Raw genomic sequence first — 288,358 nt, forward strand, 5'->3', positions numbered from 1 at the left:
AGACTTCAGACAATACTACAAAGCTACAGTAATCAAAACAGTGTGATACTGGTACAAAAACAGGCATATGGATCAATGGAACAGAAGAGAGAACCCAGAAGTAAACGCACACACCAATTAATCTTCGACAAAGGAGGCAAGAATATAAAATGCGAAAAAGACGGTCTCTTCAGCAAGTGGTGCTAGGAAAGTTGGACAGCTGCATGTAAATCAATGAAGTTAGAACACACCCTCACACCATGTACAAATATAAACTCAAAATGGCTTAAAGACTTAAACATAAGACACCATAAAACTCCTAGAAGAGAGCATAGGCAAAACATTCTCTGACATAAATCATGTTTTCTTAGGTCAGTCTCCCAAGGCAATGGAAATAAAAACAAAAATAAACAAACGGGACCTAATCAAGCTTACAAGTTTTTGCACAGCAAAGGAAACCATGAAAAAATGAAAGGCAACCCAAGGAATGGGAGAAAATATTTGCAAATGACGAGATAGACAAGGGCTTAATCTCCAAAATATACAAACAGCTCATGCAACTCAGCAACAAAAAAAACCCAAACAACCCAATCGAAAAATGGGCAGAAGACCTTGATAGACATTTCTCCAAAGAAGCCCCAGTAGGCACATGAAAAGATGCTCAACATCACTAATTATTAGAGAAATGCAAATCAAAACTACAATGAGGTATCACCTCAGACTGGTCATTAAAAAGTCTACAAATAACAAATGCTGGAAAGGGTGTGGAGAAAAGGGAACCCTCCTACACTGTTGGTGGGAATGTAAATTGATGCAGCCACTATGGAAAACAGTATGGAGGTTCCTCAGAAAACTAAAAATAGAATTACCATATGATCCAGCAATCCCACTCCTGGGAATATACCCAGACAAACCTACAATTCAAGAAGATACAGGCACCCCTATATTCATAGCAGCACTGTTCACATAACCAAAACATGGAAACAACTTAAATGTCCATCAATAGATGAATGGATAAAGAAGATGTGGTATATAATATATAATGGAGTACTACTCAGCCGTAAAAAAGAACGAAATAATGCCATTTGCAGCAATGTGGATGCAACTACAGATTATCATACTAAGTGAAGTAAGTCAGAAAGAGAAAGACAAATACCATATGATACCACTTATATGTTGAATCTAAGATGTGGCACAAATGAACCTATCTACAAAACACAGACTCATATACTTAGAGAACAGACTTGTGGTTGCCAAGGGCGAGAGGGGGAGGGAGAGGGTTGGACTGGGAACTTGTGGTTGGTAGGTGCAAACTATTACATTTAGAATGGATAAACAACAAGGTCCTAATGTATAGCACAGGGAACTATATTCAATATCCTGTGATAAACGATAATGGAAAAGACTACTAAAAAAAGAATGTATAGATGTGTATAACTGAGTCACTTTGCTGCACAGCGGAGATTGGCACAGCATTGTAAATCAACTATACTTCGATAAAAAAAATAAAATAGATAACTAAGGAGGACCTACTGTATAGTACAGAGAACTCTACACAAAATACTCTGTAATAGCCTATATGGGAAAAGAATCTAAGAAAGAGTGGCTATAGGTATATGTATAACTCATTCACTGTGCTGTACACCTGAAACTAACACAACATTGTAAATCAATTATACTCCAATAAAAATTAAAAAAAATAAAAATCACTTAAAATTATATATATATGAGACATAGAATGTCATTATATAAAGGTAAAAGGGTCAATCCAACAAGAGTAATTTCAAATATTTAAAAATATTTTTGCACCTGCCATAGGGGCCCCTAAATATATAAAGCAAACATTAACAGACATAAAGGGAAAAGTAGACAGAAATACAGTAATAGTAGGGGACTTTAATATCCCACTTTCAACAATGGATAGATCATACAGACAGAAAATAAGGAAACAGTGGACTTAAAACTACACATTACATCAGACTGACTTAACAGACATATACAAAACATTTTATCCATCAACAGAATACACATTCTTCTCAGGCACACATGGAATGTTCTACAGGATAGATAATATCAACAAAGCAAGTCTTAATAAATTTAAGAAGACAAATTATATCAAGCATCTTTTCTGACACAGTGGTATAAAACTAGAAATCAATTACAAGAAGAAACCTGGAAAATTCACAAACCTGTGGAGATTAAACAACATACTCCTGAACAATCAATGAGACAAAAAAGAAGTCAAAAGAGAAACCCAAATACATCTTAAGACAAATGAAAATGGAAATACAGCATACCAAAACATATGGGATGCAGCAAAAGCAGTTCTAAGAAGGAAGCTCATAGCAATATACGCCTACATTAAGAAAAAGAAAGAGCTCAAATAAACAATCTAACCTTACACCTCAAGGAACTAGAAAAGCCCAAAGTTAGTAGAAGGACAGAAGTAACAAAGATCACAGCAGAAATAAATGAAACAGAGACTAAAAAGACAACAGAAAATATCAATGAAACTAAGAGCTGGTTCTTTGAAAAAAGAAACAAAATAGACAAACCTTTAGCTACTCTTATCAATTAAAGAGAGAGGACTCAAACAAAATTATAAATGAAAGAGGATACATTACAACTGATAACACACAAAGGATCATAAGAAACTACTATGCCAACAAATTCAACAATCTAGAAAAAGCCTAGAACTGTCAGAACTAGTAAACAAATTCAATGAAGTTTCGGAATACAAAATTAATACACAAGTATCAGTCTCTTTCTATACACTAACAACTAGAAGAAAGAGAAATTAAAAAAACAATCCTATTTACAATTGCATCAAAAGAATAAAACAACTAGAAATAAATTTAACTAAGGTGGTGAAAGATCTGTACGCTGAAAACTAAGACATTGATGAAAAATTTGAAGATGACACCAATAAATGTAAAAATATTCCATCCACATGCATTGGAAGAATTGACATGGTTAAAATGTCCACACTACCAAAAGCAATATATAGATTCAATGTAGTCCCTATCAAAATTCCAATGGCATTTTTCTCAAAAAAGAAAAAAAAAACCAAAACACTAAAATTTGTGTGGAACCACAGAAGACCATGAATAGCTAAAGCAATTTTGAAAAAGAGGAACAAAGCTGGAGACATCACGGTTCTTTGTAACTATATTACAAAGCTATAGTGATCTAACAGTATGATAGTGGCATAAAACCCACACATAGACCAAAGGACGGAATAGAGAACCCAGAAATAAGCCCACCCACATGTGGTCAATTAATTTACAACAAAAGAGCCAAGAATATACAATAGGGAAAGGACATTCGATAAATGGTTTTGGGAAAACTGGACAGCCACATGCAAAATTGTCCTAGGTATTTTGAATATTATTTTGAGAGTCTGTTTAAATTCTAAGGAGAATGTTGATCGTATTGTTTTGGCAGGTAATCCGGTCACCGGTGGGTCAGCCTGGGTCAGAGCCCACAAGTACAGGGAGCCCAGGAATTCACCTGTACCTGTACTGAATCACTCCCCTAATCTCCCTCCTCTTCCTGCCTGACCTGATCCTTGACAGCTCTCTGGGGCCTGCTTTCCAGGACTTCGAGCCGGAAGTCTGGGGCCTTAGTTTCCCCCCTTGCTGCACAGCTCCTGCAGCTGCATCCACTCCTCAGCTGCAGGAGGGCGGAGAGACAAAGCAGCGGGCGGTCGCCGTACACTCTCGTGGCCTCACCTCCTCTGCTTAGAGGGTAGCTCTTCTCTCAGGCTTTCAGGTGCCTGCCTGGCTGACACTGCCACCTCCACATCACTGCCCAGGAGCTGTGGTGGGTTAAGAAGGCAAAAAAGGGAAGGGGCCTGTAGGAACTTTGTTTCTGTTCCTTGGACCAGAGGGATTCTCTGGAGCCCTTTCTGTCCACATTGGGGGCACTTCTAGGTTTCAAGCTGGGCAACCCTGGGAGAAAAAAATGGAAAACTCACCATGGAACTCTGAATCTGATCCGCTTCATCTGCCTGCTACTTACTTTCCAGTTCTCTGAGATCTGCTTTCTGCCTTTGTCCAGGATTTATAGCTGTGGTCACGGGGAGGGACCAGTGGAGGGGGCTCACTCCTCCCTCCCAGGACAGTCCTGTTGAAACAGCAGCCCTCCTGCCCCCTTGCTTGCTTCTCCATGGACCTCACCACTGCCTACCATGCCACACATCACATGATGTCCATCTCCCATCACTGGGATGGAGACCCCCATGAGCAGGGCCTCGCTTGCCCAGTGCTTGAACAGCGCTGGCACACCAGACATGCCCAGCAAATACTTTTTGAATGAGTAAGAGTCAGGCTGGAGCGAGCCAAGGCTTAGAAGCTGTGTCTGGTCTTCTCAGGCTTCAACTCTCCTCTGAGGTCCCCGGCTTTCTCAACATCCATCAGGCAGGCAGGAAGGCATGTCCCGTCCCGCCCCTTGGCTGGCAGTAAGGCCCCAGTGGCCCCCCAGTCTAGCAGCTCCTCACCACGCCACCTGCACCCAGGCCAAGCAGCCTTATTCTCACCTAACCCAAAGCCACCACCTCTACCAGGGCCTTTGGCCTCCAATCCTGCCTCCACAGCGGCAAGTGACTTTCCAATATAACCATGCTTCAGACTCTCCAGTGATTCCCATTCGTCAGGACACAAGGCCCGGCCCCTCTATGCCTCTCTACCACACACTTGTTTGCTGTTCCATGAGGATTGGTTCTTTGCTGGTGCAGCTGCAACTTGGCATCTTGACCCCGCCGCTCTGCTTCGTTTCTTCACAGCCCAGATCGCAGTAGCCCTTGTCCCCCAAAACCTGAATGCAGAAGTCCCGGACCTGCACCCAACTCTACACTGCCCCCTAGTCCCAACCTCGGCCTACCTCTGGGCGCTCCTGATAAGCTGGGCACAGACCTAATAACCAGTACCTCTGATTCTGAGGCTCCTTGGGGACATGAATCCTGGATTTTTCTTTTTCTTTTCAAAGGTGGTTTCAGCTGGGAGGAATGAGCCTGGCTTGGGTGAAGGTAACTAGGGTGGGAGAGTGTGGCACATGTGGATAAGAACTTGACAAAGGGATGCGAAAGCGGAAAACCTTCTGTTCCTCTCTGGCCCAAGCAGCCAGGCCCCCAGCTACCCCCCCCCTGGCTGTCCTGGAAACCCAGCCCTGCCCAGCTCAGCCCTTGCTCTACACTGCTGCCACCTCCCACAAGGCCAGACCTCTCCCCAGGGCTACGGTCCTCACCAGCTCCCCCGCTCTGCCCACAGCAACCTTTCCTCCTCCCCTGTGTGGAGATGACGGCACAGCACCCACCCCCCCCCCCCCGCCCCCAGCCTGGCTGTCAGCCAGAGGCCTCCACAGGGCTCATCCTGTGGGCAAGGCTGGGGCGCAGAGCCTGCCAGGGCAGAGGGACCTGCGGAGGGGGGTCAGGAGTCCCGGGGAAGGTCCCCTGCCAATATACAGACCCCATTCATGGGGGAGCAGAACAGCGCCCCAGGGGGAACCTGCTGGCAGCTCACACGTATGCACGGTGTGCACACATGCAACACAGACGTGCGCGCAAGGCACACGGACGCGTACGTGCAGTAGGACGTGAGCAGCACATGCACGTGCACCTAGGCACGCACATGTGGGTGGGTGGACACACGTGCATACTCATGACCCTTGGCTCCCTTTGACACCAGGCTAGCGTACTTCCCGAGACGCAGGCTTGTCCCCGGTTGCGCTGAGTGACTCGCAGAAAGCACTCAGGACTTTCCCGTGCCCCTGCCTGACAGCGGCAGCCCCCGAGAGCTGGCAGCAGGCTGACGGGGCGGCGGGCGCCCAACCTCAGGGGGAGTCTTTCCCCGGCCGGCTCTTCTGTTCCCGCTAACCCCCTTCTCAGGCTTGCTGGAGGCCCGGACTTCTGCCCTTCTGCCCGGCCCTGCTTGGCAGCCCCGCCCAGCCCGGGCTCTGGGCACGTGGGGACTGGTGGCTGACGGGGCCATTTCTCCAGTGCGGCTCTCGGCCTGCCTTCCACCCGGCTCTGCTGCCGGCCACCTGCTGCTGCCCGTCAGCCCTGGAACGCTGACTGGCAGTTGGCTGGGGCGGGGGCTGGGGCCAGACCGTTATAAAGCTGGGGGCGCCCGGGGGTCACCTGTCCCTGCCTGGAGCCCACGAGTGCCCTCCGCCGCCACCATGCCCACCCACCCCCTCGTGATGGTTCGGCACGGCGAGAGCACCTGGAACCAGGAGAACCGCTTCTGCGGCTGGTTCGACGCGGAGCTGAGCGAGAAGGGGGCTGAGGAGGCCAAGAGGGGGGCCCACGCCATCAAGGACGCGAAGATGGAATTTGACATCTGCTACACGTCGGTGCTGAAGAGGGCCATCCACACCCTCTGGACCATCCTGGACACGACGGACCAGATGTGGCTGCCCGTGGTGCGCACCTGGCGCCTCAACGAGCGGCACTACGGGGGTCTCACTGGCCTCAACAAGGCGGAGACGGCCGCCAAGCATGGGGAGGAGCAGGTGAAGATCTGGAGGCGCTCCTTTGACATCCCTCCGCCCCCCATGGATGAGAAGCACCCCTACTACAACTGCATCAGCAAGGTGAGCGGCTGGGGGTCAGGGGGGTCGGGGGGGGGTCTGGGGACGGGGGCCCAGGCTGGGGAGTGAACAGCAGCATGGACGCCCCCAGGAGCGTCGCTACGCAGGCCTGAAGCCGGGGGAGCTGCCCACGCGAGAGAGCCTCAAGGACACCATCGCCCGGGCCCTGCCCTTCTGGAATGATGAGATCGCCCCCCAGATCAAGGCCGGCAAGAGGGTGCTCATCGCAGCCCACGGGAACAGCCTGCGGGGCATCGTGAAGCACCTGGAAGGTGAGGCCCGTCCCGTCCTCACACAGGGTATGGGCAGAGGTGGGGGGGGGGGTGACACGTTCCCCTGAGCCAGCGAGCCCCCAGCTGCTCGTTTCGTAAAAGTGCCGGCTGCCTCGCTGAGGCACCCAGGCAGGGCAGGGCTTCCACACTGTGAACTGGACTGGGAGGCGTGAGAAACCACTTAAAAAACCAGCTCTGTAAAAAAGAAATCTCCATTGCCGTGTGTCCTGGGACACTGTGTAACGTGACTCTCCTTCTGAAGATTCTGGGTGAAAATGTGTGCAGCCACTGACCCAGGGCCCAGGTCCTGCACAGGGGTCCACAGCTGGCCTGGCTTCCCAAACACAAGCCTCGGGTGGGAGGAGGGAAGGCCCGGGGGTGGCCTCTTGCCTAAGGACACCCACCCCTGAAGAGGTAGGGCCATCTGGCTCTAAATCCCAGCTTGCTGAGTGACCCTGGTCAAGTCACTTCACTGGCAGCTGCTGGATAAGGGACTGAGGGTGGCGCCCTGCCCGCACCCCAGCTCACACCCACTCGGGGCAAAGACTAGTCAAAAGAAGGGTGCAGGGTGCGGAGAACGCCAGAGACCTTAGATTGCTAGCTCGGCTTCCACTAAAAGGGGAGCAACCCCTCCCAGCATGACAGGCTTCCTCCATGGAAGCCCCCGTCCGCCATTCTGAGGCTGAGTCCACACAGATGCCTCACGGCTAGCGCTGAGCCTAGCAGATGGAAAGAGCACCTGCCCTCCCTTCTGGGGGCTCCCTGCAGCCTGGCCTAGGAGAAACGAAGGCACCGAGGCAAACGTGAGTGGGGTCTGCCACTGCCCAGACCATGTTCCCTTAAGGCCTCCCTGCACCAGCGGGGTGGGCGGGGTGACAGGAATACCAAAGGTCGAGCTGCTATTCCAGGCCAGGTCTGTGGGAGGCCAGCAGGGCTGGGTCAGGTTTCCACAGAGATCTCTTCTCACCTGGCAGGGCCCCCCGTCCACCCCGGCCACGGGCAACGCTTCTCGCTGTCCCTATCCCACCCCCTTTCTCAGGGGCACCGCTGCTCCTCTGCTTAGGATGTCCAGAAACTAGAACTCCCTAGAAGCCAAGTGGTTAAGGTCTTTCCTGACCCCAAACACCCACCAGTCTGAGCAGAGTTCACGCTGGGCCAGGGGCGCCGATGGCGTCACCCCAGATGAGGACAGCTCGGGCCGGAGCGAGGTCCTCGGCTCACCACAGCTATTTCTGTCGGCTGCTGTCTTGGTGCTGCCTTGACCTTCTCGAGGCACACTTCTGCGGCCGTGCTGTCGGGTGGGAGGGCGGCCTCCTGGCAGACAGCTCTGTGGCCCGTAAAGGTCACGCAGCCTGCTAGACGCGAGCAAGCAGGTGGCTGGCTGGCAGGCAGGCTGGGAGGGCTGAGGACCCTGTTCCTCCGGCCCAGGGATGTCGGACCAGGCCATCATGGAGCTGAACCTGCCCACGGGGATCCCCATCGTGTACGAGCTGGACCAGGCGCTGAAGCCCACCAAGCCCATGCGCTTCCTGGGTGACGAGGAGACCGTGCGCAAGGCCATGGAAGCTGTGGCTGCCCAGGGCAAGGCCAAGTGAAGGGTGGGCTCTGGCAATAAAGGCACGTCCTCTCACTGCCTCAGGCCAGTGTGGCCCCAGGCCGCCGCCCCCGCAGCGCTCACTCAGGGCTGGTTCCGCCGCGGGCCTGGAGCCCGGGATTCCACACACACCGCCCCGGGCCCCCGCTGCCTGCCCAAGCCTCCCCCGCTGGGTGCGGGGACCCCGGGAACACGGAGGCCAAGAGCCTCCCTATCCCCGGCTATCGGGTGGCTCCTGGCAAGCCCCTACGATGACCCGCGGAGCGGAAGAGCCACTTGGTAACCCTGCTCTAAATCCGAGTGCCCAGGGTCACTTAGGGAGAGTCCAAGTGACCCAGCCCTCCCCATGGCGAGCGAGGACTGTGGCCAACACACCACTTCCTTCACACTAGTTGTCCTCTACTGTCCTGGCAGCCCCAGGGTGGGAAGGGCAAGGTGGTACCCTGAGCCCTGCCCCACGGGTGTCCCCTTGTCCAGGGGCAGACAAGCCCACAGGTGGCAATGCCTGATTCATGGGGCTTTGACAGCTGGGGTGGGCCCTGGAGGCTGTCCTCAGAAATCAGGACATGGTGAGGCCCGCCTGCAGCTCAGCCTGAGAAGGCAGGAAACGCCATCTGCAGCCAGGTGGGGAGAGGGCGCCGGGGCTGGCCACCACCTGGGCCGACGGCCTCCGCAGCGCATCCTTTGCCCCCAGCTGCTTCCACCTGGCGCCTCCCAAAGCACGAGAGCTTAACTCCCCGCACGCTCAGCGGGTGCAGGTGCCTCACTCCAGCCGCGTGTGCACGCTGGCTGTCCTGCGTGGGCGGAGGCTCCCCATGGCAGGGATCAGCGTGGCCCTCGGCCCCTCCCACGGAACTGAAACGCAGGCGGCTGACTTGCAGTCACACGTTGACCTTTATGCCTCTTCCAGATGGCTAAGGGTTGGTCAGGGGTCTGAGGGTGCACACGTGAGGGCTACAACAGGAGGGCTCGGAGCTAGGGCCGGCGTGGGGCAATTCTTACTCCAGAAGCAGACACGGGTGGGCTGGGGCAGAAAGAAGGAAAGACAGTAGGAACAGGCCACCATGGTTACTTTCTCTAAACCGTTATCAACTGAGGTGCACACCGGGGCCAGCAGACAAGAGTGAGCCACGTGGAAGGACACGCAGTGTCTGTTGATGTTTTCACCTCTTCCTTCACATACTTAGATGGGGGCTTGGTTGTCCCTATCTCCACTGCCCAGAGCCCAGGAAGAGGGACAGAGAAATGGGGAGCACAGAGCAGGTTCCAGAAAGACTGCTACCAAAACTGTGATGACCCACTCTGACTTTGGTCATAAACTCTAAGTTCACCGTTCCCAAGGGTCACTGATAGCTATAGACGCCATCCCTTAAAGCCAAGAGGAAAAGGAAAAAAAGGCAAGTGCAGAAGGAGACCTCTAGATGCCCCTGCTCAGACCCACCCCCGCAGACTGGCAGTGCCATACTCCTTGGGAAGAGGTCACTGAGAGGCTGGCCCTGGGCAGGGCTTGGCTCAATGTCTTCTGTTGGGGGTCAAGGACCAGGCTGGTTGGGAGGACTTGGGAAGCTGTTGGAAGCGCGTTTGGAGATCACCAGGTTATTGCTGCATTTGGGGCAACAGAGGCCGAGCCACCCAAGCCAGAGGGAGCCCGAGGGCCTGCCCTCATCAGGGGATCCCATTCCTAGAAAGGTGCCGTACACAACCCTCACGCCACCTCTTCCAGCAACAAGGAAATCACGTCTGGGTGGGGAAGGGAAGGACAGCCCTCGGCTTCGGCCAGCAGTCAGGGGTCCTTACTCAATGAGCTCCACGTAGTTGGCGGGAAACATGCCAAAGTGGCCGTCTGGCCCATAGCCACGCCACCAGCCTTCGTCAATCACCTCAATGCCCGTGATGAGGTTCTCGGGGTCAAAGGAGATCTCGGTCTCGTCGGCTGCAAAGAAGGGGAGCCCAGATGCGGCGCTGAGGGCTCTGGGACAGCCAGCCCTCAGCCTGTCCTGATGCCACTCCTGTGGCCATTCCCCCAGTACACACCTTCCTACAGGGTCTGGCCCTGCGCTCAGTGTCCCAGCGAAAGGCTGGAGTACAGCACTTCCACACATCAGCCTGCTCCCCGAGGCCTCTACCCAGGGTCAGCACGGGCACCGGCATCCAGGCCTGGCCCCTCTTCTCTGGTCACACTTGGTGGCACTAGAACAAGGCGGGCAACTGGGATTCACACCAGTGGACAGCAAGTAGCTGCCCGGAGCACGTGGGGAGGCCTGAGCTGTGCAGGGCACCCACCCCCTCTCCCTCCTCACCCTCCTGTCTTCACTTCCGACACGCCCCGGGGCTATCCCCTTGAGGGAGTCCGCAAATCCTGCCTCCTGATCTTGGGCCCCGTGGTTTGAGGTGGCAGAGCTGCAGCACGTTACCTGCCTGGTAGTCATACAGGGCCCGGGCACAGAGCCCTTTCCCACTCAGCCCCGGGTAGTGGTCAATGCGCTCAGGGCTGGTGTCTTGCTGCTGCACCTGCCCACGGATGGGAAAGAAGAAGAGAAGTCTGGGATCGTGGTTACCCAGATTCAACCCTGCCCGTGACCAGGGCTCACGGCAGACTTGGGGGGAGGGCACACGGGGCACGGGATGCTCCAAAATTAAACAAGGTAATTCACAGGTAGTGCGCCACGGAAAAGTCAGGCATCCCGTGATGGGCACGGCCAAGGAGCGCGTTTCTGGGCACGCGGGCCCTTCACACATCTGCCCTGCTGCAGAGAACCCACCACTGGCGGCTCCTCGTAGAGGGTCTCCTGCTCTGGGGGCTCCTCGTACACGGCCTCCTCTTCCACCGGCACCGAGCACGCAGGGGCGCTGGGCGCCGGCTCCTCGCGGAGATCTGCACGGGAGGACACGGCCCACTCTGAGCCAGGGGAGGGGAGAGGACATGCCATGTCTCCCTCCCACCCCCAACCCCCCACAGGGCAGCCGAGAGCCTTGCCTGCCCCGGGCCTTGAGGTGGCGTGAGCTGACTCTCTGCTGAGGGGGGTCTCCGGCTGGGTGAGCTGCTTCTGCAGGAAGGGGCTCCTCAGCTTGCCTGCAAACCAACGGTAAACACTGAAGACATCACACTGCTGGAAAGGGGGAAGAACCAAGCCCTCTCTGCCCCTTCCGTGCCTTGCACTGCCCGGAGGGTGGACCTGTTCTGGGACGGCGGCTTTCACACAGGGAGCGAACGGAGACATGCAGCAGCTGCAGGAACACCACCCGCTGTACACACGTCACACACACACATCGTACACTCCAAGCAGCCCCTTGGGGGCCGTGTGCAGTGCTGGGGAGCGGACCAGCAGTGCAGTCCGATATAGCCTTTGGGGGCCAGAGAGGTGACTGATGCAGGTCCCTGAGACCCAGCCAACAGCCCAACGTCGGGGGGCTTACAGGGCCGGGGCTGGAGGGTGTCCACTCTAGAGCCACACACGGCCGGCCCCTCCTGTCCCACCAGGTCAAGAGCAGGAAGGGGACACCTGGGTCCCCGGCTCCCGTGCCAGAAGCGACCCTCATGAGCACGGGCTCTCCTTACTCATCCCTTTCACCTTCTGATACGTCTGTCTCTAAGTCAGGGGGCCCTGCCCTGGGACCCCAGGCTCCCCTTCAGCCTTCCCCTGCCTCACAGCTGGGCGCAGAGGGAAGTCTCACCTGGCTGGGGGCTGGAGATGGATGTGGTGGACACGGCCCTCTCCTTCTGCTTGAAAATCTCCCGTGGGTGTGCTGGCTGTGGACAGACAGGCTCCTGAAGGAGCGCGCACGGAGCCGGCAGTGAATGAGGATCCGGGAGCCATCGGCCTGCCCGGCTCCCTGCAGCTGTGCAGGGGGTCAGGAAGCAAAACACCAAAGCTGAGGGGCTCACAGGCCTCTGCCAGGACCAGGCGGAGGTCCGTGCCGGGCTGAGCTTCTGCCCGTGGCTCTCCTCTCCACTGACGGCCCTGACACACCACGTGTCCCACGTTCTAATCTGCCCCAGCAGGCTGCAGGCCCCTCCCAGTAAGCCCCTCCCCCAGGTCTGCTGGGCGGGGTGTGCGCATCTGGAGGGACCCACACGCCCCGCCCCGGGGACCCGCGTGCGTCCCCTTGGCCCCTCAAGGTGGGGGCGTCCAAGGCTCACCTGCTCCTCTCTGTTCCTTGAAAGCGCTTCACGCGGCTCCCACTTCCTGCTGGGAGGGGCAGAGGGAAGAGCTACGGCCCGGCCTCGGCCCCCCCTTCACCGGCCCCTGGGGGACGCTCCTAGGGAGGAGGAAAGAAGGTCCCAGGGCAGCCCCGCCTCACCTCTGGGGCCCGGCCTCGCCGCCCTGCCCCTGATAGCGCTGCTCCCGGAGCGCGGCCTCGCGCAGCTCCCGCTCTCGGCGCTCCCGCTCCAGCCGCTGGCGCTCCTCCTCCGCCCGCCGCTTCTCCTCCAGCCTGCGGTTCTCCTCCTCCTTCTGCAGGGAGAGCCGCGGGCGAGCGTCTGCGCTGCCGGCCGCGTGGACCCGCCCTCTCACCCCCCCCCCCCCCGCCTACGCAGGCAGCCTGCAGGGGCCGTGGTCAAGCGTGGGCTCTACAGCAGCACTCACTGGCCTTGTTCCCTAACGCCTCTAACCCTCAGTTCAACCATCTGCACGTGGGTGCTACCAGGGACATCTGTTCTATGAGCTTATTGTAAGAAAAACTGAGACACAGCAAGTAAACCATTTCCTGGCTGGTGCACACAGGACCAGACCAAATGCCAGCTCTCATCCTCATGCCCTGGGCGACACTTACCTCTGCTTTGGCCCAGAAGCTGTCTTTGCCAACTCTTTTGATCTCAGACACAGCGTTGGTCTTCTGGTACACAGAGCCCTGAGGGGGACGGAGAAGTCACTACAGGGTCATTGACAGGCGCACAGAACGCAGGTAAGAACTGTTAGGACGGCACCTGGCAGAGGGAGTGGTGCCTGGCCCAGTGACCCTTGAGGAGACTGATACCTAGAGGGCGTGAAAGGCCCTGGAAACTGCAAGTGGGGAAGCTCAGCCCCGGACAACACTGCACCAGGCCCCTGCAGATGGAAGCCAAGGCAGGAAAGGCCCCTTGGCCTGCCTGAGAGTCCTGGAGGCGGGGCAGTTCTGAGGCAGGCCTCTGGACAGGGGCCCCTCAGACAGCTGACTGCCATGGCAGCACCCCCAGGGTCTCCAAGAACCCCAGCTCCCATCCCGCACCAGACCACAGGCCCACAGGCGTCCGTGTGCCCACAACTCAGAGGGGCCTGCCCTGTCCACCACCAGAAGTTTCTCCAAAGCAACCACCGTCCAGGGCGGCACAGGACACTCTGGGGCCATGGCCTGGAGGGTGGACGGAATTCCCCTGCAGAGAACCTCTGACCACACATAAGAGGCTCTGGAACTACCAGGCAGGGTCAAAGGCCATGCCTCATGCCCACCAGCACCCGCCTCACCAGGAGGCAGCCCTTGCTCCTGTCAGGCTCGGGGTCACCGTCTGCACCTCAGTCCGGCTCCAGGACCGGAAGCCAGGCAGGGGGAGCCCAGCCCCCGAGGGAGAAAGCGCTGAGGGCGGGTCTGATCGGTCCGGCAGCTAGAACTGCACGCTCCTGCCCGGCCACCTCAGGCCCACAGAGCACTCACCACTGGGGCCTGGGGGCCCGTGTCCTGGAAGCGGCTGCCCTCTCTGTGGAAGGTGTAGTTGGCCCCTGAGGCCCTGGCCACCTTCTGCATGATGCACTCGGGCTCCACGTCCTCCTCGGCCCTGGCGTTGATGGTCACGTGGGCCCCCTGCAGCAGGAGCGGCACTTCATGAACAAAAAGCACCGCAACCCCAGGAGAGGACAGGCCGCACACCTCGGTCCGCACGGCACAGCGGCTGCACCGCGCTCAGGGTCAGGAGACCCTGCCAGGAACCAAGGCACGCTCTCCCCAAGGCCTCTGGAAAGCCAGCTGAGGGAAAGCCATCGTTCTTGTCCCAGCCTGCGTGCGAGGCCCCTGCCCTCCACGGTGTGGCCTGTTCTGTGGTGCTACAAGACAGCCCAGGCATTAAAGGGCTTCTTTCTACTGAATGAAATCCAACCTTAAAAGTCACCTGGAAACAAGCACATTTTCTACAGAAAGCAAGTTACTGATTTCTTCTTGAGAAGTGAGAACTATGACCTTGCTGTTACTAAATACCAATAAGCTCGGGACCTTCTCTTTCGGCTCCTAGATGGAGAAACTGAGGTGCATCTGAAGAAGTGTGGGCAGAACCAGAAATCAAAGTCCTGAGCCTCCTTGCCAGTAACCAAAGAAATGCAAAGAGTTAGCTGACAAGTGAACAACAAATGCTTTTTGATACAAATGCTTTTGAAATTAAACAAGGTTCCATTACATGATGACTGAAATAAACACGTGCACAAATGGACTAGAAAAGAATGCCTTAAAGGGAACGTGCACGCTGAGGCTGTGAGCAGAAGCAACCCGCCTTCTCCTCCAAGTCCTGCCAGTACTGCTAGAAGTCTGTGCTCATAAAACAAATGCAACCCAAGGCCTAGCCCCACCCCAAGACCAGCTCCAGCAGGGCCTCCTCAAGGTCCTTCGCCCTTCCTTCCCGCTGAAGCCAGCTTGCAGGTGGCCCTGGCTACCTCCTGGGCAAGAGGAGAGCAGCCTCTGGCTACGCCCTGAAGTCCAGACACAGCATCGGGACGTGAGGCACACTTCCACCTCTGGCTGTGATGCCCGCTCACTCACACCCTGGAACCTCGGGACCTGGTGAACTCTGCGAGGCCCTGCACGGAGCAGCCCTCACCTTCAGGAAGCTGGCCATGGTGCTGACGTGGTTGGCGCACGCTCCCTTCCGCACGTCATTCACGCCCTCGCCGGTCTGCAACACAACACGCAGCATGACCCGCCAATTCCTCGGTGTGACCCAGGACTCCCCGCAAAGCCACTGCCCACTCCAGGGACTCGGCAGTTTCCCTGTGTCCCGGGAAGGAGCAAACCACAACCCCAAAGCAGAGGACACGGTGAGCCCCCACACCCCCGAGTCGGGGAGGCTCTTGGAGCAGGACGGTCGCCAGCGTCCACTGTGGGGCGCTGCCTTAGAACTCCCTAGTCCCCACCCGGGGGCTCCACTTCATGAGAGCCCCCGTCCTACACTCCCAGCGCCCTCCCAGCCCTTATCCAGGCACTCTGCTCCCTCAGGGTGACTACCTGAAGGGGACAAGAACGTGAGTGTCCTGTGGCTGTATGTACTCCATTGCACAGGAGCAGTTCTGGGGTGGAACAGTGAATTCTGCACTAGCAAGGCCCCAGGTATTCTTTGGGCCACACTGAACTAATCCACTATTCTGTTCATTCACCAGATTCAAGCTGTTCTAAAGTCAAGTCCTCTTCTGTTCCAGGCACAAAAGGCAAAGCACGAAAGAAGAAAAGGGAGTTTTTCCGGGTCACACCTAGATGAGAACTCGGAAGCCCTCAAGTTCCACATACCCAGTTGATGAGGACAAACTTGGGCAGGCCGGAGTTGGGGTCCTTCACTCTGCAGAAGGCGTACATCACCTTCCCACTGTTGAGCTCCTCCACCATTTCCTCCAGGCCCCCCTCTGCAGCAGTCACAAGGAGAGTCAGGGGCAGGCCAGGCACCCCACGCCCACCCTGGCACCTAGTCCATCAGGAAAGGAAACCCCAGCTGCCACTAAACCAGGGTTCTCAGCCCCATCTGCATCGGAATCAGATTCCTAGGCCTACCCGCACTAAGCTGACTTATGAGAACTGGATGGAACCCAGGATCTGCATTTGTGAAAAGCACCTCAGCCCCGCTCACCACAACGAGAGAAAGCCCCTAAGAAGCAATGAAGACGAAGGAAGAGAGGGAGGGAGGGAGGGAGGGAGGAAGGAAGGAAGGAAAGGCACCTCAGGTGATTTTTTAAGCCACACTAGTCTAAAAACCACTCCTGTAAACCCACAGGTAATTCTGGAAGTAAAAATGTCATTTATGCTACAAACCAGGCAGGCACCAGACCTCCAAATGGAGGGGCTCTGCAACAATTTTACCATTGCCTGGACTCCACAAACCGCCCTGGAAAAACGGCCTGACGTGAGTCACCCTGCCCTTACCCACGTCTGCTCAGACTCCAGGGCCACCCAGAGGGTCCCAAGCAGAAGTTAACTTCCCGCCATATAGGGCCTCAGCTCTGAGACTCTCTGAGTAGGGATAAGGGAGTGATGGGGCCCAGGAATGCCGTTCTCCCCTGACACTCAGGCTGTGAGCCCCAGCATGTACTAGAGTTTTGGGTTCTCATCAGGTATCCCAAACCCCCTCAGACTGTGAGAAGGACCTGGATCAGGTATTTTAGCTACAGGGCTCCACGGAACCTGGGGCAGTCCTGAGGCCCTGCTCTGGGCTCTTACAGCAGAGCCTGTGAATATCACTGAGGATGGTGGTATGAAACTCAGCTGAACTCTGCAATTCTCAGTCCCCTACGGCATCACACTGCACCTGAGACCACCGTCAGTGGCAGTCCTTCTAGAAAGAGGACCACCAAGGAGAGGCACTCCAAAGAGGGAGACGTTTTCTACCAACAAGTCACCAGAACCATTCATGGGGCAAGCAGAGAACACGCTAGTGAACATGCACTGAACAGTGAAGCCGTGTCGCTCAGGTCAGGTGAGCTGGCCTTGAGAACGAGGAGTCAGGGGTATCAGGTGGGGGGCCTGCAGTTTCACCCCGTATTTGAGGAGCACTTTTCCAGGTCACCCTGTCCCAGCGGACCATGTGCACTGATGTGACCTCTCCTGGGGGAGGGTGTGCCCTGCAGAGACTCAGCCCACCAGGAAGAGGACAGAGGGAAGGATGTGTCTGCACCTCCTCCTCCACCACCAGCACCCAGCTCTGTGGGACTGTCACCCTCCCAGCTGCAGCCCAGGCCAGGCCTTGGGCTGCCTGCAAGCTGGAGAGGGCAGGTCTTCCCAACTACAACACAGACAGAGAGCAGTGCTGCCTTGCACCACCAGGCAGAGAAAGCCAAGGAGAAGGTATTTTCACTTAGAAACGTCTGAAACTCAAAGCTGGCCAGGAGGAGCTGTGAATGCTGGGGGCCCACACTGCTCAGCGGAAGCCTCTGTCCTGCCTAGCTGGCTGCAGTCAGCCCGATCAGGGGACCGGGGAATTCCTCAACATTGAAACTGATGTGGGGTAGGCCCACCCTTAGCCAGGGGAGGTGTCACTGCAGTCACGCCACATGCAGGGGACACCGATGCACCCTGAGTGCCCTGCCTCCCGCTGTGACGGCCGAAACGCCAGCAGAGACGGAGCACGGATGTCACGACTCTCTCCCCTCCACGCACCTCACCCTCCCTCCCGGGCTTCTGCCTCCTGACGGTCCATAAGAGCCCATCTGCTTCCTCGCTTGATCATACTCACCCCCCGTGCCAGCCACACGGATGTCATTGCTGTTGCCTTCATAGGTAAAGAGGGCCCTGAAACAAAACACAAACAGGCGCTACAGCCAGTGCCCTGGTCACCATCTGCCCTCACTGTGCCCACCAAGGCTTCACGCTGCACCCCAAAGAGCTCAGCCTGACGGTAACCCTGTAGGCTGACACAGACCCCACTCTGAACTACAAGGCAGGATCTCAGTAGGCCGCTGGGCCGCCCAGAGCTGAGCCTTCTCGGCTGCAGCTGGCCCGACTTACCAGAGCGGCCTGTCGTGAGCACAAGCCTATGGAGACGGGGCGCATACATCTACTCGGAAGGAAACTGAGCTGTGAAGTTTTACGGCAACCTTCTACACATTTATGTGTGAAATACTCACCTAGTTACCATGTATGTGAATTTGAACAAACAAAAGCTACCTGCATATTCCTGAAACCAAAGCACCCCGAGGAGAAGCAGGAAGGAGAAATACGTGCATTTTCAATGAGCCTGTGTCTATCTGTGGTCTTCCGGGAAGGCTGAAAGGTTGGTGGAGCAGGTCTGCCTGGCCTGAGGCTCTTCCAGCAAACACAGGCTTTTATCGGTTGCGTAGGGCCTTGGAAACCACAGGGGCCATGACTCAACATGAAGTCAGGCCCCTCACAAGACAGGCTCCCTGTCTGGGCAAGTGCTATATCTAGCAGAGCCTTAGGTCTCCACAGGTGACCCTAGGTCACACCGCCCTTCTCCTATAAGCCTAATTATTCATAACAACTCTGGTAAAGATTTGGGCTTATAAATTATGGGAAATTGTATTAAATCTGGGCCACGGAAGGTCCCTTGACCAGAACAAAGGTCACTCAAAGAGAACATTCTAGAATAGGTGGCTTCTGAGCAGTCCACATGAAGCCCAGACATCGGCATGAACCCTGCAGCGGCTGAGCTCCAGGGAGTGCCGGCAGACCACCAGGTAAGGGTGCTAATCCATTGGACAGCAAGTCAAAGGCAAAACCCGGTCTGGGGTATCATCTCCCCACGCTCCACGGCACAGGCCTGCTGAGGCGCGCCGGACAGAAGCTCCAGGGTCAACAGTCTGACAGGAACCATGTCAACTTCCACTCAGCTTCCCCAGGGCCTCGCTAATGCCACTGGGCAGAGCTGCCTAAGCCTGAGAAAGTCAGAAGAAATTAGACCCAGGTCCAGAGATCTGGCTGGGAGGGAGCACAGACTGCCAGGAAAGAACCACTGCTTCCCAGCAGAGGGGAGAGAGTGCAGAAGGAGAGAAACACTCAGAAAAACAGGGAAAAAGAAGACTTGGGTGGTGGCAGACATCCAGACTCTGGTGGCCAGAGTCCTGACCAGCCTTCCTCCTGGAGGCAAGAAGCCCCTGGCTGCAGAAGACAGGGGCACCGGACCAGCAGCAAGAAACAGAGACGGCTGCTCAGCTTAGCTCTTCCAAGAAGGGATCCAGCGGCTAGCAAAGGCCACGCTCCGTGCCTGCCACCTACCCCTCTGACTTCATTCCCCTCCACCCTGGGCTCCAGCCTGAGCCACCTTCCTGAATGTTCCCGGTTCAGAGGCTCACCCCACATTCAATCTAACAACCCTTCTTTCAAACCGACATGAAAAAAAAAATGGTGCGTTGGCTTGTGCAGGCATATAGCACAAGGAGTATGGGGCACTGGGCATCTTATAATTCAGTCACTTGCCAAAAACCTAATCTGAGAACCTGCGGCTTGCTAGCGATGGGAATGCAGCCATAAATAATCCCTAAGAGGCCCTGCCCGTGGAACTTACTTTCTAATGGGAGACAAACAAAACACACACACACGCGCACCAACACTAACGTACTGTCAGATAGTGCAGTGGGTGCAGGAAGTGAGCAAACACGCCACGACCTAGGGGAAGAACAACCTGGGGGAACCAGGAGAAAGGGCCGGTACGGAGAGTTGATGCTGTGGCTGCTGTCCATCCCACCTGGCTCCAGGGCCTGGCCCAATGCACCCACTCTGCACGAGGAACTTTTTATGACCCGCCAAACCGGAGAGCACCTCTTCTTGCTCTGATATCCTCTGCCACTTTTTCCGCACCGCTCTCAGTACCCCTACATCAGGGACAGAGATGGGGACCACCCCACCCTTTCTGGTGAAGAGCAAAGGTGACAAGAAAATCAGTGAGGGTGTCTGGTGCATGCCTGAAGGCAGTCAGCCAGGGAGATGGGAAAATGTGACTACAGCCACAGAGACAGGAGTCCAGAAAGGCCTCTCCAAAACGGCAACATCAGAGCTGAGAAATGAAGTTTGGGGAGCCCCCTAGGATGATGTGGAAAGGCGCTCCAGGCAGAGGAAGCAGAAAGAACAAGGCCTGTGAGGAGAAAACAGCTTTGCAAGTTTAAGGAAAAGAAAGCAAGCTAGAGTGGTGGTAAACAGGTGTGACCACGGCACGGTAAACAGGAGGGGCGGTCAGGAGCCTGTTGGCCATGGCAAAGAGTCCCGGCTGTGTTTATGATGCAACAGGAAGCCACTGCAGAGCTTAAGCAGGGAAGTGACATGGGTCTAGATATTTTTTTCAGCTAGTGAATGGGGACCTGCCCACATCGACGTGGCCCCAGAGATTCTGCAGACCCAGGCAGCTGGTGTCCTGAAGCTCTTCCCTAAAAGGCCTGGGGGTGAAGGCAAGGCAAGGCAACAATGTCCTCAGTGTCACAACAGTACACTGTACAAAAGCCGCTCTGTGCTGGGCACCAGGGAAAGCAGACACGCGAAAGCAGTAGCACCTGACAAGTGGAGAGAGCCACAGTAGCTCAGCCGCGCCCAGCGGGCCCCTCCCTAGGCAATGGGAAAAGGCTCCCGCCCCAAAGCTGGTCACCTTACTCCATCGTACTCAGCATACTTCTTGGAAGTACAAGTTCTCAAAACTGGTCAGTGAACACAATTTAAGCAAAAAGTAAGGTAACAGAGAATTACCATGCAAAAAACAACCCTAGTTGCAGGACAGACAGCTGACCCTATGTGTGGGCTGCCCAGGGCTCTCCCAGAGACTTCAGATCCAGGCTTCCAGTACTATAAAGCCCCTAACACCGACAGCCTAGGAAAGGATGTCACTGGGAGGTGGAGGGAAGATGGGACCTTTTTCCAAACACATAACCAGCATCGTCCTTTCCTTCATCTCCCCATGGCTCAGGAATATGAAGTATATTCTTCTTGGAGAAACGGAGGTTCTCAAATACATATTCACAGGGAACCAGGGCCTTAAACCCCTCCACCTTCCTGCTTGACATCTCCAAAGCAAGGCTGCCAGACCACCCTCAGAGTCCCATCCCTGAGCACAGCGTTTGGAAGAAGCCGGGCGCAGCTTCCGCTTTCTCAAGGAGGGCTGTGGAGGGCCCCCTTGTCCAGGGAAGTCCCCGGGCAAGAAAGGAGAACCTGGCGAAGCACTCAAGCACAGCCAGGAACACGATGCATCAACGAGGCCCGCAGGGCCGAGACCGGTGGCCAGCGGAGCGGAAGGGCTGGGGACTCACCGGACCCCCACGCCGGGTTTAACCTGCCCACGCACGGTGGGGCAAGGGGAGACAGGGTGGGGACCGCTCCCCCCGGGGTGTGGCGCAGGTGCGGGGCAGACACGGCTCCGCGCCCCCTGGCTCCCCTGGCCCCAGCCCGCTCCCGGCCCGCCCCAGGCCGCCTCGGCGCCCACCAGTCGGTCGGGGACTTCTCGTTGACCACTTGCTCGTAGGCCTCCTTCAGCGCCGGCCCGTTCCGGCTCAAGTTCACAGCCATGGCCAACCCCGCGGTGTCCGCGCCACAGCCGCCACCGCCGCCGCTTCCGGGCCCGGGCCGCCCAAGGCGGCCCCACGCCCCGCCCCGCCCGTCGGCCGGAAGCCCCGCCCCTACGGTCGGAAGCGGAAGCCGTGCAGGCGGGGCCAGGGTGAGCGGGCCGAGTGCTGGCTAGGCGTGTAGAGGGCTGCTGGGGAGTTGGGCCCCGCGTGTGGGTTGCAGCCTGCATACAGCTGGACGAGGGGGTGGAGGGAGGGCGCGGCCTTCTGCGCGTCCCCGTGCTCTGTCCCGCCGAGCCCGGGGGCGCCTTGTGGGTCCGGCGGAGGGACCCCACCCAGCCCCCTGTTCGCTATACTCACGGAGCCCTGTGCATTTTATTCTTCAACTCTTGTTGCAGTTAAAGCACTTGCTTGAGAATCCTGGATTCATGACAGGCACGGGATCCCCCGATCCTTTTTGTGGACCCTCAAAAGAAATTTTATGTATGAATGAAGCAGGCATGAATTAATGAGAAGAATAAAAATGAACACTAAGTGATGGTCACACTGCCACAAACCTAACTCAAAGTGCTGTCGTGTTTCTTTGACCTCACCTGCATTTTCTAGTGAGGTAGAGGATGCGGTGACGGAGGAGAGATGAGAACCTGCCTCGCGCTGGTCCTGTTACCCAACCAAACTTGGGTCCACTGGCCCCAGTGCAGTAAAGCCAATCTACTGACATGAAGTTGTGAAGGAAAAGTGCAGCATTTATTGCAGGGCGCCAAAGCAAGGAGTCCAGGCAGCTAACGCTCAAAAGATCTGAGCTCCCCCCCACCCCCCACCCCCCACCCCCCCCCCCCGCCCCACTGGCTTTCAGGGAAAGGTTTTAAGATAGGGTGAGGCAAGGGGGCTGAGGGGTGTGTGGTCAGCTCGTGGACATTCTTCTGATTGGTTGGTGGTGAGGTAACCGGTAATCAACATCGTCAACCTTCTGGTTCCAACCAGTCTGGGTTGTGGGCAGCACGCGGTCAACTTCTTCCACCTAGTGGGGGCTTCAGTATCTGCAAAAAATAGCTCAAGGATATGGCTCCAAATAATATCTGTAGCCCTTGAGGAGGCAGTAAAGGGCCTTGACTTTGCTTAGTGGCTAAACTATTATTATTTTGTCTTGCTTGACTATTTTCCTTTGTTTCTGCATTTTCTCACTTCTCTGATTAAATTTATTCTTTGGAACTCAGGAAAGGCCTAGGAGGCTAAAGTTTTTCTAAAGACAAGAGGCAGGCAGAGGACATGGTGGCAGGGGTGGGGTGTCTGCCCCGGGAGGGCCCCATAGGGTCCTGCTCCGTCATGGTCCTAGTTCTTTCCAGGCCCTGGCTGCCTGATGGAAGGGCCCCACCATGCCTCAACCTGCACCTGACTATGACTGACCTACCTGGAGGGAAACAGAGACACATGCCCGGCCCACAGCAGCTCAAAGCTTCCTTCTCTGCCCTAGAGAACTCCCCCACTTTCCTAAAATTCAGATCCACAGTCTCATAGCCCCTTAGAATTCCATGCTTTGGAATTGAGTCGTTCAGCTTTCAGAAAATATCGCATATACCCTTTATACTCTATAAACTCTACCACAGGATCCCGAGCAGAGTCTGGTAATCAAACGTGTTCATTTTTCTGCAGTGACGTCTGAAAAATCAGTTAAGTGGGTTATAGAAAGACTCTAAATAGCCTCATGGCAATTCAGGTCAGATTTTGCTGCCAAATCAGTTACCAAAATCTTAAGGTGTTGGGGTCTGGACTGTGCACCTAAGGGCTTGTACACCTTATTTGGACACAAATACTTTTCATTTGTTATGTCCATTTTCATTTCTGTTCACATCACTGTTGCTTGTCTTACAGGCAGAAACTCTGACATCTCTCTGATGGGCAGAGCAGTTACCTGGTCCCACCCTGGGGAAACCTTCGGTCCTGGCCAAATACTCCTTGCCTTCAGCAGCTCTGTCTGCAGCCCTCCTCACTCCCCAACCACCCTGGATCTTCTGCAGTGTACAGGTCTCCTCGTTTCTCCACTTTGACTTCGCTAATGTGTTTACATCAGAAAAATGAACTCTAGTAAATGGAGGCCTCCCAGCTCTCCCGACTTCTAGTCTTTTTTTTTTTTTTTGTCTTCAGTAACATCTCTGCTGTCATTTTTTTCCTCAGACTTGACCTTCAGGTGACTTTCTGATCCACCCCAGTCCCTTTAGCCTCCGTATTCCAGGGGAGTTCAACCCACAGACAGTCGTGTTGTTCTTGTTCCTTATTTTCTTTGGCTCCACGTGTCTTTGTTTTCTCTTCTCTCTCTGGGAATGTTCCTATTTAAACACGTCCTAGTTCCCAGTTTCCTTCATCCACTTGGTTGCCAGCCCCGAGCCTGGGGGCCCTGGATCCCGAAGGCCTACTAGGGAGCACTCTTCAACACTTTAGTCAACTGGGGGAGGCCCTACCTTGCCTGAATCAGGCTGTGCAGACCAAAGAGGCAGGTCCCTTTGTTCTGGCGCTAGATCAGCTCAGTGTGGTGACCAGGTCCATCCACACTGATGAGGGAAGAGCAGGGAGACCCGGGCTCCACTGAAAGAAGGCTGAGGGGTCCCTGGTGTGGGAAGGTGGGGACATTAGGATTCCACTTCCTGCTCTAGTGTGTGGTAGCCTATTTCAGCTTGACAGATCAGGGAAGGCCTCCCAGAGGTAACACAGGAGCAGAGACTGGATATGGGGGTGGGAGGGTGGGGGATGCAGCTGTGGAAGATCTGGAGAGAAGTGTTCCAGGCAGAGGGAACAAGAGGTGCTGGAGCTCTGAGGTGGGAGCCCAGAGAAAAAGAGAGGGAAGGAGGCATGGGTGAGGGTTGGATCCTGTAGGACCCTGTGGGTCAGGGGGAGGACTTTATTCTTCGGTGTGATGGAATCCCTGGAGGGCTTTAAACAGAGAGGATGTAACCTAGGGATGTTTTTATGTTTATTTATTTATTTATTGGCTGCGCCGGGTCTTAGTTGTGGCACGCAGGATCTTTCTTAGTTGTGGCATGCAGGATCTAGTTCCCTGACAAGAGATCGAACCCGGGCCCCCCCTGCATTGGGAGCACGGAGTCTTAACCACTGGACCACAAGGGAAGTCCCTGAACCAGGGATGTTTTAAAAATGTCCCTCTGCGGACTTCCCTGGTGGCGCAGTGGTTAAGAATCCGCCTGCCAATGCAGGGGACACGGGTTCGAGCCCTGGTCCGGGAAGATCCCACATGCTGCAGAGCAACTAAGCCCATGCGCCACAACTACTGAGCCTGCGCTCAGACCGAGAAATGCGCTCTAGAGCCCGTGTGCCACAACTGCTGAGTCCACATGCCACAACTACTGAAGCCTGTGCGCCTAGAGCCTGTGTTCTGCAACAAGAGAAGCCACTGCAATGAGAAGCCCGCGCACCACAACGAAGAGCAGCCCCCGCTCACTGCAACTAGAGAAAGCCCGCGCGCAGCAACGAAGACCCAACGCAGCCAAAAATAAATAAATAAATAAATTTATTTATTTAAAAATAAAAATGTCCCTCTGGCTGCTGTGTGTAGATCCTGTCCACGTCCCTCTCCCTCCCACTCCTGCTTTTCCTGAGTTCCTATTTCCTTTTGGCCATCTCCCTCTTGTTGGTTGTTCCTTGATTTGAGAATGTGAGATGTCTCCACAGGTCATTCCTAGGACTCTTCTCTCTTCTCCTTAGCAAATTGCTCTGTCATTCACACAAGGCTGTATACTGTTCTTGCACGTGGATAGACTCAGATCTTCTTTACTTCTTGATGCTCTCCTGGTGCGCTTGGATAGCAGATCCAGGGCATGAAAGCAGGGCTCCAAATGGTCAGTGTCCTTCACACTCTGAGGGCAGCTGTGTCTTGAAGGCATCTGGGCCCAAGTGTGGAGGGACCATGCTGGTAAACATCTACCGGAGCCCACTGCCTAGAAGAATCAACAACGTTAAGAAAAAGAATTGCCACAGCAGTGTCCCCCAGGGTTTCCACCCATTCGAGCTGCTGTAACAAAACACCACAGCCTGGGCGGCTTACAAACAACTGAAATTCATTTCTCACAGTTGTAGAGGCTGGAAGTCCAAGACCAGGGCACTGGTAGATCTGGGACCTGGTGAGAGCCCACTTCCTGGTTCATAGATGGCCGTCACGTGTCCTCACATGGTGGAAGGGGCAAAGGAGCTCTCTGGGGGCCTCCTGTATAAGCACTGATGCCATTCACGAGGGCTCCACCGTTATGACCTAATCGCCTCCCAAAGGCCCCACCTCCTAATGTCATTACCTTGGGGGTTAAGATTTCAACATAGGAGTTTTGAGGGGACACGATCATTCAGACCACAGCCATCAGTAGGAAACAAGAGGTGTTTATTCAAAGTCTTCCTCCACAGAAGTGTCAATTAGCAAGAAAAGCATTTTCCTAAAAACCACCAGGATTACATCTCTCTGCTCCAGCCACACGCGGCCACATTACTACGGAGCTCGAGAAATGAAATCGTTGCTTTTCCTGCCCTAAAAAGAAAACTTACTTATGCTGCATGGTAAGTGGAATCCAGTAAACAAATCCTTCACATCTTGAGAGATTAAAAACCAACCAACCAACCAACCCAAACGTTCCTAGCTGAGTGCCTGTTATGATTTACACAGGGAGGAAGCGGTCAGTGGCAGGAAGGGGGGAGGGCTGCAGTCCTGGCCTCGGTCTGGGACGCAGGCCCTCAGGGAGGGAGTGGCCAGTGCGGCCTGCTTGTCACGTGAGGCTTGGCCACCAGGGGCAGCCACAAGTCGGTATGAGGTGGCTCACAGGAGGGGCAAAACCTCCTCCCTCAGGAGGAGCAGTGCTCTTCCCTGCCACCCCAACCACTTACAAAGGCCACAGGGGAGGCATGCGTGCTGCTCTGCTAGCTCTTGCTGTGAGGGACTCCAGCTTCTCAAGTCTCGCCTGAGGCCTCAGCCTCAAAGACCCGGAGACGTGCGCGCATCAGCCAAGCTCCCTGCTGTAGACGGGCGGGCCTGCAGCAAGGAGTCGGCAGGAATTCCATGAGGCTCAAAGGGAACAGAAGACACAGGTGATGGGCATTTTGTGGTTTAACTACAACTTTGCTGACATTTTTTTTTTAATTAATTAATTAATTTATTTATTTTTGGCTGTGTTGGGTCTCCGTTTCTGTGCAAGGGCTTTCTCCAGTTGTGGCAAGCGGGGGCCACTCTTCATCGCGGTGCGCGGACCTCTCACTGTCGCGGCCTCTCTTGTTGCGGAGCACGGGCTCCAGACACGCAGGCTCAGTAATTGCGGCTCACGGGCCTAGTTGCTCCGCGGCATGTGAGATCTTCCCAGACCAGGGCTTGAACCCGTGTTCCCTGCATTGGCAGGCAGATTCTCAACCACTGCGCCACCAGGGGAGCCCTGCCGACATTTTAAACCCAAAGATGTCGACAGGTTCTGTTAGTCCCTCCTGTTGCAGGATGAAGGCGTCCTGAGCCTGCACTGCTGGACACACACACACACACACACACACGTGTGTGTGTGTATGTATTTGGCTACACCACGCGGCACACGGGATCTTAGTTCCCACACCGGGGACTGAACCCGTGCCCCCTGCAGTGGAAGTGCGGAGTCCTAACCCCTGGACCGCCAGGGAACTCCCACTGCTGGACATCTGACACGGAACTTGCAACTTTCCTCAGAAGGGTAGCCAGCCTTAAATCCCTTGCTTCTTCTGCCACCCTCAACTTTATGGCCCACGCCTCCATCTGCATCCTTGTCTCTGGAGCTGGTGGATCATTCTGCCCATTGAGCGCTGCTGGCCTTCTTGTGCCCTAGCCAGGCCGTTATTGCTCCCGAGAACAAACTCTGAGGCCAGGCTGGGTCCAGGCCTAATGGCACTTCTTTCCTTTCTTCACGTGGATAGAGGGCTAGATGCAGCTTTGTGCCTGTGTCCTTGCCCCTAAAAGGTCCCTGGTCCAGTGACGGTGCTTGTTTCCCTGGGGGCCTAGGGTGTGAAATGGTCTTACACACCAGCTTATATGAAATGTGCCATCCACTTAGTATGAACATTTGTATTCATCCTGCCCCTCCTCTGCCTTCAATGATTCTCTAGAAAGGTCAGCCCTGTGATTCCATTTACCCTAGTGTCCTGGTGACCCCTGTGGCTCCCAGAAGGTAACAGGGCCCCAGTTTGGGAAGGGCCATGTGCGGGAGTATCCCCAGGTGCTGAGTCAGCTCCCAGAATATGCTGGAACCCAGCCTCTGTTGAAGGGCTCCCTTTGCCTGCAGGACCCTCTCCCCCGTCCATCCATCAGACCCTACCCTAGTCCCACCTCCTTCCTGAGGCCTGGGGTGTCCCAGTGAGTTCCCAGAAGGCAGCCGCATCATGTTTTCTTTTTATAATTCTCCTCCTCTCCCCTCCCCTTCACACCTTGCCCTTGGCAAGTGCGCAATCGATGCTTGCATAGAGCCACCTAAAGTAATTACAGTGACCAGCCAGCAGTGATGGCCTTCCCCCTCCCCCACCCGTGACTAGGCCCTTGAGCTGTTGCGGTGATGGAGGTGGGCAGCAGGGGTGAGAGGCCAGCTCCAACGGGGCAGTTCTGTCATCACCTCCCAAAGGGGAGCCCAGCCAAGCCCCTGCATCCCGAGGGAAGCTCTGTGGCGGGGAGCTGGAGAGATCAAGTGGGCCTCTCTGAAGGGTGAGGATTGGGAGTCTGGGAGAAGTGGAGTGGAGATGGGATAAGAAGGAGACTTTTTTTTTAAGGAAAATCAAGAAGCCACTATTTGGTCTGATAGGGGGTTTGCAGATTATCTACAGCTTTTTGGTTTTGTTTTTAATAAAATCTCTCTGGCAACAGAAGAGAAACCCCGGTGGTGGTCATGATGAGGCCAGCAGACGGGCCAGGGGAGAACACCAGACCTGAGGGGGCAAGCGTTGCCTGCCTGCATGGCACCAGGCTGCTGTCTTGGGGGTGCTGGCGAGATAGGCTGGGACCTGGGACTCGGGACCCTTTCCTGGAGTGCTTGCACCTGGACAAACGTCTCCTCTCCTCAAGCAACAGAATACAAAGAAACTGTAAGGGACTGAAAAGTAACTGCACGCATGCGCAGGTGGGGTCAGTTATGAACAGTAAGATACAAAAAGGCCAAAACCTAACTGCCATTTCTGAGGTGCGTGGAGCAAAGGCGGGGTCCTGCACCTGATCCCTGCACACAGCACCGGCCAGGGGGTGGGCAGACCACCGAAGCCTCCTCTCCAGCCCGACCCAGCCGTCGGCTCCCACCCTCACCCCACTGAAGGGACCGGCTCGCTCGCCACCCCTCCAGGCCCACTCGGCTCAGGGAGCGAGCGAGGGCACCTGTTACTTGTTCTCACTCCCCCTGCTGCCGCTCAAGTCCCACTAAAGCCTTGCCGGAATTTCTCGTCTGGTCCCTTACCAATTTCTATTGATTACATAGTCCAAGGACCCAGGTTGGTAACACTGGTAAGCCATCCTCCATTTCCCAGAGGACCAGCTTTCACGGCTAGATCTAATCCTCATCCAGCCCTCAGCCGGTGCGGCCAGGGAGAAGCACGTGTCGCAGCGAGAAGAGCTGGAGGAAGAGAGGCACGGGAGGGGCGGGCAGGTGAGGGCGGGAGGGACGGGTGGCCTATGCCGCTCTCAAGGCTTTCTCTGCCTCTGCCAGGACAGGCCTCGGGCCAGGAGTTCTGCAGACCAGTCCCATAAGCACCTCTCTGGAACTTCAGGAGACTCTCTCCTGAATTTCAGAGACAGAAACCTGCCCGCCCTTGAGCATCTGCCGTCGGGTGGTGTGGGACCCCACGGTGCTGACACATAGCTCAGCTGTGGGCTGCCGGGCCGTTGGACATTGGTGTTCTGGTGTTTTCATCCCTTGTCGGGAGATTTTGACCCTTTGCCGTGTTCTTGGAACTCTTGGGTCTTCCCGTAGCCTGACAAAGGATCAAGATCTCGGCACCGTCCTGCAAGCTGAGACACTTTTGGCCAGGGCTAAGTCATTTGTTCATGTTGGATCAATGGCTTCAGATCATGCATCTCCATGGTATCTCTGGTCCACAGAGAAGAAAATGTATCACTCCCGCCGTTAGCTTTTCAGATCTGCTGGCCAGTTGCTGACCTGGGACTCGCCTTGGAAACGTGGTATCTGTGCCTGGGGCTTACGCGGGAGCTGCCTGCACCACAGTGCATTTTAAAATAAGGTTTTCAGCCTAAGATGCCTGTCCTTCAGGCTGACCTGAGCCCTGGAAGGCATGAAAAGCAAGCTTCCCATGGGGACAGAGTCCAGGGAACTTGCCAGGGACGGGCCTGCGGAGCAGCACAGCGGTGGCCTGTCCAAGGGCTCTGGCAGGCACAGAGCGCCACTCCAGTTAGCGAAGAGTGAACAGTGATTTATACTGGGGATCCCAAAGGGATAATTTTACTTTTTCTACTGCGTACCTCCAACAGGGCGAGCAGGCCTGGGGAAATGTCGACGGGACTGAGAAAATCCATCAGCTTGCTGGGAGTCGTAAGCCATTACCCCGGAAAGGCTGAAATACGGCACCCAGTGTCTCAACACCAACCTGGGCCTGGAGGTTTCTTCTCTGAGCCTCTGACTCGTCTCTGAAACGTGAATCTGCCTTCCCGTGCTTTGTTACGTGTGGTTCAAGGAGCACTGTGACCCCTATCTGAAGTGGCAGAGCCGTGTGACGACAGTGTTCCCAGGGGACACCTGACGTTTATCATTTTGTTTAGGTAAAGACCGAAGGGGTAGCAAAGAGACAAAAATCAAAAGGGCAACCGTCACCATGGTAACAGGCAGGGAACGGGGCCCATGGAACAGAGAAAGCAGCCTTGCTGTGGTAACAGAGGATCCTAAATGGGGAGCCCCATAAAGGAAATGCAGGCCAGGCTCAGACTGCTGCTTGCTCTGCCGAGGAAGTGGAGGTAACTAATCTCAGCACTCTCACTGGAAAGCAAGAGCAATGAAGCTGTGCTACAGCTCGGCAGTTTCTGGAGCAGAGGAGCCTCCCGTGGTCACCTATGGCTGACGCCCAGCTGCAAGGTCTGTAGGCTTCCTTCCAAACTCCACAGCAGATCTGAAAAGCTAACGGCAGGAGTGATACATTTTCTTCTCTGTGGACCAGAGATATCATGGAGATGCATGATCTTAAGCAATTGATCCTGGACATTTGGTTGCAGCATTTTAGTGTTTCTCCACGCCCTGGTCCTACTCACCCAGACATTATTTTCATATGGCTGTTCTGGGAGTGGACCAGCTTTGAAACCCCCTTAGGAAAGACCGGGCCAAATTTGACATTAGAGGTTTGAAGTCCCTCAGTTTTCCTCCCTCTCTTTGGAGGTTTAATTAGACGAACCCCTTTCCTACCCTTCTCCTCACTCACCTAATCTCAAACCTTTGAACTCTGAAGGCAAGTCTTAAAATGTGTTGCGGGCTTCCCTGGTGGCGCAGTGGTTGAGAATCTGCCTGCCAATGCAGGGGTCATGGGTTCGAGCCCTGGTCTGGGAAGATCCCACATGCCGCGAAGCAACTGGGCCCATGAGCCACAACTACTGAGCCTGCGCGTCTGGAGCCTGTGCTCTGCAACAAGAGAGGCCGCCACAGTGAGAAGCCCGCGCACCGCGATGAAGAGTGGCCCCCGCTCGCCGCAACTAGAGAAAGCCCTCGCGCAGAAACGAAGACCCGACACAGCCATAAATAAAATAAATAAATAAAAATAAAAAAATAAACAGGAGCTGTTGTTTAAAAACAAAAAACAAAAAACAACTTACTTCACACAATGAGGAGAGGAAGCTGTGTGTATGGGAGGCTTATCATCTATTACCAAATGATTTCTTCCAGGATGGGTCAAACTTCCAAAGCGTCTCAGGCACTAAGTATCTGCCTTATCCCCCAAGATCGCCTATAAAGAAGATCACACAGTCTTGCCAGATCCCCCTCAGAGTCAGAAAATTCTTGCCAAAACCTCAGTCTACTTTATCTTGTTCTCCTGTGGAAAGGAGATTTTAAAAAGACAGAAACACTCTTTTCTCTTGTAGAAGATAGGACTTTTTAGCACACACCTCTCCAACTCACAGGGCTTACTTCAGTCTTTTAATAAGAGGCGCTGTTTTCTCTTCGTCCTTGGGCAGTCAGGAATCCTGAAAATGCCCAAGAGACATACAGGACTACATCCCGTTTATTTTAAGAAAGATCAGCAACAGCTTATACTCTAATGAAGGAGGTAAGATGGAAGATTACTACTTTACAAGACACTGCAGCATCTCTCAACAGGGAAAGGGGCGGGGGGGTGGTGGTAGATTCAAGACCATGAAACACGCTTTTGCAACTAAACCCCTTGGAATGACAGTCATACTCAAGAGAGTTATTTTAGCATCTGCCCGCCTCTGCCCAGCACACCCCAGTCTCCCCTGCTAAAAGCTGGCAAGGTCTCCGGGATCCTAACCACGTTTAATCATGATTTAAAATACGGAGGCACCAGATGGCCTCTGGTGGCAATGCCCAGGAAGAGCTGTGGCTGAGAAGCCCAAAGGGGCCTCTTCCCACGGCTTCGATACAACGTGCACACACGGGGTAAGGGGCTGATTCGAACTGAGCCATCAAGATCAACCTCAGGGCAGTAAGACGTATCACAAGCCCTGGGATCGGGGGCCCTGAGACAGACTCAAGACTTTTGCCCAAGTCTTGCTAAAACGCAAAGCCTTAGTTCACCCTGAGAAAACATCTCACAAACCCCAAATGAGGGACTTCTGACAATATAACTGATCAATGCCTCACAAGAGCATCAAGGTCATGAAAGACCAGGGGAAACGGGGGCCCTGCTACAGGCTGCGGAGATGCAGGAGACAAGACAATAAATGCAGTGCGGGGTCCTAGAACACAAGGGTGACAGCAGTGAAAACTGGTAAAAAAGGAAGGCCGTCAGTTTAGTTCAGAGTATCGTGGCCAACACTGATTTCCTGGATTTGATACTTGTACTACAGTAACGTAAGATGTTGACTTCAGGGAAAGCTGGACAGGGATATATGGAAACTCTGTACTATGTTTGCAACTTTTCTCTAAGTCTAAAATTAATTCAAAATAAAAAGTTAAAAAAAAATAGGCTGACACATCTGGGTTCAAGTCCCACCCTCCACTATGAGCCACGCCATTTTCAGGAAATGAGGTGCCCATTCAAAGCCTCAGTTTTCTCATTCACAACCAGAATTGACAATTTTATTTTAAAAATAAGAATAAAAATATATATTGGTGTATGAAGAAAAATCCTGGAGGAGTGTATACAGGGCTGTCAGCTGCGATCTTCTCTGGGGATAGGTTTATAAGGAGACTGATTTCCATCTGTATGTTAGTTAGTTCTCCAAATGTTCTAATTTTAAAATAACCAATTTTTATCGATTTTCCAATCAGAAAAATAAAAATACGTTAAAAGTGATGTGAATCACATACACACCACTGCTGTGTGACCACATCTGGCCTGCCACCTCTCCTGTTGGCTCCGTCTTGGAATCCTCCAGAATCTGTCTCTTGTCCCTGCCCTTGTGCCACCTGCCCTGGCTTCACAACCAGCCCGGCCCCCGCTCAGCCTCTCCGCACCACAGCAAGCCACAGACCCCATGCCATGGGCCACCCCTCTGGCATCTCCTCGCCCCCAAACACAGGCTTGTCCCCCAGTTCCCTGTGGGCCCTCCCATGCTCAGGGCGATCCCCCTGCCATCCGCCCTCACTGTCCTGCCCCACTTTCCTGCTCTGTGCTTCTCCCCTGCGTGGCCCAGCTCTCATACTGAATGTCTCCCACACAGGACTGAGAGTCTCATGAGGGCAGGACTCCTCTGGGTGTGGGAAGGAGGTGACTTGCCAGGGTCCCAGACCGGGGTCTCTCCACCTGCGGACATCCAGGGCCGTCCTACGCAATGCAGGGTACTGAGCAGCATTCCTGGCCTCCACCCACTAGATACTAGAAGCCATCCTCTCCCCACCTCCCACCTCAGGTTTTAACTGCCACAAATATCCCAGGACATTGCCCAGTGTCCCTGGGACAGGGGCTGAGAAGCCCTGTCCTAGAGGGAAAGGGACTGCAGAGAAGGGAACTGGAGCCTGAGACACGCCCCAACTCAGCCACCCTACAAGGAGCACCCCTGAAACCACGGCTTCAGGAGGAAGCCCTCACCACACCGGCCCTTGCTCACAGGAGGAACGGATTCTGAAAGTCCAGAGTTTAATTCCTGGGAGGCCGGACCCATGGTGGTGGAGGAGTCCCAGGTGCAGCTTTCTGTACCAGTGACTTCATCACACGCTGTCCCTGTCCCGTCCTTACCTTTGGGGGCTTGAAAGGATAATCGGTAGGAAAGTGGATGGTCAGGAAGAAAACTCCTCCTTGGTAAGGACTGTCATTCTGGAGGATGAGACACCGAAAGCGGATTAGTGCATTCGTGAGAGCGTACTGCGCAACAAGCAAAGCGAGGGCTGCCCTCAGCATCTGCTATCTACCGGGCCCATGATGGTGGCCTGCCAGTGGAACACTGCAAGACAAAAGAGAGACGGGAAAGTGAGACTCCCTGACAAACACGTCTCTCCACCGAAAAGGAGCTGCTCTGCTCAGAGGGTGCCGTTCACGCAAGCCTGCCCTCACTTCTGACACCAAATGCCCCTGCAGGGGGTTCTGTAACTTGCCTAGACTCCAGACTTGTGAAAGGCTGTTGTACTCACAGCTCCAGTGTATCACAGGGAAAGGCTACCGATCAACATCGGCTGAGGGAAGAGCTCACGGGGACAGTCCAGGAGGGGTCCACGTGCAGAGCTTCCGCTGTCCTCCTCCTTGGCGTCCCGGCACTGATGTGTGACAGCACACAGAACACTGCCTGCAGGGTGCTCACCCCTGGCTCAGCGTGCAGAGCTTTTACGAGGGCTCCATCACGGAAGCGGGATGGATTAACGGACTACCCACGTGGCTGATCTAAGTCTCCAGCTCCTCCGGCACTGACCGAAAGCCTCCACCTTAAACCACGTAGCTGGTCTAGCTAGTGTGGCCAGCCCTCACCCTCACTCACATTGTTGGTGTGGGTCAAAGCCTTTGGGTAAACAGACAGTCCTATCAGGCAGGACGTTTTAGAGATCGCCTCCCAGAGGCTAGGGACAGAGGCCAGCTCTTCTAAGGACAGAATTAAATTCCTCACTACCCAGCTGCCAGTAAACTGCAATTCAGTCTTCTCTTTGCATAGAATTAAGCCTTAGGTAGGCTTTAGCCACTTTCCACATTACTTTTATAAATCTTTCTCCTTAGTTCTTCACAGTTCACTCTGAAGTCCTCTCCAAAGGGTCTCTTTCAGGAGCCAATCAATGCCCGTGGCCCTGGGGCTTCAATGCGGCCACCCTCCATCTGTGTCCTCTCACATATCCCCCAAGCGGTGCCCTGTGCTCCACGGACTAGGTGACAGAGCCGAGAGCAAGAACAAGGGGGGCTTCCCCTGTGCTCCCCTCCTGGGTCCCCACCTTAGGTGGTCAGGCCAGGCTCCCTCCTTAGTGGGTTAGAGCCTCCTCTTGCTACACATCATGCCTGCTGCCCTCTCTGGAGTCTCAGGCTACTTTCATTGCTGTACCCACTCCTAGGAAGGCTCCTGTGCACTCAGCAAGGCTGGGCTAAGAGTGGGCCAGTGACTCATTTCCAAAGCTCCCAGGACAGTTTACTCCAGTCTTTGTGGAAAGCGCCTATCTGCCCCCCCCCGCCGCCGAGTGGGCTGCTGAGAGCATCTGAGGGGGCTGTTATTCTCCAGGGAATTCTGTCTTCCGGCTCCATGATGAGTGTGGAATTATTAGCCCAAGGTTTCAGACCTGGTCCTGTACCGGGTTTCCTGCCGCCTGTTCAAATGTCTCAGAGATTCTACCCTTGACAGCAGGATAGGAAACTGCCAAGGCATGAGGAGGGGGGGGCAAGTGAAGGGACCAAAGGAGAGGTTTCCCAAACCCCTAGAGGTATCCAAAGACAGAGTAGCCCGTGACCTTTTTTAAACGTTTCAAGAAATGCTACTGAAGAGAACACCTTTACCTACAATAAGGCTGCCTGAGCGAATGGATTTTTCTTTTGACTGCCTTTATTCCAACTCATGCTAATCATTAGCTGGTAGGTACACCTTTGCCTAATCATAATATAGAATAGAATTCCTTATTAAATAAGTGGTTTTGATAATTAACATATTAGAGAATAGGAGCCCATGGGGAGGAGTAGCTAATATGAGTGGCTCCTTCTGGCAAACAGGTTGGGACCCTTTGGTCCCATTCACTTTAACCCCTGAGGTCTGCTGAGGGGCTGAGCAGGGCTTGGGGGCACAGTCAGAAGAGAAGGCCCCAAAAGAGAGAGGAAGAGAAAGGAACTTGCAGAGCGTTGCTGGCAAGGGGTTACTTGCCCACAGGGCAGGCATGAAATGGCCCCCAAAGGTTAGCTAGTTTCCAAGGCTTTACAAACCTCATCAAAACTCAGGTACTGGGGCTTCCCTGGTGGCGCAGTGGTTAAGAATCCGCCTGCCAATGCAGGGGACATGGGTTCGAGCCCTGGTCTGGGAAGATCCCACATGCCGCGGAGCAACTAGGCCCGTGAGCCACAACTACTGAGCCTGCGCGTCTGGAGCCTGTGCTCCGCAACAAGAGAGGCCGTGACAGTGAGAGGCCCGCGCACCGCGATGAAGAGTGGCCCCTGCTTGCCGCGGCTAGAGAAAGCCCTCGCACAGAAACGAAGACCCAACACAGCCACAGATAAATAAATAAATAATTTTTTAAAAAAACCAAAAAAACCCTCAGGTACTGAGTACGGAGGGCAGCTAGCCTCTCGGATGAGGATAGCCACCTTCCAGCACAGGGCGGCAGGGAAGGGTGAGAGTGCGTGTGGTGCAGGGAAGCAACGAGGGGCACCTTTAGAAAGCTGTGCCTGCGTCAGTACCAGTCCAAGCTTACCAGTGACCCTAGCTTACATTATCTTAAGCAACAGGTAAGAGGGGAAAATACGTTAGCAAGATGTGGGACGCTTGGAAGGACAACACAGATCGGGTAACAATCACGTGAAGCCACCCTTGTTCATTAACTCTGCATATACAATGGGAATCATTTCTGTTTTGCTCTAAAAAAAAATTATTTAAACTCTCGCATAAAGCTTTCGGAATCTGCCATTTTCAGTGGCTCTGTCTGCCCACCTTCAGCTCCTCTAAGCCTTAGCCCACAGGACATGCAGGAACACACACACATGACACCACTTCCTCTTTTATTCCAGCTCTGTGAAAGTCTTCTTTCTTGTATTTTAACATAATAAAAAAAGTTTTAAAACATGCAGCATAAAATGTCATTTTAGCCATTTTTTAAAAATTAATTAATTTATTTATTTATTTATTTTTGGCTGTGTTGGGTCTTCATTTCCGTGCAAGGGCTTTCTCTAGTTGTGGCAAGTGGGGGCCACTCTTCATCGCGATGCGCGGGCCTCTCACTGTCACGGCCTCTCTTGTTGCGGAGCACGGGCTCCAGACGCGCAGGCTCAGTAGTTGTGGCTCACGGGCCTACTTGCTCTGCGGCACGTGGGATCTTCCCCGACCAGGGCTCGAACCCGTGTCCTCTGCATTAGCAGGCAGATTCTCAACCACTGCACCACCAGGGAAGCCCCATTTTAGCATTTTTAAGTGTACAAGTCAGTGGCATTAAGTGCATTCACAATGTTGTGCAACCACCATTATCCATTTCTAAAACTTTTTCATCACTCCAAACAGAATTTCTGTACCACGAAATAATTCCCCATTTCTACCTCCCCTCGGCTTCTAGGAACCTCTACTCTACTTTCTGTCTCTATGAATTTGCCTTGTCTAGTTAGTTCATGTAAATGGAATAATCCAATATCTGCCCTTTTCTTTCTGGCTTATTTCACATGGCATGTTTTCAGGTGTACCCACATCGTAGCATGCGTCAGAACTTCACCCCTTTTTACGGCTAAATAATATGCTGTTGTATATATATACCACACTGTGCTTATTCATTTATCTGTTGATGGGCACTTGGGCACCTCTGGGGGATTGTAAACAATGGTGCAATGAACATTGGTGTACAAGTTCTGCTTGAGTCCGTGTTTTTAATTCTTCAGTGTCCTTGAAGGGCACATCACCCTTCTTTTATGCAGTCTCTCCCTTCCCGGCCTACTTTTCCTTCAGCTGCAGCTACTGCAGCCTCACAGTAAAGGATGAGTGTGCCCCAGAGCCTAAGACGCTCAGAAAGTGGAGGTGAAGTGGGAGCGCAGAGTACAGATTCGGGACACCCAGGTGTTGGGCAGCTTGGCCTATGGCCAGTTGGCTATAGAGGGTGGCAGAGGGCTGGCTAGCGCTGCTCCTTCCGTCTCCCCTGGGGAAGAGCAGAAGTGGGAGAAAAGAACTGCCCCTCCCCTTCGCAGAGGCCAGGAGCCACCCCCCCCCCCCCGCCCCTCACCAACCCCCAGAGCTCTGCCCCCTCGTGCAGCAGCAGCAGGCCCTCCATGATTAGCTTCATGACCATTTTTATACCAACACCCCAAGTTGTAGTCGGTCAGAGGCACTTTCCAGAAGCCAATGTGCCTCAGGACAGGATGGCTTTCTTGTGCCCCAGTGGAGGGAGATGGTGATTTCTGGCAGCATCTTGACCAGGCGGGCTATGAACTCAAGGCGTCTGATGAAAAAGCAATTCACAACCAAATGAAGGGAAAACGACGATAAGTTTTCTTAAAAAAACAAACAAACAAACAAACCAACCCGAGGGGCTGATAAATTTGGGGGTCTTGACTGCAAGGCTCCTGGGGTCTGGAGCCCTGAAAGGTACTTACGATCATCTCCCACCGGTCCTGCGGAGCACGGGGCAGGAGGGTCCCTCTGCAGGTCGGTTAACTCCTGAAACACAAGACAGTGAGCTCAGAGCTGGTGTGTGAACTGGGGATGCTGCTCTAACCCCACACCTCTTGGCCAGAAGTGCGTTCTCCTGGTGGGAGGGGCTCCCGGACCTCAGGAGTGGGCTGGCCCGGCTAAGGAAAACAAGTGATCTGCAATACCCTTGAAAACAAGGGTCTACTCGTGGCTGTGAAGATACGTGGGCAGAAGGTATTATCATTTCCATTGAATAAGTTAGAAAATCGAGATGTAAAGAGGTTAAATTACTTACCCAAGGTCATAGAGCTGGAAGAGGGCAGGGCCCCATCACCCACTCAGGTGGAGAAGGGCAGGGGCTGGGTTTTAGCTCTGGGCTCCTGAATGGAAGCACTTAGCCCAGCGGAGGTGCCCAGTTAAGGACAGGGCTCCTCTATTTCAATCTCTGTACCTCCCCTACTGCCCTACACATCTCTGGTTGTATGGGAGTCCTAAGGCTCCAAGTGGGAGATGAAGCACATGCGAATCAGTCTAGCCCAGCTATCCCATGTACCAACGGGGGAGACAGGAATTACATCATAACTAGATTCCCTTAATGGGATACCAACTTGTAGACACAATCCCCAAAAGTTATCCTAGCCCAGCATGAGCCTCAAGGCCTCAGAGTCTGGGCAGTGACTCAAACTCTAGCTTGCATGTACTAGGATGTTTCCTAATACTCCGCACTCTCCCCAGATTCCAGATCTGGGTAAACTTCTTGGGGTTTCCAGAGAGGTTCTGAAGAGAAGGAAGGAGGCACAAGTAATGGTCCATCAGGTGGCAGGGAAACTCTTCAGGGGATGGCAAACCCCAGGGTCTGGGGCACGCACATGGAGTTTAAACCTGGACGATCACATTCTTCCTTACCTGAACTATGCCTGAAACTGAGCTCATCCACAAAGGCCCTCCTGATCCCACCGTATCATCTCCGGGCATGCTAATCATTCTAGTAACCCCCACCTCTCTGGCCATCCGGTACTTACCCCACATACGCACAAATATAATTGGCCACGGTGGGAATAATTATATCACAGAAGCCAGCAAGTGTTACAAATCAGGGCCATGTTTCATCCCAGAGGGTTGGTTTTTAAACACCTACCAGTATACCACCGGTCAGTTCTTAGCTAGTATCTGATGTATCTAAATAGGTTGCACTTGGTGAGCACTCAGTACTCAGCATTACTAGTTGTCGCAACAGAAATGAGCTTGGGGAACAACTAAGGTCATGTGAGGGGACCAGAGGACATGCTCAAAAATGCAGTATGGCTCCAGGAACCTCCTCAGAACAGTTCCTTTCCTGCTTCCCTCTGCTTTGTGTCCTGCACACCTCCACTACCACTCTGTAGGGGATTGTTTATACCCTCTGCACTAAGGCAAATCCCAGACAGACCAGATGAGCAGTCAGGGGCAGGAATTCAACTAGCACCAAGGAGTTTCAAATGCTAACTGGCATTTCAAGGAAGAACAGTGTGATGGGAAAGAAATTAGTTCACTAATATATATATCGCATTCCTGTGTTTTCCCAATAGCGGCTAGAAGACCCAGGTCTGAGTCCCAGCTCTGTCACTGGGAAAATAACTTTGACCTCTTTGGGCCTCAGTATAATTAACTGTTCAGTTGTAATTATAACACGTGCCTGCCAACCGGCCAGCACTAATGTTTGGCTATAATTTTGTAATGTGTGTAACGTATACAAGTATACCCAGTAAAGAGTCAAGGATAACAGTGCATAGAGGATGCAGTCATTAGTATTACAAAAAGAATGAGGAATGGATAGAGATATCTAGTACTGGAAGAATACAGAAGAAACTAATAACACTGATGACACCCTGGGAGAAAAACTGGATGGCTGGGGACAGGAGTGGATGGGAGACTTTCCCCTGTAGACCCTTTTGTATTTTTTGAATTTTGAATCATGGGAATTTATTACCTATTCAATAAACACATAAATAATATATTTTATAAATTGTAAAGGACTAGGCAGGTTAAAATTGTGTAATAATTATTGTTATGAATAACATTGATGATAAAAGTGAGTCCTGAAAAGGGAAAAGAAGGTTAAAGCATAGCAGATTACCAGAGGAAAATAGTTAAGCAAACCATTACACTTTAAATGGTTACACACTCAATTCTGTTACTGTGTTTCACTGAATCCAAGATCTCATTCAAGGTACCACCATCTTATATACAACTAAGAAAGAAATCACACTGGCAATTAAACTAAGACCAAATGCATTCTTTTTTTTTTTCTATTCTTAATTGGATAGTCTTTTATTGTTGAGTTGTAAGAATTTTTACATATTCTGGATATATGTCCCTTTTCAGATATTTGACAAACAAATATTTTCCTTCATTCTGTGGGTTGTGTTCTTCTATCTTTTTTTTTAAACATTTAATATCTTTTTTAAATTTTATTTTATTTATTTATGGCTGTGTTGGGTCTTCGTTTCTGTGCGAGGGCTTTCTCTAGTTGCGGGGAGCGGGGGCCACTCCTCATCGCGGTGCGCGGGCCTCTCACTATCGCGGCCTCTCTTGCTTGCGGAGCACAGGCTCCAGACGCGCAAGCTCAGTAGTTGTGGCTCACGGGCCCAGTTGCTCCGCGGCATGTGGGATCTTCCCAGACCAGGGCTCGACCCGTGTCCCCTGCATTGGCAGGCAGATTCTCAACCACTGCACCACCAGGGAAGCCCCTCTTGCTATCTTTAAAAAAAATCTTTTTTAATTGAAGTATAGTTGATTTACAATGTTGTGTTAGTTTTGGGTTACACCAAAGTGATTCACTTATACATATATATATTTTTTCTTTTTCAGATTCTTTTCCATTATATGTTATTACAAGATATTGAATATAGTTCTCTGTGCTACACAGTAGGTCCTTGTTTATTGTATAGTATGTATCTGTTAAACCCAAACTCCTAATTTACCGCCCCCCAACCCTTTCCCCTTTGGTTACCGTAAGTTTGTTTTCTATGTCTATGAATCTATTTCTGTTTGGTAAATAAGTTCATTTGTCTCATTTTTTAAAAATTCCACACACAAGTGATATCATATGATATTCTTTACACTTAAAACTTTTAATTTAAAACTCAGCTTTAAGCTCACTTGGGCACATGCTTTTGTTTTTCAATCACTCATGCATACCACACACACACACACAAAAGGAAAAACAAGTGAAATAAATAAATTGGTTCTCCCCGTTTAGAGTCCAATACTAACCCTGGGTCACGGATGTCCTCACGATCATCCTCTGTGCCTTCCAGGCAATGATGATGTGGCAATTCTTAAACAGTCCTCCACTATACTGTTTCTGGAGTTTTCTTCCAAGCCACTGATACCCATTCCGCAAAGGCCCACAATACACAATCTCTTTGCACAAACCTCGGTGAATAAAGGTGACCCAGCCTCACCGACCTGAGGGTAGGTGGAACCTTCCTTTCTGTGGTCTATGAAGCATCTGGCTAGCTTGGCGTGGAAACAAAGAACTGCAGTCCTTTCTCCAGCAACATTTATTCCATTGATATGAAGCTTAATTCCCACTGTTCTGCTTCTGTGCCTGTGTCCACAAACGCTTTTATTTTCAGCATTAAGTCACAGTATCTTTTTTTTTTTTTTAACGTCTTTATTGGAGTATAATTGCTTTACAATGGTGTGTTAGTTTGTGCTTTATAACAAAGTGAATCAGCTATACATATACATATATCCCCGTATCTCCTCCCTCCTGTGTCTCCCCCCCACAGTATCTTCTTGAAGACATTTTTAATGCAATTACTCAACACACCAACAATGCACTTAACCTCAATATACACTGCTGGGACATGGCTTTCACATACAGATGGTGACAACCAAGTTACAACTGCTGCCGGGCTGACAGCGATTTCAAGCAGCATCCCAATTTCAGAGATGTGAAAATGTAAAAAAAAAGTTCATCTTAAGAGTAGATGAAATATGGTACTATCTATACTTTCCTGATTTTCCAAGTTTCTCTCTGAAGAACAACTAACATTCATAGTCAGAAAAAGAGGTAACTTTTTTTGAAAAGCTTAATCAAGTATTATGCAATCGTTAAAAATTATAGGCTCTAAAGACTACAGGAGTAAAAGTCATGAAACAACATTAGGGTAAAAAGAGGGGGAAAAGGCAGAATATAAAACTTGATGTACCACGTGACTATGATAATCAGAAGCATATACGTTCACAGTGAAGAGACTGGAATGAAATCTTAACAAAATGCTAACTGTAACTATCTCATGGGGCTACAGATGACTTTTTAAAAGATTGCATTTTGGGGTATTTTCCAAATTTTCTCTAAAGGATACATATTGCTTTAAAAAGCAAAAAATAATCACTAATGTAAACACAAATGTTATGCTGCCACATAAATCCCTGTCCCTGTTGAAGACACTTAGAAACGTTACACTGACACATATTCAGATTTGTAAATGTGAATTCTTGTTTAACTGAAGGAAATACTCTATCGATAAACTGAAAGTTCATGTACAAATACTCAACTCTTTGGAAAAAAACTTTTTAAAAAGGTATGAAGTTGGTTGGCACGGGCTGTGGGTTGGGAGCTAAGGGGACAGCTAGTGCAAGGCCGTCTCCTGAGCAGGGCTCATACTGCTGGCACCCACTCCTCTTCCTCTGTCCTGAAGAGCTCCTGTTCAGCTCCAGTCCCTCAGGAGAGGCACACTCACCTTCAGCTCCAGGTCTGAGAGTAGCTGCACCCCTTACCATCCACCGGTTCAAGAATGAGCATGTGAAATGATTCATAACAAGGGGTAAAGGAAAAAAAAAAAAATGATTTGCTGGGCTTTCTGAGAACTTCTGGAAGCCAACGCCTCCTTGTCTCCCAGGGTATGTCCAGTGGGCTCTGGGGCCCAGAGTTACTCAGTCCAGAGAATTTCACAAAAATAGAGCAGGAGCTCCAAAATCACTTCCAAAGCTCTATGGACCTCCAATTCTGTGAGCAAGGGTGGCTGGGTCTCTTGTTACTTGCAGCCAGGGCTTCCTAACTCATCCCAGTGATGTCTTCTGACCACTGTGGGCTGTTTCTTCCAGGTCTTGATACAGAATTTGCAGGGTCCTCGTGCAAAATGAAAATGCGGGGTTTCTTGGTCAAAACTATTAAGAATTTCAAGACGGTGACTGCACAGCATTAAACCAAGGGCAGGGCCCTTCATAGCAAGGGGCCCTGTGAGACCTTATGAGTCACATACTGGTGAAGCCAGCTCTGGTTACTTCCTTTATTGGTTCCTACTGAGGAAAGTTCTCCCTGGCTTTGTGACCTCAATTACCTTACATCTACGGTTCCCATGTCATCCTCAAGGTCCAAACTTGTTACTCCTAGCTCTCCTTTTCGTAAATCTTACCAGCCTACATGTTCACACATGTAAGTTCAAACCTACCCTCCTTATCTCCCACACCCTGGCTCCCTGCCCTCAAAATGTCTGATTCCCCAACATAGGCAATAATACTACCATCCACCCAGCTACCCATCTTGTGCACCTCCCTCTCTCACTTTCACCACATACTCTTTTTCAAGTCCTGTGAATTCTACCTTTCCACATCATCCAAGTACAGTTCTTGCCTCGGTATCCATTCCATGGTCATTCACTTGGATGAAGCCTTTGCTGGACTTTCACAATACCCTCCACTCTCCCTTTGTTCCAGTGTCTGGCCCACTCCAGGCCACATCAGAGCCAGAAGGCTCTTTTTACAACACAGATCGGAGCATGTCATTCACCTGTCTCAAAGCCCTAGGATGACAGATGACCTCTTTCAGAGAATAATTTGCCGAAAACATTCCTTTTTGGAGAGCTGTTTATTAAAAAGGAGCCATACCCTTAGAGGTCCTGCAATCTCACCTCTGGCAATCAAGCCTAAGCTCACCACACAATGATGCTTATTACAGCATTATTTACTTTATATAAAATTTAGAATATCAGGGGCAGTTAACTCATACTGAGCACTTGATATACGCCAAGCATGTACTAAACATGTATCATCTAAGTCTCAAAAGAACACCTGTAAAAACATGTGGACACGGAGGCTGGGAATGATTAAGTGCCTTGCCCTCTGACATCCACGTCCAGTGTTTATTCACTACAGGTAGTGATTAAATAAGTTACTGGTAATGTACTTACGGAATGCTAATGTTAAAAATTACAGTTATGAATACTATTTCACAACATGACAAATGCCCACGTTTAATGCTATATGAAAAAGCGGGATACAAAATATAGCATAATTTATTTTAAGTGTAGGTAAAAGATTGGTAGTAGATATGCTAGAATGTCAACAAACAGAACTGAAATATGGCAGAACTGAAAATACCTTTTCTTTCTTCTACTGTTGGGCATTTTCCAAATTCTAGTTAATATAGTAAACGCCTGCAAGGACTCCCAATTACTTACAGGATAAAAAAGTTATCCCAGCACTGCCCCTAAGGCCCACCCCAGTCCTGCCCACGCACTCCCATCCCCTGCTCCAGCAGCGCTTAAACCCCAGTCATCCCGTCCCCGCCCCAAGCCCAACCACGTCGTCTCCCCCCGGCCACGAATGCCCTTGTTCCTTTTCTGCACCTGCAGAGATCCTACTCATCCCTTAGGGCCCAGCTCCAACCTCGACTCCTCTGCTCAGCCCTCCGGACCCCCCCACAAGGGCATGCCGTCCTTCCTCTGGGGCCCGCCGCCGTCACTCTGCCCAGACGGCCCACGCGCATGGGCCAAAGCGTAGGGAGTCCGCAGCCAGTTCCAAGTGCCGGGGCAAGACGCTCTGTTCGCCCCGCCCCGCCCCGCCCCGCGCCGCGCTGCGCTAGCCCCACGTGACCTCTCCCCGCCCCGCGTGTAGCGCGGGGCCCTTTTAAGGCCGCGCGGGGGTTGGTTCTGCTTCTTTTACTGGCAGGTGTGACCGTGCTCTGTCCATTCTCAGCCGCCGTTCACTTGGCGGCCGCGCCACCCCCGCTCGCGAATTCACTTTTGGGACTAGCAAGGAGCCCGAGGGCGGGAGGACTTCTTACCTTCTGGATCCGCTTCAGCGCCATCCTGCCCCGGCTGCTGGGGACAGGGGCGTCCGGCCCGGGGCTGCCAGAGGCGGCCCCCGGCCGGCTCGGCCGCCGCGCTGGGCTTCAAGCTGGGAACGGTTGCTTGCGCGTGCGCGCCGCGGGGCACTATGGGGCGGCGTTCAGCTTGTGGCGCGTCTCGGCGCGTCCCGGCGCCGGCGAGCGGAGCCGGCCCTGGCGACCCGGAGCGGCCGCGCCGCCGGTTGCCTCTCCCCTGGTCTCTGCCGACCCGCGACCCAACCTCCCGGGTCAGTGAGGGTCTAGGGAGGCTGGCGGAGAGAGGGGCGCTCGTTGGTTTAACAGGGACCCGCCGAGCACCCAGGAGGTACCGCGGCCATGCCCTCTGACCCACCCCCCCGCCGTGTTCCATCCCAGGCTGTCACATACTCCTGACAGTAGTGGTTCTGCTTTGAACTTAATTCTGTAAGTATTCATCCCCTTTCGTGTGTTATGTGTCAAATATGTTACAGCTCTTTCCATAGAAATACACGTAGTAGAGCTTTATATGCAGTGGACCTGGAGACGTGCATTTTCAGTAATGCTTTAGTTGATTTTGATGCACTGCCAAGGGTGAGAACCACGGCCTTAAACTGTACATATCCAAACTTAACTGTCTTCTTCCCCCTTTTCCCAAGACCTGACAGGCATCTAGGTCAGAGTTTTTGGGCTGGGAGCTATTAGTGTGTCAAAGTCAGTTTAATGGGTTGCAACCAATATATACATTTTTTAATGGAATAAAATAGAATGCAAAATCTCAGTGCATTTCGCATAATAAAGGTGAGAATTGTGAAAGTTCTGTTGTGTGTGTTTGTGTGTGTGTGTGTGTGTAGATGATAATATTTATCCTCCAAATTTGGGCGCTTTTGAGACTGAAAGGGGTTGCAACTCTAGGACCGAAGGTGTAATCTGCGGCTGTCTCTGACCAACCAAGACGTATGGTCATCTGCATGTGAGTACACAGAATATAAAATGTATCTCAGACATTTCCATGGTCCCCGGCCATGTCTTTGTCCAGAAGTCTTCAAGGATGCCCCGTGGCCTGCATGGATTGCATCCCATGCCATGGAAGGCCCCTCAAAATCCAGTGTCATCCAGTCTGGCTTACTATCGGTGGTTTACATCACTGCTGCCTTGACATTCCTTTACTCCTGGTGTCCCTCTAGAAAACGTCCTCTCTCTTTTTCCCCTGAAGCACAGCCATCACTCACCTTGTAAAGCCAGTTCAAGCCATCGCCCGCTGAATGGCCCTGGTTGGGCACCACCTCCCCTTGGTGTAGCATGGCAACACAAATTCCTGTTAGTCCATCAGTCATCCATCCCCACATTGTTTACATGGCTCTCCCCTCATAGAACAAATGATCCTCAGTTTTTATGAATGTTTATAAGTTTGTGTGAGACTGTATACTTCAGTGACAGTGATGGTTATCCCTGGATGGTGAGTTTACTAATAATGTTAATTTCTAAAATTTCCAGAGAATTTGCATCCCTTGGATAATCTAGAAAAAAGAAACAGAATTGTGTTGAATAGCAAATGAAAAATTCCATTTCTACTTCCTTTTGGTAGTCTAGAACGTAGTCTTCTAAACTTTTTACATAGATTTTTATAGTTTTTTTTTTAAAGATGAGTGTGACCTTTTTTAAAAAAATTTATTTATTTATATTTATTTTTGGCTGTGTTGGGTCTTCGTTTCTGTGCGAGGGCTTTCCCTAGTTGTGGCAAGCGGGGGCCACTCTTCATCGCGGTGCGTGGGCCTCTCACTATCGCGGCCTCTCTTGTTGTGGAGCACAGGCTCCAGACGCGCAGGCTCAGTAATTGTGGCTCACGGGCCTAGTTGCTCCGCGGCATGTGGGATCTTCCCAGACCAGGGCTCGAACCCGTGTCCCCTGCGTTGGCAGGCAGATTCTCAACCAGTGCACCACCAGGGAAGCCCTATAGTTTTTTATGTTGAAGTAATTTTAGATGTACTGAAGTCTTGCAAATAAGAGATACGAAAGTTGACGAATTGGACTTCATAAAAATGTAAAACTTTTGTGCTTCAAACAGCACCATCAAGAAAGCAAAAAGAATGAAAGAAAATACTTGCAAATCATATATTTGATAAGGATTCAGTATCCAGAATATATAAACTCTTACAAGTCAATAAAAAAGATAAACTCATTAAAAACTAGGCAAAGGATTTGAGTAGAAATTTCTTCAAAGAAGATATAGAAATGGCCAATAAGCACATAAAACAAAAAAAGCTCAACATCCTTAGTCATTACAAAAATGCAAATCAAGGCCACAATTAGATACTACTTCATACTCTCTTGCCTGTGATCAAAAGGACAGATAGTAACAAGTGTTGGTGAAGATGTGGGGAAGTTGTAACCCTCACACTTCACTGGTGGGAATATAAAATGGTGCAGCTACTTTGGAAAATAGTTTGGCAGTTCCTTAAAAAGGTAAACAGAATTATATGGCCTGGCCATTCCATTCTTGGGTATATACCCAAGAAAAATTAAAACATGTCCACATAGAAACTTGTACGCAAATATTTATAGCAGCATTTTTTATACTAGCCAAAAGGTCAAAATAACCCAAATGTTGAATGGATAAGCCAGATGTCATACAGCCACACAGTGGAATAATTTTGGCAATAAAAAGGAATGAAGTACTGATAATATGCTGTATCATGAATATATTCGATTTCTGGGGTTGCCATATCAAAGTACCAGAAACTGGGAGGCTTAACAGAAATTTAGTGTCTCATAGTTTTGGAGGCTGGAAGTCTGAAATCAGGGTATTGGCAGGGTTGGCTGCTTCTGAGGGGTGTGAAGGAAAATCTTTTCCATGCCTGTCCTCTAGCTTCTGGTAGCCTCAGGCATTCTGTGGCTTGCAGATGGTGTTCTTCCTGTGTCTTGACCTCATCTTCCCTCTAAGTGTGTCTATCTCTGTGTCCAAATTTCCCCTCTTTATGAGGACTCAGTCATTGGATTAGGGCCCACCACAGCTAATGACCTCATCTTTACTTGACATCTGCAGAGATCCAAATTTCAAATAAAGGCACATTCACAGGTACTGGGATTAGAACTTCAGCATCTTTTGGGGGTACACAATTCAACACATAACAGTGGATGAACCTCGAAAAGATTATGCTGAAAGAAAGAAGCCGGTTACAAAAAGCTTGCATTTCCATAGGATTCCATTTATATGAAAGGTCCAGAATAGGCAACTCTAGAGACAAAGTGTATTAGTAGTTGCCTAGGGCTGAGGGAGGGCAGGATTACTAGTGGGTAAATTATACGTCTGTAAAGTTGTTTGGAATATCATCCAGCTTTTAATGTTAGTATATTATATAACTGTAATATAATTATTTAATCGAGAAAATTAACATCTATACAATACTCTTTACTAATTTACAGACTCCATTTAAATTTCATTAGTTATCCAAACATGGATACCAAGGGGGAAGGGGGATGGGATGAATTGGGAGATTGGGGTCAATATACACTATTGATACTATGTATAAAATAGGTAAATAATGAGAACCTACTGTATAGCACAGGGAACTCTACTCAGTGCTCTGTGGTGACCTAAATGGGAAGGAAATCCAAAAAAGAGGGGATACATGTATACATATAGCTGATTCACTTTGCTATACAGTAGAAACTAACAACGTTGTAAAGCAGCTATACTCCAATAAAAATTTTTAAAAATAAACAAAATAGTTCAATAAAAGATGGTTCTTAAAAAAAAATTATCCAAGCAATGTCTTTTTTTCTGGTTCAGGATCTGATTTAGTATCCCATGTTGCGTTGGTTTATCCTGTCGCCTTAGCCTCCTGGAATCTTAGACAATTTTTAGTTTTTCTTTGTCTTTGATAATCTTGACACTTGAAGAGTATGGGGAAATTATTTTGTAAGATGTCCCTCAGTTTGGGTTTTCTGATTGATGAGGTTAAGTTTATGCATTTTTGGCAAGATGATTACAGAAGTGATGTTGTGCCCTTCTTGGTGCATCATATTAGAGGTATGTGAAATTGGTAAGTCATTACTGGTTCAGTCTGATCATTCTGTTAAGTTGTTATTTATCAGATTTCTCCACTGTAAAGTTAAAATTTTTTCTTTTTAAATTAATAAGTAGCTTGTGGGGAGAAACTTTAAGACTTTGCATTTACCTTATTTTTTAAATCAGAGTTTCATCCAGTAATTTTAGATTTCATTCTTGCTCACAGCAATTATTACTGTGGTATTTACCAAATGGTAATTTTCTATTTCCTGTTTTCTTTCTACCTTTGTTAAATGGAATTCTACTCTAAGGAAGAGCTGTCCTTTCCCCTCCATTTATTTACGGACAGTCCCTGACTTACAGTGGTTCGACTTATAATTTTTTTATTTTACGACAGTGTGAAAGCAATAGAAGTTGAGTAGAAACTGTACATCGAATTTTGAATTTTGATCTTTTCCTGAGCTAGTGATATGTAGTATGATACTGTCTTGTGATGCTGGGCAGTGGCAGTGAACCAGTCAGTCACACAATCAGGGAGGTAAACAACCAATACACTTAGAACCATTCCGTACCCTTACAACCATTCTAGATTTTTACTTTCAGCATAATATTCAATAAAATACATGAGATATTCGGTAGTTTATTATAATATAGGTTTTGTGTTAGATGACTTTGTCCAACTTTAGGCTAACGTAAGTGTTCTGAGCACATTTAAGATAGGCTGGGCCAAGCTATGATGTTCCGTAAGTTAGGTGTATTAAATGCATTTTCAACTTATGATGGGTTTATCAGGACATAACCCCATCATATTTTGAAGATCTGTATTTATTTATTCAATTATTTTGTTTATAACAGTATGGACTCATGGATGTTTATTCTATCAGTTTTAATCCATTAGTATCATTCATTATGCTGCTCAAATTGTCCCAAATTTGGCCATTGAGAGCTTGTAGGGAGCCTCTAAGATGGCCTCCAACAATACCTACCTCCTAGTATTCAGGCCCTTTTTTAATCTTCTCTCCTTGAGTGTGGGCTGGATATAGTGACATTTCTAATGAATCGAAAAGGTGATGGGATGTCACTGCTGAGATTAGGGTTAAGTAAAAGACTGGCTTCTCTCTTGAGCAGACACTCTTGCTTTCTCATTCTCTTGTTCCCTTGCTCCTTCACTTCCTCACTGTGATGGAAACCAGCTGCCGTATTGTGAGCTGCCCTGTGGAGAGGCCCCTGTGCCAAGGAACTGAGAGAGGCCTCCTAGCAATAGCTAGTGAAAAACAGGCCCTCAGCCCAACACCCCACAAGAAACTGAATCCTGCCAACACCATAGGAATGAGCTTGGAAATTCATCCTTCCCTATTTAAGCCTTGGGATGATCCTGGCTGACAGCTTGACTGCAACCCCATGAAAAACCTTGAGCCAAGGGAATCTCTATTAGTTTGCTAGGACTGCCGTATATACCACAGGCTGGGTGCCTTAAACAGCAGAAATATCTTTTCTCACAGATCTGGAGGTCAGAAGTCCAAGGTCAAGGTTCTGGCTGACTTGGTTTCCAGTGAGGGCTCTCTTCCTGGTGTGTAGATTGCCTCCTCTCACTATATATTTACATGGTCTTTCCTTGGCGCATGTACGTAGGGAGTGGGGCTGCGTGAGGAGAACACTAGTTCTCTGGTGTGCCTTATAAGGACACTAGCCCTATTGGATCAAAGCCCAACATTATGACCTCATTTAACCTTAATTAGTTCCTTAGAGGCCCCATCTCCAAATACAGCCACACTTGGGGGTAGGGCTTCAAAATATGAATTTGGGGGAGAAATAAACAAGGACCAGGAGAGAGGCAACTTAGCAAGACAGAAAACTTACAGACAATAACTGCTTTACTGCAGCCAAACACCATGGAACAAAATGAGCCCTCATCCCCCTCAGCAAAGGTTAAGTGGGGAACCTAGACTTCCAGGATTGTCTTGCTGGGATGATTTCAGAAAAGACCAAGAGAAGCTGGGATTGTCATGGCCACCCAATGATAATGAGACCTTTCCTCCTTCATAGTGTTCATGAAAGTCATGTAGGGAGCAGTTACAAGGCATTCTCCCCTCTTCCCCCCACCCCCCATGCCTCGTATTAGGGTTCTCCTGAGAAACTAGAGGGAGGTGGGAAGAGGAGATGAACCAGGAACACTAAGGGCAAGAGAAGATTGATATCAGCTCAAGCATTTGGGCTTGAGCTTTTGGTCTGTTCAGGCTCTCAATAGATTGGATGATACCCACCCACTTTGGGGAGGACCATCAGCTTTACTCAGTCCACCAATTCAAATGCTAACCTCTTCTGGAAACACTCTCACAGCACATCCAGAAATAATCTTTAGCTATCAAGGCATTCTATAGCCCAATCAAATTGACATATAAAATTAATCATCATACCCTCCCAGCCAGGGTGATGGAATTTCACCCCCACTTGGCAGAATTGAGGTGGGGTCTTCCTTTCTGTGCTGATGTGATGTCAGAGGAGCCTGTAAAACAAGATTTAAATAGGATCTGAGTCTCAAAATATCCAGGGTACAACTGAAAATCACTCATTATACCAAGAACCAAGACTATCTTAACTTGAGAAAGACAAGATAATCATCAGACACCAAAGCAGAAATGACACAGAGATGGGAATTTTCTGACAAAGGTTTTAAAGCAGGCATGATAAAAATACTTTAATTAAAAATTCTGAAAATGCTTGAAACAAAAAACTAGAAAGTCTCAGCAAAGAAATACAAAATATAAAGAGGAACCAAATGGATATTTTAAAAGTGAATAATCAATAAAGGAAATAGTAAACTCACTAGATGGACTCAACAGCAGAGTGGAAATGATAGGGAAAGGATTGGTGAAAATAAAGATAAAACAATAGAAATTAACCAACAGAGAAAAATAGATTGGGAAAAAAAAAGTGAATAGAGCCTCAGGGACCTGTGGCAGTATAACAAATGATCTAATATTTATCTCATCTGCATCCCAGAGGGAGAGGAGAAAGAGGGTGGGGTTGAAAACATATTTAAATAAATAATGACTGAAAAAAAATTTGGCAAAAGACATAAAGCTACAGATTCAAGAAGCTGAGCTAACCCAAAATAGGGTGCACCCCCAAAAATATCATGCCAAGATACATCATAGTCAAAATTCTGAAAACTAAAGATGAAAAATCTTGAAAGCAGAAAGAAAAAAATAATACTTTACCTATAAGTAAAAAACAATTTGAATTACAGCAAGTTTCTTATCAGAAACCAAAGAGGCCAGAAAGAAGGGGCATGACATTTTCAAGTGCTGTAAACAACTATAACTAAGAATTCTATATGCAGTGAAAATATTCTTCAGCAATAAAGTGGATAGATATCAAGACATTCTCAGATGAAGGAAAACGAGAAGGGTTTGTCACCAGTAGATCCACCCTATTTTTTTTTAAAAAGGGCTGAAGGAGGGCTTCCCTGGTGGCGCAGTGGTTGAGAATCTGCCTGCCGATGCAGGGGACACGGGTTCGAGCCCTGGTCTGGGAAGGTCCCACATGCCGCGGAGCAACTGGGCCCGTGAGCTGCGATTGCTGAGCCTGTGCGTCTGGAGCCTGTGCTCGGCAACAAGAGAGGCCGCGATAGTGAGAGGCCCACGCACCGTGATGAAGAGTGGCCCCCGCTCTCAGCAACTGGAGAAAGCCCTCGCACAGAAACGAAGACCCAATGCAGCCATAAATAAATAAATAAATAAAATTAAAAAAAAAAAAAAGGGCTGAAGGAGGTTCTTGAACTGGAAACGAAATGATAAAAGAAGAATTCTTGAAACATCAGGAAAGGAGATAGAACAATAGAAAGTAAAAATGTTTGTTAATACAATGGAATTTTTTCTCTTCTTAAGTTTTCTAAATTATATTTGGTGATTGAAGCAAAAATTGTAACATTGTCTATGGATCTCAAAGCATGTAGGGGAAATATTTAGGACAATTGTATTATAAATGACAGAGGGTAAAGGAACTGAAAGGATTGAAAGGTTTTTACACTTCACTCAAACTGGTGAAATCTTGACACCAGAGGACTGTGAAAAGTTATGTGTGCATAATATAATACAACAACTAAATGTCTATACAAAGAGATACATTCAAAAGCACTATTGATAAAACAAAATGGAATTCTAAAAGAAAAAAAAAGGTACAAGTAACCCAAAGGAAGGCAGAAGAAGAAAACAGAGGAAAGAAACAAAACAAAATGAAACAAAAAACCCCACTGAAGTCCTAGCATATCAATAATTACATTACATGTAAATGTCTGAATATACCAACTAAAAGAGAAGGACAGAGTAGATAAAAAACAAGGACCTACTATATGCTCCCCACAAGAAACTCAGTTCAAAATTAATGGTATAGGTAGGTTGAAAGTAAAAAGATGGCAAAAGGTATGCAATGCAAACATTAATCAGAAAAAAGCTGTAGTGGCTACATTAATGTCAGATAAAGTAGACTCTAGAGCAAAGAAAATTACTAGGGTCAGAGAGGGGCAATTCATAACACTAAAAGGGTCAGGCTATCAAGAAGACATGGCAATCCTAAATTTGTGTGTACCAAACAACACAGCTGCAAAATATTTAAAGCAAAAATGGACAGAACTGAGAGGAGAAATTGACAAACCCATGATTATAGTTGGAGACTTCAATGCCCCTCTTTCAATAATTGACTGAACTACATGGAAAATCAGCAAGGTTGTGTAATAACTCAACAGTACCATAAATTAACAGGATGCAGCACGCACACACACACACCACTTCACCCAACAACAGCAGAATACACATTCTTTTCAAGTTCCGTGGATAGTTTACTAAGATAGACCACTTACCATGATAGGGACATAAAACAAACTTCAACATATTTAAAGTAATTGAAAGCATACTGTGTGTGTTCTCACCACAAATGAACCAAGCTAAAAATCAGTAACAGAACGATAACAGGAAAATTTCCAAACTGTTGGAAACAAGTTGCTAAATAATCTTTGAGTCAAAGAGGAAGTCTCAAGGGAAATAAAAACAACACATTGAACTAAATGAAATTAAAACATACCAAGATGAGTGGGCTATAACTAGCGCTAGAGAAAAATTTATAGCACCAAATTCTTACATTAGAAAAAAGGGAAAGTCTCAAGAAAATCATGTAAGCTCTCACTTTAGGATCCTATAAAAAGAAGAGCAGGGTAAACCCAGAGGTGCAGAAGTAGGGAAATAATGAAATTGAAAATAGAAAAACAATAGAGTAAACAAAAGACGGTTCTTTGAAAGGATCAATAATATTGCCAAATGACGCAAATTAGCAATATCAGAAATGAAGTGGGATACCACTACAAATCTTGTAGATCTCAAAGGAGTAATAAGGAAATATAAATAATTTTACATACATAAATTCGACAACTAAAGTGAAATGGACTAATTCCTCAAAAATCATCCAATATGGAATACAAATTTTTTATAGGTCTATAAATATTAAAGAAATTGAGTTTTTAATTTAAAACCTCCCAAGAAGGGACTTCCCTGGCGGTCCAGTGGTTAAGACTCCATGCTTCCAATGCAAGGGGCGTGTATTCAATCCCTGGTCAGGGAACTAAGACCCCACATGCCATGCAGTGTGGCCAAATAAATAAATAAATAAATTAGAAATAAAACATAAAAACTCCAAAGAAAGAATCAGATGTTTTCAGCAGAGAATTCTACCAAACATTAAAAGAAGAAGCAATTCTACACATTATCTACCAGAAAGCAAAAAAGGAGAAATTCCTCAACTCATTTTGTGAGGCCAATATTATCCTGATACCAAAACCATACAAAGACCATTCAAGAATGGAAAACTGCAGATTACTATCTATCTCTCATGAATACAGATGCAAGAATCCTCAATGAAACATTAATAAGTGGAATTCAGCAATACATAAAAAGAGCTTTGGGATTCTGGGAAGATAGAGTAGGAAGTGCCAGGAACCTTGTCTTCTTTCCTGGACAATTATACTGGCAGAATTTGCTTGATATAGCTATGTTGGAACTCTGGAGTCTATTCAGACTTGCAACTTCAAGGAGAAGGCTTGAACGGGAAATTGCAGTTAATTTTGGTCAATTTCAGCAATTGCTACCCATCCCCCACCCTCAGCTCTGAGACAGTCAGTTGTGCATTTGTACCAGGAGCAGCTTACTTGCAGCTTGCTGACCCAAGGTGGGCAATAAGGACCCTTTCTTCCAAATATCAAGGACCTGTTTTCTGATTGTTGATTGCTGCTTCTGATAATGGAAGTACAGACATAGAAGTGGGCAGTCATTGCTCCACCACCCCTCCCATTGTTGCAAGCCCCAAGCCCTACAGCTGAAACAACTTCTAGGAGATTTAAAGAGCTGGCACTTTTCTCTCCATCTTTATTTATCTTTTTTCCTCATTTTGGGAGCCAGACATTTAAGGACTAGGACATTCAAAAGCAACCACATGTACAGATCACCATACATGTCTAAGGAAAAACACAGACTCAGACCTGATAAGACCTTAAGTTTATACCTCAGGCTGATCCCTGGGAAAGAGAGCATAAAACAATAAAAATACCAATAAAGTAAACAAAAATGAAAGGAAACCCTTGAGAAATGGAACAATCTGATTTCCAGGCTTACTACATTGTTAGATTCAAATATTAAATTTTCTGGGGAAAAAAAATTATAAGATGTGCAAAGATACAGGAAAAAATTTTTTTCCATGCAAAGAAAAAAAAAATCAACAGAAACTGGTGAGAAAGGCCATATGGCAGACCGAATAGACAAAGAATTAAAAAAAACCTGTCTTAAAGATGCTCAGAAAACTAAAGACACGGAGAAAGTCAAGATCATGATGTATGAACAAAATGGAACTATGAATAAAGAGAAGATATAAGAACACACCAAAAAGAGATTCTGGAGCTGAAAAGTACAATAACTTGAATGAAAAACTCACTAGATCCCAGTCAAAGGCAGATTTGAGTAGGAGAAGAAAGAATCAGTGAACAAGAAGATAAAACAATTGAAATTGTCAGGTCTGCAGAACAGAAAGAATAAAGATTGAAGGAAAGTGAACAAAGCCCAAGGAACCTGTGGAACATCTTCAAGAGTATCAACATGCATTGTGGGAGTCCCAGGAGAAGAGAGAGACAGACAGGAGCAAAGGGATTATTTGAGGAAATAATGCCTAAAAACTTCCCAAATTTGAAGAAAGACATGAACATAAACACTCAAGAACCTTAATGAACTCCTAATAAGATGAATTCAAAGAAGGTCACACTGAGACACAGAAACTGTTGAAAGCAAAAGAAAATCTTGAAAGCAGCAAAAGAAAAGTGATTCATCACGTAAAGTGATCTTCAGTAAGATTATCAGCAGATTTCTCACTTGAAACTTTTGAGGCCAGAGGTCAGTGGGCTGGTATATTCAAAGTGCCAAAAGAAAAACACCGAAAAGTGTCAATCAAGAATCCTAAATCTGCCCCAAACTGTCCTTAGAAGGGAGGGAGAAATTAAACCAAAAGCTGGCACAAGGAATAAATAATAAAGATTAGAACAGAGATGATGAATGAAATATAAATTAGAAAAATGATAGAGAAAATGAATGAAAACAAAACTTTTTTTTTTTTTTTAAAAAGGAGGCTTCTGGGAAGATGGTGGAGCCAGAAACACCAGGAATCTGTCTACCCAACTAGGCAAAAATTGCACCAGCAGAATCATCTGATGTAACTGTTTTGGAGCTCTGGAGTCTGTTGAACACAGGTAACTTTTAGGGGAACCCTTGGATGGTAAATTTCTGTCCATAATCAGCACTTGACACAGTAGCAGCTACCAATTCCCAACACACAATCACACGGAAGGCAGTTGTGACTGTGTTCCTGGAGCAACTTGCACCCAGCTTGTGAGAGTCAGGGTGGGCAACAAGTACCCTTTCTTTCAAATATCAGGGATCTGTTATATGATTGTTGATTGCTGCTTCTGATCACAGAGGTGCAGACAAATAGAGCTAGAGGGGAGCCATTGTTGTTGCACCTCCTCCCATTATTGCAAGCCCCTACCCCATCTGGCTCAAGTGTCTTTCAGGATATTTAAAGGGCCAGCACTCTTCACCCCCCTTCATTTTTTGCTTTTCCTGTTTTGGGAGACAGACATTAAAGACTAGACTATTAAAAAACAACTGCATATATGGGTAAAATTAGAAAGTGATTATGCATGCCTAAGAAGAGTCTCAGAAAAGACATAAGCCCTTAACTTTACACCTTAGGCTGATTCTCAGGACAGAGACAGCCTATGGCAATCAAAAACAAAAACAACAGCAAACCCTGGAGAAGGGGGAAAGAATCTGATTTCCAGAGCTACCACATTATTAGATTCAAATGTCCAGTATTCAACAAAAACATTACAAGGCATACAAAAAAAACAGGAAAGTGTGGCCCATTCAAACGAAAAAATATATCAACAAAATCTGTCCCTGAAAAGAGTTTACGGAAGGAGAGGAGGCAAGATGGCAGAGTAGAAGGATGTGAGCTCACCCCTTCTTATGGAAACACCAGAATCACAACTAACTGCTGAAAAACCACTGACCAAAAAAAAAAAAAAAAAAAAAAAATTGCTGGAACCTACCAAAACAGATACCCTAAATCCAAAGGCAAAGAAGAAGCTACCAAGAGATGGTAAGACAGGTGCAATCACCATAAAATCAAATCCCATACACACTGGGTGGGAAACCCACAAAATGGAAAATAATTATACCACAGCAGTTCTCCTACAGGAGTGAAAGTTCGGAGTGTCTTGTCGGGCTCCTCAGCTTGGGGGCCTGGGAACGGGAGGAAGAGCCCCCTGAGAGTCTGCCATTGAAAGCCACTGGGGTTTGACCACAGGACTCTCACAGGACTGAGGGAAAGAGAAACTCCACTCTTGGAGGGTGCACACAGGGTTTCATGTGCACCAGGACCCAGGGAAAAAAGCAGTGACCTCATAAGAGACTGGGCCAGACTTAGCTGCTATTGTTGGAGGGTACCCTGCAGAGGTAGGAGGCAACTGTGACTCACTGTGGGGAAAGGGACACTGGTGGCGGTGGCTCTGGCGAGTGCTCATTGGTGTGGGCCCTCTAGGAGGGTGCCATTTTCTCACCAAGACCTGGCCCCACCCAACAACCTGAAGGCTCCAGTGCTGCGACACCTCAGGCCAAACAACCAACAGGGCTGAAACATAGCCCCATGCATCAGCAGACAGGCTGCTTAAAGTCTTCCTTAATAAACAGCCACCCGATAATGCACACACACTCAGACACGACCCTGCCCACCAGAGGGACCAGACCCAGCTCCACCCACCAGTGGGCAGGTACTAGTCCCTCCCACCAGACAGCCTCAGGTGGCAGACAGCAGAGGCAAGAGAACTACAACCCTACAGCCTGTGGAATGGAAACTGCAATCAGAGATAGTTAGAAAAAATGAGATGGCAGAGGAATATATCCCAGATAAAGGAACAAGATAAAAACCCAGAAGAACAACTAAGCAAAGTGGAGATAGGCAACTTACCTGAAAAAGAATTCAGAGTAATGGTAGTAAATATGATCCAAGATCTCAGAAAAAGAATGAAGGCACAGATCGAGAAGACACAAGAAATGTTTAATAAAGACCTAGAAGAACTAAAGAACACACAAACAGAGATGAATGATACAATAACTGAAATGAAAAATACACTAGAGGGAATCAGTAGCAGAATAACTGAGGCAGAAGAATGGATAAGTGACCTGGAAGGCAGCATGGTGGAAATCACTGCCGCAGAACAGAATAAAGAGAAGAGAATGAAAAGAAATGAGAACAGTCTAAGAGACCTCTGGGAAAACATGAAATGCACCAACATTTGCATTATAGGGGTCCCAGAAGGAGAAGAGAGAGAGAAAGGGCCTGAGAAAATATTTGAACAGATAATAGCTGAAAACTTCCCTAACATGGGAAAGGAAACAGTCACCCAAGTCCAGGAAGTGCAGAGAGTCCCAGCCAGGATAAACCCAAGGAGGAACACACTGAGACAGATAGTAATCAAACTGACAAAAATTAAAGACAAAGAAAAAATATTAAAAGTAACAAGAGAAAATCAACAAACAATATACAAGGGTTATATATAAACCATAAGGTTATCAGGTGATTTCTCAGCAGAAACTCTGCAGGCCGGAAGGGAGTGGCACAATATACTTAAAGTGATGAAAGGGAAGAACCTACAACCAAGAATACTCTACCCAGCAGGGCTGTCATTCAGATTCAACATAGAAATCAAAAGCTTTACAGACAAGCAAAAGCTAAGAGAATTCAGCACCACCATCCAGCTTTGCAACAAGTGCTAAAGGAACTTCTCTAGGTGGAAAAGAAAAGGCCACAACTAGAAACAAGAAAATTATGAAGTGAAAAGCTCACTGGTAAAGGCAAACGTACAGTAAAGGTAGGAAATCATCTGCACACAAATATGATATCAAAATCAGCAATCGTGAGAAGAGGAGAGCACAAATGCAGGATATCGGAAATGTATTTGAAATGAAAAGACTAGCAACTTAAAACAATCTATATTGTTGTTTATATACAGACGTCTATATCAAAACCTCATGGGAACAGCAAACTGAAAATCTACAATAGATACGCACACAAAAAAGAAAAAGCAATCCAAACACAACACTAAAGTTAGTCATCAAATCACAAGAGAAGAGAATGAAAGAGGAAGGGAAGAAAAAACACAAAAACAAATCCAAAACAATTAACAAAATGGCAATAAGAACATACATATCGATGATTACCTTAAATGTAAATGGATTAAATGCTCCAACCAAAAGACACAGACTGGCTGAATGGATACAAAACAAGACCCGTATATATGCTGTTTACAAGAGACCCACTTTATATCAAGGAACACATACAGACTGAAAGTAAGGGGATGGAAAAATGTATTCCATGCCAATGGAAATCTAAAGAAAGCTGGAGTAGCAATACTCATATTAGACAAAATAGACTTTAAAATAATGACTGTTACAAGAGACAAAAAGGACACTACATAATGATCAAGAGATTAATCCAAGAAGAAGATATAACAATTGTAGATATATATGCATCCAACATAGGAGCACCTCAATTTATAAGGCAAATACTAACAACCATAAAAGGAGAAGTCAGCAGTAACACAAAAACAGTGGAGGACTCTAACACCCTATTTTCATCAATGGACTGATGATCCAGACAGAAAATCAATAAGGAAACACAGGCCTTAAATGACACATTACACCAGATGGACTAAATTGATATTTATAGCGCATTCCATCCAAAAGCAGCAGAATACACATTCTTCTCAAGTGCACATGGAATATTCTCCAGGATTGATCACATGCTGGGCCACAAAGCGAGCCTCGGTAAATTTTACTGATTAATCACCCAGGGATTTTTGCAGAAAGTAATGCCTGTAGCTGGTGATTTTTATTTTGGCTGGCCAAAAGTTAATTCTGTTATTTCACTAACACTTTGTGGGTTTTTACCTTCAATAGAGACACTTGACATACCTGTAAAATCTTCTAATTTTCATGAAATGTTGTTTTCAGTTCACTCTTCTGTAGAAGCAAAGGCGCATTCTCCAGCACCCTGAGTTTCATTTTCACTTTTTGTATCAGAATCAGTCACTAATTTTTAAAATCTTTTTATCGGTCTAATATTCACATCATCTGAATCGGAACTGTATTCTGAAAAACTATCATCTTCTGAGACACTAGTACATATGTCACTCAGAAATCAGAGAAAGTATCTGCATAAAATTGACTGAAAAATTCTTCTTCACTCAAAATTTTGTGATGCATCTTTTTGGAAGATTTTACGTATATAATATATACAAGGTTGGAACAAAAACCTAATGGAGCAAAATGTGAATGATAACGACAATCGTAAGTTGTATAAAGCACCCTTGATCAATTTATGCTCTAACAAATTGCACAGTGATGTTAATGGTAGCACTCTTGAAGAACGTATTGATACGTCTCTGGTCAATAACGTTCGGGTTACAAAAGATGTATTAATACGTCTCCGGTCAATAATGTGTTAATAAAATTGAAATCATAACAATCATCTTTTCTGACCACAGTTCTGTGAGATTAGAAATCAACTACAAGAAAGAAAAAAACTGTACAAAACACAAACGTGGACGTTTAACAATAAGCTTCTAAGCAACCAATGGATCACTGAAGAAATCAAAGAGGAAATCATAAAACACCTAGAGACAAATGAAAATGAAATCACGACAATCCAAAACCTATGGGACACAGCAAAAGCAGTTCTAAGAGGGAAGTTTATAGCAATACAGACTTACCTCAGGAAACAAGGAAAATCTCAAATAAACAACCTAACCTTACACCTATAGCAACTAGAGAAAGAAGAACAAAACCCAAAGTTAGTAGAAAGAAACAAATCATGAAGATCAAAGCAGAAATAGATGAAATAGAGATGAAGAAAATAATAAAAAGATGAATGAAACTAAAAACTGGTTCTTTGAAAAGGTAAATAAAATTGATAAACCTTTAGCCAGACTCATCAAGAAGAAGAGGGAGAGGGCTCAAATCAATAAAATTAGAAATGAAAAAGGGGACGTTACAATGGACACCACAGAAATACAAAGGATCATAAGAGACTAGTACAAGCAACTATATGCCGATAAAATGGACAACCTAGAAGAAATGGACAGATTCTTAGAAAGGTTGAACCTCCCCAAAATGAACCAGGAAGAAACAAAATATGAACAGACCAATCACAAGTATTGTAATTGAAACTGTGATTAAAAAACTCCCAAAAAACAAAAGTCCAGGACCAGATGGCTTCACAGGCAAATTCTATCAAACATTTAGAGAAGAGCTAACACCTATCCTTCTCAGACTCTTCGTAAAAATTGCAGAGGGAGAAACACTCCCCAACTCATTCCACGAGGCCACCATCACCCTGATACCAAAACCAGTAAAAGATATCACACAAAAAAATTACAGGCCAGTATCACTGATGAACATAGACACAGAAAGCCTCAACAAAATACTAGCAAACCGAATCCAACAACACATTAAAAGGATCATACACCATGATCAAGTGGGATGTATCCCAGGGATGCAAGGATTCTTCAATATATGCAAATCAATCAATGTGATACACCATCTTAATAAACTGAAGAATAAAAACCATATAATCATCTCAATAGATGCAGAAAAAGCTTTTGAGAAAATTAAACATCAATTTATGATAAAAACTCTCCAGAAAGTGGGCATAGAGGGAACCTCCCTCAACATAATGAAGGCAATATATGACAAACCCACAGCAAACATTATTCTTAATGGTGAAAACCTGAAAGCATTTCCTCTAATACCAGGAACAAGACAAGGGTACCCACTCTCACCACTGTTATTCAACATAGTTTTGGAAGTCCTAGCCATGGCAATCAGAGAAGAAAAAGAAATAAAAGGAATCCAATTGGGGAAAGAAGAAGGAAAACTCACAGTTTGCAGATGACATGATACTATACATAGAAAATCCTAAAGATGCCACTAGAAAACTACTAGAGCTAATCAATGAATTTAGTTAAGTTGCAGGATACAAAATTAATACACAGATATCTCTTGCATTCCTGTACAATAACAGTGGAAGATTAGAAAGAGAAATTAAGGAAACAATCCCATTTACCATTGCTACAAAAAGAATAAAATACCTAGGAATAAACCTACCTAAGGAGGCAAAAGACCTGTATGCAGAAAACTGTAAATACTGGTGAAAGAAATCAAAGTCAACACAAAGAGATGGAGAGATATACCATGTTCTGGGAAGAATCAATATTGTCAAAATGACTGTAGGACTCAAAGCAATCTACAGAGACAATGCAATTCCTATCAAATAACCAATGGCATTTTTTACAGAACTAGAACAAAAAATTTTACAATTTGTGTGGAAACACAAAAGACCTTGAACAGCAAAAGCAATCTTGAGAAAACAGAAAACAAAAAACAGCTGGAGGAATCAGGCTCCCTGACTTCAGACTATACTGCAGGGCTACAGTAATCAAGACAGTATGGTACTGGCACAAAAACAGAAATATAGATCAATGGAACAGGATAGAAAACCCAGAGATAAACCCACACACCTATGGTCACGTAATCTATGACAAAGGATGCCAGAATATAAAATGGAGCAAAGACAGCCTCTTCAATAAGTGGTGTTGGGAAAACTGGACAGCTACATAGCCAAAGCAATCTTGAGAAAAAAACGGAGCTGGAGGAATCAGGCTCCTTGACTTCAGACCATACTACAAAGCTATTGTAATCAAGCCAGTACGGCACTGGCACAAAAACAGAAACATAGATCGGTGGAACAGGATAGAAAGCCCAGAGATAAACCCACACACATACGGTCACCTTATCTTTGATAAAGGAGGCAAGAATATACAATGGAAAAAAGACAGCCTCTTCAATAAGTGGTGCTGGGAAATCTGGACAGCTATATATAAAAGAATGACATTAGAACACTTCCTAACACCATACACAAAAATAAACTCAAAATGGATTGAAGACCTAAATGTAAGGCCAGACACTATAAAACTCTTAGAGGAAAACATAGGCAGAACACTCCATGACATAAATCACAGCAAGATCGTTTTTGGCCCACCTCCTACAGAAATGGAAATAAAAACAAAAATAAACAAATGGGACCAAACCAAACTTGAAAGCTTTTGCACAGCAAAGGACACCATAAAACAAAAAGAGAACTCACAGAATGGGAGAAAATATTTGCAAATGATGTGACCAACAATGGATTAATCTCCAGTATATACAAACAGTTCATGTGGCTCAATATCAAAAACACAAACAACCCAATCAAAAAAAAAAAATGGGCAGAAGACTTAAATAGACATTTCTCCAAAGAAGATGTACAGAGTAACAAGAGACACATGAAAAGACGCTCAACATCGCTAATTATTAGAGAAATGCAAATCAAAATTACAGTGAGATATCACCTCACAGCAGTCAGAATGTCCATTGTCAAAAAGTCTACAAGCAATACTGGAGAGGGTGTGGAGAAAAGAGAACCCTCCTACACTGTTGCTGGGAGTGTAAATTGGTGCAGCCACTATGGAGAACATTATGAAAGTTCCTTAAGAAACTAAAAATAGAGCTAACATATGATCCAGCAGTCCCACTCCTGGGCAGAATATCAGGAGAAAAACATGGTTCAAAAGGATTTATGCATCCCAATGTTCATTGCAACACTATTTGCAATAGCCAAGATGTGGAAGCAACCTAAATGTCCATTGACAGATGAATGGATGCAGAAGATGTGGTACATATATACAATGGAATATTACTCAGCTATTAAAAAAGAATGAAATAATGCCATTTGCAGCAACATAGATGGACATGGAGATGATCTTACTAAGGGAAGTAAGTCAGGCAGAGAAAGACAAATATCATATGATATCGCTTACATGCGGATATCATGACACAAAAAGATGACACAAAATGAACTTATTTACAAAACAGAAACAGACAGATTTAGAGAACAAATTTATGGTTACCAGGGGGAAACAATGGGGGGAGGGACAGATTGGGAGTTTGGGATTGACATTACACATTGCTATATTTAAAATAGATAACCAACAGGGACCTGCTGTACAGCACAGGGAACTCTGCTCAGTACTCTGGAAAAACCTAAATGAGAAAAGAATTTGAAAAAGCATAGATATATTTATATGTATAACTGAATCACTTTGCTGTAAACCTGAAACTAACACAACATTGTAAATCAACTCTACTCCAATATAAAATAAAATAAAATAAAATAAGATAAAATAAAATAAAACAGTTTATGGCAGATATAGCAGACAAAGACTTTAAAACAAAGTCCTAAAGATGCTGAAAGAATTAAAGGAATATGTGGAGAAAATCAAGAAAACCATGAATGAACATAATGGAAATATCAATAAAAAGATAGAAAACCTAAAAAGAAAACAAAACAAAATTCTGGAGCTGAAGAGGAAATAATGGAAATGAAAAATTCACTAGCAGCATTCAAAGCAGATTTGGCGGGCAGAAGAATAAATCAGTGAACTTGAATATAGGGTAATGGAAATTATCAAGGCTGAGGAACAGAAAAAGAAAAGATAAAGATAACAGAAATTATCTAGTCTGAGGAACAGAAAGAGAAAAGATTGAGCAAAAGCACAGAGCTTAAGAGACTGACTGGGCATCATCAAAAAGACCAAGATACGCATGTGGGAGTCCTTGAAGGAGCAGAGAGAAAGATGCAGAGAGACTATTTGAAGAGATAATGGCTGAAAACTTCTGTAATTTAAAGAAAGGCATGCATGTAAACATCCAAGAAGCTCAGTGAACTCCAAGTAAGATTAAATCAAAGAGACCTACACCGAGACACATTATAATCAAAGTTTCAAAAGACAAAGGAAAAGAAGAAATCCTGACAACAGCAAGTGAGAAGCAAATCATTACATACAAATGATCCTCAATGAGATTATCTGCAGATTCTCATTAGAAACTTTGGAGCCCAGAAGATAGTGGACAGATATATTCAAAGTGCTTAAAAAACAAAAAACAAAAATCTGTCAACCAAGATTCATGTGTCCAGCAAAACTGTCCTTCAAAAATGAGGGAGAAATCAAGACATTCCCAGATGAACAAAAGCTGAGGGAGTTTGTGACCACTAGAGTAGCCCTGGAAGAAGTGCTCAAAGGTGTGCTGCAAAGACAAAGAACGTTAGACCATAACCCTAAGCTCTATGGAGAAATAGAGATCTCAGTAAAGATAAATACATGGGCAATTATAATAGCTAGTATTATTGTAACAATGGTTTATAACTGCACTCTTTGTTTTCTAAATGATTTAAGAGACCAATATATTTAAATCAAAAAATTAATGTAACAGCTAGCATTACTGTAACATTGATTTGTAACTCCAAATCTTGTTCTGTATGTAATTTAGGAGACTAATGCATTTAAAGAATTATTGATTTATGTTTGGGGGCACACATTGTATAAGGATGTAATTTTGTAACATCAGAAACCAAAAGCAGTGGGGACAGAGTGTAAAGGACCATAGTGTTTGTATGTTATTCAAGTTAACCTGCTAAAAATTCAAATTAGAATGTTACAACCTTAGGACATTAAATGTAATCCCCATGGCAACCACAAAGAAAATTTCTATAGAATATACACAAAAGGAAATCAAGAAGGAATTCAAACATTTTACTACCAAAAAATCAACTAAGCACAAAAGAAGAGAGGAATGAGGGACAAAAAGCTATAGGCCTATAGAAAATTTGTTTCTATAGTACAGTGACAGAAATAAGTGCCTCATTATCAGTAATTACTTTAAATGAAAGTGTATTAAACTCTCCCATTAAAAGAGAGAGATTGGCAGAATTGGTAAAAACACATGGTCCAACTATATGCTGTCTCTAAGAGACTCACTTTTGAGATCCAATGACAAAAACTTGTGAAAGTAAAAGATTGGAGAAAGATATTGCTTGCAAATAACTACCAAGAGAGAATGGCAGTGGCTATACTAATTTCAGACAAAATAGGCTTTAAATTGAAAACAGTTACAAGAGACAGAGAAGGCCATCACATGTTAACAAACATTTCAATACAGCAAGAAGATATAATAATTATAAGCATTTATGCACCCAATGTCAGACCATCAAAATATATGAGAAAAAACTGACAGAATTGGAGGGGAAAATAGTTCTACAATAATAGTTGTAGATTCCAATACCCCACTCAGAATAATGGGTAGAACAACCAGACAGAAGATAAATGAGGAAATAGAGGACTTCAACAACACAATAAACAAAGTGTATCTAATAGACATATACAGAACACTCCTCGCAACAACAACAGCATACCTATTCTGCTTATGTGCATGTGGGACCTTTTCCTGGATAGACCATAAGTAGGACCACAGTGGTTTTTAAAAGATAGATATCACACAATGTATATTCTCTGACCACAGTGAGATGAAATTAGAAATCAATAACATAAACTGGAAAATTCACAAAATTGTGGAGGCTAAACAACGTCCTTTTAAACAACCAATGGATCAAAGGTGAAATCACAAGGAAATCGGAAAATAGTTAAGAAGAGATGAATGAAAATGTAAACACACCATATTAACACTTATGGGCTGCATCAAAAGTGGTACTAAGGGGGAAATTTATAATTATAAATGCTTACATTAAAAACAAGAAACTTCTCATATAAAAAACCTAACTTTACAACCTTAAGTTTTACTAGGACAAGAAGAACAAACTAAATGCAAAGCTACTGCAAGGAAGGAAGTAATAAAGATTAGAGCAGAGATCAATGAAATAGAGAATAGAAAAAGAATAGAGAAAATCAGTGACCCAAAATTTGGTTCTTCGAAAAGATCAACAAAATTGACAAACCTTTTGTTAGGTGGACTAAGAAAAAATTAGGGAAGACTCAAATTACTAAAATCAGAAATGAAAGTGGGGGGACTTCCCTGGTGGTCCAGTGGTTAAGAGTCTGCCTTCCAGTGCCGGGGACATGGGTTCGATCCCTGGTCGTGAAACTAAGATCCCACATGCCATGAGGCAACTAATCCCGAGCACTCTAGAGCCTGCATGCCACAACTAGAGAGCCCATATGCTGCAGCTACTGAGCCTGTGTGCTCTGGAGCCCATGCGCCACAACTACTGAGCCCTCGCACTCTGGAGCCTGTGTGCCACAACTAGAGAGAAGCCCGCACACTGCAATGAAAGATCCCACATGCTGCAACAAAGATCCTGCCTGCCACAACTAAGACCCAATGCAGCTAAATAAATAAATAAATAAATAAATAAATAAATAAATAAATAATTTTTAAAAAAGAAATGAAAGTGGGGACATTACTACTGATTCAACACAAATAAAAAATAGAGTACTGCGAACAATCATATGCCCCCAAATTGGATAACCATAGGTAAAAGAGACAAGTTCCTCGAAACTTAAAACCTACAAAGAAGTAGAAAATCTGAATAGACCTAACCTACCAAGACTAAATCTCAAAAAAATAGAAAGTTTGAATAGATCTTACCTCCAAGACTAAATCACAAGGAAATATAAAATCTGAATAGTAAGGAGATTGAATTCAATTATTATTGAAATAATAATATTAAAAAACCCTTCCAACAAAGAAGAGCCCTGGTCCTGATGGATTCACTGGTGAATTCTACCAAACATTTAAAGAAGAACTAATACTAACCTTTTTCAAACTTTTACAAAAAATTGAAGAGGAGGGAACACTTCCTAACTCATTGTATAAGACCAGTAAAGTCAGACAAAAACAGTAGAAGAAAACTACAGAACACTATCTCTTGTGCTCACTGATGAAAAAATCCTTAACAAAATACTAACAAATATGTATTCAGAAGCATATTAAAGGGCTTATACTCCAAGTAAAAGGTGAACAGAGAAGGGAAGAGGGTATACTGAGAAGTAGCTGCAGTTAGAGCTATTGGGAAGAGAGCCAGAGAAAGAGTGTATCAAAACTATGAGGAAATTCAGAAAAGACTGGGCTTAGGTAAATAGTGGGAATACACCAAGGAATGAATGACCATTTTCAGGAAGAGCCCCTATCCTGGCATGCATGCCAATGAGTTTGGATGAGGATGTAGTGATGTTGCCTTTGCTGGAACAGGCTGTTTGGGCTCTCTGATGGCCACATCTGTTGCTTCTAAAACTTATGTAGATCAGACATGTAGAGCTGCTGAGGAATTTGCCAATAATTATTTTTGGATAATGGACTAAAGATGGGCACTAATCAGACTGTAAATGGACAACTTCACTTTAATATGGAGTGGCAATATTAATTTTGGGGGGATGTTGCCTTCTAGTGATTTCCAAGTCAGTATGTTATATTGCCAATCAGTTCAGGATCAAGTTACCTAGACCCAAACTACAGTTCTTGTGACCAGTGGAACTGTGAAGTTTGATGACAACAAACACCACTACTTCAACCAGATCTTGCCGTCAACTGCTCAGTCCACTCCAGAAATCTCTGTGTCAAAGATTACGAGTAATTGCTTCCATTTTCAAGATTGGGCTAGTTGTTAAAGGGGGCAAAAGTCCATTGCCCTTTTGGTCTATTTCAGCTACAGGAATTTATGTGAATTAATTCTTTTAATTGTAGAAGCATCGTGAACTACTATGTGCTGAAACTAAATTTCTTTAATTTTAAAAATTCCTAGCAGCTTCTTTTTTAGGAGCTGCCATTTTGGAGTGTGTCACTAAAAGCTTTAATGCTAGTTTTTGCACACCTTATATATATTATACTAATGACATTCTTAAACATATGATCTCTGTAGTAACGCTCAGTGTGAACCCAACCTATCACAGAAACGAAACCCTTCTATAATACTATCTATGAGATATTAGCACAACTTAAGTCTCTGAGAGGAAGTGAGTTTTTAAAACGTTGTTGTTAGTAGGTTAATTTTGTAGTAAAACACTTGCCTATTTCCAGTAAACAACAGTAATGCTGTTTTTTTTTGTTTTTTAAAAAATTATTTATTTATTTATTTATGGCTGTGTTGGGTCTTCGCTTCCGTGTGAGGGCTTTCTCCAGTTGCGGCAAATGGGGGCCACTCTTCATTGCGGTGCGCGAGCCTCTCATTATCGCAGCCTCTCTTGTTGCAGAGCACAGGCTCCAGACGCGCAGGCTCAGTAGTTGTGGCTCACGGGCGTAGTTGCTCCGCGGCATGTGGGATCTTCCCAGACCAGGGCTCGAACCCGTGTCCCCTGCATTGGCAGGCAGACTCTCACTGCCACTGCGCCACCAGGGAAGCCCCAGTAATGCTGTTTTAATATATGGCTTTTCCAAATCAGTTCAATGAAAACAATACTTATTGATTTAGGTTTGCATAACTACTTTGACATTGGAATCACATGTAGTGATGTTCAATGGTCTTTTTCATGTTAAGCAATGTCTTTTATGTTAGCCAGTTTTCTTATGGAATGAATAGATCCACTAAAGAGGTGCAAAATATTCTCGGTTGATACCTGAACATTTGATACATTTGGTGACTTAAAAGCAAAGCTTCTTAAAAATATTTTTCTTAACAACTCCAGGTCTATAACTTTAGCTAATTAATGGTGATAAGACTATTAAATTAATGGGAGAATGAGGAATGAAAAATGTAGAGATCCAGGGTTGGAGCCAAAAGTAAGGACAGGTGGCCAAATGGTAAGTTTTTAGTACCTGTTTTTCTACTTTATAAAAATGTAGCCTATTTTACAGTGTACATATGTATACGTATAGCTGATTCACTTTGTTATACAGCAGAAACTAACATACCATTGTAAAGCAATTATATTCCAGTAAAGACGTTAAAAAAAAGATTTTAAAAAATGTAGCCTATTTTAAATCACTTGCCAAATAATCATGAGTGCCACTTTGTTCTAAGAATGATATTTAAAGGTTTTTCCACTTCACCTCATACTTACCACCAATATATGTCTAAATTTATTCAAGAAATTATGGAGGTAAAATGTCAGCAATAAGCCTAATCCTATAAAATTTGGAAGCAAAGCCATTACTATGTCTTTGTGACACCATAACTTCTAAGTCTTCCATGTGAACTTTAGGTCAGAAGTCTCTTGTGTATTATGCAACCTTCAAATAAGTGATTTCCCTCTATTTTAGTCATTTAATGTTAAAATTATTTAATTTTGTTGTTCTTCCATATGACATTGAGCAAATAGAGCTGTTTTTTTTTTTTTAATTTTATTTATTTATTTATTTTATTTATGGCTGTGTTGGGTCTTCGTTTCTGCGTGAGGGCTTTCTCTAGTTGTGGCAAGTGGGGGCCACTCATCATTGCGGTGCGCGGGCCTCTCACTGTCGCGGCCTCTCTTGTTGTGGAGCACAGGCTCCAGACGCGCAGGCTCAGTAATTGTGGCTCACGGACCTAGCTGCTCTGCGGCATGTGGGATCTTCCCAGACCGGGGCTCGAACCCGTGTCCCCTGCACTGGCAGGCAGACTCTCAACCACTGCGTCACCAGGGAAGCCCCAATAGAGCTGTTTTAAAACATATGTTTGTTAGGTGACTCTTTGTCTTTTTTGAGAAAAAATAAAGAATAGCAGATCATTATAAACCTATAAACTTCAAAAGGACAAGTTCATTAATTTTGTCTCAACATCTAAAGATAAATAAACCTAACTTTAGTTTTTGATTAAATTTTAAACATCTTTTCTATTCTTTATTTTTTTAATGTTTTAAAGCTAGATGTGCCTGTTTTGTTTCTACATTGCAACTCAAAACTAATGTTTCTTATCACTTAATTTAAAACTAGTAATTCATTTACTTTTGCCCCAATCTACACACTATATTTCTGATATAATAATGAAAGAAAATTAAATAAGAGAAGGCGGTGGAACTGAAATTTAGACCACACCTTCCTATATTACTGATCAAACACTCACTGTATCCTACTCAAAATGCACTTATTCTTATTTTGGATTGACTTTTTAAAATTACGCTTAGTAATCATCAGATTGCCCAAACACTGCCCTTTCCTATGTTTAAGAACAGTCTCAAAACTTCATTTAACTATCAACAACTGAATTAAATAGTGTATACTATTCATTAGCTGTTGTACGTTTTAAGGCTTGTATATGAATTGTATATACCAAATTATTTATAAATTTTAAATGACTAGAACCACTCATATGGACTAGATTGTATTCTTTACATGCTCATATTTTTGTAACTTGAAAAGGTAAAATAATATTTGCTTTGTGCCAAGTTTTCTCAAAAAGAAAAGGATTATATACCATGACCAAGTCGGATTTATCCCCAGAATTTAAGGATGGTTCAACATAGGAAAACCAATCGTTGTAATACATTACATTAACAGTAGAAAGGGAAAAAAAAACACATGATTATCTCAACTGTTTCATAAAAGCATTTTACACAATTTAACAGCTTTTTATGATAAAAAAAACACACAACAAACTATGAATAGAAGGAATACCTCGACATAATAAAAGCTGTATATGAAAACCCCACAGTGAACATCTTTCACTCAAAGGTGAAAGTCTGAAAGCTTTTCCTCTAAGATCAGGAACAAGATAAAAAGGTCCACTTTCACCATTTCTATTTAACATAGTCTTGGGAATTCTAACCAGGCAGTTAGGCAAGAAAAGGAAATGAAAGGCATCCAAATTGGAAAGGAAGAAGTAAAATGATCTCTGTACACAAATGATATGATCTTATGGGTAGAAAACTCTAAAGATTCCACACACATACACAAATTGTTAGAACTTAAAAACAATTTCAGTAGAGTCACAGGATACAAAATCAACACAAAAAGTCAGTTGAATTTCTATACACTAACAGTGAACCAAAAGGAAATTAAGAAAACAATTCCATTTACATTAGCATCAAAAAGAATAAAATACTTAGTAATACTTAGGAAGCAAGGAAGTGAAAGGCATGTACAATGAAAACTGCAAAACATTGCTAAAAGAAATTAAAGAATGCATAAACAAATGGAAAGACATTCCATGTTCACACTGGAAATCTTAATATTGTTAAGATTATCAATATTACCAAAGAAATCTACCATTTCAATGAAGTTGTTATCAAAATCCCAGTGACAGTTTTTGCACAAATGGAAAAACCCATTCTAAAATACATATAGAATCTCACGGGACACTGAATATCCAAAACTATCTTGAAAAAGAACAAAGCTAGAGGACTTGCCATCCTGATTTCACAACTTAGTATTAAGCCATAGTAGTCAAAACAGTGTAATACTGGCAAAAGACCTACATATATAGACTACCCGAATAGAATAGAGAGCTCGGAAGTAACCGTCACATAAATAGTCAAATGATTTTCAACAAGGGGACAAAGACTATTCAAAGGGGAAAGGACAGGCTTTTCATGAAATGGTGCTGACAAAACTGGATATCCACATGCGAAAATGATGTTAGATCCTCACACCATATACAAAAATAAGCTCATGTATGAGCTTGGGCTGCTGTATCAAAATACTACAGACCGGGTAGCTAAACAATGTAAATTTAATTTTCTCACACTTCTGGAGCCTGGGAAGTCCAAGATTAAGGTGTCAATAGAGTTGGTGTCTGGTGAAGGCCTTCCTCCTGCATTGCAGATGACTGCCTTTTGCTGTGTGCTCATCTGGCCTTTCCTCAGTACATATGGAGAGAGGGTGGAGGGGGCACTCTGATTTCTTTTCCTCTTCTTATAAGGTCATTAATCCTGTAGGATTAGGAGCCCACCCTTATGACCTCATTTAACCTTAATTACCTCTTAAAGATCCATCTCCAAATACGCTCACATTGGGGGTTAGGGCTTAAATATGAATTTGGGGGGAACACAATTCAATCTACAGCAATTCAAAATGGATCCATGACTTAAATACAAGACCTAAAACTATACAACTCTTAGAATATAGGGCAAAAGCTTCATGACATTGGATCTGGCATTGATTTATTGGGTATGACACCAAAAAATCACAGACACAACAACAAAAAAATTAAAATAGACAAATTGGATTTCATGAAAATTTAAAAACTTTGTGCATCAAAAGATATCAACAAAGTAAAAAGGAAACTCCAAAATGGGAGAAAATATTTGAAAATCAAATATTAATCAGAGATTAATATGAATATCTAAAGAACTCCTGAAACTAAACAAGGGAACAAACAACCTGATTAAAAAGTGGGCAAAGGACTTGAATAGGCATTTCTCTAAGGAAGATACACAAATGGCTGATAAGCACATGAAAAGATGTTCAACATCACTAGTTATTCAGCAAATGCAAATTGAAACTATAGTGAGATACCCCCTCACACCCGTTAGAATGACTGCTATCAAAAAAACAGTAAATAACAAGTGTCAGTGAGGATGAGGAAAAATTGGAATTGTGCACTGGTGGTGAGAATGTAAAATGGTACAACCACTGGGGAAAAGGGAATGGTGGTTCCTCAAAGAATTACACATAGACTTACCATTTAATCCAGCAATTCCACTTCTGGGTATTTACTCAAAATAATTGAAAGAGGGTCTGGAAGAAATATTTGTACACGCATGTTTATAGCAACGTTACTCACAATACTCAAGAGGTCGAAACCAGCTAAGTGTCCAGTGGTGGATGAATGGATAAGCAAAATGTGGTATATGCATTCAATGGAATAGTATTCAACCTTAAAAAGGAAGAAAATTCTGACATATACTACAAAATGGATGAAACTTGAGGACATTATGCTAAGTGAAATAAGCCAATCACAAAAAGACAAATAATGTATGATTCTACTTATAAGAAGTACTTAGAATAGACAAAATCATAGAGACAGAAAGTAGAATGGTGGTTGCCAGTAGCTAGGGGGAGGGTGGAATGGGGAGTTATTGTTTAATTAGTACAGAATTTCAGTCTTGCAAGATGAAAAGAGTTCTGGAGATGGGTCATGGTGATGGTAGCACAACAATATGAATATACTTAACACCATTGAATTGTACACTTAAAAATAGTTAATACGGTAAATTTTATGTGTATTTCATCACAGTAAAAAAAAAAAAAAAAAAGACAATTGAGCCCATGATCACAGCAAACTTAACCTTTCATCTTGACAGTTTTGACAGCCTTGTAAGTAATGGGCTCAAAAATCAAATCCAAGACCTGTACTAGAGTCTAAATACATTTGTGTCCCAAAGTGCTATGGCCCTAGATTAAGTGGCAACATGAAGTAACTCTTCTAAATTTCAGCCTAGGTTTGTACTAATGGGTGGTCTGGGGGGGGCCTCAAACCTTGAATTTGGTGGAGATAATTCTAAACTGATAATACTTCCAGATGCTTAACAGCAGCAAATGCAGATCCTCTGTGGAGGAGAGTGTGGTCATCTAAGGCCTCAAGTTAGTTAATTTTTTAAGCATGATAACTGGTACCATGGTGAGAAGTAGCAAAACCAAAAGATAATCAAAACAGACTTTAAGCACTGGAATTACAAAAAATGAATTATCATGAGCAGAGGTCCAGAAGGAAGTAGAAATCTCTCTATTGCTTAAGGCCTTGCCCTTTTGGAAGAAATACTATTTTTCAAAATTATAAGATCCTTGTTCACCAGTGTTTTTATTCCTCCTCCTTAAAAATATGCAGAGTTTATAAAAATTGATAAGGAAAAGGCCCAATGGAAAAAGCAAGTGAAGGATATGAGTAACAATTTACATTGGAGGAAATCCAATGACTAAAGACAGTTTGAAAAGATTCCCAGCCTCACTGGTGATCACGGAAAATGAAATTGAAAACAACAAAGGGATATTCTTTTTCATTTAGCCAATAACCATAATACTTCAGAGCAGGGCCTCAGATGCTCTTGATGGGAGTGTGGATTGCTCCATTCTTTGGTAAGAAAAGCCTGGAAATAGATATTAAGATGAAAAATACACATGTTCTTTGAAATTTCATTTTGGGGGATATATCTTGTGGCAATAAAGCATACACAAACACACAAACAAACACATATTTTCCACAGGCATGTTTCTAGGGGCATAAATATATACACAATTAATTAACAACTGAAAGCTACTTGAATTCCAATCAATAGAATGTTTGTACCTCTTTACTATGGATTATTTATTATGCACTTATTAAAAAGATGAATTATATTTGTTATGGTAACCTGTGATCAGTGATCTTTGATATTACTATTTTAATTGTTTTGCGGTGCCACAAACCACTCCCATATAAGACGGTGAACTTAATCAATGAATGTTGTGTGTGTTCTGACTGCTCGACTTATCAGCTGTACCGTCATCTCTGTCCCTCTCCTCAGGCCTCTCTATTCCCTGAGGGAAAACAATATTGAAATTGGCCAATTAATAACCTACAATGGCCTCTAAGCGTTCAAGTGAAAGAAAGAGTTGCATGTCTCTCACTTTAAGTCAAAAGCTAGAAATGGTTACGCTTAGTGAGGAAGGCATGTCAAAATCCAAGATAGGCTGAAAGCGAGGTCTCTTGCACCAAACAGCCAAATTGTGAATGCGAAGAATACTTTATTTTTTCTTCTTTTTAGAAATAATTGTTTAATATGCAACTAATATGTGATTACTATAGAAAAATTAGAAAATAAGTAAAACAAATCATCTAATTCTTTTGCATGAAAATAATGTTAACCTTTTTAATATCTTTCCAGATTTTTTCTATATAAACCTATGTACTTTTTAAAGCAGCTTATTGAGAGACATTTCTAACACCATGCAATTAATCCATTAATGTGTACAATTCAGTGGTTTTTTAGTATATTCACAAGATTATGAAAATCACCACAACCAATTTTAGAACATTTTCATGACTCCAAAATGAAACCCCAATTAGCAAGTACCCCCCATTTACTCATAACCACCACCCTCAGTCCTGGACAACCACTAATCTACTTTCTATCTCTCTCTATTTACCTATTCTGGCCATTTCATATAAATGGAATTAAACAATATATGGTCTTTTGTGACTGGATTAATTCATTTAGCATGTTTTCAAGCTTCATCCATGTTGTAGCATGTGTCATACTTTTTTTAAATTGCCAAATAATATTCCATTTTGTGGATATACCACAACTATATACTTTTAATAAAAACTGTGTCATACAAAATGACTACTAGTAGATGTAAGATTTCTTTTAGAGGTGATGAAAATGTTCTATAATTGGTTGATGTCATGGTTATTCAATTCTAAATGTACTGAAAACCATTGAATTGTACACTTTAAATATGTGAAATGCATGATATATGAATTATATCCCAATAAATCTGTTATTAAAAAGTATACCATATTTGCTCTTTAGAAACCACTTTTTAATGATGTTATTAACATTCTCCCACATAACTAAGTAGGTTTCAAAGTATAGTTTTTAATGGCCATATAATGATTTTTATTTTACTTAACCAATCCCCTAGTTTTCTTTTTAAATTAATTAATTAATTATTTATTTTTCATGTTTTATCATTTTATTAGGAATAATTCCAAATGGGGTATGGAGGAAACTTATTCATTGAGTTTGATGAGTTTTCCAAAAACTCTTAATGAAGACATGTTCACCAATATACAGTAAAACATCAGCAGAACTATCATATACTGAGCAAAGAGTCTGGCTGATACCCAAAGCAACATGCAACATAAAAAAGATACAATATAAAGGAAGACAATCTGCTGAGTATTAAAAATCATCTCAATATGAACTCTTTGCAGCTAGCACAGAATTAATTAGCTATCAAATCCAAACCACACCAAGGTAAGCTTGGCTGATAGAAGCCAGGAGTCAATAATGGGGGGGAAATATAAGTTCCTCAGTGCAAAAGATCTGAATAGTGTTTTGGAGCATTTCCCTGGCTGGTACAAGCAGTATTAAAAAATCTTTTTGGCAAGGGAGAAAAATAAATACAAATGGAATGCTACATTTTTAAAATCAGCAGACTGTCCCAGGAATGATAAAGGTATCAATAAAGTAGCAAGGGGATAACTTTAAAACATTATTTGCTGTGGGCTCAGAAAAACATTCAAAATGGATTGATTTAAAGGTGTCACATTAGCTATGTCTAAGTGTTTAGGTTTAAGGGAAGTAAAATTAAAAGAGGACACTTTTTATTTCCCAAGTTCAGGAGAATCTCTTTAAAACCAAGCATATTGCTAAATGGCAACATTATACTTGGTAAACAATAACTGGCAACAAAATAAGTTTAAACGCTGTAATATTCTGCCCAAACCAGTCCCAGATACTGTTTAATAACCAAGATGCAAACTAATTTTGTTGTAACAAGCCTAGACCAGTTCTATCAAATGTGTCCTTGGTTAACTATCTAGTTTCATTTAACGTTTTGAAAGCTCATTTGACAGCCAGTCAAGTCCCTCATGCAGACCGGTTCCTTGTGTAGCACAAGTGGCTTGAACATACCATGTTCTGTTACGAAGAGACTGAAGACCTAATTTACCTGTCATTTCCCTAATGGCCGTAGCATTTGGCAAATCCTGTTTGTTTGCAAAAAGCAGCAACGCTGCATCTCGCAACTCATCCTCCTGAAGCATTTTCTGCAGCTCTTCTGCTCCTTCCTGAATTCTTTCACGATCAGTGCTATCTACCACAAAAATAAGACCCTGGGTATTTTGGAAGTAATGCCTCCAGAGAGGCCTAATTTTATCTTGACCATCAACATCCCATACTGTGAAACAAATGTTCTTATATTCTACTGTTTCCACATTAAAACCAGTGGTAGGAATGGTGGTGACTATCTCTCCTAACTTCAGTTTATACAGAATGGTCATCTTGCCAGCAGCATCCAATCCAACCATCAAAATACACATCTGCTTCCTGCCAAAGAGATGGGAGAAGAGGGAGAAGAAGGTGAGGCCCATGGTGGTAGTGGCACGTGCGATGGGCAGGAGCAGAAGGGGTTTAGGGCGTCCCTGGGCCTTCCTTCATGCTCCTGGCAAACTCAGGGAGAAAAAAGGAGCTGAGGGTGGCAAGCACAGCCCGCTAACCGGTGTGTAGGCTGGAGCTGCCCTCCGGGACAGGAATTAGCAGGGTGATGACCTGCTCGACGACTGGCGGGGCAGCTCTGGCTCTGGTGTTAAATCTTCAGCTGTGCCATGTCACATGGCAGCCACGGTGACTCCGGCAGCGGCCCGGCCCCTCCAACGTGGAAAGAATTGTGCCACCGCCAACCCTCCCCCTCCCCTAGTTTTAAAAAGTTAGGTTGTTTCCAGTGATTTTGCAATTATACAAAATACCTTGATGAACCTCTTGGTACATAAATCTATTTGCCCATATCTGATCATTTCATGAAACAAAAAAGCTTTTGAACTCTTTTTCTGGCACTCCAGTTATGTTTATGTTGCTAAAAATTCTTTCAGCTTTGTTGCCATACATGGTAGTTTTCTCTCTGAACTCTAAATTTCTGTTTGAGCCTTATAATGATTTTATTAAAGATTCCTTTTATCCTTAAAAAATATTTAATAGGCTTAGTATCGGAAACGAACAAGTAAAGCTTCCTAGGCTAAGACTCAGTTTCTTTACAGTTTTTTCTTGTAGTTGATTTCTAATATTATAGCGTTGTGGTCAGAAAAAGATGATTGATATGATTTCAATTTTCTTAAATTTACCGAAGCTCACTTTGTGGCCCAGCATGTGATCAATCCTGGAGAATATTCCATGTGCACTTGAGAAGAATGTGTATTCTGCTGCTTTTGGATGGAATGCTCTATAAATATCAATTTAGTCCATCTGGTGTAATGTGTCATTTAAGGCCTGTGTTTCCTTATTGATTTTCTGTCTGGATCATCTGTCCATTGATGAAAATAGGGTGTTAGAGTCCTCCACTGTTTTTGTGTTACTGCTGACTTCTCCTTTTATGGTTGTTAGTATTTGCCTTATAAATTGAGGTGCTCCTATGTTGGATGCATATATATCTACAATTGTTATATCTTCTTCTTGGATTAATCTCTTGATCATTATGTAGTGTCCTTTTTGTCTCTTGTAACAGTCATTATTTTAAAGTCTATTTTGTCTAATATGAGTATTGCTACTCCAGCTTTCTTTAGATTTCCATTGGCATGGAATACATTTTTCCATCCCCTTACTTTCAGTCTGTATGTGTTCCTTGATATAAAGTGGGTCTCTTGTAAACAGCATATATACGGGTCTTGTTTTGTATCCATTCAGCCAGTCTGTGTCTTTTGGTTGGAGCATTTAATCCATTTACGTTTAAGGTAATCATCGATATGTATGTTCTTATTGCCATTTTGTTAATTGTTTTGGATTTGTTTTTGTGTTTTTTCTTCCCTTCCTCTTTCATTCTCTTCTCTTGTGATTTGATGACTAACTTTAGTGTTGTGTTTGGATTGCTTTTTCTTTTTTGTGTGCGTATCTATTGTAGATTTTCAGTTTGCTGTTCCCATGAGGTTTTGATATAGACGTCTGTATATAAACAACAACATAGACTGTTTTAAGGTGCTAGTCTTTTCATTTCAAATGCATTTCCGATATCCTGCATTTGTGCTCTCTTCTTCTCACAATTGCTGATTTTGATGTCATATTTGTGTGCAGATGATTTCCTACCTTTACTGTATGTTTGCCTTTACCAGTGAGCTTTTCATTCATAATTTTCTTGTTTCTAGTTGTGGCCTTTTCCTTTCCACCTAGAGAAGTTCCTTTAGCACTTGTTGCAAAGCTGGATGGTGGTGCTGAATTCTCTTAGCTTTTGCTTGTCTGTAAAGCTTTTGATTTCTATGTTGAATCTGAGTGACAGCCCTGCTGGGCAGAGTATTCTTGGTTGTAGGTTCTTCCCTTTCATCACTTTAAGTATATTGTGCCACTCCCTTCTGGCCTGCAGAGTTTCTGCTGAGAAATCACCTGACAACCTTATGGGAGTTCCCTTGTATATTGTTTGGTGCTTTTCCCTTGTTGCTTTTAATATTTTTTCTTTGCCTTTAATTTTTGTCAGTTTGATTGCTATCTGTCTCAGTGTGTTCCTCCTTGGGTTTATCCTGCTTGGGACTCCCTGCACTTCCTGGACTTGGGTGACTGTTTCCTTTCCCATGTTAGGGAAGTTTTCAGCTATTATCTGTTCAAATATGTTCTCAGGCCCTTTCTCTCTCTCTTCTCCTTCTGGGACCCCTATAATGCAAATGTTGGTGCATTTCATGTTTTCCCAGAGGTCTCTTAGACTGTTCTCATTTCTTTTCATTCTTTTCTCTTTATTCTGTTCTGCGGCAGTGATTTCCACCATGCTACCTTCCATGTCACTTATCTGTTCTGCCTCTGTTATTCTGCTATTGATTCTTCTAGTGTATTATTCATTTCAGTTATTGTATTGTTCATCTCTGTTTGTTTTTTCTTTAGTTCTTCTAGGTCTTTGTTAAACATTTGTTATGTCTTCTCGATCTGTGCCTTCATTCTTTTTCTGAGATCTTGGATCATCTTTACTATCATTACTCTGAATTTTTTTCAGGTAAGTTGCCTATCTCCACTTCACTTAGTTGTTCTTTTGGGGTTTTATCTTGTTCCTTTATCTGGGACATATTCCTCTGTCATCTCATTTTGTCTCATTTTTGTGATTGTGGATTTGTTCCGCAGGCTGCAGTGTTTTAGTTCTTCAAGCTTCTGCTGTCTGCCCCCTGGTGGATGAGGCTGTCTAAGAGGCTTATGCAGGCTTCCTGGCGGGAGGGACTGGTAGCTCCCCACTGGTGGATGGAGCTGGGTCTGGTCCCTCTGGTGGGCAGGGTCGTGTCTGGGTGTGTGTTCATTATCAGGCAGCTGTGTACTCAGGAAGACTTTAGGTAGCCTGTTTGCTGATGCGTGGGGCTGTGTTCTCACCCTGTTGGTAGTTTGGCTTGAGGCATCCCAGCCCTGGAGGCTTCAGGCTGTTGGGTGGGACCAGGTCTTGGTGAGAAAATGGCACCCTCCTAGAGGGCCCACACCAATGAGTACTCCCCAGAACTACTGCTGCTAGTGGCCTTGTCCCCACAGTGAGCCACAGCCGGCCCCCCCACCTCTGCAGGAGACCCTCCAACACTAGCAAGTAGGTCTGGCCCAGTCTCTTATGATGTCACTGCTGTTTTCCCTGGGTCCTGGCACACATGAGACCCTGTGTGCACACTCCAAGAGTGGAGTTTCTGTTCCCCCCAGTCCTGTGGAATTCCTGCAGTCAAACCCCACTCACCTTCAAAGCCAGACTCTCTGGGGGCTCCTCCTCCCATTGCCAGACCCCCAGGCTGGAGAGCCTGAAGTGGGGCTCAGAACTTTCACCCCTACAGGAGAACTTCTGTGGTATAATTATTTTCCTGTTTGTGGGTCGCCCACCTAGTGTGTATGGGGTTTGATTTTATTGCAGTCTTGCTCCTCCTACTGTTTAGTGGCTTCTTCTTTTTTAAAAAATTTATTTATTTATTTGTTTATTTGGCTGTACTGAGTCTTAGTTGCGGCACACGGGATCTTTGTTTCTGCGTGAGGGATCTTTAGTTGCAGCATGTGGGATCTTTTAGTTGTGGCATGCAGGATCTTTTACTTGTGGCATGCAGGATCTAGTTCCCTAACCAGGGATCAAACCTGAGCCCCCTGCACTGGGAGCACAGAGTCTTTTTTTTTTTTTAACATCTTTATTGGAGTATAATCGCTTTACAGTGGTGTGTTAGTTTCTGCTTTGTAACGAAGTGAATCAGCCATACATATACATATATCCCCATATCTCCTCCCTCTTGCGTCTCCCTCCCACCCTCCCTATCCCACCCCTCTAGGTGGTCACAAAGCACTGAGCTGATCTCCCTGTGCTATATGGCTGCTTCCCACTAGCTATCTATTTTACGTTTGGTAGTGTATATATGTCCATGCCACTCTCTCACTTCGTCCCAGCTTACGCTTCCCCCTCCTCATGTCCTCAGCTGCTGACCCACCAGGGAAGTCCCTGTGACTTCTTTGTTTTTGGATGTAGGGTATCTTTTCTGGTAGGCTGCAGTGTTTTTGTTTGTTTGTTTTTTGTTTTGTCGATTGTCGTTCAGCAGTCAGCTGTGATTTTGATGTTTCCATAAGAAGAAGTGAGCTCATGTCCTTCTACTCTGCCATCTTGTCTCCTCCTCCTCCTCCAAGAGATACTTTCTTGAAGGAAATTAAAAGTGCTACTCCAGTGAACACACGAATGAAACAGCCTGATTGCTGATATGGAGATGGTTTTAGTGGTCTGGATAGAAGATCAAATCAGCCACTACATTTCCTTAAGCCAACTAAACCAGAGCAAGGTCCTAACTCTCTTAAACTCTAGGAAGGCTGAGAGAGGTGAGGAAGCTGCAGAAGAAAAAGTTGAAACTAGCAGAGGTTGGTTCATGAGATTTAAGAGAATAAGCCATCTTCATAACTTCAAAGAGCAAGGTAAGGCAGCAAGTGCTGATGCAGAAGCTGCAGCATCTTATCCAGAAAATCTAGCTAAGATATTAATGAAGGTGGCTACACTAAATAACGAGTGAATCAGTGTAGATGAAACTGCCTTATATTGGAAGAAGTTGCCATCTAGGACTTTTAAGCTAGAGAGGAGAAGTCAATTCCTGGCTTCAAAGCTTCAAAGGACAGGCTGATGTTCTTGTTGGGGGCTAATGCAGCTGGTGACTTTAGGTTGAACCCAATGCTTATTTACCATTCTGAAAATCCTAGGGCCTTTAAGAATTTTGCTAAATCAACTTTGCCTATGCTCTATAAACAAAACAACAAAGCCTGCACGACAGCACGTCTATTGACAACATGGTATACTGAATATCTTAAGCCCACTGTTGAGAACTACAGCTCAGAAAAAATGATTTCTTTCAAAATACTGCTTCTCATTGACAATGTACCTGGTCACCCAAGAGCTCTAGTGGAGATGTATAATGAGATTCATATTGTTTTCATGCCTGCTAACACAATATCCATCCTGCAGCCCATGGATCAAGGAGTCATTTTGACTTTCAAGTCTTATTAAGAAGTACATTTCATAAGGCTATAGCTGCCATAGAAATTCCTCTGATAGATATGGGTAAAGTAAATTGCAAACCTTCTGGAAAGGATTCACCATTCTAGATGCCATTAAGAACATTTGTGATTCATGGGAAGAGCTCAAAATATCAACATTAACAGGGGTTTGGAAGAACTTGATTCTAACCTTCATGATGAGTTTGAAGGGTTAAAGACTTTAGTGGAGGAAGTAACTGCAGATGTGTTATAAACAGCAAGAGAACTAGAATTAGAACTGGAGCCTGAAGATGTGACTGAATTGTTGCAATCTCATGATAAAACTTTAACAGATGAGGAGTTGCTTCTTATGAATGAGCAAAGAAAATGCTTCTTTGAGGTAGGGTCTATTTGTGGTGAAGACTCTGAAGATTGTTGTAATGACAACAAAAGATTTAGAATGTTGCATAAACTTAGTTGATAAAGCAGCAGCAGGGTTTGAGAGGAATGATTCCAATTTTGAAAAAAGTTCTACTGTGGATAAAGTGCTCTCAAACAGCATTGCACGCTACAGAGAAATTGTTCATGAAAGGAAGAGTCAATCGATGCGGCAGACTTCACTGTTGTCTTATTTTGAGAAATGGCCACGGCCACCCCAGCCTTCAGCATCCACCACCCTGATCAGTCAGCAGCCACCAACACCAAGGCAAGACCCTCCACCAGCAAAAAGATTATGACTTGTTGAAGGCTCAGATGATGGTTAGCATTTTTTTAGTAATAAAGTACGTTTTGCTTTTAGAATTGACATCTTTGCTGTATTTTTTAAATTAATTAATTAATTAATTAATTAATTTTTGGCTGCATTGGGTCTTCGTTGCTGCACACGGGCTTTCTCTAGTTGCAGTGAGCAGGGGCTGCTCTTCGTTGCAGTGCACGGGCTTCTTATTGCGGTGGCTTCTCTTGTTGCAGAGCATGGGCTCTAGGCGCATGGGCTTCAGTAGTTGTGGCACATGGGCTTCAGTAGTTGTGGCTTGGGAGCTCTACAGAGTGGGCTTCAATAGTTGTGGCACACGGGCTTAGTGGCTCCACGGCATGTGGGATCTTCCTGGACCGGGGATAGAACCCGTGTCCCGTGCATTGGCAGGTGGATTCTTAACCACTGCTCCACCAGGGAAGTCCCTGAAGCATGTTTTAATATAGGTATGGACATTGTTTTTTAAAAAAACATAATGCTACTGCACACTTGATAGACTATAGTATAGTAAACATAACTTTTATATGCACTGGGAAGCTAAAAAATTTGTGTGACTCACTTTATTGCAATATTCACTTTATTGCTGTGGTCTGGAACCAAGCCTGCTATACCTCTGAGGTATGCCCGTGAATCAAATGTTCAGATGGGAGTGACTTGTGGTAATTGACATAGTAGCTTGATTGAACCAAAACCCTCCCACAGATAATAATTACAAAATATGGGGAAAAATTCAAAAAAATTATTTGAAGGCCCTGGAGACAAACAAAAGCAAGTAGAAGTTGGAGGGAAGTCTACCCTTGAACAGCCCAGGGCAGGGTTTACATTACCCTGGCTCTTTGCCTGTAGGGAAGCTGAAAGCTGAAGTGTCAATGGACAGAAGTCCAGAAATCATGGAGAAATCCTGGGGTAGGGCCATGCTGAGGGAGTGAATCCCCAAACTGTATATAAACTCCTCCCAGATTCTCACTGGATAGCTGAGACCTGGGGCCTAGGCTGCATCGAGCCCATTGCGTGGAGGACATTCTGGAGGTAGCACCTAGCCTTCCTATGGACCTCAGTAACTGTTGGCTTCTTGTCTTTTTGGCTCAAGAAATCTGCTTTCATTTATATGAAAATGATTCAATTTATACAGAATTCTAGGAAATGCAAAATAAACTATAGTGATAGCAGGTTAATGCTTGAAGAAGATGGGGGAGAGGGAAGAGGGAAGGATTACTAGGGACATGAGGAAACTTTGGAGGTGATATGTTCATTATCTTGATTGTGGTGATTTTGTGTGTTTATGCATATATCAAAACATGAAATTACATACTTTATGTGCAGTTTATTTATTGTATGTCAGTTATACTTCAATAAAGCTATAGTTTTATAAAAACGTACAGGGAGTTGAAAGCAAATGGATGGGAAAGATATATCATGCAAACTCTAAACATATGAAGCCTGGAATAGCCACACGTCAGTATTTCCAGAATTAAAGCAGAGCATTTAATAGTGGAAAAAGGATTAATTTGTCAGGAAGCTATAACAATGATAAATGTCTATGCTCCTAATAATTGAACTTCAAAATATATAAAGCAAAAACTGACAGAAATGAAAGGGAAAATGGGCATATCCACAACAAGAGTTGAAGATTTTAACTCCCCTCTTTCAGTAAATGATAGAACAGCTAGGCAAAAAGTCAGGTACAATACAAGACTTGAACGCCACCACCAATGACTTTGACTTAATTGACATTTATAGAACTTCACCCAATAACTGCAGAATACACATCTTTTCAAGTGCACAGGAAACATTCACTGAGATAGACCACTCTGTGGTCTGAATGTTTGTATCCCTCACATATTCATATGTTGAAGCCCAATATAATGGTGATGGGACTTGGAGCCTTTTGAAGGTGCTTAAGTCATAATGGTGGAACCCTCATGAATGAGATTAGTGCTCTTATAAGGAGATACCCCAGAGAGCTTCCTAGCCCCTTCCATCATGTGAGGACACAGTGAGAAGGCACTGGCTGTGAACCAGGAAGAGGGCCTTCACCAGAATGGGGCCTTGCTGAAGACTTGATCTTGGACTTTGCAGCCTCTAGTGCTGTGAGAAATAAATATCTGTTTATAAGGTACCCAGCTGATGGTATTTTGTTATAGCAGTCTGAACAGACTAAGACAGACTCTGGTCTGGGCCATCAAACAATAAAATTCAAAAGTCTGAGTTCTCACAGACTGTGTTTTTTTACCATTATAAAGTTAAACTTGAAAAGCCCAAATATTTGGAAGTTAACACAGTTCTAAATAATGCACAAGGAAAAATCAAAACTCAAAATTATTTTTATCTGACCAGTAATAAAAACACAATATTTCAAAGTTTGTGGGATGTAGCTAAAGTTAAGGTAGATTATTACATTGAGATAATATTTAATCATCCCTGAATGCTTAGGAAAAACCTGCTTGGTCATGATGTGTTATTCTTTTAGAATAGATTGCTAGATTTCACTTAGGATTTTTGCATTTAAGCTCACAAGTCTGGTATCCGGTTTTCACTGTTTGTACTATTTTTGTCTGATTTTGAAATTAAAGGTTACACTATCATCAAAGAATAGTTTGGAAGATTTCCATTATTTTTTCTCCTCTGTTCTCATTCTCTGATCATAATGTAAGAGAATGGTCTCACAATAAAATGATGTAGTAAAAGCTCTTCCATAAAATGCTGAACTGGTATCATTTTTAGGGTTAAAATATTTTCAAATTATTCCATACTTGTTGGTCTATTCAGGTTTTCACTTTTTGTGAGACAATTTTATTAACTTACCTTAAAATAATCCATTGTTTTTTATATGCATTGAGATAAAATTTAAGACAGCAGTTTATAATTTTTAAAAATTTCTTCCAATGTAGTTAGGTGCTTACAAGTTGTAACTTTTATCAATACTATATATTCCTCTTTGTCCCTCTTAATGCTTCTCACCTTAAATAACATACCTATTTTTTTGTTGTTGTTGTTAGCATTTGTCTGGCTTATATTTTCCTATCCATTTATTTTCAGATTATTATGGTAATTCTTTTGAACTCTATTTCTTAAAACAGGGTATCAATAGATTTTTACATTCTTTTATTTAATTCAATACATTATATTTTCTGTAGTAATTTCTTTTTGATGCAAACTTTATTTAAAAGTGAGTTTCTTAAATACATGCACCCCAGTGTTCATAGCAGCACTATTTATAAAAGCCAAGACATGGAAGCAACCTAAATTTCCATTGACAGATGAATGGATAAAGAAGATGTGGTACATATACACAATGGAATATTACTCAGCCACAAGAAAGAATGAAATAATGCCATTTGCAGCAACATGGATGGACTTAGAGATTATCATAGTAAGTGAAGTAAGAGAGAGAAAAACAAACATCATGTGATATCACTTATATGTGGAATTTAAAATATGATACAAATAAACTTATTTACAAAACAGAAACAGACTTACAGACATAGAAAACAAACGTGGTTACCAACAGGAAAAGTGGGGTGGTGGGGGGAGGGAATTAGGAGTTTGGGATTAGGAGATACAAACTACTATATATAAAATAGATAAACAACAAGGTCCTACTGTATAGCACAGGGAACTATATTCAATATCTTGTGGTGAATTATAATGGAAAAGACTATGAAAAAGAATATATATCTGAATCACTTTTGTGTACACCAGAAACTAACTTCAAAAAAAAAAAACCCCTCAATTAAAAGAAGTGAGTTTCTTAATTTCTAAACATAGAAATATTATTAATTTGTCTTGTTAATTTCTAATTTAATTACATTGTGGTCAGAGATGTGGTCCATATTGTTTTAATCCGAAACATTTTGAGAATGACTTTATAGACATATATATGGTTAATTTAAAAAATTGATATAAAATTCACATACTGTAAAATTCAACACTTAAAAGTATACGATTCCATTGTTTTTAGTATACTTACAAGATTATGCAAACATAACCTCTAGTAATTCCAGAACATTTTCATCAGCCCCAAAAGAAACCACAGACCCACTAGAAGTCACTGTCAACCCCCCCACCAGCCCTTTGCAACTGATCTATGGATTTGCCTATTCTGGATATTTCATATAAATGGATCATAAAATATGTGGCCTTTTGTCTCTAGTTTCTTTTACTTATAATGTTGTTTTTTGTTTTTAAAGTATTTGTTTTTATTTATTTATTTATGGCTGTGTTGGGTCTTCGTTTCTGTGCGAGGGCTTTCTCTAGTTGTGGCAAGCGGGGGCCACTCTTCATCGCGGTGCGTGGGCCTCTCACTGTTGTGGCCTCTCTTGTTGCGGAGCACAGGCTCCAGACGCGCAGGCTCAGTAATTGTGGCTCACGGGCCCAGCCGCTCCGCGGCACGTGGGATCTTCCCAGACCAGGGCTCGAACCCGTGTCCCCTGCATTGGCAGGCAGACTCTCAACCACTGCGCCACCAGGGAAGCCCTATCATAATGTTTTTAAGGTTCATCCATTTTGTAGCATGTATGAGTACTCCATTCCTTTTTATGGCCAAATTTATATATTTATATATATATATATATATATATATATATATATATATATATATATATATATATATATATATATATAGTTTATCAGTGATGGAAATTTGTTTTTTTCCCACTTTTTGGCTATTATGAATAATGGTACTACGGACATTAGTCTATAAGTTTTGGTGGGGATTTATGATTTTATTTCTTTTGAGTAGAAATTTATTTCTCTAAAAGTAGAATTGCTAGGTCCTATGGCAACTCTGTGTTTAATTTTTTGAGGAACTGTCAAACTGTTTCCCAAGTGGCTGCACTATTTTACATTCCCACAAGCAGTGTATGAGGGTTCTGATTTCTCCATACCCTCACCAACACTTATTGTTCTTTGTCTGTTGGGGAAACAGTGCTGTTGGGGAAACCCAAGATGGAAAGCAGAGTATGACAAATGAATCTAACTGTATTATAAATGTATGACATTCCACACTTGAAAAGGGTAGAAAAGAGCTAACCGATAGAACTTTGAACAACAGTGTTCTGACTGAATATTGTAAGGCTACTAATAAAAAGAACTGTATAATACATAAACACTGACTTGGGTTGTTAAATTTATTTCTCACATCCTATAACCCACAGGAAATGGGTTAGCAATTCTGAAACTACTTTACATATATGACAAATAGGTAAATATATATATATTATGATAACGAGAGTCATGTTTCTTACTGTCAGAGAAAGAAGTTACAGATACACAAAGGAAAAATTCTATGCTGTTGTAGTGGATTAGATTTTTTTTTTTTTTAATTTTTAGCTGCGCTGGCTCTTTGCTTCATTGCCACGCACACCCTCTTTGTTATGACACATGGGCCTCTCTAGTTGCGGTGTGTGGGCTCCAGAGCATGCGGGCTCAGTAGTTGTGGTGTGCGGGCTCTCTAGTTGTGGTCTGTGGGCTCCAGAGTGCGCAGACTCTCTAGTTGTGGCATGCAGGCTCTCTAGCTGTGGTGTGCCGGCTTCTCTAGTTGAAGCCCATGGGCTCCAGAGCATGCGGGCTCAGTAGCTGCGGCGTGAGGGCTTAGTTTTCCCACGGCATGTGGGATCTTAGTACCCCGACCAGGGATCAAACCTGCGTCCTCTGCATTGGAAAGCAGATTCTTAACCACTGGACCACCAGAGAAGTCCCTGGATTAGATTCTAAGGTATTAGTTTGAACTTTTTTTAATATGCATTTTTAATGTGGTAAAAATACATAACATAAAAGTTCTTATTTTAATAATTTATAAGTATACAGTACAGTGGAAATAGTACATTCACATTGTTGTGCAAGCATCACCAGTATCAATTTCCAGAACTTTTTCATAATCCCAAACTGAAACTCTGCACCTATTAAACAATACCCACCCCATTCTCCCTCCCCCAGCCCCTGATAATCTCTGTTCTACTTCATTTCTTTATGTTTTTAAACTCTTCAAGCTTCCTCATATAAGTGTATATCTACACTGTAGCATGTATCAGAATTTCATTCTTTTTTAAAGACTGTATATACCACATTTTGTTTATCCATTCATCCATTGATGGACATTTGGGTTGTTTCCACCTTTTGGCTATTGTGAACAATGCTTCTATGAAGACTGATTACAGACAATTGCTTGAGTTCATCTTTTCAGTTTTTTTAGTTATATACCCAGAAGGAAAATGGCTAGATCAAATGTTAAGTATATGTTTAATATTTTGAGGACAGCCATACTTTTTCCACAATGACTGCACCATTTTATACTTCCACTATAAATGCACAGAAGTTCCAATTTCTCCACATCCTTGCCAACACTTCTTGTTTTCAGCTGAAAAAATATATATCTGTACAGATAGATTTTTAAATACAGATGTGTGTATATATGACTTAATATTCACACATTTCCTTGTTCTGCCAGCTGAGAGGACCTAGAAGCAGTGACACACCAATGGTGATGAGAGAAAAAAAATGGGAGCACATAGAAGGACACAGGAGCCAACCTGAAAGAGCTCCCATTGTCACAGCTGGAAAAATTTGAGCAACATTTCTGTGGTATTCTCCAGAATTTGTAACCTCGGTCTACTTACAAGATAACATCAGGCAAACCCAAATTGAAGGACATTCTTCGAAATACCTGACCTGTACTCTTCAAAAATGTCAAGGTCATGAAAGGCAAGGAAAGACTGAGGAACTGTCACAGATTAGAAGAAAGTAAGGAAACATGACAACTAAATGCAAAGTGGAATCCTGGATTGAATTTTGGAAGAAAAAAAGAACATTAGTGGGAAAATTGGTAACGTCTGAGTAAGGTCTGTAGTTTAGTTAGTGTGGTATTGCAACAATGTTAATTTCTTAATTTTGACAATTGTATTATGGTTATACAGATGTTGACATTAGGGGATGCTGGGTGAAGAACATAGCAAATTATGCAATCATTGCAAATTTTCTGTACGTTGAAAAAGTTCCTTAAGCCAAGTTTTGTGAAAATGTTTTATGTGCTTAACTGATTTTTTGTGTTTCTCAAGTACTGACTGTGTTAAAATCTTCCACCATGATGGTAGATTAGTCTATTACTCTTCATAATTGTATCAGTGTTTACTTTATATAGTTAATGCTATATTACTAGGCACATGCAAATTTAAAATTGTGTATCTACCTGGTGAAATAATACTTTATGAAGTTTCCCTCTTTATCACTTGTAGTGATTTTTTGCCTTGAAGTCTATTTTGTCTGGTATTAGTGTAACTTTAGCAACTTTCTTTTGGTTAGAATTTCCCTAAATATCTTTTTCTAACCTTTTACTTTCAACTTCTCAGCATCCTTGTGCTTCAAAAGTGTCTCTTTAAAGCAGGTAGTACACTTTAAAAAAATCCAATCTGACAACCTTTGCCTTTTATGATTGTAATCACTAATGTTTCAATTTACAAACTATCATCTTTGTACTTTTTATTCTCCCACCTGTTTTATATGTATTTTTCCCTTTTCTTGCCCTATTTTGGATATATTTGGTATTTTTTCTCATCTTCCCCTTGTTACTTCCCTCTCCCCCATGCCCAGATTAGTCTCGAAGTTAGGGTTAGGGCTATAATACTTCTTTACTCCAAGAATTAAAATATGCTCTTTCTCTTTAACAAGAAGTAATAAATAAATAAATTTTAAAATAATAAATAAAAGTCTGGTTTGTAGCATTTGCCTATTTCTGTGATGTAAGTGCTCCCATCGTGGCTGATTTCAAGCTAGCATCATTGAATGTGGAGTCAGAAAGAAATGTCCAGAAATGGCTTGTAAGTGGCGTTGAGCTGGTTGCATACCACTTACACCCTCAGTAACTTAAAGGGTCTTAGAATACTTTTCTTCCACTTACTATTATGCTATTGTTGACATGTATTTTAACTCTCTGCATTAGTTTTTTACTGCTGCTGTAACAAATCACTACAAGCTTAGTGGCTTGAAACAACACAATTTATTATCTTCCAATTCTGTAGGCCAGTTCAATTCAGACCTCATTGAGCTAAAATCAAGGTATTGGCAAGGCTGTATTCCTTGCTAGAGGCCCTAGGGGAGAATCTGTTTCCTTTCCTTTTTCAGCTTCTAGAGGTGGCCTGTATATCTTGACTCAGGGCCCCTTCCTTATTCTTCAAATCCAGCAACAACAGGTCAAGTCCTTGTATCCTATCATTCTGACCTTTTCTTCTGCCTCATTTTTCTACCTTTAAGGACCCTTGTGGTGGACACTGCTCCTCCCCCAGTGATCCATTTACTCTTCCCATATTAAAATCATCTGATTACTAACCTTAGTTCCATATGCAACCTTAATTTCCCTTTGCCATGTAACATAACATATTCACAGGTTATAGGGATTAGGAAGTGGGCATCTTTGGGGGACCATTACTTTGCCTACTAATCTTGCCTTAGAATTGTTTTATTTAACCCCAAATACATTATTATTGTTGTTTTTGTTTTTAAGGCCAATGTTTGTTTAAATTTACCCACACAGTTACTATTTTCTGTGCTCTTCACTAACTTTTGCAGCCCAGATCTTCCATCTGCCAATTTTCCTCTTCCCTAGAGTACATTCTCTTGGTGTTATGCATTTCATTCTTATCTAACCAGGTATGGATTTCTTTTTGTTAGTTCTGCTTGAGATTTGTTTAGCTCTTTGCATCTGTGAGTTGTTGTCTTTCATCAATTCTTAGTCATTATCTTTTCAGGTATTGCTTCTTCTCCATTCTCTTCCTTCCCAGCTGGGTCCACAATTACATATATGTTAAACTTTCTCCATCTTCTGTGTTTCTTAACCCTTCTTCATATTTTCCATCTCTTTGACCTTTTGCTCCATTCTAGATAACCTTTTCAGTTCTATATTCCAGTTCACCAATTTCTTTTCAGTGTGTCTAATTTGCAGTTAAACCCATCCATTACACTTGTGATTTTAATTATATTTTCTTTGTTTTGATTCTCTTCCAAATCTCATTCATCATTTTTTGTATATATATTCAAGATTATCTTTTATTTCTTTCAAAGTATTAAACATAGTTACTGTAAAATCTGTGTCTAATAATTCCATTTATTTAAAATTCTTGAAGGTCTGTTCCAGCTTTTTTTTTTTTTTTGCATTCATGGGGCCCTGTTTCTGTTTGTGTTATTTTTGACTATCAGATGCTCATTTTTCTTGGAATTTTATTTCAGGAATTCTTTGAGGCCTGGAATAAATGTTTTCTTCCAGAGAGGATTTGTGTTTGTGTCTTCCAGGCTCCTGGAAGGACTCCCAGTCCAGGATTACTCTAAATTTACTTCTCAATTTTCAGATTACCCAGACAGTATGAATTCAGGCTGTAAACTCATGTGAGGACCACTTATCACTTTGATATTCTCAGAGGTTATCCTCCTAAGCCAAATTGGAGACAAGTCAACTCTCCTCTGAGGTGGAGGCCAGTTTACTTCTATTTCACTCCCAATACTGTGTGTATGGCCCTTTGGCGTCCCAGCTTTAGGGATGGAGGCTGTTCTTTTACAGTCCTTGCCTTGGGTGGGTCCTGAGATTTGTTTTCTCTTTCTCAAACACCTGAGCCTATGAAATCCCAAACTCACGTTCACTTGGTAAGGCAAAGATCCCCAAAGAGAAGGAGGCTGAAGTTGCTCTCTAGGTTCACTTCTTTGTTTCTAACCAGAGAATTCCTAACTTTCTTACAAACTCATTGGAGAGGTTTAATATTTTTAAAATTGTCCAGAGTTTTAAAATTCTTTATAGCATTAGGGTCAAAGCAAATATATAGCCTGCATTTTCTTTTTTCTTTCTTTTTTTTTTTTAAACATCTTTATTGGAGTATAATTGCTTTACAATGGTGTGTTACTTTCTGCTTTATAACAAAGTGAATCAGTTATACATATACATATGTCCCCATATCTTTTCCCCCTTGCGTCTCCCTCCTTCCCACCCTCCCTATCCCACCCCTCTAGGTGGTCACAAAGCACTGAGCTGATCTCCCTGTGCTATGCGGCTGCTTCCCACTAGATATCTATTTTACATTTGGTAGTGTATATATGTCCATGCCACTCTCTCACTTCATCCCAGCTTACCCTTCCCCCTCCCCGTGTCCTCAAGTCCATTCTCTAGTAGGTCTGCGTCTTTATTCTCGTCTTGCCCCTAGGTTCTTCATGACCATTTTTTTTTTTTTTAGATTCCATATATATGTGTTAGCATATGGTGTTTGTTCTTCTCTTTCTGACTTACTTCACTCTGTATGACAGACTCTAGGTCCATCCACCTCACTACAAATAACTCAATTTCATTTCTTTTTATTAGCCTGCATTTTCTGATGATTAAAATCCACTCTTTCAGACCTTTAATTTCAACAATATATTTAAAAGACTCTGAGATATGTAATTGATTCTCTTATAATTTTTTTGATGTGGTAACATATATATGCATAAAATGTACCATTTTTTTTTTTTTAAAGAGCCCCTGACTTTTTATTTATTTATTTATTTTTTTGGCTGTGTTGGGTCTTCATTTCTATGTGAGGGCTTTCTCTAGTTGTGGCAAGCTGGGGCCACTCTTCATCGCGGTGCAAGGGCCTTTCACTGTCGCGGCCCCTCTTGTTGCAGGGCACAGGCTCCAGACGTGCAGGCTCAGTAGTTGTGGCTCACGGGCCTAGTTGCTCTGCGGCATGTGGGATCTTCCCAGACCAGGGCTCGAACCCGTGTCCCCTGCATTGGCAGGCAGATTCTCAACCACTGCGCCACCAGGGAAGCCCCAAAATGTACCATTTTAATCATTTTTAAGTGTACAATTCAGTGGCATTAACTACATTCATAATGTTGTGCAACCACAACATCACTATATCTATTTCCAAAAAAAATTTTTTTATCATCTCTAGGGACTCTGTAACAATTAAGCAATAACTCCCCATTCCCCATACCTCTGGCCCCTGGTAACCTTTAATCTACTTTCTTTCTCCATTAATTTGCCTGTTCTTGTTATCTCATCTAAGTGGAATCATACAATATTTATCCTTTTGTGTCTGCCTTACTTCACCTAGCATGTTTTCAAGCTTCATCCATGTTGTAGCATGATTCAGAATTCCATTCCTTCTTATGACTGAATAATATTCCATTTTATATTTATACCATATTTGGTTTATCCACTCAGTTGTTGATGGACATTTGGGTTATTTCCACCTTTTAGCGATTGTGATTAATTGCTGCTGTGAATATTGGTGTGCATGTATCTGTTTGAGTCCCTCTTTTGAATTCTTTTGAGCATATACCCAGAAGTTGAACTGCTGGATCATATGGAATTTCTATGTTTAGCTATTTGAACAACTGCCAAACTGTCTTCCACAGTGCCTGAACCACTTTACATTCCCACCAACAGTGTCTGAGGGTCCCAATTTCTCTACATTCTCATCAGCACTTGGCGTTTTCTGTTGTTTTGACTGTAGCCATTTTAGTACATGGGGAGTGGTATCTCATTGTGGTTTTAATGTGCATTTCTTTAATGACTAATTGTGTTGAGCATATTTTCATATGCTCGTTGGCTCTAAGTATATCTGCCTTGGAGAAATGTCTAGCCAAGCCCTTTGCCCATTTTTTATTGGGTTGTTTTCTTTGTCGTTGAGTTGTAGGGTTTCCTTATGAATTTTGGATATTAATCCCTTATCAGATATGTGATTTGCAAATATCTTCTCCCAGTCTATAGGTTGCCTTTTCACTCTCTTTTGATAGTGTCCTTTGATGCACAAAAATTTTTAATTTTGATGAAGCTCAATTTATCTATTTTTTCTCTTGTTGCCTGTGCTTGCAGTGCCATATCCAAAATATTATAGCTAAATCCAATGCCCTGAAGCTTTTCCCCTATGTTTCTTCCAAGAGTTTTATTGTTTTAACTTGTATGTTTAGGTCTTAGATTCATTTGAGTAATTTTGTATATGATGTGGGGTATGGGTCCAACTTCATTCTTCAGTATGTGGATATTCAGTTTTCTCAGCACCATTTTTGAAAAGACCATCCTTTCCACATTAAATGGCCTTAGTACTTAAGTCAAAAATATATTGGGCCAGGGGGGACCAAGATGGCAGAGTAGGAGGACATGGAGCTCACCTCCCCCAACAAACACATCAAAAGTACATCTACATGTGGAACAATAATCATGGAAAACTAACTGGAAACTGGTGAAAGAACTCCTATACAGCCAAAGCTGGAAGAAAGATGTCCATGTAACTCTGCAGGATGGGGAAAAAAGGCATTGGGTCAGAACCTGCACCCCTGGCAGGGATCTGTAAGGAACAGAAGTCCACACAGGTGAATTCTCACCCTGGGAAGCAGGTTGACTAAAAATATGGGCATCCCAGTTCTGGGGTCCTGCAGGGAGGAGACAAGCCCCCTTGTCTGCTGGGAAATCTGCTGAGACAGATAGAGGGGCTGAGGAAGCCTAGACTCTACTTGTGAGCAGTGCCTGCATGTTGGCTTGATAAGAATCAGGGTGGAGGGAGCCTTGTACTGGCTGCTGCTACCTTGCCACACTTCCCAGTACAAAAGGATGAATACCCCACCCCTGCTCACTCCACACCACATTCTGGCACAAGATCAGGGCAAAGATCAGTCTAGCTATGCAGAGACAGACTGGGGCACCTGGGGTGTGATCTGGGCGGAACCACAGAGACCATTGTCAGCACATGCACTGGGGCACCAAGCCTAGCTGGGCAGACATTGTCAGTGCACACACTGGGTGATGCCATAAGAATGCACAAAGGCTAAGCACTGACTTCCAGGCAGACTGGCCCTGGGCAGGAGTACATAGTGGTTTATGTCCTAGCATGAGTGCTCCAACTCCACCCACTCCACACCACAGATTAGCACTAGATCTGGGGCAGACAGGTCCTTGGAGAAGTCTGCCACAGAGGCAGCCCAGATCTCAGATGAAGCACAGCCACCGCAATTCCTGCAGCCACAATGCCCCAACCCCCAGTCCCAGCCTACTCCACACCACAGCCCTGCACTAAATGTGAGATGAACATAACAGAGAAAGGGACGGAACCTTGGGATGCTTCTGAGTGGAACCATGGACACCTGCATGGGTGGCCCATAGGTTAGCTGTGACCACACAGGCCTCACTTACTTCAGCAATTACAAACTTTGGGGCAGGCGACACACTCGAGGGTAACAGAGCCTGATGAAACCCAATCCTCAAGGCTTCTATTTCCAACTGGGAAATGGACCCTGCCCCCGGCAGGGCAGTGACAGCCATGAACAAAGAGAAAGAACCACCTCATATCCAGCACAGGCTCTAGACACTGAAACACCAACCACACCCCCTATCAAGGGGATAACAGCCAGCACACTCGGAGGAAAGATGTGGCTGGCATCCATACCAAAACCAGCCCTTGCACCGAAAATATTGGACACAGTCTACACAGGGATGCTCCCACATCAAAATTCCCCTTCAAGATCACAGTAGACAACTGTTTCTCCTAAATTCGTAGGGATAAAGTTAAGTAAAAGAAAAAGGCAGAGGAATTATTCCCAATTAAAAGAACAAGAGAAATCCCCTGAAAGAACAAATAATGAAATAGACCTCAGTTTACTAGAACCCAATTAAAAAGGAGGTATTAAAAATACTAAAGGAATTAAGAAAGATTATCATTAGAAATGCAGATCATTGTTAACAAGAAACTAGAAACTATAAAGATGAACCAACCAAAATTAGGTAATTCAGTTGCTGAGATAAATACCAATCTAGAAGCAATGAATAACATACTAAATGACACAGAAGAACGAACAAGTGATCTGGATGATGGAATAATGGAAATCGCCCAGCTAGAACAGCAGACAGAAAGACAAAAGAAAAAAAAAAAAGCAATATGTGAGACCTATGGGATAATACAACACATGTCAACTGACGCATAATACAGGTTCCAGAAGGAGAAGAGAAAGAAGGGAATCAAAAATGTATTTGATGAAATTATGGCTGAAAACTTCCCAAGCCTAAAAAAGAACACAGATATCCAGGGACAGGAAGCACAGAAGATCCCAAACAAGATGAACCCAAACAGACCCACACCAAGACATATCAGAATTAAAATGGCAACATTTAAAGATAAAAAGAGGATTCTAAAGGCAGCAAGAGAAAGACAAAGAGTAGGTCACAAGGGAACGCCTATAAGACTATCGGCTGATTTCGCTGCAGAAACTTAGCAGGCCAGAAGGGAGTCGAATGATAAATTCAAATTCCTGAAAGGGAAAACCCTGCAACTTTGGATACTCTACCCAACAAGATTATCATTTAGAATAGAAGAATAGATGAAGAATTCCTCAGACAAGCAAAAACTAAAAGAATTCAGCAATATTAAACCTAACCTAAAGAAATATTTAAGGGTTTTCTCCAAATAGAAAAGAAACAAGGGGTTTCCCTGGTGGCACAATGGTTAAGAATCCTCCTGCCAAGGCAGGCGACATGGGTTCGAGCCCTGTACCGGAAGATCCCACATGCCATGGAGCAACTAAGCCCATGTGCTACAACTACTAAGCCTGCCCTCTAGAGCCCGTGAGCCACAACTACTGAGCCTGTGTGCCACAACTAATGAAGCCTGCACGCTTAGAGCCCATGCTCTGCAACGAGAGGCCACCACAATGAGAAACCCATGCACCGCAACAATAGAAAGCCCGCGCGCAGCAACGAAGACCCAACACAGCCAAAAATAAATAAATAAATAAATAAGTAAATAAATTTATTAAGAAAAGAAACAAGAATAGAGGAAAGGGGAAATCACAATAGGTAAGGCAAACATATGAAAGGATTTAGGATTGCTTAAAAAACAATTTAAAAATCTGTAAAAGTGATGATAACTGATAAATTAACAGCAAAAGAATAAACATGAAGTTGTAAAATAGGACATAAAAATCACAAAATGTGGCAGAGGGGTGTATAAAAAGGTACATCTTTTAGAATGTGTTTGAAGTTGAACAACTATCAGTTTAAAGCAAATATATATAGTATGGGTCAACATACTTGAACTCCATGGTAACCACAAATCAAAAACAGACAATATATTCACAAAAAACAAAAAGAAAGGAACTCAAGTATACTACAAAAGAAAATCAACAAACCACAAAAGGAAAAACAAAAAGAAGAAATGAACAAAAAGAACTACAAAGATGACTGGAAAACAAGGTTTAAAATGGCAATAAGTATATACCAATAAATAATTACTTTAAATGTTGATGGGCTAAATGCTGTGATCAAAAGACATAGAGTGGCAGACTGAAAAAAAAAAAAGACCCTACAATATGCTGCCTACAAGAGACTCACTTCACAGTAAAAGACACACACAGACTGAAAGTGAGGGAATGAGAAAATGTATTTCATGCAAATGGAAATGACAGGTAACTGGGGATAGAAATACTCGTATCAGACAAAATTGACTTTAAAACAAAGTCCATAAGGAAAGACAAAGAAGGACATTATATAATGATAAAGGGAAGAATAGTATGTTACACTCATTAACATATGCACCCAATAGAGGAGCACCTAAATATTAAAACAATAATAACAGACATAAAGGGACAAACGGACAATAATACAATGATAGTAGGAGACTTTAACAATCTACTGACACCAATGGACAGATCTTCCAGAAATTAAATCAATAATGCAATGGAGGTCCTAAATGACACAATAGACCAGTTGGCCTTAACTGATATCTACAGGACACTACATCCAAATACATATTCTTTTCAAGCACACATGAAAAATTCTCTAGGATGGACCACATACGAGGTCACAAAACAAGCCTCACAAATTCAGGAGGATAGAAATTACAACAAGCATGTTTTCTGACCATAATGATATGAAACTAGAAATCAACTGCAAAAAGTAATATGGGGAGGGCTTCCCTGGTGGCGCAGTGGTTGAGAATCTGCCTGCTAATGCAGGGGACACGGGTTCGAGCCCTGGTCTGGGAAGATCCCACATGCCACGGAGCAGCTGGGCCCGTGAGCCACAACTACTGAGCCTGCGCGTCTGGAGCCTGTGCCCCGCAACGGGAGGGGCCGCGATAGTGAAAGGCCTGCGCACCGCGATGAAGAGCAGTCCCCGCACCGTGATGAAGAGTGGCCCCTGCTTGCCGCAACTAGAGAAAGCCCTCGCACGAACCGAAGACCCAACACAGCCAAAAATAATAAATAAATAAATAAATAAATAAAGTAGCTATAGAGTTTAAAAAAAAAAAACAACAATATAGATTATTAAAAAAAAATCTTTAAAAAAAAATAAAATAAAAAAAAATTTAAAAAAAGTAATATGGGGAAATAACAAACATATGGAAACTAAACAACATACTACTAAAAAATCCAACAGGTCAACAATGAAATCAAAGAGAAATCAGAAAATACCTCAAGACAAATGACAATGAAAATACAACATTACACAATCTATGGGATGCAGAAAAGCAGTTCTGAGAGGGAAGTTCATAGTGATATAGGCCTTCCTCAAGAAACAAGAAAAATCTCAAACACAAAACCTAATCTACCACCTAAAAGAATTGGAAAAAGAAGAATAAACAACACCCAAAGTCAGCAGAAGGAAGGACATAATAATGATAAGTGTGGAAATAAATAATATATATATTAAAAACAATAAAAATGATCAATGAAACCAGGAGCTGTTTTTTTTACAAAAGGTAAAGTTAACAAACCTCTAGCTAGGTTCACCACGAAGAAAAGAGAGACGACCCAAATAAACAAAATAAGAAATGAAAGAGGAGAAATAACAACATATACCTCAGAAATACAAAAAAAATCATAAGAGAATACTATTAACAGTTATATGCCAACAAATTGGACAACCTAGAAGAAATGGACAAGGTTCTAGAAATATATAGCCTGCCAAAACTGAGTCAAGAAAAATCAGGTAATTTGAACAGGCCAATCACTAGAAGTGAAATAGATTCTGTAATAAGAATAATAATAATAACTCCCTACAAACAAAATTCCAGGACTGGACAACTTCTCTGGGGAATTCTACCAAACATACAAAGAATTTACAACCATGCTGCTCCAACTATTCCAGAAAATTGAAGAGGAGGGAACACTCCCAAATTTATTCTATGAAGCCACCATCACCCTGTTACCAAAACCAGACAAAGACACTAAAAAAAACAAAAACAAAAAAAAAAGGAAAAGAAAAGAAAATTATAGGTCAATATCTTGATGATCATAGAGGCAGAAATTCTCAACAAAATATTAGCAAACTGAAGCCAACAAAACAAAAAAGATCATACACTACAACCAAGTGGGATTCATCCCAGGTTCACAAGGATGGTTCAACATACACAGATCAATCAATGTGATACACCACATTAACAAAAGGAAAGACAAAAAATATATGATCATCTCAATAGATGCAGAAAAACATTTGACAAAATTCAACATCTATTCATGATTAAAAACTCACCAAAGTGGGTATAGAGGGAACATAATTCAACATAATAAAATCCATTTATGACAAACCCACAGCCAACATAATACTCAAGGGTGAAAAACTGAAAGCCTTTCTGCTAAATTCAGGAACAAGACAAGGATGCCCACTCTCACCACTTCTATTCACCACTTCTATTCAACTTCTACTGGAAGTCCTGGCCACAGAAATCAGACAAGAAAAAGAAATAAAATGAGTACAATTTGGAAGGGAAGAGGTAAAACTGTCACTATTTGCAGAGGACATGATACTCCATATAGAGAACCCTAAAGTGTCCACACAACTATTATTAGAATAAATGAATTCAGCAAGGTAGAAGGATGCAAGATTAATATACAGAAATCTGTTGCATTTCTTTACACTAACAATGAAATGTCAGAAAGAGACAGCCAAAAAAGAAAAAATCCCATTTAAAATCGTGTCCAAAAAAATAAAATACTTATTACTCATTACTTCACTGCCTTTGGGGACACAGTTGTCAACGAGACAGCCAGCCCGGCCCTCGGGGGACTCACCACCTGGTGGGGGAGGCGGAAGTGGAGATTCAGTCATTGCCAAGGTGGTGAGCACTGTGGGAAAGGACAGAGCATCACCTCACATGTACCAGCGGGTCCACAGTGGGCAGGGGGTGGCAAGGCCTCTCTGAGGAAGTTACTTCACTGCCTTAACCAAGGCAGTGAAGTAACTACACTGAAGAGTCTAAAACATTGATAAAGGATATGAAGACCATTCGAAGAAATGGAAAGATATCCCATGCTCTTGGATGGGAAGAACTAATATTGTTAAAATGGCCATATTATCCAAAGCAATCTACAGATTTAATGTGAGCCCTATCAAAATACCCATGATATTTTTCACAGAAATAGAACAAATAATCCTAAAATTTATTTGGAACAACAAAAGATGCAGAGTTGCCAAAGCAGTCCTGAGGAACAAGAATAAAGCCAGAGGCATAATCCTCTGGACTTCAAACTATACTACGCAGCTCTAGTAATCAAAGCAGTGTGATATTGGTACAATCAGGGATATACGGATCAATGGAGCAGAATAGAGAGCCCAGAGATAAACCCACACACCTATGGTCAATTAATCTGTGACAAAAGAGGCAAGAATATACAACGGAGAAAAGACAGTCTCTTCAACAAGTGGTGTTGGGAAAGCTAGACAGCTACATGTGAATCAATGAAATTAGAACACTCCCTCACAGCATATACAAAAATAAACTCAACATGGCTTAAAGACCTAAGTACAAGACATGATACCATAAAATTTCTAGAAGAGAATACAGGCATAAAATTCTTGAACATAAATAAATTGTAGCAATATTTTCTTAGATCAGTCTCCCAAGGCAAAAAAATAAAAGTAAAAGTAAACGAACTGTACTACATCAAACTTAAAAGCTTTTGCACATCAACTAAATGAAAAGACAACCTACAGAATGGGAGAAATATTTGCAAATGTTGCAACCAACAAGGAGTTAATATGCAAAATATACAGACAGCTCATACAACTAAATATCAAAAAAAAAAAACAAAAAAAACCCAAACAGCCCAATGAAAAAAATGGCAGAAGACCTAAATAGACATTTTTCCAAAGAAGACATACAGGTGGGCAACAGGTACATGGAAAGATGCTCACAATCACTAATTATTAGAGAAATGTAAATCAAAACCAAAACGGGTTATCACCTCACACAGGTCAAAATGGCAATCATCAAAAAGTCTACAAATATCAACTGTTGGAGAGCATGTGGAGAAAAGGAAACCCTCCTACACTGTTGGTGGGAATGTAAATTGGTACAGCCACTATGAAGAACGGTGGAGGTTCCTTAAAAAACTAAATATAGAGCTATCATATAGCAGCCCCACTCCTGGGTAGATACCCAGAAAAGACAAAAACTCTAATGCGAAAAGATACATGCACCCCATGCCAAGACATGGAAACAACCCAAGTGCCCATCAACAGACAATTGGATTAAGAAAATGTGGTATATATATATATATATATATATATATATATATATATATATATATATATATATATATATATATATATATATATATATATATATAAAATGGACTATTACTCAGCTATAAAGAATAATGAAATATTGCCATTTGTAGCAAAATGGATGGACCTAGAGAATATTATTATACTTAGTGAAGTAAGTCAGACAGAAAAAGACAAATATTGTATGCTATCACCTACATGTGGAATATAAAAAATAATACAAATGAACCTATATACAAAACGGAAAGAGACTCACAGACATAGGAAAACAAACTGATATTTACCAAAGGGGAAGTGGGGAGGGATAAATCAGGAGTATGGGATTAACAGATACAAACTACTCTACATAGAATAGATAAGCAACAAAGATTTACTGTATACCACAGGGTACTATATTCAATATCTTGTAATAACCTATAATGGAAAATAATCATAAAAAATATACATTATATATAATATATATATAAATGAATCACTTTGCTGTACACCTGAAACTAACACAATACTGTAAATCAAATATACTTCAATTATATATATGACAATATATTTGAGATTTTCTGGACTCTATTCTATTCCGTTGTCCTATATGCCAGTACTACACTGTTTTGATCATTGTAGATTTGTAGTTAGTTTTCAAATCAGGATGTGTGAGTTCCAACTTTGTACTTTATTTTAAAACGGTTTTGATTATTCAGTGTTCCTTGAGATTCCCTATGAAGTTTAGGATGGATTATTCTATTACTGTAGAAAATGCTTGGAATTTTCATAGGGATTTCATTGAATCTGTAGATTGCTTTGTTAGTACTGACATCTTAATATTAAGATTTCCAATGTGAAAATGGAATGTCTTTCCATTTATATTTTCTTTAATTTTTTTCAATATTGTTTTGTTGTTTTCAGTGTTCACATGTTTTGCCTTTTTGGATAAATTTGTTTCTAAATATTTTTTCTTTTTGATGCTAATATAAACAGAATTGGTTTCTCAATTTCTTTTTAGTATTACTCATTGTTAGTGTATGGAAATGCAGCTGACCTTTTCTTAACCTCTTGATTGAGTATGATTGACTTAAAAATGCCGTATATGTCTGATGTATACAACTTGATCAGCTTGGAGATAAGTATACACCTGTGAAATCATCACCACAATCAAGGCCATAAACTTATGCATCACCTCCTAAAGTTTCCTCTCACTCCATTCATTTATTAATTTTATTATTTATTTGTTTACTTACATATTTATCATACATTTTTTTTTGTGGTAAGAGCACTTAACATAACATCTACTTTCTTTGCAGATTAAGTATACCGTATATTATTGTTAACTTAGGCCTTAAGTTGTGTAGCAGATCTCCAGAACCTACCCATTTTGTGTAACTGAAACTTTGTGCCTTTTCACCAACCAACACCTCTTTATTTTTCCCTCTTATCAGCCCCTGCTAACCAATATTCTATGCTCTGGTTCTGAATTTGATTATTTTAAATTCCTCATAAAAGTAGGATAATGTAATATTTGTCTTTTTATTTTTTTGGCTGTGTCAGGTCTTAGTTGCAGCACGTGGGATCTTTGCTGCGGCATGCTGGATCTTTCGTTTTGGCGCATGGGCTTCTCTCTAGTTGTGGTGTGCGGGCTTTAGAGAGCGTGGGCTCAGTAGCTGTGGCACACAGGGTCCAGAGTACACGGGCTCAGTAGTTGCAGTGCACAGGCTTAGTTGCCCCCGCGGCATGTGGAATCTTAGTTCCCTGACCAGGGATCAAACCTGCATCCCCTGTGTTGGGAGGTGGATTCTTAACCACTGGACCACCAGGGAAATCCCAGGATTTGTCTTTCTGTGTCTGGTTATTTCACTTAGCATAATGTCCTCCAGTTACATCCAGGTTGTTCCAAATGGCGGGATTTGCTGCTTTTTAAAGGCTAATATTCTGTATTTATATACCACATTTTCTGTGCCCATTCATCTATTGACAGTCATTTAGGCTGTGTCCATATCCTGATTATTGTGAATAATGTTGCAATGAATATGGGAATTCAGATATCTCTTTGAGACTCTGACTTCAATACTTTTGGATATATACCCAGAAGTGGGATTACTGGATCATAAGGTATTTCTATGTTTAGCTTTTTGAAGAACCTCCATAGGTTTTCCACAGTGGCTGCAACAATTTACATACCCAGCCACAGTGTACAAGGCATCCCATTTCTCAACATCCTCACCAACATCCTCACCATCCTTTTTATCTTTTATTTTTATTTTTAATTTTTTTTTGGTAATAGCCATTCTAACAGGTGTGAAGTGATATCTCATTTTTTCATTTATTTGCATTTCCCTGATGAACACCTTCTCATATGCCTGTTTGTATAACGGAAGACATTTGTTTGTCTTCTTCTGGGAAACGTCTATTCAGGTTCTTTGCCCAATTTTTAACAGTTCCTTCTATATTTTGGGTATTAACCTCTTATCAGATACGTCTTTTGCAAATATTTCTTCCATTCCATAGTTTCCCTTTACATTTTGTTATTTATTTCTTTTGCTGTGCAGTAGCTTTTTAGTTTGATATAATTCTGCTTGTCTATTTTTGCTTTTGTTGCCTGAGCTCTTGGTGTCACATCCAATAAATCATCACAAAGTCCAATATTTTGCTTTTTTCATGTTTTCTTCTAAGAGTTTTATGTATAAAGGTTTCATGTTTATGTCTTCAGTGCATTTTGTGTTGATTTTTCTATATGGTGTGAGACAATGATCTAACTTCATTATTTTTCACGTGTATATCCAGTTTTCCCATCACTGTTTATTGAAGAAACTGTCCTTTCCCAATTTTGTACTATTTATTTATTTATTTTTTGGCTGCACCACCTGGCTTGTGGGATCTTAGTTCCCCAACCAGGGGTTGAACCTTGACCCTCGGCAGTGAGAGCACAGAGTCCTAACCACTGGACCGCCAGGGAATTCCCAGTATTCTTGATACACTTCTCGAAGATCAGTTGACTATAGATGTGTGGACTTATTTCTGAGCTCTCTACTATGTTCCATTGTTTTATTGCCAGTACCATAGCTTTGTAATATATTTTCAAATCAGGAAGTGTAATGCCTCCCGCTTTGTTCTTCTTGTGTAAAATTGCTTTGGACATGCAGGGTCTTTTATGGTTCCAAGTGAATTCTAGGATTATTTTTTCTATTTCTGTAAAGAATGCCATTGGGATTTTGATAGGGATTGCATTGAAACTATAGATCACTTTGGGTGGTATGGATATTTTAACAATATTCTTTCAACCCATGAACATGGGATGTCCTTCCATTTACTTGTGTCTTCTTTAATTTCTTTCATCAATGTTTTATAGCTTTTAGTGTGCAAGTCTTTCACCTCCTTGATTAAGCTTATTCCTAAGTATTTTATTCTTTTTGATGCTATCATAAACGAGATTTTTTTTTGTTTACTTTCCTTTTTGGATAGGTTTTTATTTGTGTATAGAAATGCAACTGATTTTTATGTTGACTTTTGTATCCTGCAAATTTACTGAATTCATATATTGGTTCTAACAGTTTTTGGTGGAGTCTTTAGGATGTTCTACATAGAAGATCATGTCATCTGCAAACAGATAATTTTACTTCTTCCTTTCTGATTTGGATGCCTTTTTTCCCCTTCTTATTGCTTAATTGCTCTTTCTAGGACTTATAGCACTATGTTGAACAGAAGTGGCAAAAGAGAGCATTCTTTTTTTGGTTGTTGTTGTTTGTTTGTTTCTGATTTTAGGGAAAAACTTTTAGGCTTTCATCATTGTTCTGGGTTTTTCATATATGACCTTTATCATACTGAAGAAGTTTCCTTCTATTCCTAGTTTTAGTGCATTATGTTGTGAAAGATTGTCGAATTTTGTCAAATGTTTTTTTTTCTGCATGAATTGAGATGATCATGTGGTTTTTTTCCCTCATCATATTAATGTGATATATTACATTGATAGATTTTCATGTGTTGAAGCATCCTTGCATTCCAGGAATAAATCCACTTGGTTATGATGTATAATCCTTTTCTATGTTTCTGTGTTCTGTTTGCTAGTATTTTGTTGAGGATTTTTGTATCAGTACTCATAAGGGATATTGATCTGTAGTTTTCTTATAGTTTCTTTGTCAGCCTTTGGTATCCGGGTAATATTGACCTCATAAAATCAGAGGTGCTCTTTAACATTTTGGAAGAGTTAGAGAAGTATTTGAGTTAGTTCTTCTTTAAATATTTGGTGAAATGCACCAGTGAAGCCACCTGGTCCACAGTTTTCTTTTTTGGGAGGTTTTTTGACTACCAACTCAATGTCATTACTTGTTATAGATTCATTCAGATTTTTTCTTTCTTCATTATTGAGTTATAGTTGATAGTGTGTTTCCAGGAAATTATTTTTTTTCATTTAGGTTATCCAGTTGGTTGGTGTACACCTGTTATAATGTTCTCTTAAAATTATTTTTGTTTCTGTAAAATCAGTAGTAATGTCCTCACATTTATTTCTGATTTTAGTAATTTGAGTCGTCCCTCCTTTTTTCTTAGTGAGTTGAGTGAAAGATTTGTTAATTTTGCTGATCTTTTTGAAGAATCAGCTTTTTACTTCATTGATTTTTCTCTATTGTTTATCCTCTAGTATATTTTTTCTCTGCTCTAAACTTTAATGTTTCCTTCACTTTGCTAGCTTTCAGTTTGGTTTGCCTTCATTTTGTTGTTGTTGCTGTTGTTCCTTAAGATGTAGAGTTAGGTTATTAATTTGAGATCTTTCTTCATCTTTAACGTAGATGTTTACAGGTATAAAATTCTCTCTTAGCCTTGACTTTGCTGCATCACATAAGCTTTGATATATTGTGTTTTTATTTTTAGCAAGGTATTTCGTAATTTCCCTTATGATTTATTCTTTAATACATTGGATTTTTAAGTGGGTTAATTTCCACATATTTGTGAATTTTCCGGTTTTCCTTCTTCTTTGGTATCTAGTGTCATTCCACTGTGATCAGAAAAGTAACTTTGTAGTATCTTTAAAGATCTTTAAAGATGATTTAAGTCTCTTAAAATTTATTAAGACTTGTTTTGTGGCCTAACGTATGGTCTTTTCCAAACAATGTACCATGTGCACTTGAGAAGAATGTGTACTCCACTGTTATTGAGTGGAGTGTTCTGTATTTGTCTGTGTGGACTGCCATATCAGTAAACAAAGTATGTTGCAGCCACCAAGCCATCAGCCCCTGCCGCCGACCCAGACTGTGTACCCTGAGGAAATTCAGAATCGTTAAAAACAGGATACTGGCCTTAGATGGTTAAGGTGCATGTCAAAGGAATGATTTCAATGAGTCCATAGTTTTGCATCTTGCCATACACAGAAAAGTGCTAAATTCATTAACTTGAGATGTCTGGATTTTCTTTAATTAACAGTAATCTTTTGATGTTCCAACTACCTGGTTTTTGTTGCAAAACTTCTATGTATCCTGGCTCCTCCCTTACCCTTTCAGAGCAGCCCCTCAGAGCTATCTGAGAGGCTGTCTTCTGGGCTTAAGTCCTCAGAAAGTCCTAATAAAACATAATTGTCAGCTTTTAGGTTGTGCATTTTTTTCAGTTGACATCTGTTAGATACAATTGACTTGTAGTACTGTTTAGGTTCTCTATTTTCTTATTGATCTTTTGTCTGGTTCTCCTATCTACTATTGAAAATGATTATTGAAGTATTCAACTGTTTTTGTGGAATGATTTTTCCCTTCAATTCTGTGAATGCTTCATTATATTTTGGGGCTCTTTTTGGTACATACATGTTTATAACTGTCTTGTTGAATTAACTTTTGTTTAATATATAATGTCTTTCTTTATCTCTTGTAAGTTTTTAAACTGAAGTCTATTTTGTCTGAATTAGTATAGCCTACCCAGCTTTCTTTTGGTTAATATTTACAGGGAATATGTTTCCATCCTTTCACTTTCAATCTTCTGTCTTTAGAGCTAAAGTGAGTCTCTTATAGACTGTATATATTTGGATCATTTTTCTAATCCATTCTGCCTATCTCTGCCTTTTGATCAGACAGTTTAATCTATTTACATTTAAAGTAACTACACTTGAGGAACTTACTACTGTCACTTTGCTACTTAATAGAAAAGTCTTACAGTATTTGTCTCTATTACTGCCTTCTTTTGTGTTCAGCTGATTTTTTTTGTAATGACATGTTTTACTCTACTACTCCTATACATTTCTGTTTCCCCATCATGTTATTAATGTCACAAATTATACCTTTATATGTTGTGTGTCCAATAATATAGATTTATAATTTATAAGTATTTTAATGCATTTGTCCTTTAGGTCCTGTTGGAAATTAAAAAGTGGAGTTGCTACCAAAATTAAAGTAATGCTGCCTTTTATATTGCCCATGTATTTCTTTGTCAGATCTTTCCATCTTCATACTGCTGTGAGTTACTGTCTAGCATCCTTTCCTTTCAACCTGAAGGACGACCTTTACCATTTCTCACAGGTCAGGTAGTATATAAATAAGGTCTGCTCTGCTGCCTCCAGTTCAAGGTGACAGGAAGGTGGGGACTGGGAAACAGGATGCTACCTTCTCAAGAACAAGACCACTGCCACACTGGGGAAGGAGTGGGGCGATGGCAAGTGAAAATGCCACTAAACTTTGCTGTCATATTTAGGATGGCTTTTTCTTGCTTGAATGTTTGCTTGGTTGCTGTAAACCTTTAACTTTTTTAAAGCCCCTACAAAATTAGTTCAGACAGCTTCTGGTTGTTTTCTTCATGTTTCCGTGGGAAAAGGTGAGCTTGGAACTTCCTAGTCTGCCATTTTGCCAAAATACTGTTTTTTAACCTATCAAATTTGCAGTGATAAAGAAACTGTGAAATTTATTGAGACTTTTGGCAAACTGGCACTATCATCAGTGTTGGTGACTGTGCTGGGACAGCAGTCTCTGTGTGTATATATATGTGTGTGTATACGTATACATGTATGTATATATGTAAGTATATGTATATATGTGTATTAGTATATATGTGTGTATGTGTTTGTGTATGTGTGTATAAGTACACAAACACATACATAGATTATATATGTATCTGAAAAGACTTAAAATACTAGTATCATCTGACTCCTGGGAACTTAGCTTAAGGAAATACTCATGGATGTATATGGGGAGTTTTGGCTATAAGAATATTTACTGTCCACATTCTTTATAATAATGAAATACTGGCAGCAAAATTTTGTCTAGTAATAGGGGTTGGTTAAAACATATGATGGTCCACCATGCAGTGAAATGCTACATACCTAGTAAAACTCATATTGAGGAAGAATAATTTCATTGAACTAACACTATTCATTATTTCAAAACATGTTTTAAAACCAGCAGCTTATTTTTAAAAAGTATCTGACCGCCCCCACTCCAATGGCAGTCATTACTGCCTTGAATCAGGCCATTTAGCAGTTGCCCACTCCCCAAACTCTTCCTTAACCCTGGTCCTCTTAGATTTATACCTACTTTGGGTCTCACAAACCCCCGTGGCTTTACTTATCAGCTCACATTTACAGAGCATTATCTTCTGAACTCAAGGCAGCAATTCGAGATTCCCTTTTACTGAAGGAAAGAAGGATGTGATGGATTCGCGGGAGGTTAAGAGGCCATTTACCAGGCAATGTATTAATCACTCTACAAATATTAACTCATTCAGTCCTCATAGAGAGGAAGGGACCTATTATCCTCATTTTTCAACTGAGGAAACTACAGCCCTGGGAAGCTTCTATCTTGCCCGAGCTTCCAGAGCTGGTAATTGGTAAGAGTTCAGATTTCAACCCAGGTAGTCTGGCTCCAGAGCCAAGGTTTTCAGTCACAGCTTTACTGTCTCTTGTTCTTATTAGTAGTAAAAATAATAGAGTAATGATTATTAATAATATTTAATATAACACAGAAATGTGATCAACAGTGGTTTTCATTATCCAGAGCTTTTTAAGTGTTTTTACTTACAAGAGCTCACTTATCTCTGAAAACTCATTTTGCCGAGACAGGAACTGAGGCTCAAGTACCCATCGCTGATGCTGTGAAACCCACCGCAGGAATTACAGACTTATTATTATTGGTAACTAATATAATGTAAAGGATAATAAAAAGTGCCTCCACGGTCCTTAGGGCTTCACAGTGTGACCTGACACACCTTTTACAATGGGTAACCGGCTCTGAGAGGCCAGCAATTCGGGCAAGGCAGCACACCAAGTAAGATATAGCAAAGTTATCGTTTTGCTTACTAATGATAACGCCTCGTCCTCCAGAGCTAAAGAAAAGGCTTTTCTTAAGGAAATCAAACTCATATCGCAGGGAGGTAGTGACTTCACCTGGGTCCTGCAGCTGCTTCGTGGCCCCGGGGCAGTTTCTCGGCTGGTGCGGCACCGAAGGCGCCTCCCGGCGAGTCCCGGCCTGCGGGCACCTGGGCACCTGGGCAGGTGGGCGGGTCCGGGCTGCGGGTCGCGGACCGCCCCCGTCCCCAGTGCCAGCCCCGTGCCGCCCGCGCCCCCAGCGCCCCCAGGCCGCTCCAGGCCGACCCCGGGCCCCCTCCCCGTGCCTCCACCGCCCCGCACGCTCGGAGCCGATACCCGGCCTCACCCTCCTCCGGCTCCGGGCCCACTCACACCCGTCTCCGGCTGACCCGGGGCCCTCCCCGCGCCCCCGCCGCCTGGAGCTGCCCGGGCGGGCGGCCGGCGGCCGGTGCGAGGCCCCTCCCCGGCGGAGTCGCTCAGCTCGGAGGAAGCGGAGGCGGCGGCAGCGCCGAGACCTCGCCGCGCTCATGGCGTCGCCCGGGTGAGTGCGGCGCTCGCGGCCGCGCCGGGGTGGGGGGGGGGGCTGCGGGGTGGGGGCTGCGGGCCGCCGCTGGCGGCCTTCCCCGGCCTGCGGCCCCGGACCCCCGCCCTCCCGCCCGCCCGCCAGGCCCCGCGGCCCTCTCCCGCCGACCTCGGGCGGAGGCGGCCCGGGCAGGGGCGGGCTGGGGGCGCGGGCTGAGGATCTCGGCTCCGGGGGCGGGCTCCGGGGCCCGGGGCGCGGAGGCCGGCGGTGGGGGGGGGGCGGGCGGAGCGGGAGGGCGTGCGGGAGCGGCAGCCCCCCATCTCCCAGCGGCGCCCCCGGCCTGGAGCCGCGGCGCCCCGTGCGCGCCCGGCGTCTGCCGCCCTGCCTTCCGCATCTGTTTTCTCCGCTTGCTCGCGTTGGAGTTGATGCTGGGTTCTCACCGCCGTTGGGATGCAGCCTGGATGTCCCCGAACGTCCGGAGCAGGGGCCGGGGCAGACCCTGCCTCGGCCTGGTCCGGGCCTCCAGCTTGGGCTGGGCCGCGGGCCCGGGTACAGTGGCTGCCCCTGTTCTGACATCACCTCCATTCCACTGCCTTGGTGTGAAAATGTTCTTTCTTTTAGGAAATGATGGTGACCCACAGAGTTTGTAATTTTTTTAAAAAAATTTTATTGCAAAATAAAACCTCAGCAATTCATTATGATTACTTTTTGTTTTGGTAATTTAGTCGTGAAAGCTGGGAATGACAAGAGTTAATCCAACAGCTACGCTTCACAGAGGAGGAAAATTAGTCTCAAGGTCATTGCTTTAGTTGGTAACCGGCTTCATTTGACTGCTGTCCACCATTCAGTGTGTCTCAGACCTAGTGGTTATGGTAGCAATTCGCTGTGCATCCTTGCACATCACAGAGGGCTTTTACTGGCGCGTGGGGTGGGGTGGGGGGAATGGTGGGCTGAGAGGCAGAGAAGGTGGATATCAGGCCCCTTACAGGTGGGGGAAGTTCACTGGAGTGAATTGGCTCAGTGCAGTGGGCCTTGATGGAGCAAGCTGGGTTTTGACTCCAGCCAAGTCATGGGCATTTCCCATCTACCTGCTGTCTTTCTGGGTTTGGGGAGGAGCAGTCAGAAGTACCCAGTACTTTGAGCTTGTAATTAGAATAAACATTTCATCCTTCAGAAGGCCAGGCTGTCACCCAGAGGTTCAAGGTCCTACTGGGTTCCTGGCCCTCGTGTCAGGAAAGGGTGAAGCAGGGTGCACCGGAGGCAGTAGTGGGTGCCTGAGCCTGTGTGGGTCTGCCGTGAAGCCTTTAAAAAGTGATGGTGCATTGGGCATCCCAGCCCACTACATTAAGTCAGAGGCGGACTTAATGCTGGGCTGGTGTGCCCTTCTGTGAGCCAGTAGTCCCTAACCTGTGTCTCTGTGGAAGGTCATGTAAGTGCAGATTTGATATTTGCAGTCCCGACTATTTTTGAGGGATCTCTTGAGTCTGAAGTTGGTACTTATTTCTGAGGGGTACCCATTGCAAAGCTGAGGTCACAGCGTTTTTAGTATACTTTATGTCATTTCATGGAAAGAACTATGTACTTATTATGGTATATACAAATTTGGGGACAGTCTACGTCTCCATATGTCTGCAGGCTTTGCTGGTAGACCAGAGTCTAGCCAGGGAGACCTGGTTTCCTAAGCTTCTTTGGCCTCTCCAAATCAGCAGACATTCAGCCTACAAGACTAGGTGCTGCAGGAACAAGTCCAGAGATTCAGGGCAGGGACGGGAGGGGAGCCGTGATTTCTGCTGGGCTGTTCACGGAGGAGCCTCCAAATCTGGTGTTCTTTTCTAAGTGACAATTTCCGTAAGAGAGTTGGGAAGGAAAGAAGAAATTCTGGCAGTTTTTGAGGAGCTTACCAATGTGCTAGGCCTTATGCAAAAGAAAAGGACAAGAATGAAGGCATCAAAGGAAAAGATATATTTGAGATGACTCACAGCCCAGTGTGTTTGGAATTAAGTAGAGACAAGGCCAGAGACGGCGGCAGGGCCAGACTACAGGACCTGGCCTCCTTTTGTGGGCTTACTGCCCACTGTTCGCTGAAGGATATTTGTCATCAGGCTCTTGGGGAATCCATGTGACAGCAGTATGGAAGAGGCGGAGGGGACAGGAGAGATGGAGCTCATCAGCCTGCTACCGTCTACCCTCTTCTGCGGGCCTCCACTCCTTACAGCCCCCATCTCTCCTTTACTCTGCCTGCTTCTTCATTGTTGGGGTTTCCTTGGGTTCCGTAGTCCCTCTTTGCTAATTCCTACCTAGCACACGTTCTCTGCATGATTGCATCCATTTCTGCAGCTTTAAATGTCCAAATCAGAGGTTCTTAACCTGGGGTACACGATTCATGGGTGGGCTTCCAGGGTCCTGCATTCCCTGAAACTGTATGCGGCATTGGGGTCCGTGTGTAGTTTTCGGGGACCAAGGTCTATAGTCTTCATCATCTGCAACCTGTCTCGAAGGGGCCCCTAGCCATAGCAATTTTACAGTCTTCCATCCATACCCACCTAGAGGGATAGCAAACCTAGTTAACTGTGCAAAATATATATATATTTCAGATTGTTAATGGTAGATAATTTGAACAACAAAAAAAGTATAAAACAGAGAATAAAAATCAAGTGTAGTCTGACTTTCTGTAGACCACCACTTTAAACATTTTGGTGTCTTTTAAATTAGGCCATTATTTTTATCAGAGAGACATCCTTACAGATACAACTAGAGTCCACCCCGCTTCCCCCCAACCTCCCTGCCTATCTTAGTTAGGCAGGTATCCCGACAGACATTTTCTATTGCATTTACATGTTATATTCTTTGTTTTTCCCCCAAATTTTAAAATTTATTATTTTACACATAACGTAAAATTTGCCACCTTAAACACTTATTTGCTCCTTTTTTACATAAATGGACTCATACTGTTCTGCAGCTTGCTTTATTCACCCAGCAGTATGCTTTGAAATGCTTTTCATGTGAGAACAAAGAACAGATCTACCTAAAACTTGACATTTATATAATATTCTGGGTCATGGTTATGTTATTTAGTTAAGAATGTTTTCAGTTTTCTTTGTAAGATAATGCTGCACAATTGGTGTCTCCCTCTGGACATGCACAAGTGGTTTTCTGAAGTAGATGCAATGAACTGTGGTCAGAGGGCCAGCCCATTTTTTTAGCTGATACTACCAAAGTATGCTTATAAATGATTGTACCACCTTCCCCTTCCACCACCACATTTTAAGGGGTCTCTCCACCTCCCAACATGTGATGACAAAAGACTTTAAAAGTTTTGCCTGTCTGGTGGAATTATTGAGTCAAGAAATAGGAAGCTAATGGCATCTTTATTCACCCCATGTTCAAAGATAGAAACTTCCTCCCTGACTCCTATATTCCTTCAGAAACAGTCAGTCCTAATTTCTTTGATCTGGTTGCTAACATCGAATTCTAACCATCCATATCCCGTAAGTAAACTCTTACCTTCAGGTTTTTGTTTCAGAAAATGTGGTCATCGTAGCACTTAAGTAGCCTCTTCACTGGGCCAGGAGTGATGTAATGAGACCTGTCCTGGAGTCAAAGTGTGGGAGGCAAGGAGCCCCACCAAGCACCTCACCTGCCCTCCTGGCCCCTCCCTCAGGATTCATCTCCCTTGGAACTGAAAGCACTCCCATTAACATCCACTGGACATTTAAAAGTACGCCGGACTTAACTTCAACCTTTTGTCTTCCCTGTCCAGGAAGATTCTCTCCCAACACCAACATTTTGTGGGGAAGGAAAGGATCCTGGGCTTCCCCTTCTGGGAAGGGCTCAGCTTTCCCACTGAAGCCTTGCCTGGTCCAAATGGGCCACAAGAGCTCCAAGCTCTTCACAATGGGTGGAGGATGGGTCCTCTAGCCAGGCCAGGGGTGGGGAGGAAAAGGCCCACAGATCACACTGTGGGGAGGAGACACTGAGCAAGTCAGGCAAGGTATGTAACTGCTCCTGGGTGAGGTCCAACAGGAGCCCTTAGCCTCTGCTCAGGAGCTGCTGTGGCTTCCAGAGAACACACATGGCTTTGCCAGCAGGATGCAGACTTTGCTCTTCCCCAGTAGATCTGGGATTGCCCAGTGAGCCAGCAAGCACCCCAGTGTGTCCCCACTGGAGAAAACGAGAGAACTGGGAGGGGTGTTGTAGCTGAACCATCCCTGGCTCTGCACGGCAGCTCACCGAAGCCCACTTACCTCCTTGTAGGTGGCAGATGTGCCAGTGCTTCATCAGATGGAGTGCCGTGTGGCGAACCTCTCCCCCAGCTCAAGGAGAGCCTCTTCTTATCCACAACCACGAGCCCCCGGCAGGGGCTTTCCAGTCCAGGGAATGTTCTTTTAAATTTAGATCCTGCCTGCTTCCAAAGAGTGTATTGTTAGGCCCTGTTCTAAGTGCTTTTGCTTATATTATGTTATTTAATCTTCACGACAACGCTATAGCAAGTCCTGTTATTATCCGTATTGTATGGATGAGGAAATTGAGGCCCACCTAAGCAGTTTAAGTTAAAACTTGATGCCAAATGATCCCATTATGGATAGTCGGTTTAAATTTGGTTACTGAGGCAGGACAAAAATGTTGGACACAGTACTTTGTTCTGATCACAAAGCACATGCAGTGTCTCTCCGGCACGCTCGGGATGAAACTGAAGTAAGAATGTATTCACTTGGTTTGTTGTATTCACTTGGTCTGTCTGTATTAGCAGAGTGGTTGTACTTTCAATTATGCTTTTATGAAATACGGCTGAGTATGGAATAACTTGGACGCGGCTCTTTCTTTTAAAGAAGAATTCCCTCCGGGAGGCTGTACGTTCTGAGCGAGACCACCTGCACGTAGTTCAGACGTGGTGGTTCTGTCCTAGATTCTCCGCGTTGTAACTTTTTATAAAATTGTAAGTTGCCTTACTTTTAAAAACAAGTAATATATGCAAATGGTAAAAATTTCAAAAGGTATAAAAGGAACATAAATGAAATCTCAGGCACCTTGCCCCCTGTTCCTGTCTGAGAAACTGGCATCCTCCTTAGAGAAGCATGCCCCCGGGAGGCAGGGCACAGTGTGGATTCGTGTCCTCCTCCTTGTTCTGTTTTAAACCCAGAATGCCTTTTGGAGATGTCTTTTTTTTTTTTTTTTTTTTTTTTAATTTATTTATTTATATTTATTTTTGGCTGTGTTGGGTCTTCGTTTCTGTGTGAGGACTTTCTCTAGTTGGGGTGAGCGGGGGCCACTCTTCATCGCGGTGCGCGGGCCTCTCACTGTCGCGGCCTCTCTTGTTGCGGAGCACAGGCTCCAGACGTGCAGGCTCAGTAGTTGTGGCTCACGGGCCCAGTTGCTCCGCGGCATGTGGGATCTTCCCAGACCAGGGCTTGAACCCGTGTCCCGTCCCCTGCATTGGCAGGCAATTCTCAACCACTGCGCCACCAGGGAAGCCCGGAGATGTCTTTTGTTACTTTGTTTCTGTTTAGATTCTTGGCTCCTTCTCATGGATTTGCAGATCTTTGGACATTGAGAAAACTAACTTTCATTGTTTGTGTTACAAATGCTTTTCCTTTGTTATTTACCTTTTGACTGTATGAAGCCTTCCCTGCTCTGAGATCTTTTTTTTAAGTCTTTCATATTTCTTTCAGTGCATTTTTGGTTTCATTTTCTAATTTAACTCTTAGATCCAGGTAGTTTTCATTTTGGTGAAAGGAGTAGTAGGGATTTACCTTTATTTTTTCCATGTTGTTGTAATTCAATAATCACCAGATACTTAGAGCTGCCTGGATCAGGGACAAAATTCCCACCTGTATTTGGGCCTGTTTCTGGGCTCTTCTTTTACTGAACTCTGTCTATTCATGAACCAGTGCTACAGCCTTAACTTACTGTGGCTTGTACTATGTTTTACTGTCTCGCAGGTTTTGTCCGCCTTCATTACTGTTCTTTTTCAGAATTTTCCTGATTATTATTGCACAAATATTTCTGAATAGAATCAACTCCTCTGTTTTCAAACCTAAATTCACTTATTGGTTAATTTAGGGAGAATTGGCTTTAAAATGATAGTGAGCCTTTCTTTCCCCAAAGGATATGGCTTTTCATTTGTCCAAGTCTTTTATATTCTTTAGTATTTAGAAATTCTTTTCATACAGATGTTGCACATTTATATGTGTATTCTTAAATTTTTTCTTGTCGTTACTCTAAATGGGAGTCTTCCTTTCACATCGCTAAAGTTGTTTGTATATAAGAAGGCAATTGGGTTTTTAAAATAAATGTTTTGTATGTCCCCAGCTTACTGAATTCTCTCATTGCTCACAGCAGTTTTCCAGTTGATCTCTTAGTTTTTCCACATCATCGTTTCTTTCTGTTATCATGGGTAAATAGCAAGGTGCTTCTGCCTTTGTTGTGGGCAGGCTGTGTGTCTGTAGGAAGGGACCCAGCAGTGGTCTTTTGGATACGTTGTGGAGTGCTGCCTTCCCTAAGCGGCCGCAGCCCTCTGCGGCCCCCGTGTTGCTCAGCATCTCCACGGAGGCCGTCCACGGGCCTTGGGCCAGAACATGAGCGCTAACTTGCTCATGGTCCCGTCACGCTCATCCACAGCCTTCCCACTCGAGACAGTAGCAGCTGTATTGAACCTGAACATTTGGAGGTTTCCTGGACTCTGTCTTTCTCACACACTCTGTCCAGTCCTTCGCAGAGACTTTCAGAGCCCAGCCCTGTGTTGTCGCCTCTGGTGCTGCCACCCAGGTCTGATCTTTGTCATCTCTAATCTGTTCTCACCATCAAACAGGCATGTCGACTTGCACTCAGCCCATCCTCCGGAATAAAAGCCAGAGTCTTTGCTATGGCCCAGAAAGTTCGGTCTTACCTGGCCTCTTCTACTGCCTTCCCCCTGCTCACTCCATACCAGCTGCACCGGCCTCCCACCGATCCCTGAGCCCCTTTGGGCCTGCGTGGTGCCTGGAACACTCTCCCCAGGGAGCCGCGTGGCTTATGCCCTCATCTTCTACCAAGCCTGCCCTTGCACGTCCGCTTCTCCAGGAGGCCCACCCTGACCTAGTTACAGCAGTCTGTGCCCCCATTCACCACATGCCCGGTACCCTGATCCTAGTCTACACTTTCTTTCTTTCTTCCAGAGCACTTAACACCTCCCAGTGTATCTTCTATTTAAAACTTTCAAAAATTGTTTCTTGTCAGTTTCCCCCACCTCACTGAACGTAAGCTAAGAGCAGAGACATTTATGTCCTTCGCCAATATATCCCAAACTCCTAGAAAAGTTCCTAGCAGGAAATAAATGTGTGGATAAATCCAAGAGAACACTGCCTTATGTAAACTTGCTTCACACGTGTAAATCTCTCTGGGTCCCTATAGCCACCTGATTAGGTGTGCAGGACAGGGATGGCCAGCTTTGTTTTAAAGATTAACATACCTGTATTTTGTAGAGTTCATGTAATGAGTGTTCACAGTATCTCTCCAACCTAACCCTAGTATAAACTCCTGGAGGATTGGGGCAGCATTTTAGAGCTGTTTCCTCTTGTATGGTGAATCTACATGGCACGAACCTGGGACCAAGACCTGTTGCTCATTACACTGATTCTCTCCTTGCAACACTCTTAGGTTGGGGTGTAGCAATGATTATTGCCCCAGGGTCCTGCTGGAGGGGCGTCAGCAGTAGGCAGGACACGTTTGACTGACATATGGGGGGGTGTGTCCTTTCCCAGTGTGCTGCCTCTCCTGCCTTCAGGAGATTCTAGGTGCATAAAAGCAGGACGGTAGTGGGTCCCTCTGCCACACTCCCTGCACGTGCCAGCACATTTCAGGGACTAAACTGCCAGGCTTCACGGTGCTTGTCTATTACCTACGTTATAATAACTGACATCTACTTGTCCTCATGTGCTGTTTGATGGAACCTTTTCATGTATGTTTTCTCAGCCAGTCCCCACTGCTGCACAATGAGTTTTAAACTTTTCAAAGTGTGTGGTCACCTTGCAGAGGTGGGATGGCCCCTAGTTTTGGCTTCGATATTGTGGATGAATTGTGTTCCCTCTGAAACATATGTTGAAGTTCTAACCCCTAGTACTTGTGAATGTGATCTTTTTTGGAAATAGGTTCTTTGCAGATGTGATTACTTAATTTGAGGTTGCACTGGGTTAAGGTGGGCCCGAATCTAGTGACTGGTGCCCTTACCAGAGGCAGAGAAGAGACACAGACATGGGACTTCCCCGGTGGTCCAGTGGTAAAGAATCTGCCTTCCAATGCAGGGGACGCGGGTTCAATCCCTGGTCAGGGAACTAAGATCCCACATCCTGCGGGGCAACTAAGCCCGCGTGCCACAACTACTGAGCCCATGTGCCTCAACTAGAGAGCCCATGTGCCGCAAACTACAGAGCCCACACGCTCTGAAGCCCGTGCGCCACAACTAGAGAGAAGCTCACACGCCGCAACAAAGAGCCTGCACGCCACAACAAAAAGATCCCGCATGCTGCACCGAAGATCCCGCGTGCCACAACGAAGACCCAATGCAGCCAAAAAAATAAATAAATAAAAATACTAAAAAAAAGAGTGATACGCGGACACATACAGGGGAGAACCCATGTCAAGAGAGGCAGAAACTAATACAGCTGTCAAGAGCCACACATACTTTGTCTTCATTTGGTAGGGATGCTGTAACAAAGTACCACAAACTGGGAGGCTTGAAGAAAACAGAAATGTTTTTTTCACAGTTCTGGATGCCAGGTGTCTGAAACTAAGGTGTCAGCAGAGTTGGTTCCTTTTGGAGGCTCTGAGGGAGTCTGTCCCAAGCCGGTATCAGCAGAGTTGGTTCCTTTTGGAGGCTCTGAGGGAGTCTGTCCCAAGCCTCTCTCCTACCCTTTCGTGGCTGCCAGCAATCCTCAGTGGTCCTTGGATTGTAGATGCATCATTCCAATCTCCACTTCCATCGTCACATGTTTTTCTCCCTGTGAATCCAAATTTTCCTCTTATAAGGATACCATTCATTGCATTAGGGGCTCACCCTACCCCTGTATGACATGATCTTAATTTAACTAATTAGATCTGCAAAGACCTTATTTCCAAATAAGGTCACATTCATAGTAGGGAGTTAGGACCTGAACATATGTTATGGGGAAACACAGTTCAACCCACCAAGAGGGTTTGAAAAAGTTTATTACTGATTTAGTGAGGCTTTCTGGGTAGAGCAACTGGCCTCAGGTTTTGCTTTGTTTTTTTGTTTTGTTTGGGGGGTTGTAATGGGGTGAGGGTCCCTAGCTAGCACCAAAGAAAGGAGCCCTCAGGCTCTCTTGTCTGCTGGCCCAGATGTGGGGCAGGTCAGGAAGTGGAAGATCTTGAAAGCTATTAGCATCAAACAGCAAAAATTGGGTCAAACTATTATCCAAAGTTATTAATAATATACTGTCAACTACATTATGGTAAGCAACCGCTCCATATTTAGTCTCCTTTTGTTAGATTTTCTATGCCGTCTTGTTTTATTGGCACCACCCAATGAAGGAGCCAGGTTTGTTGCTAGGAATTAGCCCTGCTCGTAAGGTTTGGACAGTTTATTCTTGGCCTTGAGGGGCACTGTCCAAGGAGTGCCCAACTCTGCGGTGGTAGCAGGCATCTCCCTTTCAGAGGTGGGTCTCCTGAATCAGAATCTCCAGGTATAAATAGAAAAGCTCCTCAGGTAATTCTCTTGTGCAATGGAAAAAGAGAATGAAGGACACAGAAAGTGTGCCTTGCCCTGTCTCCTAGGACTGACAGCCAGTGAGGCGGGTGGCCTAGAGTTGTCAGGGTCTTGACTCTGCCTGCCAGACTTGAAGGGAGCCCCGTGCACAAAGCAGGATGTCTGCTTCCTAACTTCGTAAGAAAGAACTGTTAGACACACTTGGCCCTCAGGGTGGCATTCAGATCACTTCTTGCCCTGGAGAGAAGTCTGTGTGGGGAGGTGCCCCCAGAAGGGAAGTTGAGCCGTGATGCCACAGCACCAGGGCTCCAGGCCTGGGCAGCATGGAGACCAGGAGCCCATGCCCGGGCCGGACCTCTGTGCTGGTGGCCCCCAGGCAGGGCCTGAGCTGGGTTCCACTTTTGGCTCTATGCCCCGGGGTCTTGAAAGGACCAACATGGGCCTCAGGAGAAGACCAAAATCTAAATAGCCCTTAATGAGGAAGTAAAACGGGACACAGAGAATGTAGTCCTATATATCCATTAATGCAATGAGCTACAGCAACATGAATAGGTCAGAAGTAGGAGGCGGGGGTGGGGGAGGATTGGTTAACATATTGAGTAATTGTTCAAAAGAGCAAAGGCATTTTTTGGGTACTTTTCTGTATATTTGTCTTATTTTTGGAATCAGAAAAAGACATTAGCAATTTTCAGAAACTGCTTTGTAGAAGGCCGCTTTGCTCACGTCTGGGGCCACTGGAAGCACTGCTTGTTTTCACTCCCTTGGTCTTGTCTGCCTGTGGAGGCAAGAGCAGGCTTGGCAAGACTTGGAGTTGGCAGATGGGCTGTTTTTTATGGTTTTTGTAATTACCAGCTGTAATTATAAGTTACCTAAAACCTATCTGAGCCTTACAAATAACGAGCCAAAAGGGAACCAGAAGATTCATGTTCCGGTTCTGGCCCTGTGCTTCCTAGCTTGGTGATGTTGGGCCGCTTAGGCTGTCATAACAAAGGACCACAGACTGGGTAACTTAACATTTGTTTCTTGCAGTTCTGGAGGTCAGGAGTCCCAGGTCACGGTGCAGGCAGATTCAGTTTCTCCTGAGGTGTCTCTCCCTGGCTTGTAGATGGCCACTGTGTCCTCACCTGGCCTTTTTCTGTGCACCTGCAGAGAGAGAGCAAGCTCTTGGGGGTCTCCTCCTCTCATAGGACAGCAATCGCATCAGATCAGGGCCTTACCTTTGTGACCTCATTCAACCTTAATTACTCCCCTAAAGGCCATATATCCAAAAGGGTTTCAACATCGGAATTTGAGGGGACACAATTCAGGCCATACAGGTATTGAAGCAGAGTTGTAAATTAAAAAGCATTGCACAAAGGTGAGATTCTATTGCTGTTCTCTCTTGCAAGACTTGGCTCTGCTTCCAGTTTACAACACAGAGACTCAATTAGGTGTGAACTTTGTTGGCAAGAATCAAGAACAGATTTATATGTATATTTTCAGAAGATAAAACAAAGTCAGGGTTGTCCCTGTGATAATTTCACTCTTGTTTTCTACTTTCTTGCATGGAAAATATAGGGTTGGAGTTAAGCTCCTCTCTTGGGAAATCCTGGCGAGTGTGTCCTGAGAGCCTGTGTGCAGTGGGAAGAGGCCAGGCAACGCCCTGGGTGTAACTACCTGTCCTCTGCCCTTGTCCTACCTGGGTCTCAGCACAGGGCTCCATGCCACCACCAGGCCGGGCCTGCTTCTTCCCCTCTGGGAAACTATTTTTTTTTTTTTTTTAAATGGGAATTATTTATTTATTTATTTATGGCTGTGTTGGGTCTTCGTTTCTGTGCGAGGGCTCTCTCTAGTTGCGGCAAGCGGGGGCCACTCTTCATTGCGGTGCGCGGGCCTCTCACTATCGCGGCCTCTCTTGTTGCGGAGCACAGGCTCCAGACGCGCAGGCTCAGTAGTTGTGGCTCACGGGCCCAGTTGCTCCGCGGCATGTGGGATCTTCCCAGACCAGGGCTCGAACCCATGTCCCCTGCATTGGCAGGCGGATTCTCAACCACTGCGCCACCAGGGAAGCCCCTGGGAAACTATTTTTAACCAGTCATGTTTTCTTTTTTTAAGGTTACCTTTTTTTCTTATTACTAAAGCAATATATGTTCTTTGTGGAAAAATGAAGAGAAGACAATGAAAAGTCCCATTTTTATCAGCATCAGGGTCAGATTAAGTCAGAGAGTTGCCTAGTACTCTGCACTGATAAAGTGGCTAAAACAGCCGCGAACACAGTGACCACTGAGGTTACTGGAACTCCCTTCAGAGGGCTGAGGATGAGACCTTCAGGGAACATGCTGGAATAACAACCAAGCGTCCTGAAATCCTTCTTTCCTCTAGGAGGGTGGATTTGATTAACACAAAACAGTTCTTTTGCTGATGAATTAAATGGAACTGGATTGCTTGTCTCTGAGGGGGCCTGCCACAAACTAAAGTTTAAACCTGTACACTCTTGGAAGAATATTGGTTTGAAGGGGTGCCAGATTACCAAGTTTTCTTGGGGCACACACATATCTGATTCTCGCCCTGACCCTGACTAACAGCATTACTTTAATAGCTCATTTAGTTTTATTAAATCAATACATGCCTCTTCTATTTAAAAAATTCAAATAAGACAAAATAAATGTATATCATATTACCCAGAAATAACTAACCACTATTAATTTTAAAACATTTTATTTGGAAATAATTTCTAGTTAGAGATAAATTACAAAATTAAAAAGACCCCTTATACAGAGTCTCCTATTCTTAACATTTTAGCTCATTGACCATTCGCATTGACCATTCTTTCTCTCTTGCTGTCTCTCTCTATGCGTATGCATGTGTATACACACACACACATAAATACACACGTATATAATTTTTTTCTTAACCATTAGAGAGTAACTTGCATACATCACCACCCTTTATCCCTAAATCCTTCACTGTCTTATTTCCTAAGAATAGAGATATTCTCTCACATAACCACAGTACAGCTATCAACATCAGTAAATGTGACATTGATAGCACCTATATTTCAATTTAGTCAGTAGACCCCAAAATGTCTCCTTCTAGTTCAGGATCTAGTCTAGGGTTAGGTACTGCATTTTTTCTTGTCTCTTTAGCACCCTTAATCTGGAACATTTCCTCAATCTTTTTTTTTTTCGTTGGTGACATTCATACTTTGAGATAATATTGTTCTTCCCCTCTAGCATAACATTTCATTTTGGGCTTGTCCTTATGATGAGATCAGGGTTCTACATTCTCAGCCAGAATGCTGTATAGGTGATGATGTGTCCTTCCTCAGGGTACCACAGCTGGGGGCACACATAGCCATCTGTCCCCATGGTCACTGGCTTTGATTATCATTGCTAGGTTTTATTTTTCTCCTAGCACCTAATAAGCAACCTGTGAGGAAACATTTTGAGCCTGGGCAGGTATCTTGCTCCTTGTCAACATTTTCCTGCAAGAACTGGCGTTCACTGGTGTTGCTAGCTTGAACCATTCTTGATTAGGATGATTCTGAAAGTGATGGTGTGCTAGCTGCAGCATCCTTCACATGCTGTGATAAACAAGAGCCCTCATTCCCCCCTGTTTGTTTATCTACTTGTTCTCTATACGGGCTCATTAATACCTGTTTTTCAATGGTGTTAAATTAATTACTGTATTTAATTATATTCATGCCCAAATTGACTCACACTTGGTAGTGGGAGCCCCTTCAAGCTGGCTCCTGTGTCCTGTGACATGCCCCAGCATTTTCTTTTTTTGAGCACTTCCTAATTTTCTGAAATAAGATGCTCAGGCTCATCTTGTTCTTTTGCTGCTCCAGCCCTGGAATCTGTAATTTCTCCAAGGAGACCTGGTATCTGTTAGTGTGGAGTGATATTAAAGGGTGCTTGGTATGCTCGCTGGTACTATAGCGTCTTTGCTTCGTGGCCCTTTCAGTGGACAGAGCTAGGAAATGTATGCACGTTTACACAAATGGGTACACATGTATACAACGAGCATGCATATAGAAATCACGAGTACACACCAGTACCTCCAGTTCCAGTGTACCTCTGTGAATTCTTTTTCTAACTTCCTCCACGCCTTATTTGTACACCCTTTCTTCAGCAGTGGAACCCTGACTTCTGATGAAATCAACACATTTACTCATTCCTATGATATACCCAAAATAGTTTATTCTTAAATAGACTATACTTATCAAGCCTACTTAATTTAATTCAGGATCATCCCTCCCTGCCCACACTATTAACTTTTGATGAACATCCTTCTAGATCTCCCTGTATACACCTATAGATAAACAGACATAGTTTTATTAAATAGTAATCACACTGTACATACTCTTCTATAACCTGACTTTTCCCCCCACTAATGAACATATCATTAACATCATTCCATAACATATCATACAACATCTTTTTGTCCACAAAATGAGATCCATAGAATATTTTTTAATGATTGCAGAATAAGAGTGTACCATAATTCCTATTATTGTACTTTGATTTAAAAGGCATCAAGGGGACTTCCCTGGTGGCACAGTGGTTAAGAACCTGCCTGCCAATGCAGGGGACACAGGTTCGAGCCCTGGTCCGGGAAGATCTCACATGCCACGGAGCAGCTAAGCCCGTGCGCCACAACTCCTGAGCCTGAGCTCTAGAGTCCGTGAGCCACAACTACTGAGCCCACGTGCCACAACTATTGAAGCCCGCACGCCTAGAGCCCATGCTCCTCAACAAGAGAAGCCACCGCAATGAGAAGCCCGTGCACCGCAACGAAGAGTAGCCCCCGCTCGCTGCAACTGGAGAAAGCCCGTGGACAGCAATGAAGACCCAACACGGCGAAAAAAAAATAAATAAAGTTGGCATATATATGAAGTTGGCATCAACATATTTGTAACTAAATTTTAATTATTTCCTTAAGGTAGAAGTGGAATTACTGGTCAAAGGATATGTATAGTTTTATGTTTTTCTGAATGGCTGTTTGCTCTGTCTCTCAGTTTTTGAGAGCGCTGGTTTTTCTCGACCAGTGTGGGCACTTTTAAAAGCAGAGAAGCGCAGGCCTGGCTTTGAGATGCTAGTTTCGAGGATCTGGAGTGTAACCAGGGTTTGTCGTTTCTAAAGGCTCCTCAGGAGATTTTGATGTGCAGCCAATTTGATAGGTGAAAGTGGTGTTTCATTAATTTAATTATAATTTTCTTCTGAAATTGTTTCAGACACTCAGATTTGGGAGAAGTGGCCCCAGAAATAAAAGCATCTGACAGACGAACAGCTGTGGCCATTGCAGGTAAAGTTGGGCTTGTGTCCACTCGGAAGCAGATCTGTTTCTTCTGGCCCATTGGGATTCTGGATTCCAGCACCACCCTGGGCTGTGGATCATGGACCTCAAAAATAAATAAGCATAAGGTTTTTATTTTCCCTTTTACAAGAAGACCCATTTAAGGGTCTGTTAAGCTTCCCTCATATATTCAAAATAGGATTCACTTTGAAAAAGGTATTTACCACACAGTTTTACCGGGAACACATCACTCCAATTTCAGCACGTTGCTGTTCCTGCCATTCTGAGCTGTGTTGAGGGCAACTGTCTAGTTTCTAAGCTGGGCCCACCTGAGAGTGAACAGTATGTTTTGTTGGGACAAGAGGTATGAAGTGGGACTGTCCCTAGGAGACTGGGGCTTGGAGTCTTCCTAATCATGGTCCTTATAAGCTGGTTTTTCTTTCTCTGGGGATTTGTGGGGGTGGGGCTGTAGCTGCCCCTCATGACTTCAGCTTTAAGGTGTGGTGGCCACACTCTAGACATCTTAATTTTTCTTAATAACTCATTTTGGATCTATCTTTCATCAATTTGGTGCTTCTCAAAATGAATGTGTTCTATTGGGTATTAATAGCGTTATGCAAAAATAACCCCACAAAAATATGCAAATACGTTTGGGTTAATCCAATTTTATTTTATTCATTCAAACAAATATTTATTGACTATTTACCATGTGCTGGCCTTGTTGTAGGGATTGTGAATATAGGAAACAATAGTGAATGCAATGGCCAAAAGTCCTAGTCTTCATGGAACTTAAATTCTAGAAGGTTGGCACTATGGGAGTTCATGGCCAGTTGGTCAAGGCTCATAGCAAAGCTGGGATCAAGCAGTAATTGCCCAAAGCCCTTCAGTGTCTCAAGATCTTGAGTTGTGCTACTCAATACACTAGCCAGTAGGCACACACTTTAAAATTAAACAAAATTAAAAATTCACTTCCTCATTCACACTAGCCATATTTCAAGTACTCCGTAGCCATACAGCGAGTGGCTGCATGTTTAACAGTGCAGAAATAGAACATTTGCTCCATCACAAGACGTTCTATTAGAGAGCATTGCTATAGAAAACAAGGAAAGAAAATTTGAGAGTGGGCTGAGGAAAAGAAACGACCTTACTGGCCTACTGTGAGCTAGGTTGCCCTATTACAACAGCCTCATAAGATAGTTATTATTGGTCCTTTGTTTCATTTGAGGAAACTGAGGCTCAGAGACCTTCTGGTCCTTCCCCCAAATTCTATCTTTGTGTGTCTCTCCAGTGAATAAGCCTTGTGTAATTATTTAAAAAAAATTTCTTCCTGAGGTATGTGAATTCCTCTTCAGTACATATTTTATTGTTAAGACTTAAAGTAAGCTCTTCAACCTATAAAATTAAAAAAAGTTGTATTGAAGTATAATATACATATGGAAAAGTGCCCATATTGTAAGTGCATAGCTTGATAAAGTTTCACAAACATGAACTGACCTATGTTAACCAGCATCCAAGAGAAGAAGCCAAACAAAACATCACCTAAGAAGTCTACCTTCTAATCACTTCCTACCCAGCCTCTGCCAGGGGTAACCACTCTCCAGACTTCCAAAAGCATAGATGTAGGGTTAGTTTTGCCTGGTTTGTGCTTTATATAATCATCCTATAGAATGTATTTGCCTTATCTCAAGTCTGAGGACTCTTAATTACTTCATAACTCATTCTTTAAAAAAATTTATTTTAAATCATTAAAGAGAATTCTGGAAGATGGCACAGCAGGAAGCACCAGGAATCCTTCTCCCCACCTGGACAGCAGTTGTGCTGGCAGAATCTGTCTGGTGTAATTATTCTGGAACTCTAGAGTCTGTTGAAGGCTTGCAGCTTCCAGGGGAAGAATTAGAGGGTAAATTGCAGTTAATTTTGGTCAGTTTCAGCTCTTAACACAGTAGCAGCTACCCATCTCCCACTCGCAGCCAAGTGGCAGGCAGCTGCGCACATGATCTTAGAGCAACCTGACACAGCTTGTGGGAATGAGGGTGGGCAAAAAACCCCTGCCCTCCAAATATCAAGTATCTATGCTCTAATTGCTGATTGCTGCTTCTGATCACAGAAGTGAAGACAAAGAGGGGGGCAGCAATTGTCACACCTCAAAACATTGTTGCAAGCCCCTCCCCCTCCAGCTGAAGTGACTTACAGGGGAATTAAAAGGCCAACACCTTCTCTGCATCATTTTTTGCTTATTCCTCTTTCGTAACCCACACATTAAAGACTAGAACATTCAAAAACAACTGCATAGGGGCCTCCCTAGTGGTGCAGTGGTTAAGAATCTGCCTGCCAATGCAGGGGACACGGGTTTGATCCCTGGTCCGGGAAGATCCCACATGCCATGGAGCAACTAAGCCTGTGCGCCACAACTACTGAGCCTGCGCTCTAGAGCCCGCGAGCCACAACTACTGAGCCTGTGTGCCACAGCTACTGCAGCCCACACTCCTAGAGCCCGCGCTCCACAACAAGAGAAGCCACTGCAATGAGAAGCCCGCTCACTGCAATGAAGAGTAGCCCCTGCTCACCACAACTAGAGAAAGCCCACGCACAGTAACGAAGACACAATACAGCCAAAAATAAAAATAAATAACTAAAAAAATAAAACAAAAAAAAACCCCCCAAGAAACAACCGCATATATGGGGAAAATTAGAAAGTGATTGTGCATTCCCAGGAAAATGCTCAGAAAAGACCAGAGAAGACCTTAAGTTTACACCTTTGGCTGATCCTCAGCACAGAGACAGCCAACAACAATCAAAACCAAAAAAACAAACAAAAAATAACAATAGCAAACCCTGGGTAAGCTGGAAGAATCTGATTTCCAGAGTTACCACATTATTACATTCAGAGGTGTTCAACAAAAACATCATAAAGCATACAAACAAACAGGAAAGTATGGCCCATTCAAAGGAAAAAAAATCTATCAACAAAATCTGTCCCTGAAAAGACTGTCTCAGATATATTAGACAAAGGCTTTAAAACAACAATCCTAAAGATGCTGAAAGAACTAAAGGAAGATATGGAGAAAGTCAAGAGAACGGTGAGTGAACAAAGTGGGAATATCAATAAAGAGATAGAAAACCTAAAAATAAACCAAAACAAAATTCTGGAGCTGAAGAGTACAATAACTGAAATGAAAAATTCACTAGCAGGATTCAAAGGCAGACTTGGCAGGCAGAGGAATGAATCAGTGAACTTGAAGATAGGACAATGGAAATGATCAAGGCTGAGGAGCAGAAAGAGAAAAGATTGAAGAAAAGCACACAGAGCCTACTGGGCATCATCAAAAGGACCAAGATACTCATGTGGGAGTCCCAGAAGGAGAAAAGAAAGAGGCAGAGAGAATATGTGAAGAAATAATGGCTGAAAACTTCCTGAATCTAAAGAAAGACATACATGTAATCATCCAAGAAGCTCAATGAACTCCAGGTAAGATGAATTCAAAGAGACCTACACCAAGACACATTATAATTAAATTTTTAAAAGAAAAAGAAAAAGAAGATATCTTGAAAGCAGCAAGTGAGAAGCAAATCATTACACACAAGTGATCCTCAAAGAGACTATCTGCAGATTTCTCATTAGAAACTTTGGAGGCCAGAAGATAGTAGGCAGATATATTCAAAGTGCTTTAAAAAAAACCCTGTCAACCAAGATTCATGTATCCAGCAAAACTGTCCTTCAAAAATGAGGGAGAGGGACTTCCCTGGTAGCGCAGCGGTTAAGAATCTGCCTGCCAATGCCAAAAATAAATAAATAAATCAAAGAAGAAAAATGAGGGAGAAATCAAGACATTCCCAGATGAACAAAAGACTGAGGGAGTTTGTGACCACTAGACTGGCCCTGGAAGAAGTGCTCAAGGGTGTGCTGCAAAGACAAACATTAGACCGTAACCGTAAGCTGTACGGAGAAATAAAGATCTCAGTAAAGGCAAATACATGGGCAATTATAATAGCTAGTATTATTGTAACAATGGTTTGTAGCTGCATTTTTTGTTTTCTAAATGATTTAAGAGACCAATATTTTTAAATTAAAAAATCAATGTAATAGCTAGCATTACTGTTGGTTTATAACTCCAAATCCTGTTCTGTATGTAATTTAGGAGACTAACGCATTTAAAGAGTTATTAGTTTATGTTTGGGGGCACGCATTATATAAAGATGTAATTTTGTGACATCAAAAACCAAAAGCAGTGGGGACAGAGTGTAAAGGAGCAGAGTGTTTGTACGTTGTTGAGGTTAAACTGCTATAAATTCAAATTAGAATGTTACAACATTAGGACATTAAATGTAATCCCCATGGCAACCACAAAATAAATTGTTATAGAAGATACACAAAAGGGAATCAAGGAGGAATTCAAACATTTCACTACTTAAAAATCAACTAAACACAAAAGAAGAGAGGAATGCAGGGAATGAGGGACAGAAAGCTATAGGTCTATAGAAAATATGTTTCTATAGCACAAACACAAAAATAAGTGCCTCCTTATCAGTAATTACTTTAAATGTAGTGGATTAAACTCTCCCATCAAAAGACAGAGATTGGCAGAATTGATAAAAACACATGGTCCAACTATATGCAGTGTATAAGAGACTCACTTTTGAGATCCAAAGACACAAATTTGTAAAAGTAAAAGGATGGAGAAAGATATTACATACAAATAATTACCAAAAGAGAATGGCAGTGGCTATACTAATTTCAGACAAAATAGGCTTTAAATTGAAAACAGTTACAAGAGACAGAGAAGGGCATCACATGTTAACAAACATTTCAATACAGTAAGAAGATATAATAATTATAAGCATTTATGCACCCAATGTCAGACCATCAAAATATATGAGACAAAAACTGGCAGAATTGAAGGGGAAAATAGTTCTACAATAATAGTTGTAGATTCCAATACCCCACTTGGAATAATGGATAGAACAACCAGACAGAAGATAAGCGCGGAAATCGAGGGCTTCAACAACACAATAAACCAACTAGATCTAATAGACTTATACAGAACACTCCTCGCAATAACAACAGCATACATATTCTTCTTAAGTGCACATGGGACGTTTTCCTGGATAGACCATATGTAGGACCACAAAGTAAATCTCAGTGGTTTTTTAAAAGATAGATATCACACAATGTATCTTCTCTGACCACAGTGGGATGAAATTAGAAATCAATAACATAAACTGGAAAATTCACAAAATTGTGGCGGCTAAACAACGTCCTTTTAAACAACCAATGGATCGAAGACGAAATCACAAGGAAATCAGAAAATAGTTAAGAAGAGATGAATGAAAATGTAAACACACCATGTTAACAATTATGGGCTGCATCAAAAGTGGTACTAAGGGGGAAATTTATAATTATAAATGCTTACATTAAAAACAAGAAACATCTCATATAAACAGCCTAACTTTACAACTTTAAGTTGTACTAGGACAAGAAGAACAAACTAAATGCAAAGCTAGCACAGGAAGGAAATAATAAAGATTAGAATGGAGATCAGTGAAATAGAGAATAGAGAAAATCGGTGACCCAAAAGTTGGTTCTTTGAAAAGATCAGCAAAATTGACAAACCTTTAGTTAGGTGGACTAAGAAAAATATAGGCAAGACTCAAATTACTAAAATCAGAAATGAAAGTGGGGACATTTAGAAATAAAAAATAGAGTACTATGAACAATTGTATGCCCCAAAATTGGATAACCCTAGGTGAAACAGACAGTTCCTAGGAACACAAAGTTTACAAAGAAACGGAAAATCTGAATAGACCTAACCTAACAACACTAAATCACAAAAAAATAGAAAATCTGAATAGACCTATAATGAGTGAGCAGATTGAATCAGTAACAATAATTAAAAAAAAAAAAACAAAACCTTGCAACAAAGAAGAGCCCTGCTCCTGATGGCTTCACTGGTGAATTCTACCAAACATTTAAAGAAGAACTAATACCAACCCTTTTCAAACTTTTCCAAAAAATTGAAGAGGAGGGAACATTTTTAAACTCATTCCTAAGGCCAACATAATCCTGACACTAAAGCCGAAATGAAGACACTACAAGAAAAGAAAACTACAGACCAATATCCATTACGAACACTGATGCAAAAATCCTCAACAAAACGCTAATATTCAAACAGAATTCAGCAACATATTAAAAGGATGATACACCGTGACCAAGTGGGATTTATTCCTGGATTGCAAGGATGATTTAACAATATGAAAATAGATCTATGTAATATACCACATCAACAAAATGAAGGAGAAAAAAACCCACATGATCATCTCAACTGATGCAGAAAAATCATTTGACAAAAGTTAATGTCCTTTCATCATAAAAAAAAAAACACTCAACAAAGTAGGAAGAGATGGAAACTACTTTGACATAATAAAAGACACATATGAACAACCCATAATAAACATTAATGGTGAAAACAGAAAGCTTTTCCTTTAAGATCAGGAACAAGGGAATGATGCCCGCTTTTACCACTTCTATTCTATCTAGTACTGGAAGTTCTAACCAGAGCAGTTAGGCAAGAAGAAGAAATAAAAGGCATCCAAATTGGAAAGGAAGAAGTAAAATTATCTTTGTTTGCAGATGATATGACCTTATACATAGAAAATCCTGAAGAGCCACAAAAAAAGTTATTAGAATTAATAAATGAATTCAGCAAAGTAGCAGGATACAAATCCAACACACAAAAATCTATTGCATTTTTATACTAAAATGAAGAACCTGAAATGGAAATTACAAAAACAATTCCATTTACAATAGTGTCAAAAAGAATAAAATACTTAGGAATTAGCTTAAACAAGGAGATGAAAGACTTGTACAATAAAATTATAAAACATTTTTCAAAGAAATTAAAGAAGATATAAATATGTGGAAAGAGTTACCAAGTTCATGGATTGGAAGACTAAATATTGTTTGTTTTATTGAGGTATAGTTGATTTACAATATTATATAAATTTCAGGTGTACAACAGTGATTCACAATTTTTAAAAGTTATATACTCCATTTATAGGTATAATAAAATATTGGCTATATTCCCTGTGCTGTACAATATATCCTGTAGCTTATTTATTTTATACTTAGTAGTTTGTACCTCTTAATCCCCTACCCCTATCTTGCCTTTCCCCCCAAAAGACTTAACATTGTTAAAATGTCAATATTACCCAAAGCAATCTACAGATTCAGTGCAATTCCCATCAAATACCCAATGACAGTTTTTGCAAAAATATAAAATTCATTCTAATGTTCATATGGAATCTCGAGGGACAGTGAATAGCCAAAACAGTCTTGAAAAAGAACAAACTAGAGGCTCACACTTTCTGATTTCAAAACCTACTACAGAGCTACAGTAATCAAAACAATGTGATATTGGCATAAAGACAGATATACAGACCAATGGAACAGAATAGGAAGCTCACAAATAAACCTTTGCATATACAGTCAAATGATGTTTGACAAGGGTGCCAAGGCCATTCAGTGGATAAAGGACAGTCTTTTCAACAAATAGTCTTGGAAAAATTGGGTATTCTCTTGCAAAAGATGAAGTTGGACTCTTACCTAAAACTATATACAAAAATTAACTCATAATGGATGAATGTAATCCTAAATGTAAGACTGAAAACTCGGTCTTAGAAGAAAACGTTGGACAAAAGCTTCATGAATTTGGATATGGCTACAATTTCTTGGATGTAACACCAAAGGCTCCTGCAACAAAAGAAAAAATATACAAATTGGACTTCATGGAAATTTTAAAAATGTGTGCATTGAAAAGACACTATCCACAGAGTATAAGCAGCCCACAGAGTGGGAGAAAATATTTGCAATCATATATCTGATAAGGGATTAATATTAGAATATATGGAGAACTCCTAAAACTTAACAATAAAAAAAAACCTGATTCAAACATGGGCAAAGTCCTTGAATAGACATTTCTCCAAAGAAGATACACAACTGGGCAATAAGCACTCTAAAAGATGTTCTACATCACTAATTATTAGGGAAATGCAAATCAAAACTACAGTGAGATACCACCTCACACCCATTAGGATGGCTACTATAAAAATAACAGAAAAGAACATGGGTTGGCAAAGATGTGGAGAAACTGGAACCCTTGCGCACTGTTGGTGGAAATGTAAAATGGTGAAACCATTGTGGAAAGCAGTATGGAGGCGCCTCAAAAAATTAAAAATAGAGCTACCATATGATCCAGCAATTCCACATCTGGGTATATACCAAAAAAAATCAAAAGCAATGTCTCAAAGAGATATTTGTACACCCAGGTTCATAGCATCATTAATCACAATAAGTAAAACACGGAAGCAACCTAAGTGTCCATCAGTGAATGAATGGATTACCAAAATGTGGTATATACATACAACGGAATATTATTCAGACTTTGAAAGGAAGGAAACTCTACAGTATGCTACAGCATGGATGAACCTTGAGAACATTATGCTAAGTGAAATAAGCCAGTCACAAAAAGGTAAATAATGTGTGAGTCCACTTATGTGAGTTAAGTAGTCAAAATCATAAAGTCAGAAAGTATAATATAACGGTGGTTGCCAGGGGCTGGGGAGAGGGGAGACTGAGGAGTTATTGTTTAATAGGTATAGAATTTCGTATGTACAAGATGAATAGAGTTATGGGGATGGATGGTGGTGACGGCTGTGCAACAATGTGAATATATTTAATGCCACGGATCTGTACACTTAAAAATGTTTAAGATAGTAAATTTTATATTATGTGTATTCTAACACGATTTTTAAAAAGGAAAAATATTGGGAAAAAAAGCATTTTACAGCGAATAATTCTATGACATTTAGTACATTCACAAAGTTGTGAAATCACCACTTATCTATTCATTTCCAAAACATTTCCATCACTTGAAAGTAAAACTGTGTATCCATTAAGCAGTTTCTCCCATCCCTCCTTCCTCCCAGTCCCTATAGGAACCACCAATCTATGTTAAGTCTTTGTTTATCTATTCTGTATTTTCCTATAAATGGAGTCATACAATACGTGCCCTTTTTTGTCTAGTTTCTTTCACCCAGCATAGTGTTTTGGGGTTCATCCATGTTGTTCCTTTTTAAGGTTGAATAGTATTCTATTGCATGGATAGACCACATTTTGTTTATTCAGTCATCTGTTGACAGACATCTGGGTTGTTTCCACATTTTGGCGATTGTGAACAGTGATGCTATAGACATGCATGTACATGTACTTGTTTGAGTCCCTGTTTTCAGTTCTTCTGGGTATACACCTCCGAGTGGAGTTACTCAGTCAAATGGTAAGTCTGCGTTTAACTTTTTGAGGAACAGCCAAACTGTTTCCCCAGCAGCTGCACCACTTACAGTCCCACCAGAAAGGTACAAGGGTTCCAGTTTTTCCCCATCCTGTCAATACTTGGTATTTTCCATCCTTTTTTAAAAATCACCATCCTAGCAGGTGTGCAGTGGTATCTCACTGTGGTTTTGATTTGATTTCCCTAGTGACTAATGATGTTGAGCATCATTTTATGTGCTTGTTGGCCATTTGTATACCTTTTGGGAGAAATGTCTGTTCAAGTTCTTTGCCCATTTTTTAATTGAGTTCTTTTTGTCTTTTCTGTTATGAAGTTGTAAGAGTTGTTTATGTGTCCTAGATACTAGACCCAATCACATATGATTTGCACATATTTCCTCCATTCTGTAGGTTGTCTTTCACTTTCTTGATAATGTTCTTTGATGCATACAGATTTTTACTTTGATGAAGTCCAGTGTATGTATTTTTTCTTTTGTGGCCTGTGCTTTTGGTGTCATACCTAAGAATCCATTGCCAAATTCAAGGTTATGAAGATTCACCCTCATGTCTTCCTCTAGGAGTTTTATGGTTTTAGCTCATATTTAGGTCACTGATACATTTTGAGTTAATTTCTATATATGGTGTGAGGTAGGAGTTCAACTTCATTCTTTTGCATGTTGGTGTCCATAGCTCATTCTTAACACTAACAGCCCCAAGGTGTCAAATAGTGCTTTAAATGTCCATTTACTGCCCAGTAACAAACATTCCAAAATGTGGTGAAAAACTCTACAGCGTGAGTACTGGCTACTTTAATAATTGAAAACAAAAGTCATTCAATTTGATGGCTGAGGTGGTTTTTATTGCCCCACTTAAGAGTTCATTTCAGTGATAGGTCCTGTCCACATTCTGCCCCTTGGGTTCCATTTGAGCCCAACATCCCCACTGGGTTGGAACCCAAGCCTGTCCCACCCTGGCCAGTTCTTGTCCAACAGAAAGTATAGTGGAGACCTTGGCCCACAGTACCAAGCCCTTGCTGGCCTCCTGTATTTGCTGCTGACTTGTGTCCTTGGCTGAAGCCCTGTGCCTCCTCTTCTGCCTCTTCTATAGTCTGCTGGTGACCAATGGTTATCTTGGCTTCCAGTGTTCTCTACTCAGAAGCTCTCCCACCCCTCATCAGCGATTTCCTTAGTCTGACAGCGTGACCTTCGGCCACTGTGTGCATCCTTGACTTTACCCACCTGTTATCTCTCTGTTCCAAATCAGAGCTATCTCCTGTTACTAGCAAAGCAAGGCCCTGTCTTCTCTGGGTCTGAAGTTTATTCCTTGCTTCCAGCTCAAAACTACTCTCTCAGAGCCACCTCGACCCCATCTCAGGCTTCTGTAGGTGTCCCGCTCTCGTCTTTAACCATTGTACCTTCTCAGATGGCATTTTAGGCTCCTTGGAAAAATTCTTCTGATGTCTTTTGTCCACTGTGAATAAAATAATCTTTTGACTGCTCAACACTGCGGTTCAATCTATATGAATCATCTGTGTCTTCTCTAGTATGTTCATGCTCGTGCTCTCCAAAGCCCCCTTCCTTTTCTCTTTCCAGCTCTTCATGTGTATCTCCCAGAGATATCATCAAAGAAGACTGAATTGTTTATCTATCTGATTATATGGAAATCATGAGAGAATAAATCTAAAACTGTCAGAATTTTTTCCGGATTCATAAGCTTTTAAAAATACAATTTTAATTTTGAAATAGGTGATACTTTTACTTGGATCAAAAGTTGAAACAATATAAATATGTACAGAGAAGTCTTGCTCCCATCATTCCCCTTTTGCTAGCAAATCTAGAGTTTTACGGTCTTTTTTCCCGATGTAAATATCTGAATAGCACTAAATTAACTAATTCAGTAATTAAAAGTACTTAGTGTTGATGAATACGTTATGCTGTTAGAGACTTTGAACAAGTACGTCTACTTGTAAGTTATAGCTATTCCCCACTCTATGCCCTCCCCCCATATATGTGCATCATTTTTAAGTGATAACAGGAACTCCTTATGCTAGAATAAAAATAAAGTTTGTAGGAGGTAATCTTGAAATTAAACCAAAGAATTTATATCAACTTATATTTTACATAGTTTCTAAAATCAAAGATTAATCTATGTATGTTTCATGAAGTTACTTATATTTTATTTTCACAAAATTTAGTAAATTTTACAAGGAGTATATCGTAGAGCAAATCATTATTTTGTGTGTAGCTATTACAACTTTGTGTCGTATTTGGGGTTGTAAACAAATGACATTTACATAGGAAAACCCGAAGCTAATAATAGTACTCAAAATAAACATTAGCTACCATATCTTCACTTGAACTTTTTGGTAGAAGGGTCCTAACTTGCTGATGAAACTAACTGTGTGTGTATGTTTTTTTCTTGCAGATTTGGAATGGAGAGAAATGGAAGGAGATGATGGTGAGTTTCATCATGGAGGGAGAAACTACAGGCTCTGGCAACAGCTTGGACTGGGGACAGAGGGCAAAGTGAACACTAACTGGGATTTTAGGTTTTGAACAACTGGGAGAAGTTGCTATCTTAGTGAGGAAGAGAGAGGGTTCTGAGTTCAGCTTAAATTAATTTGTGTCAATTCAAGCCACCTGATTTGACTGACACTTCATTTTCCTTTGATTTTCTTAGATGGTCCGAATGAGGCTCAGGACAGTGACTTTCCAACAGGTATGTGTCTTCTCTCTGCTCTTGCTGCCTGTCCTGTTGAAGGAAGACGTCATCTGGGCTGGTAGTTCCAACCCCTGACCGCATCAAAATCACTGCTAGTCCATTAACCCTTTATGTGCCATTAATGATACTGCCAGAGAGACAACTCCCCGGGGACCTGGTACCATACAGAGTAACACAGAGAGTTTGCATCTTTGGAAGTAAAGCCCAGACATCTTATTTTTAACAAGTTCCCAAGGTGATTCTAAAGCACATCCAAGTTTGGGAATCATTCGTCTGATCCAGTGGTTTCATTAATAGATCTGCCAAGGGTCCCGGACTGGGTATGAGTGCATATATTAATAGGTTTGTTTGCTCTGGCTTTTCCCTGTCGCACTTAGCTACCATGCTACTTAAGAACAGTTGTTCTCTGTCTGGATAAGAAAAACAGTGTCCCTGGTTTCATTCAGGCAACACTCAGAAGCCGGAGTTACTTATATGATGGATTTCTACTACAGTCTCTCTCCCCATAGAGTTCTTTTGTGTCTGCAACAAGTTTGCCAGCTCCTGTACTCTCCGGGGTGGTGGCACAGCCCGTAGAACTCTCTCAGCTCCTGTGGAGGGTGGAGTTTCTGAAGAGAGACATGAGGCAGCAAGTGGACCCCTACAGGGGAATGAGACACCTCTTTCCCAGTGCTTTGAGTCCTGCTGTTCACCAGGCACGGTCCTGAACCCATCGTATGACTTCCCGGGAAACAAGAAGAGGGCTGGTCACCCGCGCTTCCTCCTGTGCTTTATATCCACGTTTAAGGTAGCATCACAGGCACAGTAGCTTCCTCTTTCCAGAAAAGAATGGAGAGAATCCTGGAGCTCAGCAGGATTTGCATTGATTTATTTTGTTAATATACTCACCATTTAAAGTTTACTGATTATATGCAGGAAATTATATGCAATGAAAATCGGTAAGATGCCGTGGCCAAGAACGGGGTCGGTGGATGAAACCTTTGCAGGTGGCCTTACTGCTCTGAGCATCTAGTGCTTGTCAGAATTCATACTGTATTGGATGTTATGGCTGAAAATCTGAACACATAAGTACAGACGTAGGACAATCTCTACCAAATATTTTTATCAGTGAAAATTTAAAACCATATTATTGGCTTCAGTTTTGCAACATGTTATTTATCTGTGATTTCTGTTGCTCTGTACCCAGTAGTAACTCCCTGTTTCCTTTACAAATTTTCCAACTTGTCTGTAAAGAGCAAAGAACATTAACCAGAAAACCAAAGTGAATCAGTGATTGTGTCCCCTGTGGGGAATTCCTGGTGACAGGGTTAGGGAGTCCACTGCTGGGCCAGAAGCACAGGAGTATCCTGGAGGGCGTGGAGGCGTGGCCAGAGAATGGGGCCTGTGTCCCACATCTAGGGTGCACAGCTGCTCACTCTAGCCAATTACATTTGGGCTTGGTGTTGCTAAATCTCGGAGGTTTCAAGAGACACCAGACATTTTTTTACACAGGTCCTCCCAATGCTTAACGGTTGCCCCCAGACGTCCTTTTCTCTTCCCTCTCTAATGTCACATGTTTCCCACCACACTTGGATCCGGGGTGGGTGATGTTGCTTCTCTCTTGGTCTCAGGTGGCCTAGGGGGGCCTGCATTTTACCCTGAAGGAGGCCATCTCCTACACGCCAGGCTGGGCTCTTCCCTCTCCACGTCTCACCTGGGTCCCTGACGTGCAGGGCAAGCGCTGATATCTTCATTTCTCTCCACAGTGGAAAGGAGCAGACTACAAGAAATGCTGTCCCTCTTGGGACTAGAGACATACCAGGCGCAGAAGCTCAGCCTCCAGGACTCCTTGCAGATCAGCAGTGACAGCATGAAGAACTGGGCTCCTCACGCTCCCAAAGACTTGCCCTGGAGTTTCCTCAGGAAGCTGCAGGCCCTCAACGCCGAGGCCAGGAACACCACCATGGTGCTGGACGCGCCCCCGGACGCCAGGCCTGTGGAGAAGGAGAGCCAGGTGGAAGAGGAGACCATCTACTGGGACACGGCCGACGACATCTCTGCGGACATCTATTCCTTCTCCGAGCTGCCGACGCCCGACACGCCTGTGAACCCCTTGGACCTTCTCTGTGCCCTCCTGCTTTCCTCAGATAGTTTCCTGCAACAAGAAATCGTGCTAAAAATGTCCCTCTGCCAGTTTGCGCTCCCTCTCGTTTTGCCCGACCCAGAAAACCACTACCACACGTTTCTGCTGTGGGCCATGAGGGGGACTGTGCGGACATGGGGGTCACAGCCCCCGAGGGCGGTGGGCAGCTTCAGAGAAGACAGCGTGGTCCTGTCCCGAGCGCCCGCCTTCGCCTTCGTGCGCATGGAGGTCAGCAGCAACTCCAAGTCCCAGCTTCTCAACGCCGTGCTCAGCCCTGGCCACAGGCAGCGGGACTGTTTCTGGCATCGGGATCTGAACTTGGGCACCAACCCTCGGGAGATTGCAGACGGGCTGGTGGAAATTTCCTGGTTCCTTCCCAGTGGCAGGGAGGACTTGGACATTTTCCCGGAGCCCGTGGCCTTTCTGAACCTGAGAGGTGACATCGGCTCTCACTGGCTGCAGTTTAAGCTCTTGACCGAAATCTCCTCGGCCGTGTTCATCTTGACTGACAACGTCAGTAAGAAGGAATACAAACTGCTGTACTCCATGAAGGGGTCGGCCACGAAATACTACTTCATCCTGAGCCCCTACCGTGGGAAGCGAAACACGAACCTGAGGTTTCTGAACAGGTTAATCCCCGTGCTGAGGATGGACCACTCGCACGTCCTGGTGAAGGTCAGCAGCACGGACAGCGCGGGCTTCGTGCGCAGGGTCCGCGCCATCGTGGCGCACGTGGCCCGGTCCCCCTGCAGGCGGGTCTCCGTGGAGGACATGGCGAATGCGGCCCGCAAGCTGGGGCTGAGGGTCGACGAGGACTGCGCCGAGTGTCAGCGGGCGAAGGGCCGGATGGAGCAGATCACCAGGAAGATCAAGGACTCGGACGCCTACCGCCGGGACGAGCTGCGGCTGCAGGGCGACCCGTGGAGAAAGGCGGCCCAGGTGGAGAAGGAGCTCTGCCAGGTCCAGTGGGCGGGGGACCCTCCTGAGAAGTACAGGGCCGAGCTGAGGCATCGGCTCCTGGAACTTCGGATGCAGCAGAACGGCCACGACCCTGCCTGGGGGCTCCAGGAGTTCATCTCGGGCATCAGCAGCCCGTCTCCGGGCGAGAAGCAGTACTTCCTGAGGTGGATGGAGTGGGGACTGGCCCGGGCGGCCCAGCCAAGGCCAAGACCGTCTCCGGAGACGACGCTTACCCTGAGACCAAAGCACTGCGGGGCCGTGGACTTCGGCGAGCCGCTCTGGCCCGAGCCCCTGGGGGTGGAGCATTTCCTGCGGGAGATGGGGCAGTTCTACGAGGCGGAGAGCTGCCTCGTGGAGGCCGGGAAGCTGCCGGCGGGGCAGAGGCGGTTCGCCCACTTCCCCGGCTTGGCCTTGGAGCTGCTGCTGCGGGGGCTTCCGCTGGAGCTGATCGACGGCAACACGCTGAGCACGCCCCTGCGCTGGGTCACGGGGCTCCTGAAGGAGCTGCACGTCCGCCTGGAGAGGCGCTCGCGCCTGGTCGTGCTGTCGGCGCTCGGCGTGCCGGGCACAGGCAAGTCCACCCTCCTCAACACCATGTTTGGGCTGCGGTTTGCCACGGGAAGGGGCCGCGGTCCCCGAGGGGCCTTCATGCAGCTCCTCACGGTGGCCGAGAGCTTCAGCCAGGACCTGGGCTGTGACCACATCCTGGTGATAGACTCCGGGGGCCTGATTGGCGGAGTCCTGACCGAGGCGGGGGAGAGGTTTGAGCAGGAGGCTTCCCTGGCCACTCTGATTATGGGGCTGAGCAACGTCACTGTGGTCAGTTTAGCGGAAACGAGGGACATTCCGCCGGCTATCCTGCATGCGTTTCTGAGGCTGGAGAAAACGGGGCACATGCCCAACTATCAGTTTGTGTACCAGAGCCTTCATGACGCGTCCGCCCCCGGCTCCAAGCCGAGAGAGAGGAAGCAGCTCCTGGCCCAGCCCAGGGATGCGAGCAGAGCCGCGGTGCAAATGGAGGGTCAGGGGGGCGGGATCCGGACGCTGGCCGGCCTGGCCTTCTGTGACCCTGAGAAGCAGCACGTTTGGCACATCCCTGGCCTGTGGCACGGAGTGCCCCCCATGGCCGCTGTGAGCTTGGGGTACAGCGAGGCCATTTTTGAACTGAAGAGGTGCCTGCTGGAGAACATCCGGAATGGCCTGTCCAACCAAAACAAAAACGTTCAGCAGCTCATCGAGCTGGTACGACGGCTGTGAAGCCTCGGAAGGAAAGGAGTCCAGCTGCCAGAGGCCCCCCGCGCGCAGCCTGTTCTGATGCGGGCGTCCACGTGGAGCCGTGCCCAGCTCCTGAGAGGGGAGGAAAGTGACAGACGGGGCTCAGCTCTGGAGCTGCCTACACAGGGTCAGGAGAGGATGTAACCTCACAGATCAGCTCAGAGACGCTCCCGGGAGTGTAAGAGCCCGGGGGCAGGAGGTGTAGACACAAGCAGTAACTTGTCCTTTGTCTCCGGACTTCGAGGCCCCTGGTGGTTTGGTCTTTTGTACAGCTGCTCCCCATTGTCTGCCTCTGGAGTGGAGAGTGGCTCCGGGGCACTGCAGCCCGGGCAGCTGGTACCTAGGACAGGGTTGGGGAGCTGCCCTGAGGAAGCAGAGGTCGGCCTCCCCTCCAGCGAACCTCAGCATCGGCCTCGGCGACCTGGTCCTGCCCACTGAGGGGAGGGCCCGCTGTGGGCAAGGGCTACGGTGATACTCTTGTGTGTTGACCGACCCTGCCTCAGGAGGAGTTCCTGTCGGCCCTTTCGCGCTCACAGCGCTTCGTTCACGCCTCTGCTGCAACACTCAACACGCGCAGCGTGACTTACCTGTGCACGTGTCTGCCTCTCCCCTAGACTTGTGAGCTCCTTGAGAGCAGGGGCTGTACACTACCCAACTTTGTACCCCCAGGGCCTGGCGCACTGCAGGCACTTAATAAATGTGTGTTGGATGAATGAAACTAGTGAATGCACAAATGATAGTAATGGGCAGTTTCTGCTCTGTGCCTTAATTTTTCTGTTTCCTCCAAGAGGATCACGGTGTCTGTCGGAGGGGGTTGCTTACTAGAACATCTGAAATAGTGGACACCTGAGAGAGGTGTCTTTAAAAATGCCACCACGTCCCCTCTCTTTAAGCGGAGATCCATTCTTCAGGCTGTTACGGGAAAACAGAACTAAGTATCTTCACAGGGGCTCCAAAATAGCTCCATCCTTACCCCGTTTCAGAGACAAGGCAAGGAGGCCTAGGGCAGTTCAGCAGCTCGCCCAGCCCACAGACCCGCGTCGGCAGAGGGGAGGTGATGGGGACTCCGGTGCCCTCAGCTCTGCGCCTCTGCTTCCCGGCCGTTCATCTTCCCCAGGCTTCCACAGCGTCCAGGCTCAGCCCCAGCCTTGCCCCTGGGTGTCGGCCCTCCATCTCACTTCCGTGCCTCCAGGGCCAGGCCTCCTCCCTGACATCATCCGTGCCCCACTTGACACCATGAGCCAGAGCGTGGAGCGCCGCCTCTGGCGAGTCTCCAGCTGGAATCTCTGTCTGTGCTGGCCCTTACCAAGGGCCAGGGTCACCTCTCTGTGCCTCAGACCCCAATCGCAGCTGTGTCACTAGTTCTGGGAATCTCTGCTTGGGCCCTAGGGCCTCCTCCCCTCTGTATCTTGTGATTTCGGGAAAATCAGGCCCCGGGTGGTAACCAGGAGCTTCTCTCTATTCCTTGAACGCCTCCTCCGTCCCAGGCTCGGAAAGGGAGCCCTCCGGACTGGAACCCGTGTTTGGGTGCCCAGGCTCCTCAGCCCCTTCTCTGGCCCCAGCGTGCTCCCCCTGTATTCAGAAAGTTGCCCCTGTGTTCCAGGAGCCTGGCTCTGACGTGTGAAACGGAGGCTGGAAGAAGTGCTGCAACTCAGGAAACCTAATCTTTTGCTAATAAATTCGCTTTAAACCTTTTCACTTCTGAAACTCAAAAAGAGTGTCTAATCCTCAGGCACTCCAAATTCATTTCTTCGTGGATCATTAAATAACACAAATATTAAGATGTTGGTTCACCTGGAAATACCAATACCTCTCCTTACTTTTTCCCCTTAGAGCCATGAAAACTACCCAGTTGCAACCTCTCTAGCACTGTAGGAATTTCACCCAGGATATTCCTGGGCCCCAAGTTCAGGCACTGGAAATCTCTCTTAAACAATTGTTGACTATCAACCAGTTCCTTTAAAGATTGATTCAAGCTATTCCTGAAATCTGAAACAGGGGAGCCAGCTTTAGTGGCTCCTAAGGATTCTTTACTTTGGGTCTGCCCATTGTCCAAAGATAAGGTTCAGTCACTGAGTTCCTGAAAATTAGGTGTGTGCTTTTTTTGAAAGGGAGAGGGGAGGAGGAGTTCATAGCTTTCAACAGATTTTCAAAAGGATGCAGGATCCAAGATAGATTAATCACTGCTTAGTAATCAGGAAAGTTATTCCATATATCCCTAGGACCTAAGAAACTACGAAGTCACATCAAACATTTGCCCAGTGTATTTCAACTTCCGAAAACAGACCCGTCTGAAGACTGAATGTAACAGACCTTGAGCAAGAGGTTACCCTCGGGCGGCCCCAGGCAGGACGGCCTTGGAGGACTCACAGTCAAGCAACTGAGGAATTCTGGAACTGCCTGGGCAGTGTCCACAGACCACTGTCTCTCTCAGGTGCAGGAACAGGAGAGGTTGCCCTGGAGCAAGTGATTTTTCCAGAGTCAGTAACGGTGCTCCCATCACCCGTCTTTAGGGGTTGATGTGGAATTCCATGACCTGCGAGAGGGGTTCACCTTCAGACCCTGAAGTCAGTGCCGCTCTTGTAATTAAATTTCCACAATACCCGGGTCTTGAGTGGTGCCCTGGAGCCCAGAACGCTAAGCATCGGTCTACCCTAGCCATTCGTGGGTTCACCACAGCCAGGGGGCCCCCCTACATCAGACCTGAAGACATCTTAGGGTCTGAGAGGTCACAGAACTTGCCACGGGGCTACTGGGCGGCAGTGTCCTCGGAGCCCAGCTTAGTGATGTGAGAGCCTCTCAGAGAGAGAAGGGTGGCTGGGCTGCTCCTAGGGGGATCAGGAACTTTGGTGAAAGCAGGAACCACGTCGGTGATCGTGGAGTAAATGGGCCTGGGAGTCTAAGACTGGGCACAAGGGCCCCTGTCCCTCTCCCTGGAGTTGGGAAGTAGCTCCCTCAGCATAACGGAACTCGAGGCCTGGTTCTGAACTTGGTCTTGCTTCCTGCTAATTACATGGCCCTTGAGCGAAGTCATTCCACTTCTCTAAGCCTTACCCCCCACTACTAGCCCCTGCTCTGTGGTGAGTGCACAAAGGCTGGTTTTGGAGGAGCCGGCGTGTGCACGTAAGTAAGGCACCCGAAGCTGTGTCTACACCAGTCTCTGCACCCATGAGGCTCATGCAAAGGAAGCTGTGTGCCTTCTACATCGACCTCAGACATTTTAACAGGCCAAACAGGATTCATCTTGTAATCGATCAGTGGTATCTTAAAATTTGCGTCTGTTTCTCTTTCTTAATGGTATATCAAGTAATGTCTTCTAATCGATATTATCTTAGATTTGCTGAAACACATTATCTAGCAGGGCTGGTGTTGAGAAATCTGTACCAATGTAAACTTGATCTGGTAGCTCTCCCCAGCTCCTCAGACGTGAATTAGCACAGTAAAGAAAAATCCCTTCTCTCTTTCTGAGCCAGTAATAAAAAAATGATTTTCGCTACACACCTATCCTGAGTTCCTAAAACTTCAACAAAATTACATCAGAGTGCAGCCTTACAAGTACCAGTAAGTCAGAACCACGGAAGAGAGAGCCAAGGTGCCCTTGGTCCTGGCTTTTGTGGCTTTCCACCCCTCCCCCACAGGACCCACACTCTGGACTCTGCAGCTTCATTCACGCTCTGTCTGCCTGGGGCCTCCTTCCACCTGTTCTTGGTTAGGCTGGCACTTCTTCAGGACGGACTTTGATGGCAGCCCCACCTCCATTCTACCACCTAAGGGGGTCAGGGGCCTTTATGTGTTCCTGTCATGGTCCTTATCTAAGCTCCTTTTGCTTGCCTGCTTCTCTGTGCTCCCCATCGGAAGGAAGGGTATCAAGCCCATTTTTTTGTGTCCAGGTTTGGCACAGCATCTGAGAATCAGGGAGTGAGGTCTCCGTGGCTGTCACACGTGAGGCCCACTCCTCCTATCCATCTACTCCAAGGCCTGGAGTTCTGACGTTCAGCCCAGGGTACCAGTGTGGCAAAGGGTGTTTCTAATTGGTTCCACCATCGGGAGACTGGACTTCCTCAGCGCGCCAAAGCTGAAGTCAGTAATTATAGCTTGGGACTTAACGCTTCTTCCTGTGCCTCAACAGAAGCAGAGTGGGGGTAGGAGACTGGAGCAGGAGCTCAAGGGGAGCATGGGGTAAGAGCCCCTTTGGCTGCCTACGCAAGAGAGAAGACAGTTCAAGACTCTGCTTTGGTTTCACTGGTTGTTTGGCTTAGTTCCCAGGATCGAGGTTGCGAGAACCTCTGGGATTCTTCTTGGTGAATGGGTTGGTTATTAGGAGAAAACGAATTAACAAGAGTAACATAAAGGGGGGCTTCCCTGGTGGCGCAGTGCTTGGGAGTCCACCTGTCGATGCAGGGGACACGGGTTCGAGCCCTGGTCCGGGAGGATCCCACATGCCGTGGAGCAACTCAGCCCGTGCGCCACAACTACTGAGCCTGCGCTCTAGAGCCCGCGAGCCACAACTACCGAGCCCACGTGCCACAACTACTGAAGCCCGCGCGCCTAGAGCCCGTGCTCCGCAACAAGAGAAGCCACTGCAATGAGAAGCCCGTACACCGCAACGAAGACCCAACGCAGCCAAAAATAAATAAATAAAATTTAAAAAAAAAGAGTAACATAAAAACCATAGGATTACAAAATGTAAAGCGTCAGCAGTTCTGAAATAAGAATAAGTCCATCTTGTGAGCACCAACATGAGTGGCGTTGTCTCCGCTAATCCCGCAGCCAACAGGAAGGCAGAGGTCTCTGCCTGGGGCAACTCTCCCTGAGGCCAGATTCCGGTGAGTTCCAGGAAACAAACACTGTGTTCTAGGCCGGGCTGTGCTCTGCCAAGTCCAGGTAGGCCCAGAGTCTCCCTCTCGCACAGCGTCACCCCACAGCCTGGCCGGTGTTCTATCCTTTGATACAGGTGAGCCCTCGGGACAGACCGTCTTCAAACGAATCCAGACCACACAGCAGCCCCCTGTTTGTCTTGTGGCCCCGTCCCCTCAGAGTAAGCACCGTGATGGTCTCGCAGGACCCGTGGTGGTAGGAACGGGCTGTGAGGAGCATCCAATATCCCTCTCCTGCAAAGGGGTCTCTACGGACCAGGTTCTGGGGGTCTTTCACATAAACCTGGAGTCTAGGACGCTGGTTCTCCACCTTGGCTGTATACTGGGATCATCTAAGGAGCACTGAAAAGGGACGGGTGCCACGCCTCTGTCCAGTACTGTCCTTGTGGTGTGGGACCCAGTGGGCTCTAACGTGCAGCTGGCATGGAGAACCGCTGCTCTGAGAGCGTAAGAGGGAGTCCGGATCCTCCTGGTTATCATGAGGAGAGCACAGGGGCTCATGCGTGACGATACACAGCGGGACGTCCCTGTCTCCTCAGGGCTCTGGTCTGGAGCCCCCAGCAGGGGCGTAGGCAGCCTCTTCATGGGAGTCCCTTGCTCCTAGATGTGGCTTCTCCAAGCCCAGGAAGCGCCCCCAGGGCCAGTCCTGAGTGGTCTGTGCCCACCCACAGACACACAGCCCGTTCCTCCATCCTGCACGGTTCTGAACACTCACTCCCACCCAGTGGTGCAGTGGCACCTCAGATGTGGAATGAGCGCATGCTTTGGAACAAGAAGGCTGCTACCCTTGGCTAGTTCTGTAGCCCCAGGGGAGTCTCGGAGCCTCCACCTTCTGGTCTGCCAAACCTGGACACTATTGCCTCCTTTACAGGATTGATGGGAGAAGCAAAAAGTGCATAGAAACACTGTTAGTGTTTGGTTAAATAGAAATTACAGAGAAATAAATATCCTACTAAAATTTTTCTATTGGTGATTTAAAACAATGTAACAGTTCATACTAATGCATTAAAATGCACTTTTAAGTTATTTAAATCATGCAAACACATTCACATGACCCCCTCCCCCCATTCTGCACGACCCCCCTTCAAGGAACCAGGTGAAACCCTTTTTGCAACAAGGCATAGTATAAAACAAAGATAATAAACAAAAGGCCAGTGAAAGATCTAGATCAGTTTGGAATTCCTGGGAGCCTCTTCAGGCCTAAGGAAGAGTAGCAAAAGTTGAACCCGAAGCACAATAGCCCCTGCTCAGCTGGACAGCACCGCCTCCTGCTGCTCCGACAGAAGTCCATGCCATTGGGCTTCCCGGGTGGCGCAGTGGTTGAGAATCTGCCTGCCAATGCAGGGGACACGGGTTCGAGCCCTGGTCTGAGAAGATCCCACATGCCGTGGAGTAACTAGGCCCGTGAGCCACAACTACTGAGCCTGTGCGTCTGGAGCCTGTGCTCCGCAACAAGAGAGGCCGCGATAGTGAGAGGCCCGCGCACCGCGATTAAGAGTGGCCCCGGCTTGCTGCAACTAGAGAAAGCCCTAGCACAGAAACGAAGACCCAACACAGCCAAAAATAAATTAAAAAAAAGAAGTCCATGCCATCGTCACCTGCATGGAAAACCAGCCTCTTTTCCTTTCCTCTGGTGGTGTTCCACTGAGTTCTCAAGAACCCTCAATGGCTGGTTCATCTCCCTAAGAGAAGGCAGATAGCAGGGACTCTATCCTTTTTTTGAAAAAACATTTATTAGCTGCTCACTCCGTCAGGCATTTTACAGTGTGGTTTTCACAACAATCATCATGGTCCCCATTTTATAGATGAGAGAAGCTGAGGCTCAGGAAGGGCAAGTCACTTGCTGAAATTGCAAAGCCAGGAAGCTGTATTTCAGATACCAGATCCCATGTTCCTCACCACTTTGGAGCACATCTGCAAAATTTTATCAAATTATAAAATCATCAAACTTTATAGAAACTTTAAAAAGAAAAAAAGACTATCAGCTTAAAAGGGTCCTTCAGGGGCTTCCCTGGTGGCGCAGTGGTTAAGAATCCGCCTGCCAATGCAGGGGACACGGGTTCGAGCCCTGCTCCAGGAAGATCCCACATGCCGCAGAGCAACTCAGCCCGTGCGCCACAACTACTGAGCCTGTGCTCTAGAGCCCGTGAGCCACAACTACTGAGCCCATGTGCCACAACTACAGAGCCTGCGCTCTAGAGCCTGTGCTCTGCAACAAGAGAAGCCACCGCAATGACAAGCCCACGCACCGCAATGAAGAGTAGCCCCCGCTCTCCGCAACTAGAGAAAAGCCCACGCACAGCAACGAAGACCCAATGCAGCCAAAAATAAATAAATAAAATAAATAAATAATAATTAAAAAAAGGGTCCTTCAGTTAAAGTTGAAAGTTCTTACATTTGGAAAGTATTGTGATTGGAGGACATCTTATTCCTGTTTTGTCCCCTTTTCCAATATGCAGAACAGCTGGGGGCCACAATTTAAATTTTAGAAATAAAACATTCCTAGTAGAGTGGACATAAAAGACGCTGTCCCTTTTTGGAGAAACCAGCTCCAAATGGTCAGAGGAATCTTGACCATGGAAAATGTACTGCACTGAAGCCAAGAGTCCCTCTTGGACCTTCCCCAGTGTGATCTGAGGCGGCTCACTGTCTGCCTTTGCCTCCATTTCCCTTCCACATAGATGACAATCTAGTCCTCCCTCCCACGGGAAACCACAGCAGCACGTAAGCAGCATTAGGGTGAATGATTACGTCAAAATGGCCAAACGTTGGCAATTTCACATGATTCAACCTAACAGAACTAATAACAGCTCTATGAGTGGTATTATTAACAAAACCCATTATACAGATTATGGAACTGAGGCTCAATTGCACAAAGATTGTTACACCTGAGCCTGAATCCAGAGTCCACGTTTTTTCCATTACTATGTGTGAGTTCTGAACTAGGATATCCAGTGTTGCTATTTTTCCCTCTGACAATAATTACTGGATACAAATTACAGTGGCAATGCTTTGGTTTGAGTATAGCAGGCTCTGTAACATCCCCAGGAATTAAGCAACCATCAGCCCTTTTCCCCTTAAAATTTTCCTTCCCCGAGGACCAGACACTAGGGTATGGTCAGATGTGAAACCCTACCCTCTGCATAACCCATCCTTGAAGAACTGGCTGATTTTTAAAGTACAGTGAGTTTACAATATTATATTCGTTTATAATATTACGTTAGGTGTACGATACAGTAATTCAATATTTTTATAGATTATACTTGACTTACTATAAAATAAAAAAATTTTCTATATTCCCTGCATTGCACAGTATTTTCTTGTAGCCTCTTTCTGTTTACATAGCAGGCTGTGTTCCTTAATCCCCTACCCCTATCTTGCCCCTTCCAAGAACTGGGTGAAGTTTTAACCAAAACATACTTCCTCTCTACTTGTGGATAAAAGTCAGGGTGTTTCTTTCTTTTCTTTTCTTTTTTAAAGGATATTATTTGGAGACAGACTGAGCAGCCTAATTTCTACGACGTGCTGAAACGCTCCGCTCCCCCGACAGTCCCCGCTGGCCGGGCGGGGCGGGGCGGTGGGCGCCCCCCACTCCCCCCGGCCCGCCCCCCCCCCCCCCCCCCGCCAGGACACTTGGCCCCGCCACTGCGAGCTCTCGGACCGCGAAACCTCACGCTCCGCATCATCCAGCTTCCGGATCTGAAACACGACGCAAACCACGACTGGGGCAGAACGGAGGGGTGCAAGACGTGTCCAGGGCTGCGGGGAGAGGCGGAGAGTCCAGCTTCCCCCACCTCCCGGCCCTCCACGGCCCGCCTCACAAGCCCGGAGCCTGGGCCCCCGCCGCCGCCGACAGCAGGTCGGCGCGGACTGCACGCGGCCCCGCCCGGCCGAGAGGCTCGCACCCCCGCGCCGGCTCGCGTGTGGTCTCGCCCGCGCGTCCGCCTCCCGCGCCTGACCTTTACCCCGACGCCGCCCCGCCCCGTCTTCCGCTCGGCCCAAGATGGCGGCGCCTGTCTGCCGTCGGGGGCTCCGGCCGCTGGTGAGTGGGCGGCGCTGGCGGGGCCGGCGGTTGGAGGGGGCGCGCGGGGAGCCCTCGTTTCGGTCTCACGCCCCACTCTCCCTACAGGTGCTGTCCTGGAGCCGGGAGCTGCCGGGCGTCTGGCGCGCCCTGCACACCTCCGCGGTCTGCGCCAAGGTGAGTGCGGCGTGGAGGCCTGGGGTCTGGGCGCCCGCGGCCTCGGAGTGTGGGACCTGCGGGCGAGGGTGTGATCTCGGGCACGCCCTGGGTCGGTGGTCGCGGAAAGTCACGGGCCCTCTTTCCTTCCAGAACCGGGCGGCCCGAGTCCGAGTGGGCAAGGGGGACAAGCCAGTGACCTACGAGCAGGCGCACGCGCCGCACCACATCGCCCATCGCAAGGGCTGGCTGTCGCTGCACACAGGTGAGGGGACGATGCCTGTCGCGGTGGCGGGAGAGGACGAGGACGTGCTGTGGGCCCGACCCCTGGCCCCAGGGAAGGCGTTCTCAGTCGCGACTGTCTGTCACATAAACACGACGTGAACACGTGTCAGAGATTTTGTTTAACTCGGTAGTCAACGCGAGGATCAGAAATTAGTCAGACGCTTTCAAAAGAGGAGTAAAATAGACGAGACGTATGTGGTCAGGATCGTTGAAATGTATTTGAAAGGGATGCAAAACGCTTTTTCCATGGGGGGCAAGCGTTCAAGGGTTCGGTTGAACTTCCACAGAAATCGTTTGCATGCCTAAAGACAATTGTTTGGTATCGCTGCCCGTTATGTGTAGTTTACGGATGTAAAATAGCTCAGAGGCAGTGAAAAGAGTGAAACCCCTTGGAATTCGATGACCCGGAAGACTGTTGTAAATATTGAAGCACAAATCTTTCACTACAGGTATGTACAGTTTGCCCGGGTTATGTGCAGATTACAAGTTTGTGAATTTGCCTACTCTAGGTGCTTTCACGTTCATTTTCAGACGTGGGCAGAGCAAGCACCCCACATGCACCTTCCCAGCTGCGGTTGAACAAGGCCCCTGCCTTCTAGTTTCAGCTTGCATGCTGTAAATAAGTACCCTTTTCGAGATCTATGAGTGCCATGTTTTCAAGTTTTGTGCTTTGTGTTGGTGGCTCCACTGCCTTAAAATAGCCTGTAATGCTGAAGTGCTGTCTCATGTTCCTAATTTCAAGAAGACTGTGATGTACGTTACATGGCATGATTGTTAGAAAAGCTTCTTTCAGGCGTGAGTTACAGAGCTATTGGGAGAGAGTGCAGTGTTGATCAACCGTTTGTAGGTGTCTTTAAACAGAAAAACAAAATAAGGCTACACATCAATTTGTTGATAAAAATATTGTAACCAAAGGCTTGCAGAAACCTAACTGTATTTCCACCAGCAGCAGTGGTTTAACATTTGCTAATGCGTTGTTCATGGTGATTTTATAGAACGTGACGAGTGACTTTATAGAACGTAACTACTGTGAGTTGATGAGGGTCAGAAGTATTTTGTTCATTATGAGGGTTCTCAACTTGAATGTTTGAGATACACCTGTCTAGAGAACTACCTTAACATATGGATTTCTGTCGCCCACCCTTTTCAAGTTCTAGTTCTAAGGTCTGGGTGTGTGTGTGTGGAGACTCTTAACAGAAGCCGTAAGAGGTGCACAGGTTCCGTGGTCCACAGTGAGAATCCACTGGTTGAGGCCATGGCTCTAGTCAGTGAGAGAGCTCACATCCCTCGTGTCAGAAGTAGCTGGTGGCCTCATCTCTCTGGTCCGTGGGATGACCAGTGCTTTCTATAAGGCAGTCAAGGAAGAGGGAGAGGGGCACTCTGTGTCTACATAGAAGAATCATCTGAGTTTTGTGCCCTGGCTAAGGCCTCATTCTTCTCTTTTGTGAAACAAGGATAATGATAATACTTACTTCACAGGATTTGTTTGGGGATTATTGGAATAATGTTCTTTGAACTTTAGAGTGTTATTCTTTTTTTTTTTTTTTTAAAGCTTTATTATTTGTAAAGTTTGGCTGAAGGAGCATTCCCAGCGGTTGGAAATTTTTTTTTTTTTTTTAAACGAGTGAGTTCTCTTTCTGTATATTTTTTTTTTAAATTAATTAATTATTTATTTATTTTCGGCTGTGTTTGGTCTTCGTTTCTGTGCGAGGGCTTTCTCTAGTTGGCGGCGAGCGGGGGCCACTCTTCATCGCGGTGCGCGGGCCTCTCACTATCGCGGCCTCTCTTGTTGCGGAGCACAGGCTCCAGACGCGCAGGCTCAGTAGTTGTGGTGCACGGGCTTAGTTGCTCCGCAGCATGTGGGATCTTCCCAGACCAGGGCTCGAACCCGTGTCCCCTGCACTGGCAGGCAGATTCTCAACCACTGCGCCACCAGGGAAGCCCTAGAGTGTTATTCTTATCCCACTTCCAGAAGAGAGGAGAAGAGGCTGGAGTGGGGTGTGGAACTGAGTGCCCAGCGCTCTTGGATGTTAACCTCTGGAGTTTTGGCCAACTCACCATGGTGCCCTTCTCTCTTCAGGTAACCTGGCTGGGGAGGACCATGCTGCAGAGAGAACAGTGGAAGATGTTTTCTTTCGTAAATTTATGCTGGGCACCTTCCCAGGCTGCCTGGCCGACCAGCTTGTTCTAAAGCGCCGGGCTAACCAGGTGGAGATCTGTGCCCTGGTCCTGAGGCAGCTACCTGCACATAAGTTCTACTTCCTTGTGGGCTACAGTGAGACTCTGCTGTCCCACTTTTACAAGTGTCCTGTGCATCTGCACCTCCAAACTGTGCCCTCAAAGGTTGTGTATAAGTATATCTAGGGCAACCAGCCTGTTTACGTCAAACTGTAGCCTGCAAAGGACAGGAACTTTTGGAAAAGGACTGAAGTAGAAACAGGGGAGATACATCCCCTCGGACTACTGAGGCTTTGTCTTCAAAGTTGGCTGTTGAATAAATAGACTCTCCATGTTGTCTTGCTTCTTGGTGTGTCTAGAGAACTAGAATAGGGTTTCTTTGAGGGTGCTCCAAGGTTCCCAGGAAGGCTGCCGGTTCCTGAGGTTTAGGTAATAGCTATGGTTCAGTGAGTATCTTGTGCCAATCACTGTGTCAGGAACTTTACCTGAAGTTCTTTGTTTTCTCTTAAAATGGAAAGATCCATTTTTGGAGATTATAAAACAATGTTAATTTTTTCAAAATCAAAACAATATGGACATGTATTAAATCAGCCGTGAAGCTTACTTGTAATTCTACCCCAGAGAAAGCTACTGTGAACAGTTTGTTGTATTTCGGATGTACTTCTATTCCCCCAGAAATAATGTAGCCCATAGTCATCTATTAAACAAGCTTAACTGCACCTAGTCTGTGCCAGACACTCTTCTGAGTAGCTTGGAACCCATCAATGACCAAAACATTGCATTCCAAGATCCTTGCCTTCATAATACTTGTATCCCAGTGGAGGTGGAGGGGGACGGGGAGGGTTAGGCCGCACTGAAGACTCCAAGCAGGTGAGGAGTATAGATATGCAGGTAAATGGAGGAAGAACATTTCAGAAAGTGGCATCTGCAAAAGCCACACATGGTGCTGGGAAATGGGACAGGGATTGCTCACCTTCAACTTCACCCTGACACTGATGACCTTCACCTTGACCATGATCCTGGTACCCTTGACCCTGAACTTCAACACACCCACTCTAATCCTAACCCCTGACGTCCCTGATCCCACCCACAACTTGACCTTTACCCTCAGTCTCACTCTTACCTGAGGGTGCCAACCAGGCCCCACCCCGCCCCGATCCGGGTCTCCGATGCTGACTGACTGACTCACCATGACCCTGACCCTGTGTCCCTCACATTTATGTAACCCTGACTCTCAGTCAGAAACTTGACTGAAGACTTCAGCCTAACACTGTCTCGACCCTTACGGTGACCCTAACTCATCCTAACTGGTGACACTGATGCTCGCTTTGACGGATCATGCTCCTCATCCAAACTCTTATGACCTTGACTGTGAACCTGAAAGTCATTTAAATCTGACCTTAATCCTGACCCTCACTCATCACTAAACCAGACTATGACCTTGACCTTGAAACTCAGCCATCACCCAGACCCTGTCCCTCACACAGATCTGACCCTACTCTTGACCCTGACCTTGACCCTATTCTAAGACTCAACAATCCTGAAGTTGTCATTCAGGCCCTGAGACTCACCCTGATACCCTGATGACAAACCTCAACCTGAACCTGACTTTGATCCTCACCCTGACCCTTCTGACCTTCACTCTCACACCCTCACACTCAGTCTGATCCTGGACCTGGCTTTTCATCTGAATTTGACCCTCACCCTGTTCCACGTTTTCATCATAATACTGACTGACCAGAAGGTGTTCTGACCCTCACCCTTACACTGACTGTGACCTTGACTGAACCTCAGCTGAACTCGATTATGTCCCTGACCCTCATGACCCAGATCCACCCACGTACTGAATCTTATTCAGATCCTCAACCTGACACTGGCCCAATCCTGTACCTGACTGTGACCCTTAGGCTCACTCTTGCCTTGATATTGACTCATCCAGACCTTGACCCTGATCTTTTTTTTTTTTTAATCGAGATACATTGGACAGGTAAAGTTATATAAATTCAAGGTGTACAACATGTTAATTTAAGGACATTGTTATATTTTAATGTGGTTGTAGCAATAATTAGCATCTCTATCTCATTACAAAATTATCCTTTCTTTTTAGTAGTTGGAAAAATTGTTATAGTCTCTTAGCAAGTTTGATGATTATAATATTTTTGTCCCTATTGTACGGTACTAAGCATTGTATCTCTAGGGCTTATTTACTACTTGTAAATGTGTACTCTTAACATCTGTCTCCCCACCCCCTCATCCCCTGCTAATCACTATTTTATTCTGTTTTTAAAAATTTAGCTTTGTTAAATTGTACATGTAAGTGATGTCATACTCTGTCTATCTGTGTCTGCAAGTCCATCCATGTTGTCGTAAATGGCAGAATGTCCTCCTTCCTCGAGGCTGAATAATATTCCATTGTGCGTGTGTGTGTGTGTGTGTGTGTGTGTGTGTGTGTGTGTGTGTGAGAGAGAGAGAGAGAGAGCGAGAGGGAGAGAGAGACATTATCCATTTGATGAGTACTTATGTTGTTTCCATGTCTTGGCTATTGTGAATAATGCTGCAATAAAAGTAGGAGTGCAGATGTCTCTTTGAAATTATGTTTTCATTTTCTTTAGCTATATACCCAGAAGTGGAATTGCTGGATCATATGGTTGGTCTATCTTTAATTTTTTGAGGAAGGTTCGTGTTGTTTTCCCTTGTGCTTGAACCAATTTACATTCCCACCAACAGTGCGTAAGTGTCCTCTTTTCTCCACATCCTTGCCTGCACTTGTTACCTGTTCTCTTCTTGATGATAGCCATCCTAACAGGTGTGAGTGTTGCCTCATTGTGGTTTTGATTTGCATTTTCTCTGATGATTAGTGATGTTGAGCATCTTTTCATTTACCTGTTGGCCATTTGAATGTCTTCTATGGAAAGATGTCTTTATTTCTTCTGACCATTTTTAAATCAGGTGGTTCCTTTTTTTGATTTTGAGCTGTGAGTTCTTTATATATTTTGGATAGTAACCCCTTACCTGATATATGGTTTGCAAACATTTTCTCCTGTACAAGTTGCCTTTTCATTTTTAATTGTTTCTTTTGTTGTGCAGAAGCTTTAAAGTTTAATGTTGTCCCATTTGTTGATTCTTGCTTTTTGTTTTTTGTGCTTTTGGTGCGTATTTTAAAAATCATTGTCAAGACAAATGTCAAGGAGCTTTTCCTCTACGTTTTCTTAGAGGAGTTATAGTATCAGGTATTAAGTCTGATCTATTTTGAGTGAGTTTTTGTGAGTGGTGTAAGATAGGTGTCCAGCTTCATTGCTCTGCATGTGTTTCTCCAGTTTTCCCAATATCATTTGTTGAGGAGACTATCCTTTCCCCATTGGGTGCTCTTGGCTCCTTGTTGAATATTAGTGTCAACTAATATAAGTAGCAGTTTAATTTTGGGCTTTATATTCTGTTCCAATGGTCTATGTGTCTATTTTTGTGCCAGTACCATACTGTTTTGTTTTTTTTTTTTAATTATTATACCTTTGTAGTATAGTTTGAAATCAGGAAATTTGATACCTCTAGCTTTGTTCTTTTTCCTCAGGATTGCTTTGGCTATTTGGGGTCTTTTATGATTCCCTACAAATTTTAGGATTGTTTTTTCTGTTTCTGGGGAAAATACCATTGGTATTTTGATGGGGATTGCATTGCATCTATATGTGGCTTTGGGTAGTATGGACATTTTAACAATATTACTTCCTCCAATTCATAAACATAGGATGTCTTCTGAATTGTTTGTGAGTTTGATTTCTTTCAGGAAAGGCTTGGAGTTTTCATCATACAGATCTTTCACTTTCTTGGTTAAATTTGTTCCTAAGTATTTTGTTGTTTTTGATGCTGTTGTGAATAGAATCGTTTTCTTTATTTCTTTTTCAGGTGTTTCATCCTTAGTGTGTGAAATGCGACTGATTTCTGTATGTTGATTTTGTATCCTGCAACTTTACTGAAATTGTTGATTAGTTCCAGTGGTTTTTTTGGTTGCGTTTCGGAGATTATTTTATACACAGAGTCCTATGGTCTGCAAATAGCAACAGTTTTACTTCTTCCTTCCCAATTTGTATGCTTTTGTTTTGTCTTGATTAATTGCTCTAGTTAGGACTTCTAATGCTATATTGAATAAGAATGGTGAAAGTAGCCATTCTTGTTCTGTTCCTGATCTCAGAGCAAACGCTTTCTGTTTTTCTCCATTGAGTATAACGTTCTCTGTGGGTTTGTCATATATGACCTTTATTATGTTAGGTATGTTCCTTCTATACCCAATCTGCTGAGGGTTGGTTTTTTTTCTTTATCATGAAAGAATGTTGTATTTTGTCAAATGCTTTTTCTACATCTGTTGAAATGATCATGTGATTTTTTCTTTCATTTTATTAATGTGATCTATTATGTTTATTGATTTGCATATGTTGAACCATCCTTGCATTCCAGGGATAAATCCTACTTAATCATGGTGTATAATCCTTTTTATGTGTTACTGAATTCTGTTTGCTAATATTTTGTTGAGAATTTTTGCATCTATATTCATCAGGGATATTGGTCTATAGTTTTCTCGTTGTGTCCTTATCTGGCTTTATTATTAGGGTAATGCTGACCTCCTAGAATGAGTTTGGAAGTGTTCCCTCCTCAGTTTTTTGGAAGAGTTTGAGAAGGATTAGTCTTAATTCTTCTTTGAATGCTTGGTAGAATTTGTCATTGAAGCCTTCTGGTCCTGGGGTTTTCTTTTCTTTTTTTTTTTTTTTTTTTTTTTTTTTAATTTTTGGCTGCACCGGGGCTTCGTTGCTGTGCACAGGCTTTCTCTAGTTGTGGCGAGCGGGGGCTACTCTTCGTTGCTGTGCGTGGACTTCTCATTGCAGTGGCTTCTCTTGGTTCCTGGGGTTTTCTGTTGGGAGGTTTTTGGTTACTGATTCAATCTCTTTACTTGTTATTGGTCTGTTCAGGTTTTCTATTTCTTCCTGATTCAGTCTTGATAGGTTATGTGTTTCTAGAAGTTTATCAATGTCTTCTAGGTTATCTAATTTTTTTGTCTTGTAATTGTTCACAATAATTTCTTATGATCCTATGTATTTCTGCCTTATCAGTTGTAATGTCTCCATTTTCTTTTTTTCCTCCATTTTCATTTCTAATTTAATTTATTTAAGTCTTGTCTTTTTTTTCTTAGTCTAGGTAAAGGTTTTGTCAATTTTATCTTTTGGAGGGATCACCTCTTAGTTTTGTGGATCCTGTCTGTTGTTTTTCTGGTCTCTATTTCATTCGTTTCCCACTCTGATCTTTATAATTTCCTTCTTTCTACTAACTTTGGGCATAATTTGTTCTTCTTTTACTAGTACCACAAACTATGAAATTTGTTTTTTGACATCTGATTTCCTAATATATGCATTTATTGCTGTAAACTTTCCTCTCAGAACAGCTTTTGCTGCACCCCATACGTTTTGATATGTTGTATTTTTGTTTTCAATTGTTTGAGATATTTTTTATTTCCCCTTTGACCCGCTGGTTGTTCAGAAGCGTGCTGTTTAGTTTCTACATATTTGTAGATTTTCAGGCTTTCCTCTAGTTGATTTCTAGTTTTATACCATTGTGGTCAGAAAAGATAGTTGGTATGATTTCAGTCTTCTTAAATTTTCTAAGATCTGTTTTCTGTCCTTTCAAACTGTCTATCCTGGAGAATATTCCATGTGCACTTGGGAAGAATGTGTACTCTTCTGCTGTTGAATGGAATTTTTTTTATACGTCTGTTAATTCCATTTGTTCTAGAGTGTAGTTCAGTTCCACTGTTTCCTTACTTGATTTTCTGTCTGGATGATCTATCCATTGCTGACAATTGGGTATTGAAGTCCCCTACTGTTAATGTATCGTCTGTTTCTCTTTAGATGTGTTATTATTTGTTTAATATATTTTGGTGCTCCAATATTGGGTGTGTATATATTTACAATTGTTATATCTTCCTGATGTATTGACTCTTTTATCAATGAATAATGACCGTCTTTGTCTCTTGTTATCACTTTTGGGTTAAAGCCTATTTTGTCTGATATGTGTATGGCAATGCATACTTTCTTTTGGACTCCTCTTGCATGGACTAGCCTCTTTATTATTTTCACTTTAAACCTGTGTGTGTCTTTGGGGCTGAAATGAGTCTCCTGTAGGCAGCATATAGTTGGGTCTTGTTTTTTAATCAATCCAGCCAGTTTTGTGTCTTTGTTTGGTGAATTCAATCCATTTGTATTTAGAGTGATTACTGATGTGTAAGGACTTCCTGCTGCCATCTTATTTATTGTTTGCCTTCTTATTATTTTGTGTCTCTATCATTTCTTTTCCCTCTGTTTCTGTCTACCTCTGTAAAGTGGTGGTTTTCCATGGTAATTTTCTCAGTCTCCCTTTTTTTGTGTGTGTTCTGTGACTCTACTGTAGATTTTTCCTTTGGTTACCATGTGGCTTACATAAAACATCTCACAGGTAAAATAGTCATTTTTATGCCGATAGCACCTAAACTTTATCCACTTATAAAGTTTCCGCCATTTTACTCCTTTTTTAAAAAATACTTTTGATGTTACAATTTACCTCTTTTTATGAAAACTGAATTTTTGGAGAAATTGTAATATCAATAGCTATACTTATTTTTAATGTATCTTTAGCCTTTACATTAAGTGGTTAATGCACCACTGCATTAATATATAGAGTTACAGTTTTCTAATTCTGACTCTTTATTTTTCACCTTTGTTAGAGTATTGTGTACTTTGATTTGCTTTTGTGTCGCTAATGAGCCTTTTCATTTCAGCTTGAAGAGCTCCTTTCAGCCTTTCTTGCGAGGCAGATCTAGTAGCGGTGAACTTCCTTAGCTTTGTTTTTCTGAGAAGGGCTGTAATTTTCCTTCTAATCTGATGGGTAACTGCCAGATAAAGTATTCTTGGCTGGCAGTTTTTGTCTTTTGACACTTTGAGTGTGTCATTCCACTTTCTCCTGGCCCGTAGAGTTTCTTCTGAGAACTATGCTGACAGCCTAACGGGTGTTCCTTCATGGATTACTTTCTTTTTTCCCACAGGCTTCCTTTAAGATTCTTTGTCATTGGCTTTTGACAATTCTCCTGTATCTTGGGGAAGGTCTTTTTGCATTGAGGTAGTTAGGTGTTCTCTTAGCTTCATGGACTTGTCTATCCAGTTTCTTCCCCAGGTTTGGGAAGTTCTCAGCTATTATTTCTCTAAGTACACGCTCTGCTCCCCTGCTCCCTTCTCGCTCTCTTTTCTTCTGATATCACAGTCATTCTTACATTTGTTTTTCTCTTTAAATCTCATGGCTTGTGGTGTTTCTTCACTTTTTAAAACCCTTAGTTCTCTTTGAGGAAAGAGTCGTTTCCAGATTTCTGTCCTCCCAGTTGCTTGTTCTTTCTTCCGTCCAGTCTGCCCTAAGCTCTCTAATGCATTCTTCATCTCGTTAGTTGACTGGTTCAGCTCCAGGATTTCTGTTTGGTTCTTTATAAGCATTTCTGTCTCTTTGGTAAAGAACTCCTTCTGTTCTTTAATTGTGTTCCTGAGGTCATCGAATTGCCTTTCTGAGTCTCCTTGTAGCTTGTAGAAGCCTTCAAACCAGCTGTTTCGGATTCTTCGTCAGTTCGATCGCAGTGTCGTGGACCTCAGACTCTCGCTGCTGACGCCGGATTACCGTGAGCTTTCGCAGTTGCTGATGAAATGTGCCCCTGCCGTCGCATCTGAAGTAGCGGATAACCTGCCTGCCTCAGGAAGCCTTTGCTTACTTACTTCGTACACACAGTTCAACAGGCTGGCAATTAGAAACTTTTCTTTTGTTTCCTGGAAGGTGGCAGTGCAGCTTACGTTTTTGGTTTCTCTTTACCTGTGCCGGCTCTCATGGCTGCACTCACGGACATGTTACAAAGAGCCGGTGGCAGAGCGTGGGGAGGTGAGGGCTTAGCACCTGGGGCTTCAGGCTACCCACAGCCTGGTCGGGGCATCCTTCAGTGGGGCACCCCCAGAAGTTCAAGGGCAGACCTGCTGAAATCCCGAAGCAGACAGCAGAAAACACATCCTTTAATGCCCTTTGTTGTTCTCGTCAGCCTCTTTCCCTTTCCTCTCCTCCCCAACCCCCTGCCCCACCGTGGGGGTTCCTCCTCAGAAATCTGGGCGCTGCCGGTGAGAAATGGATCCCCCCAGCTGTGGTCCGTGCAGCTGGGCAGTGAGCCGCCCACCACTTCGGCTTTCTGCCCCCCTTGCGAGCGAGGTCACTGCCGTCACCTGGGAAAGCCCAGCACATTGCACTGTTGCCCTGGGGAGGGCTGTCCCTTCTTGCTGTCCCTTCTCCTCCGCCTCCAAATCTCTGTCTGTCTCCTTGCTGTCCCTTCTCCTCCGCCTCCAAATCCGTCTCCTTGCTGTCCCTTCTCCTCCGCCTCCAAATCCGTCTCCTTGCATGTCCTGCACTGATGTGCCTGGTTTTCCTGTCAGGCTGGCTGAACCTCCGCAAACTCTCTGTCTCCTGTGAGTGTCCTCCCTGGTTTGTACGCTCCAGTTTCACCTTTCCCCCCTTCTCAGCCAGTGAAGGTGGGCCAGGATCACAGACTGCCTTGGGTTCACAGCCCCCTGAGGTCCTGCCCACCTGCCTTTGAACGATCATCAATGTAGTAGCTTAGAGCAATATACGTTTTGTTTCTTAACGGTTTTGTAGGCGGAAGTCAGACCTGGGTCTCACTGAGCTGAACTCAGGGCGTTGGCAGAGCTGCATTTCCTTCTGGAGGTGTGAAGGTGGACGAAGGGACCACGAGCCATGGAATGTAGGCGGCCTGTAGGGCAGAGAAGGTGAGGGGAGGGATTCTTCCCCAGAGCCTTGCCGACCCACCTCAGACTTTTGAGTTTCACATCTGTGAGATAATATTTGTGTTCTCTTAAGCCACCAGGTTTGTGGTGATTTGTTACAGCATGAATAGAAAACTAATGCAGTACTCAAACTTTAGACGTCAACCTAAAAGTCACTTTTCTTTTACATTTGTAAAACCAATGTTCATTGAGTCCCGCTCGGTAGAAGCTTTGATTTGCACCAGCCACATTCTGATCCCCATTGTATATTGCCACCTCTGTAAATTTCTTTATAGCACTGATCGCAATAGCTCTAACGGAAGAGCGATTTGATGACTATTTAATATCTCCCTCCCTGCACACACCACCCCCCCCCCCCCCGACAGCAGGCTCTGTGAGGACAGTATATGGCCTGGTACACAGGAGCACAGAGCAGATCTTGGAGAGCCCCATCACAGGGCTTTAGCTGAGCCTAAACTGGTTGTCACTCAGTGGACAAAGGTTTCCTCCAATGTGCCATGATCGATCCTGTGCCCTGAGGACGCTGAGGATCCCTCTCAGAGACTGCCGTGGAAGAGCTCCTGGTCTGGGGGGAACAGACATTCAGACAATCACTACCCAGTGATGTGGGCAAAGGTTAGCCTGGCGCCCAGGGAAGGACAGCAGCTTGACCCGGATGAACCAAGGAAGACTGCTCACGGGAGGACAAGCTGAGCTGGCGTTTGGAGGGATTTTCCAGGCAACGGGGGACAACGCATCACGGCAGGAGAAACTGTCCGTGTAGAGGTTTGGGAGAGGTGTCCAAGTACTGGGGGAGTAACTATGGAAGCAGGTTCTAGCAGGAGCAAGTCGTCTTATTTTCAAAGAATATCCCAATTTTGTTGCCATCTTTGTATCCAAGGTGGCTACCTGGGAAAGTTTCCCGAAGAGGTTCACCCGACGAGATGGAGAAATCTGGAGCCTTGTGTGCTGTTGGTGGGAATATAAAATGGTGCAGCTGTTATGGAAAGCAGTGTGGTGGTTCCTTGAACATTTAAACATAGAATTGCCATATGATGCAGCAATTCGGCTTCTAGGCATGTACCTAAAAGAATTGAAAACAGAGACTCAAACAGATACTTGTATACAGTTGTTCTAGTAGCATCATTCACAATCACCAGTACATGGAGATAAGTCAAACGGCCGTCAACAGATGAATGGATGTACCAAATGTGGTATGGTACATTTAATGGAATAATCATTCAGTCTTTAAAAGCAATGAAACTCTGACACATGCTATCACATGAATGAATGTTGAAAACATGTTTATGCTAAGCGAAATAAGCCAGACACAAAAGGACAAATGTTGTATGATTCTGTTTATATGAAGTGTCTGTAAAAGATAAATTCATGGAGACGTGAAGAAGAATAGAGGTTCCCAGGGCCTAGGGGCAGGAGGGAATGAGGAGTTATTGTTCAGTGGATGCAGAGTTTCTGTTTGGGATGATGAACGATACATGGAAGTGGACAGTGGTGGATGGTTGCACAGCATTGTGAATATACTTAATGCAGCTGAATCACATATTTAAACACGGTTTAAATGGAAAATTTTTTGTTATATATTTTTTACAGTAAAAGTTAAATTTCTCAGAACTGGTTCTGAAATAGTTACATGTAATATGGAATAAGACCTTTGTCTCCTAGAGTGAGAAGTAGCCTTCTTGTTCACACTGGTACTATACACCTCAGGCTTTTTCATTCACACCCAGCATGATCACATGATCTTCTAACCAGAGGAAGTTCACTCTCATCTGGCCCATTTGGACCTCCTTCCATCATCCCATTCCCCTTTTCAACTCACCCCTCCCTGCAAAGCATGGGCCATCACTGATCTGTCTACCATCTCTGTAGTTTTGTCTTTTCCAGAATGTCATATAGCTGGAATCAAGCAGTGTGTAGTCCATCCGGACTGGCTTCTTTCGCTAATTAATATGCATTTAATCTTCATCTTTGTCTGCATGGCTTGATCGTTCAGTCCTTTCAATGGCACGTTTCAAGTATCTCGTAAAGTCACATTGTTGTACCTTAGATCCCCAGTACTTATTCATCTTGCGTAACTAAAACTTTGTACCCATGGACCAATATCCCAACAGCTCCCCATTCTCCCTTTCCCCCGGTAATCACCATACTCTCTGCTTTCATGAATTCAACTACTTCAGATTCCACATAACAGTGAGATCATGCAGCATTCGTCATTCTGCATCTGGCTTATTTCACTTAACGTAATGTCCTCCAGGTTCATCCATGTATCCCAAATGGTGAGATTTTCTTCTTTTTATGGCTGAATAGTTTTCCATCTTCTGTGTATACTACATTATCTTTAGCCGTTCATCTGTAGATGGACACTTAGGTTGTTTCTATGACTTAGGTATTGTGAATAGTGCTGCAGTGAACATGGGAGTGCAGATATCCTTTTGTGGTACTGATTTCATTTCCTTCAGAAATATACCCATAAGGGGAATTCCTGGATCATATGGCAGTTCTGTTTTTAACTTCTTGAGGAACTTGTGGCTGCGCTAATTTACATTCCCACCAAGAGTGCACGAGAGTTCCTTTTTCTCCAAAGTGAGCATTTTCAATGTGGAGGGATCATCAGTGATGCCTCTGTAGAACCTCCCAGCTGGTTACTCCTGGGTCTGCGCACCAGACCTTTCAGCTGTCTCGGAAGAGATCTGTGGGTATGAGGGAGCTTTGTTCTGCAGAGGGAAGTTGAGGCTGTGAGGATGAAATGCAGGACCTGTGCAGGGAGGGCAGGGAGGCCATCACAACCTCCTTCATGGCAGCTCGTCAAAGGGCCCTGAAGGATGCAGACACAGCCTGGCTCTGTCTTGAGAGCCGTATCTGAGGAGCCTGGCTTGAGGGGTTTATTCCATGTGGGTAGCTGGGGTCTCAGTGAAGTCTCAGGAGTACCAGGGCCCCCCTGCAGGCCTCTGGAAGAGCAGCCCCTGTGTCCCCCCCCCCCGCCCCCGGTCCTGGCTCCCACATGCTGGTGGACACCCACTCTGCTCCCAGGTGCCCAGCTGCCCTGAAGATAACCTGCTTCACATGCTTTTCAACTGGGAAGCACTTGAATTGGACATTTCCTGGGTAAATGAGTTTAAGTTACTCTTTCATTTTCACCAAAGCATGTCCTTTGTGTATGGAGGACCGAGCATGTCCTTTGTGTATGGAGGACCGAGGTCTCTAAGAATAAAGGACCATGGTTTGATGTTTTGTTTTTCTCTTCTTCCCATCTGCCCACCACCTGATCACGAATAGAAATAAATTGGCAACTCATGTTGTGTATCTTTTGCTACATCTAGAGAGTTGGTTATATCCATCATCGAATATGTAAAATACATCTAGAACAGGTCTAGAACATTATTTCCAGTGGTCACCTGCTAATAATTGACATTTAATAAATGCTAGCTTTTTTTTTTTAAAATTAATTAATTAATTTTTGGCTGCGTTGGGTCTTCGTTGCTGCGCGCGAGCTTTTCTCTAGTTGCAGCGAGCGGGGGCCACTCTTCGTCGCAGTGTGCGGGCTTCTCATTGCGGTGGCTTCTCTTGTTGCGGAGCACGGGCTCTAGGTGTGCAAGCTTCAGTAGTTGTGGCTCGCGGGCTCTAGAGTGCAGGCTCAGTAGTTGTGGCGCACCGGCTTAGTATCTCCACGGCATGTGGGATCGTCCAGGACGAGGGCTCGAACCCATGTCCCCTGCATTGGCAGGCAGATTCTCAACCACTGTGCCACCTGGGAAGCCCTAGCTTTTTATTAAATGGCTACATTGCACACAAGTCAATCTGTATGACAAAGAATGTGACAGGTTTTTATGTTCTTTACAAAGACACTCTTTAGTGCTACCTTTTAAAATAAATTTGTTAAATTCTATAATTAGTCAGCTTAGACCTTGTTAGAGGGCTGGCATTTTCAGTGATTGGTTTACAAAGAACTGTGTGATGTATCAGATCCCTTTCTCAGCCTCCACAAAGGAGCAACTACATTAATTCAACAGCTCTTTATTAAATACCTACTGTGTGGCAGGTTTTGTGTTTGGCCTTGGCCCTGGTTTGCTCCTGTTTAATAAGACTCTTAGATCTTTGGGTGGAGGATATAGGTCAAATGGCCTTGAGGACTTTAAGCCCACAAGTGAGTTTTTTTGCTCATTTATAACCTTTTTGTGTTCACCTGCTCTCAGGAAGCATGTCTAGGTTTGGGAGAGGTAGAAACCTGGTGCTTATTTATTTATTTTTTTAATATCTTTATTGGAGTATAATTGCTTTACAATGTTGTGTTAGTTTCTGTTGTACAACAAAGTGAATCAGCTATACATATACATATATCCCCATATCCCCTCCCTCTTGAGCCTCCCTCCCACCCTCCCTATCCCCCGCCCCCAGCTTGTCACCAAGCATTGAGCTGATCTCCCTGTGCTATGCAGCTGCTTCCCACTAGCTATCTATTTTACATTTGATAGTGTATATATCTCAGTGCTGCTCTCTCACTTCGTCCCAGCTTCCCCTTCCCCCGCCGCGTCCTCAAGTCCGTTCTCTACGTCTGTGTCTTTATTTCTGCCCTGCCGCTAGGTTCATCAGTGCCGTGTTTTTAGATTCCATGTATGTGCGTTAGCATATGGTGTTTGTTTTTCTCTTTCTGACTCACTTCACTCTGTATGACAGACTCTAGGTCCATCCACCTCATTACAAATAACTCAATTTTGTTCCTTTTTATGGCTGAGTAATATTCCATTGTGTGTATATATATATATGCCACATCTTCTTTATCCATTCATCTGTCGGTGGACATTTAGGTTGCTTCCATGTCCTGGCTAGTGTAAATAGTGCTGCAGTGAACATTGTGGTACATGTATCTTTTTGAATTACGGTTTTCTCAGGGTTTATGCCCAGTAGTGGGATTGCTAGATCATATGGTAGCTGTATTTTTAGTTTTTTAAGGAACCTCCATACTGTTCTCCATAGTAGCTGTATCAGTTTACATTCCCAGCAACAGTGCAGGAGGGTTCCCTTTTCTCCACAGCCTCTCCAGCATTTATTGTTTGCAGATTTTTTGATGATGCCTGGCCCTTACTTGGTGTCACTGTTGCCTGACATCAGAATCCTTGGCCCGTCCCCAGACTGGCTCCACAGTTGTCAATGTCACTTGTGTGCACAGAACCACACACCCATTCACATCTGTTCCATAATCTGCATTCTTCTCGTTTCAGTCAATGTTGTTACTTAAGCATGTCCTCATGCCAATAAGTGGTTTGCAAAGTTTCCATAATGTCGCATTATTTAGTCCGTGCCATGCTGCTGAATATTCAGTTTTTTAAGTTATTATAAATGAGGTTAACCTTCTTAAAAAAACACTCGAGTAGTGTTCGGGATGAAAATGCCATCTTAGTAGATGCCAATTTGCTTTACCTGATTTTCTTCTTTTTTATAATTAAAGGGTCAGTTGCATGGGCTGTTCTCATTCTGCAAGTGCATGCGCACACTCCAGAATGGGAGCTAGACTTGCTGCCTGCCTTTTAGGAAACGTGTGATTATGGAGGCCTCTGGCTCCAGCAAACAGACCCTGTGTTCTTCTGCCTCTCTGACCCAGAGATAAGATCTGGGCAGCCTAGATCTGGGGAGCATCTGTCCTTCACAGTCATCAACCCCAGGAGTATGTAACCTGGCATGCAGAGTTGAAATCTCCCTAAGATCAAACATCTTGACCAATAAGAGTTAGGTACGGGCAGGCGCTCACGTATGTGCACATGACCAGGTTGACACCCGTGTGAGGCTGACCCAGACATCCTGGAATCCCTAAGGGCCACATCATGTCCAGATGGAGATGGTGAGGGCACAGCTTTGTACACTGGTGTGCCCCTCAGGCTCTGGCTCTTGGCCACTTGTTTTCTTCTGCACTCTGTTCCAAAAATTTTAGCTGTAGGAGGGCTGGCGCATAGAAGATGGAAGGTAGGGGCAGTTGCTGTTGCAGGAGAGGTTCACTGGCAGCCATGACAGGAAGAGAAGACTGGAAAACTGTTAGCAGCAGATAGGGCAGCTGGTGTCAGGGCTGCTTCTTTGGGTCCAAGAGTCTCGTGCTTTACTATTCAGTGAGCAGTGGCCTGATCTTAGAGACGTGCACACCGAGGCCGATGGGTCAAGGGATTTCCCAGGCCTCTGTACCATGTGCTTGGCAGCCCACCTCTCTAGCCCACCTCTCAGGGATCTTCAGGCGAGGGTCCCCTTGTGGGCGGCCTCCAGGATGGCTTCCTCCATCAGGAATGAGGCCTTTGTGTTCCAAAGTGGCCCTTATGCTTTTCCCGTGTGCAAGGGAGGTGCTTGGTGGGGACTGTTTTTCAACAGTTCCCTGCTTTTCCATTCTTGCCTCTCCCCACAGGGGGTCTTTGTAGGAAAAGCTCCTCGGGATTCATTTCTTTCAATTTCACTCTTCCCTCCTCATTTTAGAAGGTTCTGAAGCACATTCTCTTGCTCCCTTGTAAAGCTGTTGCGTCAGAGTTTGAAACACCACCAGGAGACACCTGAATCCAGTGATGGTTTTGCCGTTGCTTAATCAAAGGGACTCAGGTGGAAAATGGAACCATTGCAGGCCCTGCCAGTGTCCCCACTGGGAGTGGATCTCATCAGGGCACCAGGACTCACAGACTTCAGGAGAACCCTGCCCCCTGGACTGGTCTCCCTCCTTGCTCTCTGCTGCTGCTCAGAGACCCAGGCACCTCCATCCTGGCTCCACGTCCCAGGACCTGGAAGGGCCTGGATTCTGGGGCAACTTAGGGATAAGGCAAGACCTTCATACCCCTTTATGTGCTTGGGGGTGAGAATGTCTTGAAAGCTGCAACTAACTGATTCCAGGGTGCTGAGAGTTAAATGCCCATCTGTTCTGGGTGGAAAGATGAGTGTGAGGTTCCTTTGTCTGCAGGGCCTTCCCAGGGTAAAGAGCTGTGCACTCCCTAGGGCCGATCAGTTCCCCGCACCATCCTCCCAGGAAGCTCAGACCCAGGATTAGGAGGGCAGAGCCTCCTCTCCTTGTAAACTGCCACTCCAGCAGTGAGGAGCCTGGCTCCCACTATCTGCCATTTATTCAATTCATTGCTCCTTTTCAGATTAGAGATATAGTGGTTTCAGAATTGTTAGCTACTACCCCATGGGAAAGGACTTTATGAAGTAGAGTGCACTGCTAGTGAACCGTACATTTTGCCGTTATTCCATTCGTTTCCAAATCACTGAGCTCAGTACCTTCTGCCTCAACCTACAGTGAGTTTTTTTCCCATGTTTCTTGTGCAGTTAGATTCTTTGTCATATTTTGTGTTCCATCCTGCACCACTCCTACATCCTTAATACCTTACTTTGAATTGATTATGGTTTACTCATTGTTCTGTAAAAATCTATAGGTTTTGATGTGACCAAACTCACGGTTGGCTGCTCGCCACTTGAAAGCCAATACTCAAGAGACAGGTGTTGTTAGGAAGGGAAAGTTTGCTTTATTCAGGAGGCTGGCAACCTGGGGAGAAGGTGGACTGGCATCCAAAAACCAAATCCCAGTTGCTGTTTGGTGCGGGGCGGGGGGAAGAGCTTTTAAAGGGGAGTTTTAGGAGTGTACAGGCAGAGGGAGGGGGCTACGTGCAGAACAGCACAGTCAGCTCTGACAGTCGTCTTGACATTGTCATGCGGTGGTCTGATCAGCGTCATCTTGATTGCTTTAAGTACAGCTCATCTTCAGTTCTAGGGTCGGTTTGTTCCCATTTCCTTGAGGGCCAGTTCTTGGGATTTTGCAAGGCGGAACAGCTTATGTCATGGCTGCAGTCTGGTCATCATGTAGTTAGCTCCTGCCGCCTGGTGGGGGCTTTCAGTATCTGCAGGGCAGCTCAAAGGACATGGCTCAGAGGTAATCTCTAGCCCTTGAGGAGGAACTCAAGGTCCCTGACTTTGTGTAATGGCTAAACTATTATTATTTTGTCTCGTTTGACTGCTTTCCTTTGCTTCTGCGTTTTCTCACTTCTCTGATGAAGGTTATTCTCTGGCTAAAGTTTTTCTACAGACAGGAGGCAGGTGGAGGACATGGGGGAGGGGGCATCTGTCCTGGGAAGGTCTCACAGGTGCCTGCTCCATTACACTGACACATGTATAGTGGCAGGTGTCCATCACTAAATATCATACGGAATACTTCAAACCCCCGCCCCGTGATCTGTTTATCATCGCTGTAGTTTTGCAGAATACCGTATAAATGGGGGTCATACTATAGCCCCTTCGGTTTGAGTTCTTTCACTTGGCAGTATGCACGGAAGATTCATCCGTGTCCTTACGTGAGTTGATGTTTCATTCCTTTCTGTTGCTGAATTGTATTCCATTGTATGTGTATGGGAGGGAAAATAATTTTCTCTCTCCCCTTCGAGGATCTTGGCTGAGAGCCCTCTGTAATAAAAGGCAGATTAATAGGAGAAAAACAAACAGGAGTTTAATAACATGAATACCTCCCAGACCCAGGAAAAATGAGTAACTCCCCAAGATGGCCTAAGCCGTCATCCTTAAATACCATCTTCATCTAAAACCAAAAGAAAGATGTGGAGGGAGTGGGGATCCAGTTAAGAGAGGTTATCAGGCAAAGCACAGTAAACGAGGGAAGGGTTGTTATGCAGATTTAAGTCCAGGCCTTCTCCTTTGTTAAGAGTTTCTTGAAACTTAGTCATCCCTCTATTCCTGGTAGAGAGGGAGGCACCCTTAAAAATGGAGATTTCCCTTAAAAGTGTAAATTTCCCTCTCAAAAGGGCAATTCTGTTCTGGTTTTCAGAGATTCTTCTGTGTCTGCTGTTTTTAAAAATTAATCAGCCCCCAATAATCTTTATGCCAAAGAGGCATATTTTGGGGGTGGCATATTCTGCTCCCCTTGACATGCTTATGCATTCATCTACTGAAGGGCTTCCTGAATTCTTAAAGTTTTTAGCTATTAGGAATAGAGCTGCTGTGCATAGTTGCATGCTGTTTTTTGTTTGGACAGTTTTTTCAAAGCAGCCGCCTAAATACTTAGAGTCACGATTATTGGCTCCTAAGGTGAGACTTGTTTAGCTTTGGAAAAAGAACAGTAAAACTATCTTCCAAAGTGGCTGTAGTCATTCCATCAATCATGAATTAGAATTCCTGTTGTTTGTCACCCTCCAGCAATTGGTATCGTCATTTTTTTTTTTTTTTTTAGTTTAGTTCTATAGGTGTGCAGTGCTATCTCATTGTTGTTTTAATTTGTCATTGTATGGTGTTGAGCATTATGTTATATGCTTATTTACTATGTATATTATCTTCTTTGGCAAGGTGTCTGTTCAGATCTCTATCCACTTTCAGTGGGTTGTTTGTTTTTGCAAACAAAAACAAGAGTGTCACTCATCATCACTCATCATTATACAGAGGATTAAGTCACAACTCACTGCAGTCACCCACTGACAGTGTGCCCTGAGGGGAATTCAGGATGGAAAAAACAGGATGAAACACTCTGTGCTTTGGATATTCGGGCGCCTAGATAGTTAAGATGCATATCTAAGGAAAAATTTCAGTGATTCTTGCACCTTCCCATACAAAGAGAAGCACTAAAATCATTAACTTGAGATTTCTGTTCTTTGTGATTAGCAGTAATCTTTTTATGGTTGACTGCTTGTATTTCCCAGCCCAAAAATTCATATATATACTGCCTCTTCCCCTGTCTCTTCTGAAACAGCTCCTCAGAGCTACTGAGAGTTTGTCTCCTGGGCTATAATTCTCAGTAAGACCCTGAATAAAACTTAACTCGCAACTCTCACGTTGTGTGTTTTTCTTTCAGTTGACAGTTTAGAGTTCTTTCTGTACTTTGAGTATAAATTCTATCAGATATATGTGTTGCAAATATTTTCTCCCAGTTTGTGGCTGGCCTTGTGGTTCTCTGAGCAAAGTCCTTCACGTAGTAGAAATTTTTAATTTTATAAAGTTCATGTTGCTTATTGTTCTTTTGTGGATAGGCTTTTGGTGTTGTTTTTTTAAACCTCATCGCTAAACCCAAGGTCATGTGGATTTCCTTCTAAGTTTCCTTCCTGATATTTTACAGTTTTGCATTTAAAATTTGTCTGTAGGGATTTCCCTGGTGGTGCAGTGGTTAAGTCTCCACACTCCCAGTGCAGGGGGCCAGGGTTTGATCCCTGGTCAGGGAACTAGATCTCACGTGCATGCTGCAACTAAGAGTTTGCGTGCCGCAACTGAGGAGCCCACATGCTGCAACTAAGGAGCTGGTGAGCCACAACAAAGGAGCCCGCCTGCTGCAACTAAGACCCAGCACAGCCAAATAAAAACAAACCAATAGGGCTTCCCTGGTGGCGCAGTGGTTAAGAATCTGCCTGCCAATGCAGGGGACACGGGTTCGAGCCCTGGTCTGGGAAGATCCCACATGCCGCGGAGCAACTAAGCCCGTGAGCCACAACTACTGAGCCTGCGCGTCTGGAGCCTGTGCTCCGCAACGGGAGAGGCTGCGACAGTGAGAGGCCCATACACCGCGATGAAGAGTGGCCCCCACTCACCACAACTGGAGAAAGCCCTCGCACAGAAACGAAGACCCAACACAGCCAAAAATAAAAAAAAAAAATAAATAAATTAATAAATAAATTTATTAAAAAAAAAACCAAACAAACCAATAAATACATATTTAAAGAAAAATAAAATTTATAGACAATTTTGGTAAATTTTGGTATAAGTTGTAAAGTTCGTGTCTACATTCATTTCTTTCCATATCCCCTCCAATGAATTTTTCCTTAAATATTTTTGGAGGAGTTATGGGATATTCAGCTCCATTTTAGTTTGAATTTCCCAAATTTAATGGATTCAGCAGGACTGCTGGCAGGGGTGCTGCCTCTTCTTGGTGCACCTGCATTTCCCCCACGGTTCACAGGGGTCACTGAGCCCGCCTCTCTGACTCAGGTCCTGCCTGAGGCTTGGCTCTGCCTGCCAATGACCGGGAGCAGGGAGATCAGTTTCCTTGGGACCTGCGGGGAGGCGCTGGGTGAGACACTCCTGCAGGAGGAGAAGGAGCAGAAAAGTGAGGAAGAGTGGGGAGATGCTTTCTGTGCTGAGGGAGTTGGTATTCAGAAGGCCCAGCAGAGGAAGGGCTCGATGTGGAAAATTGCGTGTGTGTTTTTAGTCAGTTTCTGTGTGTGATGTAAGATGGTGTCTGTGTTGTTCTTTTGTGTGTGGCGTCCAGTTTACCCAGCACCGCTTATTGAGAGGACTGTCTTTTCCCCATCATCTGTTCTTGGCTGATGTGTCGTGAATTAACTGACCACGTATGTGTGGCTTTATCGCTGGGCTCTTTATTCTGTTCCTCTGGTCTGTGTGCCTGTTTTTATTCCAAAACTACTCTGTTTTGGTTACCATAGCATTGCAGTACAGCGTGAAGTCAGAAGTGTGATGCCTCCAGCTTTGTTGTTCTTTCTCAAGGTGCTTTGGCTGTTGGGGTTCCTTTGTGGTTCCATACACATTTTAGGGTCGTTTGCTCTATACTTTTGAAAAATGCCATTGGAATTTTGATAGGGACTGTGTTAAATCTGTAGTTTGCTTTGGATAGATGTTTTAACAATATTAATTCTTTTATTCATAAGCACAGAATATCTTTCCAAATATTTGTATCTTCTTCGATTTCTCTCTTCACTGTCTTACAGTTTTCAGTGTACAGGTCTTTCAAGTCCTTGGTTAAATTTTTTCCTAAGTATTTTGTTCTTTTTGATGCAATCGTAAATGAGATTGTTTTCTTAATTTCTCTTTCTGATGGTTTGTTGTCAGTGTATAGAAATGCAACTGATTTTTTATATTGATTTTGTATCCTCCTGGTTTACTGAATTTGCTTACTAGTTCTAACTGTTGTTTTTTTTTTTTTTTTAACTGTAATAGTTTATGTTTTAAATTTTTTAAAAATTGGAGTATAGTTGATATACGACGTCATGTTAGTTTCAGGTGTGCTGTTAACATCTAATAGATTTTTGATGGGGCAGTGGAATATTGGAATTTTGAAAATCCCACTGTTTCACCCATATCCAGGTCATCCACAACACCCAAGACCTGGTGGCTACTAATATAATCTTCCCACAGTGCCTCGTAATAACACGTGGACTCCTACAAGGGCAATTAGCTTCACCACTTTGGGTGAACTGGATCTGAGTTCCAGAGGCTTGGTCTCTATAAGGCAGTTTGATGCTTCTCTGCTCTTCTGGCATGATACTGAAATGGTTGTTTTGAAAAGTAATTTACTTTCCAGTAAGTTCAAACATACAGAAAACCTGCAATTGCAGTACAAAGTACTCTTTACCTCAACATTCAGATTCCTCAGCTTTACCATATGCTTGACCATATTTGCTGAAGTGGCACGAAATACTCCAGTGTGTTTTACCCCAGGCACTCACCACATAACCCCAAATGAGGAAAGCATTATGGTTTCCATCTTATAATCCAAACCACAGGCCCACTTCAACTTTTACCACTCATCCCAACTGTGTGAAAATGTCTTTTTCCTTTCTGATCCAGTTTTCTCTTTCTAGCACTGTTCTTGAGACTTTCCCTCATTTTCACAGCTCTCATGGCTTTAAGGTGCGCGGATAACTCCAGCTTTGCTGGGCTTTTCTGTGTGGCTTCTTCCGTTTAGGGTGTTTTCAGTGTTGGTCTGTGTTGTTATCAGTGCTTCATTCATGCTTTTCGTTGTTTAAATTTGCATAACGTAACGTTCACCATTGAAACCATTTTAGGTGTACAGTTCTATGACATTAACTGCATTCACACGTTGTTGTACAAACGTGACCACCTCCGGAACTTTTTCATTTTCCCTAAGTGAACTTCTATATGGATTAAACACTAACTCCACATTCCCCCTTCCCCCCGCCCCAGCCCCGGGCAACCACATTCTACCTTCGGTCTCTGCATCTGACTGCTGTGAGTACCTCATATTAGTAGAATCATTTAATATTTGTCCTTCTGTGACTGGCTGATTTTAAGATTCATCCACGTTGTAGCGTGTGTCAGAATTTCCTTAGTTTTTTTTTTTTTTTTTAATCAGTCATCAATTTTATACACATCAGTGTATACATGTCAATCCCAATGGCCCAATTCAACACACCACCATCCCCACCCCACTGCGGTTTTCCCCTCTTGGTGTCCATACGTTTGTTCTCTACGTCTGTGTCTCAACTTCTGCCCTGCAAACCGGTTCATCTGTACCGTTTTTCTAGCTTCCACATACATGCGTTAATATACGATATTTGTTTTTCTCTTTCTGACTTACTTCACTCTGTATGACAGTCTCTAGATCCATCCACATCTCAACAAATGACTCAATTTCGTTCCTTTTTATGGCTGAGTAATATTCCATTGTATGTATGTACCACATCTTCTTTATCCATTCATCTGTCGATGGGCATTAAGTTGCTTCTGTGACCTGGCTATTGTAAGTAGTGCTGCAATGAACATTGGGGTGCATGTGTCTTTTTGAATTGTGGTTTTCTCTGGGTATATGCCCAGTAGTGGGATTGCTGGGTCATATGGTAATTCTATTTTTAGTTTTTTAAGGAACCTCCATACTGTTCTCCATAGTGGCTGTATCAGTTTACATTCCCACCAACAGTGCAAGAGGGTTCCCTTTTCTCCACACCCTCTCCAGCATTTGTTGTTTGTAGATTTTCTGATGATGTCCATTCTAACTGGTGTGAGGTGATAACTCATTATAGTTTTGATTTGCATTTCTCTAATAATTCGTGATGTTGAGCAGCTTTTCATGTGCTTCTTGGCCATCTGTATGTCTTTGGAGAAATGTCTATTTAGGTCTTCTGCCCATTTTTGCATTGGGTTGTTTGTTTTTTTAATATTGAGCTGCATGAGGTGTTTATATATCTTGGAGATTAATCCTTTGTCTGTTGATTTGTTTATGAATATTTTTTCCCATTCTGAGGGTTGTCTTTTCGTCTTGTTTGTAGTTTCCTTTGCTTTGCAAAAGGTTTTAAGTTTCATTAGGTCCCATTTATTTATTTTTGTTTTTATTTCCATTTCTCTAGGAGGTGGGTCAGAAAAGATCTTGCTGTGATTTATGTCAAAGAGTGTTCTTCCTGTGTTTTCCTCCAAGAGTTGTATAGTGTCTGGTCTTACATTTAGGTCTTGAATCCATTTTGAGTTTATTTTTGTGTATGGTGTTAGGGAGTGTTCTAATTTCATTCTTTCACTTGTAGCTGTCCAGTTTTCCCAGCACCGCTTATTGAAGAGACTGTCTTTTCTCCATTGTATATCCTTGCCTCCTTTGTATAGATTAGTTGACCATAGGTGTGTGGGTTTATCTCTGGGCTTTCTATCCTGTTCCATTGATCTACATTTCTGTTTTTGTGCCAGTGCCATACTGTCTTGATTACCGTAGCTTTGTAGTATAGCCTGAGGTCAGGGAGTCTGATTCCTCCAGCTCCGTTTTTTTCCCTCAAGACCGCTTTGGCTATTCAGGGTCTTTTGTGTCTCCATACAAATCTTAAGATTTTTTGTTCTAGTTCTGTAAAAAAAAAAGCCATAGGTAATTTGATAGGGATTGCACTGAATCTGTAGATTGCTTTGGGTAGTATAGTCATTTTCACAATATTGATTCTTCCAATCCAAGAACATGGTACATCTCTCCATCTGTTTGTATCATCTTTAATTTCTTTCATCAGTGTCTTATAGTTTTCTGCATACAGGTATTTTTGTCTCCCTAGGTAGGTTTATTCCTAGGTATTTTATTCTTTTTGTTGCAGTGGTGAATGGGAGTGTTTCCTTAACTTCCCTTTCAGATTTTTCATCATTAGTGTATAGGAATGCAAGAGATTTCTGTGCATTAATTTTGTATCCTGCAGCTTTACCAAATTCATTGATTAGCTCTAGTAGTTTTCTGGTGGCATCTTTAGGATTCTCTATGTATAGTATCATGTCATCTGCAAACAGTGACAGTTTTACTTCTTCTTTTCCAATTTGGATTCCTTTTATTTCTTTTTCTTCTCTGATTGCCGTGGCTAGGACTTCCAAAACTATGTTGAGTAATAGTGGTGAGAGTGGACATCCTTGTCTTGTTCCTGATCTTAGAGGAAATGCTTCAGTTTTTCACCATTGAGAATGATGTTTGCTATGGGCTTGTCGTATGTGGCCTTTATTATGTTGAGGTAGGTTCCCTCTATGCCCACTTTCGGGAGAGTTTTTATTATAAATGGGTGTTGAATTTTGTCAAAGCTTTTTCTGCATCTATTGAGATGATCATATGGTTTTTATTCCTCAGTCTGTTAATATGATGTATCACATTGATTGATTTGCATATATTGAAGAGTCCTTGCATCCCTGGGATAAATCCCACTTGATCACAGTGTATGATCCTTTTAATGTGTTGTTGGATTCTGTTTGCTAGTATTCTGTTGAGGATTTTTGCATCTATATTCATCAGCGATATTGGTCTGTAATTTTCTTTTTTTGTAGTATCTTTGTCTGGTTTTGGTATCAGGGTGATGGTGGCCTCATAGAGTGAGTTTGGGAGTGTTCCTTCCTCCGCAGTTTTTTGGAAGAGTTTGAGAAGGATGGGTGTTAGCTCTTCTCTAAATGTTTGATAGAATTCACCTGTGAGGCCATCTGGTCCTGGACTTTTGTTTGTTGGAAGAGTTTTAATCACAGTTTCAATTTCATTGCTTGTGATTGGTCTGTTCATATTTTCTATTTCTTCCTGGTTCAGTCTTGGAAGGTTATACTTTTCTGAGAATTTGTCCATTTCTTCAGGTTGTCCATTTTATTGGCATAGAGTTGCTTGTAGTATTCTCCTAGGATGCTTTGTATTTCTGCGGTGTCCATTGTAACTTCTCCTTTTTCGTTTCCAGTTTTACTGATTTGAGTCCTCTCCCTCTTTTGCTTGATGAGTCTGGCTAATGGTTTATCAATTTTGTTTATCTTCTCAAAGAACCAGCTTTTAGTTTTATTGATCTTTGCTATTGTTTTCTTTGTTTCTATTTCATTTATTTCTGCTCTGATCTTTATGATTTCTTTCCTTCTGCTAACTTTGGGTTTTGTTTGTTCTTCTTTCTGTAGTTCCTTTAGGTGTAACATTAGATTGTTTATTTGAGATATTTCTTGTTTCTTGAGGTAGGCTTGTATACCTATAAACTTACCTCTTAGAACTGCTTTTGCTGCATCCCGTAGGTTTTGGATCATCGTGTTTTCATTGCCATTTGTCTCTAGGTATTTTTTGATTTCCTCTTTCATTTCTTCAGTGATTTCTTGGTTATTTAGTAATGTATTGTTTAACCTCCATGTGTTTGTGCTTTTTACATTTTTTTCCCCTGTAATTGATTTCTAATCTCATAGCGTTGTGGTCAGAAAAGATGCTTGATATGATTTCAGTTTTCTTAAATTTACTGAGGCTTGATTTGTGGCCCAAGATGTGATCTATCCTGGAGAATGTTCCGTGTGCACTTGAGAAGAAAGTGTAATCTGCAGTTTTGGGATGGAATGTCCTATAAATATCAATTAAATCTATCTGGTCTATTGTGTCATTTAAAGCTTGTGTTTCCTTATTAATTTTCTGTTTGGATGATCTGTCCATTGGTGTAAGTGAGGTGTTAAAGTCCCCCACTATGATTGTGTTACTGTCGATTTCCTCTTTTAGAGCTGTTAGCAGTTGCCTTATGTATTGAGGTGCTCCTATGTGGGGTGCATATATATTTATAATTGTTATCTCTTCTTCTTGGATTGATCCCTTGATCATTATGTAGTGTCCTTCCTTGTCTCCTGTAACATTCTTTATTTTAAAGTCTATTTTATCTGATGTGAGTATTGCTACTCCAGCTTTCTTTTGATTTCCATTTGCATGGAATATCTTTTTCCATCCCCTCACTTTCAGTCTGTATGTGTCCCTAGGTCTGAAGTGGGTCTCTTGTAGACAGCATTTATATGGGTCTTGTTTTTGTATTCATTCAGCGAGCCTGTGTCTTTTGGTGGGAGCATTTAATCCATTCACGTTTTAGGTAATTATCGATATGTATGTTCTTATTACCATTTTCTTAATTGTTTTGGGTTTGTTTTTGTAGGTCCTTTTCTCCTCTTGTGTTTCCCACTTAGAGAAGTTCCTTTAGCATTTGTTGTAGAGCTGGTTTGGTGGTGCTGAATTCTCTTAGCTTTTGCTTGTCTGTAAAGCTTCTGATTTCTCCATCGAATCTGAATGAGATCCTTGCCGGGTAGAGTAATCTTGGTTGTAGGTTCTTCCCTTTCATCACTTTAAATATATCCTGCCACTCCCTTCTGGCTTGCAGAGTTTCTGCTGAAAGATCAACTGTTAACCTTATGGGGATTCCCTTGTATGTTATTTGTCGTTTTTCCCTTGCTGCTTTCAATAATTTTTCTTTGTCTTTAATTTTTGCCAATTTGATTACCATGTGTCTCGGCGTGTTTCTCCCTGGGTTTATCCTGTATGGGACTCTCTGCCCTTCCTGGACTTCGGTGGCTATTTCCTTTCCCAAGTTAGGGATGTTTTCTACTATAATCTCTTCAAATATTTTCTCTGGTCCTTTTTCTCTCTCTTCTCCTTCTGGAACCCCTATAATGTGAATGTTGTTGCGTTTAACGTTGTCCCAGAGGTCTCTTAGGCTGTCTTCATTTCTTTTCATTCTTTTTTCTTTAGTCTGTTCCGCAGCAGTGAATTCCACCGTTCTGTCTTCCAGGTCGCTTATCCGTTCTTCTGCCTCAGTTATTCTGCTATTGATTCCTTCTAGTGTAGTTTTCATTTCAGTTATTGTATTGGTCATCTCTGTGTTTGTTCTTTAGTTCTTCTAGGTCTTTGTTAATCATTTCTTGCGTCTTCTCAATCTTTGCCTCCATTCTTATTCCGAGGTCCTGGATCATCTTCACTATCATTATTCTGAATTCTTTTTCTGGAAGGTTGCCTATCTCCACTTCATTTAGTTGTTTTTCTGGGGTTTTTTCTTGTTCCTTCATCTGGTACATAGCCCTCTGCCTTTTCATTTTGTCTATCTTTCTGTGAATGTGGTTTTTGTTCCACAGGCTGCGGGATTGTAGTTCTTCTTGCTTCTGCTGTCTGCCCTCTGGTGGAAGAGGCTATCTAAGAGGCTTGTGCAAGTTTCCTGATGGGAGGGACTGGTCCAGAGTGCTCTTTAAGATCATAAACAAAGCAAGGAGATCCTCTCTCACCACTCCTACTAAACATCATATTGGAAGCTCCCGCCAGTGTCATAGGCAAGAAAAAGAAATTAAAAGCTTACATATTTGAAAGGAAAAGGTAATCTATTGGCAGATGATTTTACCGAATGCAAGTTTCATGTGCCCGATAGATAGCGAGGCCAAACAAATGAAAACGTGGGAGTTTAGAGCAGGGAAAGGTTTATTGCAAGGCTGAGCCAGGAGAACAGGTGGCTCATGACCCCCCAAACCCTGAACTCCCTGAGCGGTTTTATCGAAGCATTTTTGAAGTCCAAGTGAGGGAGGGGCCTTTTTGCAAGATTGAGGCCTGGAGAAAACTCTTCGCACATATGAATTATGGACAAGGTTTGAAATTGACTTGGGGGCATGATTTTCCCCACTGTTCATGGGAGGCCTGCATTTGCAGTCCTTGGGTGTGTCCGTAGCACCTTGTTTTAATAAATAGGGAGACAGTGATATTTCAAGGCACTTTAAAGTCTGGCAGCTGAGATGCTACGCCAAAACCAGGGTATGGCAGTTTCTTCTTTGCTGAAGACATCTGAGCTATTCGGTGAAAGGACATTGTTGCAGTCCACAATCAATGACGCCCAATTTCCAATGTAATACCCCCTAGTGTATTTTCTCTAATGTTCATTTGTTTCTTCTTACTTTTAGAAGTACTAATGTTCTTCCTAGGTAAACATGGAAGAACTGAAAAATAGGAAGCAGAAAAATTTCCATAATACTACCACCCAAGGCAACCACTGACAAGATTTTGTTGTTCTTATTCCTTCTCCACGTTTCAATGTTTCTGAAATTGGGATGCAAGTTATAATCAATGTGTACATTTCATTTGGTATTCCTTTTTACTCAGAATTGTTATTAAATCAGTTCTCAGACTTCATGTTCACCTGCCTAAAATATTCATTTGAAAGTTCTTTTAAGCAATTTGGCTTTGAATTCCGAAGTGCGTGATACGAATTCATATTGATTCTTTACTACGTTTTCAGTGGCAGAAAATCAAATCAAATCAAATGATGTCTTCCAAGTTTTACTTTCTCTGGAGAATATTTAAGACCACATTCGTGCAGCTTTTCTGTGAATATGTTGCCTTTGGCTAAGTAATTCATTATGATGTAAATTATTTTTGTTGAATTATTTTGGGGGGGGGGGTCAGTGGCTGGAAAACCTAGTTAATATCATCAATTATTTAAAGACATATTTATTTTTATCTTCCACAGGAGAGAGGGTAATTGATGCCTACCCAGATAATGGAGCGTGAAGGTAGATTTAGGACCCACCAGCAAGTAGGACGTGGGTGTCTCAGTTCATGAGTCTGGGCTCTCCATAACTCATTAATCCAGCTTTTTACTGGCAAACATTCTAGAAGTGAAACGAAGCGGTATTCTCTGTCTCCCTATTTGCAAAACCAGCGGTTATTTCCATTCACGACCCACTTTTCAGCTCTGCTACCTGTGCAGGCTCACAGTTTGTGCCGGCAGGTGGCGCTGTGTACAAACCAAAGTGACCATTGGGGTGGTTCTCTCTGGAAATGGAACTCCACCCCTGAGAAATTTCTGGCTTTGCTAGTTTATTTTTTACCTCACATTTCATGTCAGCATTACTTGACATATTTCTTATATGAATTCTTGCCTCTTGATAAATCAGAACTAGCTGTGATAATATCTGTGTGATGTCTCGTGTACAGAGCAGTTGATGTGCTTGGGTTACTGGCTCACAGGCTGGCCCGGTTGGTTTGCATAGATCAGCGGTTCCTACAAGGATGCAAAGACTCACTACCTCTGGACACTCTGTCCCCCGGGCAGGATATCATAGGATATACTGTAACAGAATGTTCCGCTGTCAGATCCTGGCACACCCACGTCTCCTTACCAAAGCTTAGCATTTGTTAGCATGCCAGGGCGAAGAGCTAAAGTACAGCAGGGAAATGGATTAAGTTGCATTCAGGAACTGGGTTTCTAGCTCTCGTTCGGTCACCAGGTGACTTTGGGCAAGTCCTTTGACTCTGGACCTTAGTATCTTCATCTGTAAGGTGAGGCAGTTGGCCTGCTTGATTTGTTGTGTCTTAACAAAAAATTGCCATGTTACTGGATTCCATCATATTTGAGTTTTATTTAAAGTCTTTATGAACTCAGTAAGTTTTCCATGGAATTCCAAGTAAAACAAAAATCACCAAATAAAGCACTGATACACAAAATAGTCACTCTACCCACGTGCCGTAAGTGGAAAATAACGGCTGATTTGATCTTTTGCGCTGTTTAGCTAGCTTTGGGGGCCTGTCCTATGTAACTGCTCCAATTAATGCAGAGTGGGAAGGTTCTTGGATTGTTTGGCTCACTTCCTGCTCTCCGAGTGCATCAAGAAGGAGGCGTGAGATGTGTACAGTCTGGGTGTGGGACGTTTATGTCTGGGTTGCATTCACGTCTTTCTTTACTTTTCTTTAATGTCACCCCAATAGGGAACACGTGTCAGAAAGTGATAATATTTCCCCCAAGCTGTGCAAACGCAACGTGGCTTTAAAGACTTTAAAGGTCTATATCGCTCTACCTTTTCATGCAGGATATGGAGCATATAATCTATAAATGTACAGTTGGGCTGTCAGATTCTCCAGAGCAGCTCATTAGGACTGTGTGGAGAACTGGCCAGCATCTCCCCTCTCCCCTCCCTCCTCCTTCGCTCCCACTCTCCTTGCCTCTCTGTTTCTTCCCTTCTTAGCCTTTCCCTGACTGCATTTGTGCATGTTCACAGGACTGTGTCTGCTTCCTTCCCTCTTCATCAGCCCCTCCCCACCCTCCCCCAGCTGTCTTCTTCCTGAGCACCTCACTTTCTCGACCCCGCCTCCAATGCTCCTGCAGGTCCCCAGCTCACCCTGCGTTTTTTTTGTTTGTTTGTTTGTTTTGTGTTTGTTTTTTTTTTTAACATCTTTATTGGAGTATAATTGCTTTACAATGGTGTGTTAGTTTCTGCTTTATAACAAAGTGAATCAGCTATACATACACATATATCCCCATATCTCCTCCCTCTTGCGTCTCCCTCCCACCCTCCCTATCCCACCCCTCTAGGTGGTCACAAAGCACCGAGCTGATCTCCCTGTGCTATGCGGCTGCTTCCCACTAGCTATCTATTTTACGTTTGGTAGTGTATATATGTCCATGCCACTCTCTCACTTTGTCACAGCTTACCCTTCCCCCTCCCCGTACCCTCAAGTCCATTCTCTAGTAGGTCTGTGTCTTTATTCCCATCTCGCCCCTAGGTTCTTCATGACCTTTTTTTTTTTTTTCCTTAGATTCCATATATATGTGTTAGCATACGGTATTTGTTTTTCTTTTTCTGACTTACTTCACTCTGTATGACAGACTCTAGGTCCATCCACCTCACTACAGATAACTCAATTTCGTTTCTTTTTATGGGTGAGTAATATTCCATTGTATATATATGCCGTATCTTCTTTATCCATTCATCTGTCGATGGGCACTTAGGTTGCTTCCATGTCCTGGCTATTGTAAATAGAGCTGCAGTGAACATTGTGGTACGTGACTCTTTTTGAATTACGGTTTGACATGGTTTGACCAAGGTTGCAATCAGTATAGAGGAGTGATACCCAGCACCCAGTGAAGGGCCTGCAGAGATTAGACTCTGAAAATGTATAAATAAATGAAAGATCAAGGCCAGGAAGAGATGGGAGGTAGCCCCTCTGTAAGGAAAAGGAAACGTATTTTGGTCCCCCTGTTCACGGAGAGAGGCCTGGGTGAAGCAGCCGCACCAGGCCCATCTCTGTTTGCTGTGGGGATGTTCTGAGTTCGTCACCTCTGACTTTACTCTGCCCCTTAGCGTGAAGCCGCACGTAGGAAAGGTTTTAAGAGCCAGACGAGAAGTACTCTTTTCTCTCTGAGGAAATTTAACTTTTTCCTTTCCCTTTGGCTGCAACTCAGGGTCAAATGCCTGCCCCTGATGCTGCTGTGAGTGGCCCTGGCCCATGCATGTAGCTTTATTGCGTTGTCTGAGTGAGCGAACAGTGATCAATTTTGACAGTTTGAAATGATTTCATTGCTCCCTTAAATCAGTTCCTTGTTGGCGAGTGAAACAGATGCCTAACAAGTGTAATAAGTTGATGGAAAGAAAACACACTAACATTTGTTGGCTCCCTACTGTGTGCCAGTACAGCACTTGGTCTGTGCCTTTTCATCTAACGCTCACAGCCGTCCTGGGAAGCAAGGGTTTGCTGTTGTTCTGATTTTTTTGTCTGGGGAAAGGCTAAGTGCCAGGCCCAGGAGGCAGTAACACAGAGGAAGGATGGCATCTCTGCCTGGGGTCCCAGCCTCCCTCTTCTGTTCCTCTCCTGACGGATGCTCTGCACCAGCCACACGGGCTCCCACACCGTCCCTTAACCTCCCAGGCACGCACCCATCCAGGCCTTTGCCTCCCTTTCTCCTGCGCCTGGAACGCCCTTGCGCAGCCGTCCATGTGGCTGACCCCCTCATTGCCCTCAGGGCTTTGCTGAAACGTCACCTTGTATTGAAGTGTTCCGTGGCCACTTAGAGAAAAATCTCCACCTGTCCCCCCCCCCCCCGACTTCCTGCCTGTTTAGCTTGCTTAGTTTTCTCTCCTTAACCTTTATCACAAACACAATATCTGTTTTGCTGATGTATTTTATTTGTTGTTGTTTCCCGTGCCCAGAAGAGTGCCCTGCACATAGTTGTTGCACAGTGCCGTTTGTGGAGTGAATGAGTGAGCACGTGAACGAGTGCTTTCTCCACTAGTCTGTCTCCTCACCTGCCGCTAGGGGGCACTCCCCACTGCAGATGGCTTTGGTTTCATTCCTGCCGAGTACAGGTGTCCCCTGCTGTCCTGAGAGCAGAACGTTCCTATGAAAACTTTGGTTAAGCTGAAATAGTGTGACGTGAAGAAGCAATTACCTTAGGACAAGTCTTGCTAACAGATGCACAAAATAAATAGAGGTAAACCATAGACGGTTCAAAGCCATGGCAGCTTGATGCTGAGATGTGGAGCACGTTTCCCAGGAAGCAGCTCAGAGGTGCCCCTTTCCCTGCCTGGAGGGCGCACTGCCCCCATAATGGCTGCTATGCACCAAGCCTGAATGCCGTTCTTGTGTTTCACCTTTTCTTGTGAAAGTAAAACTCCTCTTTGAATGTCTTGCAGTTAGCAAACACAGGTACGAAGGTACGTCTTTCTTAAAAGTGAGGTGGCATAAAGTGAACTTGTGAAAAGTGAGGGATACCCATAACTTTACGTTAGAAAAATAATTCTTTGTTTCTATTCTCGCTCTAAGAAGTGCCAGGCACCCCTTCGGTGGCCCGAGAAGCGTGGATGGCTGGTGGGACTGGCGCCCGACCACGATGCTGGAAGGCCTGTACCAGGGAGGCCTCTCCACAGCCAGCATGCCGGGCGCTCAGGTGGGCGTCCATCTGCCCTTCACAGGGGTGGTGTCACAGTGGGGTGAAATAGCCACAGACACCTGACTCGTAACACGGCGCAGGTTCTTGAACGATCTGTAGGTTGTAAGGCCCGCGGCTGTCCCCAGAGTGTCCTATTCTTTTCTCTGCCCCTCACACCTCTGCCCCCTCCTCTCACATCCCCTTTAGCCACACCAGCTTCTCCAGACCCCTTGTTTGCCAGGCCAGAGCTGGACGCAGGGGCATGGCTGGTCCCTAGGAGCTCGTAGGCCCATGGGGATGGAAGGCTGGTTCAGTAAGCAAAGTGCTGTGACACGGAGGCACAGGGACACCTCTGGAGTGAGAAGGAGCAAAAGCTAAGATGGGACCATCCAGAAGCTGCCAGGCAAGGCTTGTCCTGCCCTTCTGAAGCAAGGTTACCAGTGAATGTGCATTTTGAGGCAACCGTATTCTTTGCTTACTTCTTATTTTCCACCTTTGAAAAAAAATTAAATTCTTCATCCTGAATTCCTCAAACACTGTGTTGCTAATTCTGCATTTGTTGTATTCTGTGCAGTTACAGGGATGACACTGGAGAAACTTTAGAAAAATAAAAATAGATCATTCTGATTTGCTACAAGGCCTGGGGAGGTAGCTGCTGCTATCTTTCTTAGAATGCTGGCTAAACCTTTAGAATGTTTTCAAGAAGAAAGTAAAGTTCTGACCTCTGATTTGGTACCTGAGGGGATCCAGAGCTCACCCACGGCTGGATTACGGTGCTCCAGGTATATTATGTGTCCAGGCATCTTCATTGTTCTTCTTCTTCCAGCCCAGAGCTCTTGGAGGAAAGTGCTACCTCATAGGCAATTTGGTCATTAAACAGCTAAAAGTTCCTCCTGATAGTTTATGTGAGGTAAGATGCTCCCCTTTTCTTTTTATTTCTAAAAATACATTAAGTTAGAAACATCTAGGAGACAGTCAGGCAGGAAACCAAAAGACCATTTTAATCATCTCTGAGAGTCTGGCTGTGGTTTGACAATGTCAACCCCCGGGGCTTGGAGAGTGTGGGCCTCCACCTTCCTTTCCTTCTCCGCCAGCCCCCTCCTGGGCCCTCTTCCTCTCCGGGCACTCTGCTGCAAGTTCACTCAGTCCCCTCTGTGGCCTTTTAGAAACCTGGCATCCTGTGCAAAACCAGAATAATTCTATCGAAAGTATCTAAAACTAGAATATCAGGTATCTTTTCCTAGCGGGAGGGTGTGAGTGAAGATGGGCGCCTACCTGCCTCATCCTGTAATGGAAATCAATCTGATGGCCAAGGCCAGACTGGACGACTTAGGTGCAGCCTTCTATTGCTCAAGCTAGAGCCCAGGGACCACAAGGGGGCGTTGAGGGAGCAGAGCGCCCTGTGTCAGGACAGCGTATGTGCCCATGTGCAGCCAGGCTTGGAACGCCCCAGATGTAAGGCCGACTTTGAAATGTGCATCTGGTTCTTCTTCTGATTGGTGGTTTCTTCCTCATCTTCCCAGCCCATTTTCAGAGCTTGTGGAAGACTCTTTCCCTACATGTGGCCCCAAAGATGGAGGCCCTGAAACCCCCTCTGTGATAGACCCAGAGATCCAAAGAGTGGCCCCAGGTGGTCCCAGGGGCTCCCAGGAGGAGAGCTCGGCCTCTGGGCAGCACAAGGTCAGTGTGATTCAGAGGGTCAGCTTCGTCCACACTTGTCCACTGTAGTACGGCTGCCTGGATGCAGCAGGTCTGCACTGAGAGCAGCTTCCCAGGGCCAGAACAAGGTGGTTATTACTGTGCAATGACAGAGTCACTTCCCTGGGGCCATGCGGTTAGGCCGTGACAGAAGTAGAAGGCAAACTCAGCCCTGCAGTCTCCAAGTGCATGAGAAAGCACAAGCCAAAACTTCCTTCCAGATTGCTAGAAGGTCTGGAGGTTGTAGAACCTAAAGGACACTTGTTCTGTGCTAAGCAGGGTGTTTATACGGCCTCATCTGGTCCTTAAACACCTCTATGAAGTAGGGCTAACCTACTGCATCGTGCAGATGAGGAACAGAGGCTCAAGCCACCCACGTTGCAGTCAGAGACTGCAGTCGGCCAGCCTGGCCTGTCCCACCAGTCGCACTGTCCCTGCCACCACCTCCCTGGTATTGTGCTAACACCGGTGGTGACAGATTGTCTGAGACTGACAGGGAGCTCTGTGGCAGTTACAGTAATGCCTGCCTCTGAGTAATACTAATAACAACAACAACAACAACAAAGAAATGATTTAATTGTTAGTAAGTACGGATTGGTAAAAGGTGGCTTCTTTCCAATGATGGAGTCCATTGCCAAAAAAGAAAAATGAATATTCTAGAATCCTTGTGGTGACAGATGGGGTATTTCTCACCGAGTTGTACCTATGGGAAATGGAAGCCCCCCCTCTCTGAAAGATTCCCTCTGCCTGGGGGTCCCGGGCAAGGAGAGAGGGACAATGAACTGTTGAAGGGGTCGGAAGACGCAGAAGGGCCATCTGTCCAGCTCTGTGAGCCCAGGAGTTGCATCCGGCCTCTGGGTGTGGAGCCTGGGACGGGGTGCTGCTAGGGTCCCTATGACTTGCACCACTTTGCAGGCCTGCTGCACGTGCAGCCCTGACCGGCCCCAGGGCCAGTGGTTGGATTGACCGCAGCACCAGGGCTGTGTCCATGCACTTTACCCTCTACAACCCTCCAACCCAGCTCTTCTCAAGCGTGTCCCTGAGTGCTGAGATGCTCCCCCACTGGGGATCTCACCGTCTCCTCCCTGCTGGAGTCAGTCACCATCCTCTGCAGGGACTCAGCCCCACTGTACCACCTCCTGCTTCCAGAGGCGAGTTCACTGGGCACTTGGCCCACTCATGGAACACAGGAGCTTGGGCTCACCCAGGGCTGGGCACCCTCCTCCATCCAGGCCTCGTGCCTTATCCGCAGCTGGATCTTAGCTCAGGCTGCCATAATGAAATACCGTACTCTGGGGGACTTAAAACTGCAAACACTGATCTTCCACAGCTCTGGAGGCTGGAAGTCTGAGATGCAGGTGATGGCGTGGTCGGGTGCTGGTGAGCGCTCCCTTCCCGGCTTGCAGATAGCCGCCTTACTGTGTCCTCACGTGGTGGCGAGGGGGATCTCTGGTGTGTCTGGTATCTCTTCCTCTTCGTATAAGAACCCTAATTCCATCGTTGGGACCTCACCCTTATGAACTCATTTAACCTTAGTTACTTCCTGAGAGGGCCCATCTCCAAAAACAGCCACACTGAGGGTTAGGGCTTCAACATATGAGCTGGGGTGGGGGGGTGGTGAAGGAGCATACGCCTTTAACGCAATGGGTCTTGGTAAGATGGAATGTATTCCTGTAGTTTCCTTGAGCAATGGAAAGTACCAGAAATCATTCTGAACTTTTCCTCAGGAACTTTGCTGCCTTTGGCCTATATTTCACTTTTGTGCTGTGAAGATCTCAGACCAGCTGACACTCCAGGTCAAGCATGCTTTGCCTCGGGAGTGAAGCGAGGAAATGCTGTGAGGTTTTAGACTCTAGAGACAGTTGAATGACACAGTCCATGTTGGGGTTGTGAATGGAGCCTCAGGGCTGTCTGTGCCTGTGTGTGAGCACAAAGGGAAGGGAGGGACGGGAGAACGGGCTGCTCCCAGGTGCTGCACTCACCTCGGTTACCACAAACTGTCCTCAAGATAAGTAATATTCTAGTGCAATATAAAAAATCAAAATTCATGCCAAAAAATTCGTGATGGACAAAACATCAAAATTTTAAACAAAGACAGGGTCAGTGCTACTGGTTTTTCCTTCTGTCCCAGACTCCAGTGTGGCTTGGCACACAGCGGTGCTATCCAATACCTCACATTCACCACCCAAAATGAACTTTTCTCTGATGACATTTGCAGCTTCTGATAGTGGGCCCACGGGGCACAGTGCATATGACTCCAAAAGAAGACAGAAAAGAATGTGTAAGGCTCCTCCTGGTGGGCTTCCCTGGTGGCACAGTGGTTAAGAATCCGCCTGCCAATGCAGGGGACGCGGGTTCGAGCCCTGGTCCGGGAAGATCCCACATGCCGCAGAGCAACTAAGCCCGTGTGCCACAACTACTGAGCCCACGTGCCGCAACCACTGAGCCCACGTGCCGCAACTACTGAAGCCCACGCGCCTAGAGCCCGTGCTCTGCAACAAGAGAAGCCACCGCAATGAGAAGCCCGCGCACCGCAACAAAGAGTAGCCCCGGCTCACCACAACTAGAGAAAGCCCACGCGCAGCAACGAAGACCCAGCTCAGCCAAAAATTAATTAATTAATTAATTTTAAAAAACCACACGTCTGTAAAAAAAAAAAAAAAAAAGGCCCCCCAAAAGTTCATGACCTAATCTGAGTTTGGGCGTGTGACCATCCGAGAGGCACAAAGCACTTTGTGATGGGCTGGGGGCGTGGAGGCAGGAAGGTGGGGTGTGAGATTAGTGCTCACCGTCTGGCTCTGGTTCACAGCGTGCTTTCCACACACGCTGCCTCACGTCAGTCTTCTGTGAAGCAGTGATTGCCATTCTTCTTCCAGTCACGGGGCTGTAGTGCCTGATACGCAGTTGGCACTCACTGCATGCTCACTCTTTCTTTGCTTAGAAACGAATGTTAGTATGTGCCAGCACTACTCCGCAGACGGAGGGAAGGGGGAATCCCCACAAAGAGGACCTTTTTAGCTTAAAAGTGTCAACTCAGAGGGGCCACAGGAGCTGAGCATCCTCTTCTTCCTCTTGTTCTTCTGCATGAGTGAAGGCATGAGTAAGTGAAGGCATGGACGAATGAAGGCATGGACGAATGAAGGCATGGACGAATGGGTAGCTCGTCAATGGCGAGATAACCATAAACAGACTTGAAGGAAATTCCTTATACAGGAGCTTTTAAAGGGTTTTTACTTGTCCAAGGAAACTGATAATATATATTTCATATTTCGTAGATTTCACAAATACATGAAAACATTCTTTTGAGCATCTTGAGGAAGCACTGGGAGGGGCTGGCATGGAGGTTAGGAGACCTGATAGGCGGGAGAGTGATACTCACACTCCAGGGTTTCGATGAGTGCAGGGCCCACGTCGAACTCATTTGAGTCCATCACGCCGGGCACCGGGTGGGGTTTCCGTGCTGGATGCATTCAAACCGCCCCAAGGGCCTGTGGAGTTTAGACCTTAAGGAACAATTTACCAGTAGTTTTGTTCATCTGGTTTGTTTGTGTTGCCTCCCTCAGCTGGTCTTCCTGGTGCTCAGCCTGACTCACCTCTGTTTCCAGTTCCATGGCATGATCGGGATTTTGCTCTCCAAGTCGTGCAGGTATCACAGCGAGCCCTTCCTTCCTCGGGAGCCCACCTGGTAGCCCTCTCTCTTCAACCTCGCAGCTCGCTATAGTTGGGGTGGGCCTCACCTGCTATGTGGCCTCCGGCCACCTCGTTACTCTTGCTGAGGAGGTGACTGATTCCACAAAGGGTTATGTCAAGGGTTTATGGACCTCAGTCACAGGGTGTCATGGAATCAGATACGGCAAGTGTTCAAGGCAACCAAACAGGGGCCACGCACTGTGATGCTGTCCAAGGGAAGGCCTTGGCTCCGCCTGCGCTACAGCCTTCCCTTCTGACTACACTTCTGTGGGTGCCTGCCCTGAGGGTTGTTAAACTGAACCCCCATAGAAACAGCCACAAGGACTTCAGCTGGGACGTAAGCTAGAGCTGCCTCCCAGGTGCTGGAAGAATGAGGTGTCCTCACAACAAAAACGAGTGGTTTTCTACTGCTGGAGTAGGACACACAGACAGAGAGCAATATATATGAGTGTGTGGATGGGGAAATGCGTAGGCTCTGGAGTCAGCTGACCCGGCCCCTCCTAGTCCGCGTGCCTTTGGGGAATTTACTTAACCTTCTCCGAGCCTTCATAAGGCGGGACCATGATACATCAGGTTCTGTTCGGGTCTGAGCGTGTGTTGTATGTATATATACACAGACACACACACAAGTCCTTGGCACGTGGTGAATGTTCCATAAATGATAATTGTAATAACGACAGTAATTAAGAAGTCTTTATGGCATCCCTCAGGTCAGGTAGAGGCAGGTAAGGGGCCCTTTTCACTGTGCACGCAGGGAACTCTGCTGACAAGCTGTCCAGTGAGGTAGCCACTAGCCACAGGAGGCTCTTGATACTGGAAGTGTGGTTAGTCCAAGTGCAGATGTGTCAAAAGTGTAAGATACTCACTGGATGTCGGACACTTAGTATGAAAGTTAAGAGTGTGTAAAGTATTCATAACTTTTACACTTGAACATATGTTGAAGTGACAGTGTTTTAGATATAATGAAGAACATATATTATAAAATAAATTTCACCTGTTTATCTTTACTTTTTAAAACGTGGCAACTGGAAAACTTTCTCTTCCACCTGTAGCATGAATGGTATTTCTCTTGGTTAGTCTGGCTAGAGCCTGTCCCGCCGTTTTCCCCAGGCTGAGCCATGCTGTTCACTCTGCGGGGAGCCAGGGTGTGCCAGCAGAGACAGCTTGTCTGGGTTCAGTTGTCAGAGGCCATTGTTGACCTTGCACTAATTAATGAGGAAACAAAACACACAGAAAACCTTGATCCTTTGCCCATGTAAATTTTAAAACATCCAGCTTTCATTAAAAAAAATTTTTTTAACATCTTTTTTGGAGTATAATTGCTTTACAGTGGTGTGTTACTTTCTGCTGTATAACAAAGTGAATCAGCTATACGTATACATATATCCCCATATCTCCGCCCTCTTGCGTCTCCCTCCCACCCTCCCTATCCCACCCCTCTAGGTGGTCACGAAGCACCGAGCTGATCTCCCTGTGCTATGTGGCTGCTTCCCACTAGCTATCTGTTTTGCATTTGGTAGTGTATATATGCCCATGCCCCTCTCTCACTTCGTCCCAGCTTACCCTTCCCCCTCCCCGTGTCCTCAAGTCCATTCTCTACATGTGCATCTTTATTCCTGTCCTGCCCCTAGGTTCATCAGAACCTTTTTTTTTTTTTTAGATTCCATATATATGTGTTAGCATATGGTATCTGTTTTTCTCTTTCTGACTTACTTCACTCTGTATGACAGACTCTAGGTCCATCCACCTCACTACAAATAACTCAGTTTTGTTTCTTTTTATGGCTGAGTAATATTCCATTGTATATATGTGCCACATCTTCTTTATCCATTCATCTGCCGATGGACACCTTGGTGAGAATAGATGAGATTGTACGCCCAAAAGTGCTTTCCCAATGAACTCACGTGTAGAAAGGTGAGAGGCCTTCATAGAAGCCCCTGGTGGGATGGACACGGGTGCTGGGAGTGGATGTGGAGGTGGGAGGCTGGGTGGGGACCCCGCCTGTTATTTCTCCAGCAAGGCAGGTTCTGTTGGATCATCCCATTTATCTGAGCCACAGACTCCATGGGTATAATTTAATTAGGAGTGCTTCTGGGTTTTATGAGGATTAAGTTAAAAAAAGGTGCATGGAAAGAGTTGTTAACCTGTAACCTATTCTGTGCATACAAAGGGACGGGAGGGAATCAACAGGCACTGAGTATTTTCCACGCCCCCCTCAGTGAATTAAGAGAATGAAAGGACAGCCACAGAATGGGAAAAATATTTGCAAATCACATATCCAATAAAGGGAATGTGCCAAAAATATAAAAATTGCTATAATTCTTTATTTATATGCATGTCTTCCTCTTTGGACTGTGAATCATATCCTATTATGTTTGTTTCACCGTTGCCTGAATATAGTAGGATCTGTTGGTGGCTCACAGACCTGGAGCCACACAGATCCACACTGGGGCTAGATGCACAGTGAAAAAGGAAGATGAATTCAGCGCTCCAGTGAAAAGTGCATTCTAGTGGTGGAGTCCCAGAGATCCAGAGAGATCGTCTGCATCTCAGAGCAGTCATCGTCACGTGGCTGAGTGGCAGTGACAGTGTTCCTTGGCAAAGATGAGGACTGGAGGAGCTTCCTACTCAGGCTCATCCGCAGCCCCTGCCCAGCCCTAATGAACAATCACTGGGGAAGGGCTCCCCTCACGCAAAGATGAAGTCCATTATGTAGAAGAGTGAACAGTCGCAGTCAACACCAATCACTATTGGATCTGTGCAAACATAACCACAGGGAAAAGCAGTAATTAAAAATGACCCAAAGAGAAGGAGATGAAGATGAGACCTTTGAAAACGGTTGCCACAGGCAGGTCAAACTGTAACTACGATGTTCTCCACACACAAATGAACTCATGAAAAAGTGAGCTCTTTGAAATAAGACTGCAAAGCCTGGATGAAAGAGCTAAAAAATGAAATAAAAAGGACAAAGAATAAATTAACAGTGGTGAGGAAAGAAATGGAGAAGAAAAGGAAAAGAAAAAAGAGGGATAAAAAGATACCAGAAATACAGATGAAGCGAGAGAGAGGGAGAGAGAGAGAGAGAGAGATTCACAGAAAAGAGAGTGAAGAATATACATGACAGGCTTGAGACTAATCAGCAAAATTAGATTTTTTGAAAGTGTTAAAATTGATTTTCGGGAAAATATTACACATGGAAGTCAGACAAAGAAGAATATGCATAAGACAAAGAAGAAGAAAGGATATGTGTAGTTAGTATCTCCCTCTACCCCCCCAAAAAAAGCCCATAAAATTTAAACAGAAAAAAATATTTAAAGGTGTAATTTAAGAAAACATTCCTGAAATAGAGATATAAATCTATATGTTTTAAAAGGCATTGTATCCAAGGGAAGAAATGGATTCAAATCTATTAAAAACAGAACAAATCCATGTTGTACTGGGCCCAGTAGCCTTCGATGACTTCCCAGGAGCTGTGGTCGCACGGGATGGGGAAGGACAGGCTCAGCACATGGTTGCAGGGCCTGTGAGTCTCAGGGTGCCACGCACCCTCACTCTCCTGGATCTTGAGGTCCTCCACCAGCTTGTCCTCCATGATGCTGGCCCTGCGGTGGAAGAAGCCCTCCACCATCTTGAAGAAGTTGGGGTCATCTTCATTGTCAGCCACCACCTCACTGTAGTGTCTCCAGGAAGGTAGTGGGCTGCCCACAGACCCGGCTGCCGAGCCCAGGGCAGCGGGCCAGGCGCTGGACAGCAGCAGCGCTTCACCCAGGCAGTGTAACTATTCTCTGGACTGAATCCTGAATTTGTCTTGTTGGTCAAAGGATTAAGTTCTGCAGGAACTAAGGACCCACCCAGGTGGAGGATGGAATGATGTTGACACTCCTTCTTTGATCAACTAAAGCTTGGACTCTGTTGACATTTACCCCAATTCTATGCTGATTCTCCTCTGCTCAAGCCCCTTCATGAATATGCATGTACCTTAGCTTAAAACTTCACCACTTTTGGGCTTCCCTGGTGGCGCAGTGGTTGAGAATCTGCCTGCCAATGCAGGGGACACGGGTTCGAGCCCTGGTCTGGGAGGATCCCACATGCCACGGAGCAGCTAGGCCTGTGAGCCACAACTACTGAGCCTGCGCGTCTGGAGCCTGTGCTCCACAACAAGAGAGGCCATGATAGTGAGAGGCCCGCGCACCGTGATGAAGAGTGGCCCTCGCTTGCCACAACTAGAGAAAGCCCTCGCACAGAAACAGAGCCCCAACACAGCCAAAAATAAATAAATAAATAAATTTATTAAAAAACAAACAAAAAAAACTTCACCACTTTTGCTGTTGGGGAGACACTGCTTTGGGAAAGATCCCTGGTGTTCTCCTTACTTGCTGCAAGTAATAATAAATCCTTCCTTCTCCCAGAAAAAAAGACAAACAAAAAACAAAGAAACAAACAAAAATCCTAATAGAGTTACTGGACTTAAAAATAAAGTTACTGGTATCTACTGACATCCAGATACCTTCCCTTCCCCCAAAACTCAAGTTACTTCCAAGTGATTAAAATTTATTTAAGTTATTTAGAAGTGTTTTTATTAATTATTATTTAAATCATTAAAAACTGTTTAAATGTGCAATCAGTAGAAAATTGGGCAAATCATAGGAGAAACATAATTTTTGTAGAATGGGAAATCTAATGACCAAATGTGTAAAAGAAATTAAAAGAAAAAAATATACATAAAGAAAAAAGATAGGGTACCACTTAATACTTTGTCAGATAATGAAAAATAATTTTTTAATTTAGAAGAAGGGTGACTATTATGCATTTATCTTCATACTATAAGGTTAATATTATTATTTCTGGATTATAGGATTAAAACAAAAGACGATGTGTATGCTGATAAATGGTGTTTAGAGGAAAATCTATGGTTATGTTATGGAGTAACAACTAATGAAAGTAAACTAGGTATGTACTCAACTAAAATAGGCAGGAAAAATATACAGATGCACATGAACACACACTCAACCTGAGCAAAGCAGAGGGAAGGCTGTGTAAAACTGAAAGCATATTTTTGTGTGTGGTGTTAAAGAGCGTTCTAATTTCATTTCTTTACGTGTAGCTGTCCAGTTTTCCCAGCACCATTTATTGAAGATACTGTCTTTCCTCCATTGTATAGTCTTGCCTCCTTTGTCATAGATTAATTGACCATAGGTGCGTGGGTTCATCTCTGGCCTTTCTATCCTGTTCCATTGATCTATATGTCTGTTTTTTGTGCCAATACCATACCAGTTTTGATGACTGTAGCTTTGTAGTATAGTCTGAAGTCAGGGAGCCTGATTCCTCCAGCTCCGTTTTTCTTTCTCAAGATTGCTTTGGTTATTCAGAGTCTTTTGTGTCTCACACAAATTTTAAGCTTTTTTTGTTCTAGTTCTGTGAAAAATGCCATTGGTAATTTGATAGGAATTGCATTGGATCTGTAGATTGCCTCGGGTAGTATACTCATGTTGACAACATTGATTCTGCCTATCCAAGAACATGGTATATCCTTCCATCTGTTTGTGTCGTCTTTGATTTCTTTCATCAGCATCTTATAGTTTTCAGAGTACAGGTCTTTGGCCTCCTTAGATAGGATTATTCCTAGGTATTTTATTCTTTGTGATGTGATGGTAAATGGGATTATTTCCTTAATTTCTCTTTTTGATATTTCATTGTCAGTGTATAGGAATGCAACAGATTTTTGTGTATTAATTTTGTATCCTGCCGTGTTACTGAATTCATTGATGAGCTCTAGTAGTTTTCTGCTAGCATTTTTAGGATTTTCTGTGTGTGGTATCATGTCATCTGCAAACAGTGACGGTTTTACTTCTTCTTTTCCAATTTGGATTCCTTTTATTTCTTTTTTCTTCTCTGATTTCCATGGCTACGACTTCCAAAACTGTGTTGAATAAAAGTGGTGAGAGTGGACATCCTTGTCTTTTTCCTGATCTTAGAGGAAATTCTTCCAGCTTTTCACCATTGGGTATGATGTTAGCTGGAGGTTTGTCAAATATGGCCTTTATTATGTTGAGGTAGATTCCCTCTATGCCCACTTTCTGGAGAGTTTTTATCATAAATGTGTGTTGAATTTTGTCAAAAGCTTTTTCTGCATCTATTGAGATGATCATATGGTTTTTATTCTTCAATTTGTTGATGTGGTGTATCACACTGATTGATTTGCGGATGTTGAAAAATCCTTGCATCCTGGGATAAATCCCACTTGATCACCATGTATGATCCTTTTTATGTGTTGTTGGATTCGAATTGCTAGTATTTTGTTGAGGATTTTTGCGTCTGTGTTCATCATATTGGCCTGTAATTTTCTTTTTTTGTGGTATCTTTGTCTGATTTTGGTATCAGGGTGATGGCAGCCTCATAGAATGAGTTTGGGAGTATTCCTTCCCCTGCAAATTTTTGCAATAGTTTCAGAAAAATAGGTGTTAACTCTTCTCTAAATGTTTGATAGAATTCACCTGTGAAGCCATCTGGTCCTGGACTTTTGTTTGTTGGGAGTTTTTTAATCACACTTTCAATTCCAGTACTTGTGACTGGCCTGTTCATATTTTCTGTTTCTTCCTGCTTCAGTCTTGGGAGATTATGCCTTTGTAAGAATTTGTCCATTTCTTCCACATTGTCCACTTTATTGGCATACAGTTGCCATCTCCCAGAGTAACGGAAATAAAAACAAAAATAAACAAATGGAACCTAATTAAACTCAAAAGCTTTTGCACAGCAAAGGAAACCATAAACAAAATGAACAGACAACCTATGAAAGGGGAGAAAATATTTGCAAACAATGCAAGAGACAAGGGATTAATTTCCGAAGTTACAAACAGCTCATACAGCTCAATATCAGAAAAACCCAAACAACCCCAATCAAAAAATGGGCAGAAGACCTAAATAGACATTCCTCCAAAGGAGACATACAGATGGCCAAGAGGCACATGAAAAGATGTTCAACATCACTAATTATCAGAGAAATGCAAACCAAAACTACAATGAGGTATTACCTCATAACTGTCTGAAGGGCCATTATCAAAAAATCTACAAACAGTAAATGCTGGAGAGGGTGTGGAGAAAAGGGAACCCTCCTACACTGTTGCCGGGAATGTAAATTGGTGTAGCCACTATGGAGAACAGTATGGAGGTTCCTTAAAAAACTAAAAGTAGAGCTACCATGTAGAGCTAGCAATCCCACTCCTGGGCATATATCTGGAGAAAAACTTGGTTTGAAAGTATACATGCACCCCCAATGTTCATTGCAGCACTATTTACAATAGCCAGGACATGGAAGCAACCTAAATGTGCATCGGCAGATGACTGGATAAGGACGATGTGGTACATATATACAATGGAATACTACTCAGCCATTAAAAAGAATGAAATAATGCCATTTACAGCAACATGGATGGACATGGAGATTATCATACTAAGTGACGTAAGTCAGACAGAGAAAGACAAATATCATACGATATTGCTTATATGGTGAATCTAAAAAAATGATACAAATGAACTTATTTACAAAACAGAAACAGACTCACAGACTTAGAGAATGAACTCATGGTTGCTGGGGAGAAGGGTGGGGGAGAGGGATAGATTGGGAGTTTGGGATTGACAGGTACACACTGCTATATTTAAAATAGGTAAACAACAGGGGCTTACTGTATATCACAGGGAACTCTGCTCAATATTCTGTAATAACCTAAATGGGAAAATAATTTGAAAAAGAATAGATACATGTATATGTATAACTGAGTCACTTTGCTGTTCACCTGAAACTAACACAGCATTAAATAAATCAACTCTACTCCAATATAAGATAAAAATTGTTTTTAACTGAAAGCATAATTTAATTATATCAACAGCAAAAATGAATTAATCCGAGATGATTCTTTTAACAAGTAAGTAGATAAATTATTAGCTAATATATATATCAATATGACGGAACAGTGAGTATAGTAATATACAAAATAAAAATGAGAAAGGGAAAAACCTTTAAGGAAATTAAATGAATTATAAGACATTTGGAAAGAGAGAACAGCCATCAAGACTCCTTATGCACCAAACTGATTTTAGTGATAGAAATCTTAAATAGCATTCGGAGTTCTATCCCTCCAGAGGCACCTCCACCCAGATGGTTTCACAGGTGAAATATACCAAATTATTAAGAAACATAGAAGTTAAAAATGCTCTGTAAACTGTTCCAGAACAGAGAGACAGAAAAAGCTTCCACATGTGTCTTTATGAGATAAAACAATATATTATCAAAAATGGACAAAAGTATCTGAAATTTAGAAAGACAAAACAAAACAATCACAAGAGAGTCTTACTGATTTTGATACCAAAAAATCTAAATAAGACATTGGCAGATAGAATCTAGCATCAGAAAAGAGTAATATGTCGTGATCGTATGAGTTTTAAACCAGGAGCAGAAATGTTTTAATATCAGAAAATATATTAATAACCTTCACCAAAAAATGGAGGAAACTGTCATTTGATTTTCTCCATGACAGTATTTGATAAAATTTAATATCCATTCCTAACTTTTAAAACATACTCTTAATAAAAAAGGAATTGATATTAATTCTTAAAAATAAGAATATATCTCAAGTTAAAAGCCAGTGCTATGTCTTAAGGTACAATATCCAAAACATTCCCACTGAGTTAAGGACAAGGAGAGATTGTCAGTTCAAAAGTCCCATAATAGTGTTGATACTTTTAAGGGACTCGTTCCTTAAAAGGGATTCATGATCTGATTCCTGTAAGCACACTTACCTTGTTTATAGACTTAATAACTCTTACAGCCAGAGGGAACTTCAATTAAAATGTATAAACTGGTTGGTAGTCTTTTATGCACACAGTACAGACTGTTTGTGAATCCTACTATAATCATAACCTATAGTCATTTAGACTAATTTTCTGAAGCTTAGAAAATAGCTTCACTCAAATGATGATGGAGGTTTGCAATGGCTGTGTCTTTGCCTTTTTGACATACTGTTCTTGATTAGGATGAGGGAGATTTTCAGCAGCAATGTAATCGCTAATCTTCATTTTGTACCATGAAAAAACACAATTCTTTCTGGACCTACCGTCGCATGAGACACTTATTGAAGTATGTTCACAAAAGCCAGTGCTGTCAGGGCCGGGCTCTCTCACCGGGCTCCCAGGTGTGTCTATGCCTGGCGAACTCAAGTTTCTGCAGTGAGAGTTTAGCTGGCCTTGAGTGGGGTAGAACCGGGAATGTACTTGGCATTGGAACAGGCCGAACAGGCTGGACTTCACAGAACAGACCCTCTTTTGTGTGGTGTGATCTGAGGAAACAATCTGTTTGAATTTCCTAACTTGAGGGCATTTATTTTTTTCATCTTAACCATTAATCATTAAGATTTGTATCTTTATAAACTAGTAGGACTGGATGCCTGGAGCTATCAATAACCACCTACAAATCACATTGTTCTTTGTATTGTCTAAGTGACTCATTGCAGTGAAATGCGGTGGGGCTGCCAGCCTCCATCAGAATCCACTGGTCTCCTCCTCACTGGCCTGGCTCCCTGAATGGGCCCCCGGCTCTCTCTTCAGCTGTGACAATCTGGCCTGGAAAAAAAGCTCCGCGCCAGTCTGCACTTCTTACTGAGCAGAAGTACTTTGTCCCCCGGGCAACTCCTTCCCAAATTCTTGATGCCCAGGTCCCAAAACTGCTCTGCAGTCTCTCTGGGACTCACTGCTTTGTAGGAACTGGCCAGGCCACTGAGAATGCCGGTGTGAGTTAGAGATGCCAGAAGGCTTTTTCCCCACATATTTTCCTCTTATGACTCAACTGCATGATTGAGTAAGGCAGGAACATCCAGAAGATCAAGAACATTCTGACCTCAAGTTACACAGTCTGCCTGAGTGGTTTTTGGTCCTTTTTAATTTTTGTCACTTTGAGATACTGATTTTATTTACTTTTTAGGTATATATACGGAAATAGGATTGCTGGATCATATAATAGTTCTATTTGCATTTTTTGAGGAACCCACATACTGTTTTCCATAATGACTGTACAAATGTATATTCCCACCAACAGTGTTCCAGGGTTCCCTTTTCTCCACATACTCACCAACACCTGTTATTTCTTGTCTTTTTGATAATAGCCATCCTAACAGGTGTGAATTGAAATCTCGTTGTGGTTTTTTTTTTTTTTTTTTTTTAATCTTTACTGAGTAATTTCTTAGCACCCACCTGCCGGGGGGAAGTTGGGAAGTTTTGTCCAGCTGTGGAAGATCTGCGTTCACGTTCCACACACGGGATCCTTGTGACAGCTGATGTGGGTTTACCGAGAGGGCTGGCTCATCCAATGTCCGCAGCTCCTGGCTTCAGAAAGGTCTGTGTTGTGAGCCCTGAGGGCCGGTGATATTCACAATAAAGGAAGCCATCAAGAGGGTGGGTTTCCTTTCCGTCTCTTCCCTTAACTTCTCCAGTTTGGGGTATATCTTGAAGAAGATTTTAGAAGACTTGACTTTTTAAATGCAATCAGACAGCCTAGGTCACAGAAACCTGACTGTCAAGGAAATTTGCTGTGCTTCCCCTCATATCCAGGAGTTTTTATAATTATAGCTGGGTTCTATCTACCCAACTTACTGAATCTGCAGTGACTCACGGTGTTTTCTAACTGATGATGCAAGATATCTGAATACCCTAAACTTGAATCTTGGAGGAGAAAACAGGCTCATAAAGGTTTGTTCAAAGAGATATCAGCTTAACCTGAACATGCGGAAAGGATGGATTGCCTGAAGAGGCAGGCAGGTCTGATGGTCAAGCACCTGCTGAGTGAGATTCGGTTTTAACCACTGGCTGGGTGGACCTTGGCAAGTGATTGACCTCTTCACATCTTAATGCCCACCTCTGTGAAAAGAGGATACTAGTACAGACTCTCCCAAGGGCCCCTGAGAGAAGTAAATGTCAGCGCCTGCATACAGCAAGTGCTCTCTATGGGCTTAATATGTGATTATTCAAACTGAGTTTCAAGATTTATTCACTCTCCAAGTATTTTGTGCCAGGCACAATCCCAGGGGCTGGGGGCCCATTGACTTGAAAGTATGTCCACCAAGAAGACATATTATTTCTGGAAGTTGGAAAATATTGATCTCAGGATCATGGGCATAGTTGTGGGCAACTTTTGTGCCCAGTTGGATCTGCAGGATGATGAGTTTCTTCATGGGAAACTGAGTGGGGCCATTAATGATGAAAACACTGAGGTTGCCTAGGAAGAAGGTACCCCATAATTCCTAAGATTTGTTCAATATGTAAGGACCAGATTATTCCTGCATTCGACTAAAAATGATCAGGTGGGCCTGATCCCGGTCTGCCCTTGCTAGCTGAGTTCTGTCTCATTCACTTTCTCTCCACCACAGTGCTTTCTACAGGGCTTGGTACTCAGTAAATATGTAGTAAATATGCAGTAAATTGAGTACTGAGCAAGAAGAAAACACTGGAACATGCACATGGATAGGAAGAAGGCAAATAATAAAGTAAAAAGAGCAGAATGTTAACAGGTGATTCTGAGTGAAAGGTATATGAGTGCTCATTGAAATCATTTGAAATTATCTCCAATGAAAAACTTTAAAAAAGGACCTATTACTGTAGCTTTGTAGTATAGTCTGAAGTCCGGGAGTCTGATTCCTCCAGCTCCGTTTTTCTTTCTCAAGATTTCTTTGGCTATTCATGTTCTTTTGTGTTTCCATAGAACTACCATACAACCCAGCAATCCCACTACTGGGCATATACCCTGAGAAAACCATAATTCAAAAAGAGTCATGTACCACAATGTTCATTGCAGCTCTATTTACAATAGCCAGGACATGGAAGCAACCTAAGTGTCCGTCGACAGATGAATGGATAAAGAAGATGTGGCACATATATACAATGGAATATTACTCAGCCATAAAAAGAAATGAAATTGAGTTATTTGTAGTGAGGTGGATGGACCTAGAGTCTGTCATACAGAGTGAAGTAAATCAGAAAGAGAAAAACAAATACCGTATGCTAACACATGTATATGGAATCTAAAAAAAAAAAAAAAAAAAGTGGTTCTGAAGAACCTAGGGACAGGACAGGAGTAAAAATGCAGGCGTAGAGAATGGACTTGAGGACACAGGGAGGGGACGAAGCTGGGAAGAAGTGAGAGAGTGGCATGGACTTATATATGCTACCACATAGACAGTAAAATAGATAGCTAGTGGGAAGCAGCCGCTTAGCACAGGGAGATCAGCTCGGTGCTTTGTGACCACCTAGAGGGGTGGGATAGGGAGGGTGGGAGGGAGATACAAGAGGGAGGAGATGTGGGGATATACGTATATGTATAGCTGATTCACTTTGTTATAAAGCAGAAACTAACACACCATTGTAAAGCAACTATACTCCAATAAAGATGTTAAAAAATAAATAAAAAGGACCTACTATATTATTCAAGTAGATGACAAAATGGTAGAATCACAGTTGTGGGATATGATTAGTTTTAATGGTTCTTGTTGTTTTTCTGAGCTATTCTATACAGCTAAGTATATCTTGGAATTTTTCCTGTGTTGGATGTCACAAGAAATGCTAATTAAATTTAATAGAATTATTTGTATATGATTTATAAATATTTAATAAATTAGAATTGGCAATAACCAGACAGAAATGTTGAAACAGACAGCCTCTGAGATAAATTTTCTCTGCTTTCATGGATTATATTGTGTCTGCCTGTGATAACTTCACAAGAAGGAACATTTTTGTAGCTGCTGATTCATTTCTTCCTGGCAGACAGAGCTCCAACAAAGTTGAAATATTACTGTTAATCTCTTTTTATTTAGATGTGTGCTAGAATAGCATTTGAGGCACCGTGGATATAAACCAGCACTTCTGTGTTACTACAAAGATATAATTTGTTTATTTGAACCAAATTATCTTGTAATGGGGGCCAAAAAAGTTGAATTCTCAAAGACTAAACTGCACTCTCAGCTGGCTTCTTTTTGAAGAAGTTTCTGTCTAGCTTGGAGTCTTACAAACTACAATTATTTCCCCAAATAAAATACTGTATTAGTTTGCTAGGGCTATTGCAACAAACAGAAATGTGCTGTCTCCCCATTCTGGAGTTCCCGAGTACGAGACGGTGGTGTGCAGGGCTGGGCTCCTCTGAGGCGCCCGGGAAAGGTCAGTCCCAGGCCTCTCTCCTTACTTCTCACAGCTCCTTGGCTTGTGGCGGCATAACTCCCAATTTTTACATGACGTCCTTGTGTGCATGGCTTTGTGTCCAAATTTCCCTTTTTCTGTAAGTGCACAGTTGCATTGGGTTAGGGCTCACCCTCATGACCTCATCTTTTTTTTTTTTTTTTTTATAAATTTATTTATTGATTGATTTTTGACTACATTGGGTCTTTGTTGCTGCGTGCGGGCTTCTCATTGCGGTCTTGTTGCGGAGCACGGGCTCTAGGCACACGGGCTTCAGTAGTTGTGGCTCGCTGACTTCAGTAGTTGTGGCACACGGGCTTAGTAGCTCCGCTGCATGTGGGATCTTCCTGGACCAGGGATTGAACCCATGTGCCCTGCATTGGCAGGCAGATTCTTAACCACTGCGCCACCAGGGAAGCCCCTCATGACCTCATCTTAATTTGATCATGTACAGGTACTGGGATTAACACTTCAGCGTCTTTGGGGAGAGATACAATTCGACCCACAACAAATACATTTAAGCTACTGTAGATAACTGAAGATAAGGACTATATAGTTTTTAATTAACTCCAACTTTCTGAGAAATTTAATTCCACAAATCTGATAAAAGTAAAATACTCAAATAATTTCACAAACTTTATCTTTTACTCTATGTAGAGCTTCATTTAGGGAGGCTTTGTTGGCATCTTAAGTACCTGTTGATTATCCTAAGAATTATAAAACAAGTAGATCATCTGAGTTCTTTAACTCTGAAAAGGATCAGTTAAAAACCAAAAATGAATTATTTTTTGCTATTTTAAACAGGAGCATAATTGGAGCTCCCCTAAAACCATGTGGGGGACTGTGTACTCCTAAGAGATGGAACATAATGATGCAGGAGCCTCTGAGGTTGGAGTGCCTCATTACCTCCCCCTCAGGTGAGCAACTTGCTCCCGAGGGATAAGATCGTGTTAGAATCCCATAGGGACACCCCGAATCCATGTCACCAGGACCACGCTTCCATAGCCATTTCCATAGCAGCTTGAAGTAAGTACCTATCTTGGGTAAATTCTAAAGCAGCAGTTCGCGCATGGGTGCTGCCGGTTGTAGGTGTGTCCTGAGTAAACTCATCAGGAATCGTGAAGTTGACGGGCTTGACAATTCAGTAGTTTTAAGTGGGACCAAGGGGAGGGGAAGAGCAGATGCAAGAGGTTCCCTGTGAGAACCCACACTCCCTTGCTGGCGTCCCACTAGATCTTTCTTGCGTGGAAGAGAAAGAGTCCAAATCACAACTAGCACCTATGGGTTTGCCACACCCAGGAAGGTCACCACTCACTGCACTGTGTGATTTATTTGATCAGATCCTCAGAATTCAAGTCAATGTAGAATAAGTTATGAAAACCTTTGGGACTGGGGGGAACCCTGTTCCAGGGCTGACCCTCTTCTCTTGGATGTCTCTCCCTATTAAGTTTCTACATAGTGGAATTGGTTAAATAGCACTAAAATATTAGCTCTTGGCCTTGAAAAACTAAAGACCTAAGAAAGGTTGGCAGTTGGCCTGAGTTGAATCATTTTCCAGAGATTTGTGCTTGCCACGGCCTCCTTCTTGGAGTCTATACTTTTGTAAGTTACTGCATTTCTTTACCATCTCCCTGGTCATGTTGTCAGGAAAGCAGCAAGGAAACTTGAGAGTCAAAGTTCAGGAATGTGAGCTGACCTTTGAAAGACCTTAGTAACAGCCAGTGCCCTGCAGAGGGTGAGCGTTTTTCTTCAAATGCTGTGGGTGACAAAATTTATAGTTCTCACAGATAGCTGGTTTCCTGTGCAGAGGGAAGGTACGTGATGCCTGTGGAGAAGGCAGCTATGCTATGTGGTGGCGGTGATCAGGACAGTGTGGTAGTGGCAGAGGGACAGACACAGAGAATCCAGAAATAGGCCCATCGCAAATAGGGCAAACTAATTTTTAACAAAGGTGCAAAAGTAATTCAATGGAAGAAGAATAGCCTTTTCAACAATGATGCTGGCACAATTGGACATCCAGAAGCAAAAGAAAAAAAGAACTTCAGGACTTCCCTGGTGGCACAGTGGTTAAGAATCCACCTGCCAATGCAGGGGACACGGGTTCAAGCCCTGGTCCGGGAAGATCCCACGTGCCGTGGAGCAACTAACTAAGCCCGTGCGCCACGACTACTGAGCCTGCGCTCTAGAGCCCGCGAGCCACAACTACTGAGCCTGCGAGCCACAACTACTGAGCCCGTGTGCCTAGAGCCTGTGCTCCGCAACAAGAGAAGCCACCGCAGTGAGAAGCCCACGAACCGCAACGAAGAGTAGCCCCCGCTCGCTGCAATTAGAGAAAGCCCGCGCGCAGCAACGAAGACCCAACACAGCCATAAATAAATAAATAAATAAATAAATAAATAAATAAATAAATAATAAATTTAAAAAAAAACCTTCAACCTACACTTCACACCATCTACAAAAATTAACTGAAAATGGATCATGGAAAAGTATAAAATGATAACATTTTTGAAAAAAAGAAAAAGCAAAGGAGAAAATTAGCATGATCCATAAAAGAAAAAAATTGATAAATTGAATCTCATCAAAATTTAAAACTTTTGTGCTGCAAATGACCCTGTTAAGAGGATGAAAGTACGATCTATGGACTAGAAGGAATTACTTGCAAACCACATATTCAACAAAGGACTAGTGTTTCACGTATATAAAGGACTCTTGGAATTCAACAATAAAGATACAAATAATCCAGTTAGAAAATGGACCTCAAAATGAATAGACATTTCACTGAAGGGAATGTGCAGATAACAAATAAACACATGAAAGGATGTGAACATCACTAGCAATCTAGGGAAGTGCAAGGCAAGACCGCAATGATATATCACTACATACCTATGGGAATAGCAAAACTACAAAATAGTGTCACCAAATGCCAGCAAGAAGGCAGACTAGATCAGTCATCCATCGCTGGTGAGAATGTAAAATGGTACAGCCACTCTCTGGGAAGTGGTTTGGCGATTTCTTATAAAGTGAAACATGAAAATGTATGACCCACAAATGATACCTTTGATCACTTATCCCAGAGAAATGGAAACATATTCATACAAAAACCTGTGCATGAATGTTCCTAGCAGCTTTATCTGTAATACTCCTAAACTGGAAACCTCCCCAATATTTTTCACTGATTGAACAGTTAAACGAATTGCAGAATCTTCACACCACAGAACAGTATGCAGGACTATTGCTAAAGGCAACAACCTGGGCGAGTCTCTAGTTACGCTGAGGGCAAAAGCCAAGTTCAAAAGGTTATTATATACTATATGATTGTGTTTATACAACGTTCTTGAAATGACAAAATTATAGAGATGGAGAGAAGATTAGCGGAGGAGCTAATTAAAAGATTAGGGAGTAGCTATAAAAGGGCAGCAGGGGGTATCTTTGTGATGGTGCATTCTGGATCTTGACCATATCAGTGGTTGAGATATTGTCCTGTAGTTGTTATTCAAAATGTTACCATTGAGGAAATCTGGGTAAAGTATACGTGGGATCTCTCTGTATACTTTTTAAAAACTGCATGTGAACCTATAGTTATAGGTTTTAGTTATAGGTTTATCAAAGTAAAAAATTTAATTTAAAAATAATTTAAGGTTGTTGTAACATGCAAAATTAACAATGTGAACCACTTCCTAACACCTCCTTTCTCCAGCTGGGCCCATGGTTTATCCTTCTCTCCAATTATCTTTTAAGGGTAAAAGTTCCAGAGCGTGAAGGCATCTAAGATCCTCAGGGAGTGGACATCCTGAGTTGTTCTGATTTCTCCCTAATGAGATCCGGCCCTGTCTTGGGCCCCACACCATCTGTTTCTACTTTCTTTTGTACCAAGACAGATGGGAGAGATCCTGTGCCATGGTAGGTTCTGTAGAGTCACTCTTAGAAGCTTAAAAATTCTGTATTATCTGGGACCAGGGTAATATGTTTGTGTCAGTACCCAAATATCTCCAGAGAGAACACCAGCAGGAAATGTGGGTGGAAGAAAGATCAGAAAATCAGGCCAAGCTGGAGAGCTTCAGAAGCTCTGCCTGAAGCAAGGATACCCTCTCGACATTATAACTCAGCTATCTGGCAACTTGCTCCTTTAAAAATCAACACAGTTAGGCATATTTTAGCCACGAAAGGCTCACCAGCATTTGAGTAACATCATATCCCAAACCGAAATTGACCAAGGAGACTGAGTCTGCCAGGGACCAAGGAATCATGCTGTCGACGTGCACCACTTATAATCTGACCTCTTGACAGGGTTGCCTGGTGGAATGCGTAGCCACCTGACTTACTGGCAGGACATCTGCTGTCAGCAGTGTCTACTTTCTTCTCCTTCTCTGGATCCAGGTTTGCTGCCCTAGCCTAAAAAATAAATGGAAATTTTTGTGTGCTGGGCATGGCCAGTTCCGGCATTCTTGAGACCTGATAAGCTATTGAATTGAGGTAAGGCTATGAAAGAATACATTTCCAAAGACTATTGAGATTCTCTCTACAGAAGAAAAAGTCTTAACTTAGTTACAAATGTAACAACTCGTTAGCTCAGTCTCATTTCTGAAAAAGATATCATCATCAGTGTTTATTCCATGGACAAAATTCCTTCCAAAATAAATAGTCTAGCCTTGCATTCCAAGTAGATCTAGTTCAAGATCACGAGTTGCCACTGAGGTTAGGAGGAAGGAGGTCCAGGTCCCAGCCTCCATATCATGCCATGTCAAGGAAGACAGTCACGTATGACAGCCCATATATCAATGCCTCTGCTTCTACCATTCCTGTATTCCATCATTCTCCACAGTCCCCACATGACATTGCCCACCCCCCCCCGTCCCATATGACAGTGCCCCTTCTCAATATCCCCATTTGACATTTCTTTGAGTTGCTTCATCTGCTTGGTGTGACCATTTCTGGTTCTCCTGTTTGTACTTTTTGTGTCTCCCCAGAATGATAAACAAGAGTCCAGAAATGGGATGGTTAGGAAAAATTATGTTCTGTGGTGGTTATTTGTCATTTGTGGCCTCTTTTTCTTCTTCTCATCCGTCTGGCTAGAGGTTGATCGTAGATTTTATTGTTCTCAAAGAACCAGCTTTGATGTCATTGACTTTCTCTCTTTGTTCAAGGCACTGATTTCTGCCTTGATCTTTATTATTTCCTTTCTTCTGATTATATTAGGCTTAATTTGTTCTTTTTATAGTTCGTAGGTAGAAGCTGAGGTGGTTGATTTGAGACCTTTCTTCATTTCTAATGTAGGCCTTTAGTGCTATAATTTTCTCTTAGAATACTGCTTTAGTGGCACCCCACCTATTTTGATATAGTATATTTTCATTTTTAATTCAGTTCAAGATACCTTCTCTTTTCCCTTTTGATTTCTTCTTTGATCCATGGGTCATTTAGAAACACGTCTTTTAGTTTTCATGTATTTGGGAATTTTCCATATGTCCTCATGTAACTACTGATTGCTAATTTTATTCTGTTGTGGTCAGAGAACACACTGGATGGCCTGAATCCTTGAAAGTTACTGAGACTTGAGTTATTCCCACAATGTGGTGTAAGTTGGTGAAGGGCGCAGAGTCTGTTGCCGTCTGGGTCAGGGTGGCTGATGGTGTCGTCCAGCCTCCTGTACCGGCTCATCTGCCTGCCTGTCCTCTCACTCCCCGGCAGGGGTGGAAGTCGCCCTCTGAGATTGTGGTGCTGTCTGCTTCTCCTCACAGTTTCATCTGTTTTTGTGTCACTGTATCCTTATCTTCGTTCCCTGTAAAGTGTCTTTTCTCTCTAGGTGCTTTTAAGATTTTTCTCTCTATTTCTGGTTTTGGGCAATTTGATTTTTTTGGTGTGGTTTTCTTCATGTCTATGACGCTCAGCTTTTGCTTGGATCTGGGAGTTAAAGTTTTCATGAAGATTGGGAAATTTGGGGACGTTATTTCTTCAAGTATTTTTCCTGACCTAACCCCTTCACTCTCATTGGTGTCACTACCTGTCAGACACTTGAAATTGTCCTACACCTCACTGGTATTCTTGTCATTTAAAACAATCTTTTTTTTTTTTCTCTTTGTGTTTCATTTTGAATATTTTGAATGTCTATATACTCAAGTTGACTAATTCTTTCTTTTGCAGTGTCTAATCTTCCCTGAGTCCCAGCCAGCATATGTGTGTGTGTGTGTGTGTGTGTGTGTGTGTGTGTGTGTATATCAATCTCACACATTATAGTTTTCATTTCTAGAAGTTCAATTCACTGGTTTTTAAAAAAACATATCTTCCATATCTCTACTTAAATAACTCTTTTAGTGTCTGTACCTGCTAACTCTAACATGTGTGTCTGTTCTGCATCTATTTCCCCAGACCTCCAGAGTTTCCTGTCATGCACTCTCCAATCTGTATTCTGATATCTACTCAAAGGGGACCCTTGCATATCTGGAGCTTTCTCTCTGGCCCTCTCTCCTGCTAACTCCAGCTTCCTGAACCCCTAGACCCTCATCTCCATCTTCTAGCTCAAGGAATCTGCTGGGCCTGCCTGGTTCCCCCTTTCCTGTGCTGCAGCCTGGAAACCCTCACACAGTGTGACTGGAGCCATCACAGGGCTCGTCTTGCTTACTTACTGCCTCTCAGCAATTACTGGCCTTTGTCACTGATGTCCAGTGTCTTAATAACCATTGTTTCATGTATTTTTTTCTGTAGTTTTTTTTTAGCTGTTTCAGGCAGGAGGGTAAATCCAGTCTTGATCACTCTGTCTTATCTGGAAGCAGTTTATTAAACAGTTAGGAGCCGACCATTCCACCCCCAGGTGATTACCCAGGATAAATGAAAGCATGTGCCCTGATAATGATCTGCACACCAATGTTCATTATAGCTTCATCTGTAATAGCTCCCAGCTGCAAGCAACACGAATTCCATCAACCGGTGAGTGGATAAACAAACTGTGGCACATCCATACATACACATCCTCAGCAATAAAAAGGAATGAACTATTGATGCATGCTACAACATGGAAGAATCCCACCATACTTAGGCTGAGTGAAAGCAGCCAGACAAAAATGGAGTGTTGACTGAATGATTCCATTCATACAAAATTCTAGGAAATGCAAACTAATGGGTAGTGACAGAAACCAGATCCATGGCTGCCTGGGCTGGAGGTGGGGCTGCTGGAAGGAGGGGTCACAAGGAGACACAAAGGAACATTTGGGGGTGATGGCTGTGTTACTATCTTGATTGTGGTGGTGGTTTTACAGGTGTGTATATACCAAATAGTATACTGTAAACAGCTGCAGTTTGTTTGTTGAATATACTTCAATAGAGCTGTTTAAGAAATAGTGATCCTGAGCAAGCTTGGTGGTGTCATTCCTACTTCCAGCCCAGAGACACACGTCTGTGTCTAAGGAAGAAAAAAGGCCGTAAGTCGAAACTAGAAGAACAGTGTGAAAGATGGTGGGTACGCAGCCGCCCTGCAGTCCTTGTCGTGCTCTCGGACCGTGGCAGTGGCAGAGGGCAGCAGCAGAGGTCTCTGTGCCTGGTCGGACATCAGCAGAGCAAAGTATTGCTTACCTGTCCTACTATATCCTTAGGGAAGAAACCTAAATAAGCAACTTGCAAGATCGGATAGAATGCCTTTGGTAGGTAAAACTTTGATAACTGTTGCTGAATGGCCCTCCAGAAAGATTTTTCCAATGTATTTTCCCACCAGCCATGAGAGAGTTTCCCTCTCTTTTCAGAGGTGATCCATATTGGGGATTATCTTTCTCCTTCACCTTGTTCAGCCTTGATAACTACTAGCTCATTGCTGGAGTTCACATTCCTTTGATAATTAGTGAAGTCTAACTTATTTTTTAGTTTTGCTGACCACTATTTTTTTTTTTTTTTTTTTTAGTATATTGCTTGTTCATGTATTTGCAATATTTACCTTTTGGTCTGATTTTAAGAGATCTTTATTTAGTAAGCGTAGCAGCCTGCTAGGGCTGCTGCTATCACAAAGTACCAGAGATAGGGTGCCTTAAATGACAGAAGTTTATTTTCTCACAGTGCTGGAGGCTGGAAGTCTGAGATCAAGGTGTCAGCGGGGTTAGTTTCTCCTGAGGCCTCCTTGGCGTGCAGACGGCTGTCTTCTTCCCGTGTCCTCACATCATCTATCATCCGTGTGTGTCTGAGTCCTAATCTCCTCTTCATGTAAGGAAACCAGTCAGACTGGGTTAGGGCCCCACCCATATGACCTCATCCTACCCTAATCCCCGACATACGAATCATGAGCCCATGTCTGTCAGAATTTTAAGTATTCTATCTAGTCCATTTTTGCCTTCTAAATTTATTTCTGTTGATAGCTAATACTAAGAAACTATATTTTTTATTGCTTGCCACATGCCAGGCACTAAGTTCTTTATAAATATTAACTAGTTAATCATCACACAGCCCTGTGAAGTAGGTTTTATTATTAACTTGTCCTGGATCACACAGCTATGAGGTGGTGAAGCTAATATGTTAACTTGGGCGATGTGTAACCACTATGCAATCCTACCTCCCAGGGGAGAACCTTAGACGCACAGAAGTCTCAAACTTAAACGTGCTTATGTACATGCTGTTTTTGCTTCACTTTTGGGGTTGTGCTTTACAGAGGCTTTTCATCCCGAGAGCATGACAATGATTTGTCTTTCCTCTGCTATTTTATATCAGATTGATTTGGAATTTGTTTCGGTCCAAGAATATTTTTTTTTTTTTTTTTTCATTTTAGTCATCAGGCATTGAGGACTTAACGATGGCCTGGTGCTGTGCTGGGGTGCTTACAAACACTAATGTACTTAAGCTACACAACAGCCAATTTTAGCAGACCTCCTGGTTTTACACATGAGAAAAGACAAGGTTCCAGGAAGCTGTTAATTATTCCAGTTCACACAACAAGTAAATGGGAAACTGGGGTTACAAATCAAGGCTTACCTGTCATCAGACGCTTACTCAAAATCACCATTCTGACAGTTGAGACGGGGGTAGAATTCCAACTCTGCAGGTTTCCCAAGTGCTTCATTTGCCAGTTGCCCTAAAGCTACGTGTTGTTGTATTTGTTTATTAGTTTTAGTGAATCGGCTTGAGTATCAAAAGACTAAATTTTATTTCGTGGAATTTCTAGTCTATCCAGTCTGTTCCTGCAAGTTATCACATAAATATAATACATGCAATTGAATGGACCAGGATAGAATTCTGATATTTAAAGCAGGTTTTTAAAATAAAGTCTTCATTTTGCAAAGTTAAAAATTGAATCTTGCAAAATTAATAACGCTCATTTTCTTGACTTAATAATTCCGTATAAAATGGTTATTCAAACTAAATCTTTGAAGTCAGCTGGGCTGCTGTTTTGAATCCATTTAAAAACCTATATGCTCAGATCAGAATTTGCTAAGGAGATTACTGAATTTGGAGTGCATGCTCATATTTTTGGATTCAAAATAGTTTCAAAATGCTGGGTTTAGAGCGCATTAAAAAAAGGTGGCAGCAGATGGATGGTAGGGACATGGCCTCTGGCACCCAGGGAAACATATTCCGTGCTGTGGGTCTGGAGAGACCAGGCTGCAGACTGGGAGAGGCTGGAGTCAGGCAGAGCTGGGAGACCTTCAGCGTTGTCCCTTATTACGCAGAACCCTGGGCAAGGCGCACGATCGCCTTACAGCACAATTACCTTACGGGCAGAATGGGAGTGAAGTGAAACCTGCCTCAGAGACGTTTATGAGAATCCACGATAGTGCACGCAAAGCACATAGCACAGTGCCTGACGGCAAATGGCAACTCTGCTGTGATTGAAACTCGTATGTTATTCTCTGTGTGCATTTACGTGTTTGAGAATTGGAGGTCTCGTCCGACAGTAAAAATTCATGACTGATAGGCTCATTCACTTGGGATGTTGCCGCACGTTTACATGTGTGAATAATGAGCGGGTGTCCAGCTGTGGCAGACCCCTGCATAGCCGTGATGCCTGGCGTGCGGTAGGTGAAACGAGGTGTCCCAGTCACCGAACACTCCTCCTTCCCCCAGTGAAGTCTCAAGACTCCGTGAAATATATCCCCGTCGAATGAGGTTTTGTTTCATTCCATGGGCTATGGGTTGACAGACTGTTTTCACTGATTCATCCATTCCAGAACTACTTGTTGAGCACCCACTGTTTGCAAATATCTGTGAAAGACACAGGGATGAGAAGACACGTGTGACCCCTGCGCAAGGACACCTATTCCAGCAGGGGAAGCAAGAAGCCAACAGACAACTTGAGGATGAGGCAGGGCAGGCCCAGCCCCAGAACAGGCAAGATGGACAGACTGTCACCTTGGCCATGATGTGTGTGGCACAGGTTAGTACAGGTAAGCGTGCACTGGAGCTGCACTGCTGGCTCTCCCTTGTCAATCTGCATGGCAGGGAAGAGGGGGTTGATGTATGCTTTGGGATCGGGGTGGTCTTAAAACTGAAGTATGTTAAAGAATGCTCCACTTTGACTTCTGGGTGCCTAAGCCCACAACGGTGTGATAATGGAAAAGATGCCAGTGCCATGCATGGAAGCTTTCTCTTGACAAGGCCCCTGCTGGGCACTTTCTGTGAGTACAGTAGTCTCTTATGGCTGCTGTAACAAGTTACAGCAAACTAAGTGGCTTAAAATGACAAATTCATTATCTATCTCACAGTTCTGGAGGCCAGAAGTCTGAAAGGAGTCTCAGTCCGCAAAAATCAAAGTGTCATCGGCAGAGCCACTGGGCAAGTGGGCGTGGTAGAAGGACCTGTTTGGGAAAATTAATTGGGAACCAATCACTGGGGAAGGTGTAAAAGGAACTTCCCAACACAACCTTGAGAAACAGAGGTATTATTGCACTAACGTGCTACGCCTCTACCCCAGCTAGTCATGGTGGTGTTTAGTGATGGTTGTGAATAATTGGTTGAGCCGGCAGTTTTGGAACTTTGGAATATCACACATTTTTGGCAGGTAGCGTTGCATAGGGGTGGAAGGTGCAGAGCCTGTGGGGTCAGAGGCCAAGGTCAGGGCCCTTCCTCCACATTGTGTCAATTTTGAGCAACTCCCAGTTTCCAGGGGATGTGGTTTCCTCGTTTATAAAATGTGGACACCTCTTTTACCTCCCCTGCTGGCAGAGGAAGATGAATTCATTGTTTTTGTTGAGTTTCTGGCTCACAGTTGGCCCTAGAAAAGTGTGAGTTAATCTGCAACTTTTCTGCAGGACAAACACAATGAAAATATTCCCCCAGGGTGTTGGAGAAGGACCACATGACCTCCTTGGTACAAAAGTGATCTGATGCCAATGAAATTCTGCATACGCAACTGTTTGGTTTTTCCAGAAAGCTGTCAAGGTCCCAAGGCTCCTTGCTGTGAGAGCCAGCTCGGAGGGGAGGGGAGTGGCCTCAGAGCCAGATGCATAGACCCTCTGAAATTCACTCTGTCCCCTGGCCCCTCTGAAAGTGCTATTCCCACAGGCATTTCCCTAATTCTCTGAGAAACAGTGTTGTTTCCTGAAAAGGGCCTTTCATTTCATCCCATCCTGAATATCTAATTATTTTCTTGCTGAACTCCCAGCCGTTGGGCGGGGGGGGGGGGGGGGGGAGGGGGGGGGCCCGCTGGGGTGCTGCTCGGCAAGGCTAATTGGGTTCTCTCACCTCCAGTCTTAACATGCATTCTGAGAGCCATTGTCCCTTAACCTGGGGTCCCGCTCCCATGTCACAGGCTGGGAACCTCACAGTAGCATCAGCGCTTGGCTGGAAGGGAGTAAGGAAACGTGGCATTTTCTGTGAATCTGACGGTATAGTCACATGTGAGAAAACTGGAAAAACAGCTTACAGGTTTAATTTTTGTTTTTATTAAAACACTTTTAAGTGAAGTAAGTCAGACAGAGAAAGACAAATACTGTGTGATTACACTTATGTGTGGAATCTTCAAAAAAAAAATTACAGAGAACAGATTGGTGGTTGCCAGAGACAGGGAGTCGGGCGTGGGGGGTTAGTCAAAATGGTCAAAAGCTACGAACTTCCAGTTATTAAATATGTCAGTCATGGGAATATAATGTATGGCATAGTGACTGTCATTAATAGAGATGTATATTTGAAAGTTGCTAAGAGAACAGATCTTAAAAATTCTCATCATCAGAAAAAAAATTGTGTCTATGTGACGTGATGGATGCTGAATAGACTTATTGTGGTGACCATTTTGCAATATATACAAATATCAGATCATTATGCGTACACCTGAAACTAATATAATGTTATATGTTGATTATATCTCAGTGAATTAACTTCAATCATAGAAAAAAAATTTAACCCTTAATATTGCCAAGGGGAGTGAGTTCTGTTTTTCTGTTTCCCTTTATACTTGCCTCTCTCCGTAGAAAGAAATGTTGAGATGATGTATAAAGAAAACTTGTCAGCACTACAGCGTAATTAAGGAACAAGATGAGGAAATAAAAGTCATAGAGGAGAAAGCAAACGACAACCAGGAGGAAAATAAATCGCTGAAATCCAGCTGCTGGTGGCCATGATCAAAAGGTACCCCTGCTGGAAAGTCCTTCAGCAGGAAACACTCTTCCAGCACTGACTTGAAACAAGCTCCCTGGGTGGAACCTTGTGGAAGTGGCTGTGAGGACACGTGGGGCATCACTCTTGACTTGCCTTGTCAACTGCAGTTGACAACGGGCAGCCATGTGCTTTACTGGCTTCAATGCCTGCATGGCTTCCTGGGATGCCCCTCGATGAAGGACAGGGCCCAATGTTGGCAAACGTTTAGGGTAAATGATCTTGCTCTTCTATTCAGAATGGCGCGAGGCATGTGGTCCTTGGGTGCATCCGCCTCTGTGCCGGACACAAGGCGCTGACAGACAGACACAAGCCAAGTAAACCAAATAGGCAGGACCAGCCAGGGTTCTGAAGGGCAGAAGAAGAACGGGCTTGCTGAGCATCTAGTCCTGCGGCAGGCCAGCTCCTGCAGGACGCTGGACACATGCAAACCGAGAGACAGAGCCTGGAGCCCCATAGCTCCAGCCCCTGTGTGTAAGGAGGTGGAATGTAGCAGTACGTTCCTATGGGCCTAGGGAGGACAGGGGCTGCACCATCGAGATCCATGGCTAGCGAAGAGGCTGAGTCTGAGATCCCTGCAGTGACCCTGAGGGTAGCACCCCCCAAAGCAGCAAGAGAAGAACTGGTTCTGCCTTGCCTGGGAGAGCAGGTGGGGAACCCCAAAACCACCAGAAAAAGAGAGGTAGGTAAGAGAAAGAAAGAATAAAATGAAACAAAATATCAGAACAAAAACTTCCCACTCAAAATGAGATGATACTAAAAATTCAAAGCACCTGAAGCTATCTGAAGCTAAAGAAAGACAATAAAATCAACACTCAATACAAAAACTCCTATATGTAAATATAAAACATTTTTTTAAAAGATAAGGAATTATGAAATAGAACTGTCATTCATAAACCAAATACAAATGATTAAAAAATTAGAAATTTAAGAAATCAAAAGTATAGCACTGACATTACAAGAAAAAAGGAAAGAAAAAAGATAAACTCTAGACTAGATTACAGTTGAAGGCAAAATGGTGAATCAAATGCTATCATTTCTCCAGGATCTAGCAGAGAGCAAAGAGATGAAAACGTATCAACAAAAGGTCCCCAGATTGTGGGTTTCCAAAAAAAGGGAAGGGAGAGAATGGAAGCAAATCTACCTTGAAGATAAAATAACTGAGAAATTTTAGGCACTGAAGAAATACATTAAGTCCTCAGATCAGAAATGCTCAAAGCATCAAGCAGCCTGAATGACAGGGAGTCCACACCATGACACCTGGTACAGAAGCTTCATGTGTCATGGGTAAAGAGAAATGCTAAAGGCTACCAGAAAATTGAGAAAAGACAACATACAACAGATGTCAGCCAGATGACAGAAGACTTCTCATCAGGAAAAACAGAGGCCAGAGGCACTGGAGTGATATTTTCAAAGGGAAAATATTGATTACCTAGAATCCTATGCCATGTAAGCTAGCATCTAGGATGCAGCCAAGAGGAAGACATTTCAGACATATGAAAGCTACTCCAGTCTCCTACCCATAGACACTCACTAAGGGAATCATGAAAAGTTGTAGATCAGTGAGAAGAAAAGTGAACCCAGACAGAAGTCATGGTATACAAGACCAAGGGTGAGGCTGGAACTCGATATATTATGTTAAAAATGAAACTGCTTATTGATTATACATATACAGGTACATGTTAATTATTGATTATACATATATAATGTATATATACGTTAACAATTTTTGTTAAAAAGATAAATTAAACATGTAAACAAAAATTCCATGGGGTGGGTGATGTTCAACAGGTATTTACAAGATGCTGTGTTCTTTTAGGTGCAGAGGGAGGAAATGTAATGTTGAATGACAGTTGAAGTATATGTATGTTAAACTATATATGTAAAAATATATATGTATACTGTATTATGAATTAAGGATATATCATATAAAGAGATATATGTTGCAAATATATTATATTATATATTAAGTAAGGATAACTATCAACAGACTGTGTGTGTGCTTAGAAACCATTAAAATAGGGGAAAGAATATACAAAATATTTACAGTAGAACAGAGGCACAAAGGAAGTTTTTAAAAGAAAAGCATAGAAAAAATGATAAAGTAAAAGCAAAAGATAAGATTGGTAAATAGGTCAAATATGTCACCTATAATAAGAAATATGATGAATAAACCTACTAATAGGCAGAAACTATCATACTGAATTTTTAAATAACAGAAATCACCTAAGTGTTGTATATGAAAGACATCTAGGGCTCCCCTGGTAGTGCAGTGGTTAAGAATCCACCTGCCAATGCAGGGGACACGGGTTCAAGCTCTGGTCCAGGAAGATCCCACATGCCATGGAGCAACGAAGCCCGTGCGCCACAAGTCCTGAGCCCACGCACCACAACTACTGAAGCCCGTGTGCCTAGAGCCCGTGCTCTGCAGCAAGAGAAGCCACCGCAATGAGAAGCCCGCACACCGCAACGGAGAGTAGCCCCCGCTCACCACAACTAGAGAAAGCCCAGGCGAAGCAACGAAGACCCAATGCAGCCAAAAATAAATAAATAAAGTAATTAAAAATAAAAATAATAACTCTTAAAAAAAATATCTAAACAACATAGAAATGTTGACAATAACAGTTAAAATATACAAATATTAACCAAAAGAAAGCAATATTAATATGAAAAATAGAATTTGAGGCTAAAAGTATTAAAAGGGATAAATTTAAAGGAATGATCAATAATGAAGGTATAATAATCATGAACTTACTTGTACCCACCAACATTGTCTTGAATTATATGAAGGAAAAATGTACAGAATTACAAGGATATAATGACAACTTTACCTCCATCCATCCAAAAAGAAGGATCAAGTATACAAACTAGCAGTAAAAGTAGAAAAGATTTTGATAAACATTAATCCTGTTTTGATAGTTCTTTATGAAACCCTATACTCAACAAAAAGGAACTATACATTATATTTGAGGTCACATAAGTTCTTTACAAAAATTCATTGTGCAATATGCCACAAAAGAAATCTCAACGTATTTTTTAAAAATTAATATTATCTGGAACTCATTCTCTGACCACAATGGAACCATTTAGTTAGAGCAAAAAATAGAGGTAGATTACTTGAAAACAGCCATAATAATGAAACTTAAAATAACTGAAATAACTCATGACTTAAAGAGAAAACCACAATGCAAATTAACTTGTATGATGCATCTCAATCAGAATTTAGAAGAAAATTTATACTTTAAATATATTCATTACAAAGCAGGGAGGTTTAAAAATAAATAATCTTAATGTCCAGCAGAAGAAACTAGAGAAAGGTAAATAGAATAAACACAAAGAATGTAGAAAGAAAAAATTAAAAAAAGATAAGCACAGATGTAAGTAAAACAGAAAACAAAAAAATAGACTCAATAGAATCAAAAGGTTGTTTTTTGAAAAGAATGCTAAAAGTAGACAAATCTCTAACAGAATTGTTATAGAAATAATAAGAAAAATCACAAATGAATAATAAGAATATAAAAAGATATAAATCAAGACACCATACAGATTAAAAGATTAGTAAATTAATACTATGAACAACTTTCTCCTAATACATTTGGAAACTTAAATGAGTTAGACATTTTCTAGAAAAATATGATCAATTTGACTAAGAAAAAAGAGGAAATCTAAATCATAAACCTTAAAGAAGTAGAAGTAGAAATCTAATGATACTCAAAAAATCTAGGGCATTTTCACAAGCAAATTTTAGGAAACATTCAGGAAATGGATATCCTTATATCATACAGATTGTTCCAGAGAATTCAAAAAGAGTGAAACCTTAGCAACTTGTTCTATAACATTAGTATAATATGGATTTTTTTAACTGGCTAAGGGCATTATAGGAGATGAAAATTTTAGATAAATCATGAATGAGCATCATTTCAAAAATCTTAAAATACTAAAAAGTCAAATTTAGCAGTGTATAAAAAATAATACTTTATGGCAAGCAGTGTTTATTCTGAAGATGGAAAGGGGCTTAACATCAGAAAATATAGTCTTGTCTTTTTTTTTGGTGTTATTTTTGGAAGTGTGTTACTTTTTTTTTTTTAAATTAATTAATTAATTTATTTATTTATGGCTGTGTTGGGTCTTCGTTTCTGTGCGAGGGCTTTCTCTAGTTGTGGCAAGCGGGGGCCACTCTTCATCGCGGTGCGCGGGCCCCTTACTATCGCGGCCTCTCTTGTTGCGGAGCACAGGCTACAGACGCGCAGGCTCAGTAGCTGCGGCTCACGGGCCTAGTTGCTCCGCGGCATGTAGGATCCTCCCAGACCAGGGCTCGAACCCGTGTCCCCTGCATTGGCAGGCAGATTCTCAACCACTGCGCCACCAGGGAAGCCCCAGAAAATATATTAGTGTTATCCACCACATTACAGATTAAAGAAGAAAAAGTAATCCATAAAATTTTACACTATTTCATCATAAAACCTGTGCAAGCTAGTAATAAGAGAACTTAGGTGGCCCTTCCAAACCTATAGCAAGCATCATACCTAATAGTATAATACTAGAAGCATACCTATTAAAATACAGTAGAGAAATGCAAATCAAAACTACCAATGAGATATCATCTCACACCAGTCAGAATGGCCATCATCAAACAGTCTAAAGCAATAAGTGCTGGAGAGGGTGTGGAGAAAAGGGAACCCTCTTTCACTGTTGGTGGGAATGTAAACTGATACAGCCACTATGGAGAACAGTATGGAAGTTCCTTAAAAAACTAAAAATAGAACTACCATATGACCCAGCAATCCCGCTACTGGGCATATGCCCTGAGAAAACCATAATTCAAAAAGAGTCACGTACCACAGTGTTTATTGCAGCTCTATTTACAATATCCAGGACATGGACGAAACCTAAGTGTCCATCGACAGATGAATGGATAAAGAAGATGTGGCACATATATAAAATGGAATATTACTCAGCCATAAAAAGAAACGAAATTGAGTTATTTGTAGTGAGGTGGATGGACCTAGAGTCTGTCGTCTGTCATACAGAGTGAAGTAAGTCAGAAAGAGAAAAACAAATACCGTATGCTAACACATATATATGGAATCTAAAAAAAAAAAAAAAAAGTCATGAAGAACCTAGGGGCAGGACAGGAATAAAGATGCAGACCTACTAGAGAATGGACTTGAGGACATGGGGAGGGGGAAGGGTAAGCTGGGACAGAGTGATAGAATGGCATGGACATATATACACTACCAAATGTAAAACCGATAGCTAGTGGGAAGCAGCTGCATAGCACAGGGAGATCAGCTCAGTGCTTTGTGACCACCTAGAGGGGTGGGATAGGGAGGGTGGGAGGGAGGGAGATGCAAGAGGGAAGAGATGTGGGGATATATGTATATGTATAGCTGATTCACTTTGTTATAAAGCAGAAAGTAACACACCATTGTAAAGCAATTATACACTGATAAAGACGTTAAAGAAAAAAAGGTTGACAAAAAAAAGAATAATGTTCCTTTCCCTACTTCTTAAGATTGTTGTCAAATTCAAATGAGTAATATACACGAAAGCATGTTACAAAGTGGAAAATACTGTTAAAGAGGAAAGTTTTTTAATTGCAGTATAGTTAATATACAATATTATATAAGTTAGTTACAGGCATACAATATAGCGATTTATAATTCTGCATGTGCGTAGTAGTACATACATATTTGTGTGTGTGCATATATATATATACTTATGTGCCAAATATAACCAAGATATTCATCAATAATAAATAAATAAATAAATAAATAAATAAATAAAATAAAATAAAATAAAATAAAATAAAATAAAATAAAATACTGGACCAGACATGGATGTCTGCTATCACTGCCTCTGTCTTGTGGATAGAAAACCATGCAATAAAATAAAAACATTTAGGAAGGATAAGATTTAGAGAGAAAGAAGCAAAACTGTCCTCATTTTCAGATGACATGATTGTTTACCCCCTTCCAAAATCAAGACAATCAACTGGAAAAATTCTTAAATAGAAGATCAACATAAAAAAATGAATAGTATTCCATTTAATGGGATCCTTATCAAATTACCCATGACACTTTTCACAGAACTAGAACAAATAATCCTAAAAACTATGTGGAAGCATAAAAGACCCAGAATTGCCAAAGCAATTCCTAGGAAAAAGAACAAAACAGGAGGCATAATCCTCCCAGACTTCAGACAATACTACAAAGCTACAGTAATCAAAACGGTGTGGTATTGGCACAAAAACAGACATATGGATCAATGGAAGAGAAGAGAGAGCCCAGAAATAAACCCACACACCTATGGACACTTAGTCTTCCACAAAGGAGGCAAGAATGTACAACGGGAAAAAGACAGTCTCTTCAGCAAGTGATGTTGGAAAAGTTGGACACCCCTATGTAAATCAATAAAGTTAGAGCACCCCCTCACAACCTACACACAAATAAACTCAAAATGGCTTAACGGCTTAAATGTAAAACACGACATCATAAAACTCCTAGAAGAGAACATAGTCAAAACATTCTCTGACATAAATCGTACCAATGTTTTCTTAGGTCAGTCGCCCAAGGCAATAGAAACAAAAGCAAAAATTTAAAAATGGGACTTAATCAAACTTATAAGCTTTTGCACAGCAAAGGAAACCATAAGCAAAATGAAAAGACAACCTAAGGACTGGGAGAAAATATTTGCAAATGATGTGACCGATAATGGGCTTAATTTCCAAAATATACAAACAGCTCATACAACTCAATAACAAAAAAACAAACAACCCAATCGAAAAATGGTCAGAAGACCTAAATAGACATTTCTCCAAAGAAGACATATAGATGGCCAATAGGCACATGAAAAGACGCTAAACATCAGTAATTATTAGAGAAATGTAAATCAAAATTACAATGAAGTACCACCTCGCACTGGCCAAAATGGCCGTCATTAAAAAGTCTGTAAATAACAAATGCTGGAGAGGGTGTGGAGAAAAGGGAACCCTCTTTCACTGTTGCTGGGAATGTTGGTTGGTGCAGCCATTATGAAAACAATAAGGAGGTTCCTCAAAAACTAAAAATAGAGTTGCCGTATGATCCAGAAATCCCACTCCTGGGCATATACCCAGACAAAACTAAAATTCAAAAAGATACATGCGCCCCAGTATTCATAGCAGCACTATTTACAATAGCCAAGACATGGAAACAACCTAAATGTCCATCAACAGATGAATGGATAAAGAAGATGTGGTATATATATACAATGGAATATTACTCAGTCATTAAACAAAGAATGAAATAATGCCATTTGCAGCAACACAGATGGACCTAGAGGTTATCATACTAAGTGAAGTAAGTCAGAAAGAGACAGACAGATACCATATGATAACACTTACATGTGGAATCTAAAATATGACACAAATGAACATATCTATGAAACAGAAACAGACTCACAGACATAGAGAACAGACTTGTGGTTGCCAAGGGGGAGGGGATGAGGGGGAGGGAAGGATTGGGAGTTTGGGATTAGCAGATGCAAACTGGTATATATAGGATGGATAAACAACAAGGTCCTGTTGTATAGCACTGGGAACTATATTCAATATCCTGTAATAAACCATAAAAGAAAAGGATGTGAAAACGAATATGTATGTAAAACTGAGTCACTGCTGTACAGCAGAAATTAACACAACACTGTAAATCAACTATACTCAATAAAATTTTTTTTAAAAGTAAAAAAAAAAAAAAAAAAAAAGTATGTATTCCTATACACCAATAATTAGAAAACGCAAAAGGAAAGAATCCTATACCCTGTGTGTGTGTAAACCATGAGTGTTCCCAAAAATGAATATAAGAAAATACATACATGCCCTTTAGTTTTAAAAATTACTAAACATTATTGAAAGACATAAAAGAAAACCTGAATAAATGGGGATATTCACCTCATATTAATGTATAAATACAGTGAATTTCCAATCCAAATCCCAATATGAGTCTATGTGGAACTTGACACATTGGTCATAAAATTGGAATGGAAAAGTGAAACCCAATAATAGCTAAGGCAATTTTTATAAATAAAATGGAGGGACTTAAATCTCAATTTAGTAAGACTATTACCAAAAACTGATTTTATTTTTCCCAGTTGGAACCTTGACTCATTTATTCATTCGTTCAGTCATCATATGTGTTTAAGGCTCTACTCTGCACCATGCTCTGTTCCTGGCTTTAGAAATAGATGGATGAAGAAGACTAACAAAATGCCTTCCCTCAGGGCACTTACTTCCTAATAGGTGGAGCATGCAATAAACAAATATACTATGACATTGAGTAGTGGTAAATGTTATGAAGAAAATAAAGTAAGTGGATAGAAAGGATATATTTTAGTGGAGGATGAATAGGGAAGGCAATTTTTGATAAAGTGATATTTGATCAGAAACCTGAATGAGGTTAAAGCAAGCTGTACAGTTATCTGGGGAAAGAGAAATGGCAGGAAAAAGAAGTGGCAAGTGCAGAGGCCCTGAGGTAGGAACAGAGTCAGTATGTGAGAAATAGCAAGTGTGTCTTTAGCACAGTGAACAAGAGAGAGAGAGAGACAGAGACAGACAAACAGACACTGAGAGACAGAGAGAGAGGGAGAGAAGGAGGAAATGAGGTGAGGAAAGCAGCCAGCAATCAGGTTGCTTGAGGACATGGTATAATTGTGAATTTTATCCTGAATGTGAGCAGGGAATAGCATGATCAAATATGTTTTTAAAGGTGTAACTCTGCTGTTGTGTGGACAAGAATCTGTAGGGAAGCCAGAGAAGGAGGAGGAGGTCTAATTAGGAAGCCAGAGAGTAATCCAGGCAAAAGGTGGGAGTGGTGTGGTGCTGAGCAGCAGTGGTGGTGGGGATGAGAAATGGCCGGCTGGGGTAGAGCTGCTTACGGTAGAGCTGTCAGGATTTGCTGATGGATTGGATATCAGGTACAAGAGTCAGGATAGCTCCAAGGCTTTTAGCCTGAGCAACTGTTGAGCATGATGGAATGGCTATTTTACCTGTATGTGGGGAATCCACTAAACTGTGATCAGACAATTGGTTGTCCACATATGAAAGTAAATTAGATTCAACACCTCACACTACACAAAAGATTAAGTTCCCCATGTGTTTAAGACCTAAATGAAAAAAAAAAAAAAAACTTTAATGTTTTTAAAAGAAAAACAGGAAAAATATAGGAGTTTCTTAACATGCAAAAACAAAATTTTAAAAATTAAAAATAAATTTTATTATTTAAAACTGTTTTAGGGCTTCCCTGGTGGTGCAGTTGTTAAGAATCTGCCTGCCAGTGCAGGGGACACAGGTTTGAGCCCTGGTCCCGGAAGATCCCACATGCCACGGAGCAACTAAGCCCGTGTGCCACAACTACTGAGCCTGTACTCTAGAGCTTGTGAGCCACAACTACTGAGCCTGCGTGCCACAACTACTGAAGCCGGCGCGCCTAGAGCCTGTGCTCCCCAACAAGAGAAACCACCGCAGTGAGAAGCCTGCACACTGCAACAGAGAGTAGCCCCCACTCGCTGCAACTAGAGAAAACCCGCACAAAGCAGTGAAGACCCAATGCAGCCAAAAATTTAAAAAACAAACAAAAACAAACTGTTTTAACTCCAGCTTTACTGAGGTATAATTTACAAATAAAATTATGTATATTTAAGGTGATGATTTGATATACATATGTATTGTGAAATGATTATCATAATAAAGCTAATTAACACATCCATCACCTTACATAGTTATCATTTGTGTATGTGTGTGTAATGAGAACACAAGATCTACTCTCTTAGCAAATTTCAAGTATACAATATGATATTATTAACTATAGTCACCATGCTGTACATAGAGCCCCAGAAATTACTCATTTTTTAACTAAAAGTTTGTGCCCTTTGACCTATTCACTACAGTCCTGAGCACCTGGTAACTACCATTTTCTCTGTTGTTGTGAGTCTGAATTTTTTAGATTCCACATGTAAATGAGATCATACAACGTTTGTCTTTCTGTGTCTGGCTTATTTCATGGCATTGTGTCTCCAGGTTCATCCATGTCGTTGCGTCCTCCAGGTTCATCCATGTCATTGCAAATGGCAGAATTTCCATCATTCCTGTAGCTGAATAATATTCTACTGTACGTGTGTGTGTGTGTGTGTGTGTGTGTGATATCACATTTTCTTTATCCATTGACAGAAATTTAGGCTGTTTCCATATCTTGTCTATTGTGAACAATGCTACAATGCACATGAGACTTTGGATATCTCTTTAAGATAGTGACTTCATTTCTTTTGATAAATACCCAAAAGTGAGTTTACTGGATCCCATGGTAGTTCTATTTTTAATTTCTGGTAGTTTTCCATAGTGGTTTCACTGATTTACATTCCCACCAACAGTACACAGGTGTTCCCCTTTCTCCACATCCTTGCCAACATTTGCTATCTCCTATCTTTTTGATAAAAGTCTTTCTAACAGATGTGAGGTGATAGCTCACTGTGGTTTTGATTCACATTTCCCTGATGATGAGTGACGTTGAGTATCTTTTTGTATTCCTGTTGACCATTTGTATATTTTCTTTAGAAAAATATCTATTCAGTTCCCTTGCCCATTTTTAATTGTGTTGTTTTTAATTGGGTGTTTTGCTATTGAGCTGTAGGAGTTTCTTATATATTTTAATATTAACCCCTTATCAGATACGTGATTTGCAAATATTTTCTCCCATTCCATAGGTTGCCTTTTCATTTTATTGTTAGTTTCCTTTGCTGTGCAGAAGGTTTTTGGGTTGATATAGTTCCACTTGTTTGTTTTTGCTTTTGTTGTTTGTGTTTTTGGTGTCAAATCCAAAAAAATCATTGCCAAGACCATTATCAAGGAGCTTTATCCCTATGCTTTCTTCTAGGAGTTTTAAAGTTTCAGGTATTACCTTTAAGTCTTTAACCAATTTCGAGTTAATTTTTGTGAGTGGTGCAAAATAGGGGTCCAATGTCTTTCTTCTGCATGTGGATATCCAGTTTTCCCAACATCATTTATTGAAGAGAATATTCTTTTCCCCATTGTATATTCTTGGTGCCCTTGTCAAAGATTTGTTGATCATCTGTGCATGGGTTTATTTCTAGGCTCTCTATTCCGTTCCACTGGTATCTGTATTTATGCCAGTGCCATTACTGGCATATAGTTTTGATTACTATAGCTTTGTAATATAGTTTGAAATCAGGAAGTATGATCCCTAGAGTTTTGTTGTTTTTTTTCTTAAGATTAATTTGGCTGTTTGGAGTCTTTTGTGGTTCCATACAATGGAATGTTAAGATAACTTTTTTTTTATTTCTATGAAAACTGCCATTAGAATTTTGATAGGGATTGTATTGAATCTGTAGATCACTTTGGGTAGTACGGACATCTTAACAATATTAATTCTTCCAATACAAGAACATGGGATATCTTTCCATTTATTTGTGTCTTCTTCAATTTCTTTTATCAACGTTTTAATTGTTTTCAGTTACAGCTCTTTCACCTCCTTGGTTAAACTTATTACTGAGTATTTTATTCTTTCTGATGCTATTGTAAATGGATTTTTTTCTTAATTTCTTTTCCATATTTAAAACTTTAAAACTATTCTCTGAAACAAAAATCTATACACCAAGTGAGAAGACAAGATATAGAGTGAGAAGAAATATTATTAATACATATAACTGGCAAAGAATTATATTCAGGATGGACAAAGAACACCTGCAAATCAATCTGAAAAATGAAAATCCACAGAAACAGGCAAAAAGTCATGAAAAGGCAAAGGACAGAGAGGAAACTGCAAGGTCAACACTGTAAGTGAAAACATGCTCAAAATCAAGGAAACATTAAAACAACCTGCATTATCCTTCTATAACCATCAGCTTAGCATAAATTAAAGTGTCTGACAGCACAAGGGTTCAACAGGAGATAAAGAAGCAAGAAAATCCCTATGTGCTATTGGAGATCGTAAATTCCCACAATCACTGTGAAAAACAATTTGGAGAGAAGCAAACCTACTTTTCACATACGCTGGGTAAGGAGACAAATGGCATGCCTGTTTGTACCTCTGTAAGAGCTGGCACTTGGAAGCTTTGGGAGATGCAGTCCTCCTTGGGTTTCTGGTTCCCCTACGTGCCTTGCTGGCTGTGCCCAAACTGCAAAGCCTTGACTGCTCTTTACCCAGCCATCTTCAGGGCTGTATTTGCAGGGAGGAACCTCAAAGGATGAGGGAACTTTTCACTCCAGGACCAAGAGGCAGCTTCTCTACCGCCTGCTCGAAATCTGCAGGATCCCCAAGCTCAGAAGTCCTCTCCTGCAACCCAACCCAACGCAACCTGTGCAGCTGTCGTCTGGCTCTCCACGTCACCCTGTAGTTTTTGGGGCTTGGGGAACCAGCACAAATGTGCCAACACTCTGGCTGCTCCTTTGGCTGTGAATAATGAAGTCTCTCATCTCTGACCCAGGAATCTCATTCCTTCTACCAGCATTCAAGAGATTGCGGCCGCCTTGTTAGCTGGTAAGTGGGGTGGAACACCAGACCCTTCACGGCTCTTGACAGAAGTCACCTAAGTACCCATCATCATGACTGAAGTGTACAGTATGCATGAAATGAAATGTTCTACACTAGTTCAATGAAATGAATTGTTATATCTGTCAGTATTATTACTGACAAAACATAAACATTGAGTGAAACATTACGACAAAAACATAAAGATTGAGTGAAAAAAGCTCATTACTGAATGATGTATTCAAATAAAATTCAATACTTTGTTATATATTTTTTATGGATACGTGCATCCATAGTAATGGTATAGTAACATTCTGGGAACGAAAACATCGACTTAAGGACAGGGAGGTACAGAGGGGCTTCCATGGTCTCTGTGTATTTTATTTCGTAGTGAAAACCGACGCAAATATGGCAAAATGCTAGAATTTTGTAAGTGGCTGTTCTCTATACTTGACTATATTCTCTGTGTTTGGGATGTTCCATGCATTTATAATGCCAGTGGTCATGGCATCAGTGTGTCTCAAACCCACAGCACTTTTTCCTTCAAATATGAATGTTGGTTCTCACAGTTCCAAAAGTCATGTTTCTAAATGTAAATAGATATTTTTGTAGTGGAAACTTCTCTCAAATTAAAACATGTCCCAACTCGGGATCCTTGGAAAAACATCACTAATTGTCCCGACTTGGAGGAAACCAGAGACACTTCTGCTTAAAAAAATAACACACAAAAAACCAAAAAACTCTATTAAAGTCCCAATGTGAAGGCAGAAAAAGAGCCCTGGCTGCTCCCCGTCTGCACCTAATTACTCCATCTCTCTTTCTCCCAGGACTTTGTCCCTGGCCTCCTGCTCTGACCGTCTGAATACGGAAGATGAACTCACGTGGACACAGGCGCTGTGGACACAGGCTTTGATTTGGGAGAAAAGATGAATCATTCTGGCTGGTAACCTGATCTTTGTCCTTCTGCTGGTAAACAGTTGAAAGGCACTCAATCCATCCTCCGCTTCTTAAAACCAGAGCAGAGACTAAAAGGGCCAGAGGGCCCCGGCTTGAAAGGGGGGCCATTCATCACCTTCAGGGGAAGTAGGGTCAGATGTATTCTCTGGTCCTCCCTCCGCCACACTGGCCCAAGAAATATTCACCTTGTTTCGGTTAGTGGGCCAAGGGTCAGAGGTCAACAGGGCTGCTCCAGCGGCCTGCGCAGTCCTGCAAACAGGCCACACAGGGAGATGGTGTTTAAAATCAGAATTCCGCGCACTCTGCGTAAGTTTCCAAAGCACAGGGGTCAACCTGTGAGTACTGGAGGGTCTGTCGGTGCTGCCTCTCGCTACAGAGGACATCCGGCTCAGATCCGAAAAAGAAAGGACGTGTCCCACATCTGCCCGCCTCACGTGGCCGACTTGCTAATGCCATTGTGGCCGGGGCACAGGGCTCTGCCTCTAGGTGTGAGTGGGCGGCTTGACAGAGCATCAACTCAGAGATGAGAACTGGCGTGAATATCACACGGTGGGCGGAAGCAGGATGGGTGGCCAAAGCGTGATCAGCACTGAGATCGGATGTGTCTGGTGGCCAGACTGCTCAGAATCAGGCGGCCCGATGGCCCGGGGCTCCCTTCTGCAAGATGCTGAGAAAGCCGCACCCTGGCAGGTCCAGTCCTGAAGGCCGGGCTGCAAGAGGAAGCGTCCTCAGTGGTTGTGGGGTCCTTGTGACACCTGTGGGCCCAGCCCACCTGCAGACTCGCATCTTGGACCCCAGGAGAGAGACTGGGCTTCACCTTCGCCTGTGATCAGAACCCAGAGCACGGGAGCTGCGACAGGGCAGCAGCCAGGGACAGTGACGTCCACAGAATGAGGTGTGGGAGCTGATCGCTGAAGGAGGCCAGACAAGGAGAGGAAAACATGACAAGCGTTTTCTTGGTAATGTTGCTCTAGCTCCCAGAGAAATTTCAGAAGTAAAGCAGGTTCTGGAGGACTTTTGAATGGCCTCCTGCGATAGCATCGGGAAGGAAAGACCTGAGAAATATACATTTGTGCATAAACCTATGTCAGTATTCGTTATTCCTTAAGAGGCAACCAAAGGCAAGAAATTCCTGTGCCGAATGGTATGGTCGGTTTTAAGATTCTCAGGATGTATTGCTGTATTGGTTTTCTAGGGCTGCCATAACACATGACCACACAGAACCATTTGTGTGACACTCTGGAGACTGTCAGTCCAAGATCAAGTGTCATCAGAGTGGTTCCTTCTGAGGCCGTGAAGGAGCTGTTCCAGGCTTCTCTTCGGCTTGTAGCCAGCTGTCTTCTCCCTGTGTCTCTTCACACCCTCCTCCTCGTCTTGTGTATCTGTGTCCAGATTTCCCCTTTGTGTAAAGACCACTTGTATTGGATTAGGGGCACATTCTGTTCCAGTATGACCTCATCTCAACTTGATTACATCTTCAAAAACCTTATTTCCAAATAAAGTCACGTTCGGAGGGACTGGGTCTAGGACTTCAACGTATGAATTTTAAGGGGGGCACAGTTCAACTCATAACAATTGCCAAATCAATTTTTTAAAAGATTAAGGCAATGAACAATCCCATCAACAATGTATTAGGGTATCATTTCGTTGCAATCTCTCTGGCATTTAGTGCTATCTTAAAAAAATTTTTTTTTTTGCTTATTGATGGGTTTTTAAAATTGCTAATTCATTCCTAAGTAAATTGGCCATCTATGCACTAACTGTTTGAGTCCTTTCACAAAATGTAGGAGTATGTCTCCTCTCATACTGACTAGAATTGAAAAAGGCACCAAGAAGATAGGAGCTCAGTAAACAGATGAGCTGGTCCCAGCAGGATTCCTGCGTCCTTGTCCACGTCGATGTAAGCACCCTCCTACCAGTAACCATGAGTGTGGTAGAGATAACATACAAAAGTTAGAATCAGAAGTACAGGATTCAGATCCCAGCTCTGGCACTTTCTATGTCTGGTATTTTTCCAACTTCCTGAGGTCTTTGTTATCTAATAGGCAAATGGAAATAATATTACCCTCCTCTCTGGCTTTTCGAGGATTAAGTGGGGTATTACAGTATCACACTGGGTGTGTTGTAGGTTCTTAGTAATGTCTGTAACTGCTGCTCAAGCTGCCAAAGTCACTCTGCAAGGACCGGATTCTGCCTGTGGAGTAAACCAGTCACGCATCACTAAGGGAACCAGATGACCAGGAACACCAGGCTATTTATGTGGATTAGCAGGTTTCTGCCTGGAAGAGGACTCTTCCTCTCATTCCTAGCTTCATGTGTCAGAATTGAATCACACCGGGGCGTCCACGGACTTAAGATTCAATTACTTGTCATATTGTTATTCAACCATTTCCTCCTTCCCTTGGTAAATTTAATTTTTCCTCATTCCAATGAAGCTCCTTGGAAAAATCAAATCATCGCTTTGTTTTAATGAGAGTAATCAACTAGTGATGGACGAGGCACAGAAGGGATGCGGGTTTGGAGGGAGGTCCCTAACTAAGCAGATGATGGTGCCAGGGCTGCTTTACGTTTGTCCTCAGTGAAAGGGCTGAGCTCTGCCCACAGCCCAGATGTACTGTGGTCAGCCATGGACACTAGTGGGCCAAGAGGGCGAGCGTGTAAAAGAATACAAATAACTGTGCCGTTTTCTCAAGAACAATACACAGCTTCACTTCAGTCATAACCTTCGATGTGTATGCTCTCTAGAAATTGAGAAGAAAGTTTCTAGAACAATATAGTCTGCAACTAACTTACCCGCACAAAACAGATCATTTCAAATCAGCCCATTTACAGTTTTGAAATGGGGTCTTATTCCTTCCCCATGGTGAAGTCTGGGTTTTCCTCCAACCTCCACTTCTCTGTGGGTGCCACGCCAACAGACATGCTAAGCCCAGGCCATCCTGCAATCTGGTGGAGCCCCGGACGGCAGTGGCCCTGCGAGGTGTGTGCCCTCCTGCCTGCCCAGCTGCCTAACGCCGCAGCCATCTGCACCCCCGGGCCTGGCCCAGCAGCGGATGTTGACTCTGGCTGTTGCCAAGTGTCTGATCCAAGAAAGGAGTCCCTCCCACGCTGATCAGTCCCTCAGGAGGTACCCCTCTCTCTCTCTCTCTCTCTCTCTCTCTCTCTGTCTCATAGACACACACGTACATGCACACGTACATGCACACATGCATGCATGCCTTGGGGAGGATTAGGAGGGAAAAGAGGCACATAGCCCTCTGTGCCCACAGGTTTTGGAGAGAAGAGACAGACGTGAGCGGTGTGTGTATATGTGTGTGACCACTTTTCTCACATCTTCTTAATTCCCCGAGTGATTTGCTTTGAGAAATCAACACCGATGAGACCCAGGAGTTTTGTCATTATTGTTGTTTGTTTGTTGTCTTTGCTTTCCAGTTATCGCATCCTTTCTCCGATGCAGTAGGGATCCAACTATTTGCTTGAATGCAGGAGAGGGAAAGGGGTAAGTGAGGGAAGAAAATGGCAAGGGGCAAAAAGAACCTGATCCATTTCTGAAAAAAAATAAAAATGTTATCCCTCCATGCTATGAAAAGCCTGCATTCCAAGGGCGACTTACATTGAGATGAGAATGACGGTGATTTATCTCAATAACTGATGACATAGCAAGCTAAAGGCTGTGCCATCCTAGGCAGGTGAGGTGCTTTGATAAGATGCAGGGGAGAAAAGCCTGATTGGGAGAGAAAAGGGTTCGTTCCTGCAAGCAGGAGTACCACCAGGCCTGCAGCTGGAGGAGGGAGACTGGAAGAGGAAGCAGGACACGTAGCAGGGAAAACATTTAGTAAACATGCTCTGTGTTCCAGGCACTCGTAGGTGTATTATGAAACTTTCCAAGTTCTATAACGACTGTAGAGTACTTGATGTTTTCTCCATTTTATGGAAGAAAAAACTAAGGTTTTGAAAGGCTAGATAATTTTCCCTAGAGTATTCCTAATTAATGGCACAGCCATCCATCCAACAACTCAAGCCAGAAACCTGGATTCGTCCTGGACACCCTGCTTTCCTCAGCCCACCTTCTCCATCCAGACACTCAGTCAATGAACCAGCCCCCTTGAGGCGACCTCCTAGAAGTGTCCCACTGCTTTCTTCCCATTGGCCACCATCTCGCTTCAGCCACCTTGTTTTCTGCATGGATTTTTATGATAGCGTCTAGTGGTCTTCCTGCCCAGTTAGCTCCCCAGAGAATCAGGCTGTGCAAAGACTGTTGGGCTTCCCTGTTTGACTACTTGGAATACCTGCTGTAAGTTGCACTTTCAAAGAGATCCGGTTCGCCTCCATTCTTTTTTTTTTTTTTTTTTAATAAATTTATTTATTTATTATTTATTTTTGGCTGTGTTGGGTCTTTGTTGCTGCACACGGCGAGCGGGGGCTACTCTTCGTTGAGGTGCACGGGCTTCTCATTGCGGTGGCTTCTCGTTGCGGAGCAGGGGCTCTAAGTGCACGGGCTTCAGTAGTTGTGGCACTCAGGTTCAGCAGTTGTGGCTGGCGGGCTCTAGAGCACAGGCTCAGGGGTTGTGGCACACGGGCTTAGTTGCTCCGCCGCACGTGGGATCTTCCCGGTCCAGGGCTCGAACCCGTGTCGCCTGCATTGGCAGGCGGATTCTTAACCACTGCGCCACCAGGGAAGTCCCAACCTCCATTCTTAAGAGGAAGCATGGTGCTTTTCTTTCTAGAATATTTAGTAGAGCCTTAGGCACATGTCTGAAATCTCCATTTGCTCATCATCAAACTGAAACATGTTTTCCTGAAATCTAAAATAATTTAAAGTTTATGAAGCCAGGTTGGTTTTGATCCAGACACAAATCCTTAGCAACTAAGAACATTTTTGCTTTTTTTTTTTTCTTAAAAAAAAAAGTCTGTTCTGTTTTGCCTGAAACTTGGAAGACACACATATATCGAATCATTTACAAGAATTAAAGTAAATTTTAATTCCGTTTTAACTTTCCACCTCGTCATCCCCAAACTGTACCAAATATCTTTTTGTAATGCATTTTCTGAGCCACAGCCTGCGGCAGAGACTGAAGCCGGGCAGGGCGCTGTGTGGATGAATTATGGCGTCAGCCTCCCAGGTCACATCTGGCTCTCATTCCATGAGCTCTGAATGGTGCCGTCTGTGTTCTTCAGACACTCTGCACCCAGAAGTTATCAATCACCTAGGAAGGAACAAACTCTAACACCTCCTACCTGCTTGGGGTTCTTAGTACAGAACAGGAGGCAGAACACCGAGCTTCATTTTTTGGAAGAATGGAAGAAATAGAGAGGTTTCTTTCAGCAGAAAATGTTGACTGTCGCATGATTATTCAGAGGTGACTTCTGTTCGACTCTTGCCTGCTCTGCCCTCGGTCTCGTATGTTATGGCTTCCCCATCTCCATCTCATTCCAGCGAGCATTTCACCACACACCAGGCGTCACCCTTGTGGTTCACATGCCTACCTCATCTTCTCCTCCTCTGCCCCCTTAGGCAGGTATTGTTACCTTGCTTCCTGCGTGAGCCTGTGAGAATTTCGATGTCTTGCCCATAAGCCAGGATCTTAACGTGCTCCTTCCACTAAGCTGTGTTGTTTGGAGGACTTAAGTCTTTGAAGCTCCTGAACATTCTGACTTTCAGCACATCTAGAGCTGGGATGTATTTTTGAGATGAGACAGTTTAATTCCTTAAGCTCCCTGGTGGTGGGGGGGGGGGGGCGGACTTCCCTGGTGGTGCAGTGGTTAAGAATCCACCTGCCAATGCAGGGGACACGGGTTCGATCCCTGGTCCGGGAAGATCCCACATTCCGCGGAGCAACTAAGCCCGTGCACCACAACTTCTGAGCCTGTGCTCTAGAGCCCACGAGCCACAACTGCTGAGCCCACGTGCCACAACTACTGAAGCCCATGCGCCCTAGAGCCCATGCTCCGCAACAAGAGAAGCCACTGCAGTGAGAAACCCATGCACCACAATGAAGCATAGCCCCCGCTCGCCGCAACTAGAGAAAGCCCGTACGTAGCAACGAAGACCCAACACAGCCATGAAATTAATTAATTAATTAAAAAAAAAAATCTCCCTGGGGGAAACTAAAGTTCTGAGGGACAGGCTGCTTTCAAGTTAAACAGACTAGACTTGAAATCAGAGGTCCTCATTTGAATGCCCGTTTTGCCAGATCTTAGCAATTTGGACAAATCTTATAATCATCCTGAACACCAGGTACTACTATACCATTCACGGGAGTCGAGTGAGATCATCCGAACAAGCAGGTCTTCAGGGTCTGCTCTTGGATGTGAGTCCTGCCCTAGCGGATCTTGTCTAGGAAGAGAGGCAACTGGAAAGTAAATTTTAAAATATACTCTTAAAATTATGCTGAGACTTGCAAAACCTTCTTATCCCTTTCAACAGTCCCATTACCCAGCATTTTAATTATAGGCTCATCTGAGTTCTTCTAAGCAATTAAACCAAAGTATCCCTGCATATGTTGATATAAATCCACCATTCTGTCACTGTCTCGAAGTTACAGTAGTCAAGGCCAGCATGTACCTCCAGCCACCTCTCTCTCCCAGTGGTTATGCAGATCCCACACCAAAGAGGAAAAAGGCTCATCCAGATTGGCCTTGCCCAAGGTATCTCCAGGATGCCTTCCAGACCACCCGCTCTGACTCACACATGTGACTGGTGGTCTCCACAGTCTAATGTTAGGTCCACCAGCCAGGGACTTTTGCTGCTGTTACCCCTAGTTCCCAGGGCCCCAACGCAGCACCTGGACCTCAACAGGCATGCAAAAATAGTTATTAAATAAGCAAACAAGTGAGCAAATGAATTGTAGCGCCTGCAAACAAAGAACAAAACTAGTGGCGTAATTCTAAAAATGTTATAGCCAATGACCATTAAAAGGGTAATGGTCACAACTCTGTGCCAACAAACTTGAAACTTAGATGGACCAATTTCCTGACGGAGGAAATCCACAGAACTCACTTAAAAAAGAAATAGATAATCCAATATTTATTAAAGAATTAGATCAATAATTAATAACCTTCCAAAACAGAAAGCAGTGGACACAGATAGTTTCACTGGTGGATTCTACCAGACTGTAGAGAAGTTATTCCAATTCTCTACACCAGTCCCAGAAAATAGAAGCAGAAATAGAACATTCATAGAACATTCTATGAGGCCAGCATTATGCTAATGCCCCAAACCAGAGAGAGGCATTATAAGAAAGGAAAACTACAGACCAGTATCTCTCATAAAGATAGATGTGAAAAAGTCTCAAAAACATATTTGCAAATCAAATCCAACAATGTATAAAAAGAATTACATGCCATGACCAGGTGGAATTTATTCCAGGTATACAAGGCTGGTTAAACATTCAAAAAATCATTTAATGGAATCCATCACATCAATAGACTAAAGAAGAAAAATCAATCTATGAATTAAAAAAGAAAAGGTCATGAGAGAAGGTTGTTTCTAAAGAATTTATCATCTCCCTAACAGAATAGGTTCCTTAAAGTTCTCCTGTAAATACAAGATTTACTATCCCACAGGCTAGATCAGATATATGAACTATCGCCCCGAGGAGCCTGGGCTTCTGGGAGAGACGCCCCTGCTGGCTCAGATGAGCCTCGTGGCCAGCGTGCCTCCGGGCTGTGTTCCATGTGACCCAGACGTCACCAAGATCTTCCTGTTCCTCACAGACCCTCTCAGGGACTGACAGCACCGGGACCCTGACTTGTGAAGATGGAGACCTGGGCGTTATCCTTGACTTCTCATCTCCACCTAAAAGAGTCTATAGATTTCTTTTCCCTGTTATTTCTTAACTCTGGCTCCCCCCCATCAGGGTCTTTATTTCCAGTACCACAGTTAAGGCATCACAATCTGTCTTCTGGACTTTTACAACATCCTCCTAACTTACCTCCCTTGCTCAGGTATTTCCTCTTTCCAGAGTTAATTTTCAGGAACGAAAATCTGACTTTTTACATTCTTTCTTAAAGCCCTCCTCCCCAGAACCTGGTTTTTCTATTTTATTGCCCCAGATCCAGGCATACCTATCTACTGCTGACTCACCAGCCCCACCCCCTCTCTGCAAGGTGCACTGCGCGCCTACATGCGTGCGGTCCTCTACTGGTAGCCGGGGTGCCGCAGGAGCAAAGTAGAGTCCTGCCCCTTAGGGCAGACACTCTTGTAGGGAGAGACCAAACAACAGACACATAGCAAACAAACCGGGTGTTTCAGGAACTTACGGATTTTATGGAGATAAGACGGATAATAGGATGGAGATTTCCTGAAGGGTAGCCTTCATAGGAGGATGAACAGACTTGGGGGGAAACCTTAGTGATGAGGAGGCAGCGGAGTAAGGATCTGGGGACGGGGAGAAGCAAGGATGGTAGAGGGGAGGGCTACTGGTGCCAGAACAGGCAGGTAGTTGTTCGTTGTGGCGAGGGTTAGAACACTGGCAAGGTGGGAAGCCACGGAGTACCGTGGTGCAACAAGATGAGATTTGCGCTGGTGCCTCTCTCTGCGTGGAGCTTAGGCGGTTAGGAAGCCCAGGGTAGAGGCAGGAGGCTGACCAGGCAACTTGCCATCATCCAGGCAAGAGATGCTGGCAGCTTACAGTGGCTTAAGATATGTTGTGAAATTAAACAGGATGAATTGGATATGGGTGTGAAAGGAAGACAGAAGCCGATGTGATCCTCAGGTTATGGCATATTGGGAAGGCTGCACAGGAAAAATCGAGAGTTCTCTTTGGCACGGTTGTCATCCTATTTGAAATTTCAATTTCAAATTCAAGCAGAGATTCAGAGAGGTAGTTGGGTGACTGTGGGGAACTAGGGAGAGAGGCCCAAACCAAACAGATTTCTGACATTTGAAGACACGGCTCTTGTTGAGGTGACCTAGGGGAGAGAGAGAGAGAGAGAGAGTAGAAAATGGAAGCTGAGGGCGTGGAACAGCAAGTACAGACAGCTGTGTAAGAAGTTTGGGCAAACCCTGGTTCACACCTACCGCCTTTCAAAAATCAGCTCGGAAACACTTCGCCTGGAGAGCCACAGCTGACCACACGAGGCCGGAAAAGGTGCCATCCCACCTGCTCGAAAAGCCCTTGCCCCACTCAGTGGTAAAGACTTGCTTGCCTGCCCACCTAGCCCTGCCTGGAGGACCTGGGCTGTGGCTTCTGCATTGCAGCACTTGTCTGACACCTGTCAATGATCAATCACATCCATCGTGCAAATCAAACAAAAGACTACAACATATGTAAAGAACTATCAAAACTCAGTGGTAAGAAAACAAAGAACCCAATTAAAAAGTAGTTGATAGACCTGGACTCTTCACCAGAGAGAACATACAGGTGGCAAATGAGCACAGGAGAGATACTCACCGTCATCAGCCATCAGGGAAATGCAAATTAAAACCACGATGGATACCACTACATCCCTGTTGGAATGGCTAAGATAAATATTGACAATACCAAGTGCTGATGAGGCTGCGGAACTATAGCTTGTTCTGTATCGCTAGCGGGAATGCAAAATGGTGGAGAAAACACTCTGGAAAACAGTTTGGCACTTTTTCTTGTAAAGTTAAGCACACATCATATGAGCTAGCAATCCCACTGTCGGGTATTTACCCTAAAGAAATGAAAACTTATGTTTATACAAAAGCCTGTACGAACGTTTATAACAGCTTTATTCATAATCACCAAAAACTGGAAGCAAGTCCTTGAATGGTTGAATGGACGGAACATCCGTACGACGGAGTGCTGTCAGCAATAATAAGAAATGGGCTATTGATACGAGCAGACAGATGGATCTCAAAGACATTTTACAAAGTGGAGGAAGCCAGTCTGAATGGTAGGACACTGACAATGGTATGACAATGATGTTGACAATGCCCATTTATATGACATTCTGGAAAAGACAAAATTATAACGACAGAACCGATCAGTGGTTGCCAGGGGCTGGGGGTGGGGCGTGACTGTAAAGGAACACTATGATGGAGTTTGGGGGGGATGATGGAATGGTTTTATATCCTGATGGTCGTGGTGCTCACACAAATCTATACACGCGTAAAAATTCATAGAACTATACACCAAAAAAGTCAATGTTACTGTAGGTTAATTTAAGATGCATCGTTTAAGATAAAAAAAAAATTTTTTGGGGGGCCCCACCACACGGGCTGCAGAACTTCCCGGACCGGGGATTGAACCTGTGCCCCCTGCATTGGAAGTGTGGAGTATTAACCACGGGACCGCCAGGGAAGTCCTAAGATGCATCATTTAAAAATCATCATTTGCTGCACGGATGAATGGATGAAGTTTATTTGCAACCAGACCGACTGCCGGGATTTCTTAGTTACTTTGCCTCATTCTAGCCAAAATGGGTGACTCTGTTGGACTAGAAAGGAGAAATTTCACCCAGGACACTAGAGGGCTTGACTACTGCGGCACTGGTGTCTTCCTTTGATGTTAAACCACAAGATGCAAGTTTACGTGTTGATGCGTCCAGAACTGTGGGCTCTTCTCAGGCCCTGGATACAGAGTTCTCTCTCCTGCAGGAAGACCTGAGCGACTGGAACATCACAGCAACTGGAAACATCAGAGCTAGCAATTATTCTCCGATAAAGATGCTAAAAACACACACACACACACAAATCAGAGCTGGTCAGGTCCCCTGCAGGCATATCTCTGGTTCTGAGATGGTGGGCAAAGCACTCCAGCTTCTGACACCCAGCTTCCCTGCCCACAGAATGGATCAGAGGATTCCTAACTTACAAGGTAGTTGTGTGTGAGAGTGCTTTCCAAAGTGTGACTTGTCGGTGGCAAAGTGGAGGCGGTTGAGCATCCCATATCCACACACCTCTCGTCACCCTTACCAGCTCCTCTGGCAAGACGGGGACAGGCCTCCCCTCTACTCGGACTGCCCTGTTGGGAGGCTGCCCTTGCAGTCCCTGTAACCTGATTCTGTCTGTCAGGAGAGGCCAAGTCTGGGGGCTGGCACACTTCATTTGGGTTTGATTAATGAGGCTGCGGAGGGTCTTCGGGGCACACTCGCTCTGATGCACACTTCTCTCCAGCACCAGATATGCCAATTATCTGTGTTTTCCTTTAGGGAAGAAGGAGGAAATGGGCTGTTAGTAAAAACACAGACTCACTTATTATAATAAATCGTAGTGAGAAGTAAAATAAACATGACCCCAGTCATAAAGGGTGAATCTGAGGCGCTCTCTCCTTGGTTGGCCAGTGGTGCAGGCAGTGGCATTCACCACACTTTTAGGGGCACACGGGCTGTTGTGGAGCAATGACATCAACACTTAGGCTACGGAAATGCTACCGAGGCTTGATGTTTTTCTTACACGAAGAACTCCTACAAATTATGAAAATCAACTCCCAATGGGCAAGTGAGAGATAGATAATTCACAACAGAGAAAAAGGAGTTAGGGGACATACACGTGGGAGAATGTTCCACCTTACTGGTGATTAAAGAAATGAAAATTAAAATAACGAGATACCTTTCATTGCCTATCAAGTTAACAAAAACATCAAAATAAAATAAAATAAGCAATGCTGGTAAAGTCAAGGAAATTCATATGATGCTGGTAGATGTATAATTTGGTACAACTATTTTCAAAAGCAATTTGGTAATATGTATTAAGAACCATAAAAGACATCCATACCTTTTCTGATGTTTATATCATTTAACCAGTAGTCCACGTGAGTAAATCTGACCAAAAGAAAAACACTTCATGTATAAACAATGTGACCAAAAGAAACAACTCTAAATGCACCAAAAAAAAAATTCTGTGTACAAAGTTATTCATCACAGTATGTTTGGAAATAACCTGAATGAATACCCCTGAGCTATTTTGCATACATCTAAAAAATGGTTGCAAAGAGTTTTAAACACCTTGTAGAGGTATTTATGATATAATGTTGGATTATAAGGCAAGTTAAAAGTTGTTTGTATAGTACAGCTTCAATTATGCAAACGAGCCTTTACAGAGATAAAGACTGGAAGAAAATTGAACAAAACAGCAATAATGGTCATATTTTGAGATTGGCATATCTATTTTTTTTTTAATGAAAATGTATTCTGGGGGAAAACAAAGAAGGATTAAAGATGAGCTCAGATCTTCCTAATGACCCGTAGCTCATCTATCATTCGTGACTGTATCTTAATCTTTCTTGGGCCTATTTATGTGGTCAACCCCCATGACCTCCGGCTAATGAGTTCCTTACGTTGTCACTGCTGTGCAGAGGACGACTTCCTTTCCGCCTGAGTCTACCTCTTAAGACTGTAAGGAAGCCCTTGGGTCACATGATTGCTGTTGTATTAGCTGATTTGGGCAGCATCCATGCTCACAGCTGCCCAGAAACTTCTATAGGTCCCAAGCACGGCTGGTAGAATGTCTCTTAGGGTACCAACTGCAGGCATCTGGCAACATCCAGGAAGCTGGATATGTTTACACCCTACAGCCAGCGGATCCCCCATCGAGGAATATTCATCTGGTCTCTCGGTGCCTGGCCCGGCGTTTGGAGAGGAACAGAGCAAAGAACCAAGAAAGGGGATGTGTATCAGGGTAGCCCCTGTGAGGAGTGGCCAGGCCTAGGCCCAGTTCAGGTGAAGGGCGTGCCCGGTCCAGGTCCAGGAACGCCTTTCTGCTTTTTTTTTTTTTTTTTTTTTTTTTTGGGCTGCGCCGTGTGGCTTGTGGGATTTTACTTCCCCGACCAGGGATCGAACCCGGGCCCTCGGCAGTGAGAGTGCAGAGTCCTAACCACTGGACCACCAGGGAATTCCCAGGAACGCCTGTCTGTTTGATTCTGCAGGGTCCAGGGAGGAGGAGGAAAGATTCACCCGAACCTGGAGGTGATTTGTGGTTTGGGGTCGAGGCAGAGCAAGGGGGTGCCCCTTGGGGTGAGGGCGTAAATTCACGGAACCCCAGACACAGCCGGGCTGTTCTCTCCAGCCAGGAAGTCGGAATAGCGAGGAAGTTGGTGGACTGCCTCCCAGTTACCCCCATATTCACTCAGGGCCTTTTGTTCCCCCAGTTCTGTTGTCAAACCCCGCCCTGCCTCTCCAGAGTTAGGATGCGTTTATGGCCAGCCCCAGCCCCGGGACGTGTCTGGTCCTTCTCTGCCTCATCTTCCGGATTCCCCTCCATGCTCTCTGCTTCGGATCTGCCCTGAAGGCCGCAGGAAAGGAGGTGTCTGCGAGGGTCTCGGGGGGTGGCTTCAGAGCATCCAGCCCGTGCCTGGCCTTGCAGCTCCCAGCTCTGTCACCTGAGACCTGTAATTCTCACAACCACCTTCTAAGATTGTTCCTTTTACTGTCCCCTTGTTATTGAAGCTACCTTAAGTGTGTACCTGTTCTTTGCCACCAAAATTTCCCTAAACAAGCCTCCTTTGCTTTCATGAATTTCTGTGATGGCGGCTGCATGTTATTCTCTCCTCTTTGTCGTTTTCAGCTCTTCAGGATGCAAAATTCCTACTAAAAACCAAGAGAAATCCTTGACTAGACCATGAGCAAAAATATTTTAAATAAAGCATCTTCTCAGTCACGTTCATACTGCCTCCACATGACAAATCTTGTGATCATGGGGCCCAGACTTGATGCAAGGTGCTGAGTCCAGGGACATGTGGTTGATGGATGGATCAACTGGGAGTGGCCCCTGGCCTTTGGTGTCCAGCTACTTTGTTCCGTGTCAAGCCACAGATGAGATTTAGAAGTATACTAAATAAATCAGATTCAATAACACTGAAAACAAAACCTTCCTGGTTGATATTACCAAGAACCATCAGATATCCAATTTCCTGGAGTGAATGTCTTATTGCACTAAGATGCCCAGTTCTTTCCTGACAAAGAAGAAAGTCAGATGGTCTTTAGGAGAAAATAAGGAGCCAGCCTGCTGCGGGAACAGAGAAAGGACCAAGAGGAGGGAGGTCATGGCAACAACCAATAAAGTGTTTGTGCTCTACTCAGTCCTCAGAGAAACCAAGGTGGGTTCCTGTCTGCATTGCACAGATAGGAAAAGAGAAGCCCAGAGAAGTTGAGTAACTTGCACACGGTCACACAGCAAGGAGGTGCTGGAGCTGGAATCTCAGACGGGAACGAGTGTCAATAAGAATTGAAACAACTGGAGAGAACCAGCCTGGGGCCCAGTGAGTCAGCACCAAACCCCAGGAGGGGACCCACTGAGCACTGCTTTGGTTACAGGGTCAAACAAGTCAGCTCCAAGGAGCATGGGGCTGGGAGGAGCTGCAGAGCTTCAGAGCTCCCCTCCTGCTACCCCGGAGCACCAGGCACAAATGGAAAGCTTGCCCCCCAGGGCTCAAGTCTCGTGACGCCACCTGGCCCCTCTCCGCTGTGGGCGTGTAACTCATCTCTGGGGACATCTCCAGCCAGGGACACCTACGCAGCCACCGTCCAAGTAGGTGCCTGGAAAACACAGGCTGAGCAGAAGCCCACAGCCTCCCTCTCGTGGTGACACCAGCCCCCACGCCAACCCTCCCCGTCCCTGCGATGTTTATTTTCTTTTTCTTTTTCTTTTATTTTTTTTTAATACTTCTTAAGGCCTTGACTTTTTTTTTAAAATTAATTAATTAATTAATTTATTTATTTTTGGCTGTGCTGGGTCTTCGTTTCTGTGCGAGGGCTTTCTCTAGTTGCGGCAAGTGGGGGCCACTCTTCATCGCGGTGCGCGGGCCTCTCACTGTCGCGGCCTCTCTTGTTGCGGAGCACAGGCTCCAGACGCGCAGGCTCAGTAGTTGTGGCTCACGGGCCTAGTCGCTCCGCGGCATGTGGGATCCTCCCAGACCAGGGCTTGAACCCGTGTCCCCTGCATTGGCAGGCAGATTCTCAACCACTGTGCCACCAGGGAAGCCCTCTGCGATGTTTAATTACATCCAGCCAGGGGGCGCGGCCAGTATGTCCAGGCTAAATTCACCTCATTGAAACACTCTCCTGAGAGCCACGGAACCTGTGAGCCCTCGCTGGCTGTGGCTCGTCTAAGTGGCCCTACGTTTTAAAGGTGGAGGAGCCTTCAATGTGGGACAGCCTCGCCAGCCTTGGGTCTGGTTTTTGTGGCAGACGCCATGGCCACAGGCCACTGCTCTTACCCCAGGGGTATGTCTGCAGAGCCGTCTTCTGGGGAGGGGAATAGCACTGCCACTCTGGCCACTGTGCCAACCAGGCGTCCCCCTTCCGACCTCAACCCCCGCTGTACATCACCACCAAAAGTCTTCCAAATGATGGAAGGCTGCTGGCATTGACCAGGCTGGCTGCTGCATCTGGAGCCATAAATATGACCACAGGGAGACAGGGAAAAGGAAAAGCAATAAATGTGGAGCCTGTGAAAGGGGAACCCCGCTTGGGGCAGGGAGAATCTTCAAACCTTAGCAGCTGGCTGTGGATGCCAGCCATCAGCTGCCCCAGGGCAGTCCTGGGGGCCCTGGTGAGGACCAGCCCTCTCCTCAGGAATGGCTGGGGGCCCTTGAGAAGCTGCTGCTTCTCCTGCACACAATGTAGAGTTGGGAGGCCCCAGAGCCAGCCGTGCATGGGCCCCTCTGAAGTTGAAAGGTTTTCTGAGTCTTGGGGCTCTCGTCATGGAGAAAGCAGCTGCAAACTGGATGACTTCCCATTCCTTTCTGTCACCTGTGTCAGGACGTTAGGGAGAATGTCACTCTTTGGCCCCAAGCATCCTTGTGAAATAGGCATCTGGCAGGGCCCGTGTCCTGTGGGACTTTCATGACCAAGTCACTCGTTCCCCCCGAGCATGCGTGTGCCAGGCACCTGGGAGTCTGGAAACTTTCCTGAGCCCAAACAGACAGGAATCCCTGTCCTTGAGGGGTTCCATGTCTGGGGGCGGGAGGGAGCCAGTAATACTAATCACAGGAAGACGGCATGGATGGCCTTTAGGAAGTGGAGATTACCATGGAGAAATGAAAACTGAGAAGAAAGCGACCCGGCCATGGGTGTGGAGGGAAGTGAAGTGACAGGTTCCCTAAGATGGTGAGAGAGGCCTCTGAGGTGGCGACATTTCAGAGACTTGAAGGAGGCAGGCCCAGGGCGAGGCCGGTCCTGTGGCTGGGGTCTCAGCAATAGGACACTGCAGGCAGAGGCCCGAGGGCCTGGGGAGACAGAAGACCAGCAGGGGGGCCGGAGTGGGGCAGGCCAAAGCAGGTGAAGGGGGGCTCGGATGGGAGGCTCAGGTTGGGGGTTTCATCTTTGCTCAGTGAGCCGGGACCACCGCTCCATCTGATGTTGGATTTAAACGGGGCTCTGACAAACTTGTGGTTACCAAGGGGAGAAGGAGGGGGAGGGACAAGTTAGGGGTATGGGATTAAATACACACACTACTATATATAAAATAGGTAACCAACAAGGATCTACTGTATAGCACAGGAAATCATACCCAATATCTTACAATAACCTGTAATGGAATATAATCTGCAGAAAAACCCCTGAATCACTATGCTAGGTATACCCGAAACTAATACAATATGGTAGATCAACTATACTTCAATCAGTCAATCAATAAAAGGAGCCGTGGAGCTGCTTGTGGGGCACAGAGCGAGGCGGTGGCAGGAGAGCCCGGAGGAGGATGTCAGGATGTGAGGGTGGGATGGCAGGGTCCAGCGTGGAAGGTGGCACCGTCCCTATGATCACCACCAGCTCAGTCAGGACAGTACGTCGTATAAGACAGAAATCTGGTTGATAGATAACTCAAGTTCAGCCCTCGGTGTGAATGCCACCCAGCCTCGGGTGTATTGCTTGTGTGGTGAGGTCTTTTGTTCAAAACTTGTAAAACGTAGAGCCACTTGGAAGAGCCATACGACATCGCAGATGGAAGGAAACGTTGGGGTCCCTCTGTCCACTTCTCACTTAGCAGATGAGGGCAGTTAAGACTCAGAGAGATGAATTGGTTTTTCTAAAGTCATACCGGTGATTCTCAAACTTGAATTTGTGTACATGTCACCTGGGGGGGGGTTTATTCAGACCCTGTGGATCTCGGGGGAGCAATGGAGGCTGGGGGTCTTTGGGACCAGGAGGACAGAGGGGGTAAAGCCCAGGTGGGAGACAGACCGTCCCCGTAGATACCGAGGACGTGACGGGGCCAGACTTCCTGTGAAGTGCTTTGAAAGCTGGGAAGATCATCACAGGAATGCGTCCCAAGTCCAGGGGACTGGATTTGCACAGAAAGACCCCTCACGTGGGCCCTGACGAGGCCGGGGATGGGCGGTGCTCACATCTGTAGCCTCAGCGTTTTCCTGGGGCCTGGGGGCCAGAAGGAGATGGGAAGTGTGAGCGGTGGCATGAAGGAAAACTGAAAAGGCCCTGGAGGTTTTGTATTTCCCCGGAGGAGGGAGGGCTGACGGGCTCCCCAGTCCCCAGGACCACTCTCTGCCCACAGCGACCCGAGCCCCGTCTGTCCTGCTGTCGGATGATGACTGAGCCCGAGGAGAACCCTCACCCCAGGCAAAGCGGAGAGGTTGGGGGTGGAGGTTGAGATCCCCCTGTGGGGAAGTCCAGCCTGCCTCCACCCTCTGTCTGGGGATGGACACGCCTCCTCGGCACCCAGTTTGCTCCCCGCTCCTGCCCACGTCCTGTCTCGCAGCACTCACCGTCAGTACTCCCTCCCCCAAAAGTCAGCCCTGAGTCTGATAGGTCCTGCCGGGGACGTTATTTTAAATGGCTATCCTGGTGCAGTGATTTGGGGGCTCAGGAGAAATTGGGGGAAACGTCCTCAACATTTCTGCAGTCAGCAGAATAATGGTCCCCAAAGATGTCCACATCCATATTCCCACATGGGAATATGTGATCTTAACCTACGAAGGCACTCTGTGCTCTATCAGAAACAAGCAAATAAAAACACAGCAGATGGAAGCCACCAAATATAAATGACACGGGTAACCACGACACTGGTTGCCTTCCTTATCTCTACTCTCCCTTTTTTCATAGGTGCAGAATTACCACGTTGAGTGGAGGAGGGGAGCAAGGAGAGCCGCTGCCCTAACAACCAGGTATGGCCGTGCCACACAGCTCTGACCGTGAGATACTAGGGGAATTTGCTGGGAGAGGTTTCTGGAATAGCTCCTCAAGAGGTGGACAGGGCGGGGCCCGGGTCCTCTTGGCCTATTTTCCCTTCCTCCTGCTTTTGGGCTGGAATATGGATTTGAGAGCTGGGCCTCCCGCAGCCATCTTGATCCATGAGATTCTGGTAAGCGGGGAGTCAGCCACAGGACAGAAAGCAGAGAAGGAGCAAAGGACCCCAGGCCCTGAATCACATAGCTTCTCTGAACACCCAGCCCCCAGACTGGTTCTGTGAAAAAAGAAGAAAATAAACTCTTATCTTGTCTAAATTTTTTCTGGCCTCTGTTAATAGCAGCAAATTGTCATTCTAATTGATGGAGCTCGTACTGGAAATAGCATTGCACAGAAGTGTCTTAATAGGAAAACACTCAGGCTGTACTGAACGTGGTCTGTGCGATCCTATAGTGAAGTCTGGGGCCGCGGCAACCTCGGTGGGCCTTGCCTTCCTCATCTGCAGATTGCGCTGTTAGTGGGGTTGAGTGGGAGGGCTACCGTTAAGCACTTAGGACTGTGTTTAAGATGCACCAAATATAATCAGTTATTTATATCGGAAATGGGATGACTAATCAATGCTATGCTGTATTGAAAAAGACAGAGAAAGATGCCCTATACTGAGAACAACAAAACAAAACATGAACAGGATGTACTAGAAATAACCTAGAAGCTCACAAGACACAAATGATTTGCTGGTGGATGGGCTGGCCTTGTCTCCACACATGCCACCACCCAGCTCTGCATTCTGCCCATGCAGGCGTGGGAGAGCTTCCCGCCCAGCAAGGCTGGCTGGCAGGGTCTGTGGCTGGCGACTTTCTCTGCATCCTGCCCATAGGTCAGCCTGTGTCCTGGGCCCGCAGGGAGACGTGGCAGGGAGCCAAGTCCAGTGGAAGGCATGAGGCCGGATGTTTCTTTTGCCTCTAAATGTGCTGTGTACACAGACCCCCGTCACCATTCAGATGCCCAGAACCGAGGCGACAGGTGACAAAGCTCTCTGTCTCCAGCCCGGACATCCCTCCCTGGCATGAGAAAGAGTGTGGCTGCCATGGCTTGGGCAGACAGGGGACCCAGAGCTCGTTCCCCTGGACCCAGTCACATGTTCACATCTCTGGCAGAGTTGATGTTATACAGTTAGTTCTTTAAGGATGAAAATTGGAGGTGGGAGGAGAAAAGAGAAGGATCGCCAGAGCCAAGTCAGAGGAAGGGCGAAGGGGTAGGTTCGGTTGGATGGAGTTGCCATACACTTTGGGAACCAGAGCCGTGCAGGGGAAGGGGCGTCACAACTTCTCAACACAGCCTTGGCTCCTGTGATTGGTAGCTGGCACCTGTACCTGCTTCCTGGGTGAGGGATAGCTCTTACCTGCCTTCCTGGCTGGAGGGGAGAGAATGCCTTTCTGAGCTTGCTGGTTCCTTTAAAGGCACAAATACCAGAGAAGGTGTAAAAAGCTGCCGAACCTCTACCTACTCTGAATCTCTGAGCTTCTTTCTGGTTTTCATGGTTTTCCCACAAACCTAATTTCTCACAGTCTCTAATTCATAGAGACTGGATTTAAGGGTGGGATGAGATCTTAGGCTTGCCTTGCCCACTCTGCTCCTATATAGACTGCAGCAAATTTCTCAGTCCACATGGAAAGTAGATCTCGGGGTGCTGGTGAAAGCGGCCTCCAAGAAGTTCTACATGTGTGGACAGGGCAAAGCCTACAAGGAGGACTTTTGGGAGGCCAGGCTCCAGGCCAGGAGTAAGGGGTGGATCCACCAAGAATGGAGCTATAAGCGGCGGCCTCAGGCCCTCCTGTGTGGGCCACCCCAGACGTGTTGCGGGGGAGAGTAGGTGAGAGGCCGGAGAGAGCAGAGCACACCAGGGAGAGGTTTTCTACATGTTTCCTGTGGCATCCGTGGTCCTATGTGCAAATCCTGCTCCCTTGGTGGTGAGCTGTGAGACCCAGGGGAAGGCACTGAACCCGCTGAAGCATTTTTTTTTAATTGAGATATAATTGGCATTAACATTATATTAGTTTCACGTGTACAACATAATGATTTGATATTTGTATATATTGTGAAATCAGTTCAATGGAATGACACATCATGTACCGTGAATAAGATCCTGCTGAAACAAGTTTATGTTCTGTGTTTTATGTAAAAGTACATGACTCACTAAGTGACTTAAAATGCTTCAAATGTTTAAAATCCAGACGTAAACATATGGCTTTATTATTAACTTTGTGTATAGTCTTGTTAAAACATAAACTGAGGCATGTTAAAATTTTTAAGGGTTTATCTGAGCAAAAATCAATTTGATTTGGGAAATGGTTGGAAGCGCTGAGCAGAGCTTGGGGGGAGACGTACAGAAAGAAGGCGGAAGGAAAGCAAGGAGCTGACTGATGGCTGCAGCTTGAGGCCCAGGTGGCCGTGTGCGATTGTTTGCCCTTAGCGTTTTGATTCATAACCTTGAGGCATTTATTTATTTATAAATTATTTTTTTATTTTTTGGCTGCATTGGGTCTTCGTTGCTGCGCGCGGGCTTTCTCTAGTTGCGGCGAGCAGGGGCTACTCTTCGTTGTGGTGTGCGGGCTTCTCATTGCAGTGGCTTCTCTTGTTGTGGAGCACGGGCTCTAGGTGCTCGGGCTTCAGAAGTTGTGACTCGTGGGCTCTAGAGCGCAGGCTCAGTAGTTGTGGCGCACGGGCTTAGCAGCTCCACGGCATGTGGGATCTTCCCGGACCAGGGCTCGAACCCGTGTCCCCTGCATTGGCAGGCGGATTCTTAACCACTGCGCCACCAGGGAAGTCCCACCTTGAGGCATTTACAGCTTGGATTTTGGATTGCTGGCATGGGCTGCCATGGCATTGGAGCCATCTCAGGCCATTCCCTCCATGTGTAGTTAATTGAGCAGTCCATTACTAAATGATTTCCCTTATCAGTTAGCACCCATTCATAAAGCTGCATTCCTGACATTGTTCAGGTCAGTTGTAAAACAGCAGAAACATTAAGAATAGTTCAAGCATGTACTTTTGCTATAAATTAAACTGCGGTAACTGCATCATAGGTACATAGGGTTCTGACTTATTTCCCATAAATTTATTTGTAAATATCACTGTAGCTTTTGAGGGACATGATTCAACCCAAAGTAGCATCCCTCTGCAAGGTGGGCATGTTATACAACCAGCACAGAAGCCTTTGGGGTGTAATTTCTTCCCACCTCTGTGGGGAGCCTCCAGGGCATGAGGCTGGGAGGAAAGCTGACATCGCAGAAGGTCAGTTCCCACTTAGGGTGTTTTTCCCCAGAGCCAGAGCAGCTTGGAAGCCAACGTTTCCTCGTGTGGAAGCTTCTCCTCAGGAGACGCCTTTAGCAGGAGCCCCGTTTGGCTTGTGGAAATGGCTCCGAGCCCCTCTTGGCGTGGCTTCCCTACTGAGAAGGCCCAGGGCCTGGGCCTCAGTGTTGCTCCAGGGGCGCCTGGGCCTCAGTGTTGCTCCAGGGGCGCCTGGGCCTCAGTGTTGCTCCAGGGGCGCCAGGGCCGTTGGCAAAACAGACTAGGACGGGCCTGTTGCCAATGAGAGGCCAATGAAATACTCTCTAACACGCTAGGAAACCTCCTTGCAGGGAACTGGAAGAAATCTCTCTGCATTATGAATAATGAGAGACTGCAAAACAAGGGACATGGAATAGATAACCGAGGTATTAAAATAGGAACATGAATAAAAAATTGGGGAATGTTCAGATTTCATTGTTCATGAAGAGGTAGCAGATAAAGTGGGTCCGGGGCACCTTGCTGATTGCAGAGGAAGAACATGGGTGGGCATTTCTACACAGGTTTCGGGTGTATGGGCAGAGGTGCTGATTGCATGTGTTAGACTCCAACTTTTAATAAAGCTTTCTGCAAATGTTTGCTCTCCATTTGGCTGTGCTTCTCCTTAGAACGTGCCTCTTACTTGGTGCCTCTTAGTTCCAAGATCTGGGGACTAGTTGTCAGTTTCAGGGCAACAGAAAAGCCCTTCTCATCATCCTATAACTATTACAAGAATCAGCTTCAAAGTTCATGTAATTCTGACAGTCATGCTAGTAACAAATCAAGGCTTTTAGTTGGGAGTATTTCTGTTTTAAAATGGGATTGGTTAAAGCTCTCTCCCTTCAGGAAGATAAAAGAAAGAAACTGGCCTTGACTCTGAATTTGTGAAAATGTACCGGGAAAAATTAGGTTGCAAAAATAAGTGTGCACCCACTGGGATGGCTACAATAATTATGATAACAAAAGGACAAAAACAAGTGTTGGCAAGAATGTAGAGAAATGGAAGACTTGTATGTTGCTGGTGGGATTGTAAAGTGAAACAGCTACTGTGGAAAACAGTCTGGTGGTTCTTCAAAATGTTTAACATAGAATTACCATACGACCTAGCAATTCCACTCCTAGGTATACCCCCAAGAGAACTGAAAATATATGCCCACACAAAAACATGTACACAAATGTTCTTTTTTTTTTTTTTAATTCATTAGTTTGTTTATTGCAACATCAGAGGCTTTTGAGGGTGTAAAGTTGTTTAAAATCTGTATTTTAAATAGTACAACATTTAAAAAAAAATACCGAAATACAACAATGCTGATACATATGTTTGCACAGAGTCTGACAGTTTTTCAAGACAACTTTCCCTGCACCGTCTCATTGAAAGTACTTATTATTTAAGCCTTGATTTCTAAAACCGATTTGAGGTGACACCATCTCAAAAATGCATGCATTGGGCTTCCCTGGTGGCGCAGTGGTTGAGAATCCGCCTGCCAATGCAGGGGACACGGGTTCGAGCCCTGGTCCGGGAAGATCCCACATGCCGCGGAGCGACTAGGCCCGTGAGCCGCAACTACTGAGCCTGCGCGTCTGGAGCCCGTGCTCCGCAACAAGAGAGGCCGCGACGGTGAGAGGCCCGCGCACCGCGATGAAGAGTGGCCCCCGCTCGCCGCAACTGGAGAAAGCCCTCGCACAGAAGCGAAGACCCAACACAGCCATAAGTAAATAAATTTAAAAAAAAAATGCATGCGTTCCTCAAATACGTGTAAAGCATAGCACTACATTCTGGGAGGTGAGATGAGGATCCTGATAGTCGATGGTTTTCATACAGCGTCTTTCCGCCACGGCTCCCGTCTTAGACAACGCCAGGGTCACTGTGCGGCCCTGTTTGCATCTGCGGAAATGAAGGAAGAGCTTTCCAGTGCTTGTCCCAGCGGCAGGGTCTGTCTGTACGCTCGGTTGCAACTCACAGCTGAATCACAGGCTTCCGGAGCAGGACGATGTCTTAGTGATGACTCGGTCCTGCCCTCTACTTGATGCATAGAAATCCTACTCCTTCCTCACTCCTGTCAGCCCATTTCTACTAAACGTTTATTCTTCTATTGTCCGGGAGTTCACTGCTTCATGAGGCAGCTCCACACTGGCTTTAAATGATGACTCATTGATAGAACACGGATTTCTCTCCTCACTCTTGAAATCTCAGGGATGATAGCTAAACCCTATTTCAAGGGAGAAATAGGGACAGTATCTCCTTCTATGTAAAGGCCTGTGGGTGAGTTACACAAATGTTCGTAGCAGTATTACTCATAATAGCCAAAAATGGAATCAACCCAAATGGCTGTCAGCTGATGAACGGCAAACAAAGTGGGGTCCATCCATACAATCAAATATTACGCAGCCATGAAAAGGAATGAAGTACTACCACCTGCCACACCATTGATGAGCCTTGAAAACCCTGTGCTAAGTGAGTGAAGCCAGATACAAAGGACCATATGTTGTATGATTCCATTTATATGAATAATTCAGAATAGGCAAATCCACAGAGACAGAAAGTAGATTAGTGGTTGCCACGGTATGGGGAAAAAATGAAATGAATCACTGTTCATGTGCCCAAGTTTTCATTTCAGAGTGATGAAAGTATTGTGTATCACAACTAACTAACTAACTAACTAACTAACTAACTAACTAACTAACTAACTAACTAACTAAATGTCAGGGAGAACAAGGGTGCAGAAATCCTCTGTTTACTGAAGTGGGATAATCATTTTCTAATCTGTAGAAAGGTAAACACCTTCACCCTGGAGCTTTTTTGTGAAATGAAGTGGATATGGCTCCAGGGGAGGTGGAAACCACAGCAATGCCAAATGTGAGCTAGGCGAAGCTCCCGTACATGGCTGGTGAAAGCTGCCATAACCACTTTGGAAAACTCTTGTGTAATATCTACTAAATCTGAACATTATGCATGCCCGAACCCAGAAATTTTATCCCCAGGTGAAAGACCAACAGAAATGCAAGCACATGTACATCAGAAAGCATGCATACAAATGCTTATACTGGCTTCGTTTGTTACAGCCAAAAATGAGGAAAAAGAGAACCTATATCCATTAACAGCAGAACAGGCAGACTGTGGTATCTTCATAACTGGAACGTCACGTGATGAAATGAATGAATTGATGCTGCATGCCGTGTTGTAGATGAGTCTCACAGACACGAGTTCAACCCAAAGAAGCCTGGCCAAAGGCACCCCTAGTGCATGAATCCCATCGTACAAACTACAAAGACAAGCAGAACTCGTTGATGTCATTGGAGTCAGGGCAGTGGCTACCTCTGGGAAGTAGGAGAAAGGGTAACAAGTGGGAGGAGGCATGAGAGGGCTCCGGGGTGCTGAGTGATAATGGTTAGGCATATGTTTATATACAGTCTGTGACCATGCTTCAAATGGTACACTCATGACTGGTGTGTTTTTCTGTTTGTTTGTTAAAATTCAATTTTTAAGCTAGAATTTAAACTCTAAAGAAAAGGAGCTTGATAATGAAATGCTTGGAACTACGATAAACTTTTTGTCAGTCTGGAGTTACAGTGTTTTGAAAACAGCATAAAGCCCGATGTTGCCCAGTCTCACAAAATTCAAAAATTTCTTCTGTAAAACTTTGTGTTTACCCCAACTTTGAGAACTAAAACATGTCTAGTATCATAAATAGCTACAACCACAACTATGAGTCCTTCATTTAAGTGGTCATTTTTAGTCTAAACATTTTTTTAAAGTCATGAGCACATCTGGATCTTCTAATCATAAAAAACTCCTTTGTAAAAAGTCTTTTAAAAGCCCTTCTTCCTCAGGAAAGGAATCAGATCTCTTTGTTGACTTTAACATTTGGAGAGAAGATGTTGAGCTAAAAGTTCTTAATGTATCTAGGTATTTGATTTTGTTTTATAGCCTCATAATTCTCTTTACTGGTTCTCGACTCTCCTTAGCTTTTACTTTTAATATGTTCACTTGTGTTAATTGTAGGTTTGTGTATGCGTTTGTGTGTATAAGTGCATACATGTGTGTTCGTGTGTGGGGGGCGGAGAAAGGGAGAAGAGGTTTAGAAAGCAATGGAGAGGGACTTCCCTGGTGGTGCAGTGGTCAAGAATCTGCCTGCCAATGCAGGGGACATGGGTTTGAGCCCTGGTCCAGGAAGATCCCACATGCCACGGAGCAACTAAGCCCACGTGCCACAACTACTGAAGCCCGTGCACCTAGAGCCCGTGCTCCGCAACAAGAGAAGCCACCGCAATGAGAAGCCCGCGCACCACAACAAAGAGTAGCTCCCACTCGTTGCAACTAGAGAAAGCTCTCATGCAGCAACGAAGACCCAACACAACCAAAATTAAAATTAATTAATTAATTAATTTTTAAAAAAGCAATGGAGAGAGTGAGAGACTGAGAGAAAGAATTGGAATTAGTGAGAGAATATACGTAGAGTGCTTTGAAGCCATTATCTACAAAGTACTGCATTAATATCAATTATTACTTTCAAACTATTCAACACAATTTTTAGCGTGACTGTTTGACATTTTAAGAAAAAGTCCTGTAGGATTTTAGTTTTTATTTTTTCACTACTTTTATACTTGCATATGCTGTTTGATTCTCTCAGCACATAAGCACTCCCTACTTCCTGACTTAGTCAAGAATTTCTGGATCCTGTGTTATAAACTGTTCCATGTGTTCTTGGGTTGGCTTGGGTGGGCATCCAAAAGTCTGGAGGAGAGTGACCATTGTCTTAGCCTGACAGTCAAAGTATTGCTTCTCTGGTCATCATACCTATAAGCAATACTTTCAGGTCAAATTTAGCTCAGAAAGTGTTTAACAAACACTTTCTTTTTTCATGCTAATACCTCATACCTTTTCCTCCTTTCTTTATGACTACAGTTCAATTTTTTAATGATCTGATTAAATTTCAGTTCGTTGATTTGAAGCAAGTGCACAGCTTCTTGAGAAGTGTTTGGTCTGAGTCTTCTGTCATGTTCACATTTGTGCCATGTGTCCACTGCATGCTTCCCTCATAGCTCCATCCAGTGACTAAAAATATCAGCACACGCACATGCACACACACACGTGCACACACACGCACACGCACACACACACCAGGAGAATTCAGTTTCTGGAAAGATAGAGTAGACACACGTTTTTCTATTTTTTCTGCTAAACACAACTAAAACCCCTGGGAATTATATATAACACAATATAAGAAGACACTGAAAGTAGACCAACTAGAGACCTCAGGACCTGAGGAATGACCTGGTGGTGAGTGCCCTGAGTTTTCTTCTTGTTTCATATATTCTATACCGGGAGCTGGAGGAGATAGGTGCACACAAAAACAAAAACAAGAGCTTACTCTTAATAGCCAAAGGACCTGGAATAGGCAAGACAGATTAGCAAAACAAACAAACAAAAAAACATTTTAAGGCAGCCATCATAGAAATGCTTCAATGAGCAATTATGAACACACTTGAAACAAATGAAAAAGATAGGGGAAAACAACTCAAATGACAGCAGATTTCTTATCACAAACTATGGAGACTGGAAGAAAGTGGCACAATAGTTTTCAGGTGTTGAAATGTCAACCCAGAATTCTACATCCAGGGAAAATGTCCTTCAGGAATAAAGATGAAATAAAGGTATTTTCAAATGATGGAAAACTAAGAGACTTTGTCACCAACAGACCTACCTTACAAGTATGGCTAACAGAAGTTCTCTAAACAGAAAAGGAAAAAATAAGAGGAAGAATATTGGAATTTCATGAAGAAAGAAAGGATAATGGAAAGAGTGAAAATATAGGTAAATACAAAAGACTTTTCTTTTTCTCTTGAGTTTTCTAAGTCATGTGTGAGATTTAAAGGATAAACTACAACAGTGGCTGATCTGGCTCTCAAGAAAAGTACATATGTGGCCCACATTATATTTCTCTTGAAGAGTGGTGTTCTACATAATAAAATGTATAATATAGAAATTGTTAAAACAACAACCAAAAATTAATGAGGCAAAAGATAGAGTCCCGAGATCAAGATACATTCTCCCAGTTGTCTTTGTTCTATTACTCAGAAGTGGTTAGCAGACACTTAGGTGAGGTAGGATATGCTCACCTCCTGGTGTACATCTCTCTATTTTCTCCAAAAAGACATCATAGAAGAGGCTGTCAGCTGATTTATAGTCTCAGTTACATTATGTACAGCATGTCCTGTTTCAGTCTGTCACTCAGATAGGGAAATGAGAACTTTCAGATTCAGATAGACTCTAGATGGCAAAACCAAATCATCTTCCCCTTTATTATTCCCATCCAAAAAAAAAAAAAAAAATCCTGACAAAGCATTATAGCTCAGGAAACTAAAATTTCCAACCAATAATCTATCAGAATAAAAGAGAATTCCCCCTTACTGATGCATGGATAGAGTCTGAAAAATAACTGCAAGGCTAGAAGGGAGAAGGTGGGAGAGGTCTCACCCCCCTTCACTGCATATCCCGCTTCTGACACCCGGGCTACATCCACACAGAAATCCTGCAGTGTGCCCTGTGCAGGATGCAGGTTCAGACATAGTTATGATCGGACTTCTTCCCAGGTTCCTCCTTCTCAGATCTCTTCCTCTCCCACTGTCTCCAAGAGTGGATTTCCAGTATATCTCATGGGGCCTTACAATAATTCTTCAATGCAAACAGCTTTTTAAAAATGTGTTTTCCACAATAAATTTTACCACTAAGGGCATGTGTAGAAGGAGAGGCAAGCAGGCATACAGAAAAACAGAGGGGGAAAGAGACACAGAGAGGATTTCACACAGGGGAACCATTGATGCTGACCATCTTTATCCCTGCACGTCTGTCCCCTTTTAGGACGTTACAGCGAGTTATAGTCAACCTCTCCAGAAATGAGTGACATTCACTGCAATAAGAACAGAAAAACAAGTTCATTACAAAAGCAATAGAAAGCTGGTTTCTGTGTTTAATGTCAAATAAGTTGACATTGCTTGCTTATTCTGAATATTGAGGAAATGTGAAATCTCCTTACACTTTTATAATAAGATTTCCTATTGTTAATCTATAACTAGTCCAGCAGAGCTGTAATTTCCTCCTAATAGGACATTTAAGGATTTACCAGGTTGTGGAGAGTTCAAAAGTGGTCAGGCTTTCGATCAAGAATTCCTAATTCAAATCCTGTTTTCTACTAGCTAACACACGCTAATGGGGGTCATTACATCTTTCCGAACCAGAACAGCACTGTGCAGGGTAATTGGCTTAGCCCTTCACCATCCGGCCAGAATGCCTTCATCTGGCTCAGGGCTGCAGACGCGCCTGACTGGATGTTAAATTGTGCACAGAAGAACAAACCCCTGCTTGGAAGCTGCTGGGTTGGCTTTACGAGCGAGGAGCAGTGTCCTCTAGCAAAATAATAAAATAAAATAAAATAGAAAAAAATAAAATACAATAAAATAATAAAATAAAATAAAATAAAATAAAATAAACCAAAAAACAGAACTGGTAGCAGCTCTGGTGCCAGCCAGTCTGGTTGGATAGTACCAGCCTCCTCTTGACTCCTCTCATCCCCACCTTCTTCAGGTCCCCACAGCTGGGTCCCTGACCTCCCCACTAACCTGCACTGAGGGGCACTAACTCTACAGGGCGTGACATTTTACGTTCTTCATCTCATTTGATCGTCCCAACCAGCCTATGAAGTGGTGGGACTGCCTGTTTACAGGTGAGAAACTGAGACAGAGACACATTAAGTAACGTGCCAGAGGACACCAGGTTTTGTGTGGCACCAAAGCCCAGCCTCTTAACCAATGGGTGACACTGTCTATGCCTTGGCACTTTTTTTAAACAGACATTTACCTCCCACAGTTCTGGAGTCTGGGAGTCCAAGACCACGGTACCAGTAGGGTTGGTCCTGGTGAGACCCCTCTTCCTGGTTGGCAGATGGCCACCTTCTCACTGTGTCTTCACATGGTGGAGAGAAAGATCACCTCTCTGTGCCTCTTCTTATAAGGGCATTTAACACTTTCTTTTTATTTGACTTTTGATTATACCATCTCTCAATGCTGCCTGTTGGCATAATGCCCACATGTAATTCAGTAAAGGTAACTGTTCTATAAGGGGTCAAATCAATGCATGTGAAATACAGGCTTCCCTGCTCTGGATTAGTCAACACTCGAAATAGAGACGGTTCAGAAGAAACAGACTTTCATGCCATCCTCCATGAACCCCCATCTTTAGTGTTCATAGCAGAACTTTTGATGAGAATGGGACAGCAATGGGCTCCTGGCTCTATTCCTGGGTACAGTGTGTTTTGCAGATTAAGGGCAGATTCATAAGCAGATTCATCATTTAAGAGGGGTTGAGTGGACATCCCTGGTGGAAATGGACACACTGCAGAATGGAGAACCTTCCCCTCTCTGCTGAGCAAGTCAAAGAAAGAATCCTTGACACATGGGGGCTCCTAATAATGATATAGTAAACAAACAAAAATGGTTCTGTGTCAGCTCAACAAACTATCAGCTGAACTGTCAGGGCTTCTCCAGAGAAACAGAACCAATAGGATATAGATATATATATAGAGAGAGAGATATGTGGAGAGAGAGGGATTTGGGGGGCTTGGTTCACACAGTTGTGGAGTGTGGAGGAGGAGGGCAAGTCCAAAATCTGCAGGGCACACCATCAGGCCAGAGACACAGGGAAGAGTCGATGGTGCAGTTCAAGTTGAAGGATGCCTGGAGGCAGAATTCCCTTTGCTCAAGGGATATCAGTCTTTTTCTCTTAAGTCCTTCAACTGATGGGATGAGGCCCACCGTTTAAGAGGATCATCTGCTTTACTCAGTGTCTACTGATTTAGAAATACTTTGACAGCAACATCTAGAATCATGTTTGATCAAATATCTGGGTACCACAGTCCATGAAATTAACCATCGCACTCTCCAGTCAGATACAAGTGTGTCCCCACAGTGACATCAAGGTGTCAGGACCCAGGGGATTCAGGGTTTGGGGCTCCTTCAAGGGCAAATTTTTTCTTAAATGTCCTCATTTTTAAAAATTGGAGTATAGTTGCTTTACAGTGTTGTGTTAGTTTCTTCTGTACAGCATAGTGAATCAGCCACACATATACATATATCCCCTCTTCCTTGGATTTCCTTCCCATTTAGGTCACCACAGAGCATTGAGTAGAGTTCCCTGTGCTATAGAGTCGGTTCTCATTAGTTATCTATTTCATACATAGTAGTGTATATATGTTAATCCCAATATCCCAATCCATCCCACCCCCATATATCTTCACCTATACCATTTTTCTAGATTCCACATATATGCATTAATATACGATATTTGTTTTTCTCTTTCTGACTTACTTCACTCTGTATGACAGTCTCTAGGTCCATCCACATTTCTGCAAATGGCACAATTTCATTCCTTTTTATGGCTGAGTAATATTCCATTGTACATATGTACCACATCTTCTTTATCCATTCCTCTGTTGATGGACATTTAGGTTGCTTCCATGTCCTGGCTATTGTAAATAGTGCTGCAAGGAACATTGGGGTGCATGTATCTTTTTGAATCATGGTTTTCTACAGGTATATGCCCAAGAGTGGGATTGCTGGCTCATATGGTAGTTCTATTTTTAGTTTTGTAAGGAACCTCCATACTGTTCTCAAATTCTTCCAAAAAATTGCAGAGGGAGGAACACTTCCAAACTCATTCTATGAGGCCACCATCACCCTGATACTAAAACCAGACAAAGATATCACAAAAAAAGAAAATTATAGATCAATATCACTGACGAACATAGACACAAAAATCCTCAACAAAATACTAGTAAACAGAATCCAGCAACACATTAAAAGGATCAGATTGAAGAAGAAAAACCATATGATCATCTCAATAGATGCAGAAAAAGCTTTTGACAAAATTCAACACCCATCTATGATAAAAACTCTCCAGAAAGTGAGCATTGAGGGAAACTACCTCAACATAATAAAGGCCATATATGACAAACCCACAGCAAACGTCATTCTCAGTGGTGAAAAACCAAAAGCATTTCCTCTAGGAACAAGACAAGGATGTCCACTCTTGCCACTATTATTCAACATAGTTTTGGAAGCCCTAGCCATGGCAATCAGAGAAGAAAAAGAAATAAAAGGAATCCAAATTGGAAAAGAAGTAAAACTGTCCCTGTTTGCAGATGACATGATACTATACATAGAAAATCCTAAAGATGCCACCAGAAAACTTCTAGAGCTAATCAATGGATTTGGTAAAGTTGCAGGATACAAAATTAATGCACAGAAATCTCTTGCATTCCTATACACTAACAACAAAAGATCAGAAAGAGAAATTAAGGAAACAATCCCATTCACCATTGCAACAAAAAGAATAAAATACCTAGGAATAAACCTACCTAAGGAGACCAAAAGACCTGTACTCAGAAAACTATAAGATCCTGATGAAAGAAGTCAAAGACGACACAAACAGATGGAGAGATACACCATGTTCTTGGATTGCAAGAATCAATATTGTCACAATGACTATACTACCCAAAGCAATCTAAAGATTCAATGCAATCCCTATCAAATTACCAATGGTATTTTTCACAGAATTAGAACAAAAAATGTTGCAATCTGTATGGAAACACAAAAGACCCTGAACAGCAAAAGCAATCTTGAGAAAGAAAAATGGAGCTGAAGGGATCAAGCTTCCTGACTTCAGACTATACTACAAAGCTACAGTAACCAAGAATATATGGTACTGACACAAAAACAGAAATATACATCAATGGAACAGGATAAAAAGCCCAGAGATAAACCCACCCACCTATGGTCACCTTATCTTTGGTAAAGGAAGCAAGAGTATACAATGGAGAAAAGACAGCCTCTTTAATAAGTGGTGCTGGGAAAACTGGACAGCTACATGTAAAAGAATGAAACTAGAACACTCCCTAACACCATACACAAAAATAAATTTACAGTGGATTAAAGGCCAAAACGTAAGGCCGGACACTATAAAACTCTCAGAGAAAAACACAGGCAGACACTGTTTGACATAAATTGCAGCAAGATCTTCTTTGACCCACCTCCTAGAGTAATGAAAATAAAGACAAAAATAAACAAATGGGACCTAATGAAATTTAAAAGCTTTTGCACAGCAAAGGAAACCATAAACAAAACAAAAAGACAACCCTCAGAATGGGAGAAAATATTTGCAAATGAAGAAACTGACAAGGGATTAATCTCCAAAATATACAAGCAGCTCATGCAGCTCAATATCAAAAAAAGAAACAACCCAATCCAAAAATGGGCAGAAAATCTAAACAGACATTTCTCCAAAGAAGACATACAGATGGACAACGCATGAAAAGATGCTCAACATCACTAATTATTAGAGAAATGCAAATCAAAACTACAGTGAGGAATCACCTCACACCGGTCAGGATGGTCATCATCAAAAAATCTACATACAATAAATGGTGGAGAGGGTGTGGAGAAAAGGGAACCCTTCTACACTGTTGGCGGGAATGTAAATTGATACAGCCACTATGGAGAACTTTCCTGATTTTGGTTCATTCTTTCAGGCCGTCTGTGGGCAGGAGGGTGTGCCAGCAGCGCTGAGAGAGGGCTGCCCGGCGCCCGTGAGCATAGCTGAGGCAGTGAGCTTCCCACCTGCCTGCAGGATTGCCACCCTCCCTGCCCCTCCTTCTTCCCAGTGGGAATCTCAGTGCCGGAGCGTCTGGACAACGTCAGATTCCAGAGTCGTGTTCAGGGATTCCCCCAGAGCCCTTGTGGTTTGCCCTGACACCCTGGGTTGACACCCAGGATTCTCCCTTCTAACGTTTACTCGTTTATCCTCATACTTCTCTGCTTTGTAGCCAGGCACTGCCATTTAAGCTTCCTCTGCAAATTCGGAGGTAAACACTGGGCAGATCTGGACCTAGATCCCGTTGTTCTCCTAGGCTAAACGTGCCCCTTTTGTCCGTCACTAGATCAAAGGGAGGGTAGAAAGTAAGGTTTGGGTTTTTAAAATTTTATCCATGCGTAGAAACTTGCTTGTGTCAAAGTTTCAGGTTACATGAATTCTGAGGAGCATTGTAAGAATCCTGATGACCTGGTCTCTAGATGTTTTGAATAGCATTCTTTCACAGGACTGGGGCGGGGCCACCCTGGGCTGGGGACTCACAGACTTTTTAAACAGATGGGCTTTGCTGGGTTTTGACTCAGCCTCGCCAGCTGCTTTGGGGCGTGAGGCGCCGTGTACGGAGCGGGTGTGTGCAGTTCTTTATCAAGGGGGCAGGCCATTTCTGACCATATCTGACCTGGCACTCCACTTCATGCTGTTCAACCTGCTTCTGGTTCTTTCCTCTCCTCTCCCTTCTCTCCTGACCCACTAGGCAACGTCATGCCACACCTCAAAAGGCCAATGCCCAAGCCACAGCACCAGGAATGCATCTTTTCCAACCCCGCTGCTCGGGGCTGACACACTAGTCCGTGGCCACCTTGTGTTATAGGGACCAGAGTAAGTGTCATCTCACTTCCTGACTGCAGAGCCCTTGAGGGCAAGACTGAGATGCTCTTGGAGACACCCGTAAACAGGGGAGGGGTGAACCCAGGGAAGCAAGAACAGATGACAGAAGGACATGGGATTCTTGTCCCTTAAGGGTCTGGCAGTTTTCTAACGGCTTTTGCACCCACTAGCCCATCTCCTGGATGACACAGCCAAGGTCACCTCTACTTGACCAGGATTCACCAACAGAAGCCAAGTCCATGGGGTCCACATACATGTGGAATCATGGGGCGGTTTAGAGTCAGGAAGCTCTCCTGTATCTGGGGCACAAGGTGACCACAGAGATGACAGAAGTAAAGCCCAGAGCTTGGGAAGATGTGCACCAGCCATGTGTCTGAGCAGGAATATTATCAGGTCCACAGCCTTTGCCAAGTGTGATGCCAGTCTCTCGCAGCTGAACTCCCGCCACACCCAGCAGCTTGAGATCAGCCATGTGCCACGCTGCGGGGACCCTTCCACTGAAGCTCACTCGCTTACCCTCTGTGTTCCCACCTCCGCTGCCAGGACCCCTCTTCTTTCACAGCCCACATCAGGACCTGCTCCCTGCAACCCTCTGGGCAATCATGTAGTCCTTCAGATTTCCATCACAGGTTCATAATCACTGTGCAATGTCACCAATTATGTATTTCAATCTACGCTCAAATTCTGTATCACTTCTCTTTTCCCAGCACAGAATAAATGAAAATTAGAGAAAAGTTTTAAAATTAACTTTTGGGTTGGGAGGTCTTGGCCTTTCCATCAAAACACACCCAGCATCGCCGCAGTGTGATGGGGTGTTTCAGAGACAGGATTTCACAGGGAAGAACCAGTGGAGGGGAGGAGGGCAGAGTTCATGAAAAGGGGAGGGAAACGCACAGGAACTCAGTCAGTCATTTAATCCAATCTGCCGGGCTAAATTTTATTGTCACTTTGCAGCTGATGAGACTGAGGCTTGGAGAGGTCTCATAAATTTTGTAAGGACTTCAAGGTGGACGGGTGGCTGGACTTGGACCCAGGTCTACCTGGCTCCCGGGCAGCTCCTCTTCCCAAGCACCAGGCTCCTGGGGCGGGGGAGGAGCGTAGGGCTCTTGTTTGTTTCCAAAACTATGTTGAATAATAGTGGCAAGAGTGGATATCCTTGTCTTGTTCCTAGAGGAAATGCTTTCAGATGTTCCAGGTGCACAAGAAATGTTGACTGTTTCCACCATCCTGACAGAAACGTCACAGAGCAAGAAGGCAGCTGAGCGGGGGCGGGCAGGGAGGGTGGGTGGTCTGATCTGATGTCAGGAGTCGGCGTAGCACGAAGCCTTCTCCTTGGCCCATTCCCGTGAGTTCCTCCCAAACACAAGAACAGATTCTCTGCAGATGGAGACCCTCTTGGGCCAGGCTGCTGCAACCGGGCCCCTTCCCAGAAGAGACCAACCAGGGCCCGGGAAGGAGCAGCTCCCACCCCAGCCCTAGTGAGAGCAGTGCAGAAAAAGCCCTGTTGGGAGGGGACAGGGCCAGGGAGGGAGCAGACATGCAGCGGGGCCATCTCTTTTCTTCTCTTGGTTCCTCTCTCCTTGGAAGGCCCAGAAAGACTTGTATGTGTATAGACAGGTCCACAGGGCTGGGGTGGGGCTCAGCACTGTCCTACACCATGGCTGATCAATCCTCCATCCAATCTCTCAGTCGACACGGAGAGCCTCCCCTGTGCTGGCCCTGGGAACAGAATGGCCCAGGGCGTTAGGATTCAGTGCTGTGTGTGTCAGAGACGTCTAACCCTCACAGTATCTCAGTAAGGTGAGTGCTAGTGACTCAAATTTCAAATTAGTAAAGGAATTTTTGGAAGGGTTGAGTAACCTGCCCACAGACACACGGTGATGTAGACCAGTGGCTCTCAGCTGGGAGCGATTTTGCCCTGAACAGGACATTTGGCAAGCTCTGGAGTCATTTGGGGCTGTCATAACTGCACTTACTACTGGTGTCTCGTGGGGAGAGGCCATAGATACTGCTAAACATCCCACGAGGCACAGGACAGCTCCCGAAGCAAATACTTATCCGGCCCCTGACGTCAGCAGAGCCAAGGTGGCAACGTCACTGGTGCTTGCCTACACCCCACTCTCCCCTCCAGGGCTCAGGAAACTCTGCACCCCCAGGCCCCGTGCAATTAGATGGGGCACACGGCTACTGAGCTGTGAGAGGAAGTGTGTGTGCCACTTCTGGGTCGGAGCATACACATGGGTGTGGAAGATCTCCACGTACATCCCCACGCTGCTGTGAAGGCAAAGGTGACCTCCTCTGGAGGTGGCCGAGCCAGGACACAGAAGCAGCCTGCAGGGCTGGGTCCCTGCACGGGGACAGCTGCCCTGTGAAGTCACAGGCCCACACAAGATTTTGCGTACATGAAAAATAAACTTTTGCTGTGTAAACCTACTGAGATTTGGGGGATGTTTGTTACCACAGCAAAGCCCAGCTCAGCCTGGCTAATACACATGCTGGTGAAGACTGGACCACGATTCCAGGCCAGGCTCCAAGCTTCAGGTTCCTCATCCACCAAAGGGAGGCTGTGAGGATTAAGTGGGGCAACGCCTGTGGAGAGCACAGCATGGTGCCAACACTGGGTCAGACAAATGCATGTTAGCCGCTATTTCTCCAAAGCCCCAGCTCTGGGTGCCTTGTCTCCAGGTGGCCCTGACACTGTCCACAGGCCAGCGTCCTGGCCATTGTTACCATCTGTGCACAGGGAGGAAAGATGGTGAGCGCCCACGGTCCAGATGGGGCCAAGTTTGGGGGGAAGCCTTGGGAAGGAGGCAGCAGGGCACGTCCTACGCCAGCGCCAGCACTCAGTGAGAGTGATGAGGACCGCCGGCCCTCATCTTCATCTTCCCGTAAACGCTGCACCGAATGAAAGAAAAGGATTTCAGATTACTGGGGCCAGTATTTAATTATTGTGATTTATTAACACTAAGTACATACAGCAGTCCCCTGGACATGACAGCCCTCGTTCCCCAGCGAGTCTGGGAGTCTGGTTGGACTCCTGCCGCATCCTGCACAATTCTTTTCATTATCATTATCCTGATTATTTACAACAGCCCAGCCACTGGAGAGAAGGGCAATTGCTGTCAAGTTCACAGCAAGTTCAAGGATTGGCCAGGAGGCCTTGTGAGCAGCGATGAAAATCAGAGAAGTGCTGGTGGTTGGGAAAAGGGGACCCGGTGGCTTGAGGGTCTCCAGAAGCCTTGGGTCCATGGGCAGGAGGGTAAACATGAAGTCAGGGAATAAAGGGGTCTACTGATGGAAAGGTGGGCTAGAGCAAACCCTCCCCTCCCCCTCCCCCCCCTCCCCCTCAATCCTTGTGTTCTTAGAATAGTCTTTTTTTTTTTTTTTTTTTTGGCTGTGTTGGGTCTTCGTTGCTGTGCACGGGCTTTCTCTAGTTGCAGTGAGCAGGGGCTACTCTGTTGCAGTGCGCGGGCTTCTCATTGTGGTGGCTTCTCTTTGTTGTGGAGCACAGGCTCTAGGCACATGGGCTGCAGTAGTTGTGGCACGCGGGCTTCAGTAGTTGTGGCACGTGGGCTCAGTAGTTGTGGCTCGTGGGCTCTAGAGCACAGGCTCAGTAGTTGTGGCACACGGGCTTAGTTGCTCCGTGGCATGTGGGATCTTCCCGGACCAGGGCTCAAACCTGTGTCCCCTGCACTGGCAGGCGGATTCTTAACCACTGTGCCACCAGGGGAGTCCCAGAGTAGTCGTGTTTTGAGTACCCAAATGGAACGAGTCCCAAAATGTTGAGAACGCTGTGGTTGTTACAGCTGCTCTTCTGTGAGGATTTATCTGATATCTCTTATCTACCATGCTGTGAGGTATTCTCACAACTCTACAATTCCAGTATTATGTCCCATTTTACAGTTGAGAAAACTGAGCCTCAGAAGCTTTGCCCAGTATGACAGAGCTTATAGGAGGTACATAGAATCCATGTCTGTCTCACCATCTGTACTTTGTATAGTTACCTCCTATTTGAATGGAATTTTGGTTTGTTTTGTTTCTTTAGCTTTTGAAACTTGTATTGCTCACCCCTGTCTTGACGTGCCTGGAGAGAAAAACGTTTAAGTATTTCAGCCCAAAATAGAGTGACTAAGGAGCAGGAAGAAGTCATGGTTTCTTCCAAGCCAGACAAAAAATTCTGCACGAGTATGAGCATCTCAGCTACCCTTGGCCCCCAGTTGTTTTCTTTGAGGGTGGGCTAATCAGGAAGCATTTTTTTAGGGGAACATAAACTTTGTAATTGGGGTTTGTAGGGCTACCTTAAGGCTCCTGAATTCTGAGGAACTATGTGAAGGCCAATTCAGAATGAATGGAATTATGCTCATAATCCCCATGAATAGCTAACACAGTGCGAGAAATAATGGCTGACTCAGTAACACGAGAAAAATGAAAGACAAATATTGAAGAGAGAGTACAAAATATTTTAATACTTCCAGATAATATGATTGTCTAGGTGAAACGTTTAAGAGAATCAAGTAAAGATTAATTACCCAAATAAGAGATTTCAGAGGGTGGTTGGTTACGATATAAATATTTGAAGATCAAAAGCTTTTCCAATACTGCCCTTATCTGCAAGGGATAGCATTTTTTAAAAGTACTTTATTCACAATAGTTAGAAAAATATAAACTACCTCGGATTAAACTTAAGATTTACAGAAGGAGATAAAGTGAATAATTTAATGAATAGAGAGTGATATCATAATCTGGGATTTTAAAAAGTCAATCCTGCAAAATAGGCCAGATAGTAAATGTTTTTCAGCTTTGCAAGCCATATGGTCTATGTCAGAAAGGCTCAATTTTACCCTTATAGCACAGAAGCAGTACCAGAGATGACACACACGTGAATGAGTGTGGCTGTGTTCCAATAAAACTTTATTTACTCAAACAGTCAGAGGGCCAATTTGGCGCATGGGACAAAGTCTGCCAACCAAATGATTGTCTCTTTTTCTCTAGCATAAAATAACTACCATGAGTATTCTGCTACTTCTAAACTATTTCCTCTTGAAATATTTCCTGAGGATAAATTCTTGGAATTTGGAATAGCAGGCCAAGGAGAATAAAATATACTTATGGTTTTGCTCACTTATTACCACACTGATCCCAAAATGCCTGCCAGAAATTGCAGCGCAACCAGTCTTAGTGAGGGTAAGCATTTCACACTAATATCACCAATATTAGAGAAATCTTTGTAACATTAAGTTAATCTGTTTAAAATAGAGTTTCTGCAATAATTATTGAGGGGAAACTTTCTTTTTTCTTTTTATATTTTTCAGAATTACTAGGTTATATACTTGGCACCCTTAGCCACTGAAACTGAAGTGGAAGCATTTTAAAGAGCAAATGTGCTTCGGCGTTCCCATTGATATATGCAGTATTATCTATTTTGGGACCCTTTAACCTCAAATATTTTCGTTCTTGTGCTATTTAAAGATGATCTTTTTGTGTTTCCTTTAAAGGATTTCCTTTGAAGATGTTAATTTAGCCAAGATGGAGCGTGTGTAGTTGAGCTGCTATGAAGTTTATGAACATAATTGAAATCAGGATTCCCTGAGCAATGTTTCCTGGCAATTTCCAGTGCACTTGGTAGATATTTTAGAGCACAGCCCTTTCTAGCCATTCTCAGCCCTCCTCTAGTCCTCTGATGTGAAAGCCCTGCTCCCAACAGAGACTAGAAGAAAGAGCTGAGATGCAGTGATAAGGAGACCAAGCATGTAGAAATCACCTGTCATCACTGGGCTGTTTATAGCAGTTATGTTTAATAAGAAGAATACTTTGTCTCAGACTTAATTTTAAATGTAACTACTTGCATTTTATATTGATGTTAATCCTTAGGGAATGAGGAATAGATTTCATTTTTCACCTGTGTCGAATGAATGGGCACCTGGAAAAGGACCATCACAGACATACAGTTGCAGAGTGACTCAAAGTGAGGGTTGAGCTGCCCAAAACAGTTCACGTTTTGTGGAAACAAAAGCAAGCAGGAGTTCCAGCTTTAGAATGACCACAGCACATCTCCCCTGTGTAGTGCCCGCAGGAAGCTCAATTTCCCTCAACAGCTGATGGGCTACGGTTGTAAATGTCATTTCTACAATCCCTTTCAGCAGAGACCCCTGGGAGGGCACCCAGCCAGAGGGGCGTCCCCCATGGCCTCCAGCCCGGTTACTGCTAACACCTGAGAGGATCCAGCTCTGCACCAGCCCGGTGATGGGCAGTCGGTTACTGAGAGCCCGTTCACAGTGAGGACACTGGGGCGCGGACACAAGTTCAGTCACTCTGCCCAAAGCACACTGGACAGGTCCGCCCTGGGCCCAGAGCATCACACCCCCAGCACCAGCCCGCGAACCAGCAGCTGCGTGCCCTGGGGGTTCCCGGTCCCCAGCCCTGCGTCCAGGCTGCACGATATCCCCCCGTCTCCTGATCTTTCTAGCACAGCCCTTCTTGCTTCTAGCCTTCTTGGAGCCCAAAAGCCACACCATCTGTTTTGTTTTTTCTTTTTTTCCTGAATTGTGCTTTATTTATCTATTTTATTTTTGGGATTTTTGAATTTTATTTATTTTGTTTATACAGCAGGTTCTTATGAGTTATCCATTTTATACCTATTAGTGTGTCCATGTCAATCCCAACCTCCCAGTTCATCCCACCACCACCACCCCCGCCGCTTTCCCCCCTTGGGGAATTGTGCTTTAGAAAGAGCAAATAAATGGCCTCTCGTGAGGGGCTGCAGTATCCACCTCACAGCGTGGCCGGTGGGCACTGTCCATGGATGTGTGCGACAGCACTTTTGGTATTCAAGGCATTTTGGCTCAGACCTCCGTTCTCAGTCCTGTCTCTCGGGGTAGGGTTTCCTGTGCTCAGCTCGCCTTCAGTGTTCCGTCCCATCGCTGTGAATGCTTTCGTGTGGGCCCACACAGTACAGTCAGAGACCTCCAGTGGCTGAAAAGATTCACTACTGGCCGCTGTGTGACCACACATAACCCATGGCAGCCCTCCCCCGTCCAGGGGCTCCGTCCAGGGCATCCTCTCCTCCCGTGGCAGAGGCCCACTGCTCTGGGGAGGCCGCCCAGACCTTCAGGCCCAGGTCGTGTCTGTGTGGCCGGGAGCTGAGAGGCACCAGCACCTCAGATGGCCAGGTCCAGGTATTTGGAAGCCCCCTGGCCTGAGAGTAGCCACCTGACCCTGCATCCAGGGAGTGATTTGCCCCCAACCCACCCATGATTTGGATGGAGACCCAGTGTTTTGACCTTGACACTTTGCACTGGATGTCGGGGTCTGGAGGTGGGGAGGTCCATCCCTGGCCCTTGAGCTGCTCACAGAGGCCTGGCCCCGGCCCCTCTGATCTATAGTGAGGTCACTCAGTGGGTGTCCACCCTGGCCACATGGGAAAACTTCCCAGGAGGTTTTAAAACGCTTATGAGCAAGGCACAGGCCCAGCTGCTTCTGCTGTCGTCGTCCCGGCACAGGGCATCGGCACTTTCAGGCCTCCCAAGTTCTGTGCTGGGCAGTAGGGGCTGAAAACCACCGAGATACCAGCAGATCTCCATGTGCACTAAGGCCTAGCCTGGGCTGCAAACTGGGTCGTAAGAATAGCACTGTCCCACTGGCTTGTGGCTTCCATCTCATGAGTGACACACATCCTCCCGAATTGTGTATCTCGTGACGAATCCTCCCCCCCAGATGGTCCTTTGAGGCTACTTTTCACTTCCTCCTACTTTGTGTCTGGGCAGCCTGTCCCTGTCAGACTCTGCATCACTTGAGACCAGGGGCTGTGCATCATTCAACTTGACAACGCTCTATCCCTGGAGCCAGGTACCCAGGGTAGGTAGTGGCTGGATCAAGGAAGGAATGAGGGTGCCTGGGGGGAGGCAGAGGGCATCATTGGCAACGGGCGTGGATGTTCAATACTGCCCTCGTGGGGGTCACGGGGAGAGTGCTTCTGGGCGTCTGACCCCAGGAAAGTGTGGGCAAAGGCCAGATCTGGCTCTCTTCTTCCTGTCTGAGCAGGACCAGACTCAGACCCCTGCCCCAGAAGGGCCGGGCCAAACCAGGAAGGGGCTGGCCCAGGTGTGGAGCAGCTAGGAAAGCAGCTCCTGTGTGGGGTTCCCACGCTAGCTACCACCACTGTCAGGGAAGAGGCAGAGGATGTGTGCTGTTGTTCCCTCCACAGGACTCGTGACAATCACAACTGCAAACAGCTGTGTCTAGCTTTTAAAAAGTTGTTTCTACTTTCCTGGTTCATTTTGGGGGTAAATATTAAAAGAAACTAAAGATAATGTCCAAATATCATAGGGCCAAATAGTGCCGATGACGCAAAAACAAATAAATGGAATTCCATGTAGAAAAAAACACATAATCACCTATGAAATGTGTTTTTGGTTGAAGGTGCATTCTCTCTGCTTTCCTTAGCCTCATTTCATTATATTAAATTTTTTTTTTTTTTTTTACTTCTGTACATTTTCCACTATAATAGTTGTGGATTTTCCATCTGCCAACATCTGTATCACTTCCCTGCTCTGCAGTTTCTTACAGCCCTGTGCCAGAGAAAGAATATTTAAACCCAATGCTGAGCTTCTTTCTGTCAGCCAGCGGATTTTACAGGAAAATCTTGAGCTCAGATGCCCTCATATTTTAAACTGCCCTGACAGCCAGACTGTGGCTAAGACTCGAGGAAGCACTGGTTCCTCTGGGGGGGGGGGCCCTTATTCCTTGCGGAGGGGTCTCTTTCCCCGACCAGCTCTGTTCACCTCTTCTTCTCTTGCAAAGCTATCTTTTCCAAGCCCTTTTCTTCCCCCACCTGCCCCCTCTCACTGTTCTCCCCATCCCTACCTTCCCTCGTCTTCTCCTACTTTTGTTTTTATTTCTTCTCTCTCCACTTCCATTCGGTACCATTTTTAACCCTATAAATAAAACTTTTTACCCTAGTTTTATTCTTTGTCATTTACAACTGCTCCATTTTTTCCCATAAATTTCAATGAAAAGAAACTTCCCCGAGGCTAACTTTCAGTGGCTGCCACATTCGCTGTCGTGAGACCAGAGCCCATCAACTCCCTCGTAAGTGGTGGTGAGCAGAGCCCACCCGTGCTGGCGCCCTGCTCCACGCTCGGGGCTGGGACTCTTTCTCTGTCCACTCACTAGGGCTCCCTCCCCTGCTCCATGCCGGGGACAGGAGAAGTTTGTGTTGAGTACATAGTTCCAGTATCAGAGACCACCCAAAGCTAAAGAAACAATTAGCATGTCTCTCATCATCTGACCTGAGGGGTAGATAATCTCTGCCCTCCTGGATTTTTCCAAGAGAAAAAGAGAACTGCTCCAATAATGAAAAGCAGGAGATTTGTTGCTGGAGATCTTGTGTTAATGCATCCTACTGCTGTTCGTGTGTGCAGGGGAGAAGCAGATTGCACTGTTTCTACCCGCCTTCCATCCCTCGCAGAGACCCTGCTTCTGGGAGGTCTGTCAGCCTGCTGCTTAGCTGACTGGACCAAAGAGGCAGGAAGGAGGAGAGATCCCTGCCCAGAACCTAAGATCAAAAGTCTTGCTTTGAAGTCTGCCTTTAGTCACTGTGTTCCTAGGCAAGCAACGAAGCACCCTGACCTTGCAGGCCTCGGTTTCTGAAGCCACAATGACCTCAAAATGTGAAGATTTTATAGTACATATATATTTAATGTGAGACTATGTATTTATATAACACACAGATTGTATGGCTTAGTAAGAAGAAATTCAATAAGAATGTAGATGTTAATGAATTGCAACTTTATGAAAACAACACAAAATTCTTTGAAAATGATGAACTCACGTTGTAGAATGATTGGTGCAGTTAATTCCTCATGGCTGTCCCTTTCAAATGTTCTGATTAAGACATGATGCAGGGCTTCCCTGGTGGCGCAGTGGTTAAGAATCCGCCTGCCAATGCAGGGGACACGGGTTCAAGCCCTGGTCCGGGAAGATCCACATGCCACGGAGCAACTAAGCCCGTGCGCCACAACTACTGAGCCTGCGCTCTGGAGCCCGCAAACCACAACTACTGAGCCCACGTGCCACAACTACTGAAGCCCACGCGCCTAGAGCCCGTGCTCCGCAACAAGAGAAGCCACCGCAATGAGAAGCTCGCGCACCGCAAGCAAGAGTAGCCCCCGCTCGCCACAACTAGAGAAAGCCTGTGCGCAGCAACGAAGACCCAACACAGCCAAAAATAAATAAATAAAATAAATAAGTGAAAAAAAATAAATAAAAAGAACTAGGCTAAGCTTGATATAGTTCACTGTGAATTGTGTAATCGATTGGTTTACCACCCATGATATTGTTTAACACTACGTGTATAACCCAAACTTAAAAAAAAAAAAAAAAAAGACTTGATGCAATTCTGAGGTTAACCCCAAACCCTACTTAGCTGGCTTCAATAGTAGAGATGATTTCCTCTTGACACTTGGTTATGCTTCTGCCTATACTTCTTCTATGTACTGCCTCTGTTTTAGTAAAATATTAGTTCTTTTCTTTACAATGACTTCTGGGTTAATTACTGTTGAATTCTTGGTTTTAATCTGCATTTACTCAAAGTTCCCACATGACTATGTTTTCACTGAAGATACTTCTCCAGCTCTAGCTGTCACTGTTCCCAAGTTGTGATCATACAGAGCCAAGCAACACAACAACTGATGGGGAATCCCCCTTCCCCCAAGTGCACCCCACAGATACCCACAGCCCTGCTCCTGCATCAGGACACCTGCAGCGGCAGGAGGGGTGCATGGAGATCCCAGGTTTTGGCAGGAAGAGAATAATCTCCTTATTCAGTGGTCTCTGAAAGCAAGATTTCTCTTACTTAGAAGATATACCATGTATGCTTCCTTCCCGGGTTTATCAACTATTTCTCTGGGCTCAGTAAAAGCCCCTGGTGTGTGCTTTTCAACAGTAATCAGAGAACAAAGAAAGAGCCCTCTGAAATTGAAAATATGATAGTGAAGTGAAAAACTGTGTAGCATGATAGAAAATAACAGAAGGTAGAAAAGAAAAAGGAAATTAGAAGGGGGGAAATGACAAGAAAACCAGAAGATTATCTGGGAGTTAGCAACATTCAATCAACTAAACCTCCAGAGACAAAAAATGGAGAAAATGATAATGAAAAGGAAAATAAAGGTTTTATTTATTTGGTGAAACTATACCAAATGATGCAGGAAAAATTCCCAGAATTAAAGGACACACATGACCGGATTTACAGGCTCACCAACACTGCATACAATCGCACAGCGTGTAAAATTTCAGAGTACTAGGAAAAGAGAAGCTCCTTAAAAACTTCCAAAGAGGGAGAAATTAAAAAAAAAAACAAAACAGATCACGTGAGAATGATTAAGAAACAGAGACACTTCAGAATTCTCAACAGCAACACTGGGAAGTAGAAGAATATGGAATGATGCCTTCAGAATTCTGAGGAAAATTATTTTTCAAGTTAGAATTCTCTACCCAGCCAAATTATCTATTATTATATGCAAGGACCCCATATTTTTACCTCCCTTGCATCCTCTAAAATAAACTACAGATATGCTTCATCAAAAAGTAGGAGTAAATAAATTTAAAAAGAAAAAAGGAAGACATAGGGTCAGTGGTGTGCTGCTAAGTCAGATCCTTACACTACCCTACCCCCACCAAAAGGTCTTGATTTGTAGCATGTGCCAGTTTCAGTGGTATAAATACTTCCAAAGCTGTTGCCAATGATTGTGGCTCAAAAAACTCCCCAATATTTACCAACCAGCATTGGAGGGTCATACGAGGGGCTCCAACACAGCACTGCATAGAGCCAGGAAGGAGGATTCCAACATGAGAACATCCTGCTTGACAGCTGTGCAACAGCTAAAACGTTCTAGTCTCTGATGCTCTCGACTTCTTGTGTTACCAAACTCAGGTTCTGCTGCTCGTAGCTCAAGAATCTAATACTGAGAGACAAGTGTTGGGAAAAAGGAAAGATAGCTTTATTGAGGAAGCTGGCAATTCTAGGGGCAAAGGTGGACTCAAGTCCCAAAGAACCAACTTCCCATTGCCGATCAGGGGACAAGAGTTGTTTGTTTGTTTGTTTGTTTGTTTTTATACAGCAGGTTCTTATTAGTTATCTATTTTATACATATTAGTGTATACATGTCAATCCCAATCTCCCAATTCATCCCACCACCACCACCCCCCACCTCCGTGCTTTCCCCCCTTGTTGTCCATACATTTGCTCTCTACATCTGTGTCTATGTCTGCCTTGGAAATCGGTTCATCTGTACCATGTTTCTAGATTCCACATATATGCATTAATACACGATATTTGTTTTTCTCTTCCTGACTTACTTCACTCTGTGTGACAGTCTCTAGGTCCATCCACGTCTCTAAGAATGACCCAATTTCGTTCCTTTTTATGGCTGAGTAATATTCCATTGTATATATGTACCACATCTTCTTTATCCATTCGTCTGTCGATGGGCATTTAGGTTGCTTCCATGACCTGGCTACTGTAAATAGTGCTGCAATGAACATTGGGGTGCATGTGTCTTTTTGAATTATGGTTTTCTCAGGGTATATGCCCAGTAGTGTGATTGCTGGGTCATATGCTAACTCTATTTTTAGTTTTTTAAGGAACCTCCATACTGGTCTCCATAGTGGCTGTATCAATTTACTTTCCCACCAACAGTGCAAGAGGGTACCCTTTTCTCCACACCCTCTCCAGCATTTGTTGTTTATAGATTTTCTGATGATGCCCATTCTAGCCTGTGTGAGGTGATATCTCGTTGTAGTTTTCATTTGTATTTCTCTAATAATTAGTGATGTTGAGCAGCTTCTCATGTGCCTCTTGGCCATCTGTATGTCTTCTTTGGAGAAATGTCTATTTAGGTCTTCTTCCCATTTTTTGCAGTTAGCTTTTTCCCTCTGGTGGGGGTGTTAGTATCTGCAAAACAACTCGGGAATGTGCATCAGACACTGTTATCTATGTCCTTCAGGGAGAAACTAAAGATTCTGTGAGCTCTATTGTCCTAATCATTAACTGATTGATCTTGCTCTTTTGTGGCTCAGGGTAGGCCTGGGAGACTATAGCTTTTCTACAGACAAGAGACCAGGGATATAGGAGGGCTTTTGTACCTGGGAGGACCCCACAGGATCCCACTTGGTTTCACTTGGAATCCATTTTGGTTTTTTCCCTTGAGGCCCATTGACTCCACATTTGGATTTGGATTTGTTCATGACTTTTTAATGCAGAATCTTGTATACCTGATGTAAAACTGCCTTTCTTTTATCTTTCCCTGGGTGCCTTTATTCTATTTCCAGATTCTTCCAACCCATCAAGCCCACGATCTATTCCACAAGTGTCCTGTGTTCCTGGAGACCACCTTTCAGGAGCCATTGCTCCTTCTGGGCTCCTACTTCCTGGAACCAATCTCCTCTAATGCCACTTTGGGATGTATCTTCAAGGGGCTTCCAGAAAAAGTATTGAGTCCTTAAATATTTAAAAGGTTTTATTCTACCCTCACATTTGACTGATGGCTTCTCTTAGTATAAAATTTGAAATGAATTTTCCTCAGAATTTTGAAAGCATTATTCACTGCCTTCTAACATTAAAAACTGATATTGAAAAGTCTGATGCCAGTAATATTCTTGTTTATTTATGTCACTGTTTTTATTTTTCTGGAAGATTTTACCAGTTTTTCTTCATTCCTGGTGTTCTGAAATTTCAGCATAGAGTGTTAATGGGCTTTAAATAAGTTAAAACATGAGAAGTACTGGAAACGGTCCTTGGAACATAGTAAATGTCCAATAAATAGGTGTTATAGTTGGTAGTGGTGGTGGTGATAGTGAGGATAATGGTGGTGATAGTGGTGGAGGTAATGGTGGCAGTAATGGTGGTGATGGTGGTGGTGGTGATCGTGGTGGTGATGATGGTGGTAGAGGTGATGGTGGTGATGATGGTGGTGGTGGTAATGATGGTGATGGACAAGGGAATAGATTAATTAATTTTGTGTTCTACTTGCCAAAATATTCCTTGACTTTATCTGCCAACACTTTTATTGAATTCTATTCTTTGGCAACATATTATTTTTAATTTCCAAGAATATTTCTTATTCTCTGTTTTTTCCTTGTCTATAGCATCCTGCCTTTGCCTTATGGATTCAGTCCTGGGAGGCTCTGTGGTTGTTGGTAGTTCTTTTCTCTTTCCCTGAATAACCTCTGTTCATATTGTCTATCAGATTCATGCTTCAGATTTTCCTCAAGGGTCTGTTCACATCTAAGAACCAGAGAGACTCAGAAACCCCGTGTATGTGAGCTGCACTTGTCAACTGGCAAGTCCACTTTAGGTGGAGTGACTTAGAGGGTTAAGTAAATACCAAAATGAGCAGGGCTTTGCTTTAAAATGTCAATCTCCATAGCAGCTGCTCCAGCTCTGCACAGAAGGTGTTCAGTTTATTTAGAAAATGATCCTTTGACTGGCCAGTGTCGAGGGGGTATGCACTTGGTAGGGGAAGGGGCCACATCCACCCTTCTGCCCCTGGGCCTGCATCAGCTCCCCTCCTTGAGCGGTAGTCTTCCTGCCTCCCACTCCTCTGCTTCTCTAGGGCTCTGCTTGTCGGGTCAGCACCTTCACCTTCCTGCTGCAACCACCCTGGTCTCAGCCCGAGCTGGATTCCTCCACCCCTCTGCACCAGGCAGCACTCCTTCAGCAGTTTCCATCTTCCGGAAATGTACTAGAGTTTCCCCATTGATGGTAACCCACCCCCATCTGGTCTCCTCTTTCCCTCACCCCCTCTTAAAGAGACAGAGGGAGACAGGTGGTGAAGGTGGGTGCTCAGTCCACCATCCTGGGTCAGATCCCTCAAAGGGATGTCAAAGGCCATTTGGACTGGCGGGCTCTTCTGCCTTACAAACATTTATCAATGGTTGCTGCCTTGATACGTGAGGTCTACCACAATTTGACTGGCTAATCAAGACCCTGTCTTTTCTCAGTGCACTGGCTCATAGTCACTTGATCTGCATGACCTTACACTCATGAGGTGATAGCCCAAACCCAGCTGACCATGGAATTCCCTGCTGACAACCTTTTCCTCATTGTCCAAAGTCTTTTCTTTTTATACGAGTATAATTGCTTTACAATGTTGTGTTAGTTTCTACTGTACAATGAAGTGAGTCAGCTATACATATACATATATGCCCTCCCTCTTGGACCTCCCTCCCCCTCCATCCCACCCATCTAGGTCATCACAGAACACGGAGCTGAGCTCCCCGTACTATACAGCAAGTCCCCACTAGCTATCTATTTTACACATGGTAGTGTATTTATGTCAGACCTAACCTCCCTTTATCCTAGAGTTTGAGGCTCATCATAACCTGGCACCAGTATGTGTCCAGGCTCACTCTCTTCAATTGTCCCCTGAGTGTCCTACATGTACTATGTATGTAGGACACTATTCCGGCCCATGCCGTGTTGGGAAAGCCTTCCTTAGTTCCTTCTTGGCTGGTTCCTAACATCCCTGATGCCAGTTCCCACTGCCAGGGAGAGCTGGCCAGTTCCTCCTCTAAGCTGTTGTAGATGTTTCTAGGCACCTGCAGAGTAGCACTTACCTTATTTCCTTGTCATCTTCTAGCTACTCATCCTTTTCCCCAACTATACATAGCATCCGAGAATAAAGAAATTACCAAAGTGTTTTCAGCGCCTGATTATGATGCATCGCACTGTGGCCTCTACCTGAGATGATCCTCAATCCACCGTGTGCCCCCCACTCTGAGCGTTGGCCCATTACTCTCCGTCATATTCAAGACCATGTGGCTGAGGCCAAGCCTCCAGCTGAGGCCAAAGCCATTCGAGCCAGTGCAGACACTTCCCGGCTTCAGAAATTCTTTCAAGTGGGAGGACAGGTGATGGTCCACCAGGGATATTCGGCCAAGGCAGCTGCTCATCAGAAGTACACTGGGCTCCTAGGTTCCTGGTTGGCACAGTCACTCAGACTGCCCCTTCCCAGAGCACAGGCAAGATGGCTAGATGGCTCTGGAGGCTGCCACTTCCCTCACCAGGTACCACTCTGGTCCTGGACTCTGTCTCAGCTTCATGTTTGACACCAGCTGAGCTTGATTAAGGGCGTGTGGTTCATCTCGTTTGGTTTCCAAATCTTCTGTAGTCAATTCGTATAATAAATTGTATTCAGTAGGTCCAAGCAGGTATTTAAAAAGTCCAGTCTGGTCTCCTCTCAGGCTGTGTTCTCTCCAGCTTGGTCTGAATTTGGCTTGAGAAAGGGGACGGGGTCAACGTCTTGCCTTTGTACCCACTGTTACGGAATGAACATTCACAGACGGAAGCCCTAACCCTCCATGTGACTGTATTTGGATATAGGGCCTTTAGAGAGGCAATCAATGTTAAATGAGACCATAAAGATGGGCCTTGACCCAGTAGGACTGTTGTCATTATTAGACGAAGAAGAGACACCAGGGCTCTCTCTACCCACAGAGGAAAGACCATGTGAGGATACAGCGAGAAGATGGCCATCTACAAGCCAAGGAGAGCGGTCTCAGGAGGAACCAACACTGCCAGCACTTTGGTCTTACACTTGCCTCCAGGACTGTGAGAGAATTGTTGTCTAAGCCACCTGGTCTGTGGTGGCCCAAGCAAACTAAGACACCCACCTTGCCCTTCTCCTCTTCCTCCCCTGTTTCTCCCTCTTGCCTCAGGTGTCTCCATGGAGGAGTTAGTGGAGGAGAAGAGACAAAGATTGAAAGGTCTTACTTAGTGACACAGTTGAGGCTTGGGCCCTTTGACCATGATGATGGCCGTGTGTCATCTCTCAAGAGGGATTTTTGTGGATTCCTCGGAACCCTCCACCACAAGGGGTGCTAACCAGCTATTTCCTGAGATGGGACATGATCTCACCTCTGGCTCCAGGCCGTCCATATTCACATGTTTGCTCTGTGGAGCCACCTTGACTCTGTAGAGACTTTATCAGTCAGGATGGGCTAGGTTAGCTGCGTAACAAACCCCAACATCTCCGTGGTTTTCTTGTTCCTGCTTGCTCCTTGACACTTGCGGGTTGCCTGGGGGCTTTGTTCTGTGTCTTCCACAGGCCAGGTCCCAGGCTGAAAGAGCAGCCAACAACAACTCCGTGACAGCCATCACAACAGAGAAAGAGGCAAATTGTCCACTGGCCCTTAAAACTTCTACCTGGAAGGGACCCACATTATTTATGCTCACGTTTTAATAGCCAAAGCAAGTCACTTGGCCACATCCAACCTCAATGGTATGGGGGCAGTGCAACCTCCCTGGTGCCCAGAAAGAGAAAAGCAGGTAAATATCCACCCTCTTTGGTCAGCTCCCTGTCAAAATGATCAACCCTGACTCTACATCTCACCCACGGAAACACACCTTCACCCCGCCATCCATGGGAATGTGCCGTTCTCCAACTACAGTCTTCTCTTCAATGCTCCAGCCAATCTCTCACCTTGAGATGTTTCCAGGTGTTTAGATCAGGTATGAAATCTTAATTGCTCTCAATTCCTGGGGTCACCCGTTCAGCTCTCCCAGTGACTTGAGGTACCTACCCCTCACTCAGCTGGCAGTTTAGAAGAGTGAAGAAATACCCCCATTTTTCTGTGGAGGGAGACGAAATGTACAACACACCACTAATTCTCTCCAAAATAATTTCTCCTGACTTTCCTATCTATCCTGGAAGAAGATGGTGAGCTAAGACTCTTAAAACAGGTCACACAATACACAGTGTTTTATCTACTGTGTTCAGCCTCCGGGGGTCTGTCTCTATCTGGATGCCAAGGCAATAGGGAAAGTTTCCCTTAAAATCCTGTTATACACAGACTGTCAGAGAGAAGGGATGGGAGTCCCCAACTCATCTCTTCCAGGAGGTTTCTAGAATCTTTGGAAATATTTGAATCTTTGAATACTATCATCACCGCCATAAGCAAATTCCAGGCTTAACGTTAACAGTCCTCTTCCCTAAGTAAGTAACATGCAAACAGGCATATATATAGGCATAAGTAAAAAACCTTGCTAAGCAGACAGCTGACCCACCACATGGATTTTAGAAAGATTGCTCAGCTGGTAATTTGGAAGCTGGATTGATAGGAGAAAATCTGGATGCAAAGGTACGAAAAGAAGATTGCAGTTATCCTGGCCAGAAAGTATGGAGTCTGAATAAGGTGGAAATAATGGAAACAGGGAAGGTCCAGGGAGACGATGAAATGGACAGAATTTATTGATTTTTCTCATGTTAAGTAAAAACTGCAACTTTGTAAAAACATGTGGGTAAAGGCTAGAAGGTAATACCCAAGATATAAAAGCCATCATGTTGAGCGTTGATGGAGTTCTGAGTCCTCCCACCCCAAGAAGTCTTTTAGGTTTTCAGAGAACAAACAAGTCAGGAATGTCTTCCAGGGGTTAAGGAAAAGAATCCATTTAAAGGAAGCAAAAGGCATCCATAGACTCTGATAGCAGAGCCAAGCAGTTTGCAGTTCTTGGCTAATATATCTGGTTCCAAGTTTTCTGGCCCTTAAAGCCAAAGTAGACCCCAGGTTACGCAGATTTAAATTTTTGACAACAGAAAGCAGATGTCTCCAATTATAGAGACTAAATATTTCCTGGAATGGAACTCACCCAGGGATTTATTACTACTTGTAGTAAGCAATACATTCCACCATGGTTTTACAAGAAATATCACTGAACTTCTTAGTACAAAATTCCATATGGACAGAGGATGTGCCCGTGAACTCAGCTCAACGGCTCTTTCATGAGAAAGTCAGCTGTGTGAATTCCGACACTCAGAGCCCAGACGTGCAGGCAGGTACCATGTTCGTTAACCCAGGTCTGCGAAATTCAGCATCAGAGACCAGCTCCTGCCCAGACGGGAAAGGCCCAAGTCTGACCATGGCATTTTCTTTAGTCATCATGTTAAGAAGTTTGGGCTTTTCTTAACTGAGACAGAGTGCCACTGAACCATTTTAATTAGAGGAAAGAGGGTTGGATTTATGTTTTAGGAGGATCTCTGGTTGAATTATCCATTGTGAATTAGGGTAAGAGGGAGAAAACCCAGTTAAGCAGTTCTTTTAAATAAGAAGTAAGACATAATGAGAATAGTCTGAGCTAAGGCACAGGGTTGGGATGGAGAAGAGTGGATGGTTTTGAGGAGGATCTAGGAAATAAAATCAATAGAACAAAACTAGTGACTAATTGGATAAGTTGATGACAGAGTCCAAGTAGACAAACAAGACTAATTAGTCTAGCCTAGACTGCTGCGTGGAGTGTTGCCTAAAATGAATACAGACTGTGTGAGCAGTGTGCACATACGGAGCGAGGGTACGTAGTTTGTCCAACGAGGTAGCCAGGAAACGTGAAGATGCCTCAGAGACTCGGATTCAGTAAAGAGACTGGGCCGGAAGTAAACTTTGGGTCGCACATGATCGGTAGGGGAGGGATGCAACTTTGAGAGTTGATGAGATGATCCCGGGTGAGTGTGAGGAGTGAGGACAGTCATGGTGGGAGACCAGCCTGGGGCGATGGAGTAAGAGGCAGCAGAGGACTGACCAGAAAAGCAGGCATCGGCCAAAGTGGGGCTGGTGTCCCCGGCATCCAGCAGATTCGAGTGTCCACCAACGGTTCAAATGAGAACTGACAGTTGGTGGTGTGTCCTCACCTGGTACAGATGCCCACTGGGTTTCTGATCTGCCTGGTGGGAGACATCTGGTGCTGCACCTGCGTTAACCAGGTCTTTAGGACTTCCACCAGGGCTGCCTCTTCCCCAGCCACATGCTCCAGAATTGGATGGCCTTGGGCACAGCTCCTCCAAAATACTGCTTCTCTCAGCCTGCCAGGACCATCTTTCCATTTTTCCAAATACTAATTCCACTGTAGGAGAAAGAAAATATAAGCGGAGAAGCAGAGAGTTAAATTAATTGATCAGTTCTTTGAAATGGCTCATTAAAAATATGGATGACTTTATTTTTAAATGATTTAGTTTCAAAACAAAACTACGTTGATGCCAAAAATCTTCAAAATTTGAAATGAGAAATAAAATAGTATTCTAAGACTCAAGGACCAAGTTTTGCTTTTCTATTTGCAAGTTTTCTATAATAATACACACTAAAAATATACAAAGAAAAATAACTATAAAAAAACACTTCATCCACCAACCCTCACCCTTTTTATTTAATTAGGACCAACATTGTGGATTTTCTAAAAGTCATAAATTATTTTGATATTTTTTAGTAATGCAATAACCACATGTTTAATATGAGTAAAATATGACTAAAAAAATTTATGTGTTGCTCTTGGAAAAAGTTGAATTTTCTACTTGTATCTAATATAAACCAGTCCATCTTTTTAAATAAGATTCCAAAAAGGTCATATTTAACTGCTCAAAATTATATATCAAAAATAGAAGTAAATAATTATATCATTTGTCTTAAAAATATTTCAGGTCATAATAGCTCTGTTTAAAACGGGATTAGAACCAAACAAAGCCAGCTAATCTTCAAGCATTTTAAGATGGTGTATAAAAAGCAAAATTCAGCTCTTTCCATCTGGCCTGCAGGCCTGCAGTACTGCTCAGGAAATCCGCACGCCAGGAGTCTGCAGTCCTGGCTATTAAGAATTCTTGGGTGTCATGATCCTGGAATGTTCACACATTTTAAAAATCAGCCTCTCCAAATGTTCAATCTAAGAAAGGACTGATGACTTATGGGTTATTTGGTAAGACACATAAAAGAAAAATGATTTTGAAAATGGAAGAATAGAGGGATTAATATAGTTTTTTTTAAATAAAAAGAGTATTTTAATTAGATTATTCAATCCCCCAGATTATGGTGGCTTGGAGCACATGAACGATAAGAGGAATGCCCTTATCTAAACTTCAATAATCAGAAAACTCGGATAAGCAGACATTTCAGTGGTATCTGCAATTACTATTTAAGGAAAGGAGGAAGGAAATGAACATTTGTTAAAATTCTACTGTGTACCAGAAACCTGTCTGGTTGCTCGTTCAATTCTTAGAACAACTTTACACGGCAGGGGTTATTATTCCACTTTACAAATGAAAAACAGCACACAGAGGGTTAAAATAAATTGTCCATACTAACTAAAATACTTTAGTTACCTAAAATAACTAATTATATTGCCAATATGTATAATTGACAAATAACGAATATATAATTAATTAACAAATAGTACTATATGTAGTTAAATATGGTACGTACAGTTCAGTTACTAACGTATAGCTATACTATAATTATGTAAGATATATACTCATATAAGAGTTAGATAAGTAATTGCATATCTAATTACATTCACAATAAATAGA

General features: G+C 44.1%; 6 protein-coding genes, 1 non-coding gene and 2 pseudogenes across 18 annotated transcripts; 5 read left to right on the plus strand and 4 right to left on the minus strand.

Moving 5' to 3' along the window:
- The first annotated feature begins 6,156 nt into the window (after positions 1-6,156).
- PGAM2 (phosphoglycerate mutase 2) lies at positions 6,157-8,452 on the plus strand. The gene is made up of 3 exons (XM_068550244.1): positions 6,157-6,570; positions 6,659-6,839; positions 8,268-8,452. Exons 1-3 carry the CDS (start codon positions 6,157-6,159, stop codon positions 8,432-8,434), a joined length of 762 nt encoding a protein of 253 aa, XP_068406345.1. The 3' UTR covers positions 8,435-8,452.
- Positions 8,453-9,308: 856 nt separating this feature from the next.
- DBNL (drebrin like) lies at positions 9,309-21,678 on the minus strand. Of its 5 annotated transcripts, none has more exons than XM_068550240.1 (14): positions 21,518-21,678; positions 17,831-17,886; positions 15,898-16,010; positions 15,215-15,289; positions 14,065-14,211; positions 13,207-13,284; positions 12,736-12,887; positions 12,575-12,620; positions 12,109-12,202; positions 11,411-11,506; positions 11,196-11,308; positions 10,848-10,944; positions 10,231-10,366; positions 9,309-9,457 (listed from the first exon to the last, which is right to left on the minus strand). In XM_068550240.1, exons 1-14 carry the CDS (start codon positions 21,598-21,600, stop codon positions 9,409-9,411), a joined length of 1,335 nt encoding a protein of 444 aa, XP_068406341.1. In that variant the 5' UTR covers positions 21,601-21,678; the 3' UTR covers positions 9,309-9,408. The 5 variants fall into 5 exon arrangements, with proteins under 5 accessions (XP_068406341.1, XP_068406340.1, XP_068406343.1 ...); XM_068550239.1 differs by having other exon boundaries at positions 12,575-12,623; XM_068550242.1 differs by having other exon boundaries at positions 9,309-10,366.
- Positions 21,679-22,456: 778 nt separating this feature from the next.
- Positions 22,457-45,656, minus strand: LOC137768383 (ubiquitin-conjugating enzyme E2 D4-like). Of its 4 annotated transcripts, none has more exons than XM_068549872.1 (5): positions 45,536-45,656; positions 38,442-38,505; positions 34,109-34,140; positions 33,936-34,013; positions 22,457-22,636 (listed from the first exon to the last, which is right to left on the minus strand). In XM_068549872.1, exons 1-5 carry the CDS (start codon positions 45,557-45,559, stop codon positions 22,604-22,606), a joined length of 231 nt encoding a protein of 76 aa, XP_068405973.1. In that variant the 5' UTR covers positions 45,560-45,656; the 3' UTR covers positions 22,457-22,603. The 4 variants fall into 4 exon arrangements, with proteins under 4 accessions (XP_068405973.1, XP_068405972.1, XP_068405971.1 ...); XM_068549871.1 differs by lacking the exon at positions 22,457-22,636 and adding an exon at positions 24,844-25,542; XM_068549870.1 differs by lacking the exon at positions 22,457-22,636 and adding an exon at positions 24,844-25,546.
- Positions 45,657-45,703: 47 nt separating this feature from the next.
- Positions 45,704-145,241, plus strand: URGCP (upregulator of cell proliferation). Of its 5 annotated transcripts, XM_068550250.1 has the most exons (7): positions 45,704-46,000; positions 57,225-57,348; positions 91,296-91,686; positions 128,062-128,132; positions 139,870-139,902; positions 140,125-140,163; positions 141,912-145,241. In XM_068550250.1, the coding sequence occupies exons 5-7, from the start codon at positions 139,887-139,889 to the stop codon at positions 144,503-144,505; spliced, it is 2,649 nt and encodes an 882-aa protein (XP_068406351.1). In that variant the 5' UTR covers positions 45,704-46,000; positions 57,225-57,348; positions 91,296-91,686; positions 128,062-128,132; positions 139,870-139,886; the 3' UTR covers positions 144,506-145,241. The 5 variants fall into 5 exon arrangements, with proteins under 5 accessions (XP_068406351.1, XP_068406352.1, XP_068406354.1 ...); XM_068550251.1 differs by lacking the exon at positions 91,296-91,686; XM_068550253.1 differs by lacking the exon at positions 57,225-57,348.
- On the plus strand, positions 69,316-69,714 carry LOC137768285 (NTF2-related export protein 2 pseudogene; annotated as a pseudogene).
- On the minus strand, positions 78,471-79,034 carry LOC137768386 (ADP-ribosylation factor 4 pseudogene; annotated as a pseudogene).
- Positions 145,242-153,389: 8,148 nt separating the features above from the next.
- Positions 153,390-156,376, plus strand: MRPS24 (mitochondrial ribosomal protein S24). Its single transcript, XM_068550255.1, has 4 exons — positions 153,390-153,442; positions 153,530-153,598; positions 153,731-153,842; positions 155,943-156,376. The coding sequence occupies exons 1-4, from the start codon at positions 153,404-153,406 to the stop codon at positions 156,224-156,226; spliced, it is 504 nt and encodes a 167-aa protein (XP_068406356.1). The 5' UTR covers positions 153,390-153,403; the 3' UTR covers positions 156,227-156,376.
- Positions 156,377-164,830: 8,454 nt separating this feature from the next.
- Positions 164,831-217,330, plus strand: PKD1L1 (polycystin 1 like 1, transient receptor potential channel interacting). Its single transcript, XM_068549792.1, is given in 11 exon segments — positions 164,831-164,862; positions 188,369-188,492; positions 189,301-189,384; positions 189,569-189,606; positions 189,998-190,154; positions 190,203-190,224; positions 191,105-191,229; positions 191,231-191,323; positions 193,736-193,818; positions 215,112-215,255; positions 217,211-217,330. Coding segments are annotated over 11 exon segments (915 nt in total). The 3' UTR covers positions 217,224-217,330.
- Positions 217,331-245,839: 28,509 nt separating this feature from the next.
- TRNAE-CUC (transfer RNA glutamic acid (anticodon CUC)) lies at positions 245,840-245,912 on the minus strand. The gene has a single exon. It is a non-coding gene; the product is annotated as a tRNA-Glu (tRNA).
- Positions 245,913-288,358: the final 42,446 nt, after the last annotated feature.

This window comes from Eschrichtius robustus, chromosome 8 (assembly GCF_028021215.1).
Source record: "Eschrichtius robustus isolate mEscRob2 chromosome 8, mEscRob2.pri, whole genome shotgun sequence".
NCBI lineage: Eukaryota > Metazoa > Chordata > Mammalia > Artiodactyla > Eschrichtiidae > Eschrichtius > Eschrichtius robustus.

Coding starts and splice junctions, on each gene's coding strand:
- PGAM2 (XM_068550244.1), top strand. CDS start 6,157: ATGCCCACCCACCCCCTCGTGATGGTTCGGCACGGCGAGAGCACCTGG. Junction 6,571..6,658: donor ACTACAACTGCATCAGCAAG/GTGAGCGGCTGG, acceptor GGACGCCCCCAG/GAGCGTCGCTACGCAGGCCT. Junction 6,840..8,267: donor CATCGTGAAGCACCTGGAAG/GTGAGGCCCGTC, acceptor CCTCCGGCCCAG/GGATGTCGGACCAGGCCATC.
- DBNL (XM_068550239.1), bottom strand. CDS start 21,600: ATGGCTGTGAACTTGAGCCGGAACGGGCCGGCGCTGAAGGAGGCCTAC. Junction 17,887..21,517: donor GAGAAGTCCCCGACCGACTG/GTGGGCGCCGAG, acceptor GTTTTGTTTCAG/GGCCCTCTTTACCTATGAAG. Junction 13,285..14,064: donor CGGGCCCCCAGGCCCCAGTG/GTGAGTGCTCTG, acceptor CGTCCCCCTCAG/GGCTCTGTGTACCAGAAGAC.
- LOC137768383 (XM_068549870.1), bottom strand. CDS start 45,559: ATGGCGCTGAAGCGGATCCAGAAG. Junction 38,506..45,535: donor CGCTGAAGCGGATCCAGAAG/GTAAGAAGTCCT, acceptor CTTGTGTTTCAG/GAGTTAACCGACCTGCAGAG. Junction 34,141..38,441: donor AGGACCGGTGGGAGATGATC/GTAAGTACCTTT, acceptor TTTGTCTTGCAG/TGTTCCACTGGCAGGCCACC.
- URGCP (XM_068550249.1), top strand. Junction 139,903..140,124: donor AGAAATGGAAGGAGATGATG/GTGAGTTTCATC, acceptor TGATTTTCTTAG/ATGGTCCGAATGAGGCTCAG. Junction 140,164..141,911: donor GGACAGTGACTTTCCAACAG/GTATGTGTCTTC, acceptor TTCTCTCCACAG/TGGAAAGGAGCAGACTACAA.
- MRPS24 (XM_068550255.1), top strand. CDS start 153,404: ATGGCGGCGCCTGTCTGCCGTCGGGGGCTCCGGCCGCTG. Junction 153,443..153,529: donor GTCGGGGGCTCCGGCCGCTG/GTGAGTGGGCGG, acceptor CTCTCCCTACAG/GTGCTGTCCTGGAGCCGGGA. Junction 153,599..153,730: donor CCTCCGCGGTCTGCGCCAAG/GTGAGTGCGGCG, acceptor CTTTCCTTCCAG/AACCGGGCGGCCCGAGTCCG.